General features: G+C 37.8%; 5 protein-coding genes across 29 annotated transcripts; 4 read left to right on the forward strand and 1 right to left on the reverse strand.

Annotated features, from left to right (window-relative positions):
* The first annotated feature begins 4,363 nt into the window (after window positions 1-4,363).
* LOC306885664 (transcriptional repressor p66-beta-like) lies at window positions 4,364-44,541 on the forward strand. 2 transcript variants are annotated; one of them, XM_079442344.1, is made up of 12 exons: window positions 4,418-4,594; window positions 17,668-17,839; window positions 32,364-32,723; window positions 33,571-33,700; window positions 33,810-33,941; window positions 36,530-36,658; window positions 37,032-37,202; window positions 38,698-39,058; window positions 39,406-39,608; window positions 40,621-40,731; window positions 40,911-41,106; window positions 41,920-44,398. In XM_079442344.1, exons 3-12 carry the CDS (start codon window positions 32,365-32,367, stop codon window positions 42,054-42,056), a joined length of 1,929 nt encoding a protein of 642 aa, XP_079298470.1. In that variant the 5' UTR covers window positions 4,418-4,594; window positions 17,668-17,839; window position 32,364; the 3' UTR covers window positions 42,057-44,398. The 2 variants fall into 2 exon arrangements, with proteins under 2 accessions (XP_079298469.1, XP_079298470.1); XM_079442343.1 differs by lacking the exon at window positions 17,668-17,839 and having other exon boundaries at window positions 4,364-4,594; window positions 41,920-44,541.
* A 16,354-nt stretch (window positions 44,542-60,895) lies between these two features.
* On the forward strand, window positions 60,896-83,944 carry LOC306885700 (tubulointerstitial nephritis antigen-like). The gene is made up of 12 exons (XM_079442412.1): window positions 60,896-61,035; window positions 65,656-65,972; window positions 68,127-68,193; window positions 71,864-71,956; window positions 72,077-72,191; window positions 74,846-74,969; window positions 75,085-75,235; window positions 75,346-75,532; window positions 76,312-76,357; window positions 77,401-77,524; window positions 81,740-81,785; window positions 81,872-83,944. The coding sequence occupies exons 2-12, from the start codon at window positions 65,663-65,665 to the stop codon at window positions 82,025-82,027; spliced, it is 1,419 nt and encodes a 472-aa protein (XP_079298538.1). The 5' UTR covers window positions 60,896-61,035; window positions 65,656-65,662; the 3' UTR covers window positions 82,028-83,944.
* Window positions 83,945-86,801: 2,857 nt separating this feature from the next.
* LOC306885268 (triple functional domain protein-like) lies at window positions 86,802-197,696 on the reverse strand. Of its 4 annotated transcripts, none has more exons than XM_079441679.1 (59): window positions 197,318-197,696; window positions 176,310-176,363; window positions 147,554-147,628; window positions 140,440-140,554; window positions 137,614-137,806; window positions 133,143-133,685; window positions 132,014-132,136; window positions 130,419-130,610; window positions 128,726-128,857; window positions 128,239-128,469; window positions 126,732-126,854; window positions 125,249-125,440; window positions 124,415-124,584; window positions 119,408-119,582; window positions 118,678-118,873; window positions 116,961-117,127; window positions 116,724-116,843; window positions 114,969-115,160; window positions 114,635-114,784; window positions 113,255-113,369; window positions 111,382-111,497; window positions 110,829-110,951; window positions 110,544-110,738; window positions 109,702-109,817; window positions 109,514-109,580; window positions 109,265-109,374; window positions 109,045-109,114; window positions 108,864-108,953; window positions 108,646-108,738; window positions 108,452-108,563; window positions 108,183-108,373; window positions 107,996-108,097; window positions 107,019-107,048; window positions 106,747-106,898; window positions 106,478-106,577; window positions 105,503-105,746; window positions 105,123-105,418; window positions 104,836-105,006; window positions 102,061-102,156; window positions 101,758-101,906; window positions 101,606-101,672; window positions 101,412-101,515; window positions 101,207-101,276; window positions 101,025-101,114; window positions 100,736-100,828; window positions 100,579-100,629; window positions 99,663-99,740; window positions 99,370-99,561; window positions 99,075-99,255; window positions 98,033-98,778; window positions 94,724-94,971; window positions 94,451-94,589; window positions 94,322-94,349; window positions 94,050-94,212; window positions 91,316-91,437; window positions 91,138-91,216; window positions 90,842-91,042; window positions 90,612-90,750; window positions 86,802-89,389 (listed from the first exon to the last, which is right to left on the reverse strand). In XM_079441679.1, exons 1-59 carry the CDS (start codon window positions 197,385-197,387, stop codon window positions 88,844-88,846), a joined length of 9,288 nt encoding a protein of 3,095 aa, XP_079297805.1. In that variant the 5' UTR covers window positions 197,388-197,696; the 3' UTR covers window positions 86,802-88,843. The 4 variants fall into 4 exon arrangements, with proteins under 4 accessions (XP_079297805.1, XP_079297806.1, XP_079297804.1 ...); XM_079441680.1 differs by having other exon boundaries at window positions 94,463-94,592; XM_079441678.1 differs by having other exon boundaries at window positions 94,451-94,592.
* Window positions 197,697-199,028: 1,332 nt separating this feature from the next.
* On the forward strand, window positions 199,029-210,040 carry LOC306885270 (uncharacterized protein). 4 transcript variants are annotated; one of them, XM_079441684.1, is made up of 14 exons: window positions 199,032-199,244; window positions 199,400-199,468; window positions 199,598-199,666; window positions 203,180-203,204; window positions 205,555-205,641; window positions 206,250-206,398; window positions 206,485-206,601; window positions 206,711-206,753; window positions 206,853-207,576; window positions 207,731-207,794; window positions 208,391-208,468; window positions 208,554-208,655; window positions 208,738-209,305; window positions 209,484-210,040. In XM_079441684.1, exons 2-14 carry the CDS (start codon window positions 199,409-199,411, stop codon window positions 209,708-209,710), a joined length of 2,313 nt encoding a protein of 770 aa, XP_079297810.1. In that variant the 5' UTR covers window positions 199,032-199,244; window positions 199,400-199,408; the 3' UTR covers window positions 209,711-210,040. The 4 variants fall into 4 exon arrangements, with proteins under 4 accessions (XP_079297812.1, XP_079297810.1, XP_079297809.1 ...); XM_079441683.1 differs by having other exon boundaries at window positions 199,042-199,244; window positions 206,850-207,576; XM_079441686.1 differs by lacking the exon at window positions 203,180-203,204 and having other exon boundaries at window positions 199,029-199,244.
* A 552-nt stretch (window positions 210,041-210,592) lies between these two features.
* LOC306885581 (nuclear transcription factor Y subunit gamma-like) lies at window positions 210,593-237,389 on the forward strand. Of its 18 annotated transcripts, none has more exons than XM_079442214.1 (11): window positions 210,596-210,676; window positions 218,638-218,747; window positions 218,961-219,029; window positions 221,234-221,347; window positions 229,043-229,138; window positions 230,337-230,513; window positions 232,964-233,035; window positions 234,326-234,487; window positions 234,663-234,770; window positions 234,957-235,016; window positions 235,800-237,383. In XM_079442214.1, exons 2-11 carry the CDS (start codon window positions 218,649-218,651, stop codon window positions 235,920-235,922), a joined length of 1,080 nt encoding a protein of 359 aa, XP_079298340.1. In that variant the 5' UTR covers window positions 210,596-210,676; window positions 218,638-218,648; the 3' UTR covers window positions 235,923-237,383. The 18 variants fall into 18 exon arrangements, with proteins under 18 accessions (XP_079298330.1, XP_079298340.1, XP_079298326.1 ...); XM_079442209.1 differs by having other exon boundaries at window positions 210,597-210,676; window positions 218,958-219,029; XM_079442213.1 differs by having other exon boundaries at window positions 210,605-210,676; window positions 218,641-218,747; window positions 218,958-219,029.
* The last annotated feature ends 4,071 nt before the right edge of the window (window positions 237,390-241,460 follow it).

Raw genomic sequence — 241,460 nt, forward strand, 5'->3', positions numbered from 1 at the left:
TTAACGTACATTTACATTTAAAAACCATAAAACCTTACATAATGCTAATATACCAACCTAATGAAGTACTGAAATTTGTTTTGTTTTGCTTTGTAATACACTGATAAACACCAAAAGCAGGGGGTAAGGAGAAAGTCACATGATGAACCAAAGCCCATCATAAGCAGCTTTTTTTAAATACTAACTTATATAGAAGGTGCACAGAGTCATTCACACAAACACTAAACACCATCATGCAATAAACATTAATTTAACAACATTAGATGTAACAAACAACCCTAATGTACACAGCCGATAAGAAAAAAAACTAAGAAAAAACAGTTATTTCAACAAAAAAACATCAAATATGAAATGTAACACAGGGAATTTTGGGATTGTCAATTTATATTTTTCCCTGTAAATTAAACATTATTTTTCCACTTCCAAAAACTCTACAATACCATAAAATTACATGTAATGTCAATGCAGTCCAATACGTAACTTACAGTAACAAATGAATAGGTTTTTCCTGTAGCATTTTTACAGTCTTTTACCAATAAAATCATGGTCATTCTAACAGCGAAGAGGAAAAAGTAGTGGAAATTCTTATTCTCAGCCCTCAATTTAGCTAAACTTTTATTGAATAGTCCTTTAAAAGCTTAAGAAACCGATGGCATCATGGAAGTATTTGCAGTTTTTGTTTTCTCCATGATTTTTAAGTCAGAGCTTTTAATTACGAGTTAAACCGCTTAGATGGCTTAGTTTTAGTCTTTAATGCAGACCCCCTGCTGACTTGTCCAGTTAGATTGTTGGTCAAATTTGGGACTCTCTAATGAACCACATACTGAAGTCGACATAAACTTGTTACCATCTCGTAATGCGTTCCTTCACATTTCTGATGTGGGATTACAGGAAACATCACACATAACAGTGGTTCAAAAACTAAAAGTCTGAATTCACTGATATGAAGAAGTAAGGCAGTTCACACCATTTTAATATAAACACCATGTATAGAAAGTTTATATAATGTGTTGGTTCACATATTTCAGAATCTCTGGTGTTTTGCATACCACACAATTAAATGAGCACATATCTAACTGGATACTCAAGGAAAAACAGTGTTTAAGATGACACGTTTAAATGTGAACCTGGTTCGGAAGTTACAGTACCAAACATGTGACTTTGCACTCATACACTTGCCACATGACACCATGTGACTGCAAGACCCTACAAGAAAGACACAGAGAGAAAGAGAAAGAGAAAAAGAGAGACTGGAATATGGTTTTAGTCACTGAACCTAAAAAAAATTGGGTTGTTGATATTTCATAAAGTGAGTGTTAGTTTTCATTGGACTACCAGGTGATGATGCAAATGGCCAATCCGTGGAGGGAATGCTGGATTAGCCCAGAGAATCACTGCATGCAATATTTAGCACTAATCTGTACTCTTAAATCCAACAGGCCCTCCTCATTGAAATGAGTTACACATTAAATCTGTTCTGAGAAACACAGTGGAAGTAAGTCATCGCAGTTAAGCTGTCACCTGACTCCAAATAACTGCTAAAATAATGCTGTTGCTTGATGAAACGTTTGTCACATACTCGGTTTTCACCACTTAGACTTTATAAAAGTCAATCTATACTTTGTTTCAGTTCCGTCTGAATCATTATATTGGTAGTTTTTGTCTATAAATGAGGTATTCAGATAAAAGATAAGGAACTTCCTTTGATTCTTGGTTATTTTGAACATATGACTCATAGAAATCCTATTGAAATCTACTGTTTTTTTTCGGACAAGGGAAATTCTTAGTTGTTTATAAGGGTGAACGCTAAATTAACTCTAAATTTAAAGTGATAGCTCACTAAAAAATGTAATCTCTGTTATCATTTCAAACCTCTTTGACTTTCTGAAGGTCAAAAGGGGTCCAAAACAACATTGGACCCCATGGATTTTCATTGGATGGACACAAAAGCATTAAGAAATTATTAAAAATATCTTCTTTTGTGTTTCCGCAGAACAAAGAAAGTCATATATTGGTGAGTAGCCTAAATGATAACAGAATTTTAGTTTTGGGATGAACCAACCCTTTCAAGCTTGTAATTTCTTTATGAACTATACAATTTCCTTATGGTATTTCGTGTATTTAATGAAGCAAACCTTTCCGTTCAGTGCTAAGATGCGACATGGAGTAACTCAGACCCTTGAAGGTGTAGACAGTAGTGAGTTATTAATGTACTCCATATTGCAGTGAACTCACTCAGCTCGTTGTAAATCTGCAGTAAACAGCACAAACGCCGCTAGAGGTCTCAGCCTCAGTGTTGACAAACAATAAAAGAGTTCTAATGTGAACATGAATACAATACCCACCTTCGGTTAAAACGCTATGCGGGTTTACGGTGGACAAATGTTGCGATTTGTCACCAATCTTCCCTGCTTATAACACAAAGACAGTTCCAGTTAACCAGAGAGCTGCTTCTGCGCGACTGACGGGACAAAGCCTCTGCGGTCCCATATATCCGCTACAGTATGTGGCGAGCGAGATACAGTATCATAACAGTAAGTGTAAACAATACCCGGATGAAAAAAAACGCTGCATGTAACAATGATTTTACGAGGTCTGGTTTTACTCTACATGCACGTGCAAACGATAAGAGATGTTTTTTTCGTGAACCTTTAGTTGCAGAGTTTCACACCTATGTTGCACTCTTAGTATTCTGGCTACAACAATGCATGCATGTGTAAGTAGGTCAAGAGAATCGTATTGTTCAGTCCGTGTGTGCCACTGCCCCATCAGTATGTCGATTATAAGAATGAAAGAGAAACAAAGAAAAATGATTTCAGCATCTCTCACGAGCACTGCAAATTATGGATATCTTGCTGCAGACAACTATTGGGAAGTTGCTGCTGATATCTGCTTGAGATCAGTGTCCGTTCCGATGGATGTCACTTTTCTTGGATGTTTGTCATTTGGTGACAGAGGCTGCTAAATCAGTCTTTCATACCACACATTGTTGTGACAAAAAATGTTTTGAAAGCATGACAGTCTATGGCATGGTTTTAACTATTATATTTATATACTACATCAATAATAGTTTGTTTTAAAGTGAATCTTAAACAAAAAATTTGAACCAAAAATTCTGATTCTGAGTCTCTAGAGCTGTGGTGTGCCTACTTTGATTTTTTGGTTCAAATTCTTGTGTGGTGGAGCACCCACGTTGAGCTTTTTGCCGACTGGATGTGCGTACTTGGACTGTTTTTTTGTTAAAGTGAATCTTAGAAATGACATTAGCAATAAAAGACATATAACATTGAAGATTTTACATTTAGACATCTACTTTTTTTAGACATCTACTTACGACTTTTTTTTATTTGATTGTGCAGTTATCAAATGGATGTTTTGCATGCAAAAATGTTTCCTATAAAAACAACACAAGTAGGCCATTGCATTGACATTTAACTAATCTTTCTGGAAATATGCCAACAAGTTGTGGTTGGTGTGACACTGTAAAAAAAAAAAAGGTTGAAGAATAATGACTATTGTACCCTTGAGCACGGGACATGCTCTAAAGAACTGTCCCTGTAGTAGTACATATACATGCATAATTGTTGATGCAGAGATATTTATTATTGTTTCTTTGTAAGTGCAACATGGCAAAAAACAAAACAAAAAAACTTAGATATATATATATATATATATATATATATATATATATAATTTAACAACCACAGTCTACAATGCTTTTTTAAAAAATCATATCAAAACAACGAATGATAAAATGATTTTGCATAAAATGCATTTCGTTTTCTTGCAGTATCTTAAAACAGATTCATATGTATAATTACACGTATTATTCAACAGAACATACGCATTGTAATTAAAAATACGTTTAAAAATTATAAACTCATTTTTAAATAGCTAATTAATGATTTATTACTTATCTGCATTAAAGTAGAAATAAAGCATGCTCATATGTTCGAGTCCCTGCAACATAAGAAATTAACAATAAGCATGGTTTCGTTACTATTAAAAATCATTTTCTAACCCTTGGTGCTTCAGACAATGGCGAATTAGTCCAGTCCACATATGCGGCCTAAAATCAACCTTATAAAACTGATCATTGCGAAAAAAAACAGTACAGCCTGTTTTGTTCGTCTGCAAGTTTTGAAAACGGCTGGAAGAATGTCCAAATGTTGTATGGAATCGAGTCGGTTTCACACCACAATGTTCCTCAAAATGCTCCAGTCGATCGGAAAGAAGAGGGAGTTAATATGGCTGTCCACAATTTATCTGTCAGTGTAGTAAGCTCGCCTTGTGCTGCCGACACGACGCGCATAACAACCCATTTAGTTCCCATCATTTCAGAGCTTCTTGTCCCCTCCCCTCCAGACACAGACAACAACATACACCTTAATAGGGGCGCGTCTCCGACACAGCCGCCGACCAATAACCCGTCTGTCTGGGCAGAGACCAAGGGGATGAGCGCTCGCCGAGGCCCAATCAGCGCTTTTGTGTTGCCTGCCGGTGCCGGGGACTGGTCGTGAAGAGCTACAGCAGCGCTTCAGGATCGGAGAGCGAACCCGGAGCCAGAGGAACCTGAAGGGTAAAGGCGAGTCAGGTGAGTCCGGGGATCCACGCGCGGCCTAGCCGGTTTCGGATCGGATTGGGGAATTTGGGAGCGACATGGTTTATAATCGTATCCGCATGCGATTCTGCCGTCGTTTGCTGTAAATGAATGGGCTAAACGGTTAAAAAGGGGTTTGAGGGAGCCTGCCGAGCAGCCAGACAATAGCATAGCGGATTTTGCGTGGAAAGCAAAGCGCCTCTAACACGCAGCAGCAGTTCAAAGTGGCTGGATAATACTATTAAAATGAGCTCGGGATTGCGCCGTGGCGTATCGCACATCGAGCGGCTATTTCAAGAGCGATTCCGCGAAAAGCCCGTCATATTTAGTAGGCAACTTTGACAAGTTTACTGGCCGAAGCAGCATTTTATATGTGTGAAACGGCTTTCATTGTTTCATCTGGTGTCTCTAGGGGTTAACCCAGATTGGCGGAGAAAGCCTCGCGTCCTCCCGGCTGTGGCTACAGTAGTGCAGTAGCAGCTCAGACACAATGAAGAAGCCCAACAGATACACACATGCAACGCCATCAAAATAACCCTAACGCTCGTATTCCGAAAATATCAGCTCAAACGGGCTGTTTAGTGAGTGTTTTGGGGCTGTTCGGGGGAGCGGGCTTCCTCTCTACTGTGCCGAGGGCACACGGATGGTGTACGGTGAGCCTGTACAATTAGAAAAAAAGATGTCGAAAATGCATCAGCCATTTACGTAAGTGAGGACGTTCTCTCAACTTGCTCCATATGCACGCAAATGGCTGCCCAACACTTGACAGACGTAAGAGTGAAATCTAATTCCAGCGTGAATGCAGGTATTGATCGAAGCCAACAGGGAGTCACTGATAATCGGGGGAGATTCTGATCAATGATATCTCTCTCTGTTATTCGTTCTCTGCAGACACGTCCAAAGTGAGAATGCGTTTACTTTATAGGCTTTATATAGTCAGAGGCTTACTCTCGCAGTCTGATTGGCAGAGTTTGACCTCACAAGAATTTTTCCTATGCATTTAGTAACCAGATGACAGTAGTTTGTTTGTGAAGACTTTTACTTTTTCTGCATCGTTTTAAAGTAAAAATGCACCTGACAGATAATTCCGCTATATGGGCAATTTCTTATTTTGCTATCATCCAAAAGTTTTTAAACATGCACTCTGTATTTTTTGTGCCAATTTTTAAAAAAGTTTTACATATACAGAAATGAACTGTTCTAAATCAAGTGGGTCACCTGCTCATGGGTGCTGCCATGTTGAAATCACATGACTTGCCATGTCATGCCATAGAGTCCGGTTCTAAAAGAAAAAGTTCAGGTTATTTATTTTTTTATTGGGGAATTGATTTTTAACAATAACTTAAACACATTTAAAGACAGACCTAACACGGACCACAAGATTGTTAATCAGTGTTAGGCTTATGCCATTACTCTGCATTATTTCAACTTATTTTAAGTAACCATGTTTGACTGCAGATTTCTCAGTAAAAAACTACACTACCCATCATTCTGCAAAGAAATCCATCAATCTGATAATCAAGCCAAGCAAATCACATCAAAAGAACACTAGTACCTGTGCTCCTGAACTACCTGAATATTTCTGTATATTTTCATGTTTTGCAATACATGTAGAATGTTGTTTCTTTATACACAAAACCGCTTTAAATAAATAGTTTTTATCCATTTTTCTTATTGTCATTTACAGTGCTTCACCATGGGATTGTAGTCCTTTCCCTTGCTCAAAGTTGTTGAGTGCACAGACTTTTGGTTTGATTTTTCTAATACTATTTTGCTTCAAATTAAAGTTTGTGGGATTTTGATTCTCACTGTTGTTATTGAGTTTGATTCATGGATATTCAGTTTTTAACAAAGACTTTAAATATCCCAATGGGGAAAAATACTTTTGGAACCAAGGCCTCTGCAAAAGTGACTACTATGTTACTAATAGACATAACATAGCAAACCGAATGAGTTTGAATTCAAGAAAGACACAAAAAACGAATAAATTTAAAGAAAAACCAACAGTTTAGGTATGAACATCCTATTTGCATCCACGCAAATAGGTGTCAGCATAAAGTTTGAAACCACTTAACAGGAGCCAGCTGAATGTAAACACAAATTTACTGAGTGCACCTTTTAAGTTCAAGGAATTATTCAAGAAACTAACAGACTTATGTACTCCTAGATTTTTATAGCATATAAAAGTTTCCCACTTTGACAAGTCACAGAGAAAAATCTCTCCACCCACTGTTATTAAAGTCATTTATACTTATTGTGCAGAGAGGAAGGTCTGCATAGACGTCACCGAACATGTACTTCTCTAGGAATTACCTTGGTGAAATAATACTAATGTCTGATGTAAGTAATCTGTGTAAACAACAGAACTGTGAAGAAAAAATATATATTTTTAGCAAGTAGCATATCTAATAAGAGCCAATTGGAGTGTTTTCTGCTAATTTTGAAAAAGGCTGCTGCATACTGTGAGGGGCGCCCCACTAGTATTACATCCTCAAGAGGGGTCCAAACAATGTTCTTATTGACTGTTTTGCTCAAAGGCATTTTGTGTGGACTATTCTCCTTCCTCCCCCTCAGGCGGAAGATACTTGGCAGAGTGGTATTTATTTTTCTACCTTTTTTTGGGCTATTCATCACTTTAGTCGGTGCACCCGAGCTTATGGCCATCGCCTGTGAAAGGATTTTATGCAGTTTGTTCTCTTTAATTTCCATGGTGCACGGGCGCCTTATTGCTAGTGACTGTCTGGTTTTGTTAAGCCCACAAAACCTGTGAAGTGCGGTGCCAGGTGATAAGACGGAACACACTAAGATGAGCAAAGACTCTAAGCTCAAGTTATCAATGTAGATTTCATCATAGATCTGTCATGGTTTAGAGGTACCTGTTCTACCTAAACCTGCTGCACACCAGATCTTCTGTTAGTAGTGGTGCTTCAGCACAAGATTGGCATTCCCATGCTGAATGCATGGATTTTCACTTTAAATGTAAGCATACAAGATGTTCACGATTGAGGGCTTAAGCCTTGTGCAGTGGATAGTTCACCCAAAATACAAATTGTTTCATTTGATCACCTTTATGAGTCAATGGAGTCCAAAACAATGTTAACATTCTTTAAAATATCTTCTTTTGTGCTCTCTACAAGAACAAAAGTTATATGAGGGTGGGTAAACGATGACAGAGTTAAATTTTTGGGTGAACTATTCCTTTTCATAAGCTTTTGTTAGTGCAGAATTACTATTCACAATCTAAAAACTATCTATGTTCAGGTGATTCTACGTTAGATCATATTTTGATTTAACTCGACCTGGATTCAATCATGGGTTCATCTAGAAGACGAGACCATGCATTGAAGAAGACATTTGATAGGGAAATCACATTTAGAACTGGATATTGACTCTTGGATCAGAAAGAGTAGTTGACTTGGCTGGGTTTCAGGACTGCTGAATGGTCAGAAAAGGTAGTGTTTAGAATTAGCAGTGCCCCTTTGGCAGACATATTGAGTAGACCCAACAAAACGACTTGCTCTGTAAACATGTGCCATGTTTTTTTCGGCAGCGCAATATGATGATGTGGACCCAAGTTGTGCTAGTTTTGTAAAACGAACCCTCACTGCGACAGTCTTGAGAGCCGAGAGCGGGGCATTGACACTCAGATGTCCTTCCATTGATCTCCTACCCTTCAGCCCACCATCAGTGTCGTTAGTGTTGTTTTAAAGCCAGTTAGAATGAGAGGGAAATGCTCACGTCCAGTAGTTTTTTGGTTATGTGTGATACTGGGTTTAAAAAAGACCCTCAGGACCGAAGTGTCAGGTCCAAAAGGGTTTGATTCATTGGCTCTTGGGTAAGCTAGGGGCTGCTGCTCGCCCTTTCCCCAGATAAGGCTTATTGGTCTAGGAAACAATATGAGCACATGTCTTTTGGCTGTATAAAGCAGTGTAATGGACAGCATCATTACCTCAGACCTTCCCATTGACATCATAGAGAAATTAGTCTGTCATATACTCAGGATTGGTTTTGATTGTACTCGATTTGTGGTTTGAAGTTTAGTTACAGGGTTACAAATCTTAATCCCATATAGCCTACCATAAGTTTTGAATAATTAATCATGTGCACAGTTTATCATTTAGCTGTTTTCATTTTTAATTCAGTATTTGAACTAAATTTTCCAAGCGTTTCCTTATAGAGAAAATTTGTAATCAAGTGGTGTTCATGCTAGTTATTGTCAGCCTGTATCAAGTCTTCCGGTCTTCCGTTTTCATTGACTATATGAGAAGGTCTGATTGATGCCTACTCAAAATCAGGGCTTATTTCATGACCCATAGTTATGTAAAATTGAGACCTGAATGCCTGAATGTTTTGAAAAGCAAGAAATCAGGATAATTACCCCTTAATCAGAAACATTACCTTTATTTTAAAAATTTCCCAAGCAAAAATCCTTTGAGGATTAGAAGTCTTGTCTGTTGCTTGTATATGCTACTAATTGATATGGATGATGTTAATGAATGTGAAGTGATAAATCTAGATCAGTGAAAGAAAAGTATGTCCAACTGTTTTTGGGCCTGATGCCAGTCTGTGTCAGTATTATGCAGTAGGAAGTGTTTTATAAAGGGTTAAATTAAAAAAATTAACATTCTGCCATTTACTCACCCTCGTGTCGTTGCAAACCTGTACGACTTTCTTTTTTTTCAGCAGAACACAAAAGATCGTTTTTAAGTCTTTTGTCCACACAATTAAAGTCAATGGGGTCCAAAACAACATCTTTCACTGTGTGGAAAAAAAACTTAAGCATTCTGCAAACTATCTTCTTTTGTGTTCCACAGAAGAAAGTAAGTTATTTAGAATGGATAGTGTTGTTATCATCATTTAAGACTATTGAACATTGTTTTCATTCATTAAATGCAGCTGAAATAAACTATAAATATTAGATGAGTGAAAATTTGAAATGTTGACTTAACTGAGGTAACTACAATAAAATAAAGTTGATTGGCCTTCTCAAAATGTAAAAAAATTAAATGAACTGAATATATACACACTATAATAGTACATAAATAATAGTAAATTATGGTTCAGGATAAGTATATGATTTTCAGTTCATTTTAGGGTGAACTGTCTCTTTCAAGAACAACTTGAAAAAGGACGAATCTGCTTAGATGCGGCCTAGTTTATAGATCAGATTTTTCCTCTGAGCATTAAAGAAGTGTGTACGGCTATGCTGAAATAAATAACTGATTTGTAAAGCAATCTAGGCTAGATGTCAGCCTCTGTTTCATTTTCATCACACTGTTTTAGAGGTATCTGAATCCCTCTTGTGGTCTTCAGTTGCACAGGGACCTTTGACTCCTCAGCTTTTTCCGCTCAGCTCTGTCAGTTGCTGATTAATTATTCTCCACCATTTTAGTTGTGTGATCTTAGGTGGGCACAGTGAGCAGGTAGCGAGAGGGAATGTTTCAGTCGACTGTAATGCGTCGCATGTATGTTGGTGCGCTGGTCTTGTTAACACCTGAATAGGGAGGCTGCGTTCTGCGGGCCTCATGCAAGGCTTATTAAACCCCACGCAGAAACAATCAGCTCAGATGAATGGCTTCCTGTGAAGTTTAATTAGAGGGCCTCCCTGATGCTTTAGCTGGATAAACAGCAGCAAGAAACGACATGACGGGCCTCTTATGTTGATTCTTGAAGAATGCGTGTATGTGAAGAGCGAGAAGCCCGACTGTAGACGAAGATGTTTTTAGCTTTAGGAATGTTGTCGTTTTTTCTTTTTCTCTCTCTTTTTCCCCGGTGGATGATGTCTGACCATCCCAATCGCAAAATAGATGAGTTTTTCAAGCTTCATGAGTCTTGGCTATCACAAGAGCTCCGGATTGTTGTTAATTTGCTCGACGTCTCTCAAGTGGGATTTCTCTGAAGATGAGGTGTGGACTGCATTCATTGCAGCAGGTCCAGGTATTGGCTCTGGTTGAAAAATTCAGAAGTATTGATTCAGACCAAGCTGTTTTCATCATTTCGCAATGTATTACATTGTAGCGAGACGGAAGCTGTGAGTGAATATGAAGCACATAGACCCGTTTTATGATTACAGGGGGAGGTATAGGCGTATAGTCCCCAGATGGGTGACTTTTGTAGTGTGAGGTTCTCCGGCTGCACTGGTTTCAGGAGCGAGAGAGCTGTGTGATGGGTTGAGCTGATCGAAGGACTGCTGGAACACTTAATTCAGTGCAATATGAAAGAGCAAGCAGAACCCATCCGAAGCATTTCTCTCTGGAATCATCTTAGTTTTCATGGCCCGGGGGCTAGTTTGTCTATTAAGGTTGATGGACCTGACATTGTGTATGGCGTTGCATCATTTATTTAAGCTAAAGTAGTCTTAGAAATGTTTTAGTTTTGGCTATGCAGTCATAAACTTCTCTTTTATTATTGTGACATTAGCCAGTGCCAGAGTCCAGTTGCAACAAACCTCTTAACGGGAAAGTTCACCCAAATATTGTCAGCATTTGTATTCACCGTCATTTTATTCATAACTTGTGTGACGTAACACGTTAATACTTAATACGTACAGGGTTAAATTGGGGTCCAGTAATATAGACAGTGCAAGGGAGCACATTACACCTGTCTTGGAAAAATTGCTCTGGCTTCCTGTTAGTTTTCGTATCAATTTTAAAATTCTCATGCTTATAAGGCCTTGAATAATTTGGCTCCTCAATATTTGTCAGAGCTTTTAACCCCCTACACACCTACACGTGTTCTACGCTCCTCTGAAGCTGGTCTTTTAACTGTTCAATCAACTCGGCTTAAAACTATGGGTGATCAGGCTTTCTCTTCATTGGCTCCTAAATTGTAGAATTCCCTGCCCTCTGAGATTAGAAATGCAGAATCTCTTAGTGTTTTTAAATCGTCCTTCGAGGACGATTTTACTTTTTAGGGTAGCTTTTATGTGATTACTTTGTGTTTTATTATATTGGCCTTGTATTGTTTTATTTGTTTTTTACTGCCTGTACTCTTGTGTGTATCTTTTTTTACTTCATATTTGTATTTTTATGTAAAGCGCTTTGAGATGCTACTTTTAAAGGCGGTATATAAAATAAAGTTTATTATTATTATTAGACCCAGATGACTTTCATTGTATGGACAAAAATAGTTACAATTTTGTTCGAAAATTGTGTTCCACAGAAAAAGTCATTAATTTTTCTTGTTTGTCTTTTTTTTATGTTTTTTTTTTTAGGTAAATTATACCTTTAAGTTAATAAGTCAATTATATTTGGAAATGTAATATGATGGCACTTAACAATAACAACACTGTTCCAGATACCTGCAACTGGTTGCTTCTAGTGATCGACCGATATTGATTTTTTATAACCAATACCGATACCAATTATTTGCATGTTTATGTGCCCGATAATCGATATGCATACCGATACTTATTTACTGTTAGAAAGTAAATAAATGACTGTATGAAGTAAGTCCATACTTCACTTTGGTTTTTCCTCCTTTCAGTCATCTTAACAAAAAATGTTTTGAGAATTAGCAGTCTTTCATGCAGGGCTCTAGACTGATTCTTCCCACTGATCTCACTTTTGCGACTAACTTTCTCAGTTGGTGGCAGGAGCACATAATTTGGTTGCAATTTGTTTTTTTTGGTTTGTTTTTTTGTTTTTGCTACAACATTTGATTAATCAATGCATGCTGATGAACTTTTATCATAGTTTATAGTTATATGGTAACGAAAGTGTTCAACATTCAACTCGTTCTTTTTCATCGGTATTTGCGATTTAAATTTTGTGAACAAGAATTCCTTTTTTCGTGCGCTTTCACTTTCAAATTTGCGATCTTGGTGTCACATTTTACAAGAAAAGATAATTGTCTGTTTTGCTTATATCTATACACCTTTCACTTTTTAAGACTAAAACAAAAGATGGATTCATTGTTATTCTTAATTAAAAAGCACAACAACAATAAAACAGTACGTTGACAATGACAAACTAGCTTACATAACATTTATTAACAAAAACGAATAAGACGAGGCATGGCACAGGACACATCACATGCTGTACTATATACCGAGTATATTACAGAATGTTTAGCAAACTCTGAGGAAGAAAATAAATATTAATATTTTTTTTTTAATTAAGGAAAGCCTCCATAGCGTAACGTGAGGTAAACAACAAAGATAAGCGTCTCAAAACAAAAACAAAAGTAAATCTAAACTGGCTGTCGCTGATAGGACTTGCATGTTTTTTCTACAAGAATACCAGCACGTTCACCTTCTCTGGTTTAAGAAGCGGTCTTTTACTTTAGTTTGAAAACAAAATCCTCCATTGCGCTCCGTCCGCGACGCGCACCTTCGCGCTCGTGCTGACGCGGCGAGTATAAACCAGGCTCTACCCTCGAAGCGCTCGGCTGAAAGCACCTCTCTTCACGTGATCAGTGAAATCTGACTCCTGCTATAATGTGCTGCGGCTGGCAGCGCGCGCTGTATGAAGCAGACGCTTTGGAGCAGCGCAGACCATGCACTCGTACAAATGCGACCAGGTCAAATTTTAACTCGCAAAAAATTACCATTTTGGTCGCAGTCTAGAGCCCTGTCGTGTTAAATTTAATCTTCGTATTACAACAATAAAAAACATTTTATTTATAAAAAGCTTTAGCAGCACCACTAATATTAGCAGTAAACAAAATGAACATAGAAAGTCTAATGTTTTCAAATGGAGAAAATAAATAAAGGACAGGAGTCATATCAACTTCATTTTTAACTACAGTTTTAGTAGGTTTATAAGCTGTTTAATAGGCTAAAGAGTGAAGAATAATTCACTGGATAATGTTAATTCACGGAATAATATTCTCTGGAATATTGGAATATAACAAGCATTGTATTTTATTGCATTTCTCAACATTTCTCAACTTGCTTCCCCTTAAACAAAACTATAACTTTAACTGAAAAAGCTGATAAAATGACTAAACAAAAATATAAATATTTTAAAAAGAAAATTGTTAATCTTGCTTTGGGGTTTAACTGAAATTAAGACATTTAATTTAAAGTACTAAAGTGCCAAAATCTGAAGAAAAATAAATAAAGAAAAAAAGGTAAGCTAAAATTCAAATGAAAACTGATTTTTTATTTTATTTATAACAAATACTAAAATAGTACAAATAATACTTAAATAACACCTGATCTGACCTGGTTTTACTTGATGTTTGTTCTCTCATATCATCTTGGACCCCTTTACTGGGTTAAAGTTTGCTTTTGACATGATCTTGCTGGATCCTTTGAGTAGCTTTGGCAGAAACGGCTAACTAAAATGTATAAATAAACAGAAAACAAAAATAATTCAGCTTGTACCTTTGAGGAAATCTCTGAAAGCTGCCATACCTGTGGTAGTTAACCTTGATAAAAATTATAGCTGACTCTGTACATGCGCAACCGCAAGATTCAATTCCCATAATCCCTGCACAAATGCCTCTTTGTCTTATTACTGTGTTTAGCAGATTAACAAACTGAACCTTAGCACATTTAAGCATCCTCTCCATATCCCTCCATTCAGCTGCAGGCCTTTGTTTCTTGGGTCATTCTGTTGGAAGGGGTGCATGACCTCTCTTCAGCCGGTATGGATGGAGCTTGCGCGAATGCAGAAATCTGGCTTTTCTTGAAGTTTTGGTCCTGTGTGCACTCTGCGCAGTCCATCTCTCCAAGCATATCTACTTTTCCAGAGTGCCGGTTCCTTGGTGGAAATCATGTTTTCCCAGAGTATATGTCTGTGTGCCCATTACTTTGAGCGTCAGAAGGGAGCCTCTGCAGATTTTATCTCAACTTGATAAAGCACTGGTCATGTCGGTGTGTGTAAAGGTTGTTTGCACAGATTGTGTGTTAGGGGATATTAGTGTATTTTAATTTTTTATTATTAGGGTTTTGCATATGATTGATTTTGAATACGGCGGGGGGTTTTTTTTTTATCGCCTGACTGTCCTCCCTGCCTCCTTCCCAATTCAACCCCATTTTAAAATCTTTTTGCTACCTCGCTTTCTCCAGATGGCTCACGTTCCAGCATTTTTCCTTTTTTTTTCTTTTTTTCTTTTTGTTTAAACAACGTATGCCCCACCCTGTGGTCTGAAGTTCCGCAATGAGCCGTCTTGACAAGGTGCCAGGTTTTAGATTCAGTGTCTCATAAGAAGTAAATTTTCCTCTTACTGCCCCCTCCTTTTTGTCTTTTTTCATTCTCTTTCTCTTTCTTGCTCTCTCTCTCCCTCTCTCCCTGTGTTCGTGTGACGTCCTGACCACTAACGGCTACATATTAAGAGATAATTCCATACCCTGAGGTTACAAACCGGCTTAGACTGGCTCTCTCGCATTTTGACTCCACTGGGTAGCCTGGGTGAAAAAAAAAAAAAAAAAGATATTGTAACTCCCTTTTTTTTTTCCTCTTTTTTTTTTTTAAAGGAACAGGAGACTAATTCGCCCTGAGAATGACATCAGTTCAGTCGGCACTGCTTAAAACAAACATGTTATGCATTTATGCATGCTGCAAGGATTGCTCATACCCCTAAAAGCACGACCAGGCAAACCATACCACACGACTTCTGTTCTGAAATATGATTATTGGAAAGATTATTTTTTTTTGCATAATTATGCACCTTAGTCACAATAATGCAGGCTTTATTTTAGTACATGTGTTCTCCAGTTGCATAAGGTTGTGGACTCTGGTTGTATCAACTGTACATTGGCGACTAGTGCTTATTGTCACAAGAGGAGGATGTCACAAGGTCTATAGCTCTGTAGCTATACGGTTTGAGACTGAAGTCCTTTTTTTTTTATTTTATTTTTTATGATGCAACATATTAGGGCTGTGCAAATAATCGAATGCGATCATGCGCATCTCGTCAGTAAAGCCGGTTCTGTGATTAGTAGTAAATCTCCATCACCTGCTTTCAGATGGATCGGCATTTAATACACAGAGCCATAGTTCACTGACAAGCTAAGTAATATCGCATTCATTATTGTAGGCGATTTTGTGTAGCTATTGTGTAGCTTCTCCGTGTCATTTATTTGTCATTTACTTGTCGTCTTTTTTTGTATGTAGCAAGCAAGCCTTTAATAGGCCATTGCAACAACTATTGGGGCATGCTGTCACAGAAGTGAGTCTTGGTTAGTAATAAATGAAAAGTATCTTTTTTCCTGGGCAATAACAGTGGACATCCTTAATAGTGCTGTCAAACGATTAATCGCATCCAAAATAAAAGTTTTTACTTACAGAGTACACACTCATATATTTTGTATATTTATTATGTGTATATATATATATATATATATATATATATATATATATATATATATATATATATATATATATATATATATATATATATATATATATATATATATATATATATATATATATAAACACGCACACATGCATGTATACATTTCAGAAAAATGTTAGGTTTATATATTAAATATTTATATACAATATAAATTATATGAATATAAATATATACATGCACATACATGTAAATATTTTCAAAATATATACTGCATGCGTGTGTATTTATATAAACATAATAAATATACACAGAATTATGTAAACAAAAACTTTTATTTTGGATGCGATTAATCGTGATGAATCTTTTGACAGCACTAATCCTTAATAGCTTTTTTTTGTATCCAAGGGTTTATACAAGAATTAACTTGCCTTTGGCAATCTTGAGAAATGACAATAAATAAGTGTGTGTGTATGTTATATTTATATATGTATGTATATATGTGTGTACTAGTGCTGTCAATCAATTAAAAAAATGAATCGCGTTAATCACAGTCCTGGACTGATATATTTATACTAGTTTTCTTTGCTCACGCACAGACACTGTCTACACCGGCCGTGCCCCAACAGCTAGAGTCTGTCTACACTGGACGCGACAAAGCAACTGCTGCAAATCATTTGAAGTTTGTGTCAGTACTTCATAAATAGAATGCAGCATCAGTTTAATGTCAGGGGTTTGTCATGTTGCGCTGTGCCATCCAGTGTAGACAGCATCACTGATTATAATGAGTTCGATTGTATTTTGTCGCGCCAGGTCGCTCGCGCCCATTGTAGACATGGTGACAGCCACTCGGATGCACATGAGCACTGAATTCTGTTAACTTCTGCATCTATTTTTTGCCTGTAATTACACCTACACACACATTTATGTCAACATGCAGGTCTCAGCAAGTATCCTTGCAAACACAGTTGCTTATGGCTTAGGTGAAGGTAAACAATTGAGAAAGAAAATGGATGTATAACAGTATATTGGTTCACAACAGTGTAATGCTCCTGTTGCTTTCTGTGTCATGAATGTTAATCAAACAACAAAACACAGAGAAAAATCACTTTTGAAGCTTTAACACAGATTTATTAGATTTAATTTATACAGTGAAGACTATGTAGTGTTATTTTACATTTGATTATTCAATTTCTGTACCTGAATACTGTTAGAATTAGCCTACCTGAAAAATACAAAGCACTTTTTATTTCATTTGTATCTTTGTTCTATTATATTTATCTGTACTTGTAATTTGTTTATTTTCTATGCTGATTTACTCATCTAAAAAATCATCACAATCATTGATGTTTTTTTTTTCATATACAGCTATTCAAGTCACCTGCTGATTTTTTTCATATCGCTATATAGATATATATATATATAGCGATATGAAAATATATATAGATAGCAGAAAACCAAAATATAGCAATGTGAGTTTTTTTCCAATATCGTGCAGCCCTAGCGACAACTAGCCCCATTCATCTAAATAAAATGATCTTGACTGGCTTAAAAACAAGGGCTGTGTGTTTCTTTCTTATAATGGCTTTGACTAAATTACGTAATTATTTTGTGGCCATCTTTCAAATTCTCGTTCAGCTTCTTAGGGATATCAGAGCGATTCATCTCCAGTGCTTCTTTTTTCAGATTTTTTTTTTTCTTTGTGTATTTTCTCTCTTTTGGCAAGTGCATTAGATTGTGTTCCTCCTTAATCTTGATGTCTGTCTATATCTTGTATAAATAGGTCTGTAGCTTTATTCAGATCCTCTCCATTCGTCTCTCTACAGTTTCCGCCTCTGTTAGAAAACCTCCTGTTGAGGGTTTTTCTCATCCCTCTACGTATTTGAGCTGAAGTTTGGATGTGAGGATTTCTGAGGAAGAGCAGCATCAGAGAGGGAACCGGGGCCTGTCCAAGAGACGATTCCTATCGGTCCATGCGGTCTGGATCCAAGTGTTAAGGTTCGAGTGAAATTTAAAGTTCAGTTTCATTCAGTATTTCCTCCTCGTGTTTGCAGTCTCGTGTGGTTTGGTACCTGCGTACTAGCACGGGCCTCTGGTTAGCTGGTTTTGCATTTCCTCACTATAGGCTATTTTAACCGCTGTTGCGTCTACCACCTCTTTCGGTATCTTAAAGATCTTGTTGCTGTCTTATTTGGTCTCTTTGTCTTCAGCCTCACTCCCCCACACACTTCCTCCCCTTTGCCCCATGCTACTGCCCCCACCCTCCTCCTGAACCGCCCCTCCCTCCCTCGGGCGACAGCAGAACAGGAATTGATTAGTGGCACGGCTTAAAACTAGAAGGGCCTGTTGTCATGGCAACGGCCACAATGAGCTGTTGTCTTGTTTAATGAAGACCGAGATTTTAAGTGTTGTGGCTGAACAGTACAGTGAGCGGGAGACGCCATTTCTGGATAGGTGCGCACAGATGCCAGGACGGAGGTATTAGTTGTGATCTCGTCCCTTCCGTCATGCGGTATGCAGATGATTGTGAATGTTTTTGTGCGCGTACATGTGCACGTGCCGGATGGTCTTCCGCTTGTGGCTTTGCAGGTACGACTACAAGTCTGCTTTGTCGCAGTCTCATCTTGGTTGCTTTACCCTCAGGTACTCGCTGAATCTGCAGAGGTGCATTAAGGTAAGGCATCAAATGTGTCATGCGCTGGTAGCTCCAAAACACATTATTGACTCAACACACATCCTGTTACCCATACGTTCCGTATGCATCAAGCCAACCAATTACAACCCTGTTGCCATGGGCGCCATCAACCTAATTGGCCTCATTAGTGTCAGAAACTGGCCGTATGCAAATTTTGGTCATATTCCCAGCAGATCTCTCTTCTGAGTAATATACAGTAATAGTTAGCCATTGTGTAGGTCATTGGTGAGGACAACGGTCCAATTAGCGAATTAACCATTAAGCTTTAGATACTGTACTCAACTCAACCTCCCAGAAGTGGTTTTGAAATTCCTGTCAGCGTAGGAGTGTGCGCATAGCGTGCCGTTTGGTGACGGTATGCTAATACGCCTGTCCTGAAATTCCCCTCAGCAACCTACTTTTGTGACATCACAGCACAGCTGACTTACAACATCTCAATTACGCTTGCATCACATTGTGGCTGGATTGCGTGTGATGCGAAAAATTATTTATACTGATAAATATGTCGTCAAGCTTTTTTTTTTTTTTTTTGAATTTTCATTTGCATCTTATGAATACAAGTGTTGTAGAGCTCCAGTGGGATTCCTTGAATGTGATTTGCTGGGGGTTTGCTTTGAAACGGTAGTTCTAGGAAGGTCTTTAGGCCAGGAGTTTTCAGTGCCAAGGGTTCCCAAATTTTGTAATCCCTTTGCAAGGGATTCCCTTCCTGAAATATAGAAGCAGCTTTGTACTTTTATGAATGCAGACCTGTTTATATTATGTTATGAAGACAAAGTCTGATTGTTAATTTACTTTTATTAGTTGTTTCCAATGTAATTATTATTTTTTTTAATTAGTTGTTAATTGGCTTTTATTCATTCCTATACTGAATCCAAAGCAAGTTGTTGACACATTATTTGGAAAATCTGGAAAGTTCAGGTCTCTGTTTGAAAACGCCTTTTAGAAGGACTTTTACTGTTAACTTTTTTTTTTTCGTATTTGGGGGGGGGTTGCCAAGTTTCAGCTTCAAGACACTTGCAAATATGGCAGTAGATTTTATTGCCATTCTAAGATTAGTTTCCAAGTTACTTTTTTTGTAATCCATTTTTGTCAATGTAAATATGTAAGCTTCTCCCCATTCGGCTCAACTATACTTCTCTGGGACTCTCATTGGTTCTGATTTTTTGGAGATGCACAGATACTAATTCTCACATGCTCACTGGTACTCATATCCGTACGTAGTACAGGGCTCCAAACTGCGACTAAAATGGTCGCATTTGCGACCAAAAATATTAATTTGCGAGTGAAGTTTTTGCTGAGGTCGCCACTGGCGACTATATATAATTTGCATGAAAGGACTTTTTTCCGATTGTTTTGCGCTCACATCTTTTGTTATGTTCACGTATTAAACTTACATAAGACGATGCGCATCAAAGTTTTACTGGAAAAGAGTTTCAAACAGTCCTCGTCTCTGCCGCACACAGTCTGCTGAACGCAGTGAGAGACCTGAAAGGGCCTGTTTACACCTGGTCACTTCATGCATTTTCTCTGATCGGATATCTATATGATTTGTTAAAACGTTTCCCCATTTACACTTGGCCACATAAATGTGTCTTCGCAAAACGGATATAAATCCGTTCTTCAATTCCCACTTCATATGCAAATATAACGGAGTTCACGTCAATGAAAGCAATGGATAATTTTATTAATTATCAGCTAATTTCAATATCAGAGACCGCGATAAGAGAGCGCGTGGCATCAGCACTGGAAAGATAGGCTAGTCTCGCTACTTTTAATGAAGAAGACTGTGTGTTGAGCGTCTGCGGCTTACTTTCAGGTTCATTCAGTTTGCGCGTCTCTTGCTGAAGAAATATTCCGCTACTCATCCGCGGTGATGCTTGTTGCATTGCGCTGTCATATCTGACTATAACATGCCATATAGCCTATAAAACGCTCTCACACGTCTATTATTTTAATATAATGGGAGGAGTAAAATTACCATATGTGGTTTCAACAACCAGATGCATTTACACTTGTCCGGTCGATCTTCTTATCGAGATCTTAGTCTATATGCTGTGTTCTGTTAATGCATGGACTTCCTGTTATTTGAAGCGCACTTGCCATCCAGTAATCGCAAAAAGCTTTGTGCTGTCTTACTTTTTAATAAACAAAGTATCAGCTTTAAAATGCTAGGAAATTCAAATGATGCGGTGTGGGTGCTCTTTAATGCGGACCACAAGCGCACACTTTCGGTAATATAAACACCAGTACCCCGCGTCCACACGGTCCGTGTATGCGTCCGGATCGCGCGAGCGGAGAGTATCGCACTTAATGCTCAGGCGCGATCTCTTTAGCACCTCAGTTAAAGCAGCAAGTGAACCCATTATATATTTCCATTTACTACTATAGTATGAAATGAACATGATCAAAAGGTAGGCAATAAGAAAGCCTATAGTACAACTTACTGAAATGTTTTATGTAAAAGCTGTGTTTCAGTGTTTCAAACTGAGGAAATGTATAAAGCTTGTAAACATTGCATTGTAATACATTTACCTCAGAATAACCACTCAGTGTCCATAAACTCATCAGTCAGCTAGAAAAATAACTATAAAGAGGAGCGTTTTGCTATATTTATGCGCTGTTGCATATTCATATTTTTACTTATTCTGTTGTACATGATTCAACTCCTCCTATAAAATTGCATTTTACTAATGAAGAAAAACAGACTGAATGTGTGAAAGACGTGACACCATTTATAGGATGCACTGCACTCAGTTGCCAAGTGATGCTTATGGTCCATGATATTGGTATAGATTCTGTGTAACGAACAATTCTTTGTGACTGTACATTTCAAGTTGTAAAAGACATTTAATTCACACTTTAAGTGAACCTTATTCCCCCGGTCGACCTGATCATCTACAAGATGGATTAAAATGCTGATAAAGCCTAGAAAAGATAAGACATAAACACATGACAAAATGATTGAAATGTTAAAATAGGGGGGGAAAATAAAATGATAATAATAAAATAAACCACTTTTATTCTGTGGCACCTAAAAAAATAATTTGGCGCCTAAGTTTTTCTTTTATAGGAGCCAATGGCTCCTTACTCGATTTTTTTGTCTGGAGCCCTGTAGTATACTGCCCTCTAAATTCATTGCTGTGTTGTACTTTAATTTCCCCGAGCTTCAGTTCTAATAATTAATGTTGATATTACAGTCTATCAGATTTGCCACATACAGAACCACAGAGATTGAAAACTGCAACTCCAACTAAAAAAAAAAAAAAAAAGTATGCATCACCTAGCCCAAAACCGTCGCATCTGTAGCGTTTTTGATGAGATTGCTGTAAACTGTGTATCGCACACTCTGTTGTCATTAAAATCACTGCAAGTGAACATTTGAGAATATGCCGAGCTTAAAGTAGATCTGACTCCTTTTGCTGAACCCGTTTACTGTTCTCCAGATACAATTTACTTGTGCATCTGCGTTAATGTAACAAGTTTTTAAATGGGCTTTCCCAACATTTTCCCCATCTACTGTTGGTCGGATAGTCCTGCCCCAAAGTCATGCCTTTTGGTTAAGTCAATGTTGTGTTGTGCTGGTCAGGATGCTTAAACAAACAGAGCTTTGTTTTTATAGCGACACAAGAGGAACATCTGGGCTGGAAACTACTCGGAATTGTGATCAAATTCTGGATCACTGTTTGTTTGACTTTGTTTCAGATGCCTTGACCCATTTTGCTAATAAGTTTGTGTTCTAAATAGCATTTTAGAATTAAGCAGATGATCAGTTTTGTCCAGGAGTACCTGAAAAATCCGTGGCCTAGCTTTCAGAAAAGTCATAAAAGCTTCTCTAATCTAAGGCCGTGTTCTGTAAAGTCATTTGATCCATGTTCTTAAGGGGTTTAGGGAGCTGTTCTGTTGACATCTTTCACACGTTTAAGCCCAAGTGTTCTGCCAGTCCATATTGATCAGAGTGCTTACTCACTCGGAAGACTAATTTGAAAACAGAAAGGTGACAAGTAACTGTTGTGAACTAGTTAGCCCCTAAAGCATCTCTCTGGTCCAGAGTGCATGTTTTGTGGTCAGGTGAGCTGTGTTTGTTCATTTTCATCTTTTCACATTTCTCACCACCTTGTTCAGCTGTTTTTATCCAGTTAAGCCTATTCTCGGATCCTCAGGTGGTGGATACCAGAGCGAGGAGCAGTGAGAGTCAAAGTGACAGCCGAATGAAAGAAATCAGGCAGGTCTTGACCAAACAGGTGTTGTCACCTGCTTTTGCATCTCTACTGGAGTCAGGCTGCAGAAATGGCTGCTGCATGAGATCACGGGTCTTCTGTTCAAGTCATATTTCTGCGTTACGCGCCCTGGGGAGGTCACAATCTCACTGGTGCTTTGTCGCTTGTGAAAGCGAGTTCACGGAGTGGCAGCCAGCTGCTGAGAAGCTGAAGATAAACCTCCTAATGGCAAATGGAGGGTCGTCACCTTGTTGACATTTTGTTCTGCAACATGCCATAAGGGCTCGGGTGCGCGGCAGTTTTGGAAGCGGGAATCTAGGCTATTCAAATTTAAGGCTGGAATACACTAACGTGACTTTTGCCCAGTTTTTGCCCCGATCTGTTGATCCGAGTTCTTGAAGGCCAATTTGCAGATTTTATGCAGTCAGAATTGACAGATTTCACCAAGACCTGATTTTGAGCTGATTTTAGAACCCATTGTTTTAATTTATGTGTCTTCAAATAACAAACACATTTTTTGCATGAGTCTGTCGTGTTCAGAACAGCTTGAAAGTCTAGTAGTGTGTAATGCCCAGTTTTTTTCTTCCTGTAACCATTTACACAGTCTGAGTAAAAAATCTGTAAAAAAAAGTTATTTAGTGTATTCTAGCCTTTAGTCTTTAAAATCGCTTGTATTTATTTGAAAGACTTGGCAGCAAGTGTGGTCACTACATGGTCACCTTAAAAGCGACTACAGCCAAGTCATTCATCATTTCCCATCTTAGTTATCTTAATATGATTAATAGAAGATTAAATGTGCCAATTTTTTGTTATTCTCGTATTCCTTGCCTTTATTTTAGAGGGTTATATATTTTTTTAGCACATTAACTTAAATATTTAAGTCCACTCTTGTTATGGTTGCATTTTTTGGTGGACATCTTCACACTGTGTCCGTTACGGTGAAAGTAAGGAGAATGTTTATTCGGTTTATGAAGTGTTTATCCAGGACCGAGAGTTCTGACATGATAAATGTCAAATCCGAACTCCTCTTCACAAATAATATAAACAGAAAAAAGGCTTTTTATCCTCCTCTACTCCAAAGTCAACAGAGGTCTCCTTAAAGAGACAGTACACCCAAAAAATTGTCTTCATTTACTCACCCTTATGTTGTTCCAAACCTGTATGAATTCCTGTCTTCTTCAGAGCTTAAAAGAAGTCATTTTGAAGGTTGTCTCTGTGTTTTTTTTTTTTTTTTGTCCATACAGTGAATGTCATTGGGGTCTAGTGTTGCTTTGCTCCACATTGACTAATTTTATGGACAAAAACATTATTCTTCAGCATATCTACAGAAAGTAAGTCATAAAGGTTTTGGGTGAAATATTCCTTCCCACTACATACACTTCATACTGTTAACTCCTTAAAAATCAAATAGATCCTAATGAAAAGTCACCCAAATGATTCCCCAACCAAATCTGAGAACATTACTGTAAAGTTTGTATTCAGACATCAGCTTTTGCTGCCATTTCCCAAGCGTTCATGCCTCTCACCCTGTATGACCCTGTGCCAAGCCCGCTCGCTCCAGCTTTAACTAGGTTATTGCGTCAACGCCTGCCCTTCACTATAAATCACTCTCCCTACATTTTAAACCCCAAAGAACTGCGATTCCATCCAAACGGATTCTTCCGAGAACAAAACGAGCAGCCAGACCTGGTCTTGCCCAGTGCGCCTTTGTCTTTTTTTTTTTTTGTTTTTTTTTTTATTCATCATGGTGGGCACACACACCTTTAGTGATAATGTAGCAGCCATTTTGAGGTCTCCGTGCTCAGCATCAGATGCTGCAAACAGGAAAGGCTTAATCTAGCCAATTGAGCGGGTGGGTGATCAGAGGGGCTGCATGCGAACAGGCAGATTTGGGAGATGGGCTCCGAAGGTGGGGGATGGGGGGGGGGGGGAGCGAAGATGGGTGCAAACCCCTGTTCTTTCACGATAAGTGCTGCGCCTTAGGACGAAACTTGGGGAGGACACATCGCTACTCTTGCATGAAGGAATCTGAGCGTTCAGATATCAGACCGGTCCTGGGGGAGTCCCAGCGTGCCGTTTAAAACAAGGCACCTTGTACCTCTCTGGGTGAGGGATGCGATGCCACCAGCGCTTTGGTCTGGGAGGTGGGGCAGCGGGTTACGTCAGCCAAATGAATTGTCATGATGCAGATCATGCGTGAAATGAGCTGCGGATTCCATCGTGCACTTGCAACCGGCCATATTATTATCATCACTTCTTTTAGCTGGCAATTTTTTTGATACACTTCCCAAATCGCTTCTCTTTTGTAGGGGGGCAAGGGTCTTTGATTTTGCTCGTGTGTTTGCGGTGTACCGGTTCAGGGGTCTTCAGGTTGTGATGGTGTTTGCAGTGGGGGCAGAAGGAGGAGGACATTTTTGTGCTTGCAGTGATCTGATCGACAGGCAGCAGTGGCGTGTGCATAAAGAAAATGGTGTGCCGGTGGGGGATGGGCAGAGGGGAATTAAGGGTTGGCATTATGACAGGGTAGCGTGTCAGGAGAGTGCTGCTGTCTTTTTTTTCTTCCATTTAATTTTTTTGTCTCAATATCTCGTCCTCTTCATCCTCCGTCTGCCCTAACTCTCCAACTCTGCCCCCCCCCATCTGAACCGATTGAGATCCCAAACGTGCGTTGTGTATCTTTTTACAAAAAAAAAGAATAAGAACTGAAAAGTAGTTTGTGGTCGTCCGTACCTTTAAGGGGCCCCCAGAAAGTGAGCGTGTGTGTGTTTATTTTTACAACGCAGGGAGGAAAAAAAGGAATACTTTTTTTGGAAGGGGGGGAGGGGTGGAGAGCGAGAAGGGAGGGGTCAGTTTTTGCTCTGCTTTGTGGTGTGTGGCACAGCTGTATTAGAATGGCGGGTCTGAAGGGCACAAAGTGAGTCTTGTGTCGGTATGGCCCATAAAACCACACACACGCACAAATGGTTCCTCGTTTTTAGGCCCTTTCCCTACCTTGCCAAGAAGTGCTGCACGAGTAACTATCCAGGGACCATCCAAAAGGGATCAGTGGGACTATATGGCGGGACAAAAGGGTGATTAGATAAAATGGAGATTTGAAAGTTGTGGTTTAGGGTGTTACGAGGGTCGGTGGGTGAGATCGCCTGATAATCTCATCCGGAGTCAAGCGATATGGCTTATCCGCGGTGTGCTCGTGTACACCATTTCACTCTCTATCTCTGTTTTTCTTTTTCTCGGTCTCTCTTTCTTTTCATCTCTGAGCTGCTGCTGCTGCGTTGGCTGGCGTAGTGCCCAAAGCAGTGAGTCTGTCGTGGAGTGCGCGTGTGCAGGTTTCTGGGGAGGAGGAGGAAGGAGAGGGAGGGAGGGGGGTGTGTGTGTGTGTGTGTGTGTGTGCGTCGATATGCAAAAAGGGGGGGGGGGATAAAGGAGGAGTGGGCCGAGTAAAGAGAGTCTGGTTTTTGTAGCAGCTGACTGAAACAGTCATTATATTATGTAAAGGGGGACGGGGGGTGTGATGGTGTGGGGGGGTCAGACTGACGTGCACTGAACGGACCTTCTGATTGGCTGGCTGGTGCCATTGTTGGTTATGTGTATGCTTGTGCGTTTATTGCTCACGCACTCCCTCGCTCTTTCTTTCTACTGTCTCAGTCACTTGCACTTTTTTTCCCCCTTTTGCTCGCTCTTTACCCTCTTTCTTCCCCCTTTTTTTCCCCCTCACACACTCATTCGTGCAAGGTGGGTGGTTTGTAGCAAGGATACATTTATATATCAGGCTTTTATGTGCTTGCTTTTCAGTTCTTCAGTCGTTGTTGTTAAATTAAAGGACGTTATGTGGCCTCTTCTTAAAATTGTAGTGTAGCACTTTTTGCAGAGTTTTGTAAGAGAGATCACCGGATGTTTTTGCGCTCGTAAAGCCAATCTCGTAAATTAGACTTTGCGATGCCATGCAACGGCGGATGTATGATTAAACTATGCCAGATGAAGAATTGAGTGCAAACGATGACATGAGAAATAATGGGATGATAGAGAGATTATGAAGTCATCAGGGGACCAATTACAGCTCAATTTAATTTGTAATTGGGGATGTCCCTACAATAAGGCATTTTAAGACCAGTCGCTTGTGGGTCTCGGGAGCTTAATTGGGTTTAGGAATAACTACAGTACTGCGTGTTTCATAGGAACTACAGCTGAACGTGACTATAAGGTCAACCGAGCGTAGTTTTAGCGTTTGGTTGGCTGAGGTTTGGCAATCGACTTGTAATTTTGCCAATTTAGAAAAAATATAATAATCCTGGGTGTCAGACTTAGCTCAGGTATAATATTTTTATTCAGTAAGGATACATTAAATTGATCAAAAGTGAGAGAGACATTTATAATGTTGCAAAATATTTTTATTTCAAATAAATATGGTTCTTTTAAACTTTCAAAGAATCCTTAAAGAAAGTATTACATTTTCTACAAAAATATTAAGCAGTGCAGCTGTTTTCAGCATATCAGAATGATTTTTGAAGGATCACGTGACACTGAGGAATGGAGTAATAGCTGCTGAAAATTCAGCTTTGGCATCACATTAATAAATTGTAATTTTTCATAACTGTATTTTTGAACAACTAAATGCACCCTTGGTGAGCATAAAAACATGTAAAACAATTGTACCAAACCCCAAACTTGATATAAACTTGAATGTTTATTATGTTCAGTGAGCGTTATTCTGGTTTATTTTTGACCATTGTTTATTTTATAATAACCATCTGCTGGTTATTCCTTACATATCTAAAATAATCTTACCATGGAGACTTGGAAATAGTTGGAAAATTCACATTTTACCTTTTGGTATTTTTTTACTTGTAGCTGTCATTATTTGCTGTAAGTGACACTGAGCTGGTCAGAATCAGCTGGAAAACATTAATGTAATAAAGAGTTTGTCTTTCGTACTGTAGTTAAAAAATAGAATATTTTGAATATATAAAACCAACATAAATATATAAATGTTGTTTTTAACTTCTACTTAGATGCTGTTCCTCTCATCATCACGCAGGACACATTGGACTCCTCCACAAGCCGTGACTTTGATACCCCTATCTAGATGGTCTTGAAGCTTTGCAAGTGGCATGTTTTGTTTTGAACTTCAGCTAAATATGCACCGTAATGTAGCTTGCTGGACTGGCAGAATAGAATACTGCAAATGTTTTCTACATCAAAGAAGTCAGAAAGTAACAATTGAGATGAGCCTTTTGTCATTGGTCATGTAGGGTTTAGATAGTATTACTGCAACCAGAAATGTGGAGGTGTCACTTGTCCAGTTAGTGAATACAGATTCATCTCGCCCACAAGCTCTCTCACACACACTTTTGAAGCCTTCTTTCTAAAGTGTGATGGCTAAGCAAGGTCACCATGGCTGCCATAGACAGTACTGCCTGCGATCAGTCACGTCTTATAGGAATGGATGATTAGGAATGAGCTTTCCAGGAGCTGGATGTTAAATAATATTCATTAGCGCTGAACAAAAGCATTTAGGCAACGTATATGCTGATTGTGTGTTTGCACCAGGACCTGTGCGACGTGAGCATCATTTGTCAACACACGGATGAGAAACTCTCCTTCGCTGTCTGTCTATGTGGTCTATTAGTGCAGGAGGGTGGTACCATACTGCTATTCTCCTGACCGATACGTGTGTCCACGCACCTTTGATCCCAGCTTCGCTCCAGCGCATCGCATTATACACAATCCCTCACTTGCAGATACACTGAAATCAAAGTTAAGGAGTCCTAGGGCAAATGTTTGAATTCTGCATGACCTCAAACTGCGAGGGGAGCTCAGAGGTGTCAGAGATGAACTATGAGTATTCACGATGTGCTTTCTTTCAAAAGTGAATAGATTCTGTTTTTATTTTGTCTGCTTCACACTATAAAAATGTGTTCACTTGGCCTGCGTGTATGCTGTATCCTTGTATTCATATTTAAATGTGTACTCAATGGAGCTGCCCCTGCATACAGCAATATGATTATAACGTACTTCAGCTAGATATACAGCTAGATTCAATTCTGATTCTCCGATTCCAATTTTGAATGGAATTGATTAGTTCACAACTAATGATTTAAATTGATTGGAATTGATTAGTTCACACTTAAATCAATTAGATTCCAATAATCTAAATTAGATTAGGAATTTACTTGAATTAATTTACAATACAAGCTCTTGGTTTAGAAAAGTTTCCAAGTTGTGCCAGTTCATTTGGATAGATTTCATTTATAATGTCCAATTTGTTCCATAAGAAAGTCTCACTTTGCTTTTGCTGTAAATTTTACAGAGCAGTGTTTAAGACCCTCCCTCCTGATTCAAACTCCTAACGAATCCTTTTTTTTTTTTTTTACTTCATTAAAAGAACTGGTTCATAAGAGTCATTTGTTTCAGGAATCGTGCTCCACTGGTCACAATGTATGCTTTTCATTCACAAAAAAGAACTGGCTCGGAGTCATTCATTTGTGAATTGAAAAGCAGTGCACAAATGCATTTCTACACTGCTCAAAATTGTAGTGTAAAAAATATTAATATCAGGAGGATTACTCAAATGAAAATCCCATGTTTCCCCCCCCAGCCCCTCATCTGTTTGCAAATGTACTATGTATTATGTATATACCTTTAAAAGTTTACTGTGTGTATATATACTTAAAGGTTTACTCTCACTGTATACGGGGTCCAAAGAATTAATACTGGGCAAGTGGCAGCACCTGATAATGTTCTACCTTTAGACTGAAGCTGCGAGCAGAATACAAATGCATCAGACAGATAAAGAGGTTCCAGCACAAACAATAGCCTGCATAGAGTCCTGCACATTCACTGTCCAGACACTCCCCGTGTGTGCGTGGGAGGGGGGAGAGCCGCTCTCTGCCCTCTGGCCATGAAGGGTCCGCCCAAGCGTGCCTAACTAATAAAGACGAGCAAACACACACATGATCATTTAGATCTGTAGTACGTGACGCATGTCCAGAGTGCAGCAGTCTTATGTGTACACCCAATCAAATCTGCACTTGAGCACGCATGACCCCGCAGTGTATGTGTGTGCTTCGCATGGGAACACACACAATCACACACACACATGCAGAGCGATTCAGTCACGTTATAGACTGGCTGTAGGGCTCCCGTGTGGTGTGTTGTGCTTTTGTCCGGAGGGGAGAACAGGAAGTTAATGGCTGACTGTAAGAATGCAGCAGAAGAGATTGGCTCATCTAGTGCTTCAATAAACCAATGTCACCGCTGGTTTAAACTGTTTATTGGGTTAACCGTGTGTTAAAATCAAACACGCATATTACACCGTTTTATATAGGGCATCGTTTTGGAGTTTTACCTGTTCACTTAAGAATTTGTGGTCACGATGTGTCCCATCATACCATAAATTATATATTTTAGGGGACAACACTCTCTGTGTCGGACGGAGAGGATGTCTTCCAGGCATTTCTGTCTTTTTAGCAAGACTGTGCTTTTTATCCATCTACTGCACTGTAGTTTTCTCACTCTGTCTCCCAAAACAGACTCTTCGTGCTTCAAAACTAGATCCGAGAACCGAGCCATTGCGCAGGAGTTGGCGTACCGTGAGCTGATGAATGGAGCTGAGGTGGTCAATCAGCGAGGCACCAACATGAATTTTTGAAAATGGAATTAAACCCAAAAACATTTCAGTAAATAATTTTACTGGAAAAATAAAATAAAATTGGGGCAAATTGGGAAATTGAAATCTATACTATGTTCAGGGCGTTGTGTTCTCAGGTGCTAAATTAAATCAGTCGAAGTAAGGTTCTTGGACAACGAGCCTTCTCTCAATGTTTTAACTGAACAATTTTATCTGACTTGTTTTCCCATGTACTAAGGTTTTGCTGCATGCGTACCATATGCACTTTGTGTCAATGAAATAAGAGAAGTTGCTTCATCAGAGAAGTGCTATTTAAATTTGGTTAGTGGGTCTCATTCACTAAACATGCATACCCATTAATTTGTGCATGAAATCTGCATACGAACATTTTCACAAACAAATCATGATTCATCAAGAACTATTAAGTTATTCATTTGCAGAAAAAACTACTACATGTTTGCAAAAATCCTATACACTAGGTGGCCTCATAAAAGTGTTGTACAGCGGTTTCGTCATATATTTCATATATGCTCAAAGACCTTGCTCTGTGCTCTCAGACAAGCATTTCTTTGGAGAGCTTCGTAAGTTTGCTTAGAGTGGCGAAAGTCTGTGCAAAACATTCTCTTATATGGAGATGTTATGGGTGTGTCTTATGCAAATTACTAACCTTGGGCACTTGATCGCTTGTATAGAATACTTCAAATTCATTAACATTAAAACAATGTTAAGAACTAATTCATGTTCTGACATGCAAGTTGTGAATTAGGTGGGAATTTTTATGAAGTTTTCTTATGCGTATGAATGTAAATGTGACTAAAACACATTTCCGGCTGAAATTTAGGTGCATCACTAGGTCAGATGTGGGTGATAGGAGTTTGAATTCAGCTCACACCTTTTCTGAGTAATCCTTTCCTGTTTTGTCTTTATTCAAATAAGCACAGTTGTTGGTTTTAAATACAATGAGCAATATAGAAATTACGTTTCAGCTGTAATTTTAGTGTCACAATGCATTTTGTTTCAACTGATTTACCTGTAGTCGTGTCTCCATAGCTGAAATTGCATACTTAACTTTAAAATAATGAAAAAAAAAAAATATATCTATAAAATGGAAACAGGGAAAATACATATATTTTTTCAGATGAAAGCATTACTGTTGATCCATGAGTGAAACTCCACTTCATCAGAGTAAAAAATCATATAATTATAGTTCTTGAGTAAGACTTGTATCTTCAGTCAGTAATCTGTTGGCAGAAACACGATCCCACAAGGGGGGAAAGTCTGTCCCCTCTCAGTGACTGCTTTGTGACGTTGTCAGTGGGAGTTTTGGGAAGCTCCGTTCAGCTGCGTGTCTGCACTCAGAAATCACTCTTGTCGTAACAGCCGCTGACTGTGAGGTAGGGAGACCCTCTCTACTAGCAGCCCAAGCTAATTTCCTCAGTCAAACCATGAAAGTTACACTGATTTGTATGTAATGATCATGTAATTTATCAATTAAGCCTGGAGAGGCCTTGGTTCTCGAGCACTGTAGTCCACAGCCTCAGCACGAGGCAGACTAATGGCTCTGTTAAGTCTGTGGGCGTGTGAGGAGTCATAGTAGATCTCTCTCACTCTCTCTCACTTGCTCTCAGCTCTTTCGCTGTAAAAGAATAATTAAGTGATTTGCATTGGTCTCGAGCAGGGGAATTTGTACTGATTCCTACAGATTAGGGCTGTCGAGATACCAAAATTTTGGTATTTGATACCAGTAAGAGTAAGAGCTCTTGATACGGCTGTGAAAATCAATGTACTCTTGAACACCATTCATTTATTTTTGTTTAAAAGTTAACTTTTTATTAATCATGTAAATATTGCCCCAAGTTGTTTAAAATTCAATTATTGTGTTATTTATTTATTTTCATTTGATCAACTTTGCACCTGCTTTGCTACTATAGGTGATTTTAAAAGCATTTGTTCACAAATGTTCTCTCTCTGTGTTGCTGACAGGATGGAGCGGATGTCTGAGGAGGCGTTGAGGCTGAACCTGCTGAAGCGGGGTCTGGAGGCGCAAGATGAGCGGGACGAGGCACTGGCCAAGCGCCTGAAGATGGAGGGTCATGAGGCCATGGAGAGGCTTAAAATGCTTGCCCTTCTCAAACGCAAGGATCTGGCCGCTTTGGAGGGGGCGGCGGTTGCGGCAGCCATGGCAGAGGGCAAAGGCCCCGGGGGCAGTCAGGGGCTGATGGGAGCTGTGGCCTACGAAGAGAAGATGAATGGAAGTTTGAGAGTCGGGGGCCATGGAGGTCCAAGTAAGAATGGGAAGGAAAACATAGTGGATGAGCCAGTGGACATGAGTGCTAGAAGGAGGTGAGGTTTCGGGAGAGCGTTCAACATCTGTTTGTTGAAATGAGTACCGGAATTCCGGAAAATAAATTGCACATGCCTATAAGCCGGGTGAAAGATGCATTGTTGAATGAAAAATCTGCATCACTGCATCATGTGGAAGTCAGGTTTTATTACGTTCAGAAGTACCTGTAAATATATCTATCTTATCTATCTTATCTATCTTATCTATCTTTCTTTCTTTCTTTCTTTCTTTCTTTCATGGTTCTATATTTATATAAGACTTATATTTTAAACACTCTTTTTTTATATTTAGTTTTATTTCACTTAACATTTATTTTATTTCCAGTAACAAATTATATATATTTTTTAATGGTTTTAGTTTAAGTTTTAGTTTACCTATAATAACCCTGTTAAGAACATAACAGAAATAAAAAATATATAAGTATAAAACAAACATAAATTTTAGTGTCATTCATTGTAAACAAAATTTATTATAAATGCCAGGACTAAATAAATTTATTCAAGTAAACCTGAAACTACTAGTGTGAGGAAAATGAGTTATATAAATAAACTTTGGCTTACGTACCTTGGGCTCAATCATTTTGCTTGCTTGAAGTTAATTGCGTTATGTAAGTCACTTTGGAATGTAAATTGTAGCACATTTCAGATTATAAAAAACAACTGATATTCTGGGAAGTAGAGTATGTTTTTGCTATGTGGTGTTAAATTAAATAATACTTTAATGATTTTATCCTGCAGGTGTTGCTAGGCCTTGTTTTTTTTTTTTTGTTTTTTTTTTCATCTGGACTCCCTTAAAAATTACTATTTACGGTGCCCCTAAAAATCCCACTATTTTTGCTCTTCATAGCGATATAGTTCGAGAGCGACGCACTCCATCACCAGATGTTATCATTTTGTCAGACAACGAGGCGTCTAGCCCCCGGAGCACGCCTCACCCCGAGGAGAAACAGCATCAGGCCAACCTTGAGATGTTTAAGGTGCAGTATCCCATGGAGCAATCAGATCTATCGTTGGTTACCCACCATTAAACCCTTAGAATGAGTTTAGTGAACCTAATTGCTGATCTCTTGTGTGTTTGTTCTGCAGGGGAAGACTGGTGACGAGCGGCAGCAGATGATCAAAGCTCTCCGAGAAGAGCTCAGGCTGGAGGAGGCCAAGCTGGTGCTCCTGAAGAAACTGAGACAGAGTCAGATGCAGAAGGAGAACGTGGTGCAAAAGGTCAGAACCCTACATAATGTCCTGTGCTTTACTCTACGCTTGATGCCAACTGGGCCAGTAACTCTACACTCTGTCGGTTGTGAATTTGAATTATATTTATTGGATGGACAGGCATGTTGAAGACCTTTTTGGAATTGAGAAAACATCTCAGCCTCATACCTGCCATACCACTGTGCCCATTTAGTGTAGTGTGCAGTTAACTCAATGCAGATCAGGCTGGTAGCAGTTCCTTTAAGAGGCCAGACACATTACAAGCTGGCTTTGATATCACTGTCAAGAAGTTATTTGAATATAAAAGGACTAAAATGCATGGTAATGAGGTCATACACAGGATGTTTGTAAATAAAACCATTATTTTAGGTATTCGGGCAAAATAAAGTGGATGGAGTAGCTGCAGCCTGTCAGAAATAGAATGAGAAGTCCATCAGCTGAAACTGCTCCTGGTGTAAACAGCTTAGTTTATTTTTGTTGAAATTTTTTTTTAATGGAAGGGATCTTATTTTGTGCTTTTCTGGTGTAGAAATGCACAGTTTATTGTCATCATCAGCTACGGCTGCACATTCACATTGATTTAGGCCTATTTGAAGCCATGTGAGAAACCAGAAGTATGACAAAGTGAAAACGGAGTTGTGGGCTGGATTTAAGGATTTTAGTTTTTTTTCATTCAGCAAGGATGCATTAAATCGATCAAAACTGACAGTAAAGATATTAGCAATGTTCAAATGAATTCATGTTCATTTCAGAATCCTGAAAAAATGTATCGCTGTTTCCACAAATACATTAAGCAGCACAACATTTTCAACATTAATAATGAAATTGTTTCTTGAGCAGCAAATCAGCATATTAGAAAACATCATGCTAAACTAAAGATTGGAGCAATAGCTGCTGAAAACTCAGATTTGGCATCACAGGAATAAATAACATTTTTAAATAATATTAAAAAGGAAAATCTTTTTAAAATGGTAATATATATATACATCTTTTTACAATGGCCAAATAAATGGAGCTTTGGTGAGGTAAGAACTTGGTCTTACTCCAGACTTAACAACGATAGTGTGCAAGTCAATGCAAAACGCGACAACGAAGTGCATATGCACATTACAGATTAATTCAGATAGCAACTGAATTCACACGATTCTACTATAGTGAAGGCCCAGCTCATGAATACTAATTAGGTCACATGATTTGCTGAGCCAAGCAAATTATGAACCAGTACAAATTGGTTAATATTCATGAGCTATGACTTATTATTATGAATAAACATTTTGCCACACGTATGCTAAATTGTGTCGCTCTGCTACAGTAAAAATGTTTTGGTATTGACTTGAAGTGGAGTATAGTTACTTCTAACGTCCTATGTTCTAAATTTTACTGTGAACTTCCTCTTCCAATTTCTGTGAAACCAGCTTGCACTCCGCTTTCTCATAGTTGTCTCTGCATATTAAACTGTAATTGGAGACAGCACTCTAAAAAAAAAAAAAAAAATCAGCATTGACTGATTGTCGCAGTCTTGTATGCTGTAAATCTGCCTATTTGTACTCTACATCTCCACTGCAGCTCGTCTGTACAGCATGTTCACCTTCACTGTTTTAGCACCAAGCAAAATAACCTCCCCTCGTGTCCAGCTGAGTGTTATATTAATGCCAGGAAGAACTGTCGAGGTAAATCGTTTTATTGTTGAAAGGACGATAGTTGCTAGCGGGGGTGAAATAGGGTAACAGGGGAGCGAGGCGGGCAGCCATAACCTCACAGATGCCATATCACAGCTCTGTGTAATGTTTGTCCATGTTCTGTGCCATTGAGATGTTTTGTCTTAGCTTCTCAACTCAGTGTCTGTCTAGATGCATAGAAACTCACTCTTGTATGACATACAAGTGCCACAACCCACTCTGCATGAATAATGTTTGCTTGCTCTTCATCTGGAAGATGAACATTTGGTGCTACTGAGGCATACAATATTGTAATAATGTTATTATAATCATTATTTATTATTATTATTATTATTATTATTACTACAGTCTTTTTAACCACAGCATTTATTTATTATTATTAATATTATACATGGTAATGCATTGATTTTGGACATGCACAGTAGTAACAACTTTATTATTTGACTTGGGTTTTATGTTACTTGAAATGCTTTAGCATGTAAAATACCACAATAGATGAATATGCTAATCATATGTTTGGTATGTTTTATGCATAAATTCTACTTTTCATATTTGCAAAATAGGTGTGAGATGTTACAATTGTCTGTATGATATCACTAGGCTGTGTAAAAAAATAAATAAAACAAACCAATCAGAAACCTCAATGAATGAGTTCGGGACAGGACTAGCTGTTTGTTGAAGAATGTATAAGGGAAGTGCTTGGATCAAAAAGGGAAAAAAAAATCCCAAACAATACCTATTTTTCTGCGTCCAATTGGTGGAAGTCGCACAGCAGCTTTAACTGAAAAAAAAAATGAAGCTTGAGTTCCACTAATACATTGCGTGTTTTTTTTCGTGTTTGCGTTGTTTTCAGTTATAATGAATCTCTGTACATGAGTATGAGTTTTTAATAGAATGACCTCTCATTTCTCTTTTCAGGTGCCGGTGGTCCAGAATTCCCCGTCATCAGTGCAGCCGTCGCCCATGCACAGCTCTCAGGGGCTTGGGAAACTACCTGTGCGGCCCGGCATGCACTCATCTGAGCCTCAGAGCCTGCGCACTGCACAGGTACATGGGGTTTTATGTGCACCAGTATATGCCTTTCTAAATATGAGTAGTGTGTGTGTGTGTGTGTGTGTTTTTTTCCCCCCTAGATTTTAAGCACAATGCACATGGATACCTCCTCATTATGTTGTACGCATTAGACTGAACATTTTAGAGCCTGCTGTTGGTTGCCATGGGAGCAGCACCTTAAGATCAGCATAACTGTATAGATTGGTACCAGTTACCATCTTTAATTACGGTCCATCTGTTGAGTACAAACAAAGCATTTGATGTCAACACTTTGCAATCTGATATGCAGTGTCTGTTGACATCTAGTGGTCACGCTGTGCATTGCAGAGTTATTAATAATTCTGTATGTGTTTTTTTCCCCCCTTAGGGCCACACAGTAATCAGGTCTGCTGCCAATGCATCTTTGCCCCCAATGATGATGTCACAGCGGGTTATTGCACCCAATCCTGCCCAGCTTCAGGGTCAGAGAGTGCCCTCCAAGCCTGGCATGGGCCGCTCCTCTACAGGTGGTTTGGGTAACGCAGTGAGCTATCAGCAGGTACGGTCAAACAGTCAAGCTCACAGCCATTAGTCCTAATTTGTTTTGTGGGTTTTCTCTCTGCAATTTATTGACATTGAACTTTTAAAACAATTATACAATGTGAATAGTTCACAATTATACAATGTGAATGTTGTTTTTTGTAAAGGTCATAATCTATTCTGGGAGTTGCTGTGACACATTTGTACTTTGCTCAATATATTTGTTACTGGCTTATTTCAAAATACTGAAGTCATGAACTAGGCCTGAGTGATATAGCAAAAATATTTTCAGCCTTTTGACAAAATATACATGTTTAAAAGTGTATGGTAAGATATCAAAAGTGATAATAAAATGTTATAATGTTTTCAAAATATTTGCTGCTCTTTTGAAATTTCTCTTCAAAGAATGCTGAAAAATGTATCTCAGTTTTCACAAAAATATTCAGCAGCGCAACCGTTTTCAACGTTGATATTAAGAAATGTTTCTTCATATTAGAATGATTTCTGAAGGATCATGTGACACTGAAGACTGGAGTAATGGCTGTTGAAAGTTCAGCTTTGCCATCACTAGATTAAATTATATTTTAAAATTGATTAAAATATAAAACATTTACTTTAAGCTGTGATATTTTACAGTATTACTGTTCTTACTGCAGTTTTGATCAAATGCATACAGCATTATTGAGCATCATTCAGAAACCTAAAAATATCTTGCTGACACAATGTCTGAATATGTGCATATATCTCAGTACTTAACACAGAATATTTAATTATAATTTGTTAACACTTTAGTAAAGGGACCAATTCTCACTATTAATTAGTTGCTTATTAGCATGCCTATTATTAACATATAGGCTCTTTATTAGTGTTTATGAAGCGCACATTCTGCATGACCATATTCTACATCCCTAATCCTACCCAATACTTAAACTTAACAACTACCTTACTAACTATTAATAAGCAACAAATTAGGAGTTTGAGGCAAAAGTCATAGTTAATGGTTTGTTAATGGTGAGAACTGCACCTTAAAATAAAGTGTGACCGATAATTTCCTGTAATAACCAAATATTTGCCCTCTATATATTTTTACTATAACATTTTAAAGTATTTGACATGCAGTGCTCATATATCTGTGAACACTTGAGTAATTTTAAGAATTAAGTAATTTTGAACAAGTGTTTGAACCAATTTATTCAAGTGCACAGTTTGAAAGAAACTGAATATAAGGTGGGGGTTTTTTTTCCTCCTGATGTTTAAATCATGTTTTAAAATATCTCTTCCTTAGGATGGTGCATAAAACAAGTGAACTGGAACGGGCCTCAGCTTAATAGCCGAATAAAAAATGTGCATTAAATCACAGCAATATTCATAGTGTTGTTTAGTTTTATATCGCCAACAAAATCATATTGAATATCTCGTATATTCGATACATCGCCCAGCTGCAACATGAATCACTCATAAAAATGGATTATGTGGGTTACTGATGATTTGCCCTTTTGCTTTGTGTGATGCAGGCTGCCAGCCAGCAGGTGGGGGTCTCGCAGCGTTCAGGCTCGTCCTCGGCTATCTACATGAACCTGGCACACATGCAGGCAGCAGGAGCAGCTGGCGTCGGGGTAGGTGTGAGTGGGGTTGGTGCTGTCAGCCCTTCCACCCTTTCCAGTGCCTCCAGCGTGGCTTCTCTGAACGACCAGGCCAGCAGCCAAGCAGCCGCTAAACTGGCCCTCCGCAAGCAACTGGAGAAGACCCTGCTGGAGATACCTCCACCTAAACCTCCAGCGCCCCTGCTGCACTTCCTGCCCTCTGCTGCCAACTCTGAGTTCATCTACATGGTGGGGTTGGAGGAGGTCGTGCAGAGTGTCATTGATAGTCAGGGTAGGAGCAAGAGGAACCACCCACACCACAAAAACACCTTGCACAGTAGGGCTGCGCAATATGGTCTTGATTTGAATTGCAGTATGGATAAGCATTGACATCTAATGCTAAGATCAAAAGTAAAAAAAAAAAAACAATTAAGCAGCTGCTCTCATGTTCAAAAGAATTAAAAAAATTGTGCAAGTGGAAATCGTTTAAGACCATTCACATTTGACCTAAAAGTGAAGTAAGTGAATGCGGTTTAATAATCACACGAGGCCATATTGCAGTTTCAGTTTATGTATTGTAGAACTAATTCACAGCTAATTCTGCTCAATCACTAAACTCCTGTTTTCTGCTTTTGCTAGGTAAAATGCGGGGGTCACTGCCACATGTGGAGCCTTTCTTCTGTGCTCAGTGCAGGACTGACTTTACCCCACACTGGAAGCAGGAGAAAAGTGGTCGCATTCTCTGTGAGCAGTGCATGACGTCCAATCAGAAGAAGGCCTTGAAGGCCGAGCACACCAATAGGCTCAAGAACGCTTTCGTTAAGGCTCTGCAGCAAGAACAGGTCAGTCACAGTATCTTCAGTTTTCATTTTACTTCTGATAAGAGTTGTTAGGATTCCAAAATTTGAATGAAGAAATTAAGCTTGATGATTCTCCATACACGTTACGTTTCAGTACATCACAAACTAGTATGCTACAGTGCTGTTATTCTTAAATAAAATTAAAACTCTTAAAAATCGATTAATAGAAAAAAACTTAAAGGAAAATTAGGAATGTTGCCCCAGCAACTAACTGAAATTACATCACGGGGAAGTTGTGGCCTAATGGTTAGAGAGTCGGACTCGTAATTGAAAGGCTTTGAGTTCGAGTCTCCGGCCGGCAGGAATTGTAGGTGGGGGGAGTGAATGTCCAGCGCTCTCTCCACTCTCAATACCACGACTGAGGTGCCCTTGAGCAAGGCACCGAACCTCCAACTGCTTCCACTGCTCCGGGTGTGTGTTCACGGTGTGTGTGTGTGTGTGTTTTCACTGTTGTGTGTGTGCACTTTGGATGGGTTAAATACAGAGCAAAAATTCAGAGTATGGGTCACCATACTTGGTCGTATGTCATTTCACTTTCACTTTTTAATGTATGTACATAAAGTATGGAGTTTCTGTGCTACTAGTGTCACCTAGTGGAATTACAAAAATAAAGCATATTTTTAAAACAACCTTTGCAAAAGTGAATGTATTTAACCTTCACCTTTATGATGAAATTGAAATAAAATTAAAATGTTAAAAAAAATTTAAAACTGAAATTATAATAACTAAATATAAGATGATCCAAATTATTAATAAATACTATTATAGTATATAAATAATATTAAAATAACACCGGAAAGCTACAAAGCACACACATACATACATACATATATATATATATATATATATATATATGAAAACCCACTATTTTTAGTTGTAGAAGTGGTAGTAGTAGAATTGACTTTTTCTGGCATTTACAACTGATTTTGTTAGCTTGTAGTATCTGTAATGTAATCTGCATGTTGACTTCCTGTTTTTGTCTCTGTCCTTTCAGGAAATAGAGCAGAGGTTGCAGCAGCAGGCTGCTCTGTCCCCCAGCTCTGCCCAGACTGTGTCCAGCGTGAGCAAAGGGGAGACCATGATCCGACACCATGCCCTCCGACAGGTGCACACTCTCATTGTGTACAAATAATTGGATCTCATGAGATAATTTTTATGGATTTTGAAATGGCCGTTTTATTCTGGTCCTTCGGCTAATCACAGATTTTAATGACTCTATCAGTTTAATGGTACAAAGAGGTGTCGTGAAATTTAACGCTGATTCAGTCTCATTTTCTCTGTCAGACACCTCAGCCACAGGCCGCTCTACAGCGGGGTCTGTCCAGCTCAGCACGAGGTGTCCTCTCTAATTTCGCCCAGGCCTCCCAGCTCTCAGTGGCCAGTGGGCTGCTGGATATGACAAGCAAGCGCTGTGGCAGCAGTACCAGCAGCAGCAGTCGGGCTCAGCATGACAGCCGCAGGCAGATCTACAACATCCCTGGTAAGATGATGCAGTTTAATTAGAAACGCGCAGCATACCTTAAATATATGATTTTGAAACAGCGGTGAGGAAATGTTGTATGGGTTAAGGATTAATTATGGAATCAGATTTTGTTAAACTGACATTCATCCACCCCTGAGGTCCAGTCTCAACACATTGATTATGCAATTCTTGACATGCTATTGGACCCCAAGAAGACTGACTAGAATAAAATGACCAGAGAAAGTGCTATGCAACAGTGTTGAAGATGAAATACTAAATTCTTCAAAAAACCAGGCTGTGCCACCTGACAAAGATTTCAGGATGTAGAATTATTATAAAGCTTGAAAGTCTCTCTTCATTTTAACTTCATTTAAGACTTTTAGGATGTTATCAAAAAAGGATGAGTTAATAAAATCAATTTAATTGAAGTTAGTGAAGGTCTAACATCCTTTCCTTGAAGATTGCACTTCTTTTTAAATGTACTTATCTGTGCTTTTATTAATTATTTTTAATTAGGGTTGTCGATTTAACGTGTTAATTAGTTATGGGGGAAAAATATATTAAAATTGTTAATGCATTTAAGGGATAGTTCACCCAAAAATTAAAATGAAAAACAAAATTCAGTATTGTCTATTTGATGCCTTTCTCATTTAACATCATGATGACTTCAAATGATCTTTTGGGGATGATTTCTCAGCCAAATTTGATATGCAATTAATTAATAGGATAATAATAATAATAAATTAAAAATGTGGTCCCACTTTATATTAAGTGTACTACTATGTTCTTTTAAATTAATCATTTGATACAATGCACTTTTTGTGTACACAGGTCTGAATATTGCCTATCTAAATCCGGGAGCCATCGGGGGCCACAAGGCATCCAGCCTAGCGGACCGTCAGCGGGAGTATCTGCTCGACATGATTCCCCCACGCTCCATATCCCAGTCCATCACCGGGCAGAAATGAGCCCAGACGGGACTGCAGATACCCCTTTTGGACGCCCCACCACCCCTCTGTTCTACATCAGAACATCAGCCACCCCCCAACACATACACACGCACACCATCACCCCATCGCATGCAGTGCCTGTCCGTGTGCCTACCCAACTAACCCATAAGAACAGCTCAATCAGTCAGACTATAAACACCAGACTGTCAGTGCATCTCAAACTTCGGTTTCCTACTATAGCAAAGCTCTTTATTGTTATCTCAACTTATTATTGCTGTTGTTATTGCTACTTCTATTATTATCACAGTTATTATTATTATTAGTATTATTGTTGCTTCTGTTACAGTTACTTATATTACACTTATTAGTAGGTTTAGTGTTTTTTTGCATCTTTTATGTTCTTACCCTTATGTTTTTCTTTTCAGAGGGAGGATGCCAGATTGCAGGGTCAATTAAAAATATAAAAGCTTGTTTTTTGGTTCATTTGAAAGCTTCCTCCCTCAGTCGCCCCTGTAAAATTAGACTCATTCTCTCTCATGTCGTATATGTTCAGTTTCGAAGTTGGAGTGGTTAAAGCATTCTTACCTGAAAGAGAGAGAGAGCAGAATCTTTATAGTGTTACACGTTTGGAAACTACAAAGTCCTCCAAGAACCTTCTGGTTCAGAAAGAGCAAGACCGACTCATGTACATTGATCAGATTGATCCTTATGCAGAGTGCTGCTGATCTAGTCAACGTTGGTTCTGCCTTGAGAAGGCCACAGGGAAAATGGGACCTGCACTAGCACGGATGAGTCTCCTGTTGTCGAATGTACAGAGAGAACTGTAAAATTGGAGTGCATGCGCCCACGAACAGGATCTCTCCCGTGTCTCTCAATGCCTTCACTTTCACAAGATGCAGTGCTGTCATGTAACTTCGTTTGTGGCGACGGTGCGTTTCACTGCACAGCAAAGAATGAAGCCAGAGAGTCCCATCATCGTGAACTTTGTCTCCTTTTTGATTTGTGTTTCTGCTTGGGTGTTTTTTGCTCATTTATTTTTAACCCCCCACCCCCTCCCTGTCTTTACCATTTTGTTCTTTTTATTTTAATCGTGCGGCGTCTCCATCTGAAATGGCGTATCACGTATCTTAAAGGTACTTGCCACTGGAGACGATAATCATTGAAATGGCAAATAGGTGGAGTTATTGGAAAACGGTTTATGCGTAGATTGTTAACGTGAGTTTTAACAGAAGGCATTGACAAGGATCAATCATCGTGTTAAAGCAATGCACATGAGATGCCTCGTTATGGAGGAGCACTTTTCTTCTTAATAATTGAAAAAACAAACGGTTAAGCAATGTTAAAGAATGTTTCAGCTCACAGGATCTTAATTTATGGATGCCATCGGATGTCTCGGAGAGAGCTGGGAGAAAGACTTTTTGTGCGTTGTGGGGTGCATTTCATCTTTTCGAAAGAGTCCACATTATGGTACATGTGTTTGTTGCAGTAGACATAACCTGGAGGCATTTGAATGATGGTAACAATATAAGCAGTGTTTAGTCAATATGCAGTATTAGGGATTCTGTGCAGGATGATTTTGCGTTCCGATTGCACAATTATCTTTTGGTCAGATTTAGTTCTGTGGTAGTGAGGGAGTGCTCCATGTTTCGGTGACGTGGATCACAAATGGCTTTCAAAGGGTTTAACATCTGCTTGTTGACACGAAGTTGAGCACTTAACATTTCCCCCCCCAGCCTAAGCATTTACCATGACACGTTTGGTTCTTTTGGAACTCAGACTTTGAGGTCTGTCATGCAGGTCATGTTTAATAGCTGAGAAGCTCGAAAGCTATTATGTGTTTGGTGAATTAATGGAAATAAATCCATACACATGCGTTTTTCTGTCATGTGTATAGTCACTGATCCTTGCAGTTTGATTTTGTTTTGTCTTTTTAAGTGTCCTGTATAATGCCACTGATTTGTGGTGGAACGATGCAACTTTTGAACAAGATTTTGAAGCTACCTTGGATTAAATTTTCAGGTGCAATATTAGATAATAGGATGTTTACATTTTTTATTTTATTTTTTTCCCTGGTAAATCAGTCCCTTTTAGTCATTGTTCAATCTTTGACATTAAGGGGTTGATTTTATCTTTGCTCCAATTTTATGATCTAATGTTTTTTTGTTGTTCTTTTGAAATGAACGTAGGGTGTTTATAGTAACTAATTTCTCTCTCCTGCTCTCTCTTTTAGACGATATTAGATGCATCCATATACCTGTGTTCATATATTTACAAGCAAGTTGGATTTTGAAGTTTAACTTCCTTTTGACTCCTCAATTAAGTTCCATTTTTGTTTGGTTGTTTAATTTCAGCTGTTTCTTAAAAAAAAAAAAAGAAAAAAGGAGAAAAAATTTAAATTTTAATCAAACAAAAAAAAAAAAGTATGAACAGATGATGACACGATATTTGCTAGGTCAGAAGTAATAATGACTTATTGTACATATGCTTTTTTCTCCCTTGAATTAAAAATAATGAAATGAAATTAAAATGGTTGTATATTGTGTAGAAAAGCAAACAAAAAGCCATGAATATTGTGAAGCTTGTCATTTCGTTTTGTGATCACTGTGTATTATTGTGTAACAAATGTGCAAAATGTATGGGATTATACTTCTCTTGTTTTTGAATGAGCTCTTTAGATGCATTTTCTCCCCGGCTGTACGTTTTTGTAGTATGTAGTGTTTGCAGAAGAAAAAAAAGTTCATTGTTCTGGTGGAGCGTTTGATCCATTCTGTAGTCTTTGGACTGAGACATGATGGGACAGTCTTGTATGTTACTTTTTTTGTTACCTCTCTTTTATTTGATTTTTGCTTTTTATTTCAAACATTGAAGTTCCGTAGATGTTCGGTGAATAAGTTTCTTTCTCTAACGTCCCACACAAAGTGTTGATCTAACAGAACATGGACTGGATGAAACATTTGACAGTATTACCCCTCACTCGACCAAATCCAAAGCGTTCATCATAAATGTAAAATCAAAGCACGCTATTGCTAAATGACTGGGTGCAGAAAACCCTACAGGGGAGATTGTGTACATTTGTTTTCTGTTGCTTAAAGTACAAACTTTCCTCAATATATCCCTTTTTCTTTATAGGGGAAAAAAAAAAAAAATTCACAATGCTCTTTTTTCTTTTTTTTTTTTTTCTTTTTTCATGGAAGATTGTATACATTGTATACGATGAAGAAAAAAACTTTGTTGTTTGTTTTTGACTGTTCCAATGCTTATTGCCTTCAGCCTTTAAATCATAAGACAAAAAATGGACAATTTGCACACATGCAAGTTTTGATTCTAAGGTTTGTGACATTATTAGATATACTTTTACAAATTTCATGTCATGGAATCACTGTCCATAAATCTCTGACTGGACAATCAGCTTTTCTGGAGTTCTAACGCTGGGGTTTACTTCTCTCTTCAATTTTTTTTTTTTTTTCATTTTTTTTTTTTCCTCTCCTTGATTTTCATTTGTTGCAAGTACAGGTCTTTTTGTTGTTGTTGTTGTTATTGAAGTGGGAGAGAGGGTTTTGGGTCCTCATTTCTTTTTGATTTTTTTTAAATTTCATCTGAACTTTCAAATATTTTTAAATAGACTTAGCTGCAATTTACCCAGTTTGAATTTTAAAGCAAATGGCAATATGTTGAAATCCGTTTGTAAAAGAAAACTATGAATAATTAAAAATGTGTACAGTTAAAAAAAAAAAAAAAATTAAGTACTGCAGATTGGCTTAAACAATTATTGATTTTAGTCAAGGAAAAGTGCTTTTTGTCAAGTTTTTATTTTCATTTAAAACATTAATCCAGACCTTTTGCACATCCTTGATATTTAACTGTCTAAAATGGAGATGAAAAAAAATGCTGTTTGATTACTGCCGGTTGATTAACAACAATTATGCATTGACTGAAAAAAATAAGCTAATTTTCGAGGAAATAACTTTGTAATATTTATCACTTGCAAGCTATGTTTAATAAAGGATGGAACAGTTTATCTCGGAGTGTGTTAACATTTGTTCAAAACTCATTTTCTTTTGTCATTTTTAGCATTTCTGTCCTTTTAAATTCATTTTATTATATATTAATAGTTTATTATATATATATATATATATATATATATATATAAATTGTTTTTTTTTTTTTTTTTTTTGCATTTTACATTCTTTTCTTTCTTTTTAAGCCATACTAAAATAATTTTTATTACTGTATGTGGCTGATTAACAATGTTGTCAGATCACTCAAAGTTAAAGAGCAACAAATGTAATGCTGCCACAGTCGGAGTTCTCACACTCTTCCAGCCAGCACACATATGGTTAATTGGCTTCATTATAAGCTTTGACTTTATCCGGTCACTACAATTATAGCTATTTTCCACAGCATCACTGTATCCTGCCAGCAGATTCAAGGTTGTATTCTCTTAAGGGATGATGTCTGTTATTCTCTTCCAACTAAACCAGTGTTAGTTGACTCAGGTGCACAAGGGATCATCTGAAATTAGACAATGACTTATCACAATGTGATTTTCATTTTTATTCTTGTCACACATTACAGCGATTGACAAGTTCCAATTTTTTTAAATAATTCTATTCTTCTGGAGACAAAGATGATCAGTAATGCGGATCATTGTGTTTAGAAAACATACTTGTGTTGCTTTACCCAGTTGTAAAGTGCTGTATCTGAGCACTGCTACCTGACCTGTATTGTGTATTGATATTCCATGGTATTCTCTCAATGAATCCCATCCGGTGAATACATATTGACTGGGCCTTCATCCAGCATTCCAGTCCTTCCTGTTTGCAAATGCCTGAAATGAAATATAGCAGTCATGAGACTGTGAATCACTACATCCTGACAGAATGATCAGAAAAAAACGCCATTTATAACTATTTATTTATTATTAGGCTAAATAGTGTACTGAACAATGCCAACATAGCCATTGCCAGTAGGGGACAAACAAACATGTATTAAACTTGCTTGTATTAAGCAATATCCTCATCTAAAATTATGCTCTGCCCACATGGTTTTATTTTACTGGGAATCAACCCACAAACATATTTCCTGTGTTCCACTGTGCTTTTTTGTCTGGGGTGTGTTTCAGTGCTCAACAAGCACCCACCTGCTCTGATGTCTCTGTATTACCCAACCTCTGCTCCTGGGCCATAGAACAGATGCATCAATGAAAGGGTGTGCTGGGGTCCGAAGGGAGGTTAGGATCAGAGCTGATTCTGTTCTCTGACCTTGAGCATGTAACGGGTCAGAACTACACATCTGGGCAGGCCGGGGTCACAGCGTGTGTGTCATTTTTGATGTTGGACTGTAGATGCATTCTCAGATTATGTATAATCAAAGGTTGGGTAAGAGCTCTTGTTGAAAAGATTTAAAATCCACATAGTATAAATGTACCAGAAAAGCATCCCCCCGGAAATCTAGAGTGGTTCATTTTCTGTCTTTCCAAGAATGTTTCCCTCAGGCCACTACATAAACATTCAGTGCCTGCAAACTGAAAATTATTAGTCGTTATTAGTGTAATTTCCATGCCATTTCCACCTGCACACGCATTGTTTAGTCACAGCTTGTCTCAATTACATTTCATTAGTCATCAGGAAGCGTGTCTGGAGAGGCTGCAGGTTAGTGGATGTCATGACTATGGAATGAAGTTCAGTTGGGAATGATGATCCCTGTCATCAGACCAGCTGCAGGGCTCGGACAAGGTAAAACCTGTTCCTCTCTAAGTCAGTCTGCTCACCCTGTCCTGGTCCACCCTATTTTTCGCTTTTTGGTAGTAATGGATTACTGGTGACCTCTTCATGCATTAATAATTTTTTTCATTGTATTTTTCAGTCTTTTGCCAGCAATAGAGGGCAGTGTTGAGCAGTACTGTGTGAAGTCTTCTGCATCAGTGTGGTTATACTCTCTGAGTGAGTGATACTTTACTGACATATCCATCTGCAAATGCCTTGATTTCATATTCTGTATTATCATTTTTGCTGATTTGTAGTGGTTTTATGGAGTGTAAAACATAAAATGTAAAATCAGTTCATCACATTACAGATATGTTTAATATCTGACAACCAGAAAGTGTCCAAGTACTTTTTGTTTACTTTTTCTTTTTTACTTTTTGTCTTCATTTTCTTTATTATCTTCATTGTCTTTATTTTTTTATTATTTAAGGTTTAACAAAAATATTTTTATGAAATGTTTTTCTTGGAAAGCGTGTGCTATATTTGCTATACCAATTTGTTGACGCTAGCCTAGTTTTTTTTTTTTTCATGCTATGTTAGTCAATGGCTACCGTCAACTGTTTAGTTACCAACATTCTTCAATATATCTTCTTTTGTGTTTAACAGCTGAGAGAAATTCATACAGGTTTGGAACAACTTGAGGGTGAGTAAATGATTATAGAATTTACATTTTTGGGTGAACTATTCTTTTTAAATGTTCAAATAGGACATTTAAGAACATTTACAGTGTGCAGGTCAGACATATTATGTTAATGTAATGAGTTTAAATAGCAAAAACTCTGAAGTAAGTAAAAAAACTGAAGTAATCAGAGTAAATATGTTTTCCAATCCACAACTTGTTTGTGTTGCTATGCACTTGCTTAGGTGTTTAGAATGGTTTTTGGCATATTAGTTTTTGATTGCAAGAGTGGTTTCTAGGTTTTTACATACTTGCCCAAGCCAAATGACCCCACTCATAAGTCTCTCGCATCACTCCTTCACTGTATCAAAAATGCTTACAAAAGCAAAAGTATACCTCTTCTCAACAAGCCACACATTTTGAGATATTATTCATGTCTGTAGTACAAAGTAGGCCAAAGAGTAATACTTATAGTCAGGGGTTCAAATCATCTAATGAGATGCTATACACATAATAATTACGTTTTTGTCAGTATTATTTTGAAATTACACTGTGATATCAACACTGACATAAAGTGGTCATGTTTTCTAGCTAAATGACCCTTTGCAAAGACTCACAGCCCCACCCCCGGCTTATGTCTGACAAGCCATGCCGTTCTCACGCAGTGAAAAATACATTGCAGAACCAAGAAGAAACTGACAACGCACTGACAGACAAGACAGAACAGGTTACTTCTGGTATAAAACAAAGTTTTAGCTTTCAAATTTTGTCATACTTTTAAGAAATTCAAACAATAAATACCATTTTGTGGCTCTTTAATGTATTGTGACAGATCGATGTAGTGCCTCCGTTCTATAAAGGATTCTGTAAAAGGTTCTCACCAGACTCATCCACTCACTAAATTTATATAATTTACAGTAATTTGATAAAATGAAGCAATCAGTAATATGACATGCACAAGACTAGAGGACCTATGAAATGAAATCACAATTTCTCAGTAGACAGAACAGCTCAGCTTCAGCTGAGATAATAGTGACAGGAGTCTCAGTCCAGGGGGTGGATGAGGTCTTCATTCGGCTCTTATCCTCTGGCCTTGGGAAGGTTATGAGATATTAGTGAGCTCACAGGTGACAGCTGTAGCACAGACAGTCCCCTCACTGTCAGCATTGTCATTTCCACCTCTTTTCCTGGTGTCAACATATGTCTGGTGTAAAAGTCTCACCCTCAAAACTCCCTCAAATTCTTCCAAGCATGAGGCTGGGAATGAAGGGAATGATGTGTTATTAAACAAACAGCCAATCATCCTCTCTCTTTTTGAGTCTTTTTGAGTTTTTGAGTCTGTCAATGGAAACGCATGAAGGTTTTCTCATTTCTGAGGTGGAATTCAAGGTGAACCATTGCAAGCTGAGGTTAGAAACATTGACGTGACACAGATGAATGAAACAGAGAAAATATTCAATCCTGAATTCTAAGTATTGAACACTAGATTTGTCTATAAGACCAAGTCAAAATAGCCCTTATTTTATTGATATATTGATAATGGTATAGGCCACCTATAATCATAGGCCAGCATGTCTGTGTTGCAGATCTTATTCTGTCCTGATTCAAATTAAATCATTAAAGAATCACATTTTAGGCTGAGTGCTTGTATTTGGGCTCAGTGTGAAATGACAGTTCTGATTGTTGTCTGGGGGTTTGGGGGCCTGAGCATCTGCTCAGGAGACTTTAAAGAGTCTCTCTATTGATTTCCTTTCACTCCAATTAACAGGACCGTTTGTATAGTGCAATAGAGCTTGTACTCAATGTCCATTTGTGCTCTCTCAGTAGGTCCTCCTTGAAGATGACAAAATCATAATGTACATTCATCACACAGTTTGAGCATTACATTTTCATAAGGCAGACAGTTGATTAAATCAGGAGCTTTTCTTCATGGTGTATATTTCCCTTAAATGAAATTCAGTTCTTTGTTTAGAATCTACCTCTATTCAAATCAAATACTTGGAAATAATTTCAGACTCATGAAGGTAAAATATGCATATATCTACTGTAATGCATCCATAGATCACTATAACTTTCCTCTAGAATTGATCCTCTGTCAGTCTGTTGCTCTGAAACTCAACTATAAGTTTCTAATGAAGATTTACTGTATTTAGTGAAGGAAGCTCAATATGGACTCTCAGCCTTGAGTCTTATCTCTAAACAGGTATGTAGCTCTACCCTGATGGTTTTATGCACTCGTGGCCAAAAAAAAAAAAAAAAGTGAGCACATTTGTGACCCTGGACCCTGAATTTTTCAAAACTGAGAATTATACATCATCTGAAAGCTGAAAAATAAGCTTTCCATTGATGTATGGATTTGTTAGAATAGGACAATATTTGGCTGAGATACAACTATTCGAAAATCTGGAATCTGAAGGTGCAAAGAAAATCAAAATATTGAGAAAATCGCCTTTAAACTTGTCCAAATGAAGTTCTTAGCAATGCATATTACTAATCAAAAATTAAGTTTTGATAGATTTACAATAGGAAATTTAAAAACTATCTTCATGGAACATAATCCTTACTTAATATCCTAATGATTTTTGGCATAAAATAAAAATCCATAATTTTGGCCCACACAATGTATTTTTGGCTATTGCTACAAATATACTCCAAAGACTTAAGACTGGTTTTGTGGTCCAAGGTCACAGTTTTTTCCTCAGTAACTAAAAAGGTCATGCCTAAATGTCACTTGTTCGCAGTTTCTTTTCTGCTTTTTAATAATATCACTTGTCAGTTCATCAGATGACTCATATGCACAATGTTACAATAGTTCAAGCTGTCCAGACAGTTTTTTTTTTTTTTTTTGGTTAACCAGTAAAAGCATTTAAGCCGTCTTAAAATTACAAAAAATTACCTGATAAGCGAAAATTGTGTAAGAAAATAAGTTTGTCTTTAGAAATTACATCTTTTACTTATGCATATTTTACATAAAACAGTTTGTTCTGTTTCACTGGAAAAAGATTTAGGATATTTTAAGGATATTTTGATATTGTGTATTATATGGATATTTCTATATTATAGACTGCATATCTCACCATGGCTTTGTAATGGACAAATGAGACTAATGTACAATGGATTGTTCATTATTTGTAAGTAATTTGAAATTGACAAAATCTGAAAATTTCTTCACATTGCTATTATATCCTTAGGACATGTCCTGCTAAGTCAAGCTGTCTCAGGTCCAGGTATGCTGTGATGATGGTCACTCCCAGAAATACCATGACCCTGACAACCCTTATGAAGGTATGTGCCTACAGGACATCACTATCCATTCCCCATAATAGACCATCAACTTGTGTTTGAGTCACACATACAGATTAGTAAAACTGTAAAAAACTGTAAAAAAATAAAAAAATAACTTGCATTTAAATTTGTTATAATGTTGCCATAGCAAAGTCCTATATTTAGGACTGGCTTTATAATTTAACATCTGCTTTAGTTTTTTTCCCAGGATTATTTGAAGGTTCTCTTGTGTGGTGAAGCTCTCAGGAAGAATCCAGGATTATATCAAAGTAAGTTGTTGCAACTCTGACACTGTTGTATCTTTGTCTTGGCTCTCTCCTCTCTATTGTTTTCCCCTGTGGCTTTATTCTTCATTGAGCATGGTGATAACACTTCTGAGGAATCCTGAAACGTTTGGGCTGGGAAGGTCATGTGAAAACTTGTCCTGGTGGGTCTGCTGCTGTGGAAGGAGAGTACTGAACATTGGTCATACTGACTTCATTTAAATTGATTTCAACATATTATTTCAGTATTAGTGTATGATTTGTGGAGGCTGCATTCCCAAATATACATTATATGGTGTGTAAATGTATATAATAGGCAGTAGATGCAGCAATAAAGCAGCAAGAACATGTCTAAGTTGCAATAATACTGAAGTAAAGGGCCAGAGGTCAGTAGTGAAGGGTTGTGGTTGCTGTAGAGTGGACTGTCATCAGCAGAGAAGAAACCGTTTCTGAGTGTACTGCTTATATACCCTTACCGCTTTCAGCATACAGTTGTGGTCAGAATTATCGGCACCCTTGATAAATATGATCAAAGAAGACTGTGAAAATTAACCTGCTTTGTTAATCCTTTTGATCTTTTATTTAAAAAAATCACAAAAAGCTAACCTTTCATTGGATAATAAGAATTTAAAATGGGGGGAAATATCATTATGAAATAAATGTTTTTCTCAAACACACGTTGGACACAATTATTGGCACCTTTTTATTCAATACTTTTTGAAACCTCCATTTGTCAGTTTAACAGCTCTAAATCTTCTCCTATAATGCCTGATGAGGTTAGAGAACACCTGACAAGAGATCAGAGACCATTCCTTCATCCAGAATCACTCCAGATCCTTTAGATTCACAGCTCCATGACGGTGCTTCTTCTCTTCAGTTCACCTCACTCATTTTCTACAGGGTTCAGGTCAGAGGACTGGAATGGCCAGCAGAAGCTTGGTTTTGTGCTCAGTGACCCATTTTTGTGTTGTTTTTGAGGTTTGTGTTTGGATTATTCTCCGGTTGGAAGATCCAAACATGGCCCATTATAAGATTTCTAACAGAGTCAGTAACTTATTGATTTTTTATCTGTTGGTATTTGATAGAATCCATGATGCCATGCGTCTAAACAAGATGTCCAGGACCTCCAGCAGAAATATAGGCCCACAACATCACAAATACAGCAGCATATTTAATTGTACACATGGGGTACTTTTTATCCCTGTGTTCACCAAACCCATCTTGAGTGTTTGCTGCTAAAAAGCTCATTTTTTAGTTTCATCTGACCATAGAAGCCAGTCCCATTTGAAGTGCCAGTCCTGTCTGATAACTGAATATGCTGGAGTTTGTTTTTGGATGAGCTAGGAGAATTTTTCTTGAAATCCTCCCAAACAACATGTGGTGATGTAGGGGCTGTTTGACAATTTTTTTTTAAGGTTTTCTGACCCCGAGACTCAACTATTTTCTGCAATTCTCCAGGTGTGGTGCTTGGAGAATCTTTAGCCACTCAAACTCTCCTTCTCACCATGCATTAGGATGATATAGACACACGTCCTATTTCAGGCAGTTTCATTACATTTTCTGTTGATTGGAAATTCTTAATTATTGCCCTGATGGTGGAAATGGGGATTTTCACTGCTCTAGCTCTTTTCTTAAAGCCACTTCACTAATTTGTGAAGCTCAATTATCTTTTGCTGCACATCAGAAATATATTCTTTGTTTTTTCTCATTGTGATGGATGATTAAGGGAATTTGGGCTTTGTTTTCCCTCCTATTTATATTTCTGTGAAACAGGAAGCCATGGCTGGATAATTTCATGTTCATAATCACCCTAGAGTGCTCAAAATTGTGAATATGAATGGGAGTATACTTCAGAGATATTTTACTCTTAAGAATTTCTAGGGGTGCCAATAATTGTGTCCAACGTGTGTTTGAGAAAAACATTTATTTTATAATGATATTTCCCCCCATTTTAAATTCTTATTATCCAATGAAAGGTTAGCTTTTTGTGAATTTTTTAAATAAAAGATCAAAAGGATTAACAAAGCAGGTTAATTTTCACAGTCTTCTTTGATCATATTTATCAAGGGTTCCAATAATTCTGACCACAACTGTATAAGGGAAGAAATGGTATTTGACGTAGATTTGATGCCTGATGATTTAAAGAGCTTCATGTCAGCGGAAATTCTGACTTCCTGCTGGAGTGCAGCTGTCATGCAGTAGGTCAAGATTAGACTGACCAGACGCTTCATTTTTTTTTTCCCTGAGATGGTCTAGTGTTTGAGACTCTTTTACGTGTTCCTAATTATTTGTACTTTATAACAGTACTCAGTTTTTTATTGTAGGTATTTAAATAATTACAGTTATTTCAAGCCCATTTTCATCTGTCAGCTATAAAACACACAGTCATTCTTCACTCTTTTCTCTTGACAGTAATCCGTTCAGTAAAATTACATGACCGCACAAGTTAGAAAATGAAGTTTCTGTTCAAAATGTTTAGAGTTCTTCTAAGTATTTTATCCAGTATATCATCTCTCATTTATATCATAGAAGCACTTTACAATTCTATATAGTTTTTTCTATTGTTCTATTTTAAATATTTTCAGGATTCTTCGATGAATAGAATGTTCAAAAGAACAGCTTTTACCTGAAATAAAATTTACTTGAATATAAAAATAGTTGAAAATAAAAAATTACTTGGAAAAAACAACAACAACCTGAAATAAAAACAGTTTTTAAATTTCTAAATGTCTTTACTCTGACTTTTAATCAGGAATCAGGAATGGGATTTATAAAAACAAACAAATCCTTTCTTGACTTGGCTGAGGTTAATTTAGTTGGTGTGATTCTGTGACTTGTTCCTACTAAATCTCCACAGTGACTAAACCGGGAACATTGACGTTTATTCCATATGAGAATGTAGTCCCAAATATAATTAGGCCTAACTGACAATTCCCTCTCTGTTTTGGCTCTGGCTCTGAGACAAAAACTGAATGAGCCGCCCACCCAAGTCAAGAACACAGAACACAGTGGTCTTCGCATCACTTCCTGTCATCCACCAGTATGAAAGGATTACCTGCTGTGTACAGACACAAACACAACAGAACGGCCAAAAGAACACATACATAAATGTGTTGATATGAGGCCAGAGAGATCATGGCTTTACAGAACTGTGCTTGTGATGTTACATTTATCTCCTCTCTCTTTTCAGTGTCTATAAACTGCTGTTCTAATATATAGAATGATTCCTATATATTATATATTCCTATATATCTCGTTAACCCCAATAACGAGAGGGGTTCTGCCCCCACAGGTTTTCTTCTTGGCCTTGTAAAAGTGCTCTGTTTTTGTTATTTTGATTCCTCTTGGTATTCTCGGTACTAAAACATGTCACTGAGGGTCCAAAAGCAGTTTTAGAAAATATTGAAAAACCATATGAAGAAAAAGCATGACTTAAATGGACGTTTAAACAAAACAAGCAAATCATTCAGCTTAATGGAATATTACTTCCTTTCTTCTGTAGAGCACAAAAGAAGACATTTCGAAGAATGTTGGTAACCAAACAGCTGATGGTAGCCAGTATTTTTTTCAATACAATAGAAGTAAATGGCTTCCGTCAACTGTTTGGTTGGATTTTAGTGTGCAAAAATCATGCACTAACCTTTTCTAACCAAAGAATGTAATGTTCTTTTATAAATGTAAAAACTTTGCATTTCTGCTTTTAAATACTTTAAAATTTGGCCCTATTTTGTACAATTATAAGCACCTTACGATTTTTGATTTTTGTTTGTAAAGAATACAAAGGACTTAGTTAATGTTATTGTTTGTGAACTCTGCAGCACAAATGCAGTCAGTTGAGTTTATCTTGCATTAAACCCAGATTAGTTCTTCAATGAAGTCCTCTAGGCCAGCATACGTTCTCTGATATTGTCTCATTTATCTAGTGTTTGCACTTCTGAGCACATGAATTAGTCATCAAGTATAGTAAGACCGTCTGAACAATTTATATGGCTGAGGGCAGGGTGGTGTGCTGGGGTGGGGGATGTTTGGGCTGGGGTGACAGACATTGATCACACGCTGATGGACAGCAGAAGATGGGACAGTCCCTGTGGGTCCGTCTAACCACCAGAGACCCCAATTCTCCAAACCTACTAATATGACTGCATGGATTGTAAAAGCTGCAGCATTGAGGGAGATGTGGGATTTGTTCGGGGGGCCCTGCTCTTTGCTTGCTTTGGCTGAAAAGTGTAGGATTTGTTTTTGTGGTCAATAAGATTCTGCTTTTGTCTCCCCAGGAGACATTTGGCCCTCTGAAAAATATCTGCGATTCAGAGTTCATCTGGATTTCGGTTGACTTTAAGGGATTTATGTCCACCTACAGAACATTTAAGTTTTGTGATATTTATTTGGACCAGCTGCAGTGAGATGTTCACAATTAGATTTCCTACCATGAAGATGTTTGGTGGGTTTCTCTAGTTCATTTGAAAACAACCTGTTTATACCAGCCTAAGCTACTTGGTCCTTGCTGGTTTAAGATGGTCTCCCAACCTGAGCCGAGCTGATATTTATTTGGTTTAGATGAGCAGGTGGCTGCTGATCAGCTGAAAACTGCCAAACCCCCCTTTAAAACGAACCAGTTTACAACCCTGACCAGATTAAGAGACTAACTAAGACCAGCAAACCAGGGTAGGCTGTTCTTAAGATTCATTCACAAATGATCCTTTTGTGTTCCACAAAAGTCAATGGTTGAGTAAACAAGGACATAATTCTTAACTATCACTTTAAATGACAAGGAGAAATAGAGGATGTTAACTTGGTAGAACTAACAAGAACAAGCAAGAGTTCCCACACATTACAGTTGACATTAGAAATGGCGGCATGTCTCGGCACGTGTTAATTACAGTCACCATAATACTTCGACCATCAGCCTTGTTGAAGCAATGCAGAAAAATGAAAACAACTTGTTTTCTTGTTGTGCAACACAAGATGCCTAAGGTATGCTTGAATGTTGAGTAATCATTAACAAAGATGAAAAATTAGTTCAGGTACAGCTCAAGAGTGCAGAGCCACTATAAACTGAAGAAACTGAAGAAAACAAGGGGGATGAGAGCAGGTCCAGGCTTGCTGAAAGTGTCTAGAAATAATTATACAGTTAAAATCAGTGAAAACTCTAGTGCAGACGAGAAAAAGAGCTTAAGTTTAACTAAGTCAGACAATTATGGAAAGAGTCCGCAGACAGACCTGCTGAAAGATGGGCTAAAATGAAATGATTCAGAATATGTCATGTGATGCTTTTTTTTCCACTGAAATAATACAGATATTCCTGTAAATCATCTGCACTTTGTCAGCTCTTCAGTAAAAAGATTTCTCAATCACGTTTGAATCATTTGTGTCATAAATTGGAACCATTCCTAATGGGATCAAACAAGATAACTCAAAAATACTCATTCATTCATTCAATAGAATTTTATTAGATTATAAAATGACTCTTGTGTGATCCCCTTACTATCAGTTTCAAATAATTTTTAATATAGGGTGTATTTTTTGAGGGATTTTTAACATCTTTTAGGGTGTTCAGGAGCCGGTTGTAAATGTCAAAAACCTTGAATAGTTGTTAGACAAAGAGAAACTGAGAGTCAAACGTAATCTCTTATCTCAGTCTTGACTCTGAAGTAATAAAAGCCTCACATCATGACTAGGCCACAAATGCGATGTCTTTCTGAACAAAGGACGCTCTGAGATAGGTGTGCACTTTGTACAGAATAGCTGTTTTGCTGTGGGAAAAAAACAGTCATAGCTGTGACAGCAGCACCTGAGCTAATGCATATTGTAATTAAAAGGGAGGCCTGTGCCATTTGTGTTGCGAAACAGAATTGGCATTAATGACTCTTTTCATACAGGTTTCCCCAATAAGTGGTCAGGCAAATGGATAGTCTGCCTCTAGACTTATGTCTTTGGTTGAGTCAATGTTGAGTCAATGTCATTTTGTGTTGTCGTGATAACGAACAGAGAAACGATTTGATGACGGCCCAGAGTCTTTGTGTTTACACTTTTCATAGGAAAACAACCTATAAATGGTTTGCTTTTATTTTTATTGAAAATGTATTTCAACTTAGAACAACAGCATATTTTGTTTTCTCTGTTCTATTTAAATCTGGAACATGGAGATCTACAAAAATGATGGGGGTGGTGTTCCTTCGGACACATGAACTAAAGCCAAATTCTTTTGGATAATTCCACGAGAAAGGTTCAGGACACTTTGTCCTTTTGACTAGCTGAATTTGTCGTTAAAACTGCTCCATGAGCTTCCATCACTTCTGACTCATTTGCAGCTCTCATAGGCTACTGAACACTTAAACATGCCAGCAAACTTGCACACGAGCAGTTGTTAAAGGGGAGTATTGAGAGTCTGTTGTCATGCTGACACATTGCATCTGTTCTGAGGATCTTTTGTGGGTTTCTTCTGTTCAAGGAGACAGAGCCAGATTGTTCCAGAATGACTTTACGATGGGCCACATGTCAGACCCTTTACCAACTTTCTTTGACACATGCACTATCAGCATTGTATTTGGGAACTGATTTTTCATTCTTGATGGAACAACGGATATTAATATAGTGAATCTGCTCATTTCTGACTCATATGTCTTGTATATCCACACTCCCTTGTGAAATTTTTATCATGTGCATTATGTGAATCATTGTTTGTAGTCTCTGAATCACACATGCGTGTACAGTAACTCATAGCAAAGGCTAATGAATAGGGTCGAGTAGGGTAGGGACCCTCAGGGTTATCTCAGCCCATGTGTTGCATACTTCTATGCTCGCATCTGTGGCTAAACGTAAATATGTGGTGGGTTCCCAATCTGACTCATTCACTCACTCAAGCAGCTTTAATGTAATGTTACTAATATATGTAGGAGGTTACTGTACATGATTCACATGAACAATTCAAACAATACCACCACTGCAGGTCAATGCAAGTAGTCACAAGAGGAAGTGTGCGTGCAAATCTGTGGTAAGGTATTCCTTTCAACAACGTATGGCACTTTCCATCAGTAGGGTTAACAGGTTTGTTTCTGCCATGTTCAGTGAAAGGGGGTGCTTAACCTTTAGAAAAATGTGGTTTTCAACCTCAAAATCTATTTATTTTCAATACGTATTCTGAATATTTTTTTTATTTTTTTTTACTAAAATCTCTCTCTCTCTCTCTCTCTATATATATATATATATATATAATGCAAATGTCAAAGTTACTTGTGTGTGTGTGTGTGTGTGTGTGTGTGTGTGTGTGTGTATGCGTACGTATAATGTGTAAATATTGCAAATGTCAGATTTATATTTATATATATATATATATATATATATATATATATATATATATAATAAAATAAGAATACATATTAACCAATACATATGCATTTGTGTGTGTGTAAATTTAGAAAGTTACAAAATATTTTATAAATAGGTAACACGTTAATGTGCATTATAAAATGTTATTAAAGGGCATAATACATTATAATTATTCATAATGTGCATTGTAATACATTATATCTTGTCGTAAATAATTATAACCAAATTTAAAATGCATAGTGTAACAATGAATTAATAAGTGTAATAATGTATTAACTGTAGTTATAATTTTTCATGAGATTGTATAATGCATGACAAGGCATAATTAATGCATTAAAACTACTTTTATAATGCATTATACATAAAGGCATTAAATTGTTACCTATAAATATTATAGATTATAAATTTATGATTTAGTTTGGAAAATAAATGTTTTTGGGCTAGTCAAGCAAAGTCAAGAAAAAATGTATTTGGTGCAAAATCACACAGTAGCCTAACAGTCTACATGCAAAATGTGTGATGTAATTTTCTTCTAAATTAAAATTAGTTATAATTCTATATATTTTTTACTAGGGCTGTCAAAATTAACTTGTTAATAACGTGGTACCGCAAATTAATTCGGTAACTAATTTTTCTAATTTGATTAATTTAACTAAATTCGGCACTAATTTTACTAACGCGCGATTAACGCAGTTCGCATTTTCTGTTTGTCCCGAGGCCTAACCCATAGTTGGGGAAATGGAGATGTTACAGTGTTGCCAACTTAGCGCTTTTTTTTTTCTTTTTTTTTAAAGCGCCTAGCAACAAATCTTTAGAGTTTGCTTTATTTAGTGTCTGAGACTGCATCCATATTTGTCCATGCCCATGTTGATTAGAGTATTAAAAACTTAAAAAGTATTAGGCCTAATTTAAGGTAGGATACATTTAGAACAGGTCAGAATATATCATTCAGAACAGCTGATTATAAAGCAAAACTGGCACTATAAAGTATCCTCTTGTCAAAGCTTGTAAAAGGCATGTCAGCTCGTGTTGTAAAGTGAATTGCAACACGCGCAGAATGAGTGTCCAATTGTGTAATCAAGATCAGTTGCCGGATATATCTGCATGTATGCACCTCCAATGCAGCTCTTGAGAGCATTACAAACACCGATTTATTATTTTATTTTTTTTCACTTTAGTTTTCTGATTTTCTTCTAGAAACTTCATTGGTGGTAATTCAACAGTTGATGGGATATTACATGAATAGTAAATGTAGTTGTCCGACTGACCAGCAGGTGGTGAGGGAAGAACCTTCCTCTAAAATGAACTTTGTGAACACAGAAAACAAGAAAGAGAAGTACAGTGGTGTGAGACAGATAACATAATCATACATAATGAATTAACCAACTGGAAAAAAGTGTGGCATGGAAAGATAAAGTGCTCCAAAAATTATACAAGCAGTCAAAACCTTCAAGGAAAGGGGTTTAACCTGAAGTAGCTCCTGTCTGTGTGTAAAACTGTAGTGTCTGGATGTGTGGGAGGGAGAAAGTAAAGAGAAGGAGGGCAAAGCAGGAGGGGTGGGTCGGAGGGCTTGTCCTGGCTCTATATAGAGAGGGAGAATCCGAGTGTGACTAGGGGCCAGACAGGAGGCTAAAGACAGTGCTCTGTTCAGTACTTTGACCTGTAGCTGAAACAGACCAGCTCACATTTTGTTCACTGGATATAACTAGAGGAAGGATTTGATTTCACTAAACAAGGTGGGGAATTTTTTTTGTTCCAGCTATTTAAATCTTGTGCTTTCTGTTTAACCTCCTCCCTCCCTATTTTAATACAAGTGTGTCAAACAGGTGCGTAGTTAAGAGCCGCAGACTGGCAGCACAGCTCTACAGCCTACAACAATCATTATCCTCTTTACATGTACCAAGGATGGCATTTCATGAAGTAAAAGTAGTTTAAGTTATGAAATTTAAAGCATTTTTTCTCATTTTACTTCAGCTGTTATTTAATCTAGAATATTCTACATCAGTCTTCAACCTTTTTCAAGTGTTGCATTTAAAGCCTGGCCTATAAATACCATTTTATTCTTTAGCCTTTTTTGTGTTTAGTACCATATTAATGAAATTATATTCTTTATTATTATCATCATTATTTGTGTACAAGGCTATACCCTTGTATAACCTTATCTGAACTTTGGGTTAGGGTGGATTTAATTTAATGTTGTATTTTTAATGCATAATTTGTTTGAAATCATATGATGGAAGTTATTTGTCAGAAAAGTGTACTTTAAATCTATTACATAACTGAATGATACCACATTCAGATAAATTACATATGAAATGAATATGAAATATATGATAATACAGGGATAGTGGATGCATTTAAACTGCAAATGTGTCTTATACAACGATGTAAACCTCATGACGAGTTAAAGAGTCATGTAAATAACTGCAGGAAAATTATGTATGATTTCAAATATCAAATATCACTCAGGTCATCAGAGTGGGTGAAACTCACTTTCAGTATTGCAATACATGTAAATGAGAAGTAGGTGGTGTCTGCGCTATACTCCTTTGACAGCTCAAGATGCTGTGTCATAACTCATATGCATGGAATCTGCTAGAAAGTCTCCTCAGTCTGCTATCTGTCTGATATTTGATACCGATATGGAAGCTTGAAGACCTGCTCTCAAAGTCCATAGGGCATCATTCTACAATCACAAAGTTAAATGTTAAATATAAACCTTAAATAGCATTTTGACTGGTTAAAATTAACCTTAATTATTAGTTAGTGAAGTTCAAATTTGAAAGGTGAATAAACTATGAATATCCAGAAGACAAGACCCGCTGTATTTTTAGCCTGTTATGATTGTGGTGTCTGGATCAGTATGTTGTGTTGAACCACCTGTACACATGTATCTAAGATTGGAGATATGACTATAATACTGTATTTTCTTTATCAGCTCATTAGTTAAGTTTTGTGTGATCAAAAGCGCTGATGTAAGTCTTGATGAAAGCGAGTGCTGTATCATCAGTTATAATTCAGTGATGTGTTCAGGAGCAGCAGTTGTACTCAAGCATCATACGGAATGTTTGTGATGTTAAACTCAACACGTCTCTACATGCTACTTGTCTCGTAGAGAGCAAACAGACGAGCCTTCAAAAGCCCAAATATCCATATTACTGTACTGACATCATTACTGATGTTTACCGGAGTGACTGCGATGGCAACGGGGTCAAACGAGCATTTCTTTCACTGCTGTGACACTGCTGCCATATGTTTCAGTGTGTGTGAGGCTGAGCTCTGGTCAACTAAAGGCACAGTCATGCAGAAAACTGCACAGCAATGGACTTTGTTTCCAGGGCTGTTCTTGTGTCTGTATGGGGGACATTGTGCCTGGTGGGCTGATTGGGTAATTAATGATGCTATTTCTGTAATTTGCTTGCCGGCCTCTCGTCTTTGTCAAGTCTCTTTTCTTTTTAAACCGAGACCACAACAGGCAGCTTGAGCGCAATTATGTGTGATCTTAAGACATTGTTCTCAGGGAGGAGGATCAGTGAAAGTGAGGAGCAGTAATTTGATCAATTAAATGATGAGAAAGAGGAGGAAGGCCACCCCAAACAATGACCTTTAAACCTTTAAAGCCATATGTTATTTCAGAAAACAACAAATATATTTAAAACTTAAATAAAAATACAGAAATCAGTTTAATGTGTAACTTGTATATTATTAATAATTGAGCTGCAAATCAGTATTAGAATAATAATAATGGCTGCTGAAAATTCAGCTTTGCCACCAAAAGAATGAATTTACATTTTAAAATATTTAATAGAAAAATTGTAATAATAGTTCACAATATTTTTATTTTTACTGTATTTAAGCAAGCCTTGATGAACATAGGAGACTTATTTCAAAGACATTAAAATATCATAATTATTCCAAACTTTTGGCTCCCTGCAGTTATATATATATATATATATATATATATATATATATATATATATATATATATACACTGACATTCAAAAGTTTGGGATCAGTACGATTTTGAATGTTTTTAATGTTTCTTATGCTCATCAGGTCTGTATCTATTTGATAAAAAATACAGAAAATTATTATTATTTGCAATTTAAAAATAACGGTTTTCTATTTAAATATACTTTAAAATATATTTTATTAAATGAATAAAAAGTGATAGTAAAGAGATTTCAAAAAAAAAAAAAAAGAGATAGTAAAAAGATGTATATTTTGCTGTTAATAAATGCTGTTCTTATTAACTGTTTATTCATTAAAGAATCAAAGAAAAAATATCACAAGTTCCAAAAAATAATAAGTTTCAACACTGATAATAAATCAGCATATTAGAATGATTTCTGAAGGATCATGTGACACTGAAGACTGGAGCAACGATGCTGAAAATTCACTGCTGCATCACAGAAATAAATAATATTTCAACGTATATTAAAACAGAAAACCAATATTAGAAATTGCAATACTATTTCACAATATTACAGTTTTTTCTGTATTTTTTATCGAATAAATACAGCCTTGATGAGCAGAAGAGACTCCATTAAAAACATGCTAAACTTTTGAACGGCTGTGTACATATGCAATCTAAAAATAATGATTTATATTTAACATATATAATGCCTGTGAAGCCCATTTTGTGTATAAATCTACATGAAAATGTGATTTTGTTTATAAGACAGCCTTTATAGGAAGAGCCTGGGGAAGTCGTGGCCTAATGGTTAGAGAGTCGGACTCGTAATCCAAAGGCCGGCAGGGATTGTTGGTGGGGAGTGAATGTCCAGCGCTCTCTCCACCCTCAATACCACGACTGAGGTGCCCTTGAGCAAGGCACCGAACCCCCAACTGCTCCCCGGGTGCCGCAGCATAAATGGCTGCCCACTGCTCCGGGTGTGTGTTCACGGTGTGTGTGTGTTCACTGCTGTGTGTGTGCACGTTGGATGGGTTAAATGCAGAGCACGAATTCCGAGTATGGGTCACCATACTTGGCTGTATGTCACTTCACTTTATAAGACAGCCTTACCCTGTTTGTGTGCCTGCCTTGGTTTTGACTGCAGGAAGTAACTGTTTCCGTAACAATGATAAGTTTTGGCTCCATTAGTTTGATACTGACATTATTTCCACCATGTCAGCTACTGTGTCCTTTCTTGGAATATGAAGATAAACAGGTCAATTTTCCTATTTAAATCAAACATTTTAAAGGGACATTCATCTTATCTTGACATTTTAATACATTTTAAGTAAACAAGAAATAAAAAAGTAGTATTTACCATTGGGTTTTATAGTTTAAATTCTCCAAAATGATTCCAAGAGAATCAGGTAACTAAACAGATTAGAAGCACGAATGCAAAATATTAATTATCCTTGCACAATAATTAAACAATTACATACAGCTTTGGGGCGTATTGAATCAAATATGAAGCACATTTCTTGAATTCTGTTTAAATGTAAACACTCCAAGTGGATTATGTAATGTTTTGGTTAGTTTATGGGTTTAAGTTTCCACAGACATTTTTTCTGTATTGCTCAGTATATGATCCATGATGGTGCCAAGTATGTTGACATGATAACTACTTTGAATATCTGTTTGCTCATAGCTCAGATATTATAAATGTAACAAAACGTCTCAAGAGAGATCAAATATAGACATTGCAGTCAGTGGGCAATGGCCATTTATTTTGAACTTTGTGCTTTCTCTTAAAAGGAAGAGCCTAGTGTAAGACAGTATTTACAAAGTAGTCACTGCTGTGAGTCTTTCCTGGAAGTTTAGCAAGTACATAAAGACTGGTGGACGTCTACAGTAACTTGAGGCCTGAGTCACATGACCCCACCTTTTCTATTAGACGCACCTCATTGTATGGGCCGTCCCACAGAAACCCAAGCACACAGATAATAGAAGTTTCAATCATGGACAAAAGTCAAGAGAAAACTGTGCTTACAGTTTCTCCTCAGAATGATATTTCTAACCTCGTCTACTGCTGTGCTGTTATTGTGTTTGCAGGATGAGTGCATTATTAAAATAAGAACAAGTGGAACGTCTGTTTATCAGTGATGTTTATATTGCAGATTGTTGGCTCATAGCCTCGAGTTCAGTCTGCTTCAGGAAAGTGCAAAACAAACCATCGGCGTTAGGAATTGCATTGCTCTGCCTAACACTCCCAAGTTCTGTTTCCCGTATCCATCGTAGCTGTTACAATGTTACAATGTTATTTCTGCTGTAATCATATTTATCCTTGTTGTTGTTTTTTTCAGCATGATGGAGCATAATTTTGTACTGGTGCATTAGATTCAATTCTCATTTGAAAGTTGACCCCAATGGCTGATGTTTTGCTATATTGATTTCTTTATGACAGATAAGCAATGTTGAAGCTCTTAATGCTGGCCGCCATCACAGCGCTCCTCCTGCTGGTGGAAGGGGGAATGTCGGTGAGGACTCAGTCCCGCACTAAGAGAGAATTGGCCAACCCGCTGCACCTCAGGGGGATCCGGGACCCCTATGGCTCCTACTGCCAGAGGAGAGGAGGCTGCTGCCCCGGCCGAAATGACCAGTGCACTGTGCCTTACCTGGACACCATCTGTTACTGTGACCTGTTCTGCAACCGCACCGTGTCCGACTGTTGTCCTGACTTCTGGAGCCACTGCCTGGGAACAACTCCTCCATATCCTCCCAGTAAGTTGTATGACAATGTAAAGTCTGAGAGTGCTGGTCGCTCTTTTCCATGTATTTGCCTGCACGATGAATAGGGACTAAGACTTTCAAACTTGAAAAAGGATCCACAAAAGCACTGTGAATTTAACATAAAAATGATCCATATGACTACGGCACTATATTATCTTCTGAAGCCAAACAACAGCTTCATATGATTAACAGACCAAAGTTTAAGTCATTATTCACTGATAATCTAATCCCTGGATTGATTTCATCATAAGAAACAGCATTTATGAGACAGTTTAAGTCAGATGTTAAAGGGATAGTTCACCCAAAAATCCATAATTTACCCTCATGTCGTTCCAAACCTGTATGAGTTTCTTTGTTAAGTTGAACATAAAAGAAGATATTTTGAAGAATGCTGGTAATCAAAGAGTTGATAGTTCCCATTGCCCCTTTTATGGAAGTCAATGGGGACCAACAACTGTTCTCATATAGAAAAGATCTATAGTTTGGGATTAGTCATTTTTAATCAAGATGCGAAGCCAATCATTGGTATGCTTGGGGAACAATTTTGGCCCACAGCCAATGTTTGAAGTCTACACCGTTAAGAAAAGTTTAGTTATTTTCTAGAAACCTAATGGAAAACCAAGTCCAAATTCTTCCCTGTTAATGTTTTCCTGGCATTCTTGCTTCATGGATCTCAGTGTGGTTGTGTAGTGTCACTGAGGTGTAAAATGTTCAGTCGTGGACCTAATAATGGACGGAGAACAGTGACATTCTCGTGAAAAGAGCAGAACAGGGCAGCGGAAGGCAAGGAGCAATGAATGGAGGTCAGCTGAAAGAATGCCTGTAATGTATGAGGAAGGAAGGGGGTGGGAGGGTGACTGTGGGCAGGGAGGGATCACAACAGGTATGTGCACAATGTGTGTTTGCTAAAGGAGGGACAATCATATCTATAGGGCAGGTATGACTTCACAGATCACAGCTCAGCATTACTCAGACCGAGAGTGTTGCTAAATCTCCGCTTTCATTTACAGTAAAAATAACATCTGATAGTACTTTGGGCAATTGCAGCTTAACTTTTTGATGTTTAAACTTGAAACTTGCCTATATAAAATAATTTAGTTTAATAAAAAATAAACTAAATAAATGCAAGTAAAATTTGAATACTTAACAGTGAACACCAGACAGGCAAAAAATTTGCAAAAATCATTCTAAAAATTTAACATGCTACAAACACGGATGCAAATTCTTCCATAGTGTCTTTCCCGAACTTTTCCTGAACGTAAAAGGAAGTAAACAAGAGAAAATGTCATGTCACACTTGACAGCTGTTAAAACATCTGCTACAATATAATATATGAATCTTTATTTGTATGTCACTTGAAATTTTTTTTTTAAATAAATAAATGAAAAAGATAGTCACCACAAATTAAGAGTTTGTTCCTCTGAATGATTTCTTAAATTAGGGCGGTGTTTTAATAATTTGTTCACTCATTTTAATTTAATTGTGGCCACATTTGAAATACTGCATGTCTAGAAGAAACAACAACTAGATATCAGGGCCACAAATTAAGAATATATTTGAATTTGTCACTAATGGAGAAAACCTCATTTTGGGCCCAGATGGTGTAGTTACAATATCTACCAGCAGCGGCCAACTGAATCATGCTAACCAGCCAAACAGTGACCCCTGTTTCCAAACGAGTTTTAAACATTCCTCTCCTCCCATTTTCCAGCATTCGGTTGAGCCAGCGTTGTTATGTAATTCTATTTGGTCCCATTAATTGTGCAGAAATTATGCACTTTAACATTTAAATGATATTTATTTACATGATTTCATGTGTCTCTGTTATAGTGTCTTACATAGACATCCTACATATGCATCCACTCCTCTTTACTTCATTCTTACTGTAGTTTGTACTTTGTATATTAGGTAGCCTGCCCATTTCCAGAAAGGTAATGTGGCAATCTCTGATTAAGCTCGTCAAGGCATGACGACAGCAGAGTCTCTGGGAAGGCAATGGAAAGCCAAGAAAACATTCCACTGCGGGCACCACAGACTACATCAGACAAACTTTTGATCCAAGTGTTTAGTATGTGTGTGTGTGTGTGGTTGTTCCTCAAATCTCCTGCAGATTTATTCATAATTATTGTTGTTTGTTGATTTCAGGTTCTTGTGAAAGGAACGGCCAAAGGTTTCACTCAGGGGCAACATACAAAGAGAACTGTAATTTATGGTGAGTGTGAAATCTAGTCAAAGCTATATACAAATCCTCATTCTTTCCATTTCCATAGCACTGACAACACGGCCTGTTCAAGGGCACTGTGGATCTCTCAATCCAAGGCCATTGTTTGGCTACATCAACACTCATGTTGGCAGGATTTATTCACAGACCGAGAGAGTCTTGACTGGGCTGCTTCAGTGAGCAGGACAGTGGGACCCCTCGGGTCCTGAAAAGATTACACACATTCCTGAGTTCCCATCCATATGCGTCACCTTCAGTGCCATTGTGATCCCGACAACATGAACAGTACAAACACACTGCAGGATAATGTACAGCACATATACATCCATAATATTTACCGCATGTCTCTCTCCCTTTACACAAAACCCCTTGCTAATAGGATTAGCTCTCCTCATAAAATCTAATCCGTCGCACCAGCCATGGTCGAAGCACATTCCCTTTCACTGTTTGAGGAGTCAGTGGACACATAAACCTCCTTAGTTAATGACCAACACATGGCAATATATCATTTTGTATGCTGAAATTGAATATACGGTTGTATATAGAATATAAATCAGTAAACTAACTGCTTTGGCTGTAAAATGACCCTTCTGTTTATTGGTGATGGATTGCTGTATTTTTGTTTTGCATGAAGAGGTAGTTATTCGCACTAGCTGACTGAGCTCTTCCTGTGCGCTACATGACCTCCAGCTGAGATTTGCTGTGGAAATTATGGGTAATTGGTGAAAGATTCCACACATCTCTCCAGTTTAAGTCACTTAACAAACTTTAAATTTAAATTTGCTATAAAAATGTAAATTTGCTGTTGCCACCAATAGCCTCGTTGTTAGTGTGCCAACATAAAGCACAAGGCCACCCGAGTTCGATTCTGGTCTCTAGGTCCTTTGCAGGTCCCACTTCCCTCTCTTCCCTCTTTTCCTGTCTGCTCTCTACTATCTCATCTAAATAAAGATGTGATAATGCCTTTTAAAAATTACATCTACTTTAAATTTAAAACACTTAACTACCCATATATGCTAAATTAAATTAAATTACTGCTGTCAAAAGATTAAACGTGATTAATCACATCCAAAATAAAAGTTTTTGTTTGCATAATATATGTGTGTGTACTGTGTATATTTATTTTGTATATATAAAAACACACTCATACAATATATATCTTGAAAATATTTACATGTATTTAAATGTATATATTTATATAATTTATAATAAAAATATATATATTTTTCTTAAATATATACATGCATGTGTGTATTTATATATACATAATAAATATACACAGTAAACACTCATATATTATATTTTGTAAACAAAAACTTTTATTTTGGATGCGATTAATCGTGATTAATCATTTGACAGCATTAAATTATATTTGAAAGCATATTGTGATTTTAAAATCGCACTAATAAAAAAATAAAGTTAACATTTTAAGAAATAAAATCACGGTTCCTTGTGAGAAACTAGTGATGGTTAGACAAAACAGAAAAGCAGGAATTCCTTAACCCAATGCCAAAGGTTTTTGACACAGTAGTGATATGGGTATTGTCTTTAGGAATACAGTGTGGTGTTGTCTCCAGTATTGTTTGTTTTTGGTGTAGAGTGTGCATGGTCACATATTGCTAATGTTTATGACAGGGTGAATTTTACTTGTTTTTGAACACATCAAGACCTAAATATGAGAGCCGTCAATACTTGCAATGCCCTAGTGCTGGTTTTGAGAGTCTTGTGAGGAGAAAAGCTATTCTGCAAGCTAGTACAAATAGTCGGGATGATAAAAACAATCTCTGTGAATTTAGAGATATTTGACTTGAAAATCTTGAGTTGAAGGCATTTTATTGTGAAGATTTTTTCATATTAGCTGCTTTATCTTGTAAAAGTAACCAAAAATGCTCATGTTGTACGTTCTGTCTGCAGATGTGTTTTTGTTTGTATGTCTGACTCAGTATGCTGTTGATGTGATATGATTTTATCTGCTAGTTAGGCGTGATGGCGCTTTCTGTGATCACACTAACCACAAGATTGGCACCTCCGGCATTGCCCCGTAATCTCCCCTCTCTTCAGTTCTTTTTTTATCAGGATCTTTTTTACGTTCTTCTGAATATAGTGATCTGCTTCCTGTGGTGACAGAGATTGATGAAATACTGGCTGCTGTCCCAGTGGAGTTGTTGTTCCCTCTGTTTCACATTCACCTCTGTAATCCTGAGATTTCCTGAGTTCAAGCCTCATTGGACTGGGCCGTACGTTTGGCATGTAGCAGCCGCAGACCCATCGGCTCCTGCAGGATCTGATCCTCAGTCAGTGATGTGATGAGCGCTACTGGTGTCTCAATATACACAATATTGCCAAAAATATTGGGTCACTCCATTCTAATGAACATGTTTGACTACTTTAGTAATTTCTATGAGTACAAATCTTAATGTTAAAGCATATAATGATATTGTAGGGAATTGTGTGCTTCTAATTTTATATCAACAGTTTGGACAGGACCCTTTTCTAGTCTAACATGACAGTGCCTCTGTGTATAAGGCACGGTTCAAAAAGACACGATTGATTCAGTCAGTGTGGAAGAACTTGACTGGTCTGCAGAAAGCCAAGTCCTGATCCCAGCTGAACTCCTCTGGTGTGACTTTAAATGCAGACCAAAAACTCATCACCAAACACCAATGACTTGTATAGACACTATAAGGACAAAAGTGTTGGGACACCCCCTTCTTTAGAACAGAAAAAGGCACTAACTGTGGCAACAAAGATGGAAGCATAATTCATGTATTTAAAAACTGTATTTCCATCTCTGTTGCAACAGTTTTGGACGTGTCTAAAATGACAGTACCCTTATGTACAAGTCATTGGTGTTCTCTAGTAACGTCTCAGCAGCAGTACACCGCTGCTCTTCCTTTTTTAATCCACGTTCCTCTCAAATGTCAGGCCTGAACCTCCTCCTCAAGCACAGACTGACTAAAAATGGATATTTCTTCAAGAGCTGCAGCCTTAAAAGGCTCATAGGCCTCTCTCTCTATTTTGGTTTGTCTTTCTTGCTTGTTTTGTGTCTCAAATGTAGAATATGTCTGAAATGCTTCAGTTTCTCTCTATTATTTGGTCTGACGTCTGTCTACATTTTCTTTCTCTGTTTTAAAACACTTATATAAACACACTATGTTGTTTATTATTCTAAAATTGAATCTACAATTTACTTCAGTCCTCAGAAACTGCACTGTTAATGAAAAAACAATGAGGGGTTTTAAAGTCTCTTTGCTTTCCACAAAAACAGTCCCATGACTTACCTAACATAAAATTAACCGTGATTAAAGGTTTTAAACACACGAAAATGTTTGTTTCCCACTCATAAAATGGTAACCTCTTAAGAGGTCTTGACCTTCTGGACTGTAATTAACAGATAAACGCCTGCGTTTTGCCATAATCTTTTGCATTAAGTGCAAAAGATTGTTATTTAAATAAACATCAGACCTCATATCAAATGAACCAGAAAATTATATAATATTTACGTTTTCATCCTGAGTTTGACAAGCAATATTTGTGAAGATCACTTCCTTTCACTGACTGTTTTTTCATATATTTGTTCAGGCCTTATTTTGTACTTTATTTGTATAGATTGTAAATTTTCTGGATGTGTTCAATAACAGTTTTTATTGGTCTCCCACAGCACATGTGGTCAAAATGGGCGCTGGGAATGTGAGCATCATGCCTGTCTGATAGAGGATGACATGATCCAGGAAATCAACAGGAAAAGTTATGGGTAAGCATCAGGAATCCCTTCTAGTGTGCCATTACTAGTATTAAATATATATAAACAAGTGCACAAATAAAAGTGTATTCCTCTTTCCTGCTCACTCTCTTTCTCTTTTTACCCATACAGTTGGAGGGCCTCAAACTACAGTCAGTTCTGGGCAATGACGCTGGACGAGGGTCTGCGGTATCGTCTGGGCACACAACGCCCCTCACGGACCATTATGAACATGAATGAGATCCAGGTAAGAGTCATCTGCAGCTTGTCAGACGTTCATTATTGCAGGACCCAGATGCAAAGCGGAATGTCAACGTCTTTACTGTTATTTTTGATTATTTTAATTTGTTCTTACTAAATAAAAGCATTTATTTCTTTCAAAAATCTTACTGACCCCAAACATTCAACCAGATATTAAAAATGAATTTAAAGGGTCACACTTTATTTTTAGGTTCAATTCTTGCTTTTAACAAACCATTAACTATGACTTTTGCCTCAATAAACTACTAATTTGCTGCTTGTTAAGTTTAGGTATTAGGTAGGATTAGGGATGTAGAATATGGTCATGCAGAATATGTGCTTTATAAGTATGAATAAACAGCCAATATTTTAATAACAGGCATGCTAATAAGCAACTAGTTAATAGTGAGAATTGGCCCCTGTACTAAAATGTTACCACTTAAAGATGTGATCTCTGAAATCAAGTCAAATCTATTATTTTATACAAAAAGGAAACTTGACTTGCTTTAAGGATGCTGATATTTTTACTGGAAAACAAGATTTAAAAAATACTGATTAAGAAAACAAATTGCAGGGTTTAATGTCTGTTTATTTCACAGTCATTTACTAAATAAATAAATGAACTTAAAACATTGATATGAGTTGAATGTGAAAATAAAGAGATCATGCGCTAGAGACATGAAGCTTTCCCAGAATGCCACGACTGACCAGTCAGAATCAAGTATGTAGTTAATCTCTTTATTCATCTCATTTTTATGCCCATTGACGGCTCTTTGATTATCCGTTCTCACGCTCTGCCCAATGCAGTATGCCGTTAGAAATCATCAAAGCAAGAATAAAAGTCCGGATTCGGAAACCAGACTGTTGTTTGATCTTTGCTATTCATCAGCTGGTTGCAGTGCAGTGCAGTGAATGCATCCTAGATGTGTCTGTCTGGAGGTGTGCTATTTGATGTGGCTCGCTGAGGCTTTCAATGTCTCTCTGCAAAAAGCTACTCGTGATCCACACCAACACATTACATAAGAGCTGATTCCGCAATGTGAGAAGGCTAGAAAATGATTTGATGCTGTTGATTGGTGCAATTCATTTATAGTCTCAAAAAGTACCCTCACTAGATAGGAACCCATTCCCGTATCTTCCTCCCCTTCCTCTTTTCTCTTTCCTCTCCAACCCACATCCTCCAACATGTCTCCACCTGTCTCTAGAGTCGAGCCCCAGTCATTTATTAAGACTCTATCTGCCTAAAACCCATTCGGCACGTACACTAATGAGTGGCCTGAGTGCCGCACACACTCTCACACGCTCTTTACTTTCTCATTGGAGTATTGTCTTTGCTCAGCGTGAGTGCTCACTTTCCCTGTTGGGTCAAGTGTCGCGTGGCCCTTCAGGGGCCTTTTAACCACCACAATTCACCACTGCAGTGCCGGACGCTTGACAAGCACCTGCATTCCACAGGATCATATCTGGTAGTTGTCAGGGAGAATCATGACGATATCACTGACTGGAATGTAGGAGGACGACAACCAGCAGCTGTGTATGTTTACGAGAGAAAGTGCTAATACATTCCTTATTCAGGACTGATGAAACGTTGGGGTGTAAAATATGACTGGAAGTGGTCTAGGGAGAGTTATAGATTTAGAAGGTGTAAAGCAAGCATGAATGTGACCCTGTTAAGGTTAGGTTTATGGTTATATGTTGGTATTAACATCACCACACCTGGTATTAACATCAATTTTGGTTATTCCAATCACAAGTGGAAGGCTAATTACGGGTGTAAACAGACCCTCAATTCAATGAAATATGATCATAAGTAGTCATCAGGATCATAATTGGTCAAAAATGTGGGTTATTTTATATTTTTATACACTAAGGATGCATTAAATAGATCAAAAGTAAACAGTAAAGATACTTACAGTGTTGCAAAGGATTTCTATTTCTATTCATCAAATAATCCAAAAATTATTTTCCAAACAATTGTATACTATTATCAACTTTAACAACATTGATAATAATAATAAATGTTTTATTGAGCACAAAATCATCATATAAGAATAATTTCTCAAGGATCATGTGACACTGAAGACTGGAGCTGAAAATTCAGCTTTGCCATTACAGGAACAAATGACATGTATACAAAAAACACTTCTTTTAAATCGTGTTAATATTTCACAGTATTATGATTTGTAAATAGCATGTGTAAATGGTAATGTGTCTCAGCTGACCACTTGTGATCAAATCACCAAGAATAGATATTAATACCAGTTGTAAAGTGGACCGTTGAACTGGTAAATGCCATTATTTGGATGTTTGGATTTTACTAAGACTTTTTTTTTTAATTATTGATGGAACAGGTAAAATGTTGGAAACTCAAGATTTCTGGATTTGCCATTGGAATACTTCTGAAAAACCCACAAAATTAACAAATCACCATTATATAACCACACTAAGGCTTTATACAGTATTTTGGAGACCTAGACTGCCTCTCATTCATCCACTGGTCGTGTGAAAAATAATTCATATGGAAATGTTTGTATTATGCCACCAAAATCACTCATAATCACACCATGGATGCATTTATGGAAATCTTTATTCTGTGTTATTCATGTGTTCAATGCCAAACACCACCATTAAGCCATAAAAGTCACTTCCTTTTTTCTGCAGATGAATATGAATGGAAACGATCATCTGCCAAGTTACTTTAACGCAGCAGACAAATGGCCAGGGAAAATCCACGAGCCCTTGGATCAGGGGAACTGCAATGCATCCTGGGCTTTCTCAACTGCAGGTGAGTCAGAAAAGACACGATACAGACCAAAGCAGAATACAGTACTGTTTGAATGTTATATAATGCAGTTCCTCTGTCCTGTCGCTCATATGTGCACCCTGTGACTCACTTCTAGCTGTTGCATCAGACCGGATCGCTATTCAGTCAATGGGTCACATGACCCCTCAGCTCTCTCCTCAGAATCTGATTTCCTGTGACACACGTCATCAGGATGGCTGCTCCGGTGGGCGTATTGATGGGGCCTGGTGGTACCTAAGGAGAAGAGGGTAATTCACTGACGTTTTACACACAACATCAAAATGTGAAGATCTTTAAATAATGCACATCTAACAAAAAATACAGTCTTTTTATTTAAATATCTGTCTTTTTCTTTCAGGGTCGTGACAGAGGAGTGTTACCCTTTTTCTCCACCCCAGCAAAGTCCTGCTGAAGTGGCTCGCTGTATGATGCAAAGCCGAGGGGTGGGCCGGGGAAAGAGGCAGGCCACAGCGCACTGTCCCAACAGCCACAGCTACCACAATGATATCTACCAGTCAACCCCACCATACAGATTGTCCTCCAATGTAAGTCAGCTGACCCCTCGAATCAAACAGAAAATCAGTTTCTTTTAGGAAATGACAATAAGTCGTATTACCTTACATCATACTGTTTCTCAGGTAACTTTATCTCGTTTAAATAATGTTTTACTGGAAAGCAAGTTTCATGTATAATCAAGCATCCCGTATGTTCTGACACTTTAGAATTACATTCTCTGTAAAACATGCAGACCTCTGCCCGAATAATACCAATGGTTAACGCATACTGTTTTTTTCCTCACACCCAACATCTGTGTGATTTTCTGTGTTCAATTTCTTCATCAGTCTAAACCCTTCAACTCAAAGCCAAAGGGAGGAATAGCTCAACTGCCTGGAGAGGCATTACATTAGTAGTCATGTAATGGCTGAACATATTTTCTCCCTGAGCCATATCTTACCACCCATTTGTCTTGTTTAATGCATAGTCTAGGTCATATATATATATATATATATGTATGTCTCTAGGCATGTTTTAGATCATATATCATTCACAGATGTGAATAAGGAATGTGATGAACAATTAAACAATTCAGTGTAGTAAAACTGTATATGGAAGCATGTCTGTTTATTATGTGTACAAGAGTGTTTTACCCATGCATCTTAAGACTGCTCATACTGTATCTAAAACAATCATTATTTAAGTAATTTCATTATTAATGCATATTTCTTTTCATGGTGCAATATGCATGCAGAATTTGCAGTGTAAAAACAGCATTAGGCTGGAGTATGCTTTTAACTGAACTCACTTGTTGCTTTTCCATTCACAGGAGAATGAGATTATGAAAGAGATTATGGATAATGGCCCCGTGCAAGGTATGGATTTCTCCAGTTGTTGTGTGTGTGTGTGTGTGTGTGTGTTTGCACAATACTGTGAGCCAGAGGATAAGAATAGTAAAAAGCACATGCCTAATGACTGTTAATGCAGTCAACAACGATTAGTCTATGTCGATTATATTAGTCGCTATGGAGGTTGTAGATGCCCATACTCTATTTAGTTTGGACAAAAAGCCTAAAGTCATCATACATGCAGTGAATTCTTGAGAAAAGTCCCCTGCAGTAATATGATGAGGGTGTGTGTTTGTGCGTCGTTCAGAGCAGCTCCGTGATCCTGTGCCAGTGTTCTGTTGTATTGTTCCAGACAGGAGTGAGCACTGGATTTACGCCAGATTTCACTTCTAATCATTGCAAAAATTCTGCCTAACCTCTGGCTTATATTGAGAAACAGGAGACGAAAAGATAGTCTTCATGTGCAGGAGTGTGTGTTCATTAGACTTTTTATTGCTTAGGATCTCCTAGTAATGTTTGGAAAAACCCAAAGTGTGTGAGAGGGTGCAGGTAATTCCTATAATGCAGTGCTTTCCAGAATGTTGAACCCGATCAACATTCTTTTGAATGTTGATTTTTCTTCACATGCCACCATGGCTATCCTCAGGAGGGTTGGTGCAGGTACCAACCCACTAATGTTTTGTCCTGTGAATTTAAGCAATGGGTCTTTATGCCATGTGGATTTGAGCTTATTTGAACTGTGATACAATTAGTAGCGGTCACTTTGATCTCACTTTGATCTGCAAAGGAACAAGATGTTTGGGTGAGCTTGTGGGATATTACGCAATTTGGCTTTTAAAGTAGCCATAGTATTTCCTGTAGTATGAATGATAAGAATGAAGGATCAGCTTTTGATACAATGATGTCTGAAGGTCAAAGATAAATTTGATTAAACAATGAAGATCAACTATTTTTGGACATAAATTCAACACTTCTATATTTAATTGCTGTACTACTGTAATTTGTATTATATTCAAAATAGTGTAATTAAAGATACATAATGGATGTTGTATTTGTTTTTCCCTTTTTAGCCATCATGGAGGTCCATGAGGATTTCTTTGTGTACAAGAGTGGAATTTACCGACACACAGATGTCAATTACCACAAACCGTCACAGTATCGCAAACATGCAACGCACTCGGTCAGGATAACAGGGTAAGCATTGCGTAACCTTTCGTATCTAGTGTTGGAAGCAAGAGGAAAGTGTATTTGCCAGTGTTTCAGAGAAAAAGACAACAGAAGGTCTCTTTTTTTCATTTTACCATTTGTCATTTTGATAGATAGATAGATAGATGGATAGATAGATAGATGGATAGATGGATAGATGGATAGATGGATGGATGGATGGATGGATGGATGGATGGATGGATGGATGGATGGATGGATGGATGGATGGATGGATGGATGGATGGATGGATGGATGGATGGATGGATGGATGGATAGATAGATAGATAGATAGATAGATAGATAGATAGATAGATAGATAGATAGATCTATCTTTGGGTTATCAAATTCATATAAATTAAGATACATTTACAAAACAATTGTAAACAACTGTAAAACAGCAAAAACTAAAATTGTAAAATATTCACTTATTTTTAGACAGTTTATTTTTTCTTAGCCCATTTTTCTTAATTTACCTCACTAAATATACTAAATTAGCCCTATATAAAACAATTTACTATATAGGTAAGAAAAATACATTTTATAAAGAAAAATTGTAGGATAATCTTGTTTTAAGTATGTTTTTTTTTAAGGATGTGACTTTCTTCTGGTCTGAAGTGAAGATCTGAAGATTTGAAATGTAATATAGACAAAGAATTTTAGTGATTTAGGTCTTTCCCATTTAAGCAGATAGGAGCTGTATTTGCATGACGACGGGCCCCGACTTTTTTACGCCTCTAGGGCCGGGCTTCGGGCCAATTTCCACGTCATAGTTCAGACGCGGGCCGGGCATCGGGCCTGTTTTGGGTTTCTCTTTATTTTTATATTGTAGACATCTATTGATTAGCGATGACAAAAATTGCCGCGCTGGTGGAGACAACACGAGACCGCACCGCGACTGAGAGCAGCTCGATGGTGTTTAGTGTCCCGCAGCAGCGGAATAGTTCTGCGTTCAAATGCACGCAATAGGCTAAAGCTTGCTGAAAAACCCCAGCAAACATAACCATGAATGTGTCTGCAGGAAATAGTAAGGAGATATTTGAATTATTTACTAATAAACTAATGTTTTCTGAGTCCGTGTAACAAGGATGAAGTTGCTGATCCTGACTCGCCGTCTCCTCATTAGACGTGCCTTTAGAGAGAAATGCATTGATTATGATTAAGATTATAATAAAATAGTTTTTTTTTTTTTCCGTTAAGTGATAATTTAAAGCTTTCTATAGATATATTTATCATGTCTGTGAGGCATGTATTCGCTCAGCTTCGGTTCATTTTTGTGAAGCGCTCCTGTTCAAGACGGCAGAAAGCGCATCATGTTTGTTTTCTTTGTTTTATAAAAGAACTACCTTTTGTTGGTATTGTGAGTGCACACAAATGCAAGTAGAGCTTTTACAGGTCCGAATGATGTATTACTCTTACCTTTATCAAAAAAAAAAAAATGAGGGCGTAGGCTATTTTAATTTGTTTCCACTGAAAGCAATCCAAGTGTTTGCTGGTGCCTCCATGTCCTGCAGAGCGCGCTTTAGCTTCCACTCTCCGCACAAACTTAGATATAGGCTAGCGCACATTATTATTATTATAGCGCAGGTTTAATGTTTAAACATTGTTATATGCTTGAACTGTTTTAGTATATCTATAGGTTTTATTTTGGGCAAGATATGAGAAGGCTAATTGATCAAACAGCTATGATCAGCTCATGCCGCTGGCCACTTGGTCGTTACTTAAAAAAAAAAAAAACTTATAGGCCATTTAACAAACAAAAATGCTCCAAACGTTTTTCTAAATTTACCTAATAAAAAAACAAAACGAAATATAATAATGTTGCCATTACACACAAAACTGAACTATTTTAATAGCCGAAACAGTAGTATAAACTCTTTTAGGAGAAGGGGAAAAAAAAGACGGGCTGGGGTCGGACTCGGGCCGGAAATTCTGATAAACTGTAGGACGTGGGCCGGGCTAGGGCCTGAGCGTCTCGGGCCAGGTCCGGGCTAGGGCCTAAATTTGAGGCCCGTGCAGGGCTCTAACTGGGGGTGTCACCATGATGGCTGTGAACTGCACTAATTGGCCTTGAAGGGACTTGATAATATTTAAGACATAAACTCCATCATGGCCCCACTTGTCTGCCGTGCAGACATGTTTTTGTTGTTGCTAGCAGACAAAACACCTGGATGACTGGCCTTGCAGTCCCACCCCCAGACACACACCCCTCAAAGCCTTTGTCTGCTTTTGCACACCTTTATAGCACTGCATCACTACATGACATAGTAAGGATTCACTTAACTTTGTCATAAAAAAAATTAAAAAAACTTTGTTAAAACGAGGGGAAATAAAACTCAGACCACTATTTTATTTTAATTTTATTTTTGAAACAGTCTCTCTAAAAATTGAGCTTTTTTTAAGAAATGTGCCTCAGAGATTGCAGGAGCACTATAGTCTTTCCCAGACACTGATTGTTTAGTTAGACATTGAGAGGCACGGTAGGGTCGGGCCGGGCCATGTTCCACAGGTATGTCTCCGGTAACCTCGCCTGACCTGCCACTGGTGTCTGTGAGTGTGACATGCTTCAGTGGTGACGGTGATATGAGCGCGAGTCTGCCTGAACCCCGGCTTTTCTCCTGGCCTCCTGTCACTCGCTGACACTGCGCTTCTCGCGCTGCTCTAGACGTTCAGAGGACACTGTATAGCCCAATGAAGTTGGCATACGGGGGGCAGCGGCAGTGTTTTTACTGGGAAAATCCCACCGTGGTGCATTCGGCTAAGCCCAGGGCCTGGGAAAGTTTGTGGAAAGCTCATTGATGTCCAGTGTAATGGAAATGGCATTGTTCAGAGCAGACAGAGAGGCCTAAACCCAGCGCGGGTCAGGGGCTGGTTGGATGTGGTGGTATGTCTGTCACTGTCCAAAAGCCAAGGACAGAAAACATGGTGAGATAAGAGTGTAGCAGAACTCTGAGCCGCACAGCTGCCGGTTTTGGGTTTTGACCCTCCAACTCTCCCATGTATTTTATATGGAGGCGCATTGCTTTTTTAGGTGATTTTGTTTGTTATTTTTTTGTGTACTGAATACCAACTTCCCCCCCCTGTGGGGATGGAAGGCAGATAAGTATTATTTGGGAACATCGTGATATGTTCCCGAATCTGATGGAAAACTTCCCTTAGAATAGACGTGGACTAAACTATTTATTCCAGACATATATAAATAAATAGCCCCTTATCGCATGTTGTGATTGAAAAGCTGAATGTTCTGAACTCAGATAAAAAGACATTGGAGGTCAATAGCTTCCTCTTATCGCTCAAAGCACCAGGACGGGTGGAGGAGCATAAGGAAGTTCTTGGCATGGTAAAGGTTTCAACCCATCGGATTGTTGTTGACTTGAGGAGATGTAAGGGGCGGGTGTGTGCTGCTTCCTGATGCTCACGTCTTTCCTCTGCACCATTTCAGGATGTGTTTTGGTAGTCTAAGAATTTTCCAGTTTTTTCTAAGGTTTATTTGTTATTTTTGAGTTAAAAGCTCTCAGGTGTGAATATTCTTCAAAATTTGTCTCTTTTGTTCCCCCAATAACACCATCTTTAATTTTAATTAATTATATTTTTCTTATCCCCTCTTTCTTAATTTAACTCAGCTTAAATACAAATTTTCAAAAAATAAATACACAGTTATTATATTATAAAAAGGACAAAAATGTGTAATTAAATTAGACTTTTTGACTGAAAGCGTGAATATTCCTCACTGTTTAATGAATATTTTTACCTTGTCTTCAAGCAAAATATAAAGATATATTATATTATTATTATTTCTTAATTTAACTTAGCATACAGTAAATCTAAAATTTCAAAACAATTTGTAATAAATAAATATTTATATAAAAATATACATTTTAAGTTTATTTAATATTATAATATATATTATATTATATATTAAATGATTTTTCTTAATTTAACTAAGCATACATATAAATTATCCAAAAACAAAACAATTTTTAATATTATTATATTTATATTATATTATTGATTGATTGATTGTTTTGTTTTTATTTCCTGCATCTGTAGGCCTACTTGAGTTGGATGTGTACACCTTTTCTTTTCCATTCTTGACATTTTTTTCGCCATAAAATCTGATCAATGATGAGCCTGTTCTTAGAGAGCTGATTTGAATACTAATGTCTAGTGAATGCAGCATATTGATTTTTGTTGCTCTTTTCCAGATGGGGAGAGGAAAGAGATTACAACGGCAGAACACACAAATACTGGGTGAGAAATTCTATCAATCTTTTCTCTTCAACGGGAGCTTTTACACATTTTTACACATTGTAAACAATCTCTCCTTCACTCCAAAGATTGCAGCCAACTCATGGGGGAGGAACTGGGGCGAGGATGGTTACTTCCGAATCGCTCGTGGTGTAAATGAGTGTGAGATTGAGGTGTTTGTGATCGGCGTGTGGGGCAGAGTCACCATGGAAGACATGCACAACCATCACGGACACCGCAAGTAGAGATCTGCATTGTATGCCTCACTGTATGATTTAAAAGTCAATCAGGTCTTTTGCAGGTTTGTTAACAGTATGATTTCCACCAAACCCGTGCCTTCTGAATATCTCTTCACGCCATATGCATAAAAAGTGGTGTCCACTGCCCCCCTCTGTCCAAATACACGTCTCCACTGGAATTTTGGTTTGGAGGAATGTAAATCTCCAGTTTGTGTATATGGCCTATATCGCCTATGTTGGTGGAAACCTGCTTGTTACACTCCCTGACAGGACCTCAAATAACAGCCACAGCCACAGGACAGACGCACTCAGGACTCAGTACTCCAAAGACACACTTCACAGGCACACACATGTGCTCAGCATCACAATGTAATTGTCTCAAATGTCTAATATAGTGATATATTAGGATGTCTTTTTGTTTTGCATTTTTTCCTATGTTTGGGAATTGTTACACACCAAGGCAGACAGTCAGATAGCACTCCATACGTTCTGCTAAAAAGATAGAGGGATGGAAGAATACCAGGATGGCGGAAGAAGGTTTTAGGACCAATAATTTATTCCAAAAATAGCCTAGATTAGATTTATGACAGTTCTCCGCATTCCATTGAGGTTAAGGTTGTTTGAAATCGCTTTAAAGCATTTTAACCCACTCCAGTCTTTGTTTCACAGTCAGATTCCGCTAGGTTAGCTGTTATCTGAGTGTACAGATACACTCTCATTTTAGAATATAACAGGAAGCAAACCGAAATGTTTTTTCAAGCTATGAGACCAAAAAACGGACATCAGTTACTGCAATTTTAAATGACCCTTTAAAATCTATAAAGGCTGGAAGGGGTTTGGACAACTGTTTATCATCAGGACCTTTGGTTGAAACTGTTATAGTGTGTTGGCTATATTGTGCTGGAATATATATCTATAAATACCACAGATTCCGTGTAAGAGCAAAATCTGCTCAAGTCTTAAGCTATTATACTCTGTGAACTAATAAGATTGTACACAAAGATTGACATAAACCTTATTTTTTTGTTCTTGTCTGTTTTGTTGAATTATTTAATTGATTACTATTACCATTAGTATTTAAAAAAATCCTTGTTATTCATTCACATAAAAAAAGAAAAAAAAATCTTACATTTTGGAAGAGATTTTGGAAGTGGGGCGAAAGTGCACATGGGTTTGGGTTCAGTGCTGAATTACTACTGTCTTGCTATATAAATCAGGCAAAACCGCAATATTACAAGTCATAATAGGGCATGTTTGCTTCTCAAATATCCATCTACACATATATGGAGATTATTGTGCGTTAATAAGCGTGAGACAGCTATTGCTGCTAGGGCATAAAACATTGCAAACTATAATATCGTGCATGCGCCAGAGCTCCAAGCAATCCCATCTGCTGACTTTGATAATTATAATGTCGTTATTATGGTGACATGACTAATTCAAAAGCATTATGACAGGCATTTGATTCAGCAATACACGCATATAGACAGGAAGATGGGGTCTTCCAGTATATGTTCAGCAACAGATGCTGTATTCTGTCCACCAGTACATTAGCATTCAGTGAAATGTGTTCTCTATTAGTCATGCAAGAAATTTCTATTAAGATAAAGCAGTCATATGCAGCCAGATGAGTCTAGCATGAGGCTTATGTCATGAATATTCAGTGTCTTAATATTGCTAGATTTTACATTATGGTTCATGTTATACACTGATTTGAGCCCAAGCTGGAGCGTTCTCATTTAGACATTCTTCAGTTCTGTCTTCCAGTTCTGTAATAATGAATTAATACTGTGTTAAGAACAAATTCTGTTTGTAAATCTCTGGTTACTACTGTGCAATGTTGTTCCTCGTGTTGTCTGTACACAATGCAAACCACTGTAGTGTTCACCTTTGTGACGCAATAAAAGTCCTACAGCCCACTTCATTATTCTCGCACCTGTTTTTTCCCCCTACACATTAAAGTTTTGTATTATAAAAGCTGTTTCACCCCACCTTTAAATCCACATTCTCCTTTAGTGTAATACAAGTCACTGATTTCATCTTCTGAATAATAGCTTAAAATGTTCTTACAAGTTAGTATGTGGGTAAGTAGACATGGCATCATGTGAGGAGATTTCAGTTTCTCAGTGAGGTTTTATTAGCAATTCCTTTGAAGAATGAGTTATTCGGGGGTGAAATACACTTTATTTGCATTTACCGCTCTCAACAAGTTTAAAAATGATCATAAAATTTAAAACAAAATGTGTGTTTATACAGGTTGTAGTGTGAATGATTTTTTGTATTTTATATTCACTAAAAATAACTGGAGGAGTCATTTGTTGAATCAGATCACAGTATCATGAGAAATCAGATTCTCCTTCAAAATCCGGTCTGGACCCCCATCAAATAACTTGCACTCTTCATGGCTTGATAGCCATTTGAACTGTTATATAATGACCATTTTGTGTCTTAATATTAAAGTAGTAGTTCACTTCCAGAATGGAAATGTACCCACCCCCATGTCATCCACTATGTTCTTTCCTCAGTCACAAAGAATGATTTTTGAGGAAAATATTAAAGGAATTTTCTCCATATAATGGACTTCAATGGCGGCCAGTAGGTTGAAGGTAGGGCTGCCACTAACGACTATTTTTATTTTGATTAATCTAACGACTAATTTTTAGATTAATCGATTCATCTAAATGACAAATTTCCCGCGAAAAAAATCAACAATTTTACTTACAAATATTTTATTAAACCAAATGAAATCCAAATTCTATGAAATCATTTTTTAAAGCAAAAGTGAAGTGTAACAGAGTGCAAGAAGCAAGTGTCCATCTCATAGTCCAAATCACTGAAATCAAAGTTCACTATTATAGTGTGAGAATGACAACATATCCACGTGTTCTAGTCTACTAATAATAAAATTATAATCAAAAAACACTTTTTAAAGAAGTATTTACCAGAATTTTTTTTGTGAAAAATTTAAATGTGCAGTATTTCTGAAAAAAATACTTTTTTAAATATAAAATCAATTAATTGGAGATGCTTTTTATTATTAAAATTTAGTGGAACAGTTCAAATGGAATCCAGAAAATAATGGAAAACAGAATTTGGTACAGATAAAACTGTAAAACTCAATTAATTAGACAGGCTTTTTGGATTAATAAAATTTAACAAAACTGAATTTGGAAATAAAAACGGATTTCATAGGGCCCTATAATTATATATATATATATATATATATATATATTGTGCGGTAATAAAAATGGATTTAAGTGAACAATAGATTTTAAAATGATTTAAAGTACATATATAATAGCAATGATGCAATAATAATTAGTTCAAATAAAGTATCAAAAGCAAGAAATCATATGGTTTTATTGAACAAAACTGTTAAAATGCAATGTATAATAAACAATAGAGCTAATGTAGATTATGCATAACAACAAAGGCCTGCAGGGGCGTCAGTGGCCTGATGATTATTTTTATACATTACTGTTTAATATAATATATATAATATAATTTATTTGGGACAGAAATGCTATAGCCGCTGTAATTCCATGAATACGTGGACATCAAACCGTGTAACTCAGAGTGCGGCGTTGAGCTTTTATTTTGAAATCGCGATGTATTCTCCTGTTAGTGTAGATTTATAAATGATTTACCTTATGAATCTGATGAAATGGCGCACGTTGCGTTCCCAGATGAAGGTTATAATAAACACAAACTCACAACAACATGCAGAGATGGAGTTTGAGACGCTCCACATATAAATGATAACAGTTTCTGTGGAGCCGCTGTGAGACGCACATAGGCTACTTAACCTACACGCATGGAAATAATTAAAGCGCATATACTGTGTTAGAACTGCATCGCATATAATTATTTAATTAAATCATAGCGTTTGTGAATTCACAATTATGCTTAATAATGATTTTTAAATGGGTTTAATATATCATGCAGCCTTGGAAAATAGTCTAACAATGTGTTTTATGGATTATCGTCCGTGAAATGCGCCACTTCCGGTATTTTGCCGGTTAGTCGACGCAGCAAATTGAAGTCGACGATTTTTAATAATCGACTAGTCGCGACAGCCCTAGTTGAAGGTCCAATGAAACAGCAGCTTCAGTGCCGCTTTAAAGGGCTCTGCTGAGGAATAAGGATCTTAACAATAGAAACCACAAATGCTTATCTTGCACTAGCGCAGGCATCTTCACGAATTGTGTAGTAGTTGGTTCATAAAGGTAGGGTAGGGCGAAAAACTCATTTCACTCTCATCTCATTTTCTTCTCCAACTTCAAAATCGACAAACATTATTTTACCTTTCTCTTGACTTTCTTTGCACGTTCACTTTATAAACACCGCACTTTCGCCTACTTATTACGTAATGCATGAGGTCGAGTTGAGAGTTTGTGGTCCCTGAATTTGAACCCTGCCTTTGAAAAGATAAAAAGAAAATTTGATCTTTGGTTATTTAGGGAGTTCTTCTGTTAAAAGCACAAGGAGTTTGTAGACTTAACTATATTGCTTCATTACCTCAAGTTTTTTGTTAGAAACAAGGTAAAAATAAATTTCTTTGTTTTTTTTGGCCCTCCATTCACTTAAGAAACAATAAATGGAACTGAAAGTTCCAGTATTTCTTTAATCATTTTTTTTTTTTTGGTTTGATGAAAGCCATAATAAATGAAAACAGTTTTCGCTTCAAATAGTGTTTACAAATGTGCATTGTTTTCAATCGGCACGTCCCTCACGTCTTAAAAATTGAAACCAAAACAAAATAAAGCACAGGAGTCATGAGAATGTTCTGTATGTTTAATTCCAAAATAACGGATGACAAAACTGAAAATATTTACAGCACATATCGCGTAAACACTTATGGTTTCTGTACAAAGAAATATACACATGCAAAAAGTATAAAATAATCCAAATAAAACAAGTCTAAAATGATAATACATACATTAAAATACAATGAGATCAGAACTAAAATTAGACATTCAATGAAACACTTTACAAAATGTATCCAGTCCAAGTTCCCACGCTTTAAAGGCATCTGTACAACTTTACAATGACAAATAAATTAGGGGACTTGATATGGGTCTATACAGATGAATTAACAATGTTCCTTCCTACCGGGAAAGAGTCACTGTCCACCACTCAAACATTTCATAACGCTTCAAAATCTCAAATATAACAGTTGACTGATGTATGACGCGAGGATCACTGGAAATCAACGTACTGAGAGCAACAGGCCAATGGTTACAGACTGCTAACCAATATCGTTCCAGTGACAATTGAAACTTATGACTAAACTGTCACCAAAAACTATCAGAGGCCTTAAAACTAAAAGCACCTACATTTGCAGTAAAACTATCCATATGAGAAGATAAATATCATAATTTAAAGGCTTCACATTTTTTTGTCCATGATATCTCGCTATGACGAAATTATTCTCATGTCAAGGACCGCCTAGTCTAAATGGGAGGTGCGTTTCAGAAATACTCCAATAATCTGTGATTATGTGTTCTGTGATCTAGAACATGGACACCGAGGAAAATAAAGAAAAACAATTCTTCACAAATTTAAAGCTATGAATAACTTGTGTAAACAACCAGTCATAGCTACCTAAGGTGTGAAATGTTTGTCGGGGAACAAAAAGAAAAACTAATTCTCATAAAGCATGGAGAGCTTTGGCATACCAATATGTATATCAACAGAAAAGTGACTAGCATAAGTGCCATGTAGACAACAACCCTGCAGAATGACAGGGCTTTAATACTTAACGATAAAGACCGGATTTAAATAAACAACAGCAGAACTGCAGTACCGAGTACGTGCTATTCTACATTTTTATTAAAGGTATAACGGACGTCTTCATAAATAGTTGCATAAACAATCGAAGCTGCAACATTGCACGTGATAAGAACCGGAAACAACGTGAGTGCATTTACAGTATTCAGTCTGTCCCGTCTGAAGCTGATGAGCACAGACGTCTGGCATCTCCCACAGGAGTTCTGCTCTCCACCCTTGTGACATTGCATTTAAAAAGAAAGAAAGAAACAGGGCAGACACATAGTATAGAATAAGGCGTATAAATCTGTAGGTTGCACAACACAATTTGTTCTAGTCGCAGTAAAAAAAAAAAAAAAAAAAAAAGACTTGCAGCCATAAACAATTTTGCAGCTAAATGTGGCGTAATCATCATTGTTGAAATAAGCAACTAATTACACTAGGAGACCAAAACAAGCTTTCACTTAAAATGCTTCAACTACTCTTTTGCTCACGATTTGTGTGTTGCGTTCATTCAGACTTGAGTTGATGTAACTGATTTTATTGAAAGATGTACCTGAAAATGTCATGGTTATTATGCACTGTTCATTTTTCTCTAAAGGTTCATTAAGAAATGTTCCGAGTCGAACGCTGTAAAAGCACAAAAACAGCCGCTTGCTCTCTGGCTCAGGCAAAACAGAAAGGGAAAAAAGGTTGTTCTCCTCGCTAAATTGCATTTGCATTCTTCAAAAACCTCTGCCACGTTTGTGCAGGTACATTTGTTCTACACAAAATATTAGTCCATTTATGTAGATTTGTTGATCATTCAGTAAATCAGAAATATTATATATATATATTTATATTTATATTCCATTGTTTTAATCTCTGCGTAGAAGTCTTCATGAAATTGGAAACAAGGCAGCAGCAAACTGGGAAAGGACTATCGATCTAAAATCTTGTCTGCCGACGAAGGCTCTGATTGGCAGATATGGTTGTCAGCACACATTTTGATAGGCTCAGGACTGAAGTCTTCTTAATTGGCATCAGAAAGAGGATGAGAGCATGTTTCTCGGGTCAGATCCTGGGCTGTAGCCTGCTTTGCAGGAAGGCTCTTATGCCTCCGAGAGGCCGCAGGTCGTTCTGGTGTTTGCGCCGATCGATGAAGGAGATGAGTCTAGAGGTATCGATGCATTCGGCTGAGCGACGGCCACCTCCAGGTCTCAGCCAGGGATCCTGCAGGCAGGTGGCAGCTGGGGGCCGCTTGGAAGGTTCGGTCCTGAGAAGCAGGCACACGAAATCCCGTGCCGCCTGGCTCACGCCCTGGAAGTAGTCGTCGGGGAAACTGAAGTCTAGGCGGCAGATGTTGAGGCACGTCTCTTCCACGCTCTCGTCTAAGAACGGAGACGCCCCGCTCAGCATCACGTACGTCACTACGCCCAGACTCCATAAGTCAGAGGAGAGAGAGACAGGATCCCCCAGAACCAGCTCGGGGGCCGCAAACTCTGGGCTGCCCAGCAGAGGGTGAACGTAAGGAGACGAGTTCAGCTGTACTGCGTCGCCGAAGTCTGCCAGTTTCACCATCGGCTGGGAGGGGCTCTGGTCCACCACAAGGTTTTCAGGCTGATCAGAAAGTGCGAAATTAGCATAACTTTGTAAGTAGGATTGTGCAAAGAAAGATTTTTAAAATAAACTAGTCTGTAGTTTGTCTGAATGATCAGTTCTATAACTCTTGTAGGGAAGCCCTGAATGAATAAACTGATTTTCAGTCCACCAGATCTCGCATGTTTCTTAAAGGGATGGTTCACCCAAAAATGAAAATGGTGTCATTAATTACTCACCCTCATGTCGTTCCAAACCCGTAAGACCTTTGTTCATCTTCGAAACACAAATTAAGATATTTATGAAATCTGAGAGCTCTCAGGCCCTCCATAGACAGCAACGCAACTGCAATGTTCCCAGGGCCAGAAACGTAGTAAGGACATCGATAAAACAGTCCATGTGACATAAATGGCTGAACTTCGGTTTTGCAAAGAAAACAAATATAACAATTTATTCAACCATTTTTCTCCACGAGTTACTGTTTTCCACCATTTTGGAGAGTACCATGATGCATGCGCGCGCTTTCCCCAGAACATAATGAACTTAATCAGCATTGTGTATGTTCAGCATGCACACATTTTCACACATGCATCGTGGTTCTCTCCAAAATGCCAGAAGACGGTAACTTAGGGAGAAGAACTGTTGAATAAATAATTTTCATTTTCTTTGCGCACAAAAAGTATTCTCGTAGCTTCACAAAATTGAAGTTGAGCTACTGATGTCACATGGACTGTTTTACCAATGTCCTTGCTAGATTTCTGGGATAATATCTTAATTTGTGTTTCGAAGATGAACAAAGGTCTTATGTGTTTGGAATGACATGAGGGTGAGTAATTAATGACAGAATTTCCATTTTGGGGTGAACAATCCCTTTAAGAAGTACCCAAACAGGACGAGATCCTTTTGTTCAAAAACATCTAAAAAAAAAAAAAAAATTAAAATTTACATAGGACTTCTAAGGAGAGCATGCTGCCACTCATTCAAAAGACAGTGATAATTCAAAGTGCTTTACATAAAAATAAAACACAGTAATCATGCAAGCATTCATAAGAAAAAATAAAATAACATTAAAAATATTTATTAACTTATATTTATTTTTTTTATATTTGATTAATTATTCAATTACATGTATTTATTGGTACTTTATTTTTTATATATTAACACATTAAAAGGGACAATTTTAAGTATTTATTATAAAGTGATATGTAATTTTTTAGGTATATATTAGGTATGTAACACTAACCTTTAAATCCAGATGAACTATTCTGCAGTTGTGCAGGTATTGCAAAGCTTCTAAAATGTCCCGGAGGTAAAAGGCCACTTTTTCCTCAGTGAGGTTCCCCCAGCTCACAATGTAGTCCAGTAGACGGCCCTGATCAGACCTGTGCAATCACACAATACACATGGTCACATACATATCTGAGTGTGACACAGTCTATTCTGATATTAAAGTGTGTGTGTGTGAGCTCTCACATCTCAAGGACCAGTGCATAGCTGCTGGAGGTCTCAAAGGTGTCCAGTAGTCTGACTAGGTGAGGGTGCTGGAGTCTCTGTAGGATGCTGAATTCGTGGGTGACCTGGTCTCGTTTCATGAGTTTCTTATTCACAAACTTGACCGCTACTGTGTGCTTTGATCCCTTCTGGTCACAGCGTTTTACTACAGAGAACCTTCCCCTAAGAGAGAGAAACAACAACTGCAATGTTGCTCTAGTTTTTATAGAGGAATCCATGTGATATCAAAACTGTGTATAAATTCCCATGAGTCTCACCTGCCCAGCTCTGCTACCTCAGTGTAGAAGGACTCAAAGTTGTCTTTCCACATGACCCGGGTTCCATCGCTAGTAGTTCCTGTGAAAGGCAGTCCAGTTAAGTTCATAGCACAAATAAATCTTTGAAACACCAGGTGGACTGTTTGCATTGCTAGTTTGAATGAGAACACATTCTTACCCAACACTCTGAGACTGGCTGATGATGTCACACTGCCTATGTCATTCGTTGCAATGCAGGTGTACATGCCATCATCCTCTGAGGTCACACCTACGATACGCAGAGTGGCCTCGCCAGTCTCACTGCGATGCAGCGTAAAGAAATAATGATTTATGCAGAAAACAAAATAATTACATTAGCAAAAACTGAGTTTAATAACTACAAAAACAGAAGATCAATCTTAATCAGAATTCTTGCTTGCAGAAGAAAAAATCTATTATTTAATCAAATAACTATTTATCTTATTACATAAATTAACTAAAACTTACTGAGTTCCTTAAAACAAAGCAGTATATAAATGTATATAGTTACGTCCCAAGACATAATTACTTTTTATTTTGTTATATTTGTGCAGAATTTGATATTGCCTGTTTCATAAAACAAGTTTACCAAATAATCCAGGTTTATTTCAGTTAGTCTGACTTATTGTCAATTGATTTGGTTCAAAATAAGTCAGACTAACTGAAATAAGCCTGGCTTGTTTGGTAAACTTTTATGAAACAGCCCCCAGTTTGCATTTTTGGCAGTGTTTTGGTGTTATGTTTTCGTTTTCTCTCCTCCCTCTACTCCATGCAAAGCTTAATGAAGATCAGCTAGTCCTAATTGTCATCAACTACTGGCTAGCTCTGATTGGCTGCTGGAGGGAGAGCTTGTGGATAAAGCTGGAGACTCCCTGTGAAGATGCCCCTTCTTTGCCTTTGCTGCCTCCTGAGATTGTTTTCTCCTGTCCCAGACAATTGGACCTTTCGCACCACGGGAACCTTTTCATAGTACCTGAACTAACTGTGGAACTACCCACTTTATGGCGAGTTCGCACCGCAGGAACTATGAACGGTTTTAGTTCTAGGAACTAAATTAGCTCCTACTCCAGAGTAGGGTCTAAAACAGTTCTAGGAACTATCTCTCCACCCTCAATACCACGACTGAGGTGCCCTTGAGCAAGGCACCGAACCCCCAACTGCTCCCCGGGCGCCGCAGCATAAATGGCTGCCCACTGCTCCGGGTGTGTGTTCACTGTGTGTGTGTGTTCACTGCTGTGTGTGTGCATGTTGGATGGGTTAAAAGCAGAGCACGAATTCCGAGTATGGGTCACCATACTTGGCAGTATGTCACTTCACTTCACATCAGTGACGTAAGTGTACGCTGATTGGCCAAACGTACGCGAGAAACAGGCTACCTGGCATTTTTAAAAAGCCATGTAAACATATTTACTCCACGAACATGGAAAACAGCGATAACGGCATTTACTTGTTGTCTGCAGTGTTGTCATCGAAGCTGAGAAAAGAACACGTAACACTGCAAGTTGTCATCGAAATTTAGTCTCTTAGCCCAACTTTTTCCTCTTGCAATCGCGTAAATTGTGCGTTTACATTCCATCTCCGTTATCACGAAACCCACGGCACACCACTAAAACAGCTCTGATCACCGCATCCTCCATTCGTTGTTGATGTTTGTTAATGCCACGCAAAAAGATATCGCTGTCGGCTGCTTCAGAGTTCCTGCTGCCGGTGTGAACGCAACCAGGAAAACGGCCCGAGGGAGAAATTGGTTCTCTAGGAACTACCCCGTTGGCTAGTTCCAGAACTTAGTACCTAGAACTACATGGTGCGAAATCCCCTATTATCACGTGTGCTAGTAGTTGGTCTGATGGCCTTTTGGTTGTTAATGTACAACGTATTTAGCTTTGAATCTTTGAAGAGATGTTGTTGCTCTGTTTTACTCGGGTAAATTCACAACTTTATAATTGTCGTTTTTGGAGCAGTAGGGAGGTGGATGTCTTTTTTTTTAATGTACATGTTTTCTCCTGTTTTTGGTTAGAAAGGGAGTAAGGTAAGACTTCTGTTGTTTTTAACTTTGTGTTGTGAGTTTAGAAAGTACTCCTCCCTAAGTTAGAACTTATGTTTGTTGCTTTTGGCCTGGTCCCCTCCTGAAACTATATTTGGTCCCCTCTTCGTACCTTTTTGCAAGCTTGTCAAATAAACCACTTTTCCTGAGTGTTACAAAAATCTATGTGAAAGTGCTAGGACATTAGAGAGGAGTTCCTGGTAGCCTATTAAGAGTTATTTCTTTCTCTCTCTCTTGAAAATACAACGTAAGTTTGTTTGGCTTGCTTTAAACGCACCCTGAACTTTTGTCGATATGTCTCCAGCACCAACTCGTATGCTCTCAACACGACTGCTTTCACAGTGTCATAGTACAACGATTCCTCAATTGGCAAGGCAGCACATACCTCTTGTGCTTTGCCAACGAGGTTACACTGCAGCATTAAAGCCCACGTCTTTCGGCCAATTCAACTTTACGGCAACACGCTCGAAACAAAATAAGAGTCTACCTCTGATTTGCGAAAGGGTGGTACTAATCTGACATATTTGCCAACATCAAATTCAGATTTAGATGCAATGCTATCACTAGAGGAAGGCGGTCTAGAACGAGGTGTACTTCTACCTCAAGGTTGCGCAACTTAATATCACAATCTGCTTGGATTTCAAGAGCTCTCAGCCGAAGTGTCTCATGCTACTGCTTTTTTTAATGCGAGATCAAGAGATGGATGAGCCCCCAACTGTTACCCCCTTCCTGACCATAAATCAGGAAGGCACGTAACAATATTAATAAAACAGCATTATATACTGTATGCATATCACCAAAACTGAAAGACATTTTTTTCAAAGAAAATTTTTTGTCTGTTTGTCCGCACCTGTAGGCTATGCTAAAGTGGCCGTTGTTGGTGAGTGTTCTCTGATCGGGTCCCTTCCATGTGACTGTGGCTTTGGGACAGCCACACACTTTAAACCTCAGAGTGACGCACTCCCCTTTATCACAGGTCACATCACTCAGCGGGACGAGGATCTCTGGGGGAACTGGAGGAAAAAGATCTACATCAACCCTTAATTATGTTTATGACTTTTTTTATATAATTTTATATAATCATTTTTAACAGAATGATGGACTTAAACATTTTGAACTTACCATCATAGATATAATTGGGATTTAGAAGCTGCAAAATGGAAAACAAAGTTTTGAGCATACATTTTTCTGAGGGATTTTTCTAGAAAATAACATTAGAGACAGATTTGTGTGTGTTTTCATTAGTGTTACCTTTACAGAGACCTTGTTGGTTAGTCCCTCTCTGGATTTCCTGTATCCATTTTCAAGCTTGGTCTCTTTTTTATTTTCCTTCTCTCTTTTCTCTGACTTCTTTCGAATACGGAGGGATGTATGCCATGATGATGATTTCCTGCTGGAAAGTGAATGTTTAAAATAATTACAACATGTTAAATATCCAACAGATGATAACCACTAAAGGCATGTAACAAAAATAGGTTTGATTTTATTGCAGAATGTGTTTTGTAAACGGTTAAAGGCTCTTACTTAATGGTCCCCTCTGGTACATCAGGGATAATGGCAGAGGTGTGGCCCAGCACGTATCCTGGGATCCAGCCCTCGGCGGCTGGGCATTGGTCGGTAGCGGCGCGAAACACCAAGAACATGTTCTGCTGATTGGAGGCCAGGATCTGCACCACCTCCCCTTGACCTACACTTATCTCATCCTCTTTCAGAGCCACATAGTCCTGAGTCACCAACATGGTGGAGATATTACTGTTGCTGCTGCTTTCACTCTGTGGACAAACAGACACACACAGGTCTTAATATTAGAGACATCTTATACTTCTAACACAATACCTGTAGGTTTTCCTGAGGGTAAACAGTATTCCCTCATGGTCTGTTTAAATGTGTTTTTAAAAAAGTTAGAAAATTGCTTTTGTTCTCTTAAAATTTCTTATATGTTCCAGTGACCCACCCAAAACCCAGTATATGTAAGTATTATTGAAGTATATGCAAGTATTATTATTATTGTTTAAATAAAGGTCATTATTTTTGGTTAATTTGAACATACTGAAAATTTTACATATTGTAAAAAAAAAATGTACTGTACATTTACTGTAAAAGTAAGCAATCAGAAAATTATTATATGAATATCATTATTTTCATCTTTAATTTAAATAATTGTTTAATAAATCTTTATATGTTTTTGGGTCTCTCCCCTAGAAATAATGCAATATTTGTTAGGGAGGACATCTGAAGTATTTTATCAAGTTAAAATCAGCTTTCATTAGATTAGGAAACGTTTCAGCTTGATGCTTCAATGGTAACAAAATAAGAGTCTTAAAGGATTAGTTCACTTTTAAAAAAACTTTTGCTGATAATTTACTCACCCCCATGTCATCCAAGATGTCCATGTCTTTCTTTCTTCAGTCGAAAAGAAATTAAGGTTTTTGATGAAAACATTTCTCCATATAATGAACTTCATTGGGACCCAAACGGTTCAAGGTCCAAATGATAGTTTCAGTGCAGCTTCAAAGGGCTTTAAACGATACCAGACGATGAATAAGGGTCTTATCTAGCGAAACGATCTGTCATTTCAAAAATAAATAAAAAAGTTTAAGGTTTATAAGCACAAATGCTCGCCTTGCTCTGTTCTGTGATGCGCGTTCGTGACGTCACGTAATACGCAATTACGTAGAAAAGGTCACGGTTGAGGTAGGCGGAAGTTCCGAGTCAGTAGGCTTTTTAATATTAAAACACCCAGGATACGCACAAATGGGCATTTTAAACGATAAACTGACACAAAGACATTTGAATATGTGTATATGGTCCTCCTTCCGCACATTTGTAAACACTGACTCGGTACTTCCGCCTAAGTGAACCGTGACCTTTTCAACGTCATTGCGTATTACGTGACGTCATGAACGCGCATCACAGTACAGAGCAAGGCGAGCATTTGTGCTTATAAAACTTAAACTTTTTTATTTATTTTTGAAATGACCGATCGTTTCGCTAGATAACACCCTTATTCATCGTCTGGTATTGTTTAAAGCCCTTTGAAGCTGCACTGAAACTTTCATTTGGACCTTGAACCGTTTGGGTCCCATTGAAGTTCATTATATGGAGAAATGTTTTCATCAAAAACCTTAATTTCTTTTCGACTGAAGAAAGAAAGACATGGACATCTTGGATGACATGGGGGTGAGTAAATTATCAGCAAAAGTTTTTTTAAAAGTGAACTAATCCTTTAAGGTCTCTCAGACCCTAAACAGAACATGAGGGCTTTTGGATTTCATTTTTGGTAATAGATGACGACAAAACATTCCATAATAACTCCCATGCTCAGCAATATTTACAACTTTTGATTGACAGCTTTTGATTAACCCTGCAAGTGCACTGCATTGAAAACATGCATTATTAAACGAGAATAGTCAAAGAAAAGATAAGAAACAGAAAAGAAAGTGAGACAAGAACCCATGTTAGTTACAGTAGCCTGATAAAAAAGATCTAAAATTCGGAAGTAGGTCACATGATAAGCAGAATTAAAACATCCACAGATGTTTCCTGCATTGGTTTGTAAGATTAACAGTTAAGATGCGGTCACATTAGCAAAATTTTATGGACAAAAAAGCCCAGTGTCTATTGTCAATAGTGTAGTGAATAGATTTATGAAGCAAAGCTCACACAGAAGTCACTTTCTAATCAAGATGCAGCAATGTAGCAAAGCCATGTGACTAATTTAGGGATAGTTCACCCAAAAATGAAAATTCTGTCATTAATTACAGAATTCATGAAGATTCATGTCTTTCCAAACCCTTAAGACCTTCGTTCATCTTCAGAACATAAATTAAGGTATTTTTGATGAAATCCGAGAGCTTTCGGACCCTCCATTGACAGCAACGCAACTACCATGTTCAAGGCCCAGAAAGGACAGTTGTTAAAATAGTCCCATGTGACATCAATGGTTCAGCCTTAATTTTATGAAGCCAAGAGAATACTTTGCGCACAAAGAAAATAAAAAATAACTTAATTCAACAAATTCTTCTCTTCCAAGTCAGTCTTCTACGTGCATTCTGACGTAGAACCGCGGATGTGTCGTGGGACTATCATGAATGTGCATCAAAAACTGACATGGAAGAGTAGAATTGTTGAATAAAATCATTATTTTTGTTTACTTTGCACACAAAAGTATTCTCACAGCTTCGTAACATTATGGTTGAACCATTGATGTCACATGGACTATTTTAACAAGGTCTTAACTACTTTTCTGAGCCTTGAACACGGTAGTTGCGTTGCTGTCTACGGAGGGTCAGAAAACTCAGATTTCATCAAAAATATCTTAATTTGTGTTGCGAAGATGAACAAAGCTCTTACTGGTTAGGAACGACATGAGGGTGAGTACTATCCCTTTAAGAAATCTGTGTCCAGAAATCTTTCACCCTGATGCAAAATTCCTGCTCGTGGTGATTCCTATTGAAATTACTGTATTTCACCCACGAATATTCTGAAAACGACAGTAAATCTGACTATACTTTTATTCTTTTAGAAAAGCTGATTTTCTTGTACATACCACAAAGAAAGCTTGAAGTTAAGAGCTTCTTTTTAAGGAAGGGAAAACCTAGTTCTTGTTTTACAACTCCATAAACAGTTAGTATCTGGCCACAAGCAGAACTCTGTTAGAATTCTGAGATGCAGACCAAAGGATCTGTTGGAAGTCCACAGAGTAGAAACCAGGTTAGGAGAGGCAGAAATCAGACAGAATCCAGGTGGGTTAGAGAGTCATTCATGAGGGAAGACAGGAGCAGAGTTGAGCTGAAGCGCTGCGGTCAACCGGGGCAGGAGTGTGTCTCTTACCCCGTTGCTCTGAGTGGACTGGACAGACTGCTCACTGGCAGAAGAGCAGGTACTCATGCGGTCTGCGTCCTTACTGTGGGTGGAATGCCGGTGACTTTGGTTCTGGTTTTGCCGTCCCAGTGTGTCACATGCTTCCCCAGGGAAAGTAAAGGAACCAGGCCTGCTGGCAGGGGATGCGGGAACGGAGTTCCAGAACAAGGTGGAGCTGCCGCCCGTCTTTGGCCCAGGACTGCAGGGTGGGATGGAGTCTTTGAAAGCTGGTGTGGCTAATGGGGAGGCCATGGGTGAAACCGTTCCAGGTCTGGGTTTGACCAGTGCTAGTGGGGCCACAGTGGCTCGAGGGATCTGCGCTTTGCCGACTCCATCCCTGCTCTCTTTGGAAGCGCTTTCTGTAGAGTCCGTCTGTTTGAGGTGAGGGCCCGCAGGAACCTTCCCCTTTGGATCAGGCTCTGTGGTGCAAGAGGGTGAGGAACCCCTGGAGAGAGGTCTTGGGGACATACCTGATATTTTGTTGGGGCCGTCAGGCTCGTGGGCTCCGGGCCCCAGGGCGGGAGAGTGATGACGGAGTGGCAAGCGCGAGGGCTGGGGGATACGGGAGGGGCGGGAGCGGGAACCCGACCCAGCCAGGGCCCCTCCGCCTCCTCCGGGGACCATGACCTGACCCCCGCTACCTCCAGCCTGTATGCTGCCTGAGACACCAGGCCCCTCGACATGGTTCCTCTGGTAGTCTATAGGAGATGTAAGCGCTACAGGAGGAAAGACATCTAGTGAGGACAATGAATTTGCTCATGAGCATAACAGCTCAGATTATCCAGATTTTAGGAGAGTGTAAAAGATACTGATCTATAGTGAAAGATATTAACCTAAAGATACAGCAAACGAAAACTTTACAATGAGGATCAATTCATTAGCATTAGATAATGCATTAGACTTCATGAACTTGACATGTATATAACACTTCATTAGTTCAAGTAAAATTCAAGATGATTTGTAGATTATTTAAAGACTTCTATATGCTTAAAAGTATTGCTAGTTGCTGTACCATTGAGGAAATTGCGTTGGCTCTCCAGGATTTGGCTGATCTGCAACATCCAGACTTGCCGGACTCCAGGGTGGCTTGAGTGCAGAATAAAGGCCTCTTTGCTGCCATTGGACATTCTGGAGGTCAGTGCGAATTTACATGGATCTCCATCCACACTGTCCTCAAGCCCCAGACAGCTCACCTACACACATACAAACAGAATGTTTTGATCTTCTATATACAATTTTAGATTTATCACCAAATCTGGGACGATAAAATTAGAAACCAAGAAACTGTCAGACGAGGATGCCTGCACCTTGATGCTGTATTTGTACAGGTAACCAGGCATCAAGAAGCCCCTCTTTTTATCTAAAGGTTCACTGAAGATGACAATCTGCTCAAAGAGGAAGACTCTTCTCTCTTTCATTCTGTTCAGCAGGCCACCCTCCGGTTCAGCCACCATGAAGGTGTCCTGCAGGAGGAGACGCCCCTGAGCAATGATCTTTCCCTGTGAAGGACAGAGAGACCGATCAAATGAATTAATTCACATGTAAAACACTACAATTATTCTTGATAATCTCCTGATAAAAATGGTCACAGCAATCTTACATCAAATCCCTGGAGTCGACCAACATTCATCATGTCGTTGCATTTTTTTGGTACAATGCACATGACCTCAACCGCTTTCTACAACACATCAATAACTTCATCAGTATAAATACATACGACAACCAATCAATATATAAATATACATATATTGATTGCTTGTACATACACTATATTGCCAAAAGTATTGGGTCACCCCATTCTAATGAACAGGTTTGACTACTTTAGTAAATTCCATGAGTACAAATGTTAATGTTTAAGCATATAATGATATTCTAGGGAATTGTAAGGCAAGGTTCAAAAAGAAATGTTTAATTCAGTCAGTGTGGAAGAACTTGACTGGTCTGCAGAAAGCCAAGTCCTGATCCCAGCTGAACACCTCTGGTGTGACTTTAAATGCAGACCAAAAACTCTTCACCAAACACCAATGACTTGAACATAAGGGTACTGTCATTTTAGACACGTCCAAAACTGTTGCAACAGAGATGGAAATACAGTTTTTAAATACATGAATTATGCTTCCATCTTTGTTGCCACAGTTTTGTTAGTTCATTTTTCTGTTCTAAAGAAGGGGGTGTCCCAACACTTTTGTCCATATAGTGTCTATACAAGTCATTGGTGTTTGGTGATGAGTTTTTGGTCTGCATTTAAAGTCACACCAGAGGTGTTCAGCTGGGATCAGGACTTGGCTTTCTGCAGACCAATCAAGTTCTTCCACACTGACTGAATCAATCATGTCTTTTTGAACCGTGCCTTATACACAGAGGCACTGTCATGTTAGACTAGAAAAGCGTTCTGTCCAAACAAATGCAAACGTGTTGACGCACAATACACATTACAATAGGACAAAAACATTTTAAAAACACTTATTGATCCCAAACTTTTGAATTGCAGTATATAGCATAGAATAAAAACTAACCTCCAATTCTACTGAATCAATTCCAACTTTTTTGGAAAATTTGAGGAAATCCTGTGAAAAACACACAAAAAAAACCAGACATCAGAATCATGATTAGACTAACAACTCAACTCAACAGGGCTAAAACAATGAGATGAAGTGGACCAGATGGACAAACCTTAAGCAGCAGCTGGTACTTCATAATTCTCTGCACGGGTTTAATGAGCAGATCAGTGATCTGAAGCCTGTGACCCAGACACTGCTTCAGATCCTGCAAGAGAGGATCAAAAGCAGATCTTGATACTTGCATGTAATGCATTTATTCAATATGACATTATAATTGTTTCATTAAATTCTATGTGATTTCTATTTGGTGGTATACTGACATAAATGCTAAATATACTTCATAAGGAAATGCAATGGGCAGAAATTATGTTCAAATCAGCCTAAACACTTCAGTTACGCACCTCAAAATAGGTGTCGATATACTCTGAGACAATGTGCTCAGATTTAGGTTTGTTCTGGCAGTAAACAATGTACATGTGCAGTCTCCGCTCCTGAAAGGCATGATGAGTTCATGAGTAAGCACAATATCATATTACAGAAAAATAAGTTTGATTGGTTGCCTAAAAAAGCTTAAAAATTGTACATGTTTGACGAAGAGAGGGCCGAGCCGGTCAGGATCCTCAAGGCACTTCTCAAGCTCTCCCAGAAAGAAACTGAAACATTAAGGATTAAAAAATTTCTTCAATCTCTTCAAAAATCTGTCATAAATAAATGAACTGCCATAAAATTACTAATTTTTCCCCCATCAATGTCCATCATTTAAAAATAACTGAAAATATAATACTTACTCTTTGTGCCAGTCGTATATCTGCTGAATGTTTCCAAAAACTATTTTGTCTTTCCCTTTCATATCATCTGGAAGTCCATCCTCCCTCATCCTGGTCATGTAGCCCTACCAGACACACACATCACGTATGAGCTTCAGAGCTAATCACATGACCACTCCCTGTATCTCAGCATCCCGTGAACAGTATTCATTTACCTCCACGACCAAACTGAGATCTCTCACATAGTCCCTCTCTGTCTCGATCAGTTCCAGCAGGACATAACTAAAAGGAGAAAGGGGATACATGTTATAGACACTTACAATGAATGAGGACAATAACAGAGAGAGAGAAGAGTGTGATGACATACTGCCGTCTCTTGAGGAAGACGGTCTTGCGTTCCTCTATCTCATCGATCGGAGAGGAGGAAGAGAGGAGGGAGTTGTCAGATGGGTTGAAAGAGGGGCTGCTGCTGTCCCCTTGCTCCATAGACAAAGAGCTGGGTCTGTCCTCCAGAGCCTGTGTGGACATGAGAAATTGAGAAATCAGTCCAGTCAAATAATATGATGGGTATATTGTATTATATATATATATATATATATATATATATATATATATATATATATATATATATATATATATATATATATATATATATCTGTGCACTTCTTACCATTTTGCTTTTGACCAGCTCCTCAATGGCACTGACTAACTCTGCAGCGCTGGGGGTCTCAGAACTGGAGGGTCGGACGGAAAGACGGGAAGAGGTCTGCAGAAATAAAGAGAGTGAAAGAGGGAAGAAAGCCAGACTGAATGACACTGAGGAAATATGAACCATGTGGAGCTAAACTGTAATCGGCATTCAGGCATGGATTTAGGATCTAGTTTATTGTCTTTGCCCTCAAGGACATTTATGCAAATTTAGTTTATTACAGAATTCACAATAGCTTCTCAGCCTTATGTTGAATGCATCTGTAACTAACGGTAATATGATGATGATGATGTGTCTGGAATCACACCATTGTGAACATACAAAATCTGCATCTGCAAACAGGAGACATTTTGATTTCAACCAAAGCTGTACCAATTATTCATAAAAAAGGCCCCATGAAATTAAAATGGCTTTAAAATGGCCAAAAAAATTAATGTGTGCTATCAATATATTAACATACTCTTTAGCAGATATACACACACACAATTTAGTCTTTATCTTGCAACCAAACAGACCAAAATAGGAAAGAAACCTGTTGCATTTGATGGGGTCTTAAATTCATATGGATGATCACACTTGATGTTAAAAAAATTAAATGACAGACTTTAGGTTCACAAAAGCTTGATGCTTGACACCTGAGATTGGCGGTGGGTTTCTTTACTTTAGGTTCATAAACTGGCAGTCAAAAACATTAATCAAATAGAAATAGAGGGAAATCCAGCAGAAAGTCTCACCCTTGCTGTGCCTTCCAGACTTTCCAATTTGTGTCTGGGAGTGGCCTCAGGTCTGCTTAGCTTTTACAGGCCAATCAGACAGCAGAGTGAATAATGAGGGGAGAAGCACAGAAGGAAGGGGGGAGGGGTGTGAATGGGCGGAGTTTGGAGGGTTGGTTAGAGGGGTAAAGAGTGAGGGTGGTCTCTGAGATTCAGAGACATTGTAAGGCACATGACCCTCTTTCTACAGAATCGCAGCTCCCAGATGTTCACATTCGCATAAACCTGCACACGTACTTCTAACATCACATGTGCCCTTATACTCTGAAGCTGCATTTGAAAGTGTTTGAGGAAACCAGTCCGATCATAAACCATATATATATAAATACACAACAACATAAAATAAGTAAAAAATAAAATAAAATATATATCGAAAAAAAATGAAAAGGATGAGTAAGGGCATTTTGAGGTTCTAAGTTTAAATCAGAAAGATTTAAACAACAGAAAGAGTCTTGTCTAGATGAAAATGGAATAACGGAATCAAACCAAAATGAGGAATCCGCTTCTAAAAGAACATTACTTCAAAGTGGAATTCTCAGAAAGTGGTCTGCTTCTAAAGCTCTACCAAAAAAAACAAGAACCAAAAAAAAGCAAATAAAAGTAGAAAGAACGGTGTTCTCTGTTCTTTTGATAAGCTGGGGGTTATGGGAAAAGAAAGCAATGAAAAGTGATATGAAAGGAGGGAGGCCAGAAAGGGAGGAGTCAGATGGAGAGGTATGGGAACTGAGATAAAACAAAGACAGGACACAAATCAACGTAATGCTATGGCAAACAATACAGCCCAAACAAAACAAAAGAGAAAAACAAATTAGTGTCACAAGCTGTTCTTGAGCAGCGATGAGACCAGCTATAACTCGAGCATTTCATCCTACTGTAGCTATTATAAGAGAGACTATAGGATGAAGATTTATATTCTATCTATCTAAGGAAAAAAACAACAACTATCTCTATGGCTGGCATTAACATGCATTTCATGTTCGGATTGTATGTAGACCAGTGGTTTCAACCTGCCCAACACAATATTTGTTAGCATCCTCCTTCCCCCAGTGTAGGATATTACCAGTATTTCTATTGTAATTATGACAAAACTGCTTGTTTTCAACTTCTAATTTAAAAGAACTGGTAGTGTTGACATAAATTAATGAACCACAATCTTTATTTTAATTTAGTTTTAGATTATTTTACTATATTAATAATAATTTATTAATTTAAATACTTTTAAGTCACTTAGTGGACCCCTGGAATGTTTGCTTGGACTCCATTAACCACTGGTCTAGACATCTTTAGCCATATTGCATTTACACCTTCATTCCAATACACTGTGTGACTGAATAGAAACCTGACTGCAAAACTGCAAATGGATAGTTAAAAATACTTTGTCATATCCTGCAGTTTGATTAACTGCAAACCCCTCAGTACTGTTAGAAGTGTAGGAAAAAAAACAAACAGGAAAAAGCACGATTTCTTTGGGAGAGAAATGAGAAAAAACAAGAATAATTCAATAAACAATATGAAATTTTTGACTGATTGCGAAGAAACACATTTCAAGCTTAATAAATGTGATCAGAATCCATTTAAGACCATCTCCAAATGATCCAGTCTTAAAAGCCGCATGTTAATGCCAGGTGTGATGGGGGTCAATATGACACAAGATTCCCATTTCGCTTTTAAAATGAACGGAAAAACAGTTTTACAATGCTTGCATTGTAGTCACACATGAACTGGAACTGAGCTAGAACTGGAAAACTTAAACTGAAATTAAAGACTGCATATCCCAGGAGGAGATATTATTGAAAGCGGGGCACACAGAACTTCTTTGAGGATCTCTAGTAGGATTGAAGTTTAACGGTTGGCAGTGAAAAAAAAGAAAAAAAAAAAGAAGAGCAATCTAAACTAGTGACTCTCACTCGTACCAACCCCCCTCCTCTGTCACCCCCCTCTGCTCTGTCATGTGCCGGCTCACCTTGTCATCCTGTGCGTCTGGCTGGAGGAGGCTGTGCTGCTGGATGGCCATGGGTGGAGGAAGTGGCACAGTATCGGCTCCTTCCTCTCCCTCTTCCTCTCCACAGCTCTGCATTCCTGACGACGATGATTTGGAGAGAGTTCCGCTGCTCAGACCCTCGTTACGCACCCTCTGCGGAGGTTCAGGGACAAAACCATAAATTAGGTTATATATATATATATATATATATATATATATACAGAAAGCCAGTAAGAGCAGCTTTGAAAAAGTATGAATAATATTCACACCTCTTCCAGAGTCTCATCCTGTGGCGTGGCTGCGCTGTCGTCAGAGTCCTTCTGCGAGCCTGCGTCTGCGCTCTTTCTGACATCACGGCTCTTCTTGTGTTTGTGCGCAAGCTTCTTCACGTGGCCATCGGCTTTACCACTGCTGAGTCTCCTCACAGGGCTGGTCAGCCATTTCCTTAATGTGTTGCCAGTGCGTTTGGGCCCAGGGGAACTCTGGGAGCCCATCACATGACCTGGCTGCAGGGTGGCAGAGGAGCCTGGCAAGATGGCATCGTTACTGCACACAGAAAGCGCGTCTGGAAAAACACAGAAAAGCTTGTGATTATTATCTGAGACAGGTCTGTGTGGATTATTGGGAAGCATTTTGGACATTTGCCCACCTTTATGGTTAAAGATGCCCTCCATCTCCATGCTGCTGCGGGAGTGGGCGATACAGAGCATGGCACAGGGAACCAGGCCTTCCAGGGCAGGGGAACGGTCAGTGGTCCGCACCAAGCACCAGTCCGGCTTATCGTGGAGCCTCTCTAGTACCTCTACCGTCTGTCCCCTTCGCACTGTCAGTTCATTACTGTTACCAGCCATGAAGTCGTGGATGACCACTGTGAGCTCACAACCACCTGACAACTGAAGAAAAAAAACAAGAAAAGGCAAGCAAAGAGCCATGTTTTTAGTTATAGTGAAAAGGGATGTTCATTTCGGTTAATGCACCTAACCGACAACCGATGCTTGTAAACCGATTATTAACCGTTATTTTAAATTAGAATTGAATTAAATTAGAAAGGATAAGTGTCTGTGACCCGTTAACAATACTATCATTTGTTTTCCAGGGGTTGATTTTACATGCGCAAAAAGCAGCAAATAACAGAACATGAGGATTCACATGGTCATATCATATCACACACCAGCAGCGCTTCTGTGAGCGGAGAAAAACACGCATATATATATATATATATATATATATATATATATATATATATATATATATTACACACACACACACATATACACACAAACATTTACACACACACACACACACACACATACATATATACACACACATATATAAATATATATGCCTAGTATGCAGAGTTTCGGTTCATTTTTGTGCTTCGTGAAAGGAAACCAACCAAGATGGCAGAAAGTGGCATGCTATTTTCTTTAGGCCTATTTTACAAAAGCACAAAGATTTTACAATTCCGATCATCTTTATGCCTAAAAGGAGTAGTTGCTTCACTGTTAGATGGGAAAATATATATATAAAAATGCTAAAATAATGCTGCAAACGTATGAAATAATGCTGAAAACGTAATGCTTTTCATCAGTAATTTCATTGAGATTAACATTAGAAGCTTCACCTTGTCGCTGTCCAGTGTGTTCTGTGAGGTCCTGGAGGCCAGTGAGATGGTGTCTGGCTGACTGCTGCCATCACCCTGACTGTCCAGATCCTCTCCATCCCTGTACACATAAACACACACAGGAAATTAACTCTTAGTCTTAGTAAAGTTCCACATACTAAGAAAATTCATAGAAAAACAAATCCAGCAACAGTAAAAAAAAAAAAGACTAAATAATATTAGAAAGAATAATAAGAATATTCAAGTAAGAAAAGAGATGTTTCACTGGCCTGGGGGTGTATCTGCGACCCTTGTGTTTGGCTGTGGAGGGTTTGGGGATGTGGATGGGCTCCTTCAGCGCCCCCTTCAGATGCACAGTGCGCTCCTGAATCACTTCACGGATGTGCTTTATCCAGTCCTGTTTGTTCTCAATACTGGACGCCTGTGTTTATGTGTGTGGAGAAAGAGAACACAGAGAAATACAAAATGATGAGTAAGAGTACACATTGATTTTCTGTTCTATGGTGAACTAAGGGTGAGTTATCTGTGTGGCTGTACTCACCATGGATCCATGTTTGCATCCCTGACTTAGCTTCATCCGAAATATAGAAATATACAAGATTTTACTGCTTTATAAAATGCCATATATCATACTACATGAGACAGTGTCCGGTAAGACACAGGGACAACATTAATAAACATATTTTGTGATAATTTAGAGCCAATTCTGCCAGTGTGTTGTGATACATGGTTTATACATTAGTCACTGCCATTTGAAGATGTAAATAGTGATTAATGATTAGAATTTAAAACTATTTTTCAAAGAAAAAGAATATAAGCTACTGTCTTCATATACATATTATATAGTTTAATATATTTTGTTTTCTTTTTGTGAAAAAAGGTATAAGCGCTAAGATATATGTGTCTGTGTGTACATGTGTTTGTATTTTTTATTATGAAGTACATGACACTGAATGATTTAAGCAGAGACATTTTCTTCAGCTTATATGATGTAAACCACACATAAATGGACAGCAAATAACTATGCAATTTTGTCACATTTCACTAAAGAAAGTCTTGAACACAGTAGCCTTACAGTTTTAAAGCAGCATGCAGTCAATTAACAGTTACTGTGAGACAGAAGTCACTTGCAATGCACATAAGCCACCACCAGTAGAAACTATTTTTGGTTTTTGTTTCCGTGCACTTTATTAACATGCAGTCAGAACCAAAGATGCAAGTGCTCAGATCTTCCCATATCACTGTCATAATTTGATAGAAATACATTTTTGTTGTCGCTAACATTCTCTTCAGGATCAACCTGAGGTGTTCTATTTTTAAGTAATATTTCATGTCAAATCATATCAAGAGCACCTGAGGCTTGCTGTCAATTACTACAGAAAATATTGATATTCAAACTTTTACTTGTTAAAGTGCATAAGAGACAAACTACACAGAGATGTGATGTAGAAAGCTGGAGCAAAACAGTGCCATGCTTGTCAACAGAGCAAGAGAAAGTAAAAAAAAAAAAAGGGTTACCTTGAGGACAATCTTGTTGTCTGAAGTTGGGGTCCGTCCAACCCAGAGGGCAAATTTACACGGATCTCCTTCCACATGCTCAGTAACACCCAGTTCAGAGGTCTGCAGCCAAAACAAAGCATTTGCAACAATCAGATCCTCTGCATAAAAAGATGTTTCAGTGCTTTAATCGTTATGTGAAACTTACAAAAAGCTTGCTCTTGTAGATGTACTTGCTCCTGCCATTGGAGTCTTTAACCTCCTTGCTGAAAATCATAGACATTTCAAAGAGGAACAGGTGACGTTCCCGTCCCTTACGGATCAGGGTCTTGGGATCCCACACCTGGAACGCCTCCTGCAGGATCAGTTCTCCCTGGGACTCAATGTTCTCGTCAAAACCTGAAGACATTCACTGCCATCAGAAACCATTTCATCTGCCTCATGTGTGTCTTTGTGTGTCTGTGTGCGTCCACTCACCTTCAAGCATGCTCAAGTGCATGGCATCATTGGCTCTCTTGGGAACACTGAGCATAACCTCCAGGCCATCTTTGATTTCACCTTTGCCTTCCTCGCAACATGTGAGGAGCTCCTACAAACGCAAACCGAATTACCACTAAGTGGTTACAATCAAACCATTCTGTAAGTTTCGGATGAATTCAAGATGTTTTTACCTTGAGAAGAAGCTGGTATTTGGTTATTCTCTGAACAGGTTTGATGAGGTAAGATGAGATGGAGTTGGCCAGGCGATGCCTCTGTTGGATTTCCTGTAACAGGAATTTTAATACACAGACTTTCACATTTGGGATTCAAATTGGCCACTGACAGGAAGAAATGATGAATGATCAAAATGAATAAAATACATTATTCATAACAGAAACATTCAACTCACGTCAAAATATCCTCCAGCATGCTCAAGAATAAGTTGAGTGGAGTCTGGTTTGTTCTTGCAGTAGTTCACATACATTTGGAACTTATCAGCCTGATGAAAGATAAAAGAGGCATTTCAATGACCTTAATCTGAAAGAAGCAGAAAACAATATTAGTATGCAAATACAATTAACTCGACTCACCCAAGTCACAAAACAGTGGCCCACATCTTCAGGAAGCTGCTCGTACTTCTCCAGCTCTTTTAGGAATATACTGGTGACAGAAAGGAAAAGAGCGCAATACATATGAGCCACTTACAGAGGATGGGAAACTAATGCATTGGATTTTGGACGGGAGAATTTATTCTTTAAAAAAATGAATGCTATTCTTAAAAAAATGCATTTGCATTATAAATGAACTCACTTGTGATGGAACTCGTAGAGGTCCTGCATGTTTCCAAAAATGATATGCTCTTTATTAACGATCCCAGGTGGGATCTCCTCCACGCCACTGGTCATCTCCCACAGATATGTCTGGATGAGAGGAAAAGGTTCAAATTGACAGATTTATTTACATCGTAGTCTGAAGTAAGGGATTTTATCTTGATTTGCTTCAAATTTCCATAATTCAGGACAAAATAAAAACTTTTATATTATACAATAAAATACTCACATCCATGCACTCTCTTAAGTCTCGCACATAAGCTTTTTCTGTCTGGATCAGCTCAGCCATGATGAAGCTATTCAAATGGAAAAAAACTAAATCAGAAAATGTAGATCTTTCTCAATCTAAAAGTCCAAGAATTCATTTGAATATTTCAGTGACCTTTCGGTCAATGAATAACAGTAAATAAGACATACTCCTTCCTGCGGGCAGACTTGCGCTTCTCTTCGTTAAGCTCATGGGCAGCATCTCTGAGTTTGATCTCTGACCCTGGAGCACTGGCTGGAATGATGTCCAACTGCAGGTCTTTACTCTGGAAATGAAAAACAACTTGTCTTCTGACTGCATATCTTTTTCAGAACTATTTCCAACGATTATGTTTACATGCACAAATATATTCTGATAGCAGAAATAAAATAAAACAAATATTAGATGCTGAAATAAAATAAGTTCAAGTTCTAAAATGACTAAAACAGTCATTAAACTAAAACTAGCACATAAGAAAATGACTAATACTTAAACTAAAATTAAAACGAAAATACAAAAATATACCCTAATTCGAAATATGAATAAATACTTTAACAGTATGTAAATTATTGCATTTTTGTGTCATTATGGACATGAATGAGAACTGTTTATTAATTTATTGTGTACAGTTACAATAAAAAAAAAGTGTTTCTAGAAGAGAACGTCAGGAAATAAGTTTTAATGTATTCTGAATATGTTTATTACATACAGGAATATTCTAATAGCTGTGAATCTTGTATTAAAATGTTTTTGAAAAAACTTGAGCAGAATGCTGTACAGATCTTAAGAAGACATGCTTGAAAAAGATATGAATATGTAAAAAGGATTGACATTTAATGTATTTTGCAAACAGTTATCTTAATCTTCTGACAGCCTGATGGCAAAAACAAACTATTTATCCAGATTATGGCTCCAAACCCAGTGAACTCACTCAAATGCTAGCATGTGATATGTCAAGACTAAAAAATGATCAGATATCCCACTATTATGAGAAAGAAAAAAAAACACATACTGCTTTGTTTGAGTCTGATGATATGCCGAGGGCTTTCTCTAGAGACATGCGATACTTGTCCATGCGAAGGGAGAAGTCTCGATAGCGTTTGTCCACAGCCGTGACCCATTTCTTAATCTCAGCGGCGTGGGAGTGGCCCTTATCACAGAAACCATCCGCTAACTGTATCAGCAGCTTCACCCGCTCTTTGGTTTGCTGGGGACACAGGAAGAGAACAAGCTTTAGGTAACTGCAGAGTTAAAAGGTGCAGCCCAGGTGTTTGTCATCGCTGTGGTGTAGTTGTACCTTGGCTGTGATGTGGAAGTCTTCGTGCTCCTTCAGAAGCTCCTGTGTGTGGTGGATGCTGGAGCCTGTGGAGGTGTGTGTGGACAGATAGAACTCACCGGTGTCATGGATCCACTCCAGAGCCTGGACAAAGAGAAAGAAACACTTTAAAATAGTGATTCATAGCAAGTGTGCTGCAGACAGTGAGGTAAAACAATGTTAAATGCAAAACCAAAACACAACTGAACATATAAATTGTTATAGGCCTTTTCAATATGTGTATTAATAATGTCATTCTCCAAGCAAACGCTTTTAAAACATTTTCATGACTAAACCAAGAATGATCTGAAAAGACATGCTATGACATATGCAGACACTCACATCCCAATACACACACATACAAGCAGAGGATGAAAAAGCTACATGTCTTAATTATAATGTCTCTGTGCAGTTTAATTAGAGCCATGGCAGTGAATCATGAGTCTGTCAGTCTCAGCCTTAGGCCAAGAAAAAGTGAATAATCAGACTGATCAGACATCAAAGGAACAGATGGAGGAAGAGGGAGACATCAAACCTGTTTGGCACTGCGTTCAAACACCACATACTGCTGACACTGGTCCAGCCTTCTCTTCCTCATGGTCCAGAAGTGCAGGACCCGATTCTCCCTTTGCAGTAACTCGTTCAGGATATCTACAAAATCACACATAATCATTTATAACCATAATGTGCAATGCTGTTCTGAAACACAACACTTTGAACACCAGCGCAGATCTTTAACTGCTAGGGCAAGCCACTGAAATCAAGCAAATCATTATATTCAATATATGTGTTTTAACTAGTTCTCTCAATCAATAGAAATTTGTATGTGCAGATTATTTAATCAAATTAATCTATTTCTGAGAACGCCTTCAAATTAAGATAATTCAAAAAATATTGTGGCAGACGAGTAAATCCCTGAACAGACACTACAAAGAGTTGCTTAAGAAGTTAATATCTTGTTTATTTCTTGAATTATATTGTTTATTGCTTGAAATGCAAATGGCAGGAAAATAATGATAAAATAATGATTGTTTATTTTTATTACTATTGTCATTATGGTTAGCAAACCATTAGTGCATTTCAAGCAATAAACAATATATTATTATCTACTATTATAAAAAATATTATTAAATTATGTGAAATGAAATTTGAGCCATTACAAATATTTTTACATAAAACTTTATCCAGTAAGTTATATGGGTAATTGAAGCTAAAAGAGTTATTGCTTAAACTAATGGTATGAAAATAATTACAATAATAATAATAAATGTATCTTATTACTACTATTATTTGATCAATTTTATATTATAAAAATATTATAATGCATAACTAAAACATTTTAGATTAATTAATTCTATTAATTAACTATTGTTAATTTCAAATTTAAATATAAATATTTTAAATTAAATGGACAATGTTTGAATGTCACTAATGTAGGAGAATCAATTATCATTATAATTAAACACCTTTTTAATATTTGATAAAATTACATAAAATTAATAAAAAAAATTACATAATTAAACAATTTATTTGACTAAATACATTTTAATATGAGAGCCGGGAAAGATAAAATTGCTACTTGAGTGGATGCACTTTACTGTGTGTGTGTGAAGCATGAAGGTAAAGTGACGATCCCCAGTGGAGTAATGCTGTCACCATTCTGCAGTAGGCTGCCCTATCTGTACGGCGGAGGCCTGACCCATTTACGGTTTCCTTATCTGAGTCATTGTAAGCACACTCAGAACAGAACAGGGTCGCATTCACAATGCACACATTCTAAACTGGGCTAAAGTGGGCCAAAGTGGGACAGCTGCTAAAAACTCAAGTGAGGGCAGCGCACTGCTCGGTCACTAGATGGCATACCACAGCTATTTTAGATGGCTATAGAATGTAAAATCAACAAACACTGGATCTAAACCCTTATGGGGAAGACAGACTGTGTTTTGTCATATCTCCAGAGAGCCAGCAGAGGGAAGACTGGTAAATAAGAGGAAAACATACAGAGAGGCAGCATCTGTAGCCTTGTGGTTTGAAAAGTGGAACAGGGTTTGAAATACTACAGGGACATACGAGGGGCTCCATGTGTTTAATATATGTCTCTCTGGAATGCTTGATTGGTCAGTTGTGGTACTCTACAGTTTATATATTTTTGCATTAAGTCCGCTAAACTGTGTAATTGACAGCTAACCCAGGTAGTCATGTCTGTTGCATCACTTCACAGCCTCCTACTTCTCGCGAAACCAGCTCGTTAACACTAAAATTGATATTTCCTGTACATATATTAATATATTTAGCACACATCTGTTTCATTAGCAGGATAATACACAGTCAGTCTGTATCATCCTTTATGCAATATTTCTAAGTAATAATCAGGACCGTTTTGACGTCAAGCTGTGGCCAGAACTCACTTTTGACCTGCTGCTCTGGTGCTTTGACGTGACTCAGCATCCCCGGCATGCTGACACTGTTTCTGTGCATGTATTTGAGGAACACGTCAGCATTCCGTCTGGCCAATGTGCATGCCTGAAACAGAAATAGCAACAAAGAAATTACCCAAACACTGACAAAACAGTGGCTGCAAAAACAACGCTAAAAATTCAATAAATGCTCATGTTAAAAATTCAACTCTAAGCAAGGTTTTATTTCTGCTAGAGTATGCCTGCTATTCGTGTAAATAGTACACACGTATGTAAGACTTGAAATTCTTTAGAACAAACTATCAGAAATAGCAACAATACAAGTTTTATACAGCAATTACATAGTCTAATGTCCATCTACTGCTAGGGATGTAATGATGCACATGAGTTTATACAAATATGTGACAATTAAAATCGGTTGAGATGCTAAACAAATCACAATACAATTAGGGTTAGGAGTTTATGTGAATATATCTCTGAGGGAACAAACTGTCTTTAGAAAAGTTTAGATGGTATTTTCTTTTCATCTTGTCTCTGATGCATATTAAAGTAGTGTTCATAAGGACAGTTCTGCTTTGTTTACAGCAGTAACCAAGGAAAGGCTATATTACCGCTGTTCCATAAGGGCCACCTGCTGGCAGAGAGTGAATTTGTGTTTTCCTTCAGACTATCTGCTGTTTTTGTTTCGTGCAGATGTGTTTTATATATAGTTTCATAAAACTGAAATTTCGAAATTATACAATCTAATTTAGATTAAAAAACTGCTCATGCTGGATGTATGCAGCATCTTTGCTTGGATCGTGATTAAAATACAGTGGTTGCCTCATTATAAATGGAAAGAGCACAGTCAAAGTTTTAGTTTGTTTAAATGAAGAGATTTCTTTTGTGTTACTTATTTATTTGATTTGGGGTTTGTTTTGAAATTTGACATTTAATTTCACAAAGAAATGTGCAGCATTTTGTCCAAGCAATAATAAAAGGACAACTTTTCATTTATAACTTAAATCACATTTTGTTAAAAAACTGTGAGAAAATCGTATCGTGAAATCAATATTGTGAATCGTATCGCATCGTGAGTTGAGTGAATCGTTACATCCCTATCTACCACGTTTACATAGAAAAACACCAGAAAAGCAGTGGCTGCTTATTCACATGGCACAGCTGTGGCTGAATCTTCTCGAAGTTAACTCTCAAAAAGTAGCTTTCGGTTTGTAGGTGAATATTTACTTCAACTAATGATGTTTGTACACTGTGTTAAGTATCTAGATACCATGTTTGTTTTACTGACTGCCTGACTTCAGATGATTCAGTAAGAGATCGATTCAGACTGTTCTCAAAGAATGATGTGCCCTCTGGTTTTGGACATGTTACCTTAAGGAAGGCTTCTTTCTGCTCCAGATGCTTGCTGATCATGGGGGTGACGTGGTCAGTTTCACAGTTGGGCCCGAGTTTGTCCGCTCCTCCGCACCAGTCCTCTTCACGCTTGTACTCCTGCTCCAGACTCTCCAACACACTGCACACCTACAGCATAGACAGGAAGATGAGCCTTCAACTGCCTGTTGGCCTTTTAAACTCATTACAGTATGAATTATAAATGACCCAGATGTGATTGGTCAATGAGTATTGTTCAATCTACGCTTAAATGCATGGCTATGACATGACAACAACTTGTGACAACGTCAGTCACACAAACCCTTTTACAGACCTGTTCGGAGGTCTTATAGAAGGCCACAGACGCATTGACCAACTTGAGCCGGTCTTCCATCTTCAGCATGAGCTGCTGCCAGTGGGAGGCCACGTTCTCAGCGCAGTCTCGGATCAAGTCCATGTCATAGTGATTAGCCTGCAGCAGGGCCTCGGCTTTCTGCTGGACCTGTAGGGCGCTTTGATGGGTTTTCTATTGAGAGGAAGAGAAAACATGTCAGATAAGACACACAAAGACAAGGAATAAAACAACAGGCCTGAATGGACAAAGATTTAAAAAAAAGATAGAGCGCCAGGAGTCAGGTGGCTTAAGACAACAGACGGTGAGATGCGACTGATAGTTCATTATTCGTCCACAAAGTGTGGTTTATAGATTCTATCTTGAAAAACAGAGCATCCCTCAGTATTCAGAACAGAAATGGCAAGAATGGGAGTCTGATGGTAGGAGGAAATGAGAAGCCTCCTTTGATAGGCAGTCTTTGTGCCTTCAGGTTCCCAATAGCGATATAGTGACAGCAGATCTGATGTTATCCTAGTTCTTCATTAAAGAAGGGGAAGTGGAGAGCAAACAGACTGTCTGAGCAGGAGCACATGAGACAGAGGAAAGCTCAGACCATGTCAGGATCATCTATGAGCTACAGCTGCAGATAAATGGCCAACTAAAGCATCAATCAATATGTGCAGACATTGTAAGGTTTCATGTTGCAGTGTGCATGTGTTTCTTTAACTACATGTTTAAAGTGATTTTTGGTTAATTTATTATTAAAGAAGATTTTAACTTGTATATTAAGGACATTAAAACCTACACCATGCCTTCAGTTATTTTTGGTATTTTTCAAATACCTTTTACTGTACATAAAAGTATGAGGTCTCACCAAGTCTGTACTTATTTGATCAAAAATACAGCAAAGTACTTTGTACAATACTGTAAAAAGTACAGTAAGGTAATTAAATTCTGTGATGGCAAAAGTGACTTTTCCAGTCTTCAGTGTCACACGATCATTCAGAAATTATTCTAATATGCTGATTTGATGCTCAAGAAACATTTCTTATTATTACCATTGTTATGCTGCTTAATATAGAAACCAGAAACCATGATATATACCTTTACAGACTTTACAGTCACTTGTGATCATTTTAATGTGCACTTTTGGAATGGTATAGATTTTAAATTTACTATTATTACTTGTTCCAGAAAAACAGTGTGAGTGAGCTTGAGAAATATGAAATGGGGGATTAAAAAAAACAAAGAAAAGAGGTCACTTTAAATATCACAGAAACTCCTTATAATGTGTCATTTCCAATCAAGCCATAAATTGTGTCAAATTAAAAAAAAAAAAAAAATTGCTTTAATTGTATTTTAGGAACATAAATTCTAGGTATGAAATGAGCCTTAGCAAGACAAAGGAGACAGTTCTTTTATTTCAGAAATGCATGAAATATTATTTGCACCAAAGAATGTTGGTACATAAATAAACACGTGGAAATGTGATGGTTCAGAAAAAAAGGCAAAAGACTTCACTATTGGTCATTATTAGTGGGCAAATTAACAAGTAGCTAGAGTGAAATGTGAGTTTATGTTTGCAGCCCACAGGTAAAATTCCCCTTAGATGAAAAAACATTTGTGCACATATGTGGGGGCACGCTAGCGCTAATACATGTTGACAATAATTATGGTTTGAGCTTTTATAATAACAGTAATGAGTCTATTGCGAGAAACAGGCAAGGAAATGTTGAAAATATGACAAGCACTGACCTCGATAGCATGCTGGAACTGCTCATGCTCTCTCTGCAGCTGCTCAGCTTCTTGAAGTGAACTGGCCGTAATCAGACCTGCATTCAGCATTGACTCGCCATTACGGATCCAACCCAGAACCTGCAACAAGTGAAGAGATTAACAAACACAAATCGACAAATTGTTATAAACCGTGAATAAAGTATATATTGAGGAGTACGTAGTAAGCTTCTTTTCTGAAAGTAGCCTGTGCATTACCTGCTTGACTTCAGCCTGTAGGTGGCGCAGTTGCACGCACTGCTCCAGGTGTCTGCGGTGCTGCTCTGCGGCCACGTCCAGCTCTTGTTGTTTCTCATGTAGAAACTCCAGGAGATCCTGTACACGGGTGGCCATGTCGACATCACGGTCACACAGCAACTCGACACCTGGAAAACATGAAGAAATACCACATTCTCAGCTCTCATGTTATTCACTAACAATCATGAAACTGCTGGACTGCAAACTCTTGTTTTAGGACTGAAGTGCTACATATGATGTCATAACTGTCATTTCCTATGACAGTGAGAGCAAGATTACAATCCAACATCTACATCTCCAATCTGCCCCAGAGACCGGTCCAAACACCCACTCATGTCCTCATGTCTGTGCAGAGACCGAATTCAGTGAACAAGCTCAGTCGGAAATATAACCTCACATAACCTAATACATATGCATCCTGCCCCACAGCTCTGTGGCCACTGACCACTGAATGACCTACAGCATCATTTATGTGAGATGTCTCCTTTATGCCAGTCTGAGCTCAAAGATCTGAGCACTTGCTGAGGACAATGTCTTAAAGTAGGTCTAAACTGTAGGACTTCTATATAAATACATGTGACCCTAAGTCGCACAGTTATATTTGTAGCAATAACCAACAATACATTGCATGGGTCAAAATTATTGATTTTTCTTTTATGCCAAAAATCATTAGGATGTTAAGTAAAGATCGTGTTCCATGAGGATAGTTTGTAAATTTCCTACTGTAAATATATCAAAACTAATTTTTGATTAATAATATGCATGGCAAAGGACTTCATTTGGACAACTTTAAAGGCGATTTTCTCAATATTTAGATTTTTTTGCACCCTCAGATTCCAGATTTTCAAACAGTTGTATCTCTGCCAAATATCGTCCTATCATAACAAACCATACATCGATGGAAAGCTTATTTATTCAACTTTCAGATGATATATACACATCTCAATTAAAAAAAAAAATTATAACACCCATATGATGTTTTGTGGTCCAGGTACACATATTTATTATTTCGGTATATATTAGTTCAGTTTTCTCTATCTGTACCTTGATCAAAAATTTTTTTTATTTGTACCTCAACACAACGCTTTTACTTGGGATTCTCAATACTTATCAGTTTCATAGACTGAGAGTAGGGTTAAAACGATGAACAAAAACAACACTGTTAAATGAGAATGTAAGTTGTTCACCAAGGCTGGATTTATCAGATGAAAATAAACAATAAAACAGTTTAAAAAAAATTTAATATTGCAAAATACTATTACAAAATAAAAGAACAGTTTTTAATGTTAAAATATTTTAAAATGTAATTTATTCATGTGATGGTAGAGTTGATTTGTTAGCAGTAATTACTTCAGTCTTCAGTGTCACATAATCCATCAGAAATCATTCTAATATGCTGATTTGGTGCACAAGTAACATTTCTTATTAATATCAATGTTAAAAACAGTTGTGCTGCTTACTATTTTGAGAGAAAACTTTTTTCTTTATTGAATATAAAGTTTAAAAGAACAGCATTTATATGAAAGTTTTGTAATATTACAAATGTCACTTTCCATTAATGTTATCCATCCTTGCTGAATAAAAGTATTAATTTCATACCAAAAATATATATATACATACAGTATATATATATACATACACACACACTGAAAAGCCCATATTGGCACGTTTGACTCACCAGATGCCTGCACTTCGTTGACGTACTGCAGCAGTTCCTGGCCCTGGTGGATGACGTGGAAGGCGAGGTTGTTCATGGTCAGGGCTTTATCAGCGTGGTGCTGCAGTCTCTGTTCGGCCAGCGTCAGGTCCTCTGTGTCAAAGTCATTCCTCTGCTGTGACAGCTCCTCATTCCATGAGTCCAGATCTGAGATAATCTGAAAAATAAGATATAATATATGAGCGCAGTCTGAGAGTCACAGATGCCATTACTAATGCGAGATCACCCAGGACAAGAAACAAAGTGACCCGTCCTGATTTGCTCTTATATGTTTAGGGCAATGTGTGTAACTTCCTCCATCACTTCGTAAAGTCTGTCCGAGTGTGTGTTTCTGTAAGCATGCAAACTGGAGAAAGAGAGTAATTACTTTTGGGTGCAGATCATCCTTGAAGACTGCTGCTTATTAATTGCTAGTAAATCATATTAGACATCAGGGAGTCGCAAACTGTGTGCTGATGAGAATACTGCCCTAGTTTAAGGAACAGTCCACTCAAAATGAGGATTCTGTCATTATTTACTCTCATTATTTCCAAACCCATAAGACAACTTCTTATGTGGAACAGAAAAGTGCTGGCCGCTATTTCCCATACAATGAAAATGAAATTGAGAGGATTTGAGTATCCTCAAAACAAAATCATATGAGCTTGGAGTGACACACACAGTCACTTGATCAAGTACACAGTGAACTCACATCAATGGCATCCCTCTCAAAGATCCTGAGCTGAAGGAAAAGCTCCAGTTTGATCTTCCTCTCCTGAAAGAGCTCCTCCATCTGAGCCTGAGCCTCATCCAGCTGCTGCAGGACGCTCTCGATGTGGTTGATGGAGCTGTTGTGAGGGGTCTTATTGCTGGAGATGGCCGAGTCTCTGCAGAAAAGAAAGTGCAAGAGCCGTTAGAGCAAATGCAAATTTGTTCAGGTGTGTGCAAGAGATACAGGAAGAAACACATTTACTTCTTACAATAATGTCCTTCGGGAAAGTCAAAGCTGTAATAAATGTTAGGAATGTTAGGAATTTTCAAGCTCAAGTCTTATGGAATTTGAACAATTTTTGCTGTTTTCTCTGTTTATACTTTGTTTACACAGGCACAATTCTTATATTTGGACTTCCCGGATTTAATCAAGGAGTGAGTGGGATTAAAACAAGGAATCTCAGGAATCAGTAAGGATCAAAAATGACTTCAAGTCGTTATACCTCATGAGTCACGAGTATTAATACTGATTCATGAATCTGTTTGACAAACTCACAGCTACCAACTCAGATAATATTTGTAAATAAAAACATTTTAGATGAACAGAGAAAAAGTTTCTTTGTAAACTTTTGTTTCACTATGCAGCTCTGCTTGAAAATGACTCGCAGTTTTTTTGAGGAAGACAGTCATTACAACGATTCAAACTGATGTCTAGCATTAATACTGTTTTGCTGATTCACTAAAAAGAAGTTTTAAAATGGCAAATAGATTGTAAATTAAACAATTGCAAAAGTTTATTTTTGTTGTCATATCCACAATCAATTTGCTATTTGAGTATTTTATCATCTAAAAATCTGATTCAACATCTTTTTCCCATCAAAATCTGCTTTTGATGTAAATACGTAATAGAATTCATAGACACTAATTTAGATAATATCAGTTAATCAAAAACACTTCTGCATTGCTGGTGGAAAAGGGGCTAATGGGGTTTGAAAAGCAAACTTTTCATTGTTTCATTGTGCAGCTCTAAGCTCTATGGGATATAAGTAAATGATCAGCAGAATATTGAACCTAAAACTAACGAAAACCAACAATATTACGGCGCGAAAGAGGATGTGACTTCAGGCTTGAAATTTAAATGTAATAAAACAAAAAGCCAGCACTAATGAGATTAAAAATTCATAAAAAAAATTTGAAATTATATGGTCCTAAAAGCATTATCTGCGAATGGGAGAGAGGATTACAAGCCCATTGGAAAGATAATATGTAAAATATGCAACATTATCCTCTTTTCATTAAAAAGGTTAATTATCAGGGACAGCTTTAGTAATAATTGTACAAGAGGGTGAGGGTGGGGGGAAAATACGAGGAAGCAACAGTTTCAAATTAGTCTGTAAGGGACAGAAAAAGACGGAAGAGTCCTTTCATCCCGTCTCAAAGGATACAAGCGGGTTAACTCTGGTTCAAATTTATTAAAAACAAATGGCGTAATAAAGTAAAATCACAGTTATCAGGGTAATAAAGGCCCTTGCTTTAATTGAGGCTTAAAAGCTGGATCGCTGCAGAAAGTCTGTTCCCATGGTGATGTGCTTTTATCATACTGCAAGGCTTGCGGGACTGAGTGGACTTCATACGGAATAACAGAATACTTAACACTTTCATCACCGATTCACAACTGCAAAACAAGCAGGGTTTTGAGATTAGATTAGACACAAATACTATGATGACAGTCTTGCGTCTGTAATATGAGTAACTGAGTGTGATGCTGAGATCTGGATATCTCTTGTGTGTGAGTTGGAGAGTTTGTGTAAGTGCGTAATGTCTCTACGGTGTGGGCATTGTGTGTGTTGGTGTGTGCTGGGGACCTTTCTGTTTGTACCTCTGGGCTCTTGGGGTTTAAGTATTACCTCTGCATAATTAACTGGGCGGTTATGAAAGCAGGATTATGTAAGACACTAGAGAAAGAGAGAATAGTCATCCTCAAAATCACATGTGTAGAGAGAGCAATTTGCAAGCGGAGGAGGAGAATTAAGCCACATCTTCTGCTTTTCTTTCCCAAAAAAAAAAAAAAAACCTTGAGTAAGAGAAATGTAGTGTGACTGTTAAACTGACAGGTCAAACTGAATCAGCGTTTATACAAAAACAAGCTGAAAAGTTGAATGTATAAAATATATAAAACAAAACACAAACTTAATATATAAAATTAATTGCAATTAGCCAGTTATCAACATTTACAGGTTTATATTAAAAGTTAAACATCATATTTTATATATATTCCTATATTATTTTCTACATAAAATTAAATGTATAATTCATATAAACTATTATTACAAATTATATTACATAATATTATAATAAAAATACATAATACAATTATACAATTACATTATAAATTATATTAAAAAATATATATTTAAAATGATAAATTAATATTCTAATAACTGGTGCATGTGGATCAACTAAAGTCTTGTTTGGTTCGACTGAATCGAACTCAAGTTCGTGTCCCCCTTGGTGCGGATCTTTTGGGCAGGTGTGAATACAGCAATCGCACTCAGGTGTGGACCAAACAACTCTGTCGAGACCAAGCTGAAGAGGTGGTCTCGGTCTGCTTCCAAACGAACTCTGGTACGGTTGAATGGATGAACCAATGAATGGATGACCTTAAGTACACGTGTGGTTTTGTTTACAGTTTCTGGTTCACCTGCAAAAAGGGCAGTGTGAAAGTGAACCGCACCAAACAAAAAAAACTTCAACATTGTATTTGGTCCGGACCAAAGCAAGTGAACTAGCGGACTTTCCTGGTGTGAATATACCCTAAATCTAATTAAGTGATATGCTGATAAGTTGAATGAATTTCAACTAATCACACATACAGATATCAAACTAAATTGTTAATTGATCAGCATATGACTTAATTTAATTTCTTAAAGATGAATTGCACCAGTGACTATATGAAACTAAAATGGACTAATTCATATAATTTCATATATAAAATAAAACAGAATATTTAATAAAATGCTTATTTTAATATTTTATATATATATATATATATATATATATATATATATATATATATATATATATATATATATATATATATATATATATATATATATATATATATATATATATATATATATATACATGCATATATATATAAATAATAAAATGTATCTTTTAATGTAAAATGTTTATTTTATTTTAGACTAATATATTTCCTCTTTTGTGGTTAAACCACACTTTTCTGGCCCATGTCAATCAAACTCCAAACGTGTTGCATATTCAAAACATGCAAATATGTTTCCTCAAAACTCTAAACCCATTATTATAAAATTACTATCATTATGTAATGAAAATAAGTCATTTGAGATGCATCAAACCATTCCTCATTCGCTGAATATCTTGTTATTTTGCAGTATTGTGCAGCCCACTGCAGTAGTGCTGGTAGTCAGGGATTCAGAGTTGCACTGATGAAATGTGGCAGAGCTGAACACGTGGCAGGGGCTGGAAGCAGAGCAGCGAGTTTGCCCTGAGGGGGCTGAGAGACTCCACTCCAAACAGCCTCTGGTGCTCTCTCCTTCGCCTGCTTAACTTTCTATTGAAGCATCCAGCTTTACTGAATCTCAGCCTTCACGTTCCTCTGCTGCTGCAGCTCTTCCCACATGCAGATTATACATGTGACCAACCGTCAGCACTAGCACTGGGCATCAAGTCTCAGCCAAATGACGCAACTTTACAGCTGCACAGTCACTCACCAAGTTACAGTAAAGTAAAGAGAGTACAGTATTCCAAATGCAAAGTGAATGATGGCAGATGGGGCCAAATGAGTGCTTGAACCATCCAAAGGTTTGGTCAAGTGAAGATGACTAATGGTATATTCAAGTACAAATTCGATTCCACTTGAGAATTCTATTAATCAGATGCCAAATTTTAACAAATTTGTGTTGGCAGTGTGTGTACACAACCACCCTATAATGATAAAAATCCACCCAGTGCTTTTTTAAAAATCCTGACCAAGTTGTTCACAGATTCTTGACAGAGTGATGTCACACAGGCCCAGGCCGGTCCCACAGCTGTAGACATACACTGGTGTTTAAACATAGACCTGCCCTGAGTGAGCTGTCAACAGTCTGCCACTATTTAGATGCCAGATCAGAAGTAGACAAGAATGTCTCCTGAGCAATTGAAGTGTTTTGTTGTTGGATGTAATAATGAGCATAGCAGTCGTCATTTACTTCTGACATCTGAGCCGCTGAAGACGCAGTGGATTACTTTTGTTTTTACAGGGAATGCGCCCCCCGACCTACCTAAATGTGTTTATGTTTGCGCGAATCATTTGTGATCCAGCTTCAACTACAGAAGGAGTATAAGGTTCTTTTTTTAATGAATCTTTGCAAATTGCCTTTCCTAATAATGTGATAGTAAGCAAGTTCCGCGGCTAAAGTTTAATATTTTGTAATTTTTTTTAAACTGAAGAGAGCAAAAATATTTCTCAAATGTGTATCTTTATTATTGACAATTAAAGTCGTTTTGTGCATCAAGAATACATTGATTCATACTGATTAAGACATCATAAAATGGTCAATGTCTCAGTGAAGAATCACTTTGAACGATTCAATGAGTAAGATGTTAGACTGAATCAAACATGCGCTCATCACATAACTAAGCATCTTGGACTGATTCACTAAAAAGAACTAGTTCATAAGAGTTATTTGTTTGCAAGTAGGACTACACTGGTTCTGTTGTTTGTGAGGAACCGCTGGAGATATGTCTGTTTATTGTCTGTGGATTATTTGGTGGAACCCAGTCTTTTACCCTAGGCTTCAGACTGCAAACTTAAAACTCCTAGTTGGCTCCTTGGTGTGTGTAAGATTTCAAAAGATGGCTTTCACACTAATGTAACAAACCACACTTCAATGGAATCAAACTTGAGGTCCACACCAAAACATTAAAGGATTTGTTGCAGGAGGAGACATGAAAAGGAAGGACAGATGAGAAGATTGCGTACCTGAGTTGTTGAATGAGATCTTCTCCCTCTTTGATGACATTTACAGTGAATTGCAGTGTGGTCTGCTGCTGCTGCCCAAAACGCTTGATCAGGTCCTGAACGGCCTCCACCGACTCGGCATACACATCGTCCAACAATTCCTTCTGCAACTCCTCCAGCCATGTCCACAGCTATGCACAAAAGACACAGGCATTAATCACTTTTTACTTTGCTCAGAGAGCTCTATATTATTATTTTAATTGCACATTAATTTTGCACATTCATCTCATACTTAATTTAGTAATTGCTGATCTGATATTGAGCGTTAATGTATCTGCTTCTGGTGCAAATGTGTAAAACTACATGCTTTCATAACTGGGTCGAATGACCAACTAAAACAGTTTTTTACTTGACATTCTCATGGCGCACACAAAAGATAACGAATAAACAAGCATACTAAATATCTACATAATTTAAGGCAAAAATCACAGTAGTTAAAAAAAAAACTCCACATTATGCATAAAACCAGGAACATTGCTCAGAGCAGGCAATCTGAAGCCTCAGGCGAAGTGTTTTGAAGTTTATTGTTGAAGGTGGTGAATTTGTTACAAAAGCAGTGCTTTGATGGTTGTTGGGAAGATGCTCTCCAGAGGCGCTTTAAAAGACATGAATTTGAAGACAAAGAGTTTAACTTTCCTGAGAGGATTTTAACAAGCTGACAGTTTAACATACGCTGAAACTGTCCCGAGAGGTTGCATTTTTTATTCAACCCTTTTTTTGCATGAGTGAAAAAAAACATTCAAGTTACTATTTTGTAAATTTAGATGAAACTACTCAACCATCCCTAATTCTTACCTCTTTAACATGGGTGTGGAAAGCTACTGACATGTCCAGCAAGACTTTTCGCTGCTCTACACGCCTTACAAAGTCCTGGATCCGGTCTTCCAGCTGATGGGCGGCCTGATAGATCTCCTCCGGGTCACACTCGCCTGTCTGGGCCAATTGCTCTGCAGCTTCAAGCAGCTTATCAGCATTTGTGTATGTATTCTGATAAAGAGGAGACATTTATGGACTATGATTATGATGCTCATGTTAACCGGTAAGAATATTTTGCTTCAATGCATTTTGGCACCGACTAGTCCAGTAGTTCTGCCACTAGTCAACATGACTGAATGTTATAAATAAAATCTTTTACATAAAGTTAAAAATAAACCATGGACTAGTCTACTAGCAGTGATCAGTTATAACTCATTTCATGTTAAATGGATTACATAAAGTGATAGTTCACCCAAAAATGAACATTTTGTCATCATCTACTCACCCTCATGTCTTTCCAAACCTGTATGAGTTTCTTTCTTCTGTTGAATGTAAAAGAAGATATTTTGAAGAATGCTGGTAATCAAACAGTTGATTGTTCCCATTGACTTCCATAGTATTTCTTTCCCTACTATGGAAGTCAATGGGAACCAACAACTTTTTGGTTCTTCAAAATATTTCTTATTTTGTGTTCAACATAAGACAGAAACTCATACAGGTTTGGAACGACATGAGGGTGAGTAAAGGATGACAAAATTTTAATTTTGGGGTGAACGATCCCTTTAATAAGATTCCAAAAATTAAGTACATTCAAAAATGTATATTACATTTTAAAATGTTTACGTAATATTATAATTACTTTATATGGATTACATGATAAATTATTCATACATTATTTTGACCTAAAATATTTACTTGAATCCCTTGAGAATTCAAGTTAATATTTCAATCATTTATTTTCACAGTTCTCTGATGTTGGTTTATGGTCACACTGACATGCAGGTACACAAACTAAATATTTATACTTTTAGTGTTCAAATATTGTTTTCATATTGAAAGTATTTATTTTTTCTTTAAGATGCACTTTTATGATTTAATTGAACTAGTTTCAACAATTCGCAAAACCCTGCAGTTCCTTCACAAAACCCCAAAAAATTCAACCATGATGTTTAATGCACTCTATGTTGCGCTCTACAAAGGGTAGAATATATTTTCCTTCTCTATGTATTTTTATAATCAACAAAATATTCTCCTATTCAAAACAATGATAAACGAGTTTTGAAAAAGTAATCTAAGAGTATTCAAAAAATGAGTCAGAATGCATTACTAACTACAATTTACATCACGTAATTTGTAATCAATCTACCCAGCAGTGTTAAAAATGGACAGTCGAGAAAGACCTTGCATGTTATATTATGTTTAGTGACTCCTTATTAGCTGTGCTTTAGACTTAATTGGAAGAATACAAAAACGACCGATCAAATAAAACTCAAATTAAAGGGGAGATTTTAGAGTGGCAAACCTGTGCAACTTCCTCAAAGTCTTCATGGCGTTTCTGCAGGGCTCGAGCGCGATGTAGAGATTTCCCCACTCCTGTGTGTTTGCTAAGAAACGCCTCACCGTGGTTCTCAATCCAGTCAAGAACCTACTCACACACAATGCACACAAGAGGAAAACAATGAAATTAATATGTGAGACAGCAGCAGAGCTTTCCAGTCCTTCTCTAGGTGAGAATGTGTCCTGTCAGATAATGGGAGTCAAATCAATGTAGCATGACAGGTGATACTGCAGGGTCCAAGACAGAAAAAAATATGCATAAAAGGTGTCGTTCACAGTGTAGCTCTCTCTCTCTGCCGTTCGCATCCCCAGCACCGGAATAGTGGTTTCCATGGCAACACTTTCCCTCAGCCACAGAATTAGCCATTCTGCATTCTCTCGGTCGAACACCTCGCTGCAGAAAACCACAATCTCTGCACCAATAAATTGGCCCTGAACCTCTGAACACAACGTACAATAGAGAGATGCCTAGTATAATGCTATGGCAGCGGCTTATCCTTGACTTTAAATTATATGTGACTATTTCTGTTTGTGTGTAAACAACTATAATCCCAGAGAAGTTAAGCCAAGATGTTGCGGTGGTGTTTTCTCTCCTGTATTAAAGAGGCAGTGGTAACCGTAATTACATGCTAAACTAAAGCCTGCCCAGAAGTATGAATGTGGAAATCTCCAAAAAGAAAACAAAAAATGTCCGCACACTGCACTACACTGAGGTGTGTAAAAAGTACAGGTACTTTAGTACCAAGTCGACACTGGAAAAAAAAAAAAACTATACCAGTCTTCCTTTACTACTCGGTAGTTAAAAAAAAAAAAAAAAGCAAGTGTTTACAAAGGACACAAATTGTCAAATTATGTGTCATATTACATCATTAATATTAGTCAAACAAAAATAAAAGACAGAAAATATTAATATTTTGTATCAATGGTGTTTATTTAAATTTTTTATTTTATTATATGTTAGTCAAGAAATTATTTTTATATATTTTTTATATTGTAAAAAGTTTATTTTGTTATTTGAGATTTTAATTATTCAAATTCATAAAAAAAAGGAACATGGAAAATCTTAAATTTTTAATTTGAAAGCTATATTCCATTGTATTTCATTTATTTAAAAAAAATCACTTTGTAAGAATTACCAAAATTATAATAAAAATACTTTGACAATAGTTTTGTTGTGTATCAAAATTAGTATCAAAAATCAGGAAATCTCACTGATATTGACTACTACAATTTTATGTTAGGGACAACTAAAATTACATCAGTTACACGGCTCAGTTGCCTATGGAGTCCTTTCAGCTATTCATGCAGACTCTACTTCCTTTCCTTTGTATCTCCCTCTCACATCCTTCCATCCCATTGTATCATCTTGATGCTTTTTAAATCGTCGCTCAAGGGTATTATGAAATGCCACGTGCAGTTCTCAGTACCACACTTGGGGTATTTTCAGGTGAATGAATGTGTGTGTGTTTTACCTGCTGAACGTCTTGCTGGAACACACACAGCTGCAGACGTTGGTGCAGCCTGACCTTACGGTGCTGCCAGATGTTCTCCAGCTGCCTCTGGTGATGCAGAACCTCATGGATGATGTCCAAAACATGGTGCACTGCTTTGGAGTAATTGGCAGAAGCCGTCAGTGAATCAGCGCTGCCAGGGGTCAAAGGGCGCTGAAGTTTGTCCAATAAGGCTTTTCCATCTTGGCTCACCTGGGAAAGAGCAGGACAATGATGAGAAAACAATTGCACAACCCTAATAGACTAAATGAAGTTGTATTATTATATGCATTGTAACTCTTCATAGCACTGCATTTTTTTAATAAATATAATTAGCTGAAATTGCCGCTTTCGACGTGCCTGTAATTGCTATAATGTGCAAGCACCATTTACTTTAGGATCAGTACCCTTAAATGGTTTTTAAAAAGTGCCTGGCAATTTAGTGATTTCGAGACACACGGCTCAGTACCTCAGAGTAGGCAGCGGTGATCTGCTCATACAGGCCTTGGTGATGGTGGATGGCGTCCTCTAGGTCCTGTAGGTCAGAGGGCAAATCCACCTCCCCGCATGCTTTACACCATGAGTCCACATTGCTCATGTACTGCAAAGAGACACAAATACACACACACACACTTACAACAACAAAATAACAATAATATCAAGCCCCTTATAATAAAAGAAACAGTAATGAACAGCCATAAAGTAATGGCTAGATCTGTTAGTGCCAAGAACTAGATCAAACCAACTTATTTGGTTTAATTTTCAAAGCTCTGCAATGTAACCATTCTACACGAGCTTTGAAGAAGTTCTGAACAGTTTGTTTTTTCCATCTGAAGTGTACATAGACATACAAAGCGATTTCTTAACTATTTTCTCCTAAGAACAAGATTTTATCCTAAACCTTCATTAAAATTAATTCAAAGACATTAAAACAGTATGTACTTCAATAATTCACTTTAAAACAAAGGCAAGTTCTGAATTGAACATCTCATAACTCTCATCACAATGTTGTACATTATGCGCATATCTGATTGTATATTCCAGTATATTATGTCCATATAGACCTCTGACATCAAAAGAAATGGAATGAATTAAAACTACTAAGGGCAAATGCAGGACATGATGAGAGACATGGTTCATGTGCCGCACTCCGAATATCAATTCAAATCAAATCGTCTTTCATCTCATCCCACTCTGGTTGAACTCAAACAGAATCTCATGCAAGAGGACAGCCCAAACCAGACTGCCTTGTGATTGGCAGCTGTGGTGATGCTTAAAGGAAAAGAAATCTCTGGAAGGGAGATTGTTTTTGATATAGCCCCTCTATGAAAACACTGCATGTGTGAGAGGAATATTTTATTAGGGAAAGCAAGCTTCACCTGTCCTCTCTACTGCTGTCTCTCAAATAGGCTTTTCCCATATTTTCAAAAGACAATTGAATATTGACAACCTGTCATTATATTTCACTGAAGCCATCTAGCCATCTAGGAAACTGCTATAATATATAATTGTGTTTCACTCAATATTTGTGCATTTTATGCTTATTAGAGTATTGTGCTGTTATCTTAGCAACATACTACCATCAAACTCCTTTAAAATCAATTGAAAGTTTGCTCATGAAGCTGTCATCTATTTAAAGCAGGGGTGTCACACTCAGTTCCTGGAGGGCCGCAGCTCTGAAGAGTTTTGTTCCAACCCTGCTCCAACACACAAACCACCTAGTTTTCAAATAATGAATTACTTAATTAGCTGGATCAGGTGTGTTTAATTAGGGTTGCATCTAAACTCTGCAGGGCTCCGGCCCTCCAGAATCTGAGTTTGACACCCCTGATTTAAAGCCTTAAAAAGGGCTTGAAACTTACGAGGTTTCAAGCCCTTAGAAGGCAACTGCCTATGTAGATGGTAGGCAGTTCACTAGGTCTTAAGACAGATCTTGCATTCTCTTTTCTGAAATGATCTTGTCTTTGGATTTCTTGCTGATGCTTTATTTGTTATTCTAAATGAATCAAAGCCCATTAACATTTAACAGCATGTGAAATCCATTCCTCTTTTCTCTTGGTCCAGAAGTAATTTTGAAAAATCTCAACACATACACTGATCTCTCTGAGAGCTCACTGGTATCGGTTTTCATTAGAGATGATGTTACGATTGTTTGCTCTAACCTGGTCGCATTTCTGGTGGAAAGTAGCAGACATCTCCAGCAGGGAGCTCCTCTCGTCCAGCGCAGCAGCAAAGGCTTTCCACTCCTGCTCCAGCTGACCTGAGATCTGTTTGATCTGCTGGGATGCATAGTGGCCCGCCTCCAGCAGACGATTCCCCACCGACATGATGCGGTTTATGTTTACATAAACATTCTGCGGGAGACAGAAAATATTACTACCAAACAAATGCAAAATGCAAAATATAAACTGATTAATGATTCAAGTTTTTAGTATAGAATTTTAATATTAGCCATTTATTGTTTATTGGCTATAACATAAAACTTCATGGTATCAACCAGAATTTTATTATCAGTGCAACACTAATTCAATATCACATTTTGAAAACTGCTTCAGAATGGACTGTTCACGAAACACTGCTATTAGAGGACCATACAATACATCCCAGCAGATTCTTGTCTGTCTAATATGCAAGTCAACCATCAGGAGTAAATCAGTAGTGTGCAAGTCTGATTACTCTCTGATCAATAACAAAGTGCAATGTAAGTCTGAACATGAATAACAAAATTCAAAAACTGCTCTTTGAAAATGATCCTGCGTTTGTTTCATTGTCTCTGTTTTTTCTCAAGTAACTCATAACTCAAGTAACTCAAAATCATTATTAATAAAGTGACATAAGGATTTTAAAGATACTCTACCATTTAAAAGTGTGGGTATGTACGATTTTTTTTTAAAGAAATTAATACTTTAATTCAGCAAGTGACAGCAAAGGCAAAAATGTTTTCAACATTGATAATAATAAGAAATGTTTATTGAGCACCAAATCAGCATATAAGAATGATTTCTGAAGGATCATGTGACACTGAAGACTGGGCTGCAGGAATTTCAGCTTTATAATTACAGGTATAAATTGCATTTTAAAAACAGTTGTTTTAAATTGTAATAATATTTCACAAGATTGTCGTTTGACTGTTCTTTTAAATCAAATAAACGCAACCTTGGAGAGCATTAGAGGCTCTTTTTAAAGAAACAAATATCCTACAGACCTCAAACTTTTGAAAGGTACTGATATGAGAAGGAGAAAAAAAAAAAAATCAGTGATGAAACATTAAACACAAGGTTATTGAAAAGACCTTATAATGGCTTATAACAAAAAGTAAATTAATGCTATCATTTAACTTTTAGAGCAATATTTGAAGACTTATCAGAGCTCAATATGCCTATTGCCTACATCCTCTTTCTGTCTCTTTAAACAGGAAGTGATCAATACTTCTCTCTACAGTAATGGGGCTTTTTAAAGGATGCCCCTAGCAGGGCCCACAGCTGGTGGGCAGCCACCCAAACAGGAAGCACTTAGGTGGATCATGCTCTATGCTCCATCTCTGATTATACGATGAGTCACCAGCACTGAATAAAGAATCGGTGCTTACATTGTAAAAACTAAAACCATTACGCCATTACACTGCTTAAAAGGAAGAAAAATCCTAGTTTGGTCGGTTATTAAAAGAAATGCTGTGGGGGCATTACAGGATACAGGATGCATGTAGTGATGCAGTGATATTTTCAATCTTCTGTGAAAATTCTAGTTGAAATCTTACCATGCAGTTCATGGCAAAGTGGTTGTGCTGGGTCTGCAGCTCCATGGCATGGGGGTGGTTGTTGCCAATCTCAGTGTATCCAGCAAGAAAAAGCCCTTTGTTGTGCATGATCCAGTCAAACATCTGCAGAGACACAGCAAATCACACACACACACATCAGGCACACGTTGGACTGGAAGCAGGTTAAGTGTATGTATGTGTGTAATGCAAGATATCCCGTGAATGTTTTAGCACGTGCATTGTTGTGTTCATACAGCTGAAATGAGTAAAAATAGAAAATCATAAAAATGACCCGTTTCTCAGGAGCAAAGAATAGCTGCTGGTTTCCTAGCAACATGCAAATCTTCCACCCACTATGAGAAACATTGAGACGAATTAGTGAGAACTTGTAAATATGTGCGCAGAACCAGATAGTATGAAAACACAGGGTTTGCTTCAATTTAGAGTAGAGGTTCTCAACCAGGGGGCCGGGGCCTCAACAAGCTTCCAAAGGGGACTCAGAATGACTTAAAAGTATTTCAATTAATAAATTATTAATATATTACAATAATATATTCATAATATAAATTAAAATGCTAAAATAGATAATTCAAGATTTAACATGAAATAATGCCCTTTTTGTCCTATTAGAACATATAGCTATTAAAACATCTGGATCACAAAATGAATTATGGGTAATCCACTTAATATATCAATACTTCCAGTTTCTGTTAATAAAACAAGTTTAATAAAACAAGCAGCTTGTCATAAATACATACAAATATTATCCTATATTGTGAGGAGGTTGGAAAACGGTGTTGAACAACAGGGAACCTTTGAGAACCACTTTTTTAAAGGATATTCGGCACGCTACACAAGTTAGCTGTATCAACTTGTGGTTTAACATCAAATTTGCACTTGAACATCTGCCAAAAAAAAAAAATGGAATAAAATTAAATAAAATATAAAATAAAATAATGGAATAAAATAAAATGTAAAAAACTAAATAAAATAAAACAACATAAAAGAAAAGAAAATATAAAAGAAAAAAGAAAAGAAAAGTTTTTCATCAAAGTAATTCCTGTGGATGGATTTACCTCTATATAAATAAAGTTTTGCGTCTATAAAGGTATGCATGTGTGGATCTCACCTTTTCAGCATCCTGCTCGAAAAGCCTGAGTTGGAAGCACTGGTCCAACTGCAGCTTGCGGACGTGCCAGGCCTGATGAAGGTTCTGCCTGGTGCTGTGCAGTTTTTCCAGTAGGGCTGAAATACGGGGCACCAGGCCCTGGGTGTCAGCGTTGGGTTGTCCCTGCCCTTCCCTCTGCCCTGGCGGGACTGGCACAGTTCGGTTAGCGTAGCTCTCGCTGCTTTGAATCCTTTGCAGCAGCCTCTGACCCTCACTGTCCACCTCCTCCACAGGAGCCTTTATCACCCTCTTCTTCAGGGCCGCGTGCTCCTCTATCATGCGCCGGGCTCCCTCTAAGTCCTGTGGGAAGTCTTTACGTGTGACCGTTTCTTGCATCTCCTCTAGACGGGCGAGCAGATGCCGAGCGTTGCCCGTGAAGTCTTCGAAGGCCACGCGGATCTCGATCCACTCTTCGTGGTTGTAGTCCAGGCTGCCCTCGAAGTCGGGCGTTAACTGGGATGGGTCCACCACCTTCGATAAGCCCTCCAGGGAAACCATGGTGGTCTGAAGGTGGGTGTGATGGAGGAATGGAAGGAACCAGAAAAGGACAGTAAGGGTAGAGAGAAAGGATGTGGGTGGAATATGAAAATTAATCAATATGCAGAGTACTAGAATGCACAATATGACTTCTAATGCCCTAAATCCTACGTGAATTGATGCAGGTGTTCCAGGCTCCGTTAATGACAAGCAAGGCAGGACTGCTATTTTTAACTGGGGGCATAAATCTAATTTCATACAGGCACTCAGAGACAGACTACCTAGAGACAGACAGACTCCCAGCATGAAGCCTGAGGGCATCAGAAAGGGCGATATCATCACCACCAGCACTGCAGTAACACAAACCAGCTCTGAACAACCTGAAGCAGGAGCCTCAGGTAATCTTTATACAAATGTATATGCATGCATACCAAATTTGTAAAATGGTTAAAATAATCAACTTTGGCTTTCGCTATGCTCCAAGCACACGTCAAGTGTCTAGCGACAAATTCATGCTGAAAGTGAAACTGTGGCTTAACAACCATATCCAATCAGAACACATCTGATGTTTAATATCAATGTTGTTTTCAAACAATGAGATTCCACGTTGGCCCACATGATGCACAATAATGTTATGTTTATTATAAGCACACGCTGCAGTTACGTCATCTGCCTCATTAATTGCTCAAGTCGAGTGGATTCTGATTGGCTGCCAATGTTTTTATTGCAAGTCAACTGGATAAAATGGTTCTATAAGTGAATACTATAGAACAATACAACAGTATATCTGTATGATATTGTATGCCTGTTTGTAAAATGTTTAAGTCTTTGCATTGATTAATGAAGACTATTTTATAAAATATGACTGCCCTGTATACATTTTTACATATTTAAACAATTATTACACATTTTAGTGCCTTTGTTTCTTTTAAAACAGCAGTTTATCAAGCGCCTCAAGTCTATAAATGACAGTTTCATTACTACATTCAGGCACAGGCATAGGCTTGAGAAAGTGAGTGAATGTTATTTTCGTATCCTGTATAGCTATTATTTATTAATATTTTGAATTAGCTTTTGCGGTTTTAATTTTAGTTTAAGCTTTAGTAATTTTTCAAGGGCTTTTGTCATTTTATTAGTTTTTTCTTTTAGTAATATTAGTACTTAAATTTAAAATGTTTATTTCAGCAATAGTTTCAGATTAGATTAGGTTTTAGATTTAGCTAACAATACTGATATGTGCACAAGTGTGTTTCAAAATAAAGACGGAGTCAAAAAAGTTCCACTCTTCCATTCATTTCTTGATCACATTTTGCTTGTCTGCTCCAAGAGAACTAAAAAAATAGTGTGTTATTCTTTCTACAAATGAATAGATGGGAGGACAGAAAAAAGAAAACAAATGTGCACGAGTGGGATTCATCAAAGCCATAAAAGAGGAGAGTGCGGAGGTGTGCGCCTCTTTTGTGAATTCAAGGTAAATACGGTCTAAACCTATTCATCAATTCAAGTCCTGCTGTCATGCAGGCAATCTGAAGCCTTTCACAGACACACATCAACATGAGCACGCTGCCCATTAGTCCATTAACTGCAATGAGAATAATGTGAGTTATGGACTGCATTTGCTTTTTTTTTTACCTTCTGCTCATATTTTGTTGTTCGGTAATTATGAGAAATGTGGCATGTCATGAGCAGTGGGCGAGATGAGAGCTTGCAGCCGTTCTTATGACAAATTCCTTGACCCTGCCCACCAGAAACATTTCATCATGTGTTGTGCTCAACACTTGTTTGGACTTACATGGACCACCAGATGGTAGGGAGTGCTTCTGATCCTCCCACTGCAATTCATGCACAATATCACAGTATTGTGAGGGAAGAAAATCGGGCAAATAGGGCAAATTGAGGAATATATGCGACTGACCCCAGCATGCTTACCTGTGATTGGCCAAAGTAAATCTCACTTCCTTCGAGCCTTTCTAATATAATTCTATTATTTATTATATTAATGATTAAATTATATAAATTTATTACATTTATACTACAGTATTATTAATATTTTAATAATAAATTAAGCTTTTTTTATATTTTAAGTCTTCATTTCTATGTTGTTAAATTATGTGGTCTGGTCAATTAATCTTAAGATTATTTTATTTCAGTTAGTTGCCAAAGCAACATGATTATTTATACATTTAGCTAAATTTTAATAGTTTTAGCTTTAGTTAATTACAACAACACTGCACTAAACTTTCATTATTTAAGGCATTTTAGATTTAAGTCTGAAAATTTCCACTGATTTTATGAGGAGTTCACACAGACAGTGATAAAGTACCTGGGAATGACTCATTTTCAATGAGAGTTAATGGTTTTTATGGACAACAATCGCTATTGATGCTGGTGCATCACTTGGTCAACAACTCGACAAAGCTGAGAAAAGTTTACCTTTATGCAAATGAGCAGTAAAGTGATGCAGCAACTACCAATGGGAGTAAAGATAGAGTAGCTTGTTCATTATATGATGCAGTTAACATGCAAACAGAACATTCAGTATTTAGCAGAAATAAAATGGAATTATTGTCCAAAATGTTGACATCTTAGATTTACCAGCAATAGATCCCATTTATGACCATATATGTGCAGCCCATTAATCCAAATAGGCCATATAGCAACAGAAACTGGAATAAATCACTGTCAATGTGAATAAGACTTTTTAAATTCATATTATGTCAAAAAAAAATCTAATTCCTTGTACTGGAAAGCTCAGACTTCTCCTATTTGACTGTTGTGGAGTCCTAAATGGCAGCAGCTTCATTAGTTAAAGGTAGTTCTTTGGCTACCTCTTCATTTTTCTGTTTTATATACAGTACTGCTACAAACACTATTACCTGGTGCCCTTAATTTTTTCTTCAATATTTCACATGGGAAATTTAGCAGAACTGATGTAGTGAAGAATTTACTGTCATTCACATCACAGCCGCACATTGATCTTTGTGGTGTTATGAACGTTGCCATAGAAACAAGTCCAAGGACGTGACGTGAAGCTCAGAGCAGAATCTCAGAGGTTTTTTTTTTTTTTTTTTATTACGGTAATTCCGACATGACGAGTAACTGTTAGTGATGATGTCACTGTAACATACCAGATCCCGATTGGTCTATATCATATTTGCATAATCATGTTTTATTCATGGTGGCTTGAGAAACTAATTATCATTTGATCTAAAACATTATTCTCTTGCACTGGAAATTTCTGCAGCTGTGACATGAGCAATCATTTTTTTCCACTCGTGCTCTTTCACTGTCAAACTGAATGCATGCACACACAAAAGCCTCTCCTCCAATAAAAACAAACACTGCTGCACTCAAATAAAAGCAAGCATGATAAAAAAAAAAGCTTTCCACTCTGACTGCTCTGTGAACGAAAAAAAGTTGCACCAACACCTTGCAATCGAGACAGCTCAATATATAACAAATGCAGAAAATATGCCGAAAAAGCATTTCTGCTGCATTCACATTTACATTCATCTAGTCAACCCACACACACACACACAGAGACAGAACATCAACACCCACACACTCCCACACAACCAGAGATGCCTTCACACGCTCACACCAGCAGATGTCACAGGCAAACCCGCAGATTATTAATTAATAAGATGAAAAAATTCAGCAGAGAAGCCATTTCACCTGATATTTCAAAGGATTGAAAAACTGAATCTACAAACACTGAAATACCTTTAATTTTTTCAAAATTAATTTTGTGAAGACAACCAAAAGCACTGATTTTAACACTGCTAATTATACATCAATGTGGTAAACAGAACAATCTAATTATAGCATGCAACAATAAAAACATTAAAAAAAAAAAAGTTAATATGCAGTGATGGACAATAAAGCTCTAACGACGTCAACATGTCTACCTCCAGAAACACAACCCTACAAGTAAGAGATTGAAAGGTGACCGTACCTCAAACTCAAACTTGGAGCTGCCGAAGTTGGTCCTCTGTTTTTGCCAGAAGTTGTCTGGTTTGATGATGAGGGCGACGTGGATGCAGCAGGGAAACGATTCCTGCAGGATCTTCAGCAGAGGCTTGATGGAATCCCATTTGGAGCCACGCATGTCCACGATGACCGTGAAGCCATGTTTGCACACGTCCTCGCTGGATTACAGGGGGAAAAAAAAGAAGAGAGAGAACAAAATATGAGCTTTAATCCTCTTTGCATTACATAATCTATGGTGCATTCTCCTAGCTAAGAAACGAAAGCAACCGCTGCATGAATGCAACTGGAGGAACTAAAAATAAAGGGAAAAAATTATTTCCCTTATCAAAAAAAAAATAAAAAAAACAATGCATGTACAACTGAGAGCAGAGGGAGGGATGCATGGCAGAACTTACCCATTAAGCACAGCTGCAATATATCTATTAAATGTGCACAAAACCTGCTTTCAGAGAGCTGAAGGCCCTGTCTTAAAAGCTCTGTGACACAAGCTGCGCTGCTGACCGCATCAGTCCTTTACTCTGAAATCCAGAGCGCATCTCACACAGCTGTCAGTCAAACATCTGCCTGTCCGATTTCACCTCAGAAAGTGTCTAACTGAGGAGCTGTCGGTAATGACGAGCTGTAGACGAACACACAGTCTTGTGCGACTGCGACACCGTTTTCCTCTCTCTCTCTCTCTCTCTTTCTCCCTCCCTCTCTTGCTCACTGGTTCACTCGCCCTCCCATTTTTTTCCTGCATACTCGCCTGCTCTCCATCTCTAAAGATGACTGCTCCTGCTCTCTCTCTTTATCATGATACATCTCTTCCCATCTTTCTGTGTGTTTCTCTTTTTTGTCTCTAGGGGATTTTCTTTGTAACAGTAGATCACTCTCTCTCTTTCTCTGGTGTGACTGTGTGGGTGCAGGGGACAGAGTTTGTGAGTGAGGATGATGATGATGATGATGATGAGGAAGAGCTGTTGGCAGTGGCTGAACTGCAGCAGGTTCTTGATCATGCCCACGCTGCCTTTCCCACCAACCACTCTTCCCATCGCGCCCCCTCTTGCATTTCTCTTATATCTAAATCTCTCGCTTTCTATTCCCCTCCCTCCTGTTAAAAGTATAGAGCGACTAAATTCATTGCAGTATTACCGGCTGAGGAATATGTTTTATTAAATATGTCAAATATGATGATAAACCATCCATTCATGCTGCTCTAAGATATAAAATCCATTCTGAGAAGAGAAAAGGGGAAAACAGAAGTGCTTCCTCAACTTTATTATCTGCCTACTAATATCACATGATTGTGTAATTTTTATTTTATGAAAAACTCACTTTCATCACATTCATTTCACCATTCATTTTGTGTTGGAAATTACATTTTGAACATTTTTGGAACAAAATAGCAGATTCCTATATCTTGCCATGTATCTAGCATGTTATGCATCCTACACAAATCATATTTTCACAACTCTTTGCATAATTTGAAAAAATTGCAGCTTAATTTCTAAATGACAGGAAAATGCAAAAGCTTGATTTTCTGCACACATCACATGCCTCATATTTCTTCTCAAGCATAACTATGACAACACTGAAGTGGATAGTGACTAAAATTATTAAAATATTTTTTGTTAACTGAAATAACGTATCATTTAAAACTTAGAAATTATGCATTGGCAACTAACTGAAATAAAATAAGTCAAAAGCACTCAAATTACTAAAACTAAACTCAAAATCAAACTAAATATGAAAACTAAAACTAATAACAATGACAAAACAACATAAAATTATTAAATGAATACTAAAAATAAAAGCTAACTTCATACATTACTAAACACTACAATAGTGTATAAATAATAATTAAATAACACTGATCCACTGACACTGATGTCTGCTTGGTAACACACTACACTAGTATTTAATACTTCACTAATTATTCTAATAATAATTACACTAATAATTCACTATCTTTAACATATTTGTTAGGTATACGTGTTAATAGTGGAGGAAATGATCACAAATTGATACAATTTCTCACACAACAAATATTTAAATCTTTATGTTACCTTGTTGAGGATATCGCAGTTTTAAAAATTTTAGTATGATTTGTATATTTTATGATTTCAAATCTGACTCTGCATAAAGACTGCATAAAAACAATAAAATTTATAAGATACAAGGCATTTTATCATCCCTTCAAAAATAAATGAAGGGATGATAAAATGTTTTAATGTGATGCTCATGTATGAAATGTGTTATAATAAAAATCAACCCAATGGATAAAAGTGCCAGCACTTAAAGAAACCCCCATGAAGGTCACAGTGTGCTCTGCTCTCTGTAGCTGCACTGTACCAGAGTTACCACCCTCATGCTCCGACTAATGGACGCTAAAGGCTCCGTTTATAGAGCACGACTGCTCGGCAGAGCTGTTTAGAGGAATTGAGCTGAAGTGCAGATTTGGCCTGCCTCATTCAATTTTTATAAGCACAACAAAAGATCACATATGAAGAGAGACAGCATCCCTAGTTTACAGGTCAATTACAGATCAACGCGCCCAACTATGAGGAAAAGAAAACAACACGGTGGTAAGCAGCAGGACAGTTGGCTCATCCACTGCACAATTTGCCAGATCCAATCTAGTTGCTTTTGTTCTTTTTAAAGGAATGAGTCTGAACAGATTCAACAATGAAAAGCAGTCAACAATGCCCAGCAGGTGCATCCTGGGATGTTTTTTAAAACATACTGAAGGAGTTCATACGCTCCTGGTGGGCAGAGATCGTTCTAGCTGAGAAGCAAGTGAGTGTGTCAATACCTAGGGATGCCGGCGAGGTAGGCGATGAGTCTGCGGAGATCCTCGTGTCGTATTCGGTCATGGTTGGTTCGTGATGGGAATGTTAAAACTGGACCGCCGCGCTTGTCCCTGCCCCCTGGAGAAATAACAATGCAGGAGTGATAAAGAGGGTCAACAGAAAGGGAAAGAAATCAGCTAATAAAAACTGAAATAGGCTTTACTTATTGAAAATGCCTCTAATATCCCATAATCCCCCCATCAAATACTCTGTATTTTGGTGCACATTTACCTGTCACTTGGGTAATTTGGTATTTAATGTCTTTATCAGGCTATACTCAAGAGTAGATGGCATACAAAACAGCATATGGCACAAACTAATCTAAAAGGGCAGGAAGTACAGTCCATTCAATATGTTGTACACAGTCTTGTTTTCATGCCAAATTACTTCTACTCTGACTAAAGCCTATAGTCTAAAACAGGGATGGAAATTAGTACCCGCCACCAGCCAAATGCGGGTGATTTTGTGTTGTGGCGGGTAAACTCGCTTCACCTACCGGCCACTGTGGCGGGTAAATAAAAATAGAATACTGTTTCACCCGGACGGCGGACACTTTTAGAGGAGGCACCTAATGTTAAGAGCCTGCAATACTGCGGTTTCACCAGTGTGGCACTGTAGCACCGTAGCGCAAGACTGTAGTTCAGCCCGCCTGGATGCATTCAAGAGAAGAAGACATACAGCGCTTCAGAGAAAATGCATCTGAACTTGAGCGGCGATTGGATGAACATGTTAATATATAGCGCGCTTTCGTCTCAGTAACTAAATAAACACAATAAAAACTGACAGCAGTGTGAAAACAGCATTTAAAAATGCATCTGATTACAACGATGTGGATGTTTGAATGAGCTCTGCTTTTCAGTAATGTAACGTTACTCCAGTAATGTCCGGACTAAAGCAGCTCTCCAGTGTGGAGCTAGCTAATTATTAAATATTTTTATTAGTGGGAAAAAAAATTGTTTCATTATAGTGACAGTTTGGTTTACAGAGACCAAAGCTTGATCTAGCTAAGGACTGTTTTGATTATTCATAACCCTCTAAGGTATTTTAAAATATTATGTTCTGAATAAAATAGTTTATCCAAAGCATCATATCACTTACCTTTATTATGTTTCTTATCTATATGACTTACAAAAGGAGAAGTTAGGCAGAATGTGTCATTCAGTTTCTTTTTCATGTCGCTAATTATATGGTGAGAGAGTGTCTCTGTCTGTCATTTCATTTGTGTGCCAAATACATCTATTTGTATAATGAATTGGTGACACTTTACAATAAGGTATAATTTATTAACATTAGTTAATGTATTAATTAACATCAATGAACAATGCATTTATTACATTTAACTATTAATCTTTGTTAATAAAAACTTAAAAAACAGCATTAGTAAATGCTGAAATTAACTAACTTTTAGATTAACAAATGCTGTAGAAGTATTGTTCATTCTTAGTCCATGTTAACTAATGTTAAATGATGAACCTTATTGTAAAGTGTTGCCAATTAATTGTTTAATAATTGTAATTACATAATATACTTTTCTAAAGCTGAAGTGACCTTTATGTTAGAATATGTATAACTTAATATTTTAACTAATCACAAAAGCTGAATTATCAAAGTCTACTGGTCAATCAGTGGAATAATCGATGATTAGTCAATTAATCGTTCTAATAATTGTTAGATTATTTGATTATCAAAATAATCGTTTGTTGCAGCCCTAAGAGAAAACATCTCAGGAGGAGCCAGTGGACAAAGAGGCGAAGGTCAAAAAACGTTTTTTTAAAGAACAATGGAGAAAAGCAGACAATGGGGAGTCCCGTGATTGGTTAGTTTAAGTCTGACAATGTTCTGCTCGGTATGTCGTCAACACGCTTCAGAAGATGCCAAAACTAATAGTTTCATTGTTGGGACTAAAAACCTAAAACTGGAAGCCATAAAAGACCACGAATCATCCGAGCAGGCGTAAATTGGACTGGGAGTGGGGAGGATGGGTGGAGGAATGTTAGTTTTTTGTTTAATCTGCCCTACTCATTTAATGAAATGTATATCAGTTCATGGTTTGTGTGTGTATAAGAGAGAAAGAGAAAATGTCAGTATTTCATTGAGACTTGAGATTAAATAAACTGCTTAAGTATTGTAGATCTTGTAGTATTAATTTTCACATGCAGTTACACATTGTCGGTTAAAAACAAGAAAGTGGCTGGTAAAAACATTGAGTGGCTGGTAGATTTTGAAATCCACCAGCCACAGTGGCCGGTGGACAAAAAAGTTAATTTCCATCCCTGGTCTAAAACCATGGTTGGGAAAACACTGGAGCTGTAAAAAGCAGCACATTGCTGGACTTGAGAGTCTGACTGAAACCTGTTGTTGACAGTATCAGACAGTCAGTCATTATCAAAATAATCTCATTACCGTTAAATCAAGTCAATGTTTTTCAGTGCAGTGTCTTCAGAGAATACTGAATGACAGCGTAGAGCGTTTTTCTGAGTAACTGTGAGATAATTCAAGACTAGACCTTTTTACATGATTTGATATCATAAGTTTAAATCTCTCTGAATGACTCAGCTGCGGTTCACTTTTCAAGTGGTTCTCTGAAAGAACTTTTTAGTGTCTGGGAAAAATGTTCAGTTTATAAGTGTGCTAAGGAAAATGGACTGAATAAATCTAAATTGAAGTTCAGAAATCTGTACATTTATGTACAATTTAGTTTTATCCAAACGAGTCAAGATCAGTGGGTCAGGAAGGTCAAGTAGTCACCCAACAACCAACTAGTTGACTAGTGAGGCTGACTAGTTGACCTAGATTTGTTTTTCTAATAAATATTAGAATTTTTTTTTCTGTATTTTTTTCTTCTGTGAAAAACAAGAGAAGATTTTTTTTTTTATATTTTTTGACCATATAATGAAAGTCAATGAGGTCCAAAACGACAATGGACTTTCGATCCCATTGACTTTCGTTCGACAAAAAATAAATGATTGTTTTATGTTCCACCGAAGAAAAAAAGTCATACAGGTTTGGACAGACATGAGGGTGAATTATTTATTTTATTTATTTTTTTGAAGCTTTAACAAAGCCAACAAATTTTAAGACAATTTCATTTAGATTTTAAATGAGCAATGTGAGGACTATGAACGTTGTGTGCAATAAAAGAAATATCATTCTGAATAATAAAAAATAATGAACTTGGGTTTGGCGTATGACAAAGCTCTGGGTGATTCAAGGAATTGCTATTGGTATAAGTAGTGGATAAAACTGTATTCTAGGGCTGCAACAACTAATCGATAAAATCGATTATTATCGATTATGAAAATCATCGACAACGATTCTCATTATCGATTAATCGGGTCTGCCCACAGTGCACGTCCAACTTCAGCTGGTTAGTCAAATTACGGCACTGAATAATGCATTTCTATGGACAAAATGCATCTAAAAATAGTGGAGGAAACAGAATGAGATTCTGCCGGAGAAGCACGTGATCCAAGCTGCCCAAAACATGATAATTCTTTATTTTAAGCTTTAAGTTAATGCATAAGAGTAATGGCTTGCCCTGTCAGGCGCTTTGACAGATGCGTGTGCGTCCTCAGCGCAAAAACTTTCAGTTTACGGTCATATCCTTATCTATAAATGCCACAAATTCACGCGTCATGCAGGTCCGTGCTGACAGTCTGTGTTAAGTTTAAAATACCGAATGAGCGCCGGCGCGGCGGGCGCGCGCACGCGCGTCAGACGGACAGAACACAGTAGAGAGGGAGACAATTAATAGGCTTTTCAGCGCAAACATATCCATTGTGCTGAATTATCTGTTGTTGAAAGTTAATTTAAGGTTTAAAATAAATTAAAATATTTTATGAGAGTAGGAACTTTAAAGGGATAACAGCGTGTAATTGTCTGTCTGAATATAAACATGAGACGCTCCATAACGGCCTTTTACAGGATAAAGAAATGACGAGGTGACTGTGATCAAAGTAGTTCCTGCAGAACATTACTCTTACCTGTTGGTTAACACTGAGTTTGTGTTTTTATTCGTCTTTATTATTATCTTTATTATTTTAATTTTTAATAGAGGTTTAAACTATATTCAATTTTTACAATGCTTAACAAATTTATGTAAGTTTTTTAACAATGTGTTTATGTAAGGTTTGTGCCACTGCTGCTCTAAAGTAACAGTATTGGTGATAACCAAAATCATTTTTCGGCTTTCTGTACTGGTTAGTACTCCAATATGTGTAAGCTCTTTAGTAACAGTAGTAGGCTATTTTTAATGCTATAATATCATTATTGCTGTTATCTATGAAAGAAAACCAGAGCACTTATTTTTTCTTGTATTTTTTATTTGAGTATTTTTTTTTTGCGATACCCAATTGCAGTCAAAAAGTACATAAACAATACCAGCAAGAATGCAAGCTGTTATGAGGCCATTTTTTATTATTATGTCTAATAAATGACAATAACATTTTTAAATTTAAACAAATTTTTGACAAATTTCTAAAATATGTTTTCTCTTTATTATGATAAGTGGTCTAATAAATTAAGCACTGTATGTTTTCATAGCATTCAGTTGTCACGTTTGTTTGAAGGACATTGGGCAGAATGTGGAATAGTGGTTTTTTTGGTCAATATTTTTAATCCGATTAATCGAAAGAATAATCGGCCAACTAATCGATTATCAAAATAATCGTTAGTTGCAGCCCTACTGTATTCTGATGTATTTGTGGAGGTTTACAGTATCTTTACTGTTGAACCGTTGGGTCGTAGCTCCCACAACTTAAAGAAATAGTTCACCCAAAAATGTGTCATCATTTACTCACCCTTATGTCATTCCAAACCTGTGTAAGTGTCTATATGTTGAACACAAAAGAAGAAATTTGAAAAACCAAACAGTTGTTTGTCTCCATTGACTTCCATAGTATTTCTTTCCCTACTATGGAAGTCAATGGGGACCATCAACTGTCTGATTACCAGCATTCTTCAAAATATCTTCTTTTACATTCAACATAAGAAAGAAACTCATACAGGTTTGGAACGACATGAGGGTGAGTAAATGATGACAACATTTTTAGGTGAACTATGCTGTTAAAAATACAAAAACTGTGGACCAACAGTAAAGATAATGTAGACCTGCACAAATAGATCACAATTAACAACTTCTTGAATCACCCAGGTCATAGTCATAAACAAAGCCCAGTTCTCACAACTCCAGTTCATACAGGTTGTGTTACTAAGCCAAAAGGCCTCAACTCCAGCACAATAAACTCACTGAGCGACTGGGATATCCATGAGGATTTTCTCCAGCGAATGTGCTGAATCTCAGTAATGGAGTGTGTTTGTAATAGGATAATCCATCTTATCCTCTGACGTTAAGGAATATAAATAAATAAAAAGCACATAACTGCACGCTTATGCAGAAATCGCTGGGTGTTCACACTTGGGGCTCTGCAGGTTCAGTTCCTCTGATCGGTTCTTTTTTTTTTTTTTTTTTAAGCACTCTCTTGCCTGTTGATTGTGCTTGTTGTTGTATCATGGGACATGTGTGTGACGGTTACTCATCCCTATGGAGACACAGCCTTTGTTTCGGAGTCATTTTAGTGCTGGTCTGTTAGCCATACGACTAAAAGAGCCAAACAGAAGCTCAGAGAGCTAGTGAGAAGGAAAGCTTTTTACAGTCCATTTCAAATTATGGCCTCTGTCAGGCCACAATGACATACAGACTAAAAATATTTTGGGAAGTTACAGTAATATTCAGTAAAAGTTATTTTGGGTCAAAAACACGGGTTGTTATAATTGACATATACCTTAAAAAAAAGTTAAATATTTTTTGACAACAACTAAAAACTTAAAAATTAGAAATGTTGCTTTGGCAACTAACTGAAATAAAATAAGTATTTCAATTTAAAGGATCACTCCACTTTTTGGGAAATAGGCTCATTTTACAACTCCCCTAGAGTTAAACAGTTGAGTTTTACCGTTTTTGAATCCATTCAGCCGATCTCCGGGTCCGGCGGCACTTTTAGCTTAGCTTAGCATAGATCATTGAATCGGATTAGACCGTTAGCATTTGGTCATCAAAAATGACCAAAGAGTTTAGATAATTTTCTTATTTAAAGCTCGACTCTCCTGTAGTTACATCATGTACTAAGGCCGACCGAAAATAAAAAGTTGCGATTTTCTAGACCGATACGGCTAGGAACTATACTCTCATTCCGGCGTAATAATCAAGGAACTTTGCTGCCGTACCATGGATGCAGCAGGCGCAATGATATTACATTCAGGGACTACTTTCAGGCGCTGCGCAATATCACTGCGCCTGCTGCGTAATATCACTGTGCCTGCTGCACCCATGGTACGGCAGTACATTTCCTTGATTATTACGCCGGAATGAGAGTATAGTTCCTAGCCATATCAGCCTATAAATTCGCAGCTTTTCATTTTCCGTCGGTCTTAGTACACGATGTAACTACAGGAGAGTCAAGCTTTAAATATCGAAACTCTTTGGTCATTTTGGAGCGCGATGCTTAAATAGAAATATTTAGAAAACAAAAACTAATACAAATGACAAAAGCACATAACAAAATCACAAACTTTTACAAAATGATAAACTGAAATTAAAATGTAAAATAAAAAATTAAAGCCAATTAAAAAATATTAATAAATATTTCAATAATAAGTAATACTTCAGTAATAAGTAAAATAACCCTGATGTGATCCAAAATTTCTAGTTCAGGTCATTTACTGATCCTATGGAAGCATTTTTTGCCTTTTTACAAACAAATGAAATAAAAGTTGTGACTTTATTGCTCAGAATTGCAGCTATATACAGCACAATGTGACTAACAATTATTATTATTTTATTTTTTTTTATAATTATTTTTTAATCTGAGATGGAACCTGGCTTCCATACCATCCTGTTGGAATATTCCTCTGTACAGGTATTTTTCCAAACTAAAACATTGCTTTTCTGTACTGGAAATACTGCAGAAAAATCTTGTTGACCATATGTAGAGTACTTCCTTCTGAGAAAGTATGTTATGACCACTAGACATATAAAAGACAGCTGTAGCAACAATAGCACTCAAATCAACAACACACCTGACAAGAAGGCCACTTTTTCCTTTAGAATGGGCAAAACTTCCATTGCCTTCATCTCTTCATTCCTACGAAATCCTGAAAAACAAAACGACAGAACAGAATTTAGAATCCATGCAAGCATATCATCACCAGAGCCTTGGTCTAGCGGTTAGCATACTGTGCATACTCCGTTTTCTTGAGCATATTTGAGTTTGCATTTGGTCCATTTAAGGTCCATGAATATCAATTTCACATTCTCCTTTTCAGACTCTTTTACATGTATTTAACTTAATGTAACGACAGGCCAGAAACATCATTTGTTCTTTTGTTCTTGGCATGAGCAGATACCTCCTCGAGCGCTGGACCTCGTTCAAGCGCTTTGCATGAGATCAGCAGCAACCTGGATGAAGCATCACTTCTGTTCATTTGTTTTTATGATTCACAGGTCTGAGCTGACTAGGTTTGGCGAGTCTATGCCATAGTTGAGTTAGTCATGCACAGCCAGCAGACTGACTTTGGTCTCTCAGAGCACCTAGACTCACAATCGCGAAACTCTAACCTTGCTAAAATTACAAAATTAAGTTACCGTTTTCCTTTCATTTCTTGCCTGGATTAGCTAAGAGAAATCATGTAAATAACTTAAGAAATAATATGGTATTAGTTCATGATCTACAAGTATCCACTTCAGAGCAGGACAAATGCTGGAAGACACAATGCTCGCTAGTAAATCATTACAGACATGGATGGTTCAGAGACATGCCGTCTTTAATTCCACTCCTACCATCCCTCCATCCCAGGGCTGCTAATTAAGCATGAAATATGGTTGAAGGAGCAGATCCCTCCTACACAGACACACACAGCTAAAAGATAGAGATGATGTCATTTATCCATTTTCCTGCAATGCTTCCCTGTGGTGTCTCAGCGCCACTCGCTGTACAAATGAACACCTTTCTCTATGTCACTCTGCCTCTTTCCTCCCCTTCTCTTTTTTCCATGCATCCCGTTGGAAGGTTTGTTTTTCCAGGACTGCTACTGTGCACATCAGACCACATGATCTAATGAAAACATGGAAGCTGTTTCTGCAGATTGTTTACAGAAATTTACAGGAATAGCTCATCCAAAAATGCACAAGATAACATTCCTCTGTGAATGACAGGAGTTATTTACAGCAGAATGTCCATTTTGGTATTAAAACCTGGTACTAAAAGAAAACGATCATATGACTTCAAAAGTATTAGAATACAAAGCATGAATTGTGTGGACCGCTTTAATGATGCATTTATAGTGCATAGTCCACTTTCATTGTATGGAATAGAGCAGCTCAGACATTCTGCTAAACCTCTTCTTTTGCACTCTGGGGGACTCATACAGGATTACTTAGTTATAGATTAACATTAATTTGTAATATAGTATATTAAAATTAATATTCATGATATTAAATTATATAATAAACATTATGTAATTTGTCATTGATAATTTACATATACATAAGTTAACAAACAGTATCGAGTCATTACATACAAAATAAAAATGTTTAAATAAAATCATGTAAAAAATGTATAATAATAATAGAATATTTAATTTTATTCATATTTTACAAATTACAATAAATATTATTATATTTGTAATTAAGTATTTAAAATACTCCAGGAATAAAACAACTGAAATTAGAAAATTACTTAATATACTGGGGGGAAAAAGACAGGGCAAGGCAATTTTGAACAGTGTTCTTCAGGAGTGAACACTTGAACAGAATGGTCAGGTACAGTTAAATGTGGAGGCTGGAAGAATTACAGACAGTGCTGCTGGACAGAAGGGTTGAGTTTCAGTAACAGTACGGTTTTCTCTAAACCTTGCTGAGCACCTGAGAAGACCAGGGTTTAGGTTCTCTTCCGTATCTCGCTATCTGTTCGCATGCATGAGTGTGAGAGGAAGAGAACCACACTCTTCCCTCAGGGTCTGAGAGAGACAGGCCGCGGTACAGTAGGGCAAATGAGGTTCTCATTTCTGCAGCTGGATGATGTAATGGTATGAGTGTAAGTGAGGTCCAATGCAGTGGAACAGGAGAGGGTGAAGCCCATTTAATAACGGTTCACAATATGACTCCAATGACTGAAGCAACAGTCATCTGAACACAGATGCGCTTCCCTTGTAGTCCATAGAAACAAAAATACACACACACACAAGTTAAATGAAAACATTTCATACTTGTATCATATATTCATATTATAACCCACATTCTAAAATCCTAAAATCTTTCGTACCAAAGAATAAATAGAATATTTAATAACCATAATAAATTTTATTTATACAAATTCTAAAACTCTATACATACTATAATAAAAAACTTGTAATATTATTATTTTATTTGATATATTTTGTTATTATATTAACTTATAATTTTAATGAATAAAATTACAGTTTTTTATTCAAACGAGAACACAACCCTGGATGTCTGTCAGATTTAAACAGCTTCTAGATTAAACTATAGCTAACACACACAAGGTTACAACCTGTGTAAAACTAATCATTCTAGGTTTAAATTGGGGTTTCCGCAAGGCTAACAATTTCATTTATCGCATAGATTTGACATTAATCTACTCATTTCCTCACCAATGACAGAAGACAAAGAAATGACCTCCATCTCAGATCTGAAGTGCCTCGTGCAGGAGATGACCGTTCCCAACATATTATCTCACCAAAATGAATCCCATTTCACAGCCGTGCCGCTGTCCTTCAAGCTTTGCATGCAGGGTAACTGGGTATTTCACTAACGTCTAAAATCCATCATTTCAGCATCCAAACCACAGAAATACAACAAACCACTTCAACAAATAGAGACATTACGCTTGGACAAAATCAGACAGCTATTCTTTTCCCAGAGCTGGAAGAGCTCTAAATGTGGTTGGGAATTCACAGTCTGTGGAAAAAGAACTAAGGAATCTGGGGGAAAAATAACATGAGCAGTTTTTTAGAAGAGAAACTTCAAAAGGAGACTGTGGTACCAACAAACTCTTCTTTAGTGACAGGAAGGTGAATCGTGGGTGAGTTTTAAAGTCACTCAAAACAAACGAATAAAAAGAGAGAAGGACGCACACAGCCATGGAATCAATCAGTATCAGCGCATCAGTAGGTTCCTCCAAGTCTAACCTTTTTCTCTCTCACAGATGATTATTTTTTCAGGGCTTAACAGGTATCAGAAGGGAACAGACAACAAAACATGTCTGAAAACATAGCCTCACTGTTTCCAGGTAATAGGTTCCTGATCTTCCCGATATCGAAGTAGTAATGACCCGAGATAACAACAGTAACTTCAGACAATCTGAAACCGGCATCGCTCCACATATACTGGCAACAGTTTTCTCTACATCTAAACAGCAGAGCACCGGATTTTTGGTACAGTTGGGCAAAAAAGTATTTAGTCAGCCACCAATTGTGCAAGTTCTCCCACTTAAAAAGATGAGAGAGGCCTGTAATTTTCATCATAGGTACACTTCAACTATGAGAGACAGAATGGGGGGAAAGAATCCAGGAAATCACATTGTCTGATTTTTAAAGAATTTTTTTGCAAATTATGGTGGAAAATAAGTATTTGGTCAATAACAAAAGTTAATCTCAATACTTTGTTATATACCCTTTGTTGGCAATGACAGAGGTCAAACGTTTTCTGTAAGTCTTCACAAGGTTTTCACACACTGTTGCTGGTATTTTGGCCCATTCCTCCATGCAGATCTCCAGTGATGTTTTGGGGCTGTCGCTGGGCAACACAGACTTTCAACTCCCTCCAAAGATTTTCTATGGGGTTGAGATCTGGAGACTGGCTAGGCCACTCCAGGACCTTGAAATGCTTCTTAGCTTGTTTGGGATCATTGTCATGCTGAAAGACCCAGCCACGTTTCATCTTCAATGCCCTTGCTGATGGAAGGAGGTTTTCACTCAAAATCTCACGATACATGGCCCCATTCATTCTTTCCTTTACACGGATCAGTCGTCCTGGTCTCTTTGCAGAACAGCCCCAAAGCATGATGTTTCCACCCCCATGCTTCACAGTAGGTATGGTGTTCTTTGGATGCAACTCAGCATTCTTTCTCCTCCAAACACGACGAGTTGAGTTTTTACCAAAAAGTTATTTTTTGGTTTCATCTGACCATATGACATTCTCCCAATCCTCTTCTGGATCATCCAAATGCTCTCTAGCAAACTTCAGACGGGCCCGGAGATGTACTGGCTTAAGCAGGGGGACACGTCTGGCACTGCAGGATTTGAGTCCCTGACGGCGTAGTGTGTTACTGATGGTAGCCTTTGTTGCTTTGGTCCCAGCTCTCTGCAGGTCATTCACTAGGTCCCCCCCGTGTGGTTCTGGGAATTTTGCTCACCGTTCTTGTGATCATTTTGACCCCACAGGGTGAGATCTTACGTGGAGCCCCAGATCGAGGGAGGCTCCACGTAAGATGTGACTGTTTGAGGTTGTGGACAGGTGTCTTTTATACTGATAACGAGTTCAAACAGGTGCCATTAATACAGGTAAGGAGTGGAGGACAGAGGATCCTCTTAAAGAAGAAGTTACAGGTCTGTGAGAGCCAGAAATCTTGCTTGTTTGCAGGTGACCAAATACTTATTTTACAGAGGAATTTACCAATTAATTCATTAAAAATCCTACAATGTGATTTCCTGTATTCTTTCCCCCCCATTCTGTCTCTCATTGTTTAATTGTACCTATGATGAAAATTACAGGCTTCTCTCATATTTTTAAGTGGGAGAACTTGCACAATTGGTGGCTGACTAAATACATTTTTGCCCAACTGTAGATGGCAGCAGGGCGGCCACACGGATCGACACTACGGTGAAGAGATGACACAGAGAGAAGAAGTGAACAAGAGAGAAAATGGCTGTATCCGAAATCGCCCCCTATACCCTCATTCACTATTCCCTACATTAGTCCACTCATATAGTTCACTTGAAGGAGTGAATGAAAACGAGTGAGTGAATTCGGACACTGAGAGCACAGGAAGGACTGCCGCTTTTGCATAGTTTGCTTGCTGTTTAATAATCATTTGATACAGGCAGCTCCAGTAGTAAGATTGAAGGATTTATCTTGAACTCGGTCACGGAAATTATGTATAAACCCTAACAGTCAATTTTCAATAAATTTTGTACCTATGTTTTATTACACTGTATTATGCCGTGGATGAGCGCTTCTAAAATCAATGAATGGATGATTCAGCTGCGGGCGCCATCTTTTGGTGAGATGCGGGAATTCCTTCGGCGCGCGACTCTCGCAGTGCATTCTGGGGATTCTCTAGCCGTTGAGTGTACATCGCTTGTACACTCGTTTTTGCGGTGCATTGTGGGATTGAATGAGTGCACTCGAGAACATTCACTATGGTTTCGAACACCACTTAAAATGGCTGTCCCCTCAAATAGTGCACTATTTGAGGGTATAGGGGGCGATTTCGGATACAGCCAATGTATAGCAGATAGGAAACAGAGTTATTAAATAAGAAGAGATTTTTGAACAAGAGAGAGAAAGAAAGAGAGAAAGACCAAGAAAGACAGAGTGAGCAAGCAACAAAGACACTCATATATGACTTAATGTAAAGTATTTAAACAGTATTTATTGCATTGCTTTTTATACTTCGGTTTAATTCAGCAAGGACAGAATTTATTAGGCTACTTTGTAAAAATAACAACAACCAAAAATGTTTCTTGCACACCAAATCAACATATCAGAATAATTTCCGAAAGATTATGTGACACTGCTGAAAATTCAGCTTTGTCATGAAAGGAATAAATTAAATTTTTTTTAAATATATAAAAACAGAAAATGTTATGTTGTAGTAATATTTCACAGTATTACAGTTTTTATTGTATTTTTGACCAAAAACATAAAATCGACCCCAAACAGTAAAGCATGAATTAATATACAATAATTATAAACTAATGATAATTATCTTCTATTGTCTATTATGACAATGAGAATTTGCGTCAAATATGCTTGATTGCACGAAAATGTCAAAATGCAAAATTGCCCAAATAACAGCTTTATTTTAAAATACTATTTCTCATTTTAACACACAAACATCAGTTAAATATATGTTCTGTCAAGATTTATATGCTTTACTCAGTAACAGTACACACAAATGTGCTATTTTTCATTCATAAATACAACTTAAATTATGAACAAATACATGAATAAATCCAATCATGCGAGGCTGCAGATTGCTCTTGAATTTCCCCTCCCCCATTACACTTCCTCATTGTGGGTCAGACTGAAGCAAACAAGGGTCAAAGGTTCAACGAGTATGTGCCTGTGTGTGTAGCAGCCGCTAATCGCATCACTCATTCTGCCGGCCACATTACTGAGCACATTAATGAACCCCCGTCCCACACCAGCCTCACACAACTAATGAGTCCATTTCCGACTGGTCCTGCTGAATGAACAGAAGACAAATGAATCCTGAACAATTCAGCGGTTGTAGTGGCCTGAGCTGACGTTAAACGGCCTGCTACAGATTCAATTCCAGTTTTTCTTCTATTCATTGGGGAATAATACATTTGGGCCTGTTGCAGTGCATAACATTCATCACTGAACAAATTTTAAGAATCAATACTGGATTAAAATGAGATTGCTTTTAAATCATTAAATAGTTTTGCTTGATGCTAACCTTAAACCACAAACTATATGAACTGTAGTCATGTTTAAAGCAGACGGATATAGGCACCAGAGAACGTTTTAAATTTCCACCCTGTAGCGGGTCAGATCAAATCACTTCAGCGCCGCCATCCTGGCTTCTTATTGGGGTGTAGCTTGAGTCTGAATCTCAGCAATTAGCCTATTAACCTGAGATGCTCTAGAGGATAGAGATATAAAGAAGACAACCCATGTGACCTGACCCATCACCTTGTGAACAGAACCGGGTTAACACTTGAGCTGGTGAACATGTAACCTACAGGCCACCGGTGGAGCACTGGGAATGTAAGGGATTCAAGAGGAAGACCACCAACGGACACTAGGAATAACCACCGAGGAGCTTTACACCATGTCCTAACTAGCTGGAACACAAAGTGTCAATCAGAAAAAAATCTCCTAACCAGCTATGGCTATCAACAATGAAGCTGGGTCAAAATGGGTCAAATGGGATCAATTTTAAAAAAGTAAAAAGCTCATCCCCTTTTCAAACATCAAATCACAAATAATAATGTAGTAAAATAAAAATAAATAAAAAAAAACGAAATAAAATAACGCCTGAAATATAAAATAAAATGAAATAAAACTAAATAAAATAAAACCTAAAATAAAAAATAAATAAAAATGAAAGGAAAAAATCAATTAAAATTAAATAAAATTAAAATAAAATGTATTTAAATTTGAATTAATTTAATAATTTAAATTAATGAACTATCTCGGTCGGAAACCATGATTTTGCTACTTATTGCTCATCAGATGTAGATGTATATGTGAGGAGATACTTTTATTACAGCGAGCATGTGATTGGACAATATTTTTGGTTCAATTTCTGAACGAGAAAAACGGTCAATTTTAAAAACATATACCTGCTAAAGAATTGTCAACTTCTAGGAGCACGACATCATGCAGGTGGCTTTGAAGCTAATAAAAAAAAAAAAAAAAACTAAAAGCCACAAAACTACAATTTTGATTTTATGCTTTTCATCTTATACTGTATGTATCTCAAATGTATAGGGCTGGGTATCGTTCCAAAATTTTCGATATCGATACCAATACCAATACCTTGAGTTCGATACTGGTTCCTGAACAATACTTTTTTTCGATACCAATTTTATGAAATCCGTTTTAACAAGATTACATTATCTATCTTTGGTTTTATTTTTTTCAGCTTGTTGACATTTATACAGACACAAAGACTCATCTCCTGAGCCACTGCACAAAAGAACAAAATATATCCAACACAAAGTTTTCAGTTTACACTACTGCATGTTCGTTTTAAAACGCATAGCTCAGACAGAATCATCATTTCTATTCATTTATTCTAGGTTGTTAAAGACTTAAAGAAATTTTAAATCTTTATCCACTTTCATAAGTGGGCGTTTTATTTTCTTTCACCATATGTTTATTGTTATTAAATTCTGTGTTGTAGTATGTCTAATTATTTGAATGCATAAAAACTACTTAGTTTATTCAAATTTATTCTTGAAATAGCCTTATGAAATGTTTTATTCTTCCTCATAAATTCTGTGTTCTGTATCTGGTTTTCAAATGAACGCATAAAACATTAATTTCATTGATCTTTTAAATGATTGAAAATGAAACTATTTATTTTGGCAAACAAATTTTTAATATTAAAATTATCATTACTTTAAATTACTTAAAAAAAAAAAAAAAAAAGTGTTTTAATAATTTTAATAGTAGCCTAGTGGTAGTAGTATGTACACTCTGCTGAACAATATTAATATATTTCTGCCGCAGTGTTACTTCCAAGTTAAACCAAACTTTTATTTTGACGGGTTGCCGTGAATACTTTTACAGTTCTGTGTATATGATATGAAATTTGGTACCGAACGACAAGGCGTTTTTCGATACTCTGTGGTATCGAGGCAATTCGGTCGGTGCCTAAGAAGTATCGAACTCAAAACCCAGCCCTACAAATGTACATGCATTTTGTTTTTGTGTACAGCAGAGCTCACAGAGCTCAAGCTCTTCTCATTGGGCCAGTCATGTTGACACTGTTAACGTCATGAAGCATGTTACCAAACAGGGTAACATGAACTGCATAGGACTGAAGTGTACTTACAGTTGACAAACTGAATGAAAAGGTCACTTCAGCTTGCTGCATTACAGTCAATGCTCTGCGTGAAGCGTGAAGGGAGAGTCTGTTAACGTGAACACAAAGCCTGTTTCTCCTATACTGTAAGGCGATCAAGGGTGAGGAGCACTTCCAGCCTCAGTTCCCCAGGACAGTGAAGCAGAGCAGACTGGTAAAAGGGAAAATGCCACGTTGCAGTATGTGGAGCGCAGGACCAGCTCAAAGTTCACAACACTGAGACTCACACACGTTCACGCAGAGTATAATGGCACTTGAGTACAAAAGTTATTTTAAAATTGTAAAACATTTCACAATATTACTGTTTTTACTGTATCCAATAAATACAGCCTTAAGCCCAAAGTATACTTTGTTTTTGTACCCTAACAAATTCAAAGTGCATGTGCCACCTGCACATATATATCTCTGCTCTCTCCACTTCAACAGAGAAACAGAAACAGAGGGGAGTCACACCCTCAAGACACAGCCTTTCTATTTCTGTTCTCCCTCTCCATCAGTCTGTCTGTCCTTTTTTCTCTCCTCTCCTCCTTTTCCATAGACAGACACATACCTTTTCAATCTCTATTTTTTCTATTTGTGAAGTATGAAGTTTCTATTCTCTATATACAGCAAGCTGAGAATAAAAGGCAAGCATTGTGTTATTCCTGCACTGTTTGTGCTATGGACATGAACAATACCTCAAATCATAGAGCTTGATTACTTTTCTCAGCAAAACCAATAATAAAAAAAAGCTTTTAGTTTTGTGATCTGATCACTGAAACCACATGCAAAGGTTATCGAAAATACAAGTGTAGGAACATCCAAACCAGTTTCCTCCTGTCAGAAACACAACCACAAACACTGACACATATGTGCACATATAGGAAAAAAACATCAGACAACACTTCACTGATCCAGATAGATGTGTTTGATTAGGGACACATCCAAAATGTGGACAGGAACAGGACTGTGACCCAACGGACTAGTTGGTTGGATGACTAGTTGAAAAAGGAGATGACAGCTTCTCTCCCTCCATACTGAGGCTAGTGCAACGAAAGGGGATATTTAGATGAGAGAGAGAGAGAAAAATGAGTATAAAAATAAAGAGCCCAGCAGTTAAAATCACTGCGGGACTACAGACAATTATACAGTACAGACATATCAGGAGAGCAGCTTCAATGTGGAGGAGTAAAGATGCCATTATTCTTCAATAATCAGTCATTTGTCCCTAAATGGTCCCTATATAGTTTATATTCTGCGGGCCACAAGACTTAATTTTTTGTTGACGCCACGGACCATATTAAGGGGTGCTGGCAGATCAAGGTTTGTTCTTGGTTTGCTCTACTATAGTTCATGGGAATGTATTTATATTTTTTTTTGAATAGTGATGGGAAGGGTGGGGGGTGGTTTAATGGTCAACTGGTTTTATTCTCAAACTTGTATTTTGTCTTATTATGCAGTAATTATGTTCGATACCTATGACTGACCTTAATATTCTGAGTTGTAATAGGCCTAAATGGCCCTCACAAACATACAGAAACATGCCTTTCTCTCTCATTTTTTTGGATTCACCTCTCACAGGACCTGTTATATTTGCTGGGTACTGAGATATGTTTGACTCCGCGCCATTTTTTCATGAATGACTTTTGGCACCTTGTCCTTCCAACAAAGATGTTTACTTTTAGCTGCTCTCACAGCAGCAAAAACTGCTAGTCAACTGTGCGTTTGTTGGATATCGTCTCGGTGGAACTTTCAATTTGGAAACTTAGTTTGTGTCGTTCAGCATTTGATGTTGTGTCATCTTTTCTGGAATCCATGTGAAAATTATTTTATAGTGAGTTGGGGTGGGTTCTGAATTTGCAGTTGTTTTTTGTTTGTTACTGCCGTTTTAGGAAGAAAATTCAATAAAAAGTTGAAAAAAAAAAGTGTCTTTCATTCCCTTAGTTACACATTCTTCACATTTGCGCTGGCTAGCAAACCTTGCATAACATATTTTATCAAAGAGTTTCACAGTTTTTGTTTCATATACCCCGCAAAACAAGTCACAACCAATCTACAACTCAACAAAAACAGCTACAGGTACATCTAAAAAAAAATGAGAATATCATGAAAAAGGTCAATAATTTTTTTCACTCATTTCAGAAAGTGAAACCCATATATTATATAGATTCATTACATAGAGTAAAATATTTCAAGCCTTTATTTCTTGAAATTTTGAAGATAATGGTTTAAAGATAACGAAAACCCAAAATTCAGTGTCTCAGAAAATTAGAATATTACATAAGATCAATTAAAAAAAAGGATATTTTAAACAGAAATGTCAGGCTTCTGTAAAGTATATGTTCATTTCTATGCACTCAATACTTGGTTGGGCCTCCTTTTGCATGAATTACTGCATCAATGCGGCGTGGCATGGAGGCAATCAGCTTGTGGCACTGCTGAGGTGGTATGGAAGCCCAGGTTGCTTTGATAGCAGCCTTCAGGTCATCTGCATTGTTGGGTCTGGTGTCGCTCATCTTCCTCTTGACAATACCCCATAGATTCTCTTTGGGGTTCAGGTCAGGCGAGTTTGCTGGCCAATCAAGCACAGTACCACCATGGTCATTGAACCAGCTTTTGGTACCTTTGGCAGTGTGGGCAGGTGCCAAGTCCTGCTGGAAAATGAAATCAGCATCTCCATAAAGCTTGTCAGCAGAAGGAAGCATAAAGTGCCCTAAAATTTCCTGGTAGATGGCTGCATTGACTGTGGACTTCAGAAAACAAAGTGGACCAACACCAGCAGATGACATGGTAGCCCAAATCATCACTGACTGTGGAAACTTCACACTGGACTTCAAGCAACTTAGATTTTGTGCCTCTCCACTCTTCCTCCAGACTCTGGGACCTTGATTTCCAAATGAAATGCAAAATTTACTTTCATCTGAAAAGAGGACTCTGGGCCACTGAGCAACAGTCCAGTTCTTTTTCTCTTTAGCCCGGGTAAGATGCTTCTGATGTTGTCTCTGGTTCAGAAGTGGCTTGGTAGCCCTTTTTCTGATGACGTCTGAGCGAGGTGACTCTTGATGCACTCACTCCAGCTTCATTCCACTCTTTGTGAAGCTCTCCCAAGTGTTTGAATCAGCTTTGCTTGACAGTATTCTCAAGCTTGCGGTCATTTCTGTTGCTTGTGCACCTTTTCCTATCCAATTTCTTCCTTCCAGTCAACTTTGCATTTAATATGCTTTGATACAGCACTCTGTGAAGAGCCACACCTTTCAGTAATGACCCTCTGTGACTTACCCCCATTGTGGAAGGTGTCAATGATTGTCTTCTGGACCACTGCCAAGTCAGCAGTGTTCCCCATTATTGTGGTTTTAAAGAACAAGAGATACCCGGAATTTATACTTTAGGGATGGTCATTTAATGAAGCTAAAATATAGATATTCTAATATTTTGAGATACTGGATTTTTCACTTTCATGAGCTGTAAGCTCTAATCATCAAAATTAAAACAAAAAAAACTTTTGAAATGTTTTGCTTTACATGTAATGAATTTCACTTTTTGAAATAAGTAACGAGAAAAAAAAAAATTCACGATATTCTAATTTTTTTAGATGTACCTGTAGTCGTTCTGCTAGTCTAATAACATGAGCAGTTTCAACCAAGTCACACCCCTTATTTCACCAACGAAGGGTGTTATCCACAGATGGTGGGTTGGTATCAGATGTGCCTATGAGTGTCAAAGCTTTACCTGGCAGCTGAATCAGCGTGTTGCCCGTCTGTGCGTACTGCCACCTGTGGTTGTCCAAAAGTGACGCCACATTTCCATTCCACCAGCTGGACAGTGAATCTGTATCCTCAACAACACCGCAGTGCAGGTACATGACTACAACTTCTGCCACTTCCAACTCTAAAAACTCACTGGGATTCCTGAACGGGTCGTGTAGACCATGACAAGCATGAAACGTTCGCCTAGATGCTCCTCAAGATGTAGTTAACAATAGTTTCGCTCTGTGAGAAGAGCTAAGCCCCTGCTAGTCATCTCTCCAAGATTTAGAGGAGAATAGGCTTTGTCCAGGACTGCTGCTAATCTGAATACTCAAAGTGAGTTTGAACTCAGAGGGGTGGACTGTCACATCCCAACAAGATCATTTAGCATTTTTCAACCACAGCAGGCTTTCCTCCAGACTAAAAACACAAAAATCAATATGCGCTCAAGTTACTCCAATGGATAAGTATTTGAAGCGTCACTTTCTGATTCACAAACTACTCATGGTTTAAAATAAATAAAAAAAAACAAGAAGAGGAAACCAAGTAAGGTCAAAAGAAATCCAAAATTTATCGTGAAACAAATGAAGAAATCGCAGAATCTGTTGATGGAGCAGAAACGACTGCCCGCACTGGAGGATTACGCAGAAGCTGCTTAGAAAGTGATTAGCTCGAGTCTCGCCTCATGCCTCCTCCCTCAAGCCTGCCCCCAACGGACAACAGAAGGCAATTAGAAATGAAGAGATCCACACTACTGGACAATGAAAATTGTCTTCATGTGTGACATTCGACTAATTCAACTGAAGGTATAACAACTCATTACTTGCTCAAACAAAAAGTTACAGGATTCAGCAACACAACTAGAAATGCACCAATATTCTAGCCATTAATGATAAGCCTGATATGGACAATAACCACGAAATATTAATATTCTATATTAAAATATTGTTAAACTATTTCATAATATTTATAAATGTTTTAAGTGGTACAAGTGAATTTAGGCATCACAATATACTGTTAAAAAAGGCATGATGAATGAGTCATTGTGTTGATGCTGCATTGTAAAGGGTGTTGTCTAGCTCTGAAATTAAATAGAGGAAGCAGAGAAAGAGAGTCTGCGAATTAAAGAACCACCTGTTCCGCTTTCAATATAAATGCAACACACAACATACACACACTTGACCAAATCTGCTAAACAAAATACTCTCAAGGTGTCTACTACAAAAAGAATCCCAATTCTTTAAAGCCATTTAAACAAAGAAAGAAAATATATGCTTGCATGGCATTTTGTAGGACTTGTGTTAGGAATCTCATTGAGCCTCATTGCTGAGCATAATACGACACCTGAACAAAATCATTCAGTATGAAGAAACAAAACAGAGGAACAATATATAACTTGTATTACATGCATGTTTCTTCTTGTTAAACAAACATATCAGGTTTCCCATGTCTTCTGCTATTTAATTAAAACACCCAACAGGCTCTTGCAACACAATTAAATCTTCCAGACTTGAACTTAAAGAGCTGAGATGAGTTTAGTCGGAACTCCAGAAGGGTGTGTGTCAGGGAGTATCGTGACTCACTGTGCCCTGGTCACTGCTTTAGTACATGCTTCATCCTGACATTAGCAGTGAATTTGAGAGCACACTGTTAGCTTTAAAAGACCAAGTCTTCTTTTGCTTCACGAGATGGTCTGGAGCCATTCAGAGCTCGCACACTTGCTGGACGTTATAAGTAAATTAAGAGGTCAAACGTCGCCTATAGTGTGTGGCTGGGTTTTATCTCGGTGAAATCACTCATCCAGACCCAACACCAGCTGAAACTTTCGGTATGACGGTCTATCGCGGTTTGAACATACAAGGTTATCATACTGTAAACATTTGCATATCTACGGTTTAAAAAAATATATATAATAATCTCACCCGCGCATATGCAATTTATTTCGGCTGCTTCACTCTGCTGAAATAACAGACAGAGATTGTATCTAATCGCCATCCCCCGCTGAAAAAAAGTTTAAATTTGCAGCATGGGAATACTTTGGATATTAAAAAAAAAAAAACACGAACATGGGGTTGTCCTTGAGGACGAATCCAATTTGCAAAAAATGTGGACGCAAAGTGGCTGCAAAAGCAGGCAATACATCCAACATGTTCGCTCATATTCACGGACACCATCCCTCCGTGCAGATAAAGGTATGTCGCATTTAGAAAACGTTATAAGGCCGTATAATTTCCGTGATTCAGACGGAATTCCAGTGCAGTCGTGAACATGGGATTTACAGAATAACGTTAACGATGTTGTCACTTAAAACGCGCATCTGATGGATGGATAAATCAAAAGTAGATATGAGTGGCGCCGTTTTATCTGCTACATACTGAAGTAGGCATGCATGACACTAATGGTGTTTTCAGCGTCTACATAAACATGAACATCAGCAGAGCTGCTCTGAGAGAAAACACATTGTCAAATACACTAAACTACAACCCGTCAAAATAAAAGTTCAATTTAACTTGAAGTCCTGACACAAATAAATTAGCATTGTACAATGTACTTAAAAGTTATGACAACAATAATAATATTCTTTATAATAATTCATTTATTTAAACATTATTTTTAAGGAATATCATGTTTGTCCATGTTTTAACTTAGAATACCTCTGTTGTGCAGCACTTTGCCAAAAATAAGTGTTGTTAAATTTTCATTTGATAACATTTTAAAACATTAATTAAAATGTTAAAGTGTGATATAGATATACATCAGGCTTTATTTTGTAATTTATTTTTTGTTTTTTTTCCTCAGAAGGGAGGCTTACTTTCATTAAAATTATTTCAAGTTTGTTGCAATAAAGGATTTGTTCACTCAAATAACTTGTTCTTATTCTTTTAAGAGTCATTGTTACTGATAAGAATTATTGTTTAATATATACCATGAAACCGTGATATTTTCTGAGACGATTATCATACCGTGAAAAACTCATACTGTTACAACCCTAGTCACAACATGAGCTGCTTATATCTGCCAAATGCATCATGTTTGCACAGTGACCTATATCTCTGGCCTGCCTGAGAGAAAAAATTCACTTGGATGAAAAAAAGAAGAGGAATACGGGAATCCGTTTGTGGAAGGAATGTATGTCAAAGATCTAATCGGACAGGATTTGTTTTCGAAACAATTAAGAGATATTTAGTATTAAATTAAAACAGTTACAGTTAAAAAAAACTAAACAAAAGTGCTGTGTTAACATTCCATAAAATGCCGCAAAACCACAAGCAAAGAGACAATGTACAAAGAAATTAGACTTATTTGTTGGGACATGTCATCTTTCCTTGTAAAACCACATCTGTAAACACGTATCATCACCTCGGAAAACAGCTTCAGCTGTATTCTCTTCCTGTGTTTAACCGTAGCGAATAAAATCACAGACTCCCCCATATGCTCACATGCTGTATTACTGGCCATCCTGACCACACACACACACACACTCCAATCACTTCTGTTGCCATGGCGACAGGCCTGTACTCTACATTCCTGGGATATTTCAGGAAAAGGAAGTGTGAGAATTCTTCAGATTTTCTGTGATGAATCACTTGCTCTAGGAAGGCGTTCATCCATTCACTGGGCCTACAAAATACCCTCAAGCTTAAATTAAAGATTACTAAATCTATTGTAACCTTATTTTTAGGCTGAAATAACAGTAACACCATCATAAAGATACATGGGACCGCTTATAAAATAAAAATGCAATTGATTAATTTTATTGATCATTTATAATTTTAATAATATTACAACTGTTTGTTTTTAATATGTTCAAAAAGTAATTTATTCCTGTGATGGTAAAGCTACATTTTCAGTTGTTACTCCAGTCTTCAGTGTCACATGATCCTTCAGAAATCATTCTAACATGCTGATTTGCTGCTCAAGAAACATACCTTATCATGAATGCTGAAAATAGCTGTGCTGCTTAATATTTTTGGTGGAAACTGGTACATCTTTTAGGAGTCTTAGAATGGTTGAATTGGATCATGTAATTACTTGCTGTAAAACATACATTTTATGTTATTTAATATCGTTTTACTCAAATACATCAGATAATGAAAGAAAAATTGGATGTGATTCTTGCAAAACTATGAAAAGACCTAGTTTCAAAAGACAATTAAGGTTAAAATGAATGGCACTGTAGAATAGGGCTGGGCGATATGACGATATAATCGTATATCGACAATGTCTCGTAAGTATCGCAATGTCGATGTCAACAGTCAGGTAACAGGATTATTAATAATAATAGTGAAGTGACATACAGCCAAGTATGGTGACCCATACTCAGAATTCGTGCTCTGCATTTACCCATCCTAAGTGCACACACACAGCAGTGAACACACACACCGTGAACACACACCCGGAGCAGTGGGCAGCCATTTATTCTGCTTCGCCCGGGGAGCAGTTGGGTGTTCTGTGCCTTGCTCAAGGGCACCTCAGTCGTGATATTGAGGGTGGAGAGAGTGCTGGACATTCACTCCCCCCACCTACAATCCCTGCCGGATCTGAGACCTGAACCTGCAACCTTTGGATTACGAGTCCGACTCTCTAACCATTAGGCCACGACTTCCCCACAACAAAAAAAAATTATGATAAACCTAGTAAGTTGCAAAAAATATTTTACACAGCCCCATAGTCACCATACAGTTTTGCATGCAAGAATGAAATAATTTAATAGGAGGGTTGGGAATCGAAAAGCTATTCCAATTTTGGAAATAAGATCAGATGCGTAAGGTCAGGAATCTAATTACTTGTTATAAAATTCAATTTAGATTCTGCTTCTCGATTCCTGTATGTGCATTTGTGATTTCAAAAGATTCAACTGACGAATTCAACTGATTCAAGACGAAATAGAACTCACTTCTGCACTCGTGCGCTGTTTTCTGTGCAGAGCGCACACACACACACACACACACACACACACACACACACACACAGCTCGCACGAAAGCCATCTCTTATATACACGAACACTGGACTGAGCTCGCTTTAATCGCATTCTTACACATTCGAATGGACAAATACACACAAAATTATATCCAAATATCCCATAAATATAATCGGTTATGTCTTGAACGTAAAGAGGGTGTATTGGATCTGTGCATTGACAGCAGTCGCTGCTGCCAGTCATTAATGTTAATCAAAGAACAAAAGAAAAGAAAATCCCTCACTGATCTTGACTGAATCACTTTTGTAACCTTTAAAAAAAAGTTTATATTTTATTTGCCTGTTGATCGGCGCTGACTACTGTAATGGCAAAGTGCATCTGTGTATGCGATTATTTTGGAGATGCGTTCCAGTATAATTTATCCTTATTTAGGGTAAGGCCTATTCTATTTTGATCTCCAGTTTAATCAAAGTTAAACAGAAAAAAAGACAAACTGTAGCACTGCATGTGTTTCTGAATATTTATTTTATCAGACTGTATGATGAAAAACCACACACATGACAGTTAGAATTAAAATACGCAAATTCCTTCACAACCTACTCATACAGCGCACAGTGCCCTATTTTTACAGATTTCTTTAAACAGTTTATACAGTATAATTATGTTTAATTAAGCTGAGATATAGCACTATAAATTCTTAATTCATTTGCAACAAAACTATAAAGAATATTACACTGAATATTATATTTTGGGCCTTGTATTTTGATTAATACAATAAAAATAAAAAATAAAATACAAAACTAAAAATTAAAATTATCCCTTGTTCTAAATCAGTTATTATTATTTTGTTAAAAACAGGCCAAAAGAGACCTCCGAACAAGGCTACGAAAAAAAAAAAAGAAAGTTTTTGCTCAGAATTTTTTAATCTCTGCATGACTTTAGTCATAACATGATAAATATCAAATAACTTATAGCTTGACTACAAGTTTTAAAAAAGCACTACAATTATTATAATCAAGGAAATTAAACTTATCATCATGAAATTTGTCTAATGCCAAAAAGAAAGAGAAACATCGGAAAACAGGCATATTTATTCAAGACATTACTATATGACATGAACATGCATTTATCATTCTTACGATCACCACCAGAATGTCCAACTTCACCATGATGAACTTAAAATTGGGTTCTATTATTTTTCCTCAACAGTTGTTCTCACAAAACTAAATTAATTTCAAACACAAATTTGATAAGAACAGAATGAAAATTATTAGCAACACCAACATAACCGCAAAGCTAATATTTTCTGTTAGTTTAAGCACAAACTAAGAAAAGTAATACCAAAGTTTAACGGGGCAATAATTAAGACCAAACTGAATATGGTGCGTGTTTATGGTACATGTCGGCAATGTTTTCTTAGCGGGGGCGGGGCCTGGTGGAGGTGGGGCTTAGGTAGACGATATTATTGGATGTTGCGATATTTAAGGCGATTATCGATAAGATATTTTTGACATATCGCCCAGCCCTACTGTAGAATGAACAGGAAGATCAAGAAAGAAACATCGGCCAGTGCTTAAACGTGCATATGGACGTGTAGATCTGATGACAGGGAGTTGACAGTGATCAGTGTTGGGAGTAACGCGTTACAAAAGTAATGCATTACAGTAACGGATTACTTTTTGCTGTAACGCAGTAGTGTAAGGCATTTCTAATCAATTTTCAGTAATATTTTACTCTGTACATGTTCAATAACGCTTGCGTTACAACACACTTTTAGCCCGAAATTTAATTTTTTTAAATTTAATTTAATTTAATTTAAAGTCGGGCTCCGACTTTTTTTACGTCCCTATAGGGCCGGGCTTCGGGCCAATATTCACATCATAGTTCAGACGCAGGCCGATCCTCGGGCCCGTTTTAGGCTTCTACTTATCTTTATATTTTAGACATCCATCAATTATTGATGAAAAAAATGCCACGCTGGTGGAAACAACATGAGTCCGTGCTGCCGCGACTGTCAAGAGCGGCTCAACGGTGTTTAGTGTCCCGCAGCAGCAGCGAGCCATCAGCACAGCTGAAGAGTTCTGCGTTCAAATACACGCAATAAAGCTTGCTGTAAAGCCCCAGCATAAGTAATTACCATGAATGTGTCCGGGGGAAACAGTAAGGATTCGCCATCTCCTCATTAGACGCACCTTTAGAGAGAAGTGCATCTTCACGGATAGCGATTATATTAAAGAGTTTTTGTTTTTATTTCGTTAAGTAGTCATTTAAAGCTTTCTATAGATATATTTATCATGTCTGTGAGGCATGTATTCGCTGTCTTTCGGTTCATTTTTGTGAAGCGCTCCTGTTCAAAATAAAAGCACGACGTTTTGTTGATATTGTGAGTGCACACAAATAAAAGTAGACCCTTTACTGTTCTGAATGATGTATTACTCTTACCTTTATGAGAAAAAATTATGGTGTAAGTTTTTTCCATTGAAAAAAATTGCAACTGATTGCGTTGGTGCCTCCATGTCCTGCGCTTTAGCTTCCACTCTCCGCACAAACTACTGGATGCAGCGCACATTTATCTAGGTTTAACGTTTAAACATTGTTTTACGCTTGAACTGTTTTAGTACTTTAGAACATGCTTCATCCTGACATTAGCAGTGAATTAGCCCTTGAGTCGGGCTAATTCTGATAAGCTGTCGGACACAGGCCGGGCTAGGGCCTAAATTTGAGGCCTGTGAAGGGCTCTAGTACATTTTGTCATTTTAGAATGTTAAGTTCTACTTCTGTTGTTATACAGAAGTAGAACAGGTAATACTGGAGTCATGTAAGGCATTACAATTCTGAGACAGTAATATTGTAAGGTAAGGAATTACTTTTAAATAACAGTAACAAGTAATCTATAATGTATTACAGTTTGAAAGTAACTTACACAACACTGACAGTGATGAATGCAGTTGTCACTGCTGCCTGTCACATTCATGACACTGACAGGCCTTCAGACCTCGTAAACTACCTGCAATCCCTCAATCTCACTCAAATGTGTGTGTTGTTTCTCACTGCAGTGCTCCCTTTACTGCTTGCTTGTCATACCTGCTTCTAAATGATGAGCACTTCCCCACATGTCTCATATATCTTGCTTTTCTCAAATTCCCTCATTCGATATGTTTGTCATTGTTCTCTCAATTTCTCATGCTAAAGATCCTCCTTTAATCACAAACTAATTCTAACTAAATTGAAATTGACATTTATCCACCATTCATTAGTCATTCACCAAACTTTAAAAACATTACAGGGATAGTTCACCCAGAAATGAAAATTGTCATTAATTTCTCAACCTTGTGTCGTTCCAAACCCCTAAGACCTTTGTTCATCTTCCAAACACAAATTAAGATATTTTTGATGATTAAGAGCTTTCTGCCCCTCAGTAGGCAGCAACGCAACTGACATTGTTGTATTATGACATTGTTAAACTAGTCCATGTGACATCACTGGTTCAACTTTAATTTTATGAATCTATGACAATACTTCTTGTGGCAAAGAAAACAAAAATAATGATTTAATTCAATTTCTTCTCTTTCGTGTCAGTCTTCGGCATGCGTTTACGAGAAAATTGTTGAATGTTGTTATTTTTGTTTTCTCTGCACACAAAGTATTCTTGTAGATTCATAACATTATGGTTGAACCATTGATGTCACATGGACTATTTTAACAATGTCCTTACTACCTTTCTGGGCCTTGAACATGGTAGTTGTGTTGGTGTCCATGTAGGGTCAGAAAACTCTCGGATTTCATAAAAAATATCTTAATTTGTGTTCTGAAGATGAACGAAGGTCTTACAGATTTGGAACCACATGAGGGTGAGTAATTAATGATAGCATTTTCATTTTTGGGTGAACTATCCCTTTAACATTTTGAAGGGGAAAAAAATGGTCCATTTCTTTCTGCAACTTCAGAAACCTTTCTACTAGGGGTGTGACGAGACACTTATCCCACGAGACGAGACGAGACTGGGTTCACGAGAACGAGACAAGATATATATATATATTTTTTTTTTAAATCCTCAATAATGAAATATATTTATTCAACTGAAAAACACAAAATGCAGATGTAGGTGCATTTTGAAATCAACTTGTACTTTATGAAATTAAACTTCTATTTTAATGAATTATATGCAGTAATAAACAACATGTAAACTAGAGCTGCATGATTCTGGATAAATTGAGAATCACATTTTTTTTTAAATTAACCTGAGATCACGATTCTGAAAGAAAAAATATTAGAAAACTAATACGGTTCATAAAGACTTGTTTCACTATTGGAATCTCCTAAATGAATGATTCAATGTCAAATACATTTTTTAAACGGGTTGTCACCACCTCCTGGCGGAAGATAAGTGTACTTAAAAATAATAATAAGTTGTTTATATCCAAACTATAAACTTTTATCCCAGTAGGCCTACTTATGTTATTTAAATGTCTGTAACACAGAAATAATGATGTGTGGTTGAAAAGACTGTTTGTGTTGCTCTTTCTGGATCAGCAGCAGCATGATTGCAGATGTCTTTAAGACGCTTACGATGTGAAACAGGTGTTAGTGGAGTAGTTAGTGTGAGCAGCGCGTGTTTTGTCGCCACCCATATCAGTGAATGACAGTATTCTCATAGGAAGCGTGATGATGGCCGACTCTCTATTTCATTAACATGGGCAGCGACAAAACGTGCTTCTCACGATCCACTGACACTCGCGATGTTAAACAGATGTAATATACATAGCAGAATCGTTGTCATTCAGGAATAAGATCACGCGGGTGTTTGAAGCAAGATCGCAATTTTTTATTGACTAATGGTGCAGCATAATGTAAACACTGCAAAATGTTTTACGAAGATATTTTCACGTTATCACACATCTGATCTCGTCACATCCCTGATTTCTACTAGGGCTGCACGATATATTGCAAGCGATTGTCATGCGCATCTACTCAGTAAAGCCGGTTCCGTGATTAGCGGTAAATCTCCATCACCTGTTTTCAAATGGAGCGGCATTTAATACACAGAGCCGTAGTTCACCGACAAGCAGATGAATCGCCTGCCGCTCCATTTGAAAACAGGTGCTGGAGATTTACTGCTAATCACAGAACAACTTTACTGACGAGATGCGCATGACAATCGCATGCAATATATTGTGCAGCCCTAATTTCTACTTTTAAAGGAAGATAATCTGGATTAGAAGTCAAGAAATGAGGAGAAAATTAAGTTTTAAAGCACCCCCGCAAAAACAGACAGAGAGACGTGACTGAGGATTTGGGGAGAGAAATTAGAGATTCCAATCAGTCCTCTGGAATAATTCATTGGATAATTTTCATTAAATTGAGTCACCAGATCACTAAACATCTACATTGCCTTTTTCACACTGCGAGAACAGAATAAAAGATAAAAGAAATTTCACTGACTGATAGAATTAGAGCACGAATGAGCATTTGTAGGGCAACCTCTGCTTGAGACATACAAGCGCAAAGATGTGCACGTTTATATCTGTGCATTTCAGAGGGCAAACATCTTTATATTTCATATCTATCTTTTTTCCATGTGCATTCACCCTGCCAGAGAGCATTTGATGTTGCGCTCTCATCTGGCTGCTCCCTGCCAGCTTTTCTGAGGTCAGGCCCCCTAATAACAGGGTAGAGAAAACCAGAAGCTCACGCAACACACAGAAGATCTTCTGAAAGAGAGAGACTGAAAAAGCACAAAAACAGATTGGAAATATACAGTCATAATACAAAACAAATGTTTCTAGTAATGACACTCTGCATGTGAGTGGGGGGAAATAATATTAGACATCTCTTCCTCAACATCTTATGAGAGCGAGCGGACGTCCCTGACTGACTGACAGCTATCTGGAGGTTATGTAATGGATGGCTATACTGGATCTTTAAAGTGATAGTTCACCCAAAAAATTAAAAGTCTGTCAAGATTTACTCACCTTCAAGTTGACAGTAGCCACTGACTTCCATAATATTTTTTTCCATAAGGTGGAAGTCAATGGCTACCATCAACTGCTTGGTTACCAATGTTCTCCAAAATATCTTCTTCTGCATTCAAACAGAAGAAAGAAACGAGTGCAGGGTGACCAAGTAATGACCATTTTCATTTTTGGGTGAACTATTCATTTAAGATGGATTTGATTGATCGTACATTCAGGCAACCCACAGACTAATCGCTTTTTAAAATTGCGCAGTTTTATTTTGCACACCTCTACCCACCAAAACAGAAAAAAAAAAAAAAAAATTCAATTATATTTATATCAGTTATATTTATTGAAAAGGGGATTCTTTCATTTCTACACTTTCTTTACCCACCATAGCTACAATTTTAGTCCTTAGTCCTTTTTCTGGCCTTCAGAGCAGCACTTTTTATTTCGGAAGCTCTATCAATCTCAATCAACCATTTCTCCACCTGAGCAATTTGAGGCCCTGACCTACAACACAAGCTGATCAAGGCAGCTCTGCTTCTCTAGACCACCCATTTCATGCCAGCCTCTCATACTGCTCTACCACTCTGTCTTCTGAGTCACATATTCCTCCTCAAATCCTCCTTTAATTCACTTATTCTGGCCACCTCATCGCCATACTCTACATAATAAATGCCTGTCTCTCACCCGCTCGTCCTCCCACCCAAATTCTGTCCGTATCCTCCTATAAATCACACCCATGTGCTGTCCGACACCATAAGAACTGGAAATCATTAAGCCTTACAGATCGTCTTGTCTCTGTGACAATTTGAGGTCCATATAGGGCTATGAGAAGGCAATAAGAACTCAAACACCTTTTAAACATCTTTGGTTTGAAATAATGTAGAAAGGGATCATAATGAGCTAAAATGGCTGGAGCTTGGCAAACGTTTTCCAAACTAATCATAAAAATTAGTGACTTCGCATCAGACTCAGACTGACTGAGTTTTCCATTATTGAAATTCCTGAGTGTCCGTTAAGACCGTTACAACTCCAGAGAAGAGGAGGAGACTAAACACAGTTTAAAAAGTCCAACATGAGTGCCTACACTAAACCCTAATCCACAGCAGCACATACTATAATCCAGTGAGCCAAAACCCTTTTAAGTACCTTATGTTGTACTATCCCACTTCTTTTCTCCCCTCTTTTGTTAATTTAAAAGATAGGCAACACACAACTACTTCAAATCTTATAAACTAACAAAACCTTTCACTTTAAGTGTGCATTATTATGCTATATGCAGTCATTTTCATTTGAACAAACCGTCTTTGCCCAAATGTTATAAAATTTAAGTAAAGGCTGTGGGCATCAATGTTACCTCAAATAATGCAGCTTGTGACAGGTGCACTATTACTTTTCTAATCATTTAGTTTTTTTGTCTGGCAGAAAATAAATGGGCTACAAAATAAAATATAAAAATTTATTCTAAAAAAGATTTAAATTTTTTTTAAAATAAAATACAGTATAAGATATAAAATAAATAAAAATAAAAAAAAGAGGGACACAAGCCACATTTAGGGACCAGAATGTCATAATGATTTGGGACAGTTAGAAATGCACTTGAAAGCTATAACACCCATGTAACCATAGTTTGGCTGGTTAGCATGATCCAGTTATCTTCTGCTGGTAGAACGTTGCAAAAAAACAACAGACAAATAGATTTTTTGTGCAAGCAACATTTAAATATATTCTATTGCATTGTATTACAGATGTTTTACCACTTAGAAAAAAAATTTAAATAAATAAAAATCTTAAATGATCAACCTCTTTGGTGCCTTGCATGTCACAAATCAGGACAAAAATTACTGTTTGAAAGGGTGTTAACTTACAATGCTGAAAACTATCTTAATTTGTTGAATGTTGTGGAGATTTAGGTCTAATATTCAGACTCACTATAGCACTGTAACGCTTCGATCCAGGCCTATCTTGTTTGGACAGTGATCTCCTGTGACTGTGATGTCAGACCAGCCTATGAGCACATGTTTGTGTATCCGCTGGTCATGTGCTCTGTGGGTACTGAGAGGGGCAAAGAGTCTTTGATGGGGTGGGTCATGGCGTCTATTTATAGAAAGCACAGCTGCGGGACCCAAGCAACTTTTCTGTGTCAGGATGTTTGCGAGAGAATGTGCAGCCTATATTGTGCGATAAATACTCCATTTATAACACTACAATGCCTGAACTGATATGAGTTGGTCTAAAGCTGTACTTTGAACTATGGTAAAAGAGCTGCAAGTGGTTCAGTGTCTCAATGGAAGCCATTTTGGATTAAATATTTAGGGAGAGCAGTTATTCTTTGGCAGGAAGTCATGAATGCTTCCTCCAGGGGGCTCATGTTCGTAAACTGGTTGACAGAGAGAGGTGAGAATGTGAGAGATTACAGCAGCTGAGTCGTGCTGCTTTACCCAATAATCAAACAGACAGGTGCTCCATTAGCCAATCAGCAACAAGCAAACATCAACAGCAGCCAATAATCAAACATGGAAGCTTCAGATCATTTAAAACAAGGGTATTGATGGTGTAGAGTGTGTAAACAATTAGGTGGCACTTTATCTTTGACTACAAATGACTCGCACAACAAAACATACAATTGAAACCAAACTATAACATTTCTGCAGTAAGTGCAGTGTCCATTTTCTGTATGCAAGTGCAAATAACCATACTTTTGAGACAACAACTGGAAACCACTTCCAGAATGAAACACAGCGGTCATGTGACAACAATGTAGCACACTGACATATTTGCCATTGCATACTGCATAGCCTACTCTTTCACATAACCTAGTATTCAATTCCAAATATAGCCAAAGGCACAAACACACCTGTTTTTCAGGTGCTATTTGCATGTTTGAGCTGAGAAACTATACACATTCGAACAAAAAGCCTTCACTTTATTATGAATGCAAAAAATAAGTTGCTCAGAAATGTTAACAGGAAATAATGCAACAGATGGTGGGTGAATTATGCATCATGTTACACTATACAGAGCAAATTCACATCAGACTCTCAGCTTTGTTGATGCAGCACTACCAAGATGTCATCTCATGATATCTAAAAAATAATGACAATGATTGGTTTCTTTATAGCAACAGGTTCTTCATATTTTCCTGACTTTTTTATTTATTTATTATTATTGTGACGAGTCGGCTGCCTCCCCCCTGTCCATCATCACCACCCCGTCCCGTATTCGCCGCCCTTCACCAGGCTCACGACGGGAGTGGGTGTGTGAGACAGGAGGGGCGCTGAACACGCAAGGCTGGCGGCGTGTGATGAGGCGCACCTGACGTGAATAGAGCCTCATCACCGCCGCCGTTTAAATGCCGAGCGCGCCTCTCCTCGAGAGACCGGTCTCTTCCCCCGTGCATGCACGCTGGTGTCCTCGTGGGTCCAGGAAGGGAGCGTTGAGGGATTTCCTGCCGCCGCCAGAGACGCGAGCCGCCGGACCCGCAGTCCAGATGACGCCGCACTCGTGATACGGCCAACGGGCCAGGATGCCGGGCCGTAGAGTCCCCCAGAAGTGCCGCGGCCAGCTGAGGATGAAGCCGCGAGCGGAAGCCGCCGCCCCTCGCGCCCCGGACCAGGAGGGGAGCGCGTGCGGCCACCGGACTCCGCCCCTTCCCTGGACCCTTCCCTTCTGAACACTGCCCTCCTTCACAAGCCCCGCAGCACGACGAGGACACCAGATCCCCGTTTATTTTGGACACTTTTCCCCCTTTGGACACTTTATTTTTAATATTTTGTTTAATAAAAACCTCTCCGAGGCTTGACGCAGCTTTTCCAATAACAAGCTACTTTTACCAAACAGTGGTATAGCGTGACAAAACCACTGATTTATGTCACATTATTGTGCATTCGGGTTGGAAGATATATCGCATGCGATTGTCATATGCATCTCGTCAGTAAATCCGGTTCTGTGATTAGCGGTAAATTTCTATCACCTGCGTTCAAATGGAGCGGCATTTAATACACAGAGCCATAGTTCACTGACAAGCTACACAATATCACGTTCATTATCGAAGGCGATTCATCTGCGATAATGAACGCAATATTGCGTAGCTTGTTAGTGAACTACGGCTCTGTGTATTAAATGCCGCTCCATTTGAAAACAGGTGATGGAGATTTACCGCTAATCACAGAATCGTCTTTACTGACGAGATGCGCATGATCATCGCATTCGATATATTGCCCAGCCCTACTGCAGAGTTACAGATCAGCGAAATTAGGTGATCTCCTAAATGGTCCTCTATCTTTCAGAACAATTTACTTGATCAGTCAACATAAAAGAAACAGTTCAAACACAATTCACCATTTATTTGAGCCCTTGTTATAGAGAAATATCGAGTTAAACACTGCTGTTAATCACATAAAAGGTGTGTTTCTAGTTTTAAGTGTAAAAACATTTTTGCTGTTGTTGAAATCAAAATCCATACTACTGCTGTCATTCTAACCAAGACCCTCATTGTGCCTTTATTAATACATTATTTCATCTGATCATCATATATTTAAAAAGATAATTAACTACTTTTTCAAAAGAGTAGCTTGACCATCTAAGCTACTTCCAAAAATAAGTAGCTTGGTAAGCTACAGTTTCACTTCCCCAATGCTGGATACCATTACTTTTATAGTAGTATGGACTGGTTATTTGGAGAAGCATACTTTAGGATAGTAAAACCTTCCTTACAGCAAGCACAGGCCATAAAAATGTTCATGACAGAACTGCTGGATGTCTCGCTCTGAAAACACTGGCAGATTCCTCCCTATTGCGCACATGTGGTTCATTTTAACCCCGCAAGTGTGAACTGTCAACATTTCTGTGGCTCTGGGAGCAGTGATTTCCTGACTCAAAGTCATGTCAGAGATGCAAAGAATGTGTATCATACACAACATATGCTCCTGATCATGGCCAGCGAGCCATGTCCACACTATGCACGAAGAAAAAAAGTGTATATTAATGGACGAATGGTTGATCAGAGTCAGGGTTCAAGTCGCAGATAAAACAACTCATTGGTTGTCTGTGTATACGCAACGTCACACACTTTCTGTTGTTTGATGTTTATCCAGCAGACATGATATTTGCTGTGCTTCTTTTGCAGAAAGAGACATCCAGTCACTACATCAAGCAGAGACAAGAACCCTCAAACACGTCTTTTCTTTCATGATAATGTACAGACAAAACAAACAAAGCCAAAACCTGCCAAGCAGTAAAACACAGGTGAAAGTAAATAGCTAAATTAGATGTTTTTTTTAGGTTGTGATGAAACTGGAGGTTTACTGGCCAATCAGACTCAAGAATACAGTATGAACAAACTATCAACAGTTTTGAAGTTCTTTACCTGTTATTTGATTGGAGACGTCGGCTTTGGGTTCACATTTTGAAAGCGAACAATCTATGAAGAAAAAAAAGAAAAAAAAGATTAGTTAAACCAGCTAAATATAATCTGTAAAAGATCAGTTTCATTATAGTTGATAGTTATGATTTTAAGTGTGTGTGTGTGTGTATTATTTTAAGAACATTTTATTAATAATAAAAAAAATCAATTGAAAAATTAAGTAAAACTTCTGCTAGCAGATTCATAGATTGTCATAAGTTTCAATATTATGATTTTTTTTTATAAATGAAAATAAATAACAGCATAATAATAAAATAAAAATATTAAATACTATTAAAATAAAGAAAACAGAAAATGCTGCCTTTTAAAAAGCAACATTTTAGACAAATTCTAAGGCAGCAATTTGTCATCATCTAATTTGTATCCTTTTGCAGAGTAGGCAAAGCCAGAATGCACTGTGATAAGTTTAATGAAAAAAATTCAAGATGGTGTAAAATATAGATTATGAGCTTATTTCATTATTTATTGAAAAATACCAATGAAATACTGCAATACAACTGAAAATATATAGTGTGTTGTGCATCATTGTTATCATTAGCTTAGCAACACAATAACAACAAACTCTTACTTGAGGATTTATGATCAAGTCAGTTGCATGTGCAAGTTATTAAATAACACAGTTAAACACATTTAAATTAAATACAATTTCAATGCTGACTAAAGCCTTTTAAGATCTTCAGTGCTTGTGGTGCCTGGGGATGTTTTTTTTTTTTTTAATTCTCTCACAGATAACAGATAAGAAGTACATTTGACTAACATCAGTTTTAACTCCATGTGCTTCAGTTCTCCTTTACTGGCAAATTAACACCACGCCCAAGCTCTGGAAACATGAAAACTGTCTTTGCTTCATGCTGACCTGCTCCAGTGACCCTAAAACGTGCTGATGTTGGCATGGAGGTTAAAGCTTTGAGTCTGGGCAAAGTCACTGACTAATCCAGCAGAGCTTCTGACCTCTATATCACACATAAACTGCCTGACAGAGGGGAATCATGGGAGTTTCTGTTTTATAAGGACGCAAAAAGCAGTGTTACTGGCACATGTTGCATGTAGTCACATGCTTACAGGCAAAATATGGAGCATGTGAGGGCAGGATGAAAGAGGAGCGTGTGCAAAAAGATTCAAAAGCAAAAGGTAGTACGTTCTTCATGCCAGTTTTCTTAGCAAGACCAGCCATGAACTGCATTCACAGCTTAAAAGTGAAGCCATGCAGCTTGCATACGTCATAAGAAAAAAGCCTATACTTTTAATAAAAATTACCAACTCAAAAAAGTAAATAAATAAAAAATAAATGAATTTATCATTGATAAATCATTCACATTATGATAATTAAGATGCTTTTAGAAAAACACTGAATGAATAGCCATTTCATATTCTATAGAACAAAGCTATAACTGGTCAAATTAAATGCTTTTGTAGTTAGTTCACAAGCTAAGCGATTAGCCTACTGGCTTTGCATAGCACTTGCTGATTTGCCTGCTAGCTTAACTACCACTGCTACAAATGATAACTAAACTCTGTTTTGATTATCTAGATCATTATAATGTGATAGATTTTGGAATAAGCATTACAAATGGCCACCTGACAAACAAGTTTTTCTTCAAATTTTTTTAATATTATGGAAAAAGGTTTTAATTTTCGTTAATGAATGACAACGTCAAAATATTGGTTTATTTTTAGTTTACATGCAGCCAATCAGATTTTCCTTTTTTAATATTTTGAATTATTTTAAATTCAAATAACTGGATTATTCAATACCTGCCTGGATCATTTTAATATTTGATACTGCTCATAGAAATCTGAAAAAATTATTTTCTTTATGGTTCAAATTCAACACCACACTCAAAGAGGGGAACTCAAATCGCACGCTGGCCGGCAGGAGGGGAAGGGAAAAGCAGAAGACTTGCAGACAGAAAAGGGTCCCTCTAATCAGACACAGGATCTGAGGCGCAGTACACCCCCTCTCTCTTCCTCTCAGATCCTCTTTCTATCAGACACACACCGCCACAACATCCCATCTGCATCTCTCTGATGTCACAGAGAGTGGTGATGTGAGACAATGAGGTGATAAAAGTGTTATAAAGGCCACACACATATTATATACGTGCATAGTCATGGTATGAAGCTCATGGTGATGGTATTTTGATATAAAGCATGGTATTATTTGCATCTGAAAGAATGCCATTACACTGGTAATAGTAAAGCAGTGTTTGTATATATACCACTGGCTGTATATACAGCCCCACGGAAAAAGAAACAATGTGGTGAGTTTAGACAAAAAGACAATAGCAAGTTATATAGTTACAGTGGGGGAAAAAAAAAAAAAAATGTATTTGATCCCCTGCTGATTTTGTACGTTTGCCCACTGACAAAGAAATGATCAGTCTATAATTTTAATGGTTATTTGAACAGTGAGAAACAGAATAACTACAAAAATCACATTTCAATAAAAGTTATAAATTGATTTGAATTTTAATGACTGAAATAAGTATTTTATTCCCTATCAATCAGCAAGATTTCTGGCTCCCAGGTGTCTTTTATACATCTAAGGAGCTGAGATTAGGAGCATTCTCTTAAAGGGAGTGCTCCTAATCTCAGTTTGTTACCTGTAGAAAAGACACCTGTCCACAGAAGCAATCAATCAATCAGATTCCAAACTCTCCACCACGGCCAAGACCAAAGAGCTGTCCAAGGATGTCAGGGACAAGATTGTAGACCTACACAAGGCTGGAATGGGCTACAAGACCATTGCCAAGCAGCTTGGTGAGAAGGTGACAATAGTTGGTGTGATTATTCGCAAATCAAAGAAACACAAAATAACTGTCAATCTCCCTCGATCTGGGGCTCCATGCAAGATCTCACCTCGTGGAGTTTCAATGATCATGAGAACGGTGAGGAATCAGCCCAGAACTACACAGGAGGATCTTGTCAATGATCTCAAGGCTGCTGGGACCATAGTCAAGAAAACAACTGGTAACACTACGCCGCGAAGGACTGAAATCCAGCAGCGCCCGCAAGGTCCCCCTGCTCAAGAAAGCACATGTACAGGCCCGTCTGAAGTTTGCCGATGATTCAGAGGAGAACTGGGTGAAAGTGTTGTGGTCAGATGAGACCAAAATCCAGCTCTTTGGCATGAACTCAACTCACCGTGTTTGGAGGAGGAGGAATGCTGCCTATGACCCCAAGAACACCATCCCCACTGTCAAACATGGAGGTGGAAATATTATGCTTTGGGGGTGTTTTTCTGCTAAGGGCACAGGACAACTGCACCGCATCAAAGGGACGATGGACGGGGCCATGCACTGTTAGGGCCAGGGCATTTAAAATGGCCGTGTGTTTTGGGTCACTCTCATGCTGTAATACCCATCCACGACACAAGGCAACAAAGGAGTGGCTCAAGAAGAAGCAAATTAAGGTCCTGGAGTGGCCTTTCCAGTCTCCAGACCTTAATCCCATAGAAAATCTGTGGAGGGAGCTGAAGGTTCAAGTTGCCAAACGTCAGCTCGATCTGCAAAGAGGACAAAACATCTCCTGAGATGTGTGCAAACCTGGTGGCCAACTACAAGAAACATCTGACCTCTGTGATTGCCAACAAGGATTTTGCCACCAAGTACTTAGTCATGTTTTGTGAAGGGGTCAAATATTTTTCTCACTCACTGAAATGCAAATCAATTTATAACTTTTCTTAAATGTGTTTTTCTGTTTCTCACTGTTCAAATAAACATACTATTAAAATTATAGACTGATCATTTCTTTGTCAGTGGGCAACGTACAAAATCAGCAGTGGATCAAATAATTTTTTCCCCACTGTATATAATAATATATCGACTAGGGGTCAGCAATATAATCAAAATCTGATATGAGTAATTTTATTTCACAGTAATGATATATCACAATATTGTTATTTTTGCTTTAAATAAGGTCTTTATTATATCAAAATTTTTGATACCATAGAAATTTCATAATTCTTGTCAGTCACCAGTGTCAATATCACAAAAAACGAATACTATCATAAAGAAAATAAAATTAAAATAAATAAATTTAAAAAAAACTCGAAGACAAGCAAACAGTCTAGAAAATAATAGGACAAAAAACTACAGTAGAACAAATAAATAAGTGCTACATACACTGTATAAACACTAAATTTTCTTCACTGTGCAAATTAAATATTTTTTTATTAAAATTACAAAAGCGATTTAGTCAAGTGCAGTGGGACATTTTCTCTCTTTTGTTGTTTGATTAACATGCATGACAGACAGCAGGAATATTAGACTGCTGTCACTTTAAGAGCTGCATGGATCCAATATACTGTTACACATGTTTTCTTTCACTTAAAACCTAAATTATGGTGTTTATGAGGATACTTACAAAGACAGGGATTTTGATAAAGTGTATTTAACCATTTAAGGCCTATTAAGCGGCAAAAATAATTATGTTCAATACTCCCGTGCTCTGTGGGCAGTCTTCACGTGCACATGCCTCTGACTAGGCTCAGAAACAGTCTCTCATGAGTAGGGTTGGGCATCGTTTTGATTTGAACGATTCTGATTCCGATTCCGATTCTTCCTTTCGATTTCGGTTCTTTTCGATTCTCAATTCCGATTCTTTGTGGGCTGGAGTCAAAACATGTCACAGGCTCATTTGATTTCACAGAGGATAATTTTATTTTGATTCAATATGAGTTTTAGTTTTAGGAGCTGCAGCCCATGTAGGAGAAAATTACCACATATGCGGTAACTTTTCTGTGGCACTCTTCCACTTTCTCCGCTGGCATTTTCCCCTGCTTTGCTGCCAATGGAGTTTCACAACGAGTCTCCACCGGTTTAGCATTAGCAGCAGTAATATTAGGACTGCTACTACCGTGGGCAATTTGCATAACGCTACATTCATCTACGAGGGAAAAAAAATATTTCAGTAACGTTGTTGTTCACCAAATTTGGTCAAGCGCTTTATTGTTGTCACTTATCTGATTGTTGTGACGAGGTAACGTTACTAACGATGGTTAGCGCAGGGTTGCCCAAGGAGGACGAGACAGTGGACCTGCGCAGCACGTCAAACACGCTACACTCCTTAATTTGTACATCATGTAGGCGTTTCGTCATATTCGTAGTGCATCCTCCCGTGCAAGATATCATTTTGTCACATGTATTGCACTGTGCCGACCCAGGCTTTTTTAGTGTGAAATAAAGCCACACTTTTGAGCGCCGCTTACCGTGCTCCATAGCTGCAACTGAACAAGCGCGCGGCAAGCACTTCCGGAAATACGGTGGCCACAATGGAAACCAAAACTTGCGCGTTTGGAACCGATGATCGGAATCGAAAACAAATTTTAGAAACAATTCCAATGGCATCGTTATTTTTTTAACGGTTCCAAGTTGGAACCGGTTCTCGATGCCCAACCCTACTCATGAGCTCTATTTTGTTTTTATTTTTCATAAATTATCTTCGCTGGCTACACAAGCTCACACACACAGCTCAACAAGTGTAGTCTGATTCATGGACAAATGACTCTTATAAATCAGTTCTTTCAATGAATCAGTCAAAATGACTCAATCTCCAGACTTATTAATTAAAAAAAAAAAAAAAAGTTGGACATCTCTCATGAATCAGTCTATTACTGACTGAATCAAGAGTTATTGAAATGACATATGGCTCACTGGATGTATATATGACAACATGTAGTTAAATATAAACATTCACAAAAACATTTGTTGAAATATATCATTTAAATTAAAAACATCAAATACATCAAATAATTATAAAAAAAAATAAATAAAAAAAAAAAAAAAAAAAAACAGTAAAAATCATAATCTGTGAAATAGAACCCGAATTCCGGAAATGTTGGGACATATTTTAAATTTGAATAAAACGAAAATTAAAAGACTTTCAAATCACATGAGCCAATATTTTTTTCACAATAGAACATAGAGAACATAACAAATGTTTAAACGGAGAAATTTTAAACTTTTATCCACTAAATGAGCTAATTTCAAATTTGATGCCTGCTACAGGTCTCAAAGAAGTTGGTTGTCTCCTCTCTGTTTCTCTGTCAGCGTAGCACCATTTTGGAGAGCATCCGATGGATGAAAAGTGTGTATGCTATTCTCTGTCATCAGTAACATATGGATACGCTGTTTCCGTTCAAATCAGCGTAAATAAACATACAATACGTATCCATGCATTACTGTTAACAGAGAATAGCGTACGCCCTTTCAACTATGGAACAGCTTCAGACTTTGACTTTATGATGTTTTTGTGCTTTCATGGGGCTCAATTATACAGAATAGTATACGCACAACATTGGATTTGGATTGGTCTCATCTGACCGATACCTGATCCGGCAGAAAATGCCAGTATTGGAGCAGATACCGATACTGAGTATCGGATCGATGCATCCCCAGTCTTAGAGAGGCAGAGTCTCTCAGGAGTAAAGATGGACAGAGGCTCTCCAATCTGTGAAAGAGTGCGCAAAAAGATTGTGGACTACTTTAAAAAATAATGTCAAATTGCAAAGGCTTTGCAAATCTCATCATCTACAGTGCATGACATCAAAAGATTCAAAGAAACTGGAGAAATCTCTGTGTGTAAGGGACAAGGCCAAAGACCCTTGTTGGATGCCTGTGGTCTTCGGGCCCCTCAGACGACTCTGCATCACTCATCGGCATGAATCTGTCATTGACATCACTAAATGGGCCCAGGAATACTTCCAGAAACCACTGTCGGTAAACACAATCCGCCGTGCCATCTGCAGATGGCAGCTAAAGCTCTATCGTGCAAAAAGAAGGCCATATGTGAACATAGACCAGAAGCACTATCGTGTCCTATGGGACAAGGCTCATTTAAAATGGACAGTTTCAAAGTGGAAAAGTGTTCAATGGTCAGATTAGTCCAAATTTTACATCACGGACGCCGTGTCCTCCGGGCTTAAGAGGACGGAGACCATAAGTCCATAAGTGCATATGGTATGGGCAGCTTGCATGTTTTGGAAGGCACTATGTATGCTGAAAGGTAGGCTATATAAAAGGTTTTAGAGCAACATATGCTCCCCTCCAGACGACGTGTATTTCAGGGAAAGCCTTGTGCATTTCAGCAGGACAATGCAAAACCACATACAGCAGCTATTACAACAGAATGGCTGCGAAGTAGAAGAGTCTGGGTGCTGAATTGGCCTGCCTGCAGTCCAGATCTTTCAACTATAGAGAACATTTGGCGCATCATTAAACAAAAAACACATCAAAGATGACCACAAACTATATCAGGCAAGAATGGGATCAAATTCCAACAGAATTACAACCTGTAGCAGGCATCACATTTGAAATGAGCTCATTTTATGCATACAATTTCTCAGTTTAAACATTTGTTATGTTCTCGGTGTTCTATTGTGAATAAAATATTGGCTCATGTGATTTGAAATTCTTTCAGTTTTTATTTTATTCAAATTTAAAAAACATCCCAACATTTCCAGAATTTGAGTTGTATTAATACATCTTGAACTGTTTCATATTTGAATATATTTTAAAATCTAATTTATTCCTGTGATGACAAAGCTAAATTTTCAGCAGCCATTACTTCTGTCTTTAATGTAAGTGCAAAAAAGACTTCTACAGAAAACAATTAAGGTACTTTTTGGTGCTTTTGTTAGCAAAAGATGGTGGAAATCATAACTCCATGTTCTACAAATTTCATCTGCTATGTTTCCCCTCTGTAGATTGGAACATCAAAGTGAGGTTGAATAGAGAATGGAGACCAAATATAAACACGTGTGACATACTTGCAATGCCAAGCGCATGCCTGACACTGTTACTCACAACTGGGACACTTAACGTTCACCGTGCTAACACATGTACTCAGACCACACAACAAATCGCTTCTCAAAAATGTTACAGTTAAGTCTGTTTACGCCCCAGACATTTAACGTAAAACGGACTAGATGAATGGGTGATTTATCATGAGGTGGTAAAAATGAATCGTTCGTTTCATTAATCCACTCACATTCGAAAACACAAAAACTTGCCAAAAATCACACAAACATGCACAGCCCAGTGCTCAAAAGCAAACCGTTGAAGGCAACCGATTACAAGATCAAGCATACTATTCCAGTCCAAATAAGGATACGCAAACTAAGCGGACAGTGGAAAAGGCCTGGTTCAAATCCACTCCTAGGGTGAAAAATAATTTTTCCACTTTCATTCCAAATCCCCAGCAAAGAGCTGTTTACCACAAACTATTCAGTATACTCACAGAAGACAAAAGAGCCATTGCATATTGCTGAGAGTGATTTTAAGACTTGAATTTCACAACACCGCAAATGTACGCCAGCAACAAAACAATACACACAACAGGGTTGTTGTGAGGTCACTTCTTTCCTTTTGGTGTGACCAGACAGGAAATGAGCTAGTGACATAAAGAGGCTCACAATACAAAGATACACACACACAAGGTCAAATCGTGTGTTTGTTACATGTCTACAACTTTAGTCAGACCCAAAAGCCCCTCCACTTAAAGCCAAACAAGAACAAAAGCACAGGGCTGCTGTGATTCAAGCCCACGTGTCTACAGCCCCGCCACTTTCTTACCACACAAGTCCAGTCATTGTGATCGGACCCTCCTTTTGTAGAGCAGCAGGCGGATAGTCATCGATCAGACTCATACGTGAATCATGTGTTTGAGGAAAAGGGGCCTCTCATTGCCACATGCTTGTTATCTGGCTCATCCAGGCCTAATCAGGTCTCTGCAACGAACAAATAACAAAGCTGCGGCAGAAGTCCTAAGCATGACTCTGTTTCAGAGCTTTGCCACCCTGAGCTGTCCGGGAAGCAGTTCAGAGCCAATGCCAACACAAGAGAGAGAGTTCTGATCCCTATCACACACCAAAAGACGTATTTCTCCATGGTGCAATTAGATTAAGCTCAACCGCCAAATCTGAGGCTCTTTCATGTGTTGATGTCTGATATTTTGAAGGTTAGGCTGCTAGGCCTATGTTGGTGCTCAGAAGTATGGAGCGATATCGCAGAAAATAGTGTCTTGATTTTTTTCAGAAAATTTGACCGATTCAAATTGTTATTTCACACTTAAAAAGGAAACAGATGATAGAACAATAACAACAACTAACTAATAACAATACACCACTGTGCGTTTACAAGATAACCGCAACTCTAGTTTAAATGTTTCTAGTTTAACTGATCATTTCTACACAGAAATAGCACAGACACTGGACAAGGATAGAACTTTCTAGCATGCATGTTTTTTCAAGCGCCAGTGTTTACGTACACTACCAACTGAAGTGTACTTTGAAAGGCTATGCATTTGGCTGTATGCTAAGCCAAGGGTGCCCAATCTTGCTCAAGGAGGGCTACTGTCCGGCAGAGTTAAGCTCCAACCCCAATTAAACACTCGCAAACCAGCTAATTAATGTCTTCAGGCATACTAGAAATTTCCAGGCAGGTGTATTGGGGCAAGTTGAAGCTAAACAGGACATTTGTCACCCTTGACCACAAAACCAGTCATAAGTGTCAATTTTTAAAGATTGAGAATTTATACATCATCTGAAAGCTGAATAAATAAGCTTTCCAGTGATGTGTGGTTTAGTATAGGACAATATTTGGCCGAGATACAACTATTTGAAATCTGGAATCTGAGAGCGCAAAAAAAATAAAAATACTGAGAAAATTGCCTTTAAAGTTGTCCAAATGAAGTTCTTAGCAATGCATACTACTAATCAAAAAATAATTTTAAATTTACAAAATATCTTCATGGAGCATGATCTTTACTTAATATCCTAATGATTTTTGGCATAAAAGAAAAATGGATCATTTTGACCCATACAATGTATTTTTGGCTATTGCTACAAATATTCCACAGCGACTTAAGACTGGTTTTGTGGTCCAGGGTCACATATGCACGAGCAGGTTTGGACACCCCTGCACTGAAAATTCACATCAAAACTCATACAAAGTATGCTTTGTATTCAGCTGAATGTACACAAGCGTTCGTGTGAAAACCGAAGAATATATCATCTAGCATTGCTTAGACTAGGGATGTAACGGTATGAAAATTTCTTGGAGAAATGTGGAGATGTTCAAAAAGTATCGACACACAAATCACTTCAACAAGTTTTATATTTAAAAATCAACAAACGGCAAATAAATTGATTCTGATTCTAAAATGATTTTTGTTTGCATAATCACTAAAACAATAACATTACCAATGATGTTCGGATTTTAAATGACAACTTGACTGACACCAGTTTAATAGCATGTTCAAATATCTAATGTAAATGTTCAAACAAAGCTTTGAAAAAGTTTCATATAAAGGTAAACCTCACATTTCAGACTGTAAATAAAGAAAAGGGTTAAGTCAAAATAATAATTGATTATAGGCTATGTATATTATCTGCTCCATAAATAATTCTAGATAACTTATCTGAATTGATTAAATGTGTAGAATCTTGTTTTTCATCAACCGGTCAAAATTTACAGCAGGGCATGCAAATTCGGTCCGTTTTTGGCCGGACAGAAACTGCTGCACACAGGCTGAATGTAAATATAAGTCTGTAAATTCACTCGCTGACAGCAGGTGGCGCTTTATATGGAAAAGCTGAATTACAGCTATTGTCAGCTCCGCGGACAAAGCAGTATTGCGATTAAAAACACTTGCTTTAGGTATTACATGGACCGAAGATGAAAACAAAACGCCATTGAATCGTTTCTGAAGGCAGTCAGAACCTTCAGAGGTACATTCATACAATTAATTCACTCATATATTCACTTGTATAATTCCCTTAGCACTCTTTTAAAACCTCCCAGCTTTTCCCCCCTGTTTTCACTCAGAATGAAACTACTCTGCTGCCGTGCACACGTGAGACTGTTACACTCTGCTTTATGCTGGACAGTATTTATTTATCATGAGTTGTTCAAATCGTGGTAATCGAATACGGTTTTAATGATAATTAAAATATGAAACGGTAATACTAACCGTGGGGAATTTTATCATGATTTATCGTCAAACCGGTAATCGTTACATCCCTAGTTTAGACATTAAAATAAAAAAATGAGTGTAGAGAAATCCGTCCAGTTGTTTTTGAATGCTATGTCTATCCTTATGTAAATTCCCCCTAAGAATCACATCAGATCAGTGCTTAGCTCAAGAGTCGTTTAGATGGCCCATCAACTAGTTATGAAAATATGTAGCTTTGGACAAAGACAGTATATAAATGACTGATACATCACAGAATCTCATTTCTCATCTACAATATGGCCTAAAATAATGGTTTAGTATGCATCAAATGTGCCAGAAATGTTAATCAATAATTGTTTGTCTTTTGTATTTGTTTGTCTTGCATTATACTCAATAGTTAAAATTATAACTTCTACACAGCAATAATTTACAAAAATGGATTCAAAAACCAAGTTCATAAACAAACAAGGAGGAATTTGACCCGTCTCTAGAGTTCAACTCAGGTTAGAATAGCAAACAAAATCTCACATTTAACTGCTGATGAAATATTAACTTGTATAGCATGAAATAGACATGAAATGGTATGTCTGGACTATCAAATATACAAACAGAAGCGATCAAAAAAATATTCACAAAAACAATCGATCAACTGTACAAAAAAGCTGCTCAGGTTCCCTTGAATAAGATGTTCGTCACAGGCCTAATTCTGGAGGTCTCCATGGAGCAGCACCCAGAAGTCTGGAGAGCTGCAGTAAATATGCTCTGCTAGGAGACAGACGGCATGACGCATGCTGACGTTCACCGTCATTGTGTGCTAGTGAAAAAACAAAGGCCATGAAGAGTTAAACTGCTTAAAGCTGCAGCGTGTCATTTCTGTACCACTACCAGCACCAAATGGGACTACAAAAATATTGATAAAATAATTTCCAAACAGGTTTCCCCACCCGTTTTTCACTGTTCAGCCATACAGACAGTCCCACCCCAAACACACACCCATTGGTTGAACAAATGTTGCTGTGCAAATCTGCTCAAACAAACAGAGCTTTCATGTTGAAAGAAGTGTTTACACTTCTCAGAAAATCAACCAACCTGTAGTTGTCTCTGTACATTAACCTGACAAGAAATATTTTAATCTTGAGAAAGAATAGATCACATCAATTTTAAGTGACTAAAATACATTATATATATTGTGCAGCAAAAAAAAAAAAAAAAAACTAAAAACAATTATATTTTTTTAACAGCACAAAAAAAACCTTAAAAGTGGGCAAGTGGGATAGAGGTCTTAAAATGTTAAGCTTGTATTTTAATTTCAAATGTTTAATATTTTAAAAAATGTAAACAATTCAGCAAATTAGGAGTAAAATTAATTCTCAAATGAATTCCAAGTACAAAAAGTTTCTTAATTTCTTAAAATAATTATAAAGTATCTCTTAAACTTCAGTTCATCTTTTATTTGATTATTGCTGTATAAATAGGAAATAAGTAGAATAAGATGAAATCCAGAGGTATGAATGATATGAAAGCAACTGTAAAACAGTTTGTAGAAAAATACAATGAATCTTGACAAAGTTACATCTGGGATCAGAGACATAGCTCAAAAGCTGGACAACTACTGTAGTAAACAGACCTCTGCAAAGAAGCTAAAGAACACAGAAGTATTATTCTGGGCCACATCCATGTTAGACAAGTATGATGAGCTGATGTGCTGAAGTATGCTTGTGTGAGAAAAAAAATAAAAAAAAGGACAACAAATAAGCGGCAAAGGCCGAGCCGTTTAAAGACCAAAAACACATAGGAATCAATCAAACAAAACCAGGACACAGACAGAGAGAGCAAGAAAGAGCGTGTGAGAAAGAGAGAGAGAGATCTCCCCATCCCCCTGCTCTCATTCCCTGATCTATTTTGACAGTCTCCATTTCTTCCCTTCTCTCTCACTATTCTTCATCCTCCTGTCGTACTATTCCTTGACCTTAACAGTGATGAAGGAGGTGATGCTTCATGACATTCAAAAAAAACAAAACCCCTATAAAGACTGGTTAAGAAGACCAGATCAGAAACAGATCAGTACCTATGATAACACAAATACTCTAAAGGTGTTATGAACAACCCAGAAATCAAAAATGCACATATTTATAACAGCCAGTGGGCCGATTAATCATTGACACATCCCAGTGACAAGTCATTTATGACAATACGTAGCTTTGCACTTCCCCACTTTAATCATGAGTGTAACTGAACATAGGAAAGCGCACTGCATTTAATGGCATTAGACTTCATGCTCTCAAAGACAGCAACCCGCCTCATGTTTAAATGATGAGCACATACTCAAGTCTATGGATTTTATGAAGGCCTTCCACATGATTCATTCATGCCTCCAATCAAGCACTCACAAACATCCCCCAAATGAGAATTGAGCTTTGAGATCAAGTGTCTGCTGTTATATTAGAGCTCATTATAGCATCGTTTTAAAACAAGCCCCAGGAGAACAGCACCGAAAGAAGGGGAAAACTCACTGGCATTATTATGCAGGTCAACACGTAGTCAACGTCGAAACAATCATTCCTTTTTTTAGATTACAGTTTAGTACCATGTTTAGCTGAACGAAGAAAGGTCTAACTTCATTATGTTTTACTACAGTTCATCTACAAATAACTCACAGCTTCTTAACATGTATAGACTCTTAAAAATAAAGGTTCTTTATTGGCATCCATGGTTCTATGAAAAACCTTGAACATCCATGGAACCTTTCAAACGCAGAAAAGGTTCTTTATGGTCGAAAAAGGTTCTTTAGATTTTTAAAATAGTCTTCAAAAAGGTTCTTGAAGACTAGAGTAATGGCTGCTTAAAACTCAGCTTTGCCATTACATGAGTAAATTACATTTGAAAATAAACTGGTTCTTTTTAATTGTACGAATATTTTGCAATATTACTACTGTATTACCTTAGTGAGCATAAAATGATTCTTTCGAAAATAATTTTAAAAAATCTGAATTATCCAAACTTTGGGTCAATTCTGGCCATTTTATGTTTTTCGGTTGAAAATAATACCCACTTGGCAGAATAAAAGTAATTTTATAGATCTTTTAAAAAATAAAAGATTTTCCTACTTTTTCAGTTTCAATTTAATGTAGAATATATTGATATTTTATTTAACATATTTTACATTATGTGCACATATTAAAATGAGTGATAATTCAATGATGTCATTGATCCATAAACATTTCTTGCTAGCCGTCAAATATTTCAAAATTTTAACAGGAGATTCAGTCACAACTAACGTCAACATGCATGTCATAACATATTTTTATCAAAATGTGGATCTTTTTGTATTCTCAGAAATTATGGAAATTAAAAATGTAAAAGCAGCAATACCTTTGAACCATTGTGCTTGATTGTTATTGTTTACATCCCTCTAAATGGTCTATAGTTCATACAATAGCTGAGCAACTGCCATTGAGAATAATGGGAATGTTAACGATAAGCTTTCTCCAGGCATTTCAAAACTCCTTGGTGAGAATGTACCTTAATGACAGGCTGAGAGAGACAGAGCACAATGTTCCCTGTCCCCCATCTCTAAGGAATAGTGAGGAGATGCATGAAGTACACAATCTTCTCAAATTAAGTATCATCAGAGGAAGGACGTTTGGAAAACATCAACAAGAAGAGAATGAGAGAGGTGCAGATCGCTCTGTGAAATGATATGCCAACCTAGCTGCAACAAGGGAATCTGCAGGCTGTATAGAGTAAACTGAAAACAGAGCATGGACAGAGATGGGATGAGAGAACAACTGACCCCAGGCACCGGAATGAATCCCCAGGGTCTTGTGCTGGAGCCGATGGCTGACTGAGGAACTAGGCCAACGTGATGAAAGCAAAAGCTCATTGCAGTCTTGCACAGGACACAAAGTGATGCAGATGTGCCTTCTCAAGTCCTCCAAGTTTTGAAGAAATGCCAAAATTCACAACAAACCTATGACAATTAACATTTAGGCCGCCCTGGATGAAAAGAGGAAGAGCTAAACAAGTTTGCAAAACAAGGAGCGCATATGAATGCATGTTCTGTGAAAATCTATTTGAGGATGGATGCCATCGCCCTCCAAACATTTGATGTATTTTGATGGTTCAGGCAATGCCCCTACGCATTGTAGTGAAAGAACTGGGCCACGTGTCAGGGGGCTTTTAAAACAGAAATTGGATTCAGGTGTGCCTTTTAAGGGACCCTTTAATACACAAACATTTCTTTGCCACAGTTGTTTTCAAAAAGGGAAGATGGACTTCTGCACTATTGTATTCACTTTTGTGAATGATACTGTCATAGCTTTGTCAATGGCCAAAGAGCTGTAATCAAGTGCTTGATATCAGCTCAAATGACATTGCTTATGTGGCTAGTAGGTCGAAACAGATGTGTATTTTTATGGTAAAATTAACAGGTCAGGGATAATATACAATCAGCAGGTCATAAAGGCAAAATCAAACATAACATAACAGAGTGATCAAGACTCAGACGTAAAGTGTAAACACTTTTAAAGTATATAAATGGACATGAATAGAGCTGTGTATCACCAGCTACCTCTGGCTATAGTTTCAGAGTATATGCTTATTTGACTTGCTGCTTCATTATGTGAACTCTAGAATTAGAACATAAATGAACTAGCCAACATTATTTATTTTTTTAATTAAATGAGAAAACAACTTTTTTTTAAATTAATAATAAAGTCTTTTTACCATCATGCTTAATATTTTTCTCCACACAGTATAAATGGATCTTTATATATAGCTGTATATTTAAATGTCATTATATTTTAAGACCAATCATATTTTCAGGTCCTTGGCATCAAAAAGTTTAAAAACCTCTGTGATAAGGGGGATTAATATTATCTGTGCTGAAGACCAAATATGCTGTCAGTACAGGTTCTCATCATGACAGCTTCCACCAAACAGAATTAATGCCAATAACTGACTCTGTTATCAATAACATGTTCCTGCACACACAGTTTCTCTATGAGAGATGTTTTACCTCTCACCCTCATTTCAGTCCTTATTCTGTCTCTTTTGATTCTCATCTGCCCTCTCCCTCTAACTATGTCCCTCATTTTCTCTCAGGATGATCCAGCATTGGCCTCTGTGATTTACTGTCGGAAGCTGTCTTGGCATATCTCTCTCTGCAGTTGAATAAGTAGGATCTTCTTGCGCTGTGCCAGGAGACAGAGGGGGCAGTGAGTGCACCATTCCTAACCCAGCGAATGTAGGTCAATACGACCTTTCCCTACCACACATGGAGACAGAGAGAAGAGCCAAATCAGAAACTGGAAAGAAAGAAGAAAAAAAATGACAGGGAGAAGGAGAGATAGAGAAGCTGGATAAATCAAGAGGCCATGACACAACAGAGACATAGAAGGAGAAAAGGAGAAAGAGAGAAAGAGCCTGGGGTGAACGGGCTGAATGCAGGGACGATCCAGCTGGGGTGGTAACAGTCAACGACAAAAAATGTAACTCCTCAATGCTAACCACATGACGTCTGAGTGTCAAAAAAATTAATCTAACGCTACAGAGAGAAAAACGAATCCACTGCCAGGCCTCCAAAAACTACCAGGGGGCCTATTAGCCAAGGACAAAGGCACCATCAAAATCAACAGAACAATTTAGCACACAATGCAAAGTTCAAAAAGTAGTAAGTACCCAAAAAGAAATGAACAAAAAAAAATATCAAGATATATCCAAGGACATTTATAGCGACGTGCAATTAAGTTAAAATACATTCTTCAGTAGGTATGTATGGCTCAACCAATGGCACGTGTTTGGGGGTGGGGCCATCTGTTTTGGCCAATGGCAGATGGAAAGTGTTTGGGAAACATGTTTGAAACAGTAATTTTTAAATATCAACGTCATGATGGCGTTGTTCCAGTCATGCACTTGGGCATGAATAATTAATAAGGTAAATTTTCTTTGCTGTTTTCAATATGTATTTACACTGTTTTATGGTTGCTTTTGTTGTTTAGTTAAGTAACTTGCTGTTTGTGACATCTGGAGTTCATTTTTTACTCAAAATGACCCTTCATACTACTTCAACACTATTTACCATCATTGTGTATTAGGGATGCAACGATACCATTTTTTCAGAACCGATCCGATCCTGAAAATTCTGAGTATCTGCCGATACCGATCCAATCCGATACCAGTGCAGTTTTTTTTTTAATCGATGTAGAATTTCTATACTTCTGTGTGTCTGTGTGTTACTCTTTTGTGTGTTAAACACAATCTACTACATATAGATAACGTCATTTTAATGAAAAATAACAAATTAAAAAATATATAATCATAATCTGACAAAAATACTATTATAAACTTTGTTTATAATACAGCAAAAGATACTCTAGAAAAATCATGGGTGCACAATAGTTTTATAAAACCTAGTGAAACATTTTACAAACAAAAGTGAATAAGTGTAGGACTAAATCTGGTGAAATTATACACATTGCTCTTTGAATTGTTGTAAAATAAATTCATGAAAAAACAAGCAAATACATTTATATAAATAATAGGCTACTATAAAATTAAAAGACATTTCTTTTAAATCTATAGCACAGTAATGAAGGCAGCAACATATGATAGATAGGACAGAACAAGAAAGACAATTAATAATCTTTCATTGCGCAAAAGTATTATAATAATTAAGGCTCCAATATAGAGCAGCAGAAAGCGCTTATGCGCATCCCGTGCGCAGAATGATGCGCTTGAAGCGACACGGAGTCACAGCGCGCAGCCCTCTGAGTCCGCATAGAAACGTTCAAGGGAAGAGATATTGATGTGTAGTGTATTAAATCGGTGCGTAAGTTTATTAAGACTTTTCTTTTAACAGTTTTAAACCTCAGAGTTTGACTGTAGTAACCGAATGCGACATGCAGTTTGATCGTGAATGGAGGATGACAGACAGACTTCTACTCTTCAGAGAGAAGAGTATACCTGAACTTGAATTTAAAGACTTAAATATTCATCTGTACCTCAGATTAAACTATGGAACAGCTTCAGAACACTTGAAATATAGTGCACAAAAACTTTATGGTGCTTTATAATGTTGCAGAATAATGCACAGAATAGTATACGCACAATATCGGATTTGGATCGTCTCGACTGACCGATACCCGATCCGCAGAAAATTACCGTATCGGAGCCGATACCGATCCTGAGTATCGGACCGATGCATCCCTATTGTGTATCATGTGCCAAGTATTCAGGTCTCTGTGTTCATTCAGTTAATAACTATATTGAGTCAACATATTACCTTTAAAAGGAATAACGAGTTGTCTACTTGCTTACATATGTGATTGTAACTAAACCACATGCTTTATAGGCATTTTGTTCAGTGCTATGTTGTTTGAGTAAAGTTTACAAATTGTGACTGAGTGAAATGTACTTGAGTATTGCAGGGTAAACTTCAAATAATTAAGTAGAAATTACTCATCAAACTCTGCCTGGCCACTAATAATTTTACATAACTTAAGTAGATTTTACTTAATTCCTTATTTAAATTTTACCTTAAAAATATGCGTGCAAAAACTTGCAAAATAAAAATCAAGTAAATTTAACTTCTTGTTTTTTTTCGGCGTAGTCACAGATTAGTCCATACACATAAACTGCCAAGAGCAAGACATTAAGAACAAAAAGTTACTGATGAAGCCAAACAAAAGATTGGCAGAACATTTTCAAATTGTTAGAAATATCTACATCTGTGAACGGATGAACTTTGCGAAAATTGTGACGATTTGCTCAGACTCACAGAAAGACGATGTTTCGGCAGCCATTACTTTAGTGTCACATGATCCTACAGAAATCATTATGATTTTGTGTTCAAGAAACATTTATTATCAATGTTGAAAAAAATGTGCTGCTTAATATTTTTGCAGAAACTGTCACTTTTGATCAACTTAGTGTGCCATTGCAATTAAAATTATTAATTCCTTTCCAGAAAAAATAAAATAAAATCAAACCCACCCAAACTTTTGAACAGTAGTGCATATCATCGTTGATGTATTAGACAGCAGATTCATTTCTATGGCATGTAGATGGATGACAAACACGGGGTCAAGGTGTTTAGTGAAGACAAGGGTGAGGAGGTGGGGTTAGAGACAGAAACATGGTCTGTGAGCTGCTGCCGCGTGTTCAAACATGACAGTACACTAATATGTGCAAAAACTGAATAAGACAGATCTTACTCATACAGGCAGACAGGACAAATAACACAAACATCAAGAGGCTGTAAAATGGGTAATAATATTAAACAGTAAATTAGCAGCTATACTGAAAAGCAGCAAGATGCTTAAAACCATAAGCCTCTTGAGGGTTCTGGAACAACCAAAGATTTCCGGTGTGAAAACAGAAAGATGCAGTACTTCCAACTGTGGTTTCACTACCTAAACCAAAACAAAACCACTTTGCTTGTATCTCAAGAGGGTGCTGCAATTTGTGTCAATTTTGATGTAACATAATTTAGAGAAATACTTTACAGAATAAATACTTGTCTACTTTCGAGAAGGTTACCCAACAAAAACAAGCTGTTATAACCTGATTTTCTATTTAAGGTGGTCGCCAAGCTGGTGTTCAGCTGGTTTAGCTGGTCCCCCAGAATGACAAACTGAAAGTCCCAGAATTCATGTGAAGCCACCCTGACCAGGCTGGGACACCAACAATCCAGCTTAGGCTGGTTTGAGATGTTGTTTTCTTCAGGATAGGACTTTGTGACCTAGTCTTGCAGAAGCATTAAAATGTGTCTTGTGAATGATTAACCAGGGCTGGTAGATCCTGCTATCAGGAAAACCATAAGATGTGTGTCAATCTCTATATATGTATGATATACAATCCTGTATCCATCATCAGATAGCTCTCGATTATTTCCCTGTATATACCTCATTGCATCTTCACTAACATAAAAACAATCTAATATTTGATTAAAATGAATATAATATTCCATAAGCTAGTTCAAGACAAGGTAATTGTGTCATCAATCTTTCTGGAATAGCTTTGCTAACTTAGCAACCAAATGCTACACGATCAATCAGGCTACCGATGAACTTAGCTAAATCTAACCGAAATAACCACAATCGTGTCTGCCGATATCTTTTACATGAATAATGACCTTTTAACGTTAAGTGCTGTGGTATTAAATAGTCTTTCACCACATCAATCTATCACACCATGCTAGCTAGCTAGTTAGCAAGGAGTTAGAGAGTGCCACGCCAGGTCATTGTTTACATTGCCGACTACCTTTGATTCGCAGATCCGTCTGATATTTCGTATAATATTGACTGTCAGGCTAACTGACAGCCTTGTGTTTGAAAATAACAGCATTTCATTTATATTCGATGGGTGACAGTTAATTTAAAAGTGGCATAAAGGGGACTGACACTCTGAATTTAATTCATTTTTATGGCTGCCTCTAAATCAAGATATTACAGTATTGAAAATAATACTAAAGCTGATAATAGACTATATTCATGGAGTTTTGTGGGGGAAAAACTGTATCTGTGAGTATTAATTTATGTATGCAGAAGGTGGCCTGCACAACACTCCAGCTAACCTTATTTCTAGCTACAAGCTCTTTATCAATAAGTTGTACGATTGACCCACATATATTTAGCATAATGATCTCTATTATCCCTTACTGACTACGCTGATAAAAATCTATAAGTGAAAGTGATTTCTGTAAATATCCATCTGAAATCTTTAACCAACGAGCACCAATGGCTCTCGCACGAGCTAACGACACAACCAACTGAAATTTCTCCAGCTAGGCTGTTATAAACCACATTTTCAACCTAATGCAAGTTGTCAGACCAGCATAATAGTGATTTTTGCACTTAATGCATTATGGTACAAAATCGACTGCAAATGTCCAGGGCGATCCAGCTTCACCACCCACCCACCCTACAGGGGCCAGTGCACAAACAATGTCCCACAGCCGCGCGCCATTCAATCAGAGCAGCCTCGCGAGCTTCGCTTACCAGATTTGAAGAACGTCGCTATATCGGCCGCGTCCTTAGCCGCCTCCTCGGCCCCTTCCCCCGAGCTCATGGCTGTGGCGAAAAACACAAAAAAACTAATATCCAAATCCTAAAGTTGTTCTTTATTTCCCCCACAGGCAGAAGGATTTAGAAAAGATGTCCGCCCCTGTGTCTAAGGAATGATCTGACACGGACGGGAAAAGGATCACTTCTGAGTGCTGGGGAACATCACAAAACCTCCTCCATCTTGGGTAACACACATTAATAGCGCCGGCCGGCGGCTCTCCAGAGCGTAGCTGAGACCGAAAGTCAGGAAAGACGGCAGGGGGCGGGAGTTTGCTTCCGAAAAAGCCTCTTTCCAGCCTTTTCCCTTTCCAGTGACCTTAACTGGGTCCTCATGGGCCCCATAATGAGTTTTTTTAGGTACAATATTATGGATTTTGAAACATACAGTTTCCCTTGACACTTCAGAGCCTGTTTATGGTAGATCCCTATTTTATTATAAAATACAAGACCAAAGATGTCTTCTCGATTATCTCTCTCAAACCTAAGATAAAGGTTTTTATTGTAAACCCATTTATGCTGTATTACTTTAAACACAACAACGTGTTTAAAGTTAAGCTCCAATAGTTTGTTAAAACGATTGAAAACTCTAATTTTACTCTCATATTTTCTTCAGGTCATTTCTGCCCCAATTGACTAAAGGTACCTTCATTGTAACTCAACAAATAGCTGTTTTGTTGTTTGTTGGTTTTGTATTTTTGTATAAGTGAGGGTGAATGGCTTTTCACAATTTTGAAGTACACAATTTGTTTTACTGCAAGTGAATGAAATAATACATTAATTGTTATAAAACATGAGATATTATGAAATGTAAACAAAAAGTAATTGCAATTATCCAGGAAAAGTTTTTTTTTTTTTTTTTTGTTAATCAGGACACATTAAGACCTAAAATACAGGCTATATATATATAATACATATATATATATATATATACATATATATATATATATATACATATATATATATATATATACATATATATATATATATATACATATATATATATATATATATATATATATATAAATTTATATCTAAGCAGGTAGGTTTCTTGAAGCATATTGGGGACGTCGCCATAGTTCTTCTGGATTGAGTTCTGTTTCTTCATGTCATTCCAGACAGACTTTATTTTATAATGTTATCAGTCTTTTTTTATTATTAAATTGTAAAAGAGAGGTAGTATTTGTGTTTGTCAGTGGAATTACTGTATTGTATTTTTCGCTGTTGTCTCTGTCACGAAGCCTTCACTTATTGCATCACACCGACATCTGGTGGGAAAACTGTATGAGCGTTCAGATAAACCCACGTGTGCTGCATTTTAACAGAATGCTGTTTCTAACTCATCTATATAAAATCAGTCAAAATATGACAAATCTGTCATCTGTTTTGTCTCAAAACTGTATGAATTTCTTCAGTGGACTAGAAAAGATTATGTAAAACACTAACAGAATGAGTCTCAAATCACTTGTGTGTGCATTTTATTGTGAATGGTGTCTGAGGCTGTTAGTCGCTTAAATTGTACATGATATTTAATTTTATGTTCCATGGAAAAAAAAGAAAGTCATACAGGCTGGGAACAACGCAATATAGATTTTTTTGATGAACTATTTGTCACCCATCCACTAGAGGTAGTACGAACGTTTTTTGCAGCAAAGAGAATTGTACCACAGAAGAAGTCGAGCACTAAGGAAGTGGCCAAACGAATTGCATTACACCACTTTTGTTTCTTTAACGTCGATAATCTTTTCAAGAAGACGCTGGAAAGAAGTAGAATAATTTAAGAAAATAGTTTCATGTTGAGTGCATTAGATCACTAATTCGCTCATCTTGTGCTAATTCTTGCGAGCGAGGCTTTGTACAGGAGGTGCGTCGCAAATATGATTTATACGTAGATGTATTTGATATGCAAAGTGTAATATGTTTACTAGATTCATGTTTTGTTTACTGCATTTTTTCATGGCTTGACCAAGAGCATACTGTGGGAATAGCACTCAATAACACAACACTGTCTTATTTTAGTTTCGAAAGATGGCCGATTTACTGACGGTGTACGACGATGACCAGGCCAACAGCTTCATTGACTGCACGGTAAATCTGTCTTATTTTGACCCGAGTGCTCAAAAACAGATATTAATGTTGGTCCTGTTCATTAAAACTTCATGTAAATGTATTGACCTAACTCTGTGGGACGTCATATTGATAAATGTTGTTCCTCAGATCTGCGATAAAAGAATACGGGGAGAAACTCATTACAAAATCCACGTGACCACATTACAGCATTTGAAGGTAAGGAGAGAAAATCCAGTGTTGTGACTGAAGGAGTACAAATAATAATTGATTATAACTGAGCACCAAATCAGCATTTTCTTGGGCAGAGCTGCTGAAAATGCAGCTCTGCCCATCACAGGACTGCATTTCATTTTAAAATATAGTAAATAGAAAACGAGTCTTTTACATTGTAGTATTTTCTCACAATATGTTTTATAGTATTTATGATCAAATAAATGCATCCTTGGTGAGCATAAAAGATTTTTAACAATGAAAATATTTTATTTTTCCAAACTTTTGACTGGTAGTACATGTATAATTTAGTATTTCTGTGTTGTGAAGTATAATTTTATTATATATTTTAAGTGTTTTCAGATTATAATACTTCGATGTGTTGTTTTACTCACTTTTCTGCCTCGTTCAACTTTAGGATTTCTAAGGAATAGAGATCAACCAGCGAACAACATTTTGCCTGTTCATTTCTTGTCTTAGACACTGTATACACAGGTTATGACCTTGTATACGGGTTATGTCTGCACTTCTTTACCAGTCCAAAAACTACTCATTCTTCTGCTTTTAAAGCAAATTAGGAGGAGTCGTGTGGACACTGGAGTGTTTTGGACTGTTTGATTACAATTTTTTTTGTCTTTGTCTTTACTGTAAGACAGTGAGATGCCAGTCCAATTACATTTCATTTTGAGCACCATATGCACTTTATCATTTTAGAGGTTTATCTTTTTACTTTAACAAGGGTTTCGATCTGTCATGGAACCCTTGTCATGGATATTCGATCTCCAGAACAGTTGGAGCTGCTTGAAACGACATGTATATTCTTGTACACTTCTGTATATTTGAGAAGATTCTAAAGCACTGTCACACATTGCATTGTTTTGTTTTTAGTCTGAGGGCATCCTCACACTACTCAATACTTGTCATCTGCACTAAAATGTGCTGTAGTTTGGCAGCCTATAGCCAATATGGCTGTTGTTGGTGCTGCAAGATGATGTGCTTCTTCACAATACTGCTAAAGGATGATTGGATGCTGTGTGCTAAAATGGCAAGAGTTGTCAAAATCTACCAGTTCCAGTCTGATTGGCTGGCCACAGTGTTTCCGGGAGTCAGGCTGCACAGCTTTTCTTTTCTCAGCTGTTCCTTGTTGCTTTGATTTTCCAAAGCTTGGAGATTCTTGACGTTGAATCTTTGGAAGATACTTGAGTGACTCTCCTCAAGCACAATCATATATTCAGCTTGATTTCAGATTTGTGCATTTGAAATAGTTATACTTATGTTTGGCCAAATGGGAATTCTCACCATACAAATCTTACCATGCTATTTTTGTTTTGTGCATCCTTTGTGGAGACTGCTGTGCCACTATAGCTACTGGCTACAAAGGGCTGACAGAAAATAAGCCAAATTTATTTCTGTTATATAACTTAGTTGTTTTATGGAATGGCACAGGATACTGAGTCCTGCTCAAATCCAGTAACACATTTTCATGTTTTTGTTATTTTTAATGACTTACAGTGGTGTGAAAAAGTGTTGGCCCCCTTCCTGATTTTTTTTTATTTTTTTTTGCATGTTTGTCACACTTTAATGTTTCAGATCATCAAACAAATTTAAATATTAATCAAAGATAACACAAGTAAACACAACATGCAGTTTTTGAATGAAGGGGTTTTTTTATGAAGGGAAAACGAAATCCAAACCCACATGGCCCTGTGTGAAAAAGTGTTTGCCCCCATCACACCTGAGTTCAGTTTCTCTAGCCACACCCCGGCCTGAGTACTGCCACACCTGTTCGCAATCAAGAAATCACTTAAATAGGCCCTGCCTGACAAAGTGAAGTAGACTAAGAGATCCTCAAAAGCTACACATCATGTTGAGATCCAAAGAAATTCAGGAACAAATGAGAAGGAAAGTAATTCAGATCTATCAGTCTGGAAAAGGTTATAAAGCCGTTTCTAAAGCTTTAGGACTCCAGCGAACCACAGTGAGAGCCATTATCCACAAATGGAGAAAACATGGAACAGTGGTGAACCTTCCAAGGAGTGGCCGGCTGACCAAAATTACCCCAAGAGCGCAGCGACGACTCATCCAAGAGGTCACAAAAGACCCCACAACAACATCTAAAGAACTGCAGGTCTCACTTGCCTCAGTTAAGGTCAGTGTTCATGACTCCATAAGAAAGAGACTGGGAAAAAATGGCCTGCATGGCAGAGTTCCAAGACGAAAACCACTGCTGAGCAAAAAGAACAAAGACTCGTCTCAGTTTTGCCAGAAAACATCTTGATGATCCCCAAGTCTTTTGGGAAAATACTCTGGACTGACTAGACAAAAGTTGAACTTTTTGGAAGGTGTGTGTCCCATTACATCTGGCGTAAAAGTAACACAGCATTTCAGAAAAAGACTATCATACCAGCAGTAAAATATGGTGGTGGTAGTGTGATGGTCTGGGGCTGTTTTGCTGCTTCAGGACCTGGAAGACTTGCTGTGATTAATGGAACCATGAATTCAGCTGTCTACCAAAAAATCCTGAAAGACAATGTCCGGCCATCTGTTTGTGACCTCAAGCTGAAGCGAACTTGGGTTCTGCAGCAGGACAATGATCCAAAACACACCAGCAAATCCACCTCTGAATAGCTGAAGAAAAACAAAATGAAGACTTTGGAGTGGCCTAGTCAAAGTCCTGACCTGAATCCTATTGAGATGCTGTGACATGACCTTAAAAAGGCGGTTCATGCTCGAAAACCCTCCAATGTGGCTGAATTACAACAATTCTGCCAAGATGAGTGGGCCAAAATTCCTCCACAGCGCTGTAACAGACTCATTGCAAGTTATCGCAAACACTTGATTGCAGTTGTTGCTGCTAAGGGTGGCCCAACCTGTTATTAGGTTTAAGGGGCAAGCACTTTTTCACACAGGGCCATGTGGGTTTGGATTTTGTTTTCCCTTCATAATAAAAAAACTTAATTCAAAAACTCTGTTGTGTTTACTTGTGTTATCTTTGATTAAAATTTAAATTAGTTTGATCTGAAACATAAAAGTGTGACAAACATGCAAAAAACTTTGAACATTCTCATTCAAATCTTTTCAGCTCTTACAGTTCCGTCATGACATGTAACTTTATGAAATGCCTCATTATTCATCTTATTTCCTTTCATGAACAAGTGAAACCCAACCTTATAGTTTTTTTCTGGAAAATTTGGGATTCATTTTCCCACACACAATGCTTCCTTCATAACCATATTTGCGGTTCTTCAAACTTGAACTTTTTATCCAGAATGATGCACAATATGTGTTCCACAGAGCTTCTGGGGTAAAGTGCCTTAACCAAGAGCCCAATGATAAAAGTTCTCCCCCTATTGGGGTTTGGACCATCTACCTCTACCGTCAAAACACTCTTTGTTGCTTATGTGTTATTAACCTCTGTTTACTTTATTTCAGCATTGCAAGTAGGTCCTATGAAGTGCACATAAGTAAAATGTATAATCACCTGTGCCTGTTTTTCCTCCACTGTTTATCTCTTCAAAGAAAGAGGACACCCTAGCTTCACAAGGTAAGTAGTAAAAGTCACAACTTTATCCAGAATTACTTCTAATGTCTAGGCATCTCACGGCCCCTGATTCTGCTGGATTTATTAAAACAAATTAGTTTATAGTGTTCCAGTGATTAGTCCTTATTGCGTTCAGTAAAAAGTCAGATTAAATTTTTTTCAGACAGTTATCATCAATGTAATAGGATTATATGAAATGTCCTGAAATCAAATTAATTAGTTTTATTTATTTTGAGATTATATCGAAATTAATTGTGCTATTTAAAAGCACATATACTGTATCAAATCAGGAAATTCAACAGAAATCTCAAGGAGTTTGTAAGTATTCACATTGTCAGGTGTCATCTCATAAATTCAGAAGGGTTTCCTTAGAGAAGGATGTCCTTCTCTCATCAAAATGTGTGGACATTACAGCTATAAAACTCACAGGATTCACCACTGATGATAGGAATCATCACAAGAACTGATTTTTGTCCTTAAAGTGATATCAAGACCTAGAAGCTAGAAGACTTTTTTTGGTCTGTCATGGATTTGAAGACAAAGAAGAAACATAATCCTGTTGGAATCACACAGACCTGGATTTTTTTTATCCATTAAGTGGATTTTTGTATTTGCAGTGAAACCATGGAAGATTTAAAAAACAGGAATAACAGGAATTTTTTGTTATTCTAAGAATAAGACTTGAATCATGGGTGAGTTTTTCAACTTTCTGTGTAAGGTCGGCATGCAATGGAAAATGCAACCTCCTTTTCTTTCCTATTATGCCGTGTATCAGAGTGATACAGCTTCTTGAATGAGAAAAAAAATGGGACTTGAGTTTGTTTATCAGGATATGATTGGCCCGCTGCGATCGTTTCATGTAGGTGACAGGTTGTTGTGGGGAAGTATTGAAACTCCTTTGGGTATTGGACAATCTTATTGTCCCGCCTTCTCTTCTCTGATGTGTACATTGATGTTGCAATCATGTTTTTAATTTAAAGATTATGAGGACATGTTTAAAAAAAATAGTAATGATGATGTGCGCACAAATCTTTATAGATCTGTAAAAATCTTAACTTTCAGGACCTTATGGTTCAATTCATTGTTCGTGCTCTCCGGTATATTTTTATTTGTTCAGTGCGAGATGATTAACTTGTAAATGTGTTCCCCAAAAACATCATACATGCTGTAAATAGCACAATGCTTCCAGTGTGCTCGGCAGATTTTTTTTTTATTTCCAACTTCAAAGCATCCCCTTTCAAATTTGGTGATTACCAAAGCAGGCATTGAGGACAACAGAAGCAAGCATGCCATACACATTACGTGTGGACAGTATCGCAGGTGGATAAGTATGAAATTCTATAGCATCTGGACTGGTCATCATCCTGGGGAGACTGTTTTGCCATGGCAATTAAATGCTAGTACAATCGGTGTACCAGCTCATCACCTGGGCACTGTGAAAGATCACTTTGCTATGAAACTACTGGACCTTGATGCTGGAAAATTTTCCTGAAGCTTCTTAGATTCTAGAGATCTGGATGCCCATTTGTATCCTTAAGTGGATTGGACAGTTTGGTCTTGTTTCAGCGTTATTCCACAATTCGAGACCAGATTGTCATTCATCAAGTGACGTCTTTCATGATGGCTAAAAATTAGATGGACTCCCTGGATTCTGATGGAAATGTGAGGTTTCAGCATGGAGATGGTGGAAATGGCTATTATATACCAGTACAAAGAATGACTCAGGAACTGCTTTACTTGCCAAAAAGCCTCAGATCTAGATTAATGTGTTTAAGCAGAAACAGTGTTTGTAGAAATTAATTTTGTCTTGTCTGTTTGATAGCATGTCAAATAGAAACCCAATGTTGAAGCAAACACCAACATTTTGTTTTAACACCGAGAGGAGTCTTCATCAGCTAATTTGTGGAAATGCTTCTTTCCTGTAGCTCTAATAGTAGAGCATGGCGCTAGCAACGCCAAGGTCATGGGTTCGATTCCCAGGGAAAGCAAGAGATGATAAAATGTAAAAACTGTAACTTGAATGCAATGTAAGTCGCTTTGGATAAAAGCGTCTGCTAAATGCATAAATGCAAATGTTTCTCAAAGCTTAATACACTGTGGTTCACTAGTGGTTGCAAAAAAAAACCAACCATTACTGTGATCTGACCTGTTTAAACGGGTAGAAACCGCTTATAAAAACAATGCGTGACAATGCACCTTTTGCAACAGTGTGGGTGTATTTTCAGACATATTTTTCAGATTTTGCTGCAGTAAAAGAAATATAGGATCTTTCAGACATAAAGAATATATATTTTTTGTACACTTGTAAACTTCTGAAATTATCATGTTTTATGAGCTGATTCTGTCCTTATAGGAGAGATTCTGAGACCACCTCCACTGCCAGAATGGACAGACATAATAGAATATTTGGAATATCTGAATCTTGATGAGCCCATCATTGGTAAGATGACTTCATAACCAAAACCATTCAAATTAACATAGAATTAAAATATTAGAGTAAAGTGGTCTTAAAGGGATAGGTAACCCGAAAATAAAAGTTTTGTCATTTACCCACCTCACGTCATGTCACCTACACTGAAAGAAGATGTTTTGTAAACTATTTCATATGGTGGCCGAGAGAGCTCAACGCGCTGCAACTTCAGAAAACGCATGCAAATAGACCAAGCACCAGCAAATCAAGAAAACATCTTCATCAGTTTGACAGCAGGTGCTGCAAATGCTCCCAACACAAACAAATAAATTTTATTCGCAGTGCGTTCCTTTGTTTGGTTTTGTTGTGAGCATTTGCAGCGTGTGTGTTGTCAAATTGAGGAAGTTATTTTCTTTATATGCAGGTGTTTTATCTATTTGCAGCGTGTTGAGCTCTCGGCCACTGTAATTTCAACTGTGTTTTTCCCCATACACTTGAAAGGCAGTGGGATCCAAAATAACATTGGAATTTGGACCCCATTGACTTTTATTGTATGGCTGAGAAGAGTACTGAGACATTTTCAAAGTATCTTTTTCAATTGAAATATACCACTCACTCTTCCTTCTTTTTTTGGTCAGGTCTCCACTCCCTGATGCAGATTCCAGATCATGTCACTGAAGATGGCAAAACTGTGTTGAAGTACAAGTGCCGAATGTGTGTCGTGGAGATGGACCTTTACAGCATGGTGGCCCATATCGTTGGACGCAAACACAGACAAAAATACTTGGTATGGTGACTTTGTTCCTCATTATACTTTTACCCTTATACTGTTCAGAGTGAAATAAATTGTTTACATTTGATCTGTCTTGGCAGGAGCTGAAAAGACCAGACTTGGTTACATGGCAAGACAACAATCAGAAACAGCCAGGTCTCGTTGCCAGGGCCAAAGCTGCAGTAGTCGAAAAGCAAGAGGGATGGGGAAAGCCAGTGGTATTATATTCTTAGTGGATTTGTTGCTTGTAAAATTGATTATTTTGAGTAGTTTTGGATAGAACACATAGAAATATTAATATTAATATTAATTGTAATTTCATTTTAGGCACTCAAAAGACCTCAAGAGAAATTCAGAAATGTTTTCCAAGGTGAATATTTGAGGTTTCAATCACCATCTGATTTTTCTTAGAATAGATCTTTTTTGTGACTTTTTTTTATAATTTTTTTTTACCCTTTGTAACAAGCAGGAAGTGATTTGCAGGCCAGTGTTCATGAACAACCTTACTATGGACAAGACTCTCTTGGGAAGCCACCTTTCCCTGAACAGATTCAAAAACAGACATACTTAGATGAAGAACGACAAGGAAGACCCTATTATACAGGCGATAAGTATGAGCAGTACAATAGACCTAATAATCCAAGCCACGCAATCCGCCAACAATTCTATCCAGAAGAAAACCAACATCAAAAACCTTACGAAGATGCTGACATTCGAGGAAGACATTCACGAGGTGATGATTATCCTGAAAGAGAAATGCATACAAGGCCCTATGCAGACCAGGGTGGGCGGAGACTTCAAGAAGACTATGAAAGAGAAAGTCTTGGCGGAGGACAGTTCTCAGGAGGTAAAATAAACCGATTTAATGACAAAGACCTCCGAATCCGCCCAGGAACATCAGATTATCAGAAAGAGCAAATGGAAGGTAGGCAGTATGCAGGTTATGAAGAGAGAAATCCTTCCATGAATCCCATGTCAATGCAAGGAAGAAGCTTTAATGAGGAGAAAAGGGGGACTGTCAGAGAAATGCACAGTAGGCCTTGGGACAAAGCTAATGAGGTACAAGGTTACCCCACTATGCTTAAACCCAGAGATCCAAGAGCATATTCACAAGAAGCAGTTCCAGCTAAAAAGAAAAAGAAGAGCAGATTCTCTGATGCAACCGCAGAGGAAATAGCACACGCACATACGAGGTGACGTGTTGATCATTTCAGAATGTTACATTCAGAAAATTTGTTGCTCAGTATTATGAAATTTAATGGGTGTATTTTTACACTAATAAGGCTGCTGTCTTTAATATGCCCCCTTTTTTCTCTTTTTTTTTTTTTTAACTAAATTCTCTTTCAGACATTCAGATAAATCCACCCTAAAAGAGAAACCAAGAGGAGCACCGTTTAGAGCAAATCCTCCGGTAAAACTGCAAAGACAGTTGCTCTTATTTACACGCAAACCAACTGTGTATAAAATGTTCTATTTTAAGATAACTTGTTTTTTTAAATATGGTATATAGGTATTCCTATGATATACTTTGTCATGAAATGCATTTAGATGCAGTTCAATTTACGTGCATTTAATTGGACTAAAGCAGTAAGTTTGCTTGTTAAAATGTAATTTAAATGTTTTGTGAAGTCAGACTAATGGTGCGATAATATTGCAGACAAATTCCAGTCATTTCAGTAGGAATTCACTAATCCTTACCTTAACGTAAATGGATAATGTGATTATAGCTGTTCTTTGTTTCTAGCGTGGACTGTATTCACATTAATCAAACTACAATTGGCTTCATTGTTGTTCGCATACAAGACAGAGTGATGTACCACATGTATTCAATCTTTCAAATGTTCAATCTCACATTGTGATTTTATATATATATACTTCAACAGTCAGATGAAGACTGTGGCTAGACTATCCACTAACCCACTGTAGCTCCATTATATTGGTGTGATATAAATGAACTTAGTGTTTGTTGTAATATTTATTGTTTGTTGTTTTTGTTTTTATTTACAGTCGTTAAATAACCAATTTGTGGATTCTGGAAGTACATCCCATCTTAATCCAAAACATGAAAATGTTCTGGACATACTTGTGAGTGCAGAATATTTGACAAACATGAAAAAGACTACCTGATAAACTGGAGTTTTCATTTGAACATATTCTGTTTAAATTACAGAATGACATCGAGATTGATAATATGGACGAAGCCAGATTTCTTAAAGAAAAGCTATGCACAGTTTTGAAAGAGTTTCAAGAAAACAAATCCAGATGTACTGGGGTAAGCACAGTGTCATCTGCTAAGAATGATTCTTATTTAATTCAGTCTAAATAATTATCTGTTTGTCGTCCTTCATCTAAAGGGCCATACTTCACAACCTGTCAGTGATCATAGAGGGGTAAAGCAGACAAGGGATGACCCAGATGGCATGCATTTGGAAAAGAGAGGTTTCCAAGAGGCCAGACGATATGACGACGGTCCCAGAAGTTTCCAAGAATCTAGACAATATGGAGATGACCCTAGAATGTTTCGAGAGGTCCAACAAATTGGGGATGACCCCAGAGGTCTTAGAGAGAGCAGACGTTATGAAGATGATTACAAAGAGTCAAAACGATTTGATGGTTATCTTAAAGAAGCAAGGCCATATGCCAATGATCCCAGAGGATTTCAAAAGACGATGTTACAAGAGACCGCACGAGATCTTCCAGAGAGGAGACGTTATGATGAAGATCCTAGACAAAAGGAACAACATTTTGAAGAATATTCAAGAGCAGAAGCTCCAAGAAATACTCAAGCGACAAGATATTATGAAGATGATTACAGAGGCTTTGGAAATTTGGATCCTGAAAGAAATTGGGAGCATCAGAAAGGACGTTCATTAGAGCGTTTTGAGAACAGAGGCCCAGCAGATGTTGAGAGGTGTTTTCAAGGTAATCATACATCCAATTTTTTCAAATGGATGTAGGGCAAACTAGTCTTCCTGAGGAGCAGATGACAAGGAATAACCTTGTGATTACAGTGTTTTGAAGTGTTACGAATTTGTACAACTTTATGTAAAATCTTCTATATAAACTCCTGATTGGTTCCACATGATTATCTTGATTTCAGAGAGCTTTGGCAAGCCTCCTGTTCACTTTCAACCAACCTCTCTACAAGAAGAAGCAAGGATGTATGCTGGAAGAGCACAGCAGAGGTCTCATCAGAGTGACCGTCACCCAGGCGATGAACCCTACGACCCGTTCCACCCATCATCCTCACCCCCTCCAGAAGCGTCCAGCTCCACCAGTCTCGACAAGATTGCATCGACTCTTCTTGAGCTTGTGGCTCGTAGATAAAGTTAGGCTTATCAGTCAGATAGCTCATTATATAAGATGGGTATAGCTTAATAATAGTCTACAGTGATTGATCATCTTGATGTATATTCTAAATCTTTCAGTAAATTGAATACTGTTTTCATCCATACATACTGCTTATCCCCTGCAGGGTCACTTAGGGCTGGAGTTTATCCCAGCATCTCGGGGCTCACACACGCACACACACTGTCTCATTTGTAGCCTGTTTGCTATTGTGTTTTCAGTTGGGTTTGTGTACTATGAAACTGTAATGGGTTTTGTTCAAATGGTTTAATAAGAAAGATGATTGAAAATAATAAACAGTTCAACCCAATTTTAACTGTCCTTTTTTTTATCAACAATTTTTTTTATTAATACAGTATAAAAATTATATTTAGTTATTTCAAACGCCTAGTGCCAAAAGTAAATAAAAATAATTTGTAAATTTTGTAAATAAAGATTTTTTTATTTTTATTTTCAAAATCCCGATATTGTAATATTTGTGTGTGAAAAGCTGAACGCAGAACTAGATTCAACTATCTACTATCATAAAAGTACATTTTTAACGGCTAACTTTGTTCTTGGGATAAGAGGTTTTTTATCAGTGTATTTTGTGACGTATTATGTTTTTTATATATATATATTCTAAAACAGAAAAATGTGTGTATATATATATATAATAATTTTACTCTTTTAGAATAATGAAATACCGAGGTTAATCTTTTTATTTTGATTCCACAGACAGATAAGATAATATTTACATTCAAAGCAAATTCTCAACCTCTTGCTGAACTGAAGAACGATCACATTCAATGGCGCTTATGGCGGGTACGTCACAGTTAACGTAACGCTTCTTCCGGTTTAAAAAAAAAAAGTTGTCAAATCATCGGCCATCTTGGTTCCTGTAACAGCCTGAAATAAATTAAACATTACGACGAACCGGACTACACTACGATTTCATCGCGTAAAGTGAGTATAAAAATTATATACTTTGCTGAGTTACTGTTCGGTTGCTATCTACAGCTTGGTTTGGATGAAGCGGGTGTCATTTTGGGCTCGTGGTCCAATAAAAGTTTTCATCCAATGGACGATTGTTTTGGAGGATGAACATAGGCGCCATTTCCCTCCTCGCTCTCTGAAGCGCTTATTGGTGGCTAGTGGAAGGGAATGGAGGCGGTCAGGAAACTGTTGGACATAGGTCGCCATTTTGGCTCTATAGTGTAAAAGACTTCTATTGGCTCACTTGTTCATTTTGAGCCTAAATGGTGGCAGTTTCTTAACTACCAGGACCCTTAGAAACCTTGATTGGTGGAACCTAGTCCGAGGTTTGATTGGTCTGAAGGACAGATCCAAACGTAGTCTTTATTGGTTAGACTGTCTTTACACCGCTTTACAAATATTTTAGGAAAACTCGCTCAAAGCCTTCCAAAACCATCAATATTACGTTACACTTCTCCTAATTTGACGGGATTCACTGTCAATGCGGCCTGCTAACGTAGCGAGCACTGTCTCTGTCTTTATGTCGCTCTTTTTACAGTCCTTGTCTGTCCATACAATCTTACTGACTGATGTTTTGAGATGTAAATCATTCTCACAATAAAAAATCAATCGGATACTGGGTTTAATCTGTAACAATGTTACACACACACACACATACTGAATGATTGCATGGGTTCGGTTAGCCTGCAAATGCTTTGTCGACTTCGATAATGAAAAAAGCATCTGTAGTTTGTATCAATAATAGTGTTCATTACGATTTATCAAATGTACAAGAAATACCTGTCCGTGTGTATAGTTTATTCGCAATGGAATTTATTCCGTGTATTTTCATTTTGCAAAATGTGCCGATGGTATACATAATGTGCCATCGTATACATTGCATAAACAAATACCATTTTAATTTGTCACCTATGAATGAATACAGAAAGCAAAATACTAACATCACAATTGCTATATTTAGTAAAAGCTGTAATTTAAGACGTAATTAACATGGTTTTAATGTACCAGGTTAAATGGAGGTTAATTCGTAGCACACGAACTCACTACCCACGGTTCATCAGTGAGGGTTTCAAAGCAAAAGCATTGCTTATTGATCTTGATTTTACAAGAATTGTAATGGCATTCATAGCAACTGCCATAATCTTTCAGCACTGTTACTGTAAATAATTTACCTGCTTTCCAGATGTATTTTACCAACAACAAAGTATAGGAAGCATTGTGCTGCAGTTGTTGCTTTGGTTTTCATCTGTATTGTGTGAAGCTTAGCCCTCATTTTGATGCTCATCTCTCACTTAAGTAAAAAAGTAAATTGTTTGTCCACACTGGATGTCTCAGCAAAAAGAGTTGGCTCTTTATAAAAAAAAAAAAACTTAAATCTGCTGTGCATTGACTAGATTTGGGCGGAAGGTGCGTAGGCCGTTTTGCATGTAGTGATGTGAAGTTTCTGGAAATAGGCCTAAAGAGACTAATAAAGAATCAAGTGATGATGTATGATTCAACAGATCTACAAGTAAAGGTGTGCTTGCATTAGCAAAATTTTGTGGGCAAAAAAGTCTATTGATGATATTATGTAGATAGATTAATCTTAAGCAGAAGTGACTTCAATCAAAATTCCAGATTGCATCGATTCCTATTTAAAATAACTGGATTTCTGGTGAAAATTGAATGTGAATTAGCTTAATGGTGATAAATGTGACTGCACCATTTGTATGATTGTTGTACGAATAATCATTAAAAGTTAACAAATAAGCATAATTTTCAGTCACATGAGGTTGTGCTGTATGGTTACACTTATTAAAGTTTAAACCATTTACCATGACCCTTCAGGTCAACTTTATATTCATTTAGGACACAACTAAGGTTGTGTTTCAGTTGCATGTGCTGCACTGCATGCATGTTCCTGCACTCAAATGAGACTGCAAGTCTGACCTGAGTGACTTTCCACTTTAAATCATGCGGCTACAGCATGCGGCACCCTCTATGAGACCACCCTGAGCCAATCACTGTTCATAGGCTCATTTGCATCACTACACGGCCAGCCACTCCGCTCCTCCGAGGGGTGGGCTTTAGAGACATTTTGTTTGACATTGTAAATAAGCAAGGGACAGTTGTTTGAGAAGTCAGTTCAGTCCAGCACCGTCCAGCCACAGTAGAGAAGACGATCTGCAGGGGACAGATTTTCAGAGGCTCGCAAACCGAGACGATCCTTCGCCCTCCCTGCGTCCTTTATGCAACTTTCTGCTGCTTTTGTCTGGTTGTTTTTTTCTCTCTCTCGTTCTTTTCATTCCCTGACCCCTATCCTGCTGCTCAAGGTAACTTAAAACAGGAAGTTGAGTGTCTGTGAAAGGGGGCGGAGTGGAGAGGGTAAGCAGGGAGGAGGGGGATGACACGTCCTACAGATGGCTGGCTAGGCCAATAGCGGCAGAGACCGACTTGGGCTCATTTGAAGAATCCAGCGAGGGGGTGGGATCTCGGCGATAGGCGGACCGAGAGTATCGTTTAGCAAGCTAGATTGATTACAGTCGAGTGTTAAAGGGAAAGCAGTCAGGATTTCCATTTTTGTCCCGACTTGTTCTACTGCTCTGCATTGCTCTCACACTTTTATCCTTCCCTTTTTCTCCACCTCTCCCTCACTTTCTTGCCTGTTTTTCTGGTCACTCGTGCCGAAGCAGGGGTCAGCTGAAAGACAAACAGTAGGGTTGCCAGGCAGAGGCCAACTCCAGGCTCCAGGCGGCTTCAGGGGACTCGGACAGGGGAGGAATGGGAGGGGGTTGTGTATTTAGGGGAGGGGGGTGGCTCAAGAAGATGGGCTAGTGACAGGGGGGGGGGGGGGGCGGTAGGTGATCGCGCTCTCCTCGGCTCGGGGCTTTGAACCAGATCGCCTGTCCCACACAGCCTTTTGTCTCCCCCTGGGACAGAGCATGTGGATTAAAGACAGTTAAGGAGACTTTCGAGATGTCCTCCTGTTCTCCACCATCCACAGCGCGGCATATGAAGGGCATGGGGTAAGTGTGACTTACGACTGCAATCAGACAGTAAAGCTCTCTCTCTCTCTCGCTCTCGCTGCAGTAATGGGATGCTTCCTCTGTCCTCCGCTGCGCTTTTCTCCTCCTCCTTTCGTCCTCTACTTTTCCCCTTGCTTGAAATCTGAGTGTACTTCTTTGTGTTTCCTGTCCTGTTCATTTTGAAGTCCTTAACCTGACTACCAATGTTTGACATGATGTAAACATTAACCAGCTGGAAATTTCTCTGGTTTTGCCTACGGAATTTAAACTTTCCATCGTGGATCTGCATGGTGTACTCTTTGATCGCAGTTGACCTCCAAGTTCAGTTAATTCAGTTTGACTTTGGACCTCTTGATGGTCCCGTGCTGTTGAGTATCTCTGGTACATCTGTGATGCTTACAGAGACAGATAGAGATGATGGCCCTGGCTGCATAGGACCGCCAGTCCTGGTTCACCTTTCAAGGCCCAGTTTCGTGGCTTGTTTACACTCTCGTGACAGTGAGGCAGAGCAGAGGACAGTATGGATGTGGGCTCTACGTGACCATCGTGGATTGGGGTTTATATGGGAACTCTTAGCCCCCTAGTTCATCATGTACAGACGGCTGTGCCTCGTCACGGAATCCGGTCGGATTAAAGTCTCTTTTTCGCTCGTGTACTAGAAAGTTTCCATTAGTGATGGTATTAAGGTCCTTTTGGGGAAAGGAGTTACTAAAAATAACTCTAGGTAGAGCCTTGACTGCTGTGTCTCAGCTTGATGTGTTCGGTTAAGATTTTAATATAATTTTAGCTTCTTACTGCACCAGTTTGCAAAGATGTTCAAGGGTAAAATGTCACACCTGACTAAAGTTTTTGCACATTCCCTCTTGTTCTTAGGGTTTTGCGCTTGAGGTTGTTTTGAAATGTCAGCGCAGAAACTTTAAAGTTTGCAGTTGGCTTTCTGGCGCTGGCGTCGACACGTCGTCGCACCTTGCCATTGCTAACGGGCCAATCAGTGGATGAAGGTCACAGGAATGTGAGAGCAGCTCCCGTAGGGAGAGTGTGAGACCAAGAGGACAGTGTATCCCTCAGGGGCGCACAGACAAGAGGGGGCCATTCACCATCATGCTTCTCTAGGGACGGCATCTTTACACACAGTGGGGTCGCCAAGTTGCTGCAGTGAAAGTTGAAAAACCAGTCTCGTTTTCTTTTTCTTTCTGTGCTATAGTATATCCCTCACTCTCGCTCTCTCCCTCGCGCTAAACTGTTTGTTCCCCCTTTCTGCTTCCTGCCAAATGACCTTGAGAGTTCAGGGTTGGCTTCCTGGAGTTGATGCGAGGCCGAACCAAGGGCAATTTTGGAATGATTGATCCATGAGATTAGACACCGATCAGAGTGGTGGTTTGTCCAGCCCCTATGTTTTTTGCTCTGAACATTAGAGCAAAACAAGCACAGTTATTTGTCGGTTAATTTGTAATTCATTGCTGGGTGCCTGGGTGCATTTTGTTATGCCCGAGTCGATGATTAACCAGTAACCACAGCAGGCTTTGTCAAATTTTTTTGTTTGTTTGTTTATACCAGCTGGCCATTCTGTGTGAATGTTTGGGTAGTTAATAAGAAATGTGACCTTTCTGTATGACAGAATGATCACAGAAAACATCTTGTGTTGTGTGTGTTCTTGTACTTTTAATTATTGGGACTGTTTTTGGTTCAAGGTCTTAAGTCATGTGTAATAAAGAGATTTACGTATGTTGTATTATAAAAAAAGTATGCTTGCATGCGCAGTTATACACAGGTTTTTGCGTAGTATGTAAATATGAATTTTTGCGAATTAGTATTTGTGACACAGTGCATAATGTAATGAAAAGAGTTGTCAGTAAGTGCATTTGCATGTGCAGTTATAAGCAGGGTGTACATGTCACAATGTGTGATTTGATTATTTGAAGATTTAAATCCTTATCACGTAATTTGTATTACAGTTAATGTATATACATTCTCATTACCTGAGTCTATATGACTTTGCAAAACCCTGACTGGTTTGAATTCAGTCTGATCAACATGTTTAGATGACATTTTAAAAATATACGGTGTTTTAGTCTGACTAAAATCGAACTATAAAGTTAAGTAAATATATTTAAAACTTCTGAAAGTATCTTTCTTCTTCCATTATTTTCTTCACCTGTTCTTGAACATTTGTTTTCCCTCTGGAATGCTCCGATGTCAGATAAGATTGAATTACCTCTATGGGCATTCATCGTTTGGTATGCATTGAGATTTGGTATTCCTAAACTATGTAGGAGAGGCATGCTGGAAATGAGGGGTGTGAGCAAAATGGAGATGTATGACAGGATGTGGAGAGAAGTATTAAATTTTAACAGCGTCTCCAGTGGAAAGCTGTTTCTTCTCAAATGGCAAGCAGTTCTGGGGTTAAGTTCTGTATGGGCCTGTCAAACAAAAAAAGCAGACTTTGAAATAAAGTTGGTAGATTTGTAGCTTTTTAAGTCCTGGCTGTTAAAATTCGGCTCATTCTAGAGGTGGGCTTCATGTCTGAGAGGTAGCTTGGATCTCAAGTCAACACAACGGCTGGCATCCACAACCTTGGTATTGTCTTATCAGCACAGCTGGTTAGAATCTCTCCAGCACGAGGAAGAGATTGTCTTAAATTTATATCTGCAGCTTAACAAACAGCCCAAACTACAATATAAAAGGCAATTGTTTTGCCAGTAATAACTGTATGTGCAGTTCTTCTGTTGTGTTTGTCTCATAGCACTTTCTCCACTTATGACTCTTCCTTGGAGGCCTCAGGCCACACTTTCTCTATCCATTTAATATCTGCTGCACAACCAGCTTAACTCATCTCTTGTCAAGGGGGTAATTTGCAATATCTCAAGTGTTTGAGAGCCGCTCGTCCCCGATCACATTGAAACGTTCGAGCGTTCCTCTGCTGCAGTCCTCCTGCACGGCGAAAGCCAGGCTGGCAGTGATGTTCTTGCTGATTCAGCCTCTGCTAGCGGCATTGACTTTCTGAGACACAGAGCACCAGCGGTCATTGCCATCAAGGCAACCGAACAGGTCAGGAGAAATCCTACACCACCGTTGCGTTCTGACTTGCTGAAGGACGATCGTGACTGAGAGTTGAAGCACGTGCATCGAGCCTCAATTACCTATTTGTGTCCGCCTACAAGTCTTAGTGTGAATTATATTGTGATGTATTGTAGTTCCATGGTTGCAGTTAGGTCAATGCTGTTACTCTTTTTATTTATTCATTTCTATTTATTTCTATGTATTTTCTGTATCTTAATATAATTAGAAATGTATAAAATGTAATTCATTTGAATACACATCTTCTACGATAACAAGTTTTTAACTTCTGAATTAAAATTTTGATATTTTTGGAGGCAGAAATTCAAAAATGTCAGGGTGACGCAAGAAATTAGAAAAATCTTGAAATAACAAACTTAAATGCTGTAATCTGATGCAAATCATGGGCAAAATTTATATTTTAACAGTTGCTTCACTGTAACTAGCTTGTTAATATTTGAAAGAAGCCTCTGTTAATTATTATTTTGCTTTAACACAATACAAAACATAACCTCAAAAGAACAAGGATTCTACTCACAATGTTAAACCAGAGGTCTCGCTCCTCCCATCTCAGGTTGTGTGTCTCGATCTTGTTAAAGGAGTCAAAAATAGCTCCCACTCAAGCAGCTGGTCTAAGCAAGCTTTGATTTAACCTATTTATGTCTCCTTTAATGGCGTGTTATCTCATTTAATTTGCCTCACAATTTCCCAGGTCCATGAGAGTAATTGCCGCTGTTATCGCCTGCTAATTATCCAGCTAGCTTTCTTAATGGTCTTACTTGAGATGTTAAATTATCATTTCTTATCAGGCCGGAGCTGTCACATTCACACGCCGCCAATGACCTCCAGAGTTTTTCTTATTATAAGCATGCATATTGAATTTGACTGGCAGTTGACTGCTTCAATCAAGCCTGAAATGATCTAGAGCTTATCGACATTGGAGTCACATGACCCATTGATTTGTATTGTGCTTGTCTAATGCTACTGATCGTGATTATTTTGGATGCAAATAAAGACTGTGACACTAAACATGATTTTTACTGTCACAGGGTGATTGTAACCATCGTAATCCTTCGATATACATAAGGGGAGACAGAGATGAAAGCAGGTCACTGCTTTTCACCAGTAATCACGCACATTTCACTGTGTTGCTCCTCTGTTTGACCCACATAGTGAGGCTGCTCGGCAGTCCGACTGCTCCCCCTCCATTAAGCCCTTGGCATTTTGTCTTGTTATTGGATTATGGCTGAACTGCACGAGTCTGAGTACTTTTTTACTGCCTCGCTTCTGCACCGGTGGCACCCCACCCTGCTATTTCTGGCCCTGTGTTTTCTTCCAGAGAAAGAGAGAGGTGCTTTGTAGCGTCCATGGCGGCGCAAGTTCAGGCAAGCTGCTTGCAGAATTCCTCACATGCCATAGTAATCTGCCAGTTTTGCTCCTCTTGCGTTTTCAGTTTGCATTAATTTGTGTTTGGTTTGTCTTCATTGCGTCAGTGCCGAGCCATACTATCAGAACAGCACATTTGGTCCTGTTCCAAAGCTATTTGGGTAGCCAGATGTGCACTCCAGGCTTCAGGTCACTGGCACGAAGATGGACTTTGTTCTCCAGGTTTTTCACACATGGATTCCTGGCTTAATTTACACATGGCTGAGTTGACCAATCGTACCATCGACAGTTGCGCCAGACTGTACTGACACATGGCTATCACACACAGTTATTCGGACTTCTTCAACCCAAACTAAACAGTGTGTAATGTGGTTTATTGTGGTTTATTATCTCAAAGTTCAAGAAGTTTACATCAGTTATGAGGCTTTCTATATGAACATTAACCCTGACTTGTCTCGTTTTCTCTCCCTCTTTATCTCGTAGCAGATCTGGAGATGTCGGCAGACTCATTTGGAGCAGGCGGCAGCGATGCCCAGCAGAGCCTGCAGTCCTTTTGGCCCAGAGTGATGGAAGAAATCAGGAATCTTACCGTGGTACGGGTTTGGTCCTTGCTTTTTTTTAACGTGCTTTCTCACTTGGATACCATATAAACACTACAATTTTCTATTAAAGACTTTTTAGGGTTTGTTTTGAAAAAGGCAGTCAACAATGTAGTATCTCAAAAAGAGTCTACCACTGTTCATTAATGGGAATTCTTAATGTTATTATGAGTTCTCCTCTAATGCACTCTCGCACTGTTTCAGAAGGATTTCCGTGTGCAAGAGCTTCCTCTTGCTCGCATCAAGAAAATTATGAAACTGGATGAGGATGTGAAGGTAAGAGCAGCCTTGCTGAATCAACACAATCACTCTAAGCTGATGGCAGTGCACTTCCTGTCTTTGATTCTTGAGAAAGCAGCAACCCAGCATTTCTCAACTGTACATCAAGTGGTCAGTTGCATCAATAATTGGTGTGGTAACCTTCACTTATTACTATTACTCCTACCTAGACCCATAAGTATTGAAGTTATGTTCTACACCATTTGTTCTATAGACATCAATCAAATCATGGCTTGAGGATAAGTATGATGCATCTTAAGTGATCTTACTCACTTGCCAAAATAAGACAGCCAAAAAAATCCCATAGATTTTGGTGTAGGGCATAGAGCCATTTCTAGGGACCGTATGGGATGGTGAAAAATCCCATTTCAGAATTTCTACAACTAAAAGTAACAAAAAGAACATTATTGTTAGTTTCTTCCAGAACATCTCTGATGATGCATTTTGACTGTAGCTGCTTTTCAAAATTTGTGCAAATTGAAAATACTCCCAGTGGAAAGGCATGAACTTTTCAAAAATGCCCATATATTGCAAAAATGGTTTTACACTCACACGAGGTGGTTTTTCAGGCAATTCGAAACAAGGGAAATGCGTCTGTGGTGCATTACGTCTCCGACACGGCTACTGTAGTCAATGCTTGTATTTGTACAAGGCGTGCTGCAGCATGTTTCAGAAGCGTCCCAGAAGCTGCTTCGCTAAAGATACACTCCTGCTTCTCCTCGATTTAAAAATATTTATTGTTGTGGTGGCTGAAATTATACATAAACCTACCAACATCCATCGCCATGACTTATAACGAGGAAAAAATTTAATTTTAGTTGCATAACATCAGTTAATTGAAACGCCTTCATTTTGCAATATTTTTTTATAAAATATTATACATTTAGAAAATATCACAAAAGTTTTGCCCAAATCTGTAATGGAAATTCAGTTTGTGTCAGCAATGATTTTGCGCACACAAAGTTGATGAGCTACAACAGGTAAACATGTCTAGACATACATCACCACGACCGAAAATTAAACTAGAGTAGCAATATGAAATATTTATAGGCAGCCGAAAAACTTTACCATACCAAAAACAGCATACCAAGTTCAGTAGTTTTTTTTGTTTTTTTTTTTACCAAAATTTAGTTACCAAAACTTTTTGGCTAAATATAATCTAGAATTTTGGCTTCAGTAAAAAAAATGTTTTGGTGCGTCACTACTTTGGGATCCTTTTGCTTAGTCCTAGAATGACCCAGAAGTCTCCTAGAAACCATCAGAGCATGCTAGTAACCGTATGCCATTAATGACAGCGTGATAATAAAGTTTGGGTTTTCTAAGGCTTCAAATCAAAATTGAATGTTTTGTTGTCTTCTCCAAATGAAAAGCTAATATTTTCAGTGGCTTCAGCTGCAGTGCGGTTTGATTTGAACCACTACAAAAACAGTAATCTGTTATTTTCTGAGCATTGTGAATAGAGAAACTATTAGATCCATCTGGCCATTTTCTGTGAAACAGACTGATATTGGGTAGTGTGTAAACATTGAATAGACTTTTTCCGAGAATTAAAAAGAACTTCTCTCATAACTTCAGTTCAATGTATCACCAGTATTTACTCTATTTGCTAAATCCTTTAACAAAGCAACATGCATATATACAACCCTTCAAGTATAAATAAGAACATGGCACCAGCACTGCCGAAAGAGCTAGAGGTCATTTCAAGAGTGCTGCGAGCCAAGTATTAAGTAGCGGTAACACACACTAATGCCCTTGTAGTGCAGTTTCATAGAGTGAGAGAAATAAAACGACCAGACCCAAGGTTTGGTGTAGCTGGATTAACCATAAAGCAGACAGATATCTCCTTCGTCCTTTTGTGCTACAAAGATATTGTGATGTTGTAGATGCCACAGGGCATGATCTTCCCACACAGCCTTAGCCGCGTGGGAAGTAGGCATCAGGTCAGGGTGTTGTCCAGATGCTTAAAATAGCCTACAGCTTAGAGTGGGAAGAGAGAAAAAGCCAAGGCAATTAAGAGCTCAGGAGTGGCAGCATGGGCAAGACCCTGGGTCAGGTCTTGACGTAGCCTCTTAGGCCACTACGTATGTCCATCTGATGGCAGGCCAAAACATGATGGGCATGGGCGTAGTGAGTGTCCGGATATGATTGTATGTTGTCCTTTTATTCCCCCTTTATTGACTTGCTTTGGTAATCCTCCGTAGATGATCAGTGCCGAGGCACCGGTGCTGTTTGCCAAAGCGGCACAGATCTTCATCACAGAGCTCACTCTCAGAGCCTGGATTCACACTGAGGACAACAAGCGGCGCACGCTACAGGTCAGTCATGTTCATTCCCGACTTCCCTTTGACCCCTAGCCAGTTGAGATAAACTAGTCTCCTCTGTGACAAAATCATCTTTTTTGTGTTTGTTCCTTTTTTGGACACGGATGGTAAAGGAGACAGGACGAAACTATAGAGAGAAGATGGTGGGTGGGATCAGGAAATGACCCTTAGCTGGTTTTAAATTGGGGTCACTTCCACAAAAGTGCCACCCTGTATTTCAGAGAACTACCCGCTAAACCATGTGTCCAGCGATCTTCATATGTGTTGTAGTTCAATTTGGGTTTATTTCCTTATTCCACCCACCATCTTCCACCTATTGTTTCTTGACTCCTTCACCATCTCTGTCCAAAATATATATATATATATATATTGTATATATGCAAAAAAAAAAAAAAAATATATATATATATATATATATATATATATATATATATATATATATATATATATATATATATATATATATATATATATATATATATATATATATATATATATATATATATATATAATTTTTTTTTTTTTTTTTTTTTTTTTTTTTGTAAATTTGATTGTAAAGATTTATATTTGTAGATCACTTGTCAATGTTTAGTACTTTCAAATATTTTCAAATATATTTGGATTCTAATTTTATGGTGCACTCACATTTACCATTGGTTGGCGAAATGTCATAGGCAAAATCAACCCTGTGAGAAAAGTTAACTCTTTTTAAAGAGATTTTTAACAGAGTTAAGCCAAATACAGTTTTAGAGTTTTAAGTGAAAGTAAAAACCTGATATAATTTAGCTATACATTTTTCTCACCATGAGATTAGCCACAGAAGCTAGCATGGTGTTAAACACAAACAGATAAACCTAGGCGAAATCCGTTCATTTTGATGGGAATAACTGCAAACTGGATTTTTACTTCAAGTAACAATATTCCCATGCAGAGTTTGCTCATGTTCAAGTTGGTCATGTGAACTCGCTGCGTTCACCAACAGAAATCTGCTCGATTTGAAAATTACGTCTGGGTCCTGCTTCATGCATCTCTACACTATTGACAGTGGAAATTTTTTGCTGTGAAATTTTACCAAAATTTTGCTAATGTGACTGCACCTTTAGCCATTGTTCCTATTACCTTCTGGGGCCAGTTGCATAAACTCAGCCTCGGTGTTAAGACAGTAGTTACAACTAGCAGTTAACCAATAAAAAAAAAAATCAGTCTCATTTTTGGATTTAACTTAGACTTATCTATGCTTTTATGTAACTGAATTGAAAAAAAAGACCATTCTTAAAGAAAAAATTAGTTTAGTAACTTTTAAGACCAGTCTAAATCTTTTATTCAACTGGCCCCTATTCTCCACGTGAATAGGTCCAAATCATTATGCCAAAGATGATTATAAACTTTACTAATACTACATATGCTGGAGTCATGACACAGCTTGTCTGTTTATGGGAAGAGCCCCCTCAGGGCTTATCTCTGTTCCACTGTAGCGTAGAGTCTAAAAGTACTTCTCCCATGACCCACTTACTTTTTTTCCCCCTGATTTTGCCTCCCTGGGCTGTGAAACACTGCTTTGAACCCTGAATGAGACTCATAAAGCGGTCCCTTAATGCTTGGTTGGAAAATTATGACATGGGTAAAAATATTATTAATTAAAAGATGTATGCATTTGTATAGATTTCATCATCATTATTATTATTATTATTATTGTGACGTGATAACATTTTCTTAACCAAAATAACTGAATGTTAGATGAAAAATATTTTTAAAATAATGAAAATATAAATATGTATGAGAATATATGAATAACTATATATCTATCTATCTATCGATCTACATATATCAAGATATTTGCAAATATGATTAAAAGATGAATATGAGACACAACTACAGAACGTCACATTTTATTATTAGCCGTTTCTACACATGCATGTTTTACCAAATAAAAAGAACAGCACTTTTAGAGTTCATCCCACTCATTGATGTGAGCATAAGTATTGGGACGGTTGAACATAAGGCAGATATAAAAGATTAAAAGCTATTATTTAGTTGCAGATCCCTTGCACACAATCTCAGCAGTGAGTCTGTGACCCATAGACATCACCAGACTCTTGGTCTCATCCTTTGAAATACTTTTACCAGCCTTTAATGCAGCCAGTTCCAATTGTTGCTTGTTTTGGGGAGTTTCTGCCTTTACTCTCCTCTTCAGCTGGTGAAATTCATGTTCAATCGGATTTAAATCTGGAGGTTGACTTGGGCAATCTAAGACTTACCATTTCTTTGCTCTTATAAATTCCTTGACTGAACTGGCAGGGTGTTTTGGGTCATTGTCCTGATGCAATATGAAGCACTTCCCTCATGGCATTTTCTTGAATATTGGAAGGCAAGTTGATTTTGTACCCTTCCAAATTCATTCTGCTACTGTCATCATACATTGTCATCAGTAAAGTTGAGAGGGCCTGTTCCAGAAGCAGCCATGCATGCCCATGCCATGACACCACCACCACCATGCTTTACAGATGAGGCTGTATGCTTGGGATCATTTGCAGTTCTCTTTTTTTTTTTTTTCTTTTCTTTTTTCTCCACATTTTTGCTTTCCCATCACTTAGATAAAGGTTCATCTTTGTCTTATCGGTCCATAAACACAGTTCCAAAACTCTTCTGGCTCACCTTTGTGCTTTTTTGCAAACTCTAATCTTGCCTTTCTATTTTCGGTGCTGGTCAGAGGTTTGCATCTTGCTGTGTAGCATCTGTAATTCTGTGTCAAAGTCTCCTGAGGACAGTAGATTGTCAGAGCATCACCCCAGCTTTCTGGAAGTTGTTGGTGATTTTACAGGTTAGAAGGAAGATGGCGGCGCGATCGATCGCTGCGGCTGCTCCGGGTCCCAAAGACGGTGCTTTTATGTCGTTTAATGTCGTCTGTTCGTCTCCAAATAGTGTCAGTTTACCGCTAACTCTTAAGGAAATCACCCCAGAATTCATCTATGATCGCCAAAGTCTTTTGGATATCAGCAACGCTTACGTACACCAACTCTCGCCGGCGGCTACTGAGAAGCTACGAGGCCTCTGTTTACTGCTGGAGCCGGACCTCGAGACCGCGGCCTCGCCTACTGACGCTACCCGCACAAGGCAGCGTCGCAAGCGGTGTGAGAGAGGACGGAAACGCGGTAAGCGCGGAGGTATACGAGCTAGGCTAAGAGCTAACCCCTCAAGACCAGCTCTTCCAACACTCATGCTCTCAAACGTCCGCTCTCTGGAAAACAAACTGGACTTAATTCAACTCAGTCGATCTACACAGCATGAGGCAAGGGACTGTTGCGTGTTTGTTTTCACCGAAACATGGCTAAACGACAACATCCCGGACTCCGCCATTCAACTGCACGGGCTTTCCAACTTCCGAGCGGACAGAGATTCATCACTGTCTGGTAAGACACGCGGAGGTGGCTTATGTGTTTATATCAACAAAGACTGGTGTAACAATGCTGCGGTATTATCAAAACACTGTTCATCGCTGGTGGAGTTTATGGTTGTGAAGTGTCGACCGTTCTATCTGCCGCGGGAGTTCACGGCCATTGTTATCGTTGCGGTTTACATCCCCCCGTGTGCAAACGCTAAGGACGCGCTTCGTGAACTGTATAGCGCCATCAGTGAACAACAAACAAATAACCCCGACGGCTTTTTCATCATAGCCGGTGACTTCAACCACGCAAACTTAAAGACAGTTTTGCCAAAGTTCTACCAACATGTGAACTTTGCAACAAGGGGAAACAACACACTGGACTTTGTTTACACAACAGTTAAGGACTCTTACAAGGCTGAACCCCGCCCCCACCTCGGGTACTCAGACCACATCACTGTTATGCTAATCCCAGCATATAGACCACTTCTCAAACTCACCAAACCGGTTGAAAAGCAGATCACAGTATGGCCAGACAATGCCACCTCAGCACTGCAGGACTGCTTCCAGGACACAGACTGGAATATGTTTAAAGAGGCAGCCACCTACAACAACCACACAGACCTGAATGAGTACACTGAAACTGTGACTGCTTACATCAAAAAGTGCACTGATGATGTGACAGTCACCAAAACCATCACCACACGTGCAAACCAGAAGCCATGGATGACAGCAGAGGTTCGTGGGCTGCTAAAGACCAGAGATGAAGCATTCAGATCAGGAGATAAAGCAGCCCTCAAAACAGCAAGAGCCAATCTGTCCTGTGGCATCAAAAAAGCAAAACGGTCATATGCCCAAAAAATCAACAACCACTTCACAGACAGCAGAGACACACGGAGCCTGTGGCAAGCCATTCAGACCATCACTGACTACAAGCCCCCGCCACAGGCCTGTGATGAGGACACATCCCTCCCCGATGCACTCAACCACTTTTATTCTCGGTTTGAAATGCAGAATGACACACCTGCACAAAAACTGCCCACACCTCCCAACGACCGGGCGCTCTGTCTGTCCCCAGCCGACGTAAGGAAGACCCTATCTAGGATTAACCCACGCAAGGCTGCGGGTCCTGACAACATACCTGGCCGTGTTCTGAGAGACTGTGCTGCACAGCTGACAGATGTCCTAACAGATATCTTCAACACCTCGCTGAGTCAGGCAGTCGTCCCCACGTGTTTCAAATCCACAACAATCATACCGGTACCAAAGAAATCACCTGTGTCCTGTCTCAATGACTACCGTCCCATAGCACTGACTCCAATCATGATGAAGTGCTTTGAGAAGCTAGTCATGCATAACATCAAAACCAGCCTCCCCAACACACTTGACCCGCTCCAGTTTGCATACCGTCCAAACCGCTCTACGGACGATGCAATTTCCTCCACCCTCCACCTGGCTCTTACCCACCTAGAAAATAAAGACTCCTATGTTAGAATGCTGTTCATTGACTTCAGCTCGGCATTCAACACAATAATCCCACAACAGCTCATAAATAAGCTAAACCTGCTGGGCCTTAACAATTCCCTCTGTAACTGGATCCTGGACTTTCTAACTGGAAGACCTCAGTCAGTCCGTGTCGGCAACAACACCTCGAGCACTACAACACTGAGCACAGGTGCCCCACAAGGCTGTGTGCTCAGCCCGCTGCTCTTCACACTGCTGACCCACGACTGCACTGCCAAGTTCAGCTCCAACCACATCATCAAGTTTGCTGATGACACAACAGTGGTAGGTCTCATCAGCAACAACGATGAAACGCACTACAGAGAGGAAGTGGCACAGCTGGCTGAATGGTGTGGCACAAACAACCTGTCCCTCAATGTGGAGAAGACAAAGGAGGTTGTGATGGACTTCAGGAGAAACTCCGTTGACCACCCCCCACTGACCATCGACAGCTCGACTGTGGAGAGAGTCAGCAGCACTAAATTCCTGGGGGTGCACATCACAGAGGATCTCACCTGGACCACCAACACCATGTCACTCTCCAAAAAGGCACAACAGCGCCTACACTTTCTCCGCCGGCTGAAAAGAGCAAGTCTCCCTCCACCTATCCTCACCACATTCTACAGAGGCACCATTGAGAGTGTGCTGACCAGCTGCATCACTGTCTGGTACGGGAACTGCAGTGCTGCTGACCGCAAGACCCTCCAGCGGACAGTGAACACAGCTGCAAAGATCATCGGTGCCCCTCTCCCCTCCATCCTGGACATCTTCCTTACACGATGCTCCAGCAAAACCAACAGCATCGTGAAGGACTCCACCCATCCCTCCCACAGTCTCTTCCAGCTCCTACCATCAGGAAGACGGTACCGGAGCATCAGAGCCCGCTCCGCCAGACTGCTCAACAGCTTTTTCCCCCAGGCTGTGAGAGCCCTGAACTCAAACCACCCCGCCCCCCTCTGAAACCTCATGCAAACCCCTACCTCCTGAACATGGACCACCCCCCACCCCAAACCTTACCACACCAAAGAAAAACTGTATGGAACTTTTATATATTTTTTTATTTATTTTATTCTTATTTTTCTTTACACTATGGACACTCTCCTCTATGTGCACTATGGACACTTTACACTATGGACACTCTCCTCTATGTGCACTATGGACACTTTACACTATGGACACTCACACTTTACACTATGTGCACTATGGACACTTACACTTTACACTATGTGCACTATGGACACTCACACTCTACACTAGGTGCACTATGGACACTTACACTTTACACTATGTGCACTATGGACACTCACACTCTACACTATATTTATGTGAAGCATTCGTATAGTTGTATTTTTTATCCTTTATTCTTTTAGTTTGTATAGGGTAAATACTTATATATAGTATACTTATAGTTAAATCTGTTAGTAGTGTATAGGTTTATAGTGTTTTTTCTTACTTCATTGTTGTATGTCTGTATTTATGTAGCACCGTGGTCCTGCGAGACACGACATTTCGTTCCACTGCATGTCCCCACATGTAGCGGAATGACAATAAAGCTCAACTTGAACTTGAACTTGAACTTGAACAGACACGTCTTTTAGGGTTCATTTTCACAGCTTTTATGATTTGTCTGTCATCAACTACTGTTGTTTTTTCAGCCGATCACGTAGTTGTTGGTTGCTGGTGTCACTGGTTGTTTCCAAACTCTTGATTTCTCCATGTCCTTTGTTTTTGCTATAGCTCTAATTGACTTCCTCTTTTCTTTTAGCATCCAAATTGCTTGCTTTTCTCTCAAAGTCAGCTCCCTCATCTTCATCCTGGTTTGTGTGTGTCATCATCGAATGCAAGATTCAGAATACAGAAGTAATGGATATAACAGATACGACACATTCCCTGTTTTTAATATCTGAAGAATTAATGCAACAGGACACAGCTGATCACTTAGAAAGACCTGTGAGGCAACTGTTCCAATACTTATGCTCACATCAGATAGGGGGATGAAACTCTAAAAGTGCTGAACTTCTTAGCTGGTAAAACATCGGTGTTGAATCACCCAATAATAAAATGTGACATTTCTGTAGTTTTGTCTCATATTCATCTTTTAATCATATTTGTAAATGTCTTTACAAATGACTCCACAGCCAACAGAGCAATTTTGTCTTTACTGTTCCAATACTTTTGGAGGGCACTGTATATACATATATAAACATACTATATGAAAACAGTTCAGTAGCGTACAATGTAGCAGCCCATGTCAGCATAGCCTTTTTCCAACATGGTGTTCAGCAACAGGTTTTGTCACTGAACAAAGCTGTAATGACTGTTCGACCGTCTCTTTAATATGTAGATTGTATTAGCGCTCAGCCTGTGAGCTTGCAGCTGGTCCACAGTTCCATTGTGAAGGCATCACGCCAATCGGTGTCACCACGACAACAGTCGTCAATGGAACAACTGCATGGGTGTGACCCTTCACCACCAGATATTAATCGTGCTGCTAAAAATAGCTGCTGATCTGGGGGGTGGCAATAGGTGGTCTTTGCAGCCAATATCCTGTGGAAAATACCACTAGTTGATGGTCTGTGGGGTGACAACGTGTCACTGTTAACTAAGAGTAGTTGGATGTAGTGAGTGGGATGCATTATCATATTATATTATCAAATATTGCTGCACAAATTTATTTTGAAAAAAATGAGCATCATACCTTTTTGGGATTTGTATGTCACCTCTGTTCTTGTGAAAATGTTACATGTGATGTTTTAGTCTTTTTGGATTTGTTTTTGACAACTGTCTTATTTTCTGTTTTCCAGAGGAATGATATCGCCATGGCCATCACTAAGTTTGATCAGTTTGACTTCCTCATTGACATCGTCCCCCGCGATGACCTCAAGCCTCCAAAACGACAGGTGCGGAAAAGAGAGGAGCTTCAAGCTGTCAAAATTGATCATTGTCATACAGTTTGTTTTTTTGTTTTTCCTCAGCATCTGTGAAGAGGAGATGTTGCTGTGTTGTCTTTGGCAGCCTGGGGGCGCTGTAAACATCCTTGACTGGAAGCTGGGTGTAGGGTTTGTGAAGGCTTTCAGTCGGATGTTTGCAGCACCCTGCTTCCCCTATCTCTGCACAACCAGACATCATATTTAATCATTTCTTCTATGTTTATTTCACGAACACGGCTGTAGCACCATGTGCCTGACTACAAAAACAACCATGTGTTTGTTATGTCCCACAGCATTGGCAGCAGAACCGTGATTGGCAGGCAAAAATATTAATTTCTGACCCTGCCAATCACAGATTTTACCAGCCACTCAGATGCTTTACCAGCCATTTTTATTTTTTCAGTTGAAATAAGGGACCCACTACATGAAATTATGGAAATGTCACACCCTGCGCACTTCCCTGAAAATGTGATATAATGTTTTTAGTTATATATAATTGAACTTTCTTTTTTTTTCAGGAACACCAACGATGAAAACTAAACTGTAAAAAAACTTGATAGTCAGCACATGTACAAATAAGGAATTTACCCAATATATCCAATGATCTGAGCCCTTCTAGCTCAGCAAAACCGCTGTCTTTGTTTGACCCGATGGCTTTATGGTCCTGTGGCGTTTTTCTGTGTGTGTGTGTGTGTGACCAGGTGTGTAAACATCCTACACTCTCAGCTGTGACATCACCAAGCTGGGAGAGGGATGTTTACTCTCTTTGTCACAAATAAATCTTCAGGAATGGAATGGAGACTAAATATAAAGAAAGACTTCTGGGTACAAACTTTTGGGTATTCCAGCTGTTTGTGTGTCAGGATAGCACAGCTGATTGCCTGCCACACGGTTGAGTGTGGGAGTTCAGGCCACAGACTGCAGCTAAAGGTCTCGTTTCTGTCCAGCTAGAAGATTGCATTACTCGCTCTTGTTTTGCCTATAAGTAATTTATCCTCATCCTGCCTCTAGTGTTACAGAGCAAAAATAATTTATGGAGATGTAACCAGCAGATAGGCCTTATGTGTTTATGGGTTTGTTGGATGCTCTCTTGCATTTATGAAGATACTGTTGATGTGTGCTGCAATATAAGGTATATCTTTCTCTATAATTGTGCCTGTCTGTGTAGGAGGAAGTGCGTCAGTCCGTCGCCCCGACTGAGCCGGTCCAGTATTACTTCACTCTGGCGCAGCAGCCCAGCGCGGTGCAGGTCCAAGGTCAACAGCAAGGCCAGCAGGTGGCTGCTCCCACCGCCACCACACTACAGCCTGGACAGATTATCATCGCTCAGCCCCAACAGGGCCAGGTAATCATCACGCACTCGCCACAAAACCCAAGAACGCATATATGGAGTATAGTTTTTTTTTAACTATTAACATTGAGACTGAATCCGAAATCATATAATCACATAATTCGCTTCCATATAGTAGGTGGAAAACAGTATGTGAACTGAGTAGTGTGTCTGATTTCACTCTATTCATAAAACATTAGGCGAAATGTTGACTGAAGTACACATCTGATGGACACTGATAGGTCACATGACAATGACATCATGCCAAATATAGTATGTTAAGAGTGCATTCATACTATATATTTTTTAGCAGTTGCAAAGTACCTGCCTATTCGGAGAGCATGTGATTTTGGGTGCAGCCATCATTAACATTTAGTAAACGTACACATTTTACACAGGAAAAACAGCACATATATTGGTGACACAGAAAGAAGCAAATCGTGATATATGGCTATGATGTAGCTAAAGCTTCTTGACTTTTTAAAAGATACTTGATTGTCCAGCCCAAACGTACTGTTTTAATAGGAAATATGTCAATACAGGAAAGAAAACTGTCATCTGGTGGAGACTGTTTGCCCTTGAAATTACCCTAGTGTATATTATACTACGGTCTGGTGGACAAAAGGCTGAAACTTTATCGTACCTACTCTCTCACACAACACTTGAGCCCTGATTACTTGGATCAGCCCATTACAGTATCATTTGAAACATGATTGGTGAAGGTTGAAAGCCCAGAGGTGTCATTCACACGTTGCTATCAGGTGAACGGTAGAGAGTCCAGTCACTCTCTCGTGTGATATGTGTCCAGCATCTTAGCATTAACACAGCAGCCCCCTCCAAGCCTCTCCTTTCTTGTTTTTGTATAATTAACTTTTATTTTGTTAGGTTATACTGGTTTAAATCCACAGTGTGAGGCTCTTTTTCACTTTCTCACTCTTCTTCTCTGTGGTGAACCTCATTCTCTCTCTAAAGATCAGTGCTGCTTCAGCAAGCTGCAGTTTGCTGACCTGTCAGACTTGGGCAAAGTTGCACTTGGGACAAAAATATACAGTGGGGTTTAAAAATGTCAGGCCAAAATGAAATGAGATTCAAAATCTAGTTTCAACCTGAAAGTTTTAAAACATTATGATGTAAAATCAAGAAAAATGTTTGTTTGTGGACAAATTCATGCAAACTTTTTTTTTTTTTCATTTTTTCCATTTTGCTGATTATAGTTTTTTTTTATAGAATAATACTTTTATTCAGCAAGGATTAAAATTGAATAAAAAAATTTAAATCAAATCAAAGACATTTGTAATGTTGGATTTCTATTTCAAAGAAGTGCTGTGATTTTATTCATCAAAGAATCCTGAAAAAAATATATATATATATATTAATATAATATTTTTTAAATATTAAGTATTTTAGTGCAAACATGATTTCTGAAGAATCATATGACATTAAAGATTCAGTTTTGCCATCAAGGGAATCAATTACATTTTAAAATATATTAAAATAGAATTTTCTTTAATTGCAATACTACTTAACAATATTGCAATTTTGCTGAATTTTTGATCAAATAAATGCCTCTTTGGTGAGTGTAAGACCTCTTTTAAAATATTTTTTAAAAATTCTTAAAACTCTCAAACATTTGAACAGTAGTGTATATACAAAAGTAGGAAAGAAATAAGGTGAGAAAAATAGTATTGTAGAGAATTTATGCACAGGAAAAATGTAATCATGTTTATTGAATAATTTTGACACAACATTTGTCAGATTGTGACCTGTTCCTTCAAGTGCTCTGCTCAAGCTCTCTTCTGTTTACTCTTTAAGTAAAAATGTATTGTTAGTGGTTTTTTTATCTTCATACCTGAGGACCGAGTCGGTTTAGCTTCATCTCGCTGTCTGCTCACTGCTTTGTGCCACTATATGCAGTCATGCAGTCACAAATCTTGCATAAACTGCCATTTATTTTCAAATTTACACCAGAGCTTGCACTCATCTGTTGTAGCGGATGCTTCATCTCCACTGCTGATTTAAACTCTGTTTAAATTAATGCCCGTTCACACCAAATATGAAACTACAGAGTGACACAAAATATATTCACATTAATTTTTCACACTTGAATTACTTGCACTCAATCCAATGCAGAAATTTCCCCTCGTAAATGTTGTTATTTGTAAATTATAAATTGTAAATGTATATTATTGCAGTGTGATATTTCAGGCTTGGTGTGAACTCGAGAGTTCTTCATTTATTTTTAAAAGCTTTATGCATGTTTTATGTCATTGCAAAATGTGGATATGGTGTCTGTTCATACTACATGTGACACATCATGCTTTCATTTCTTTACGCTATTTCTGGCTTTCCAGTGCCTTGCCTTTTTGTTGCTTTTTGTATGACATTGAAGAATGCGCTTTGCATGTGCTTGCTTGTGTTGTCAAGTTCACTCTCTCTTTCTCGCATTATTTCCTCCTCTTCCTCAGGTATTGCAAGGAACCACCATGCAGCAGCTGCAGCAGATGCAGGTTGCTCAATCACAGGCGACCCCTATCACGGTAAACACCTCAAACCCCTCAAAATGGCCCCCTATTTTTCCAACAAAAGTCCTTCTTTGAAACTCAAAGGAGCTTTTTCATGGCTTTTTTTCATGACCGTTGAATAAAAACTGCATTTCAAAGCACAATACATCAGCAAAAATATCCGTATTTCATATACAATACATTAAACAATGCAGCAAACAAAAGCAGAGGGTATGATAAAAATGTGTTAGTGGAATTTTTTCAGTTTACTTGAACAAGCATTTGACAAATTCATATGGGGTCATAAAAATGTAATAAAATTGTTTAGCCATAGTACAGCATGTCACACTGCTGGACTGATCATGTCAACTATCCTGTTGTTTCATAATTTAGTCTGTTTAGATCTTGTAATATGGTCTTAGCAGTAGTCAATAGGAATTTTTCTCTATTGTGCCATGTGACCACAGACCTTGTGTTTATTGATTTAAGCTTCAATCTTGTGGTTACTGAAAGTGAGGCTTCAAAAGGAACCTTATAACATTTTGCAATTACATTTTTTTTTATTATATATGAAAACAGCTTTTTGCTGAAGTTTATATCAATATTATGGACATTTAGGGTTTAGCCATTCAGCTTTGCCATCACAAGAATAAATAACACATTTAAATATATTTAAATAGAAAGGTTATTTTAAATTTGAATAATATTTCACAATGTTTTTACTGTATTTTTGATCAACTAAATGCAGTCTTAGTGAGAGAGAAAACCTCAAAAACATTAAGAATCACAGTTGAACATAGTTTGCTGGTATTGTCTGATATATTAGATTAGCCAAGTGGTTAACTGAATGCAGAAGGCACCATTTTCTCCTACCAAAAACCAAAAAGGAGCAGATATTATTCACACAGGGCAAAATCTGTAATTCATATACCCTCTACTTGATGCTACATGAGGTCACTGCACGTCTCAGGCCAGATAAAGTTGTGCTGCTTAATAAATTGCTGTCGCCTATCGGGTGTCAGTTCCTGAAGAGGAGAGATCATCTGTTACACCTCCGCAGTCAGCGCCCAGGTTTCTCCGTTCAACACAAGAGGCCCAGGGTCACAGTCTTGCATCTCTCCCCTTTCCTCAAAACGTCTTCAGTTTCGCTTTCTTTTGGAGGCCTTCCCAGCCCACTGTACAGTGAGCTGTAATGCTAATGCTGCTTGGTCTATTCCAGCGTCTGTGCTGAAAGAGACTTGAAAGGCACACATCAGATCGAAACGCAACTTATGTAAATTTGAATCTGCAGTCCCATCCTCATGACTTTCATGCTTCCTCTTTCAGAGCGCCCCGATGACCATGCAGGTGGGCGAAGGCCAGCAGGTGCAGATCGTGCAGGCTGCTGCACAGGGACAGGCTCAGGCGCAGGCAGCACAGCCGGCTGGACAGACAATGCAGGTCATGCAGCAGATCATCACCAACACGGGAGAGATCCAGCAGATTCCAGTAAGAACTTAGGAGAGAAGAGGTTTATTTTTTTGTCATTTGGCCTTTTCAAAGAGATTATAAATTGATAAAAGGGAAGGCAGCTCACCTGTGCTACATGAAGACTAGGCAAACATGCTTGTTAGTTGGAGATAATGATGTGTGCTCCTCATTGCCCCCTTGTGGTGTCCTGCAGGTGCAGCTCAACACCGGCCAGCTGCAGTATATTCGCTTGGCTCAGCCCGTCTCAGGAACACAGGTTGTTCAAGGACAAATACAGACGCTTGCAGCAAACACTCAGCAGGTAAATCATCATCTTAGATGGTTAACAATATTGGCTCAATTAATGGGCACAAGTTAGGGATACTTTAAAAGGTCATTTTCATTTTGTGCTGATGTTACACAATTGTAAATTGCATATAATATACATTTCCTTCATTTGATTGAATTAAATTGATGGGTGTCATTTTGTTGAATTGTTCTTTCACAGATTTCACAGACAGAAGTACAACAGGGTCAGCAACAGTTCAGCCAGTTTACTGATGGGCAGGTAATTATTTTTTTTTTTCTCTTTTTTTTTTTTTTTTTGGTTTTAAGGCATTTATACACAGGCACTATTGTTCAATAAGTTTGGGGTCAGTAAGATAAAATGTCTTATTTTCATGGCTGCATTTATTTGAAGAAATATACAGTAAAATTATGAAGTTGTTTTACAATTAACTGTTAATATTATTATAATAACCTAATAATGTTTTCTATTTCAATATGTGTTATTTATTTACATGATGGTAAAGCTGAATTTTCAGCTTCATTTCTCCGGTCTTCAGTGTCACATGATCATTCAGAAATAATTCTGATATGCTGATTTTCTTCTCAAGAAACATTTATTATTATCATCAATGTTGAAAAAAGTTGTTCTGCTTATCACAGTTTTTGCAAAAATATGTTTTCAGCATTCTGTTATGAATAGCAAGTTCAAAAGAACAGCATATGTTTGAAATGGAAATTGTTCTTTACGGTCACTTTTGATCAATTTAATGCATCATTGCTGAATAAAACTATGAATATATTTCAACTTAAGTTACTGACCCCAAACTTCTGTGCTTAGCATTAAAATATTAAAACACATATGTTATGTTAAAATATGATCTAGAATACTCTAAAATAGAACACCGTTTTTATGATACTATTCTATATGTTATAATTACATGCTCTTCTGTCTTAACACACCAAACATTCTGTTAGCCTTATTACCACCACAGCTACAGTTTCAATGCAGATATTTATCACTTCAGTAACACGCATCCCTCCCTTTCTTCCTGTGACTCTACAGCAGTTGTATCAGATCCAGCAGGTAACGATGCAGGCAGGACAGGAACTGACCCAGCCCATGTTCATTCAGTCCACCAACCAGACGGCTGACGGGCAGGTCACCACGCAGGTCAGTGCGGACTGAGGCTGTCCGTCCAAATCCTCACTGGTCCACAGAGCTCCCATCATCACCAACAACAATGAAGGAGAGGAGCCGCCACACACCAACACCCAGTCCTTCCACTTCCCTTCATCTCATGCCATACTTTGATCAAGTTCTCCGACTGGTTTAATTCAGCAATCAAATAATAAACTTTAATAATTTACCGTCCAAAATCCATGAATTGCTGTTTTGTTAACAGAGTTTGGGTCTCTTTACTACAGTGCTGGAAGGATCAGTGTGTAGTGGCAGAGATTTGATTTCTGCCATATTGATTTAAACTGTATGTCTTCTGCAATATGGCTATAAACCCACTGTCTTCCTTGCGGTATAGGTAGAATATGTCATTGTTTCATAGTTTAATGTGGATATGGGTAGAGATTATGCTTTCAAATCTGTTCAGTGATAGAGACATTAGGATGAGGCTTGTGAAACCTGAGCTGGAGGGCACTTCTTTCATGGGAGAAAAAAAAAATCATCCATTTTGACAGATTATGCCATTCCAAAAATTCTAAACTTGATAAAAGCCATAATCTACACATTCTGCATCTCTGTAGTTTAACTCTGTAATTCTATAGTACTTGTGTATTAGTTCAGTTATAGTATCTTGTATAGTTTTGAAATTTGATGACATTGTATTTGTTAAAGGGCTTCTTATTGTTGTGTTTTCTACATGCAGAATGGTCCTCTTTGTGTGAATGTGTGTGAATGTGTAATTGACGTGCTTTCCTTGCGTGTCTTTCTGGACCAGTTTTAAAGAGACTTCCTTTGCCCTTTGAAAGTGAACTGCTCCACTGTTACCTACTTGTAAAAACAACACCTTAATTAAATAAAAACCCTTTTATATAAACATTTTTAATACCAGTTGTAACTTTTTATTATTATTATTATTATTATTGGCCTCTTGTTTTCTTTTCGTATTATAATTGTTGGTCATGTTGTTTTGCATGTAGTTATGACTGCCAGCATGATATGCAATACCTAGGTACAATTTTTTTTTTTTTTTTTTTTTTTTTTTTTTTTTTTAACAGACCTTGGATTGTGAGAAAATAAAAACTCCCAAAAAGGTTAGAAGATGTGTATTTTATATCACAGTACTTTGTAAATAAAGTCTTGAGTGGACGTGCTTCCTGGTGGCTTGAGATGAAGGTTTCAAGTCATCTTGTCTCATGTCCTAGTCTCGTTCTACCAAATGAAGGCTATTTAGAAAGGTTTTCATTAGGTTATTAACTTTGAGTACATTTATTTTTGACACTGAGTACATTAGATTTGCAGTGTTTATTTTGAACACTCGGTGGCGCCATTTCAACCTGACGTGCTCAATCACTGTAGGCACATTTGTGATTGGCAGAACTCAGACTCATTTCCGCGAATCAAATCTAGTTTTCAAAGAACCACTTGTAGATACATATTAAGCCGTTGTGTTATTAATAAAGGTTTTATTGTAATTTGTGTCTGAGTCCGTTAATTGCTGACATGACTCAAAAATCAATCAATTATAACTTAATTATATTTTGCATCTACATATCTTTCTAGTGCATTTTCTTACAACAGTTCTGCTATTCGGATTTAAAAGATCGTTTTCATATTCTCAGATGCTCTTCCTACCATTCTCTTACTCAGTCATAGATTTTGGCTCATTACAAATCGACTCATGTTCGGAAAAATATTTCTTGATTCAGTAAAATAATCATTCATAGGACTTCGATTCATTCTGAATGATTCAGCAATGTTACCAGACTGGATGGATGATTTCACAAAGTTCACAAAAACCCGCCCAAAACTTTAGCTGTCAAAACAATGTGATAGAATGTAAATCAAGGTTGATAAGAGCCATTTTTAACTCCTTAAAACGAAGTAATGACGACAAACCAATATAAATATAATGCTAGATAAATTTCCCATGGATCAAATCGGGACAAATACATTGAAGAGTACTACCAAATATGATTAAAATATACAAGCAGACACTGTCAAAACGGCAATCAAGAAATTAACCGATACCCTCGAAAAACACATGCATCATTTTCAATGTCAACAGTCGGAATTTAAATGCAAAAAAGAGCCCAATATAAGTGATCAGAATAAGCATCGTAGGTCTTTCACACTCGTTCATGCACACACCATGACAGTCAAAACTGTGTCATTCTCTATGATAATCCGACAATAAAACAACAACAATAATGCTCTTACTTTCGTGTCGCTCTAATTTCACTCAGAACTAAGTCTTTTGTGAAGTTCATATTGAACATAATATAGAATTTTGCACTGTCAAAACTAACAAGTCCAGCATCTTTAAAGGATATACCAATCTGGGCCGTTCAAAAGATAAAAGACAGGATAAATAGATATTGATTAAATAATTGAACTGTGCTCTGATTTCGGAGTTGCAGAGATATATCCTTCATTTCATCTCCTCAACCGGTGTAATTCACGTTTTGAGAGTTAAACACTCCACTCTTTACCATCGAACTTATTTAAAGGCATTATGATCACTTACAGCTATACATTCAAAATCAGATCCGTTATCAAGCTAAAAACCCGTCTCTCATGAATCATCACGTCTGTCTGCTGATCCCTAGTGATTGGCTAAAAGCGCTGCCGCGACTTCAACATCAGCACCAGTCTCTTTGCAGTGTGTGCGCGTGAGTTGATGACCGATTGGATGCATGCAGGCTATAGGCCTATATGCACACTTGGGCTTGTTTGTTAACCAATTAGCCTGTGCAATTTAAATGTTTTGAAAACCGCCAAATTGACCAAAAACCAGTCCAAATTGTGTCCACCCGCCCAAGCCAATTCAATCTGGCAACACTGTTCAATAGTGATGGGGAGATCGGATCATTTTACTGACTCATTCAGGTCATGGCTGTTGAAAATTTAAATTTTCAACAGCCAAATTCCCCAAACAAGTTCACCTACGCGATCTTCATCATATTTCAACTTAGGAAATCATCAAATGCAGCTAAAGATAATTTGTAGTCACGTGACAGATGCAATGCATGCATCATAAATCGTTTACGAATCGCTCGTTACGACACGTGGATCTGTCAATGGTGTAAGTGCTTACACTGGTTGCAGCATATCCCAAAAAAAATTCCGTCTCGTTTTTTTTTTTATGTAAAAAAAAATTCAGCGGTTGAGTCACGGGTTTGTGAATGAGCCCTAAGCTTTGGGAGGTCAGGCGCGTTCCTTATCCGGCCTAAATCTTTAAAGGAATTAGATTAGACGGCCACAGAGAAAGTAGTAGAAAGAGTGAGATGTGTAGTCAGAGTAATGGCTAGAAACTAAATGTTCAGCCTTTGAGAATACTAGTGGTTTACTAACTCTTTTTGGCTAATATTTAAATTAACATTTGAGATATGGGGGTCTGGTGAATATCTGTACCTAATCCTGGCATGACTTGGATTTATTAACTCTGTTTGTCTTGGCTGTTGAGTTTCTTCAGGTCAAGGAATCATACAAAAGATTAGCTGAAACTGGTCATGAGAGACCATGAGAGATTTGTTCATTTAATACCACCACCAAAATCATGTACAATAAATCATCTGATGTAAGACATTGCAATGAGCATTACACGGTTGTTGTTTTTTTGTTTTTTTATTGTAGCCTGTCACCTTGTGCCAGCCTATTGTTGTCATCGAGAAAGCACTTCTGTTTGCTTGGCACAGCCGTTGTGTTGATAGTTTAGACACCTCATCATATCAAAGGGGAAGCCCAGCGGCTCAGGCTTCAACTTTGGACGTGGTTCTAAATTCCATTACATGACCCTCAGTTACTGATCTCTCATACTGATTTAGTACTGCTCGGAGTCGGCCTACCTTAAAGGTATAAAACAGTCTTTATTCAGTTCATTTGCAGTATACTTTTTGTACGACAGCTTTACAGCAAAAAGAACAAAAGTGTACTGGCATGTTTAAAGCTATATTTAAATGCATACATATGCAAACGTTATTAGCAGATGTCACTAGAAAGACATCACTAGTATTTAATGTAACCTGGGCGCTTTTGTTGATTTTACAAAGTATAACTAATAAATGACTCATTCTATGCAATTTTGTATGAATAAATATAAAAAAATAATAAAATAAAATAAGTTGTTTTATCTTATACAAGTGAGTTACATCAAAAAATAATAATTTTCAGTAATTTAGAAATGTAACTCTTTTTAGTGTTTTTAAAAATAAAATTTAAGTGAACATTAAATGATTGCAAAAATAATCTAAATGTTAAAATAGGGTGTGTAAGCATGCATAATTAAATATCTAATAATATCAACCATTTACTGATCAATAAAAACTAAATCTTATCAAATTTTAGTGGATAACGGTCATAATACTGATATATCATTCTTTCAACATGCTGGATTTTCCGACTCTGTGTATGTGCAAAACATTGCATTATAAAGAGAGAGGTATTGGTCTAAGAGCTTTGTGCATTTATTTTCAGCAAACTAAAGTAAATAACTGTTGGATTAAACAGTTGGACTCTGAACCGGAATCTTAGTAGTGCTGTGTTATATTGAGGATAATCCATGTTTTCCTTGTGCTCCGTTCAGTTTTGGAATCTGTAAATGACTGACCCAATTGTTTTGAGACAAAGCTTTAGGAATTTGGCTTTTTACGATATACCAATGTCTGTACCAGTAATCTCAGAGAGAGTCTGGAGCTACAAAACCCTTGTCCAGACTCCTGTGGACATGCCTGAGCCCTGAGCTGTTCAGGTGCCCTAGTGTTTGGATGATTGAGGTGACAAAAGTGGGCAAGAACTTAGGCTCTGTGTCCACCAAAGCATTTTAAGCCAGCTGAAAATGACAGGTACTTTTTTGACGACGCCCAGCTGTGAGTGCTTGAGAGCTCTTATGGGTAACGAAATGTTACTTCAAGCATTTTTCATGTTAGTATCGTTGTATTCCAGAAATGCACATTTCAGAAATATGCTACAGCCTCAGGGAAAAAAACTCTTTGGTGGACACTGCCTTACAGATGTGTTCTATGGTAGGTCAAGGGGTTTAGATACAAAAAGGCCTTGTATTTGGGTGGGAAAAAGGTGTCTCACAGGTCTTTCAAAAGGTCTCTTTCATTCAAGGCACTGGAACCACACCAGTTCGTCCTGCTCAGCAGAAGATACAACAGTGCTTCTGTTCCAGCCTCTGGGCTGCACGTGAGTCATGACATCATTTTGGAAAAGGAAGTAATGGATTTGGAAATTAGTTTAAGAGAGGCAGGTTCTAGTCTAACCACAGACTGCACAAACTGTGTTTGTTTTGTGCTTGTCTGACCCACAGAGTGTAATTTGATGTATAAATAATTTCTGTAAAAAATAATTGTCTAGTCACTGTCCGAATGATCTCAAGTTCCACATACTTAATTCTACAAAGATTTTAGGTCTTTGTATCAATATTATTGTGTTTCATTTCATTATTTTGTATCTCCCTTTTTCCTGTCATTAACTGATTAAGGAATAACACACTTTTACTGTTTCTCTTACTATTCTGTGATATGATAATATGCTATTCCGAAT

The sequence above is a fragment of the Barbus barbus genome (assembly GCF_936440315.1).
Source record: "Barbus barbus genome assembly, chromosome: 19".
Taxonomy (NCBI): Eukaryota; Metazoa; Chordata; class Actinopteri; order Cypriniformes; family Cyprinidae; genus Barbus; species Barbus barbus.

Coding starts and splice junctions, on each gene's coding strand:
- LOC306885700 (XM_079442412.1), top strand. CDS start 65,663: ATGTTGAAGCTCTTAATGCTGGCCGCCATCACAGCGCTCCTCCTGCTG. Junction 68,194..71,863: donor AAAGAGAACTGTAATTTATG/GTGAGTGTGAAA, acceptor GGTCTCCCACAG/CACATGTGGTCAAAATGGGC. Junction 74,970..75,084: donor CTGGGCTTTCTCAACTGCAG/GTGAGTCAGAAA, acceptor ACTCACTTCTAG/CTGTTGCATCAGACCGGATC.
- LOC306885581 (XM_079442209.1), top strand. CDS start 218,649: ATGTCGGCAGACTCATTTGGAGCAGGCGGCAGCGATGCCCAGCAGAGC. Junction 218,748..218,957: donor AAATCAGGAATCTTACCGTG/GTACGGGTTTGG, acceptor GCACTGTTTCAG/AAGGATTTCCGTGTGCAAGA. Junction 219,030..221,233: donor AACTGGATGAGGATGTGAAG/GTAAGAGCAGCC, acceptor AATCCTCCGTAG/ATGATCAGTGCCGAGGCACC.
- LOC306885270 (XM_079441683.1), top strand. CDS start 199,409: ATGGCCGATTTACTGACGGTGTACGACGATGACCAGGCCAACAGCTTC. Junction 199,469..199,597: donor ACAGCTTCATTGACTGCACG/GTAAATCTGTCT, acceptor GTTGTTCCTCAG/ATCTGCGATAAAAGAATACG. Junction 206,754..206,849: donor ATTCAGAAATGTTTTCCAAG/GTGAATATTTGA, acceptor CTTTGTAACAAG/CAGGAAGTGATTTGCAGGCC.
- LOC306885664 (XM_079442343.1), top strand. CDS start 32,365: ATGGAGCGGATGTCTGAGGAGGCGTTGAGGCTGAACCTGCTGAAGCGG. Junction 33,942..36,529: donor AGGAGAACGTGGTGCAAAAG/GTCAGAACCCTA, acceptor TTCTCTTTTCAG/GTGCCGGTGGTCCAGAATTC. Junction 39,059..39,405: donor GAGTGTCATTGATAGTCAGG/GTAGGAGCAAGA, acceptor TGCTTTTGCTAG/GTAAAATGCGGGGGTCACTG.
- LOC306885268 (XM_079441678.1), bottom strand. CDS start 197,387: ATGAGCTCGGGGGAAGGGGCCGAGGAGGCGGCTAAGGACGCGGCCGAT. Junction 114,785..114,968: donor TCTATAAGACCTCCGAACAG/GTCTGTAAAAGG, acceptor TCTATGCTGTAG/GTGTGCAGTGTGTTGGAGAG. Junction 101,277..101,411: donor ATATACGACTGGCACAAAGA/GTAAGTATTATA, acceptor TTAATGTTTCAG/TTTCTTTCTGGGAGAGCTTG.